Raw genomic sequence first — 288,358 nt, forward strand, 5'->3', positions numbered from 1 at the left:
TTAGTTCAAAATCCAAAAGTAACACACAAGAGGGCATTGTAAAACTGTTTTTCTTTATCCAATAACCGCGTTTGATAGATGTCAGTGGAAGTGGGTAGACCTATGTTTAGAAAAAAATGGGTCCGGGGAAAGAATTAGGGGATGCATAATAAATAATGCAGATACGACAATTCGACAATTCAAACAAATGGATACATTTCTGATTTCTTTTCGATTTCGCGATAATAAAGCAGAGGTGCCCGATAGCCCCAATTCTCTACACCATTAAACCATCACAAATTGCATGTATCATTATATTAAACATTAATATAGCAGATATTTCCCTTCTGTCGGATAATATTCAAAAAGAAGCAAAACTTAATCAATATGTTCATGATAGATCTAGTTATTTGTTTGTGAACAATGAAATTTCCTTTCATTCTTTTTACAAAATGCAGACTTATATGAAAAGGTCTTTGGTGCAAAAATGAACAAAGGTAAAACAATTGTAATATTAATAGGACTGAATACAAGAACAATATTCCTCACTATAAAAACAAGCAGCTTCAATTTTAAAATGCAAAATCATGCCCCCAGGAAGTATGACCAAGGATGTTGTTTTTTGAGGTTTTAAGTTTAAGGTGAAGATCATATGAAGGTCAATGTCATCTATATATAGGTAAGTGTGTAGGTCTTGCCACAAAGTTTGTTTTAGTGCGAGTATGAACGAAATTGTGACATTTCTGTGGACTGTTAGACCAAACATGTTTATTAATGTTTTAAGTCTGAAGGTGAATGTTAAATGAGGATCAATGTCATTTACATATAGGTCTATTTGCAGGTCTTGCCACAAGGATTGTTTAGTGAGAGTATGAACTAAATCAGATCATTAAAGTTGGCTGTATGCAATCTGGTTCGTATGGACGGATGAAGGTCCATGTCATCTATATACCGGGTATAAGTCAGTTTCTAGGTCTTGCAATAAAGTTTGTTGATTTTGAGTATGAATTAAATTTGATCATTTATGAGGACTGTGGGACCAAAAAGGTTTCAAGTTTGAAGGTCAATATGTAGGTCTTGTCACAATGTTTGTTGAGTGTGAGAATTACCTAAATTGTGTCATTTATGTTGGCTGTTGGACAAAAAAATGTTGTATATTATGCTTTAAAGTTAGAAGGTGAAGGTAATATGAGGGTCGATGTCATTTATATACTTTGTAGATCTTGCCTCAGGTATGAGTTAAATCGGTCATCATTTATGTAGGCTATAGGCAGTCTGGACGGATGGACAAACGGACGGACAGTTCAATCATTATATACCCCCGAGCATAACAAATATGGACATAATCGTTTGTATAAACACTTGGTGTCTCCAACGAGTACAACATAAGAACAAATATATATGGCGGGCAAAAATCAAAAATAAGATAATATCTTGCATACAGATATGGACATGTAGGGATCTGACACTGCCAGGGAAAATTCTCATAGTTAAGCGGTTTGTTTTCTCAAAGTTGTCCATCCTTTAGTTGCTGAAATATTATACCAGGAAGATTTAAATTATAAATGGCGTTTTCCAGAAGAAAATGTGTTCCCTTCATTTATTTATTTATTTATTTATTTATTTATCAGTGCTTACGAGAAATCTTAAAATGGTAATGGTTATTACAGAGTCTGACTCAAATGATTCAAAAGCTTCTTTAAATTTTCCATCTTGTTCTATGTTAATGACAAAGTCTTTGTAAGTAATGATAAAGCAGTATATACTGCACTTAGCGGAAACTTTTACAGTATTTATCTGTAGGAACAGAAAAACTGTTTTGACTTTGTTGATACTTCAATTAACTTTGTGTATAATTTTCTAAAATCTGTGTCGAAATATATCACTTAACAGACAAACAAAAATGTATCATTTTGTTTCTTGAAGAATATTAAAATTCGACATACAAACATGTCTCTTTTTTTTTCTTCTTTTTTTAAAGACAATAAAAGCATAGCTTTTATTTAGATGACAATATAGAAAAAATAGAAAGGAATATATTTATAGGAAGGAATCTGTTAAAATTCTAATTTAAGAATGTCAATCATAATCATATGTTTGATGGTGAATTTAGTCATCACTCTAATGTCTGCAGGTACAGAATAGAATTTGGCGCTTTGTAAAAAATAAAGATGCTAAGGTGAAAAGTCATCTACATAACTTTTCAACCGATTACCTCTAATTAAATTAAGTCAAAATGGATTCAGAAATGTCAAAGTGTTTTACAAATCCTTGGTTAAAATGGCATTTCATTGTCTGATATGAAAATTGTTTGTTGCAAAAATTGTCTGATCAAGATCTTATTATGGTTAAAGGTCAACTAGTATATTTCATTCTGTTTACTGGTTTCTAAGACGGAGATTTCGTTCTACTTACTGAAAAGTCACATATATAATAAATATGAATGTCTGTAGTGTTTTAAACACGATAAATGAATATACAGTACGTACAAGTAAAGTTAGAATAACAGACGATGACGGAATGACGTTGAAGAAATTGTTTTTTGGAGCATTTTATTCGACAACCTCATAGTAGGCACTTTGATCCCCGTTCTCTGGTAAATCTTCCTTCAGACGCTTTTTCATAATTTCTATTTGTTTAGGAATCGCCATATCGGCATCAATGTGTTTAAGATGGAACTCTAACATTTTCTAATGATAATGCAGGTCCCTGTTATGATAGCATGAATTATCCATTCTGGACACTTTATCAACTAGTGCAAATATTTTATCTATCATCTCCTTTTTCTTTTGAGATGTCGCTTCTTTATTCTCCAATCTTGCAACCCTTCCTTGGCAAAGTTCCACAATATGTTTCATTTTTCCCATACTTCCAGAAGGTTTTAAAATCTGCTTCAGACTTGAATTTGGCCCCATTTGTTATGACAACAATTGCGTGCCTCAAGAAGTCGTCGCCATTATTAAACGAAGCATTTCGACGGTGTTCACATTTCGTTCCTCTGTTTGCCCGTCCGCTTTGATTACTATAAGAAAGGCATGTGGGTCTTGGCATTCCTCAATAGCCTTTTTGTATTTCGAGTGCACGTTCTGCAAGGACACTATCAGGATCAAACATTCCCGGAGAATCGACGACCCAAAGTTTTACAGACTTTATATGTATGTAACAGGCTTCGCACGTTGCAGTACGGGATCGTTTGGCACCATCAAATACCTCTTTTCCAAGAAGAGTGTTACAAGTTAGACTTTTGCCGTTACCGTTTTCTCCAACAACGATAAGCTTCTTTGTGTACTTATTCATTCTAGAATGTAGAAAATGTAAAAATGGTACTTTCAATTACTTTGCTGTTTGTTGCATTGTAAACACGAATTGGCAATTTTAATGAAAACATTTGGCATTTAAGTACATTTTGTATAACCGAAATGCCAATAAACCACAGTTATCTCATTCTGCAATAATTTATTTGAAATTAAGAAGGATGAACTAAATGAATGATTCGATTCAGTTATATCTATTCTTCTTTCCGTTTGACCTATGGTCTTCCTCCATTATAAAGTCGTAGTATGACATTAAATGTATTGGTGCGACTAAAACACAAGACACAACAGTTTGATATTTTCGGTCATCAAAAGACGCTTATAATAAAACTGAAATACCTGAAAAACCTAAATAGGTCCTTGGCTGTGTGTGCACTTTTAATTATGACAGATAATTTTATTTGTTCAATACATTGTTGTGTGTCAATTATCTCTGTTATCATTTTATCTTCGTTATCCAGTTTTTAGTTGGTCAATGTATCGAGTATATATTTAGGATTTACCTAATTAGAGATAAACTTATCTATACAGGTTCATGTTTTTATTATTATTAGTAGTAGTAGTAGTAGCAGCAGTAGCAATAGCAGTAGCAGTAGCAGTAGCAGTAGCAGTAGCAGTAGTGTTCCCCTTTTCTGAGTATAATTACTGAACTTAAGTATAGATAGCAGACTTAACTTATACCTTAACTTGTATTGGTATATCATTCTCATACCCTGTATTTCTGGTATAGTAGCCCTGGAGTATTGGTCCTACTCCAGGGCCAGAAATTTAACTGCATGTAGGTTGCTTGTTCAATTCAAATGAAACTGGCACAATCTTAAAGAAAGAAGACACTAAATAGGAAAATGGCGGATTTAGAAAGTCCTCATATTTTGTTCTGTCGAGCTATTTTTCTTATTTTCTTTGCGATCTTTTGCATAAATAACATGATAGACCTATGATTGACATATAGATAACATTTTCATAATGAAATGGTAACGTGACAGACTTGGCCATGGCCGGAAACTTTGATCATACACCACTACAATTTTGGATCTCATTCTTTAGCTGATTTTACAGTTTGTGTATTTGACCGTGACTGAAAAAAATGTCTTGCATCAAACACGACCCTCACTTTTCTTTTAATTCTTATTCAGCACTGACAATATTTTTTCCAGAAAATATAAGTTACAGACATTTAAGATGGGTTTTGATATGAGCTGCAGCTATCGGAAATACGTCAATTTCATGTAGAATAAAGAATAACAGCTATTTAGTGTGTTGTAACCTACAGGAGTATAAATGATGTCTTTTGCGAATATCTGAACATGCGCCACTTACCGCTCATATTTAACGTGTAACTGTACCCATGTTATCCAAATATTACATTCACTTTTTTATTGGGGAAGGGGTCATTTGAATTTTCAGGTGTTTATAAATATAATTATATAACATTAATCAAAGTACTGACAGTATAGCACTGATGAGAGGTGATTTGTGTTAGTAAGTGTATGAAAAGAATCCATTCCAAAAATGGCAGAAGCGCTAACAGCGCTTTGATTTGATTCGGTTAATCATATCATCATTATGATATTGCGCTATGGTGATATAATCAGTAATGCATTCAAACCCCCTGTAAAGCAAAAAAGATATGAAGTAAAGGCATGCAGCCGATTGTTATTCGTAGTAAATTACTGCGCCATTTGTATATAGATTCAAAGTATGTTAAACTATTTTTTTACTTGGCATGAGTATCTGTAGTTTTGTAATCAAGTCCACCGCTGCCTTAAATGTGGTGATACAGTAGGCCAAATTTTCCGGTCTGTAACGATAATGACGCCAGAGGTGGTAAATCATTCCGCACTGAACTACACTGTCCAGCGGATAGATACGAAATTGTCTATTTCTGATTAAATTCTGCGCGGTCACATAGAGAAGGGGATTTTGATAAATCACTTTCCTAAAACGAAATTTTTTAACATTTGTTACGAACCATTTCTATAACGTATCAGGGAATAAGATATGTTCTGCTAAATACAATTTACATCACCATGCCAGTGTGTGTGACATTACTAGGGTTACTTATCAGAGTTTGGTTATAAAATCGAAAAAGGCATTTAGGAAATACATGTATTTTTCAAATCTTACATGATGTTCCTCCGTGTAAGTTTTTTTCGAACGACCATATTTGACGGATCCAAACTTACGGCTACCGGAGTAGTAACAACACGGAGTTGTTTTGGACAGTAACACTCACATGCCTTTCCCCTGCTTTTGATTTTGATCAGGCAAGTTTTTAGGAAATAGAATGGGGAAGTTAAGAAAAATGTATAAAGAAAGTACATATTACAAAATTTTATTTTGTCAATATTCCATTCTAAATAAGTATGAAACAAGTTATATCTATCTATATAAATATATAATGATCTTGTAAAATTTTGGTTACAATGTCTGCTTTAAATATTGTTCATCAGTGTGTGGAATCCTATGATTTGACGCAAGGACAAGACCATTCTACCTTACTGACATTCCGTACCCCCCCCCCCCCCACCCCGTTTAAGCGCCCCCGGGGGCGTTACATTTTACACAAAGTGGCGTTTATTTCTACACCAAAATACAATAAAAAATCTAAAGTTTTGAAAAAGATTTATTTTGTTTTATATTGCCTGAAAAATCAAGTCCGCTATTTCCACAGTATTTACGCTAACAATAATTGTTAACTCCAACAACAAAGTAAATCCATTACCAGTTGAGTAAATATGGCAATTAAGAAAACACTTGCTGTACACATTGACCATGTCTACGTGTTATTGGAAAATCGTACACGCGTATAGAATTTTAGCACTAACAAACTAGTAGTCATTGAGCAAGTAATTCATGTCTATAATTTAGTAGTATCTGTCCTAAATCTCCGGGCATTCGATATGTAATTTGTTGCGCACAATGAGAGTGTCGCAATGGGGTTTGTTTTCACATACTGACCATGCATTCAAAGGTAACGACGTATGTTAACCTTTGTGACAAATAAGATGTTTGTCATGTTTCAACAACGCCACTTTTAAATCCTCTAAAAACTAATATGTAATCCGCGGAGTGCGTACAGCCAGAGTGGCCTCAATTAGCAAAGAATAATTTTAACGTCAGAGGTTATTATTAAGGAGTTTGATTGGCCAGCTTGTAATTACAACAGCTTTTGAGGTCCGTTGCTGTGTCAAGTATGACTTACCAATTCTAAGTGTTCCTTCTCAAGCGAAGGAACAATAAATAATGCTATATTAATGAACAATAAAACAAACATTTGAAATCAACTGATTTGTAGATCTACCAAACAACAAGTTCAATTTTATGTGGTTAAATATAGAGATAAATCATTGAATCCAGTTAGAATCCACAATATTTAAAGAAAAATTACAGACCTTTCTACGTTCTTGATTTTGCTGAAATTTGTACAAAATAATAGTGATGTGGTATATATAAAGATGAACTAAAAAATAAAAAGCGTAGGTTCCCTAGCAATATGAAATTTTATGACCGTAACAACGTAGTCACCATCATAACAGACTAATGAGACTGAAGTAGCACCAAACTAATATGTGTAACATTTTAGACCACAGATATCTAGATCTATTTATGAAAATGTTCGTTTTATTAAAGATTTGTATCGTTTTTATTAATAGGGGACGAAAATCCCCGAGACGGTAACGTCCGTATATAGTTATTCGTCTTTGTTGTCTGCATATACTGAGGCAATTGTTTCGATGTTTTCCGGTTCCGGTTTATATACACACCGCAGACTGGTTGTCTGCATGAACATCCGAGCACCCCGAATCAGTCATAGAAATTCGTAAACCGCGCTAACATGATTATTTTTCTTCTTTTTTTTTGTAATGAAAACTGTACATTCAAATGAAAAACGCTTTTAAAGCAGTAAAGAAGTGTAAAAGCCGTCAAGTTTGTGCGTGGAGTGCAAACAAACAAGAAAAAATCCTAAAGCCAGTGCGAGAACGCTGAATGACGTCACCGTCACGGCTTCCCGTAAATTTTGCACAGTATGATATTCGCTGTAAGAGGTATGATGACACTAAATGTAAACTACAGTTTAGAACGAAGTTTCACTTTCTTGATCGTTGAATATTTCTTTCTAAGCGGATATATAAAAGATAAATCCCCATGCTAGGCGGTGCCTTAATTCATATTATATTTAAGAGATTTTATTCCACCAAGCGACTTAAAGCGACTAACCCACACATCCACTTACGGTTTTTAGAAAATGGAATTCCCGTCAGCAAACATCACGTGATTTTCAGAAAAAGCGCACACGTATAGGTATCGCCCACTATCGTGACGTTTTGAAATAAAAACAAAACAATAACATAAAATGAAGTCATACACTTAGTACGTTAACGATGCAGTCAGTGATTTCTCGTTGGCCTAGTGCTAGTAATACTATGCGGTTACGGTATACGTATTATACTTTTTCGTCGCGAGTTCGATTCCCAGACCCGTTAATTTTTGTCTTTAATCTTTTCTTCAATGAAAACAAAACTTGTTAGTAAATCTAGTTTTAACATGTTCACTGAAATTATATGTCACAAATGACACTTAATTATGTCTAAATACACTCCACCTTTAATAAGATCTAATGTTTTTATGCTTTCCTGTATCATTTTTAAACCTGTTAGGGTTAGTTTTATTACAATCTTACACTTCACTTTAAATAATGCAAGCATTGCCCGGCCATAATTTTAGGACTGATTGATTTATAAGTACTTCCAATTTTATACGAAAATAAGAAACAAACAATAATTTAGATACCAGAGAAAAGCAAACTTACACAAAGTATGTAATGCCAACTGAAAAAATAAAATGGGGATCGAACTCCCGGCGAAAAGGTATAATAGAAATACCGTAACCTCTCGGCCAACATGGAATCACTAACTAAATGGTAAACTTAGCGGTTTGACTTAATTTTTTGTTATTGTTTTGTTTTCACTTCTAAACGCCATAATACTGTGCGCTACCTATAGTTCGGTTTTGCGGCGAGCGATGTTTGTGTAGTTTTAATAATGGAACAGTCCGTTATTTGGGTAGTGTTATTCGGTATTAATACGATACAATCTGACTAAAGTACTTGATCTTAATGACACATTCACATTCGTCTTCTGTATATTTTGGATTTTCAATATTGCTATTGTTCGAATGTTAAAGCGTAAGAAAAATGTGTGGTCAGTCCGGGGCTCGAACCCAGGACCCCTCGCTTACAGAGCAGCCCTACCGACTGAGCTAACTGGCTGTCTAACACTTTAAGTTATAAGAATTGTAAATACGAACAAGAGTGCCAGAATGTCACAATATACGCCCGTCACAGCAAACTTCTTTACTCTAGCACCTGTATTTGCAGATGTAATTTTAATTTTGTGGTTGTTTAGTAATCATTGTAATTCTTTTGTTTTTCTAAGTCCACAAAAAAACTCCTTACCAGGTAGAGATACCTTAAAATACACCTAAAATTAGAAAGTAACAACTATGTTGTACCACAGAAAAGTGGTCTTGGTTTTTCCCTACGGTCAATTATAAAAAAGTTACAATATAAGTTAATTATAGTAACAACTAAGGGAAGTTAATCTTTATAAAAAAAAAAAAAAAAAAAAAATACAAAAAAAAAAATTGTAAGTTCACACAAAAATCCTTACCAGGTAGAGATTGGTCAAAATACACCTCAAAATTGGATGTAACATGCATGTTGTACTACAGAAAAGTGGTCTCGATTTTTCCCTACGTCTAGTAATGAAAAAGTTACAATATAAGCTATTTATAGTAACAACAAAGGGAAGTAATTCTAAAGAAGGGAACTGCGCATGACACTTCGTCTCATGATAGTGTATAATTGTGCCAAGTTACATCAAAATCCCTCTATGCATGAAGCAGAAATGCTTCGGACAGTCATTCTTGTATCTGACCTTTGGCCTCTTAAGTGTGACCTTGACCTTAGACCTAGGGACCTGGTTTTTGCGCATGACACTCCGTCTCATGATGATGAACAATTGTGCCAACTTTCATCAAAACCCTCTATGCAAGAAGAAGATATGCTCCGGACAAAGTTTTCATTCTTGTATCCTTTGACCTCTAAGTGTGACCTTGACCTTAGGCCTAGGGACCTGGTTCTTGTGCATGACACTCCGTCTCATGATGGTGAACAACTGTGCCAAGTTTCATCAAAATCCCTCCATGCATGTAGAAGATATGCTCCGGACAACGTCATACTTGAATTTGACCTTTGACCTCTAAGTGTGACCTTGACCTTAGGCCTAGGGACCTGGTTCTTGCGCATGACACTCCGTCTCATGATGGTGAACAACTGTGCCAAGTTTCATCAAAATCCCTCCATGCATGTAGAAGATATGCTCCGGACAAGGTCTGTGGACGCCGCACGCCCGCCCGCCCGCCCGCCCATCCGCCCGCCAGGGGCGTTCCCATAATATGTTCTCCGTGACTACTTGATAAACGACATTGTGTCTGAAATCATTAGTCCTCCACCTCTGATTCATGTGTGGAAGTTGGCAGTTACTTGCTGAGAACAGGTTTGTACTGGTACAGAATCCAGGAATACTGGTTAGGTTAACTGCCCGCCGTTACATGACTGAAATACTGTTGAAAAACGGCGTTTACACCCTACATGACCCAGATTTAAAGTTGGTCTAAATATCATCAAGATTAACATTTTGACCAAGTTTCATTAAGATACAGTCATAAATATGGACTCTAAAGTGCTTATTAACTTTTCCTTTGATCTGACCCGGTGACCTAGTTTTTGACCCCACAGGACCCAGATTCGAACTTGACCTAAAGATCATCAAGATTAACATTCTGACTAAGTTTCATGAAAATAAAGTCATAAATGTTGCCTCTAGAGTGTTAACAAGCTTTTCCTTTGATTTGACCAAGTGACCTAGTTTTTGAACCCACCTGACCCAGATTTGATCTTGACCTAAAAATCTTCAAGATTAACATTCTGACCAAGTTTTATTAAGATATGGTCATAAATGTGACCTCTAGAGTGTTCACTAGTTTTTCCTTTGATTTGACCTGGTGACCTAGTTTTTGACCCTACATGACCTAGATTCAAACTGGACCTAAAGATCATCAAGATTAACATTCTGACCAAGTTTCATGAAGATACCATCTTAAATCTGGCCTCTACAGTGTTAACAAGCTTTTCCTTTGATTTGACCTGGTGACCTAGTTTTTGATTCCAGATAACCCAGTATCAAACTCGTCCAAAATTTTATTGAGGGTAACATTCTGACCAAGTTTCATTAAGATTGGGCCAAAATTGTGACCTCTAGAGTGTTAACAAGCTTTTCCTTTGGTTTGACTTGGTGACCTAGTTTTTGACCCCAGATGACCCAATATCAAACTCGTCCAAGATTTTATTGAGGGTAACATTCTGACCAAGTTTCATTAAGATTGGGCCAAAATTGTGACCTCCAGAGTGTTAACAAGCTTTTGCTTTGATCTGACCTGGTGACCTTGTTTTTAACCCCAGATGACCCAATATCGAACTCGTCCAAGATTTTATTGAGGATAACATTCTGACTAAGTTTCATTAAGATTGGGCCAAAATTGTGACCTCTTGAGTGTTAACATTCAAATTGTTGACGCCGACGGACGACGACGGACGACAACGGACGCCGACGGACGACGGACACAGGGCGATCACAAAAGCTCACCTTGAGCACTTTGTGCTCAGGTGAGCTAAAAATAATAAATAAATAAATTGGCACATCAAACTATAGGTCGACCACATTTTTTGAGCCGTGACTAGTTTATGCAGAACAGTTGATTCGCCAAAAAGGGGTAGAAACATATATGTAATACATAGAAAAGTGGTATAAGTTACCAATGAATGTAAACAAATGCATGGCCCAAAGGATACAGCGTTGGCTTAACAAACATGCTTTTCGAGGTTCGAGCTTTGGTAAGCTCACATTTTTTAAAAAATATCTAATTGTGTTTCAATAATTATTGCACGAGAAAACTGCACGTAAGAACTTGACGTTTAAGATGGCGCATGTGAAAGACCTTATTACGGAGGGTTTACAAACAGTTTCATCTTCAGATTGGCCTAGGATGTATTGACCATTTACTGTCACTTGAACAGAAATACTGGGAGTTAGATACTGCTATAGATGATCTTCCAGCACCAGTGATCATCGAGCTTAACTCGGATTCTGATACATCATCTGACTCTGAGACTGACACAGCTGAAGTGTCGTCAACAGACACAACAAGTGAAGTTAAAATTATATGACATGAATTTAACTGAAATAAAAGTAGCAAAAGATATGAAAATATAGAAACAGTGAAAAAAATAAGCATTATAATTAAAATATACAAAATGTTTTTTTAAATATAATCTTCAAAGGTTCTTGGCTAAAGTAAAATTAAAATAATTCATACTAGAGAAAAAATAGGGCCGTAATTTGGGCTCGAACTCGCACTTCAGGGTTTGTACTCATTACGCTTTACCAATTGCGCCAGCGATATAATCAAGTTCATAGTAAACAAAATATACATATCAACTTACTCTGTAGCAATTTTTCAGCCAAGTATGGGTCGATATAACCCAACTGATTATTGAAAAAGTATTTCGTTTCGTCACGGCTAAAAACTCCCGGTCGAACTCTGCGCACATTTGATTTGCTGTCCACGTGATGATAGCGTCTAAAAATACTGTCGCGTCTCGTTCTATATTTATCAATGTTTTCAAAATAAAGCGTTGTAACGGTTTATGAAAGTACATGAGAAAAACTACAAAATTTCGAATGCTGTCGTAATTCTGGAAACTGTAAACTGGTCAACAATTATGTTTCATGTAAATATAAGAAACAGTGGCAGCATTTTGCATTTCGGTGATAATTTATTTTAAAAACTGCAATTCACAATGTGTGGGTTAGTCGCTATAAGTCTTCTTTTAGTCGTAAGGACTATGATCAGTTTTGCTTGTTTAGACATTCAAAAGGCCTTTCCAAAAATGTAAAGGTTTATATCCTTTCTAAATACACCGTGTAACAAAAATGATACTACAGACCTTTGAAAATTATAATGAATACAATTTCTTAAAAGCATGGCCAGCATTAATAGTTAATGAAACGTACCATGTCATAATATGAGAGCAGCATTAAATTGATAGCTACCAAAAAGTACCATGACATTATACTAGAATAACATTGATAGCTAACAAAAATGCCATTATACTAGAATAACATTGATAGCTAACAAAAAGTACAATGCCATTATACTAGAATAAGACTGTTAGCTAACATAAAGTACCATGTCATTATACGAGAGCAGCATTAAATTTATGGCTAACAAAAAGTACTATGCCATTATACGAGAATAGCATTAAATCTATAGCTAACAAAAAGTACCATGCTTTTATACGAGAACAGCATTAAATTTATAGCTAACAAAAGTACCATGCGATTATACGAGAACAGCATTGATAGCTAACAAAAAGTACCATGTCATTATACGAGAGCAGCATTAAATTTATAGCTAACAAAAAGTACCATGTCATTATACGAGAGCAGCATTAAATTTATAGCTAACAAAAAGTACCATGTCATTATACGAGAATAGCATTAAATCTATAGCTAACAAAAAGTACCATGCTTTTATACGAGAACAGCATTAAATTTATAGCTAACAAAAGTACCATGCGATTATACGAGAACAGCATTGATAGCTAACAAAAAGTACCATGTCATTATACGAGAGCAGCATTAAATTTATAGCTAACAAAAAGTACCATGCCATTATACGAGAGCAGCATTAAATTTATAGCTAACAAAAAGTACCATGCCATTATACGAGAGCAGCATTAAATTTATAGCTAACAAGAAGTACCATATCATTATACGAGAATAACATTGATAGCTAACAAAAAGTACCATGTCATTATACGAGAGCAGCATTAAATTTATAGCTAACAAAAAGTACCATGTCATTATACGAGAGCAGCATTAAATTTATAGCTAACAAAAAGTACCATGTCATTATACTAGAATAACATTGATAGCTAACAAAAAGTACCATGTCATTATACGAGAGCAGCATTAAATTTATAGCTAACAAAAAGTACCATGCTTTTATACGAGAACAGCATTAAATTTATAGCTAACAAAAGTACCATGCGATTATACGACTAGAGTGGAAGACCCCTGTGTGTAATCAAGAAGAAACATTTACTGACTTGGATATAACCAACAACAGCCGCTTAAAAAGAAATGTTGACGGCTGAATAAACATGTACATGATATCCTCTGTATATTAACACCGCCTTTAAATAAAATTTGTATCTAAATTTGTATGACATAATTTGATTTTAATTCATTTGTAGTAAATTTAACTGTGAATAATTTACTTGAGACATATTCATCTTTTAACAGGTCTGACATTTTATTTCCATTTGGAATATTAACATTTATCCCATAATTTATAACAGCTGGAGAAGTTTTCGAAATGTAGAAAAGCATTTTTACAATATTTCGTGAATTTCTTTAAGGTTTAGGAGTATATCATCAAAACACAGAAATATTTGATGAACGAACAACGTCTTTACCAATAGTTTTCATGACCATTACTGTCCCGTTCGAGGATACTTAAAATATTCTGAAAAAGCTGCCCCCCTCCCCCTTTGAAAATGAATGCTATCTGTAAGGAAATAAAAATAAACAATTGGTGAAAACTGTGTTCCATGTAGTTATGTGAAATTTCAACACTCGTATGCTATTGCAAATGCATCAAAACGAACATATGTAACTGTTCTTTAAAAATGGTAAGTTTTTAAAAGATGTTTAACTGTCCGGACGTGGGGTCCCTTAAGGCAGTCCTTTTTACGGAATTCAATGTTTATATCAGTATACTGACACTTGTTTTGTATAGAAATATACATGTTTTGCAAGCTGATCAATTTTCATGTGAAGCAACTCTTTCTTTTTATGATTTGGTGTTGTTTGATTTTTTCTCAAAACGCAAGGCTAAGCGTTAATGGAACAATCTTTTGAATATCCTCTCTCAAAACAAGCTTTTCTATATTACAAATATGCATAAACTTTACAAATGATATAAACACCAACATGTTTATTTGCAATTGTGTCCGATTTTGTTAAATGACGTATATTGATGAACCCGAGACAGATGAAGTCCCCATCTTCAAAAGTTTTCCTTTGAAAACGCAAATTTATGTTTTGTCGCTTCTTCTTTCAACGTTTTGGCAAGGGTAGGTGGTCCGCATACAAACACTTTCACTTTTCCGTTATTTTCTGCTTTAATGTCTTTGAAAATCTGAAGGCAGAAATATATAGAGAATCTATAGAACAATCTGTAATCTCCGGATACTTTATGTTCAAACTGTTACGGACTATATAGATATGAGATTCAATAGATTTTAAGATAATGTTTATCAAGAATACAGTTTCTTTGACTTATAATTCAGAAAATGAATTCATCCCCATTTTTTCAAATACCATCGGCGGACTCAGGTCGAAAACAGCGTCTTGGCATATGTCATTTCATGTCCGAAAAATGGGTTTGTTTGTTTGTTTTGGGTTAAACGTCGTTTTTCGACAGTATTTCAGTTATGTAACCTAACTAGTGTTCCTGGATTCTGTACCATTACAAACCTGTTCTCCGCAAGTAACTACCAACTTCCCCATATGAATCAGAGGTGGAGGACAAATTATTTAAAACACAATGTCTTCTATCAAATCATCACGGAGAACATACGCCCCGCCCAGGGAGCTAACTCGCGACCCCGCGATTTGTGCTCTCCCAACTGAGCTAAGTGGACGGGCTGTGCTAATTGGTCCTAGGTGGGCCCGGTTTAGAGTTAACATTAATTAAAAAAAACTTTTAGGTAAGTCTTATTTTCAATAGTCAAGTGATAGTCACAAATTTCTTCTGCAGCTGCCAATATTGCCAAATAACGTTATCAGAAATATTTGCTTAACAAAATGCCCGCTTCCTTTCTTAAATAAATATTTTCATTCCGTATTCGTTCCAGAGAAAATCCGCCATCTTATTTCGGATTTTCTCTGACTTATACCTGTTATATTTACCTTATCCCAATCGGGTCTCCCAGGTTCTGTTTTCGTCCTCAGTCCCGTAATAAGATCTCTCCCACTTTTGTCATACATCAGGTCAAGCGCTACCTATCGGGATGAAATAAAGCTTGAATATAAATCTGCTTACAAATTGCTTATGGTTTAGCTGTATATCACTAAACCACAAATATTTTTTTGATCTTTACCAACAATCTACCTGTCCATTACACATTTTACTATACTGTCCCATACGACTAGCTAAAAAAGTTGTCTCCCTTTAATAAAGAATGTCATTTGTCAAGAAACAGTGAAAACTACGGTGCCCGTAAAGTGACAAGTGAAACTTTTTTTATTTCGTTTTTAGAAAATTTCGTTTTTCCGAAATAAGATTTAGTAAAAACCATTTATTATTTCGTAAAGACGAAATGTTATTTCGTAAAAACGAAATCTTATTTATTGTTATTTTGTAAATAAGATTTCGTTTTTACGAAATAACATTTCGCTTTTACGAAATTTAATTTTGTTTTTTTACTACGAAATCTTATTTCGCAAAATGGCGCGACTATCAAATCATCACAGCTTTGTACTGGTTTAGAATCCGTGAACCACGGTTAGGTTAACTGCACGCCGTTACATAACTGTATTGTAAAAAAAAAACCGGCGTTAAACAGAAAACAAACACAATATCTGTTGATAAACCACTTACAACATTTTTGTAACTGTACCCGATAATTTCATCATGTCTTTCGGTGGTTTAAGTGAGAAAGTTGTGTCTAACGGGTAAATATGTGATTTACACGTTAGAGTAGTAAATTTTGATTACCACGTACCGTGATGTTTGGTCGGAAATATACAAGTGTCGTTTCCCACGCAGTTGCTGGTTTAGTGCTTATAACATTGGACCTCTATTCACAATTACTGATTGCATTTAGCATGTACTTACATTTACGCACGTTTTATGTAATTCAATACAACACAATAAAATAAATCATCCTTTGTTAAATTGTCTTATGAACTGCTAGCTTGCATATAAAAATGGAAGTATTGTGATTTTTTTCACTGCTACTGCATACCTGTAGACCAATCCCTTTCAGGTCTGTTTTCTTCTGCGCCGATGTCATGTACATGTGTATTTGTATCCGATTGTCCAGGATGTCGTGCTGAATTTGTTCATGTTCGATCTGAGTTAGTAACGACACGAACCACTCAAAACATTTCTGGTCTCTGTTCACCCATATAAAATCAACCTTTAAAAAATCACAAGTTAGAAATAAACAGTTAATTAAAAACAACTATTGCTGCATTGCTGCATTTCGAAATGTTTTGTTTTAGAAACTTTTTTTCGGAATCGTCTGAAGCTGTACACATATAAAAAATATCCAAAGTCATACACAAAGCATTGTCTAATCTCGTTTACCTACTATCCAGTTTCGTTTATCTGCTATCCAGTCTTATTTATCATCTCTCAAATCTCGTTGACTTTCCCTCTGATCTTCTTTACCCTCTTACCCTCTCTCCAATTTCTTTCTCCTCCTTTCCAATCTGGTTCAAATCCTCCCAAAATCAGTTTACTCCTCTTCACTTCCGATTGTGCTAAGTTTTAACCTTATCTCCAATTTCGTTCACCTTAGCTCAGATCTGGTTTGCTCACTCTCTGATCTTGTTCACCTCCTTTTACATTTCGTTCACCTCATCTTATCTCCAGTTTGTTTGCCTCCTTTCAAGTACCGTTTACTATCCCTCAATTTCATTTACATCATCTCCAGTCTCACTTCTCTTCAGCCTTGCTTACCCTCTTTCCCATCTCGTTCACTTCTTCTCCAGTCTCGTTTACTTCTTCTCAAATCTCGTTTACCTCCTCTCCGATTCTATTTACCATCTCTCCGTTTACCATATCACCAATTACGTTTATTCTCCCCCATCTTGTTTTGCATACTAGTATTTCCAATCTCGTACATCTCCACTTTAGTGTCATTCTCCTCCTCTCAAGTCTCGTTCATTTCCTCTAAAACCTTACTAAACCTCTTTACCATCTCTCCAATCTTATTTACCATATCAACAATCTCATTTACTCTTTCCGCAAGCTCGTTTATCTTCCATCTCCTCTCTTTTTCGTTCATCTACTTACCAATGTCATTCACCTCCTCTCCTACTTCTTTTTCACCTTCTTTAAAATAATTTATTCACAATACCTTTTTCAGCTTTATGTCAGTTGTGTCGGGCAACCAGACGTACTGGCAGTTTGGACATTTCTGTCTTGCTGCGTTGAACTTGTACCATACGCTCTGTAAAATGGACGCCATCGGCGTTATCCCAATGCCAGCACCAACAAGTACCGCATGATCTGTGTCAAACACCTCCCGAGTACCAGTTCCGTATGGGCCATCCAGGAAGCACTGTCAAAAAGATATATATAAGTAAATGTATATAAACTTATTGCCAATGCAACATAAGTTATAGATGATATGTTCTGGATTCAGTATAAACCATAATACGCCATGTTTTGTAATACCATATGCATATAAATGTGTTTCAGTAATAATAATAATAACAACAACGTTATTTAAAGACGGTAACACATAAAGACATATAACAGTTCTAAAACATATTTAAAATTTACAAACTTTACGTTTCAATGTAGCCTTAAAAAATACAACAGTTCAACATAAAAAGGGATAATTGATTATCTAATTTTATTGAAAAAAAAAAGGCAGAAGATCAATTTACGTCATATACATTTAAACACAACATTCATTTTTGACAAAAACTCCATCTAATTTGATAAAATTCACAAAAGTCAGACCACTCAGATAAACAATCACATACAAAAATAGACGGCAAAAGGATAGCATAGATTGTTTCATCACGGGCGGACACCTGCATGGGTAGAACCATCGACCTTCTGTAAGCCAGCAGTGTACTTCTACAGCAAAATGACCTTCATCATATTACAAATGTATCATCACTAACAATTGATCTAAGGTCATTATTTCTACTGCTGGAAAATATCAAAATAACAGATATATAGGATGGTACACGATTTTTTGTAGTTTTTTTCCTGGTTCCCTGATTTGTACCAGTTTTCAGAAATACTAATAAATAAGAACCTGATTCGTCCCGGAATACGATGCTCACTCTCACGAATGGAGTTAGCTCAATTGTATGAAATTACCTTCACCGAAACTTTTTTATGATTTTGCTCTCGTTTCGAAATAGTTTTGCCATGTTGCTGAGAGAGGTTGATTCGGGTTGCGCGCTCAACGTATGCCTGCAAAAGAAGTATCACATAAGATGGTATTACTTAAGTTTAGTTAGACAATATCAGTCAAACTGAATCAATTGCAAAGGTTTCTTTCGCAGTATCAACTACATTTTATATCAACTACACTTTATCGCAGTATCAACCACACTTTATCGCAATATCAACTACATTTTATATCAACTACACTCTATCGCGGTAGCAACCACACTTCATCGCAGTATCTATAGATCAAACATACACTTTATCGCAGTATCAACTACACTTTATCGCGGTATCAACCACACTTTATCGCAGTATCAACTACATTTTATATCAACTACACTTTATCGCAGTATCCACTACACTTTATCGCAGAATCAACAACATTTTATATCAACTACACTTTATCACAGTATCAACCACACTTTATCGCAGTATCAACTACACTCTATCGCGGTATCAACCACACTTTATCAAGGTATCAACCACACTTTATCACAGTATCAACTACACTCTATCGCAGTATCAACTACACTCTATCGCAGTATCTACCACACTCTAGCGCAGTATCAACCACACTTTATCGCAGTATCAACTACACTCTGTCATGGTATCAACCACATGTTATTGCAGTATCAACTACTTTTTATATCAACTACACTTTATCGTAGTATCAACTACACTCTATTGCAGTATCAACTACACTCTATCGCGGTATCAATCACACTTTATCGCCGTATCAACTACACTCTATCGCGGTATAAACTACACTCTACTGCAGTATCAACCACACTCTATCGCAGTATCAACCACACTTTATCGCAGTATCAGCTACACTCTATATTGGTATCAACCACACTTTATCGTAGTATTAACTACACTCTATCGCAGTATCAACTACATTTTATATCAACTACACTCTATCGCGGTAGCAACCACACTTCATCGCAGTATCTATAGATCAAACATACACTTTATCGCAGTATCAACTACACTTTATCGCGGTATCAACCACACTTTATCGCAGTATCAACTACATTTTATATCAACTACACTTTATCGCAGTATCCACTACACTTTATCGCAGAATCAACAACATTTTATATCAACTACACTTTATCACAGTATCAACCACACTTTATCGCAGTATCAACTACACTCTATCGCGGTATCAACCACACTTTATCAAGGTATCAACCACACTTTATCACAGTATCAACTACACTCTATCGCAGTATCAACTACACTCTATCGCAGTATCAACCACACTTTATCGCAGTATCAACTACATTTTATTGCAGTATCAACTACACTCTAAGATGGTATTACTTAAGTTTAGTTAGACAATATCAGTCAAACTGAATCAATTGCAAAGGTTTCTTTCGCAGTATCAACTACATTTTATATCAACTACACTTTATCGCAGTATCAACCACACTTTATCGCAATATCAACTACATTTTATATCAACTACACTCTATCGCGGTATCAACCACAGTTTATCGCAGTATCAACTACACTCTATCGCGGTAGCAACCACACTTCATCGCAGTATCTATAGATCAAACATACACTTTATCGCAGTATCAACCACACTTTATCACAGTATCAACTACACTCTATCGCAGTATCAACTACACTCTATCGCAGTATCTACCACACTCTAGCGCAGTATCAACCACACTCTATCGCAGTATCAACTACACTCTATCGCAGTATCAACCACACTTTATCGCAGTATCAACCACATTTTATTGCAGTATCAACTACACTCTATCATGGTATCAACCACCCTTTATCGCAGTATCAACTACTTTTTATATCAACTACACTTTATCGTAGTATCAACTACACTCCATCGCAGTATCAACTACACTCTATCGCAGTATCAACCACACTTTATCGCAGTATCAACCACACTTCATCGCAGTATCAACTACACTCTATCATGGTATCAACCACCCTTTATCGCAGTATCAACTACTTTTTATATCAACTACACTTTATCGTAGTATCAACTACACTCTATCGCAGTATCAACTACACTCTATATTGGTATCAACCACACTTTATCGCAGTATCAACTACATTTTATATCAACCACACTTTATCGTAGTATCAACTACACTCTATCGCAGTAGCAACTACATTTTAGATCAAACACACTTTATCGCAGTATCAACTACACTCTATCGCGGTATCAACCACACTTTATTGCAGTATCAACTACATTTTATATCAACTACATTTTATCGCAGTATCAGCCACACTTTATCGTAGTATCAACTATATTCTATGGCGATATCAACTACACTCTACCGCGGTATCAAATCGAGATATCAACAACACTCTACTGCGGTACCAACTACACTCTATCGCGGTATTGTAAAGTTAGGGGAATTAACTCCTGATTTTATTATGATAATTAATAAGTGAACCAACAATTCCATTTTACTACGTTCCTTTTATTTCTATGGTTCTAATATATATGTAACGTTCATGTCCATCAAACAATAAAATATATTTCCAAAACATTATTTAAATCTTTCACTTCATTATCTCATTAATAATATTTTCTTCATAATTTCTGATCTAACTCCAAATTTTGACCTAAACAGTTCTAAACCTAAAAAGTATTCTGACCTAAACAGTTCTTAGTCTTAAAATCTTCTGACCACAACAATTTACAAACTTGAGCAGCTTCTGAACGTAGCCACACCTACAGGTATCATATTTCACAGGGCTGACCCTTTCTTAACCAATCAATGCCTTTGTAAAAGAATAGATAACTTGTCAATATTCATTAATTTGGTTATTAATGATGATTCCATCTTTTCCCACCAAAGCTAAAGATCAAAGGCACTTTCACCTATGTGTGACTTTTAAGGTATTAGGTCACTAATAGTAATGTTTACAAAATGGCCTTTGCTTGGTATATTCTGAAAGGTAACCGTATTTTGCACTATTTTGCAAATTTTAAACAACTTTTACCCTGCCGTTTTTTATAAATTTTGAATAACTTACGGTATCTCCTCAAGCTCAAGTAGAGACAAATTTCAAAGTGATAGCCACTATTTAAAACGTTTGCAGAGAACTCATTTTACCATTAATTCCAATAGAAGAAACATTAAACTATTGGTAACCAATTATAAAACACAAAATAAAAATGTTAATATCATTTTTTCTATGGTGTCTTAAGTAAACAGATTTAATGAGACAGAATTCATACTTCAACATTGAAAAAATAAGGTCAAATGATGTGTTTCTGTTTTGAATTTTGCTTACTCCATTTAAAAATAACCTTAGAGAAGACGTAAAACCTACCTAAATTTCTTCCACAATATATAATCTAACAGCGAAAGCAAAATAGAGAACTTTCACCGTGCGTAACTCAATATTTTTAAAGATGTGTAACTCTACCCCTTCTGTTTAAGTAGTAAATTCACTTTGAACACCAAAAAATCGCTTATAAGATTCATCTTTTTCCATTTTTGTACAAACATCAATAATAAGTCTTGAAAGAAGTAAAAACTTATTAGTAAAAAAGGAAAATAAAGAAAAAAAAATTGGTCTCGGTAGGGCTTGAACCTACGCACCCCTAAGAATTGCAGTAAAAGTAGGTTTATGGTAGGAATTAAATACTCTTCAAAAAGGAGGTTCTCTATTAGTGATCTAATACCTTAACAAGTAATACCATACCAAATTGCAGTATGTAGATCATGCTGCTTTCTAGACAAAACCAGCATGGACATTATGTTATATCAAAGACAAGCTATGTACACTTAATTAGCTCACACCTTGCCTAATATCTATACTTAATTCTGTCCAGACCATAATAAATATGCAGCTGCTGTGCATTCATGATTTGACCCAACAACTACTTTACTTAAAAATTTATCAAATATTAATAATGCATAATATTAAATTCATCAAAAATAATATTCATAATCATAACTCTGTGACAGTATCAAGTACACTCTACTGCGGTATCAACTACACTCTATTGTGGTATCAACTGCACTCTTCTGCAGTATCAACTACACTCTAACGTAGTATCAACTACACTCTACCGCAGTATCAACTACACTCTACCGCAGTATCAACATCAACTACACTCTATCGTAGTATCAACTACACTCTTCCACAGTATTAACTACACTCTACCGCAGTATGAACTACACTCTATTGTGGTATCAACTACACTCTTCCGCAGTATCAACTACACTCTATCGCAGTTTAACTACTTTTTATATCAACTACACTCTACCGCAGTATCAACTACACTCTACCGCAGTATCAACTACACTCTACCGCAGTATCAACATCAACTACACTCTATCGTAATATCAACTACACTCTTCCACAGTATTAACTACACTCTACCGCAGTATGAACTACACTCTATTGTGGTATCAACTACACTCTTCCGCAGTATCAACTACACTCTATCGCGGTATCAACTACACTTATCTATATTATATGTACTTTCTTTGTTGAATAAATGAAGCGATTTTTATGACAATCTCCAAATATCTTACCGGTTCGAATACGTTATTCAATAGTGTCCGTATTAGGTCCAAGTATTTCATAAACTTAGGCAACTCTTAGTTTAGTTGTTTGAGAAAAGAGAATGGGCATATAGCTGATCCACTGAAAACCCTAGACGGTAACAGAAAAACTGCTGAAGCTAAACTTATCTACAACACTACAAGAAATCCAAACAATTTTTAATGTAAGACTAGTACACTAGCGGGATAACGTGACACATTTACAACCACAGTAAGACTAGTACACTAGAAGTAGAAAGTGACACAAACACTATATGACTTGTACACTAGCAGTAGAAGGTGACACAAACATTGTAAGACTTATACACTAGCAGCAGAAAGTGACACAAACACTGTAAGATTTGCTTGTACACTAGCAGTAGAAAGTGACACAAACACTGTAAGACTTGTACACTAGCAGTAGAAAGTGACACAAACACTATAAGACTTGTACACTACTGTAAGACTTGTACACTAGCAATATAAAGTGACACAAACACTGTAAGGCTTGTACACTAGCAGTAGAGAGTGACACAAACACTGTAAGACATGTACACTAGCAGTATAAAGTGACACAAACACTGTAAGACTTGTACACTAGCAGTATAAAGTGACACAAACACTGTAAAACTTGTACACCAGCAGTAGAAAGTGACACAAACACTGTAAGAGTTGTACACTAGCAGTATAAAGTGACACAAACACTGTAAGACTTGTACACTAGCAATATAAAGTGACACCAACACTGTAAGGCTTGTACACTAGCAGTAGAGAGTGACACAAGACACTGAAGACTTGTACACTGCAGTAGAAGTGACACAAACACTGTAAGACTTGTACCTAGCAGTAGAGAGTGACAAAACACTGAAGACTGTACACTAGCAGTAGAAAGTGACACAAACACTTAAGACTTGTAACGAGCAGTATTAAGTGGCATAAACACAGTAAGACTGACACAAACACTATAAGACGTGTACACTAGCAGTGGAAAGTGACACAGACACTGTAAGACTTGTACATTAGCAGTAGAAAGTGACACAAACACTGTAAGACTTGTACACCAGCAGTAGAAAGTGACACAAACACTGTAAGAATTGTACACCAGCAGTAGAAAGTGACACAAACACTGTAAGTACACTAGCAGTAGAAAGTGACACAAACACTATAAGACTTGTACACTAGCAGTATAACGTGACACAAACACTGTAAGACTTGTACACTAGCAGTAGAAAGTGACATAAACACTGTAGGATTTGTACACTAGCAGTATAACGTGACACAAACACTGCAAGACTTGTACATTAGCAGTAGCAAGACTTGTACATTAGCAGTAGAGAGTGACACAAACACTATAAGACTTGTACACTAGCAGTAGAGAGTAACACAAACACTATAAGACTTGTACACTAGCAGTATAAAGTGACACAAACACTGAAAGACATGTACACTAGCAGTAGAGAGTGACACAAACACTGTAAGACTTGTACACTAGCAGTATAAAGTGACACAAACACTATAAGACTTGTACACAAACAGTTGAAAGTGACAGAAATACTGTAAGACTTGTACACTAGCAGTAGGCAGTGACACAAACATTATAAGACTTGCACACTACTGTAAGACTTGTACACTTGCAGTATAAAGTGACACAAACACTGCAAGACTTGTACCCTAGCAGTAGAAAGTAACGCAAACACTATAAGACTGACACAAACACTACAAGACTTGTACACTAGCAGTAGAAAGTGACACAAACAGTGCAAGACTTGTACCCTAGAAGTAGAAAGTGACGCAAACACTGTTAGACTGACACAAACAGTATAAGACTTGTACACTAACAGTAAAAAGTGACACAAACACTGTAAAACTTGTACACTAGCAGTATAAAGTGACACAAACACTATAAGACTTGTACACCAGCAGTAGAAAGTGACATAAACACTGTAAAACTTGTATACTAGCTATAGAAAGTGACACAAACACTGCAAGACTTGTACCCTAGCAGTTGAAAGTGACGCAAACACTGTAAGACTGAAACAAACACTATAAGACTTGTACACTAGCAGTAGAAAGTGACAAAAACACTGCAAGACTTGTACCCTAGCAGTAGAAAGTGACGCAAACACTGTAAGACTGACATAAAAACACTATAAGACTTGTACACTAGCAGTAGAAAGGGACACAAACACTGTAAGACTTGTACACTAGCAGTAGAAAGTGACACAAACACTATAAGACTTGTACACCAGCAGTAGAGAGTGACATAAACATTGTAAGACTTGTACACTAGCAGTAGAAAGTGACACAAACACTGTAAGACTTGTACACTAGCAGCATAAAGTGACACAAACACTGTAAGACTTGTACACTAGCAGTAGAGAGTGACACAAACTCTGTAAGACTTGTACACTAGCAGTAGAAAGTGACACAAACACTGTAAGACTTGTACACTACCAGTATAAAGTGACACAAACAATATAAGACTTGTACACTAGCAGTAGAACGTGACACAAACACTGTAAGACTGACAAAAACACTTTAAGACGTGTACACTAGCAGTAGAAAGTGACACAAACAGTGTAAGACTTGTACAGTAGCAGTAGAAAGTGACTGAAACACTGTAAGACTTGTACACTAGCATTAGAAAGTGACACAAATACTATAAGACATGTACACTAGCAGTAGAGAATGTCACAAACACTTTAAGACTTGTACACTAGCAGTAGAAAGTGACACAAACACTGTAAGACTTGTACACTAGCAGTAGAGAGTGACACAATCACTGTAAGACTTGTACACTAGCAGTATAAAGTGACACAAACACTATAAGACTTGTAAACTAGCAGTGGAAAGTGACGTGAACACTGTAAGACTGACACAAACACTATAAGACTTGTACACTAGCAGTAGAAAGTGACGCAAACAGTGTAAGACTTGTACACTAGCAGTAGAAAGTGACAGAAACACTGTAAGACTTGTACACTAGCATTAGAAAGTGACACAAATACTATAAAACTTGTACACTACTGTAAGACTTGTACACTAGCAGTATAAAGTGATACAAACACTGTAAGACTTGTACACTAGCAGTAGAAAGTGACACAAACATTGTAAGACTTGTACACTAGCAGTATAAAGTGACACAAACATATCATTCGACTTGAACATATGTTTTTAAGCTTTCTTTGGTAATTAATTTTTGGGTGCTGTTTAAAATTTCTCCTAATCAATTAAAATGTTTTCAATTGTAATATCTTACCTTTTCAAATCGCTCAAACGTATTTCCTTTGGAATAATCTGTTGAAACACAATATCGAGATTAATTTGATGCTGTTTAATATATATGGATTTTAAGCACAGACGCATCTGAATATCAAACTTGATTATTAAGATTTAGCGGAATAACATGACTAATTTCTGGATGCATTGATTGCAGGATTTTCTAACCTAAACATGAGGTATTTTAATGGTAGGCGTATCAACATTCTGTTAGAACACAAAACACCTGCCTACCATCGATGCAATGCTGTAGTAGCGTTGTAAAGCTTCGCAAATTCGTTTTATGAATGATCCCCCACCTCTACGCTTTCCCCCCCCCCCCCCACACACACACACACACACACACACACACACACACACACACACACACACACCACTCTGCTCATTCATGGTGTTTCAGTTTTTGTCTAAAATTATCTTCAAGTTACATAAACAAAACTTGAAAATTATGTATTTTGATTATTTAGGAAGATACTACTCCAGTTTGCAAAATAATTGTCGTATCAATATTAATTAATTGAGCGACATATACTGAAAATTTAAGATAATAAAAAGACTTAGCTATCGATTTTTGGATACTTAGGATGCAACAATTTATCAAGGAAATATTTAGATATTTAAGTACTTACCCGTTCTGTCTTTATCACCTTTGTCAGAATACTCCAAATTCTCAAAATAGTCATACAGTTTATTTGTCCAATGACCGGCTGAGCGTACGTGCAACCAAATATGTCCTAAAATAACAGTCAGTTACACGATTTAATTGTGTCATACCAAATATCCTTTACTAAGGTGACACATATTGTTGAAGTCCAACAGTCTGACTGTTGCAAAATACCATAGGAGTGTCAAGCAAACTGGATAAATTAACACAAAAACGTGTCACAGACAATCGAAGAACTTTCAGTCGTGAGTTCGTAATTGTGAGGTCAAAGGTCAGATAGGCGGTACTTTATATCCACTGAAGATCTTTAATCCTTTGAACACTTCTTAAATTACTAGGAACAACCGTTTCACTCAAAGACATACTCAATGTTTATTCAAGGTAAATGTCGCACAGTGAGATCAAGGGTCAGATAGGAAGTATTTCCGCATTTTTCATATCCATTCAACATTCTTTTTACATTACCTTAAAGGATCTTTATATATACTGTCATGTTCAGGATCAAGATCATATTCAAAGTAAGTCATATGAGAGTTGCATGTACATGTGCTACGTCACATGTATAAATATTTTGGGAGAAAAATGTATTTCGCATAAACCAACTATTTAGTTTATCTTAAGTACTTAAGCCCTAAGTCGCTCACCTGAGAAACACATCATTACAGTGTAAACGTGTTTCCCAGATGACTCATATTTGAACTTGGCTTAGATTTCATCAAGGCAATCATTCTGACTAAATTTTATGAATATCCCGTTTAAAATGCAGCCTCTATTGCCAACACAAATTTTTTCTTTAATTTGACCGGGTGACCTAGTTTTTGACCCTAGATGACCCATATTCGAACTTGACCTAAATTTCATCAAGGCAATCATTCTGACCAAAATTCATGAAGATCAACCTTGATTACATCCAAACAAATATTCTGATCAAATTTCATGAAGATCCGGTGTAAAATGCAACCCCTACTGCATACACAAGGTTTTATTTGATTTGACCTAGTATCCTAGTTTTTGACCCAAGATGACCCATATTCGAACTTTTGAAAGTTTTTCTTTGATTTGACCTAGTGGCCTAGTTTTTGATCCTAGATGACCCATATTCGAAATCCTCCTGGATTTCATCAAGACAATCATTCTGACTAAATTTTATGAATATCCAGTGTAATATGCAGCCCCTATTGCCTACACAAGGTTTTTCTTTAATTTGACTAGGTGACCTAGTTTTTGACCCCAGGTGACCCATATTAAATTTCATGAAGATTCGGTGTAAAATGCAGTCTCTATTGCATACACAAGCTTTTCCTTTGATATGATCTAGTGACCTAGTTTTTGACCCAAGATGATCCATATTCGAACTTGACCTAAATTACATCAAGGCAATCATTCTGACCAAAATTCATGAGATCAATTGAAAAATTACAGCCTCTATCGCATACACATAGGTTTTTTCTTTGATTTGACATAGTGACGTAGTTTTTGACCCCAGATGACCCATTTTCAAACTTGCCCTAGATTTCATCAAGGTAATCATTCTGACCAAAATTCATGAAGATCAATTGTAAAATACAGCCTCTGTCGCACACACAAGGTTTTTCTTTGGTTTGACCTAGTGACCTAGCTTTTGAACCCAGAGGACCCGTTTTCAAACCTGGCCTAGATTTCATCAAGGTTATCATTCTGACAAAATTTCATTAAGATCAGTTGAAAAATACAGCCTCTATCGCATACACAAGCTTTTTCTTTGATTTGACCTAGCGACCTAGTTTTTAACCCCAGATGACCCATTTTCAAACTTGGCCCAGATTTCAACATGGTAATCATTCTGACCAAGGTTCATGAAGATCAGTTGAAAAATACAGCCTCTATTGCATACACAAGGTTTCTCTTTGATTTGATCTAGTGACTTAATTTTTAAACCTAGATGACCCATTTTCAAACTAGGCCTAGATTTTATCAAGATAATCATTCTGACAAAATTTCATGAAGATAAGTTGAAAAATACAGCCTCTATCGCAAACACAAGCTTTTTCTTTGATTTGACCTAGCGACCTAGTTTTTAACCCCAGATGACCCATTTTCAAACTTGGCCTAGATTTCAACATGGTAATCATTCTGACCAAGGTTCATGAAGATCAGTTGAAAAATACAGCCTCTATTGCATACACAAGGTTTCTCTTTGATTTGATCTAGTGACTTAATTTTTAAACCTAGATGACCCATTTTCAAACTAGGCCTAGATTTTATCAAGATAATCATTCTGACAAAATTTCATGAAGATAAGTTGAAAAATACAGCCTCTATCGCAAACACAAGCTAATTGTTGACAGACGACAGACGCCGGACATTTAGCGATCACAAAAACTCACCTGAGCAATCAGGTGAGCTTACAATTGCTGCTAAAAAGGAGCAACCGAAAGTAAGAACGTAACAAAAGTTACCTTCCATTTCTGGTGCAGAACTGATCGTGAATGGATGCCATTCATGTGTTGCTATTGCGGGTATTTGCAGGAACAGATAATCGCCTGGTTTATACCGGAAACTTCCTGGCCGGTCAATAACCAGATGTGTTACCTGAAAAGAACAACTTAATGTACAGTCATAAAAACACTGGCCGGTCAATAACCAGATGTGTTTCCTGAAAGGAACAACTTAATGTACAGCCATAAAAACACTGGCCGGTCAATAACAAAATGTGTTACCTGAAAGGAAAAACTTTACAGTCATACAAACACCTTGCCGGTCAATAACCAGATGTGTTTCCTGAAAGGAACAACTTAATGTACAGCCATAAAAACACTGACCGGTCAATAATCAGATGTGTTACCTGAAAGGAAAAACTTTACAGTCATACAAATACCTAGCCGGTCAATAGCCAGATGTGTTACCTGAAAGGAAAAACTTCGTTCACAGTCATACAAACACCTGGCCGGTCGATAAACAAATGTGTTACCTGAAAGGAACAACTTAATGTACAGTCATACAAACACCTGGCCGGTCAATAACCAGATGTGTTAACTGAAAGGAACAACTTAATGTACAGTCATACAAACACCTGGCCGGTCAATAACCAGATGTGTTAACTGAAAGGAACAACTTAATGTACAGTCATACAAACACCTGGCCGATCAATAACCAAATGTGTTACCTGAAAGGAAAAACTTCGTTTACAGTCATACAAACATTGGCCGGTCAATAAACAAATGTGTTACCTGAAAAGAACAACTTAGTGTACAGTCATACAAACACTGGCCGGTCAATAACCAAATGTGTTACCTGAAAAGAAAAACTTCCTTTACAGTCATACAAACACTGACCGGTCAATAACCAGATGTGTACCTGAACGGAAAAACTTCGTTTACAGTCATGCAAACATTGGCCGGTCAATAAACAAATGTGTTACCTGAAAGGAACAACTTAGTGTACAGTCATACAAACACTGGCCGGTCAATAACCAGATGTGTTACCTGAAAGGAAAATCTTCGTGTACAGTCATACAAACACCTGGCCGGTCAATAAACAAATGTGTTATCTGAAAGGAACAACTTAGTGTACAGTCATACAAATACTGGCCGGTCAATAAACAAATGTGTTACCTGAAAGGAACAACTTAGTGTACAGTCATACAAACACTGGCCAGTCAATAAACAAATGTGTTACCTGAAAGGAACAACTTAGTGTACAGTCATACAAACACTGGCCGGTCAATAACCAAATGTGTTACCTGAAAGGAAAAAACTTAATGTACAGTCATACAAACACCTGGCCGGTCAATAACCAAATGTGTTACCTGAAAGGAACAACTTAGTGTACAGTCATACAAACACTGGCCGGTCAATAACCAAATGTGTTACCTGAAAGGAACAACTTAGTGTACAGTCATACAAACACTGGCCGGTCAATAACCAAATGTGTTACCTGAAAGGAACAACTTAGTGTACAGTCATACAAACACTGGCCGGTCAATAACCAAATGTGTTACCTGAAAGGAACAACTTAGTGAACAGTCATACAAACACTGGCCGGTCAATAACCAAATGTGTTACCTGAAAGGAACAACTTAATGTACAGTCATACAAACACTGGCCGGTCAATAACTAGATGTGTTACCTGAAAAGAACAACTTAATGTATAGCCATACAAACACTGGCCGGTCAATAACCAAATGTGTTACCTGAAAGGAACAACTTAATGTACAGTCATACAAACAATGGCCGGTCAATAACCAGATGTGTTACCTGAAAGGAACAACTTAGTGTACAGTCATACAAACACCTGGCCGGTCAATAACCAAATGTGTTACCTGAAAGGAACAACTTAATGTACAGTCATACAAATACTGGCCGGTCAATAACCAAATGTGTTACATGAAAGGAAAAACTTCGTTTACAGTCATACAAACACTGGCCGGTCAATAAACAAATGTGTTACCTGAAAGGAACAATTTAGTGTACAGTCATACAAACACTGGTCGGTCAATACCCAGAAGTGTTACCTGAAAGGAAAAACTTAGTGTACAGTCATACAAACACCTGGTCGGTCAATAAACAAATGTGTTACCTGAAAGGAACAACTTAGTGTACAGTCATACAAACACTGGCCGGTCAATAAACAAATGTGTTACCTGAAAGGAACAACTTAATTAATGTACAGCCATACAAACACTGGCCGGTCAATAACCAGATGTGTTACCTGAAAGGAACAACTTAGTGTACAGTCATACACACACTGGCCGGTCAATAAACAAATGTGTTACCTGAAAGGAACAACTGAGTGTACAGTCATACAAACATTGGCCGGTCAATAAACAAATGTGTTACCTGAAAGGAACAACTTAGTGTACAGTCATACAAACACTGGCCGGTCAGTAACCAAATGTGTTTCCTGAAAAAAACAACTTAGTGTACAGTCATACAAACACTGGCCGGTCAGTAACCAGATGTGTTTCCTGAAAGAAACAACTTAGTGTACAGTCATACAAACACTGGCCGGTCAATAACCAGATGTGTTACCTGAAAGGAACAACTTAGTGTACAGTCATACAAACACAGCCGGTCAATAACCAAATGTGTTACCTGAAAAGAAAAAGTTAGTGTACAGTCATACAAACACTGGCCGGTCAATAACCAAATGTGTTACCTGAAAGGAACAACTTAATGTACAGTCATACAAACACTGGCCGGTCAGTAACCAAATGTGTTTCCTGAAAGAAACAACTTAATGTATAGCCATTTAAACACTGGCCGGTCAATAACCAGATGTGTTACCTGAAAAGAACACCTTAGTGTACAGTCATACAAACACTGGCAGGTCAATAACCAAATGTGTTACCTGAAAGGAACAAGTTAGTGTACAGTCATACAAACACTGGCCGGTCAATAACCAAATGTGTTACCTGAAAGGAACAACTTAATGTACAGTCATACAAACACTGGCCGGTCAGTAACCAAATGTGTTTCCTGAAAGAAACAACTTAATGTATAGCCATATAAACACTGGCCGTTCAATAACCAGATGTGTTACCTGAAAAGAACAACTTAGTGTACAGTCATACAAACACTGGCCGGTCAATAACCAGATGTGTTACCTGAAAGGAACAACTTAGTGTACAGTCATACAAACACCTGGTCGGTCAATAATCAAATGTGTTACCTGAAAGGAACAAGTTAGTGTACAGTCATACAAACACTGGCCGGTCAATAACCAAATGTGTTACCTGAAAGGAACAACTTAATGTACAGTCATACAAACACTGGCCGGTCAGTAACCAAATGTGTTTCCTGAAAGAAACAACTTAATGTATAGCCATATAAACACTGGCCGGTCAATAACCAGATGTGTTACCTGAAAAGAACAACTTAGTGTACAGTCATACAAACACTGGCAGGTCAATAACCAAAGGAACAACTTAATGTGCAGTCATACAAACAATATAACTATGTTATACGAACATCTTTAAAGCATTTCATAGAATATGATCTAATTAGTAAGGTTTTTGTTAACTTCATTATTATCAAACATTTAAGCGATAAAACTCATATTGATGCATACAACCATTACAGACATTAGAAAAAAAACACCATGGTAGATAATTAAAACCTGCCAGTCACAATATCAAATGTCTAGTAACGTTTAGAAACATTATAGTTATTAGTACTACGCTTGTAGATAATAGATATCGGCCAAAAATGATTAAAGCCACAGAGGTAGATAAAAATGGACCAGTCACGATATAAAACATCATAGGTGATGATAAAAATGGACCAGTCACGATATGAAACATCATAGCTGATGATAAAAATCGGCCAGTCACGATACAAAACATCACAGCTGATAATAACAAGAGGGCCAAGATGGCCCTAGGTCGCTCACCTGAGAAACACATCATAACAGTGTAAACATGTTTCCCAGATGACCCATATTTGAACTTGGCCCAGATTTCATCAAGGCAATCATTCTGACATAATTTTATGAAAATCCAGTGTAAAATGCAGCCCCTATTGCCTACACAAGGTTTTTCTTTAATTTGACCGGGTGACCTAGTTTTTGATCCTTGATGACCCATATTCAAACTCAACATTGATTTCATCAAAACAAATATTCTGATCAAATTTCATGAAGATCCGGTTTAAAATGCAGCCCCTACTTCAAACATAAGGTTTTTCTTTGATTTGACCTATTGACCTAGTTTTTGACTCCAGATTACCCATATTCAAACTTGATCTAAATTTTATCAAGGCAACCATTCTGACAAAAATTCATGAAGATCAATCGAAAAATACAGCTTCTATCGCATACCCAAGGTTTTTCCTTGATTTGACCTAGTGACCTAGTTTTTAATCCCAGATGACCTATTTTCACACTTGGCCTAGATTTCATCGAGGTTATTATTCTGACCAAAATTCATGAAGATCAGTTGAAAAATACAGCCTTTATTGCATACACAAGGATTTTTCTCAAGGTTGAGTTAAATATGGGTCATCAAGGATCAAAAACTAGGTCACCCGGTCAAATTAAAGAAAAACCTTGTGTAGAGGACCAAACGCTGCCAATCACGATATAAAACACCATAGTAGAGAACTAAACTGTACCATTAACGATATAAAACACCACTGTAGAGAACCAAACTCTGCCAATTACGATATAAAATACCACTGTAGAGAACCAAACTCTGCCAATCACGATATAAAAAACCACTGTAGAGAACCAAACTCTGCCCATCACGATATAAAACACCACTATAGAGATCCAAACTCTGCCAATCATGATATAAAACACCATAGTAGAGAACCAAACTCTGACAATTACGATATAAAACACCACTGTAGAGGACCAAACTCTGCCAATCACGATATAAAAAGTCACAGTAGAGAACCAAGCTCTGCCAATCACGATATAAAACACAACTGTAGAGAACCAAACTCTGCCAATCACGATATAAAACACCACTGTAGAGAAGTAAACACGGCCAATCACAATATAAAACACCACAGGAGAGAACCAAACTCTGCCAATCACGATATAAAACACCGTTGCAGAGAAAAAAACTCTGCCAATCACGAAATAAAACCAAACTGTAGAGAACCAAACTCTGCCAATCACGATATAAAACAACACTGTAGAGAACCAAACTTGGTCAATCACGCTATAAAACACCACTGTAGAGAACCAAACTCTGCCAATCACGATATAAATCACCACAGCAGAGAACAAAACTTTGCCAATCACGATATAAAACACCACTGTAGAGAACCAAACACGGCCAATCACAATATAAAACACCACAGGAGAGAACCAAACTCTGACAATTACGATATAAAACACCGTTGCAGAGAAAAAAACCTCTGCCAATCACGATATAAAACAACACTGTAGAGAACCAAACTCTGCCAATCACGATATAAAGCACCCTAGCAGAGAACCAAAATCTGCCAATCACGATATAAAACACCACTGTACAGACCCAAACTCGGCCAATCTCGATATAAAACACCACTGTAGAGAACCAAACTCGGCCAATCAAGATATGAAACACCACTGTAGAGAACCAAACATGGCCAATTACGATATAAGACAACACTGTAGAGAACCAAACTTGGCCAACCACGACATAAAACACCATAGTAGAGAACCAAACTCTGCCAATTACGATATAAAACACCATAGCAGGGAACAAAATCTGCCAATCACCATATGAAACACCACTCTAGAAAACCAAACTCTGCCAATCACAATATGAAACACCATAACAGAGAACAAAACTCTGCCAAATACGATATAATACACGTACCACTGCATAGAACCAAACTCTGCCAATCACGATATAAAACACCATAGTAGAGAACCAAACTCGGCCAATCACAATATAAAACACCATTGTAGAGAACCAAAATTTACCAGTAACGATACAAATTACGGAAAGTAGTTAATGTTTTCTCCGCAAAAACGTCGTTACGTTTCCTACAATTCGTCAAAATTTCAAAAGGTTTAAGAAAAAAATATATATCCAAAAAGTGATTTGTCATTTGAGTTTCTAGATATGAATGAATTACAACACGAGGACACAGCTCGAGTTATACAATGATACACATCAGAACGACAATGATTTTATTCAAAAGATCACTGCCGGAAAGTCACAATCGACCAGTTGTGATATAAAGCACCATGCCGGAGAATCACAATCGACCAGTCCTGATATAAAACACCATGCTAGAGAATCACAATAAACCAATCGTGATATAAAACACCATGCCAAGCAGTACATAAAACACTAACATGCTGGAAAGTCACAGCTGACCAGTCGTGATATAGAAAAACCATGCCGGAAAGTCACAATGAACCAGTCGTGATATGCAACACCATGCCGGAGAATCGAAATCAACCAGTCGTGATATAGAAAACCATGCCGGAAAGTCACAATGGACCAGTCGTGATATAAAACACCATGCCAAGATCAATCGAAATATACAGCTTCTATCGCATACCCAAGGTTTTTCCTTGATTTGACCTAGTGACCTAGTTTTTAATCCCAGATGACCTAGATGACCCAGTCAAATTAAAGAAAAACCTTGTGTAGAGGACCAAACGCTGCCAATCACGATATAAAACACCATAGTAGAGAACTAAACTGTACCATTAACGATATAAAACACCACTGTAGAGAACCAAACTCTGCCAATTACGATATAAAATACCACTGTAGAGAACCAAACTCTGCCAATCACGATATAAAGCACCCTAGCAGAGAACCAAAATCTGCCAATCACGATATAAAACACTATTGTACAGAACCAAACTCGGCCAATCTCGATATAAAACACCACTGTAGAGAACCAAACTCGGCCAATCAAGATATGAAACACCACTGTAGAGAACCAAACTCGGCCAATCAAGATATGAAACACCACTGTAGAGAACCAAACATGGCCAATCACGATATAAGACAACACTGTAGAGAACCAAACTTGGCCAACCACGACATAAAACACCATAGTAGAGAACCAAACTCTGCCAATTACGATATAAAACACCATAGCAGGGAACAAAATCTGCCAATCACCATATAAAACACCACTCTAGAAAACCAAACTCTGCCAATCACAATATAAAACGCCATAACAGAGAACAAAACTCTGCCAAATACGATATAATACACGTACCACTGCAGAGAACCAAACTCTGCCAATCACGATATAAAACACTAAAGCAGAGAACCAAACTCGGCCAATCACAATATAAAACACCATTGTAGAGAACCAAAATTTACCAGTAACGATATAAATTACGGAAAGTAGTTAATGTTTTCTCCGCAAAAACGTCGTTACGTTTCCTACAATTCGTCAAAATTTCAAAAGGTTTAAGAAAAAAATATATATCCAAAAAGTGATTTGTCGTTTGAGTTTCTAGATATGAATGAATTACAACACGAGGACACAGCTCGAGTTATACAATGATACACATCAGAACGACAATGATTTTATTCAAAAGATCACTGCCGGAAAGTCACAATCGACCAGTTGTGATATAAAGCACCATGCCGGAGAATCACAATCGACCAGTCCTGATATAAAACACCATGCTAGAGAATCACAATAAACCAATCGTGATATAAAACACCATGCCAGGCAGTATATAAAACACTAACATGCTGGAAAGTCACAACTGACACGTCGTGATATAAAACACCATGCCGGAGAATCGAAATCAACCAGTCGTGATATAGAAAACCATGCCGGAAAGTCACAATGGACCAGTCGTGATATAAAACACCATACCGGAGAATCGAAATCAACCAGTCGTGATATAGAAAACCATGCCGGAAAGTCACAATGGACCAGTCGTGATATAAAACACCATGCCGGAGAATCGAAATCAACCAGTCGTGATATAGAAAACCATGCCGGAAAGTCACAATGGACCAGTCGTGATATAAAACACCATGCCGGAGAATCGAAATCAACCAGTCGTGATATAAAACACCACGCCGGAGAATCACGATCGACCAGTCGTGATATAAAACACCACGCCAGAGAATCACGATCGACCAGTCGTGATATACAACACCACGCCGGAGAATCACGATCGACCAGTCGTGATATACAACACCACGCCGGAGAATCACGATCGACCAGTAGTGATATAGAAAACCACGCCGGAGTTAACAATCGACCTGTTGTGATATAGAAAACCACGCCGGAGAATCACTATCGACCAGTTTTCATATAAAACACCATGCTGGAGAATCACAATCGACCTGTCATTACTAGTATATAAAACACCATGCTAGAGAATCACAATCGACCTGTCATTACTAGCATATAAAACACCATGCTGGAGAATCACAATCGACTGTCATTACTAGCATATAAAACACCATGCTGGAGAATCACAATCGACCTGTCATTACTAGCATATAAAACACCATGCTGGAGAATCACAATCGACCTGTCATTACTAGCATATAAAACACCATGCTGGAGAATCACAATCGACCTGTCATTACTAGCATATAAAACACCATGCTGGAGAATCACAATCGACCTGTCATTACTAGCATATAAAACACCATGCTGGAGAATCACAATCGACCTGTCATTACTAGCATATAAAACACCATGCTGGAGAATCACAATCGACCTGTCATTACTAGCATATAAAACACCATGCTGGAGAATCACAATCGACCTGTCATTACTAGCATATAAAACACCATGCTGGAGAATCACAATCGACCTGTCATTACTAGCATATAAAACACCATGCTGGAGAATCACAATCGACTTGTCATTACTAGCATATAAAACACCATGCTGGAGAATCACAATCGACCTGTCATTACTAGCATATAAAACACCATGCTGGAGAATCACAATCGACCTGTCATTACTAGCATATAAAACACCATGCTGGAGAATCACAATCGACCTGTCATTACTAGCATATAAAACACCATGCTGGAGAATCAAATCACAACATCACCGACATCATCGATGTCATTACTAGCATATAAAACACCATGCGGAGAATCACAATCGACTGTCATTACTAGCATATAAAACACCATGCTGGAGAATCACATCGACTGTCATTACTAGCATATAAAAACCATGCTGGAGAATCACAATCGACTGCATTACTAGCATATAAAACACCATGCTGGAGATCACAATCGACCTGTCATTACTAGCATAAAAACACAACACATGCTGGAGAGAATCACAATCGACTGTCATTACTAGCATATAAAACACCATGCTGGAATCGACCTGTCATTACTAGCATATAAAACACCATGCTGGAGAATCACAATCGACCTATCACAATCGACTTGTCATTACTAGCATATAAAACACCATGCTAGAGAATCACAATCGACTTGTCATTACTAGCATATAAAACACCATGCTGGAGAATCACAATCGACTTGTCATTACTAGCATATAAAACACCATGCTGGAGAATCACAATCGACCTGTCATTACTAGCATATAAAACACCATGCTGGAGAATCACAATCGACTTGTCATTACTAGCATATAAAACACCATGCTGGAGAATCACAATCGACTTGTCATTACTAGCATATAAAACACCATGCTAGAGAATCACAATCGACATGCTAGAGAATCACAATCGACCTGTCATTACTAGCATATAAAACACCATGCTGGAGAATCACTATCGACCTGTCATGATATAAAACACAATGGCAAAGAAGCAAAGTAGGCCAGTGGCATGCCCGATATAAAATTGAAAAGGTGGAAAATCACAGGTCGCTCAACACATCATAAACGAAAATGTTGCAGACTTGATTTGTTTGAGCCTGTTCGTGGACAGTAGTGGAAGTGCAAGTTACCGTCCACGCCTACTAACCTAATTCCACATTTGCACATAATATAAGTACCAGAAAATAATTCTGAGACATCCGCAGATGTCTTCATACGGCGGTTCACATGGAACCTTCAATTTATTTATTTATTTGGGTTTTACGGCGCACCAACACAGTATAGGTTATACGGCGCCAAACAGGACTGCAAATTTTGGTTTCACATCTCATTTACATCGAAATGAAAACATGAGGTATGGAATCAAAATTTGTATACCTGCTGGAATCACTGAGTTACAGCAAAACCAAGTGTTAAGACCCTATTAGTCGCCTCTTACGATCATGCAAGGGTAAGGCAGTGGTTCCAATTCTTTTCATACACAGATCGTCCCAGAACCACATGGGGCGGAACCTTCAATGATTCCATGAAAAACGGCGTACGGTCCGCAGATAAAATAATAGGTTTGCATTAAACGTGAAGACAATGAACAGAACTAAACAAACTGGAATTTAGACAGGGGATCTGAGGTTATGGAGCCTGCATATCACAAACACTGCCATTCTCTCTATGTGATTTGTTTAGCCTGTCGACATATTTCATTTCGGTTAAGTTAGAAATAGGGAATGTTTTATCAATATCCATTTTGTATTGAGAAATATACCTTTTAAAAATATGTTGAACTCCTCTATATATATATATATGATAAAAACTAGAGTACACTGCATTTAGAGTGGACATACAGGATAGCATAAGAAAGTGACATTACCCTGGACGGGAGAAGATTTACTTCTTTGATGTACGTCTCTCCATGTCTAGCTAACCTAAAAGCCTTAGACCTTGATATTTTTTCCAAGAGAAATATTGTCCCAGGACCGACGAACCACTTCCAAAACTGAGGACCATGTAGAATAACAAGAATCCAAAATGGGACATACAGGAGGTGTGTCCAGTAGAATACCTGGAAGATACAATATCATTTGTAGTCATTTATATAGTATCTTACTCATAATTCTGTTGATGAAATATTGACATTCCAGTATAGAAACAACAGCATGAAAATGACATTCGCGAGGAACTGAATCGTTTGAATATTTTACATAAAATGTCTTTCACGCCTGATGAATGGTAAATGACAAAAATGATTTGCACAACGGGTGAATTGCAAATGATGTACCTGAAAATATCCTTCATGCCGGATGTTATATAATTTACCTGAAAATATCCTTCATGCCGGATGTTATATAATTTACCTGAAAATGGCCTCCGCGCCGGATGATATATAATTTACCTGAAAATGGCCTCCGCGCCGGATGAATGGTAAAGAACAGATAACGATGACAATGAGGACAACATCCAACAACCAACCAGTAATAAAAGCGCTTCCACCAACAAAGCCTACACCTGCCTTTACTGTAAACAACACTTCCCACATCTCCATTACATTCACGTTTGCAACGATAGCTACAATACAAGAATATAGAGAGCACAGATTGTATTTGTTGTTTCAATCTAAGATAGATCTATATTTCGCCGAGTGAACACTAGATGCAATATTTTCTTGACTGGCGCAGCCACGGGTGAAAATGTAATAGATATAGTGTTCACGAGTGAAAAAATTTTGATCTTACATATAGAAACAAACACATTTTCCTTTGATTTCATGTATTTCAGTTATACATAATTATGTTACAACATCACGTAAATTGCAACATGACGTCACAATGTCGTGTCGTGCCGTCATGATATCTTGACTGAAAAATGTTAAATAAGTCTGTTAGATTTCTAGGCTTATTTTAAACTGAATACTAGTATGGTTGCGCCTGTTTTTATTTTCTGAAGGCATTTATCTATATTTATTGAAATGTGTTTTCCTAACTTTGCATACTTATAATGAAATTTGTTTACGCGCTTTTGTCGTCTGAATAAGAAATAATTGATCTGTTTTAATAAAGCATGTCAATAAAATATAAGAAACATCAGTTTCACAATTAATAATTAAAATGAACTTTATTTTTAATCCACTGTTCTGCCTGTGTATCCCTTTTCAACTCGGAACAACTACAGGCTGAGGGCATGTTCGAAACAACTACAGGCTGAGGGCATGTTCGAAACAACTACATTCTGAGGGCACGTTCGAAATTTTGACACCCAAAAACGCTTACAAACTCTCCTAAACTTGTTTTGTGATCAGGTTACTACAGTCTACCCAAAAGGAGAGTCATAGAGAAGACAGATAATAGATAGGTGTACAGAAAAGTTCTGTACTTTCGTTTGAATAAAGCATCCGACTCAAAACATCTATAAAGGTAAGATGTGCTCAATAACTAGGCTTTCTTGAAACACGGATGTCTTTGACAAATGACTTTGGCCCTATAAATCAGATATTAGCTATATAAGTTTATATAGTTTATAATTTACCCACACTTGCTGCTTTTATAGTTTAGCTAGCAACATGTGTAAATTTGAAGTCGTTTACCGATATAAGCTATATACGCCAACGTGAAGTTCTTTACCCGCCTAAGCTATATTCGTTAACATAAAGTCCTTAAACCACATTAGCAATGTTAACGTGAAGTCGTTTACCGACATTAGCTATATATATTAACGGGAAGTCGTTTACCGACATTATTATACATGCCAACGTAAAGTAATTTACCTGCACTAGCAAAATGTGTTAACGTGAAGTAGTTTACCTGCATTACCTATATATGCCAATGTGCGTGAAGTAGTTTAACTGCATTAGCCGAATGTGCTAACGTGAAGAATTATCTACATTAGCTATACAAGCTAACGTGAAGTCTGCTAAATGTGTCAACGCGAAGTATTTTACCTGCATTAGCTATATGTGCTAACGTGTGTAATATTGCAAAGATGACTATTGCAATGGCTGTCATTTTGTGGAACATTATATGCTGGTCTAAAGGCAAAACGTGAGACAGAAATGTCGTTCGAATGTACGTCAAACAGTTCCGTAACATAAGTACTAGCACCCACATGCAGTTGAAATTCAAACAAAGACCTCCACCTCTAGCTACCTGAAACAAAACAGATATGAAGTGCAACGTTTAACGACATTTACTCATGGATTCTTTTGAAGCATACCGAAACTTTTAAACTGTTATTTCTACTATTTACATAGAGTTGATAAAAATGATATAGGCAAGATGAAACCTATAGGTGCCATAGGGAATAGAAACTTGGAAAGCAGTGGCGCGCGTCATAATGACACCAGGTAAGTTGACTGTTTACGTCACATTCTTTAGGTTTAAGTACATGTATTTATATTTACTTACATATTTCAAAGAAACATATTAAAGATATGAAATATCAAGGAAGTATACCATTATCCATGTGTTTGATTCTCTGTACTGCCACATCGCTATAGCAAATAACGCAATGTTGAGAGCCCAGTAAATAAAGATGTATCCCACTTTACGGTAATTATTCATCAAGTAATTCTTTGTCAAATACCGACAGAAAGACTCGCCAGACTCTTGTTCTATAGGTTTCAGCAAATGAGCCGCACTGCAAGAGAAAGTTTCTTTTCTAAAATTCTAATGTTTTCAGGCAGTCAATCGCAAAACAATAGAAAGTTTGTTCTTAGATACTCTATAGGTCTCAACAAGTGAGCCGCTCTGCAATAGAAAGTTTGTTCTTAGTTACTCTATAGGTCTCAACAAGTGAGCCGCTCTGCAATAGAGAGTTTGTTCCTAGTTCCTCTGCATGTCTCAGGAGGTGAACAACAGTGCAATAGAAAACTTGTTTCCAGTTGTTCTATTTTTATCAGCAACTGAGCCACAGAGCAATAGAATGTTTGTTCTTAGTTATTCTATAGGTCCTATTAAGTGAGCCATGGAACAATAGCAAGTTTGTTCCTAGTTCTTCTACAGGTCTAGTTTAAATATATTTTATTGCCAATATATACATATATAAACAGATTACTACGTCATTTGTACATATATTAGGCAAAAGGGTTGACCCACACGTTCTAGCAACATTAGTGACGGGTCTTCCCTATGCTACAGGTCTCAGTAAATCAGCCAGAGTACAACAGAAAGTTTATTCTTAGTTGCCCTAGAGGTCTCAGTAAGAGAACCGCAGAACAACAGAAAGGTTTTACTAGTTCTTCTATAGGTCTCAGCAAGTGAGCCTAACAATACTAGAAAATTTGTTTATAGTTCTTCTGTATGTCTGAGTAAGTAAGCCACGGAACAATAGAAAGTTTGTTTATAGATCTTCTATAGGTCCAAGTAAGTGAGCCACGGAACAATAGAAAGTTTGTTCCTATTTCTTCTGTATGTCTCAATAAGTGAGTTGCGGAACAATAGAAAGTTTGTTCCTAGTTTGTCTTCAGGTCACAGTATGTGAGCAACGGAACAATAGAAAAGTTCCTTCTACAGGTCTCAGCAACTGAGCCGCAGAACAACATAAAGTTTGTTCCTAGTTATTCTATAGGTCCTATTAAGTGAGCCACGGAACAATAGAAAGTTTGTTTATAGTTCTTCTACAGGTCTCAACAACTGAGTCACAGAACAATAGAAAGTTTGTTCCTAGTCTCATCAACTGAGCAATAGACTAATAGACAGTTTGTTTCTAGTTCTTCTACAGGTCTCAGAGAGTGAGTCACGGTAATAGAAAGTTTGTTCCTAGTTCTTCTATAGGTCTCCGCAAGTTAGCCACAAAGCAATAGAAAGTGTGTTCTTAGTTCTTCAACAGGTCTCAGCAAGTTAGCCACAGAACAACAGAAAGTTTTTTCCTAGTTCTTCAACAGGTCTCAGCAAGTTAGCCACAGAACAATAGAAACAATAGGAAGTCTAGTTCCTCTACAGGTCTCGGCAAGTGAGCCATGGAACAATAGAAAGTATGTTCGTAGTTCTTCTACATGTCTCAGCAAGTGAACCACAGAGCAATAGAAAGTTTTTCCTAGTTCTTCTTTAGGTCTCAGCAAGTGAGCTATGGAACAATAGAGAAGTTTTTTCCTAGTTACTCTACAGGTCTGAGCAAATAGACCACGGAACAAAAGCTTGTTTCTAGTCACATATACTTTACAGGTCTCAGTAAGTGAACTACGGAACAAAAGAAAGCTTGTTCCTAGTTACTTAACATGTCTCTGTAAGTGAGCCATGGAACAAAAGCAAGTTTATTTCTAGTTATTTTGAAGGTTTCAGTGAGCTACGGAACAAAGAGCAAGTTTGTTCCTAGTTACCCTACAGGTCTCAGTGAGCCACGGAACAAAAGCAAGTTTGTTCCTAGTTACTCTACAGGTCTCAGTAAGCGAGCTACGGAACAATAGAAAGTTGTTCCTAGTTACCATGCAGTTCTCGTTAAGTGAGCCACGGAACAAAAGCAAGTTGTTTCCTAGTTATTGTACAGGTCTCATAAGTGAAACGCACAAAAGCAAGTTTGTTCCTAGTTACTCTAAAGATCTAAATAAGTGAGCCACAGAACAAAAGCAAGTTTGTTCCTTGTTATTGTACAGGTCTCAGTAACTGAGCCACGGAAAAAGTGAAAGTTTGTTCCTACTTACTAGCCATGGAATAAAAGCAAGCTTGTTTCTAGTTACTCTACAGGTCCGAACAAGTAAGCCGCACTTCCAGAAAATATTCTTCTTAGTCACTCTATGTTTAGAAGTAAAGATCTAGGTCTCAGCAAGTGCGCCGCAGAATATGGGAAAGTTTGTTCCTAGTATTTCTATAGGTCTCAGCAAGTTAGCAACAGAACAATAGAAAGTTTGTTCCTAGTTCTTCTACAGGCCTCAGCAAGTTAGCCACAGAACAATAGAAAGTTTGTTCCTAGTTCTTTTACAGGTCTCAGCAAGTGAGCCGCTCTGCAACAGAAAGTTTGTTCCCAGGTCTCAGCAAGTGAGCAACAGACTAATAGAAAGTTTGTTCTTAGTTCTTCTACAGGTCTCAGCAAGTGAGTCACAGTAAATAGAAAGTTTGTTCCTAGTTCTTCTACAGGTCTCAGCAAGTGCAAGTTAGCCACAGAAAAATAGAAAGTTTGTTCCTAGTTCTACAGGTCTCGGCAAGTGAGTCATGGAACAACAGAAAGTATTTTCCTACTTCTTCTACATGTCTTAGCAAGTGAGCCACAGTACAATAGAAAGTTTGTTCCTAGTTCCTCTATAGGTCTCAGCAAGTGAGCCGTGGAACAATATAAAAGTTTGTTCCCAGTACTCTACAGGTCTAAGCAAGTAATCCACGAAACAAAAGCAAGTTTGTTCCTATATATAGTTACTCTACAGGTCTCAGTAAGTGAGCTACGGAACAAAAAGCAAGTTTGCTCCTAGTTACTCTGAACCTCAGAACAAAAGCAAGTTTGTTCCTAGTTACTCTACAGGTCTCAGTAAATGAACCACGGTACAAAAGCAAGTTACTCTACAGGTCTCACTGAGCCATGGAACAAAAGCATGTTTGTTCTTAGTTACTCTACAGGTCTCAGTAAGTGAGCTACGGAACAATAGAAAGTTTGCTCCTAGTTACTCTAAAGGTCTCAGTAAGTGAGCTATGGAACAACAGAAAGTTTGTTCCTAATTACTCTAAAGGTCTCAATAAGTGAACCACGTAACAAAAGCAAGTCTGTTCCTAGTTTCTCTACAGGTATCAGTGAGCCACGGAACAAAAGCAAGTTTGTTCTAAGTTACTCTAAATGTCTCAGTAAGTGAGCCACGGAACAAAAGCAAGTTTGTTCCTGGTTACTCTTAAGGTTTCAATAAGTGAGCCACAGAACAAAAGCAAGTTTTCCTAGTTACTCTACAGGTCCGAACAAGCGAGCCGCACTGTAAGAAAATTCTTCTTCTTCACTTAACAGGTCACAGCAAGTGCGCCGCTAAATAAGAGAAAGTTTGTTCCTAGTATAGGTCTCAGCAGTGACCCAAAGAATAATTGAAAGTTTGTTCCTAGATATTCTACAGGTCCCAGAAAGTGAGCCGCCCTGCAAAAGGTTAACAAATTTAATATGTTCCAAATATTATTTTTTATTGATACTAGATTTTTATAACGCCATTTTCATGATAAACTTACATAGTACAAAGGCACAGCCACAAAGAGCGACTGATTCATCCTCACAGAGCGATTTGACCAGAGGGACTGAGTAAGACATAGCCCCAAGAACAGAGAGATAGACATCCTTTAAGATACATTCCTGTACAGCTAACTTAGCCTAGATCTTTGCGAATAGACAGCCTGGTTCTATAACGTGTCCGGTGTATAGCACCGACATAACACGCGAAACAGTCTTTCTTGGAAAGAACCAGTACTGGCCTCTTAGTTAGGTGCGAGACAGTCAAGAGCATCTCCAGTGCCTACACAGGGATTCGAACCCCGCACCTCTGGATTGGCAGTCAAACGTGCACCATTAGACCACCGGACCACCTATACAGTATAAAATTAACAAACTACAGAATGGATATTAATTTATTTTTGATAATACACTGCTATTGTAGGGATAATACACTGCTATTATAGGGATAATACACTGCTATTGTAGGGATAATACACTGCTATTATAGGGATAATACACTACTATTGTAGGGATAAAACACTGCTATTATAGGGATAATACACTGCTATTCAGCATTAAAAGCTTGGACAGAAATTCCTCGCTTGGCACTCAGCATTAAGAGGATAGCACTAGGACTGGTCAGTCCTGTGTCAGTATAATGTGACTGGGTGGGGTATCATGTCACGTGTCTACGGCCTGATATTCCGGTGAGGCAGCACTATAAAGTTGGACACTGCGCTCACTGCTACAAGTAGACACCGTCGTTTATATGTCTGAAGGCGCTAAACCCAAATACACACATACAAGTTACACACAAGTTACATGGGCCCCAGACGAAATAAGTGGATAGTTTACAATACATTTGATAACACTATTTTTGTACAGGAAATCATTTTAAGGAACTCTGCTACAGATATTTTCAAAAAAGTTGCTACCTAATTGTGAGATTATGTAGAACTTCTGGTTGCTTTTGCAGTTCTTCTTTTAATTCATCAAAAGTAATTGTTCCGTCGTTATCTTTGTCGATAGCAACAAACATGGCTTCTGTTAAATCTTCAAGGTTCTCATCAGAAAGTGTCATTGAACTTTCTTCAATACACGCCTGTAAAACTTCCTGTAACTCACGTCTGTCAATGTGTCCATTTCCTGTAATACATTATACATAATTCAGCACATAAATGAGCATAATATTAAGTAACAAACACTGTGCTTAAACAATAAGGATATTTCCGCCGTCCTTCAAATGAGAACTTCACAATTCACACTTTGTTTTTTTACGGTAAATATCACAGTGTACACGTTGGTCTTTCATAATAAATATTGTCAGTTTCCAAATATAAATGCAGGGATGATGGAATAGAGAATTGCTCCTTACACACATTGGAAATGATAAATCAACTTCATCTTTAATTATTTTTACAATTTCGAAATTCTGAATGTTTCTTTCCAACTCTGAGCAAGTAGCTTTAGTAAACCGCCAGACATTTACAACTACAAAGCCAAAGTCGCTACGATTAAAGTACTGCTGACACGTAAAGCATGTTCATTTTGAATAGTTCTGCATCGTATGAGTTAATCCTTTGTTACCATATTATAATCATATCTTCTTCTAAAGGAAACAAACATTTGAAAACGAAAGTTTATATCAATCATGTAGCTTTCATTCATAATGATTTTGTAGGACAAGCAGCCCATAATGATCTTACAGATGAAGACGGATCCGTACTGATATTTATCTGAATGCTGAAAACTTAAGTGTTACTTTTGATAAAGTGAAAGAAACGCGTGGAATTCAGTATTTTTTTTAATGAGTGAAAGTTACCTCCCTTTAATTTAATATATAGACACAATCTTCTGGATTCGAAAGGTTAGTAAGCTTATTTATTTTCTTTTGTTACTTTGCAATCATTTAGAAATGTCGTAAGCCTGGACATTTTAAGCTTGATTTGTTTAAGGTATAAGGTATTTGTATAATATTTGATACGTTAAGGTATATTCAGTTGTTTAAATAGGTGCTCTACGACACAGACACTTTGGGGTCAGGACACTTTTTTTTTGCAATTTCAGCATATTTCAAAAATAATGCATTTTTACCACCAATGCCGTTTAGAAGTAAAGATCGGCAACTGTGAAACTGACCGTGGGAACACTTGCTTGCGCTGGACCCCCACTCTGTATCGTGCATGCCATAAACTGGATACCAAAATTAATGTGCTTTCGGCTAAATTAAACCGGATCATCACTTCCTGTGGGCGCCAACAGTCCCAATTTTGGTACCTAACTACGATATTCGCAGTATAAAGCTCGCAGGGAAGTGTTCCATACAACTAAAATTGATCGATTTGTGATAGTCGGAACCCAAATGTGAGTTGTTAGGACCAGTGTCATTTGACAGAATGGTTACAGACCTCTCAATTGATACCGGGGATTCATAGGTAGTTGCTAATTTAAAAGCTAGATCAACCAGTTTCCTCGTGTTAAATCTTTACTTTTGAAAATAAAATGCATTTTCAAAACATGTTGCACTCGTAACAAATCCCGTTTTATTATCGTCACTTATGTTCGGTATGTGTTATAATACTAAAACATTGGCTAACAATTGGCAGGGGCAGGGGAGGGATCCTGACCCAGTGTGTCTTTGCTCTATAACGTAATATAATCAGTTTGTTTGTTTTTGTTTTAACGCCGTTTTTTCAACACTATTTCAGTTATGTAACGGCGGGCAGCTAACCAGTGTTCCCGGATTCTGTACCAGTACAACCCTGTTCTCCACAAGTAACTGCCAACTTTCCCACATGAATCAGAGGTGGAGGACGAATGATTTCAGACACCATGTCTTTAATCAAATCGTCACGGAGAACATACGCTCTTGCCCAGGTCTCGAAATCACGACCCCGAGATCCGTAGATCTACGCTCTCCCTATTGAGCTAAGCGGGCCGGCTGTAATATGGTCAATAATAATAATATGGCTGTAATATGTAATGCAAGTAAATGTGAATCATTAGCCAATCTGAATTGGGCGGAAGAAGGCGCTTTGATCGCTTGTTATCCAAAGTTGCACCCCTGTTATAGAAATGAATCTGCCATAAGACATCAGTGGGTCAACTAAGTGTTTGTCTGAAGCTGTTAAACCTACTATTATATCCTACATTCAGGTTCTCTTGGAAGCAACGCTACCTTGAGATGGTGCATGGTTAAGCATTTGACAGTAAACCGGGCTACAGACTATTTGGAAGTGTTGATAAGCATTGAATATACGGGCATAGAGACCTAAATGCATCGAGACTCAATGGCATCGGGACATGTACAGAGACTAGAATAGCACGGAGTCTGTATGTAGAGACTGGAGGCTTTGGAGTGTATATCGTCTAAGATACCTGTCACGGATAATTATTACAGAAAACGAGATAAGAAATAGGCCGTAGTCCAACAAGAGTTGACAGAACCATTGAATCAAATACAATGCAATGCAGCACTTGAATAAGACAGGCAGAGATTGTAATTGATTTCAATATTAGATAATTAAAGTCACTTGTTATTGCATATCAGTCATTTACAAATCACAATTCATATAGGCAACGAAGCCTGACAATGACCTGTTATCTGTCAATATATATTACGGCAATTATCGTGCATAACGCTCGATGCACGTTACAAAAAAAACCACTTCCAGACATCGAAACGACTTCATTTTTGCACCCCTACACATGAATGAGATGTGCCAACCGGACCTAGCACGATCGATCTTTTTCATTCCCTGTCTTCAAAAATGTTTGATTTCGAGTTTTTCTGGATTTAAAAAAGAAATTACGTAGATTACATCGAGGAATCCAAATCAAAAAATGAATCGCCTGTTCATTCGCTTTTAATGCGCATTAATTAAAGCATCTCATTGAGCAATGAACTTGTGGATGTGCAAAGATTTACATAGCATTCCCTTTGTCCTGCAGTGGTAATTTATCATATAACAATACAGACTCACATTGATCGAATAGATGGAATTATGATATGCCTTTAACGTAGTTTATATACATGTAGTGCAGTTTACGTAGAGTGCGCATGCGCGAACTTTTACTACCGTTGCTAAGGATCGCGCGAAGTGTAAATTATTCTATATTCTAACTTTATAATTTCGCAGAAGTTCTCAAAGCTGACAATGTGAGTGACAGTATAGCAAGCTCTGTTTTATTTTTTCTTGACTATGTTTTTTTCTGATTTAATGTTTTTCATTTATATAATTAATACCGTTTTACTTACACATACTGGTATTACAATACTGACTTGCGATATCACTATCATACCTGTATTTCGAGACCTACTTTTATTTTCATTATGTATCAATGATATCGCTTAAACTTCGAAGAGTGGTAATATAGTCCTCTATGCTGATGACTCTACTATGTATGAATCAGATTATGATTTAGATAAAGTACATACTAAACCCTGCAGAATTTAGATGTTGTGCAACAATGGTGCAATTTAAACAATATGTCATTTCATCCAAACAAAACAAAATGCATGGTTTTGTGTACTAAACAAAAAAGTAACAATTGTAAAGAACTATTTTTAAATACTTCCAAGCAAGTAATAGAAAATGTCAAGGTGCAAAAATATTAGGTGTTTATATAGACAACACATCGTCGTGGAATGTTCAAATTGAAACAGTTTGCACTAAACTTAATTACAAGATAGCATTGTTGAGACGTATATCGTGCTATTTGACAGATGAAATGAAAAAAATATTCTATAACGCATAATTATATAATGTCAATATTTGATTATTGTTGTACTGTACAGTGTCAAGGAAAGTTACGAAAATTCGAGTTAGAGCTGCAAAAATAATTTTGAATAAAACGTTTTGAACAAGAACAAAAGATATGCTAAAAGAACTTGGATGAAAACCATTTAATGAAAGATGTAACTTCCATTCTTATTTACAAAGCTTGCAACAATTAAGCACCTTCATATAACGGGAATGAAGTAAAATGGACCGGAGTTAAAGGGGATGAAGTTAAAGGGAATGGAGTTGACAAGAATGGAGTTTAAAGGGATTTAGTAATAGGGAATGAAGTTAAAGCGATTTAGTCATAGGGAATGAAGTAAAAATGAAGTATATAGGATTTGAGTTAAAGGGAATAGATTTAAGGGGAAAAATGTTAAAAGGGCTGAAGTTAACTGAAATGGAGTTAAAGGGATTTGAGTTAAAGGAAATTAAGTTAAAAGGAATGAATTTCAAGACAGGCAGTCGCATCCTATTTGGTGAGTTACATGTCAGATGAAAATTTTAAACTGACCAGTCATGATGATTAATAACTTAAAGTTATGACTATACATTAAAATGTGAAAGTCTTCTGAATTTTCCGGGCTAATATATCTACTCCAGGAGGACAAGCATTTGTATGTTTATCAAGAGATGAAGGCAGTGTAAATGAAGCAAAACAAAATGAGTTACCATCCTCATCAAACACGTCAAAGAGAAACTTCAATTTTTCTTCAGGCCTTCCTTTCGCTAGCATGTGTATTCCATCTAACAGTTCACCAAGTTCCATTCTTCCACTGTCATCCTGGTTAAAAATCTTGAAAATTCTTTCAGCATAGAAGGTTGACTGGAAATAAAAGTTTGATCTATATGAAGTTTGAAATTCTAAGTGACTCAATAATCTGGGCAAACTTACTAAAATGGTGCGTAATGCACGTATAACAAAATGATGCATAATGCACGTTTAACAAAATGGTACAAAATGCACGTATAACAAAATGGTGCATTATGCACGTATAATAAAATGATGCATAATGCAGGTTTAACAAAATGGTGCGTAATGCATGTACAACAAGATGTTGCATAGTGTAGTTATAACAAGATTGTGCGTAATGTTGGTATAACAAAATGATACGTAATGCATGTATAACAAAATGATGCATGATGCACACATAACAAAATTGAGCGGAATTCATGCATAACAAGATGGTGAGTAATGCTGATATAACAAGATGGTGCATGATGCTTCTATAACAAGTAAGTGCCTAATGTTAGCGTAACAAAATGATGCATATTGCACGTATAACAAGATGGCGTGTAATGTGCATATAACAAATTGGTGCGTAATGCACGTATTGACTAAATGGTGTCTAATTCACATATAACAAGATGGTGGGTGTAACAAGATGGTGCATAATGCACATGTAACAAAATGGTGCGTAATGCACGCATTGACTAAATGGTGTGTAATTCACATATAACAAGATGGTGGGTAATGCACGTATAACAAGATGGTGGGTAATGCTGGTATAACTAGATGGTTCGTAATGCATGTATAACATGATAGTGCGTAATGTTGGTATAACAAAATGATGCCTAATGCACGAATAACAAAATTGTGCTTAATGCACATATAACAAAATTGTGCATAATTCATGTATAACAAGATGATGAGTAATGCTGGAATAACAAGATGGTGCGTGATGCTTGTATAACAAGTAAGTGCCTAATGTTGGTATAACAAAATGATGCGTAATGCACGTATTGACTAAATGGTGAGTAATTCACATATAACAAGCTGGTGAGTAATGCTGGTATAACTAGATGGTGCGTAATGCATGTATAACAAGATGGTGTGCAATGCACGTATAACAAAATGGTGTGTCATGCACTTATAACAAGATGATGAGTAATGCTGGTATAACAAGATGGTGTGTGATGCTTGTATATAACAAGCTGGTGCGTCATGCACGTATTAACTAAATGGTGTGTAATTCACGTATAAACAAGATGGTGGGTAATGCACGTTTAACAAGATGGTGAGTAATGCTGGTATAACTAAATGGTGCGTAATGCATGTATAACAAGATAGTGTGTAATGTTGGTATGATAAAATGATGCATAATGCGCGTATAACAAGATGGTGCGTAATGCACGTATAGCAAAATGGTGCATTATGCACATATCACAATATTATGCGTAACGCGCTTACAACAAAATGGTGCGTAATGCACGTATAACAAGATGGTGAGTAAAGCCGGGATAACAAGATTGTGCTTTATGCATGTATAAGAAGATAATGCGTAATGTTGGTATAACAAAATGATGCGTAATGTACGTATAACAAAATGGTGAGTAATTCAAATATAACAAGGCAGTCTGAAAGACAGCTAAATCCCCCGCCACTGCTATGGATAGTGAAAGGCTAAACCTTTGATTTTAGCTGTGACCTTGACCTTGAACTGAAATGGCTGACTCATGAATTCTGCACAACGTCTTGATTAGGTGATCATTTGACCCAAGTTTCATGAAAATCCTTCAAGGGGTTTAGGAGATACAGAGCTGAAACCTTTGACCTTCGGTTGTGACCTTGACCTTGAGTTGACATGGCTGACTCGTGAGTTCTTGATGAGGTGATCATTTGACCCAAGTTTGATGAAAATCCTTCAAGGGGTTTAGGAGATACAGAGTGGACACAAAATGGAAGGCTTAAACCTGTGATATTGACCTTGAGCTGGCATGGTTAACTCATAATTTCTGCACATCGTTTTGATGAGGTAATCATTTTACCCTAGTTTTATAAAATTCCTTCAAGGGGTTTAGGAGATATAGAGCGGACACGAAATGGAAGGTTCAAACCTTTGACCCTAAGTTGTGACCTTGACCTTGAGCCGGCATGACTGACTCATTGGTTCTGCACATCGTCTAGATGAGGTGATCATTTGACCCAAGTTTGATAAAATTCCTTCAAGGTGTTTAGGAGATATAGAGCGGACACAAAATGGAAGGCTTAAACGTTTGACCTTGAGTTGTGACCTTGACCTTGAGCCGACAAGGCTGACCCATAAGTTCTGCACATCGTCTTAATGAGGTGATCATTTGACCCAAGTTTCATGAAAATCCTTCAAGGAGTTTAGAAGATATAGAGCGGACACAAAATGGAAGGCTCAAAACCTTTGACCCTAAGTTGTGACCTTGACCTTGAGCCGGCATGGCTGACTCATGGGTTCTGCACATCGTCTTGATGAGGTGATCATTTGACCCAAGTTTTATAAAATTCCTTCAAGGGGTTTATGAGATATAGAGCGGACACAAAATGGCAGGCTCAAACCTTTGACCTTGAGTTGTGACCTTGACCTTGAACCGACAAGGCTGACTCATGGGTTCTGCATATCGTCTTGATGAGGTGATCATTTGACCCAAGTTTCATGAATATCCTTCAAGGGGTTTAGGAGATATGGACCGGACACGATTTTGTTACGGACGGAAGGACGGACGGACGGAAGGGCAGACGGATGCAGACCATTCCTATAATACCTCCGCCACGGCGGGGGATTAACAAAATGGTGCTAATGGTGCGTAATTCACATATTGACAAAATGATGCATAATGCACGTATAAGATGGTGAGTAATGCACGTTTAACAAAATGGTGCGTCATGCAAGTATTGATAAAATGATGCGTAATTCACATATAACAAGATGGTGGGTAATGCACGTATAACAAGATGGTGAGTAATGCTAGTATTACTAGATGGTGTGCACGTATAACAAGATGATGCGTAATGCATGTATAACAAGCAAATTCGATGAATTGGTATCCCCCGCAGAAAGGGTTTGTGGTGAGGAATGGCAAAAAATATATCCGGCAAAAAGTTAAGGATGTTAATAAGAAGCAAATAATTTCATTAGTCAAAATCAATTTAACAGAAAACAAATGTTTAAATAAAGAGTACATAATAAATGTATGATACTTTGATCCTGACTACAGAATTATATGAGCTTGAAGTTTAACTGAAACGAAATATTGTCTTTGAGTGGTTTGGCACCAGGTGTTGCTGTTTAACAAGTACTTAAAAGAACAGATGTCCTTCAGAGAACACAGGTAAGATATCTTGAACATGACTGAGGGCAAGGTTTGTGCAGTCACAACTTAAGATGTTGACGGTTTGAACATTTATAAAAAAAAGGAATGGAAATATATTATGTATATATATTTATTTTTTAGGGGGTGGGGGTGCGGGGGAACGGGAGAGGAGCATAATTTCACATGCTGATTATAAATATTGATGAAAAGTTAAAAATGAAAAAAAGGTAAAAAGGGTGAAGTTTAATGGGGTGGGGGGGGGGGGGGGCAGAGGATGCATGATCAGTGGTGGGCATGACTGGGTGGAGGAGTGAGGTGGGGGAATAGTACAACTTGTATGTTGATAAATAATCATGGAAGGTTTGAAAAAAGTCTAAAATAAGAAATGAGTTTGGGAGGGGGTGTGACCAAGGCAAGTGGGGGACCAGGTGTGGCTGCGCAACTTCACATGTTTATAATAAAAGTTCACAGAAAAGAATGAAAGAAATTTAATGAAATTCTGCCAAATGGTAAGTTTGTTATGTACAAATATGTGGATTTTTAGACAATTAAAGGGCAATAACTCTGAAGTTACAAAAGAAATCCATATGAAATTGTGTGTGCACAACCACATTATAGTGCTCTAAATTCTGTTAAAGTTTCATAGTTAAAGGTCAAATATATCAAAAGTTATGATGCATAAATTGCCATATCTACAGTACCCTATGTAGATAACACTAGAAACTTCTAAGGGCCATAACTCTGGTGTTACTTGGGCAATCTGTCTGAAACTTGATGGGCCACATAACCTCATAGTGATGAACATGTATATGAAGTTTGTTTGAAAAAAATCTAAAATAAAGAATGATTTTTTTTACTTTTTTGTGTGGGGGAGGGGGGAGGGAATCGAGAGGGGGAGGGGTGTGATCAAGGTAAGGGGGTGACCAGTGTGGGTACACAACTTCACATATTTACAATAAATGTTCATGGAAAAGAATGAAAGAAATTTAATGAAATTCTACCAAAAGGTAAGTTTGTTATATATAAATATGTGGATTTTTATACAATTAAAGGGCAATATCTCTTAATTTACAAATAAATCCGAACGAAATTGTGTGTACACAATGACATTATGGTGATCTAAATTCTGTTTAAGTTTCATAGTTCTAGGTCAAATATTTCAAAAGTTATGATGCATAAATTGCCATATTTATAGTACCCTATATAGTTAACACTAGAAACTTCTAAGGGCCATAACTCTGGTGTTACTTTAGCAATCTGACTGAAACTTGACGGGCCGCAAGAACTCATAGTGGTGAACATGTATATGATGTTTTAAATAAATATTCCCAACCATTTCCTAGATATGGCTCCGGACGGACGGACGGACGGATGGACGGACGGAAAGACGGACGTTCTAACGAAACGGTATTTATGTGACACCCCCATTGATCTCTCTATTGTTCTATCAGTCACATGAAAAGAAAAAAGTCACATAAACAGAACGGAATGAATGACATCAAAGAGAAAGTACCGTTATGAAGTCACTTAACCATCATTTCGCGGGCACGGAAAGACGGACGGACGGACGGACGGACGGACAGCGCCAAAACTATATCCCTCCGACTTTCGTCGGGGGATAACAAAATGGTACGTAATGCACGTATTGACGAAATGGTGCGTAATTCACGTATAACAAGATGGTTGGTAATGAATGTATAACAAGATGGTGAGTAATGCTGGTATAACGAGATGATGCATAATGCATGTATAACAAGATAGTGCGTAATGCACGTATAACCATTTTTTTTTTTTTTTTTTTTTTTGGTTTAACGCCGTTTTTCAACAGTATTTCAGTCATGTAACGGCGGGCAGTTAACCTAACCGGGCCTGTACCAGTACAAACCTGTTCTCCGCAAGCAACTGCCAACTTCTCCACATGAATTATCAGAGGTGGAGGACAATTGATTTCAGACACGATGTCTTTTATCAAATAGTCACGGAGAACATACGCTTCGCCCGGGAATCGAACTCGCGACCCCACGATCTGTAGACCAACGCTCTACCTACTGAACTAAGCGTGTGGGCTTGCACGTATAACTAGATGTTGTGTAACGCACGTTTTGGCAAAATGGAGCGTAATTCATGTATAACAAGATCGTGAGTAATGCTGGGATAACAAGACGGTGCGTAATTTATGTATAACAAAATAGTGCGTTATGTTGCTATAACAAAATGTGTGTGTGTGTGTGTGTGTGTGTGTGTGTGTGTGTGTGTGTGTGTGTGTGTTCGGGTTTAACGTTATAACAAAATGATGCATGTATAACAAGATGGTGCGTAATGCAAAGATTTCAATAATCCTGTGCCTGTGACTGTTCAGTGCGTATATTGTCAAGATTACAGTGCAGCTGTGTCTGCCATGATTCAGTGAGTTTATTTTTTGTAAAGATTTCAAAGCTCCTATTTGCTTGTCAGTATTCAGCGCGTACGTCTGTCAATATTACATTATCTCTCTGTCTGTCACAGATCAGTGCGTACGTCTGTCAAAATTAGAATGCTCCTGTGCCTGTCACTGTACACTGTTCTATCAACAAAACAATGCGTATGTGCCTGTCACTGTTCACTGCGTACTTCTGTCAACATAACAATGCTTATGTGCCTGTCACTGTTCATTGCGTACGTCTGTCAACATAACAATGCTTATGTGCCTGTCACTGTTCATTACCTACTTCTGTCAACATTACAATGCTTATGTGCCTGTCACTGTTCATTGCGTACTTCTGTCAACATAACAATGCTTATTTGCCTGTCACTGTTCATTGCGTACGTCTGTCAACATTACAATGCGTATGTGCCTGTCACTGTTCATTGCGTACTTTTGTCAACATAGCAATGCTTAAGTGCCTGTCACTGTTCATTACGTACTTCTGTCAACATAGCAATGCTGATGTGCCTGTCACTGTTCATTGCGTACGTCTGTCAACATCACAATGCTTATGTGCCTGTCACTGTTCAGTGCGTACGTCTGTCAACATCACAATGCTTATGTGCCTGTCACTGTTCAGTGCGTACTTCTGTCCACATAACAATGCTTATGTGCCTGTCACTGTTCAGTGCGTACGTCTGTCAACATCACAATGCTTATGTGCCCGTCATTGTTCATTGCGTACTTCTATCAATATTACAATACTCATGTGCCTGTCGCTGTTCACTACATAATTCTGTCAACATTACAATGCTCATGTGCCTGTCTTAGCTCATTGCGTACATTTTATTTACAAAATTACAATGCTTATGTGACCGTCAATGTTCACTACGTACTTCTGTCAATATTACAATGCTTATGTGCCTGTCACAGTTCATTGCACACTTACAACATTACAATGCTTATGTGCCTGTCACTGTTCATTGCGTACTTCTGTCAACATTACAATGTGCCTGTCACTGTTCATTGCGTACTTCTGTCAATATAACAGTGCTTATGTGCCTGTCACTGTTCATTGCGTACTTCTGTAACGTAACAGTGTTCATTACGTACTTCTGTCAACGTAACAGTGCTCATGTGCCTGTCACTGTTCATTGCGTACTTCTGTCAACATTACACTGCTCATGTGCCTGTCATTGTTCATTGCGTACTTCTGTCAACATTAAACCGCTCATGTGCCTGTCACTGTTCATTGCGTACGTCTGTCAACATCACAATGCTCATGTGCCTTTCACTGTTCATTGCGTACTTCTGTCAACATAGCAATGCTCATAGCATGCTCAACATAGCAATGCTGATGTGCCTGTCACTGTTCATTGCGTACTTCTGTCAACATAGCAATGCTTATGCGCCTGTCACTGTTCATTGCGTACTTCTGTCAACATAGCAATGCTTATGTGCCTGTCACTCTTTATTGCGTACTACTGTCAACATCACAATGCTTATGTGCCTGTCACTGTTCATTGCGTACGTCTGTCAACATCACAATCCTTATGTGCCTGTCACTGTTCATTACGTACTTCTGTCAACGTAACAGTGCTCATGTGCCTGTCACTGTTCATTGCGTACTTCTGTCAACATTACACTGCTCATGTGCCTGTCACTGTTCATTGCGTACTTCTGTCAACATCACAATGCTCATGTGCCTGCCACTGTTCATTGCGTACGTCTGTCAACATAGCAATGCTCATGTGCCTGTCACTGTTCAGTGCGTACGTCTGTCAACATAGCAATGCTCATGTGCCTGTCACTGTTCATTGCGTACTTCTGTCAACATAGCAATGCACATGTGCCTGTCACTGTTCATTGCGTACTTCTGTCAACATGGCAATGCTTATGTGCCTGTCACTGTTCATTGCGTACGTCTGTCAACATAGCAATGCTTATGTGCCTGTCACTATTCATTGCGTACGTCTGTCAACATTACACTGCTCATGTGCCTGTCACCCTCCATTGCGTACGTCTGTCAACATCAAAATGCTCGTGTGCCTGTCACTGTTCAGTGCGTACGTCTGTCAACATCACAATGCTTATGTGCCTGTCACTGTTCATTACGTACTTCTGTCAGTAGTATTAGAAATACCGATTTTGAGCCCTATTTAACCTAATTTAACGTTCAATCCCCTGTCCGAACCAACTAATGTCGGACAATTTAAAACCCACAGGTTTCAAACAGACTAAAAAGTTTTAAACACATATAATATAATGAGTTTACAGAATAAAATATATTGTTTGAAAGAAAGAAAATTTACTGATAATATAAATCCTCACTATGTTACAGCAAAAAACGGGAAAAGAATGATAATGGCCACCTGTTCGTCTTGTGGAAAAATGAAATCAAAGTTTGTTAAAAGTACTATCACAGCAGTTAATTTAGATATGCATAAAGCAATGTTACCTTTATTACCTAAGAAAGGTGTAACACTCCCAGGATATAATTATTGTGGACCAGGAAATCCTTTAGATAACGGACCTCCCGTCAACGAACTGGATGCAGTATGTATGGACCATGACTTTTGCTATGACAGCGGTGTAAAAAAGGGTACATGCGACAAAAAAATGCTTTCCAACTTAAATAAGACTAAATCAAAAACATTTGGAGAAAAGATTGCAAAACATTTAGTTGCTAAACCTATAATTAAAACGAAATACAAACTTGGGCTGGGACAAAAGTCAAAAAACGGGAAAAGGGGGTAGAGTATACCCCCGGAATAACTGTACCAAGCTACCGCTGGAGCGATGAATTAGCAGAAGAATTACACAAACCAATTAAAAGAAAATTTAGGAAACGAAGAGTGATAATTAATGATATTGATGATACTTGGTCAGCTGATTTAGTTGACATGCAAGCTTTTTCAAAATACAATAAAGGAGTAAAGTACTTGTTAACCGTTATTGATATATTCAGTAAATATGCTTGGGTTATTCCATTAAAGAATGAAACTGGAGAATCTGTTACAGAAGCATTTAATAAAATAGTTTCAGAAGATAGAATTCGGGGACGAAAGTCCCCGAAGATTGCAAGGATTCCACAAAATTTACGGGTAGATGAAGGAAAAGAATTTTATAATAAAAAGTTTGAATCATTTTTGAATAAAAATAAAATTAACATGTACCATACATTTAATGAAGGAAAGGCTGTAGTTATTGAAAGCTTTAATAGAAGTTTAAAAAGAATAATGTGGAAATATTTTACAGCAAATAATACTTATACTTATTTAGATAATTTGCAGGATAGGGTTGATAAATATAACAAAAAAAAACATTCTAGTAAAAAAATGACACCAACCGAAGCTAGAAAAAAACTTAAAAAAAGGGTACTGTTTACTTTTTTTATATGGTCTTTTAAAAAAATTAACCAAAGATTTTTAAAAGCAAAATTTAAAATTGGTGATCGAGTTCGCTTAAGAAAATTTTTAAAAGACATTTTGAAAAAGGATATACATCAAAGGGCAGGGGAAAATTTTTAAAATTTTTTAAAAAATTTTAATAATAAAAAAATCCCAAAAAACATACACTTTTAAAAGTTTTTAAAGGATAAATAATTCAAGGTTCATTTATGTACAAGAATTTTTAACCTACAAACACAGGGGGTTTTTAGAATAGAAAAATTTAATTAGACGAAAACTATAAAAAAAAAAAAAGTTTTTAGAAAAATGGAAAGGTTTACAAGAAAAATTTTAAAATAGTTGGATTCCCAAAATCTTCAAATTTCGTTAACAAACCCGGGGGTTTAGAACCTTTTAGTAAATTGGGAAAAGAAATTTAATTTGAAAAATAAAAATATCAATTAAAAAAAATTTAGTAATAAAAATCTTTTTTCAAATAATAAGGGAATGGGAAAAAAATAGATCAATTAATTTTTTCACTTAAAAAAAACTAGCGGTTTGTTTTACAGAAAAAGTTTTAATTTTGTGGGAGAGAAAGAAAGGGCTATAATTTACAGCAGGTATCTTTGGTTTGCTCAGCTGTTTTGCACTTGTTCCGTTTTTTCCTATTTTTGTAGCATTGCTGGCCTGCCCCAACAATAATTACCTTATTTATAATAGCCCTAAAACTTGACGACAAAAATTTTTTTTTTAAAAAACCCCATCATCAAAAATAAAAAAAAACTTATAACAAAAGCAGGGGATTGCAGCTTTAGCTGTTCATGACCCTAATATCCTGGAAATTTTAAAAAAAAAAGAAAAAGAAAAAAGTTATTCGGATTTTTTTGCAATATTTTTAGAAATGCAGAAAAAAAAAAATTTATTCAAAAAACCTCTTGAAATGCACATGGGGAAAATTTAAACTTAAGGGATTTTAAAAGTAAAAAAAAAGAAGGGGTTGTATTAAAGGTTATTAAAAAGGTTTAAAAAAAAGATTATTAAAAGGTTATTAAAAAATTATAAAAGATTTTTAAAAGTTTTTTTAAAAATTTTAATATTTTATATAAATGAAAAAAAATTTAAATATCAATTAAAAGGTAAATTCATGGGGAAAAAGTATTTTTTAATATTATTAAAGAATTTAATCCTAATTTTAATAAAATTCCAAAACCCAAATTTTCCAAAAGGGGCAAAATTTGTTTTGGACTCTGATTATAATTCATAAAACCCCTTTTTAAATTTGTGCTCAAAAATTTCCCAAAAATATTTATTTCCTTTTCGCTAACAACTTTAAACAGTCATTTAAAATAAAAATTCTTTCCCTAAACCCATTTTTGATTGTGTTTCTGTCCTTGAACGTTTTTTATTTAACTAACAGAAATCTTTTTTTAAAAAAAGGGCTTCACGAAAACGGTTAATAAATGACCCCGGTGGGCATTTAACAATCTTTTCTTAATGTTCATATTAAAAAACCCATAGGGAAAAAAACCCCAATTGTTTGGGATTTGTTTATTTTAAAAACCCGGGCCCCAGAAATATGTTTTTTAAAACTAAAAAAAAGAAACAGAACAAAAAGAAAAAAAATTGGGTTTTTTGATTATTTAAAAAAAACTACACAAATTACACGAAAAATTGGTTAAAAAATGTTCTCAAAAAAGGTTTTAAATTTTTTAAACCAGTTGATAACAATTTAGAAAAAATATTTAAAATTTTATTCAAAAGATATAGATAATTTTAAAAAAAATTCTAAAAATAAATATAATTTCTTTAGGTTTTTTTTAAAATTTTTTTTTCTATAAGTATATTATATATAAGGTTAATAAAAAAGGTAAAATAAAATGATTATGCCAAAAATTATCTACACTTTGGGAAAAGAAAAAAATAAATCCGGGAAAAAAATTTTCATAAAAAAAATTTCTTAAAAGAAGAATGTTTAAAAAAGGGTTTTAAATAAAATTTATTTAAGCGATGAAAAAAAATAAAAACCCTTTGCCCTTTGGAAAAATTTAAAAAAAAAGGGTTAAGACCCTTTTATTTTGTAAAAAAAAATTTTATTTAAATGGAATGCGGTTGTCTTTTAACGAAGAAAAAAATTTCTAAAAGTTTATGTGATTGCCCAAAGACCAAATAATATTCGAAACAACCCTAAAAAAGTTTTGAAAACCAAATTTGGGGGAAAACTAATGAAAAAAAACCATTTATAGAAGCACTTACCCCGCAAAAAAAGGGGCCCCTTTAAATATTAATTCGGGGTTAAAAAACAATGTGTGAAAGGGAAAAAAAACCAAGTTAAAAGGGAATATAAAAAAACCAGGGGGGGAAAAAAGATATAAATTTAAATATTTTTTTTTCTTTTTTAAACTTTATTTTTTTTTTTTTAATTTTTTTAATCCTTTTTTCCTTAGAGTTTTTTTTTCTTAAATATAATATAAAAGGGGAAAAATTGAGAGATCAAAAAAAAAATATTATAAGAAATTTAAAAATTAAAAATTACATATAACAAGACCAAAAAATCAATTATTTTTAACTATAAAACGATCTTAAAAAATTACTTAAATCGAATTTAAAAATTTTAAAAAAGGTATAAAAAAAAAACGTTTTTTTAAAAATTTAAAATTTTTTGAAAAAAGATTTTGAAAATGTACAATTTTAAAATCAGTTTTTTTAAATTTCAAAGGTTTTTAAAAATAATTAATACAAATAAAATAAAAAACATTTTTACGCCCAAGCTTTTGATGAAAAAAAATAAATAAAAAGGGTTTTAATTGGATTTTGAAGAAGTGGCGGAGAATAAGTCAGTTTTTGCTCTTTTATAAAAATACAATGTAGATATAAGTATAGTCCTTTGGCTGTTTAAAATTTTATTTAGAATTACCAAAAAAATTACAACATCCAATAAAAGGATTTTTAAAATAAAAGAATGATAAAAAAATAAATTTTTTTTAGAGGGTTTGTAAATTTGGCTTAAAAAATTTTCTTGTAACAAAACATTCTGAAAGAGTTTAAAATTAAAAACACATAAAAAACGTTTTGATTTTTGGGAAAATAAATTTTCCCTTTACTTTAAAAAACAAATACCAAAAAATAGAATTTTTAAAATGAAATATCTTTTTTAATATATTTGGTTATGAAGAACCTGCAGGTTTTTTTCCATTGTACATATCAAAATATCAATACGAAGAACACTGTGATATGTTATTTAAAAAATTAAAGATAAATAAATGGCCCCGGAAAAATCACCAGAGCCCCCAGTCCAATTTCTTATGTTTGGATAAAAATTTTTTAATATATTAATGACTAAAAAAAACCCAAAAAACCAACATAGAAAACTTTTTTTGAAATTCATTTTAAAAAAATTTTTCACAAGAAAAAAAAATATTAAATGAAAAAAATTTCCAAACTGTTTAGCTATTAATGGTACTAAAGGTTTTAAAAAAATTTAAAAAGGGGGAAGTAAAGTAAAATTTTAAAAATTTTTCAAAAATTTTTTTTAGCAGTACCTTTTTGTAATTTATGTGTTTTTTAAAATCAATAACTAAAAAAGTTTTTAGTGTTTTTCCCATCAACCAAAAATCTTTTACGGAACCATATCAAAATCTATAGATTGGGTTAGGGTTTTATAAAGTTTTTTGTTTTTAGATAACAGTTTACAAAACCCAACCCCAGATTTAAGGGTCCTAATGCAGTTTATAAGTTTTTTTGAAAAAATGCTTGAGGAAGGGGAAAAATTTTTGAAAGAAATTTTTTAAAGAACTTTTTAAAACAAAAAACTAAGAAATTGTCAAAAAAAAGTTTGGAAAGTGGAATTTAAAAAAAACAAAAGTTTTTTTTCATATCTGTAAAAAAGAATATAAGGAAAATAAAAATCCTGTCCGAGCCCTTTGTCATTAACAGGAAAATTCAGGGGAAAGGACCTCCCCTCAGAATGTAATATTTTTTTTTAGACTAACCCGAAAAATTTTCCTTTTTATTTTTTCATAAATTTAAAGGGGTTTTAGGACGGTCATTTTTTTTTTAAAAACCAAATAAAAAATTTTCCCAAAAAAGAATTAAGGGTTATTCCTAACAATATGGAAAGAATATGGCATTTATGATTTCTAAACTTAGTTTTTTATTAAATTCATCCCAAATTTATGTCTAAATCTTTGGAAAACTTAGTAAAAAAAATTTCCCAAAATTTTTAAATGCACATAACTAAAAATTTTGATAAAAATTTTGCAAAGCTGGAACCTTGGGTTTACCCTAAAATTTTTTAAAAAACAAAAGGTGTTTATCCATATGTTTACAGGGGATTCATTTAAAAAATTTCCCAAGAAAAAAAATTAAACCTCAAAAAGAAATTTTTATTAATTTTAAAAAGAAAAAACACATTTCGGGACAACGAATATAAACCCATGCTAAAAATATTGGAAAAATTTTTAAAATTAAAAAAAATGGGAAAAATTAAAGAATTTTTTTAAAAAACTGCGTATTATTTTTTAGCTGATGTATTCAAAAAATTTTAGAAAATTATGTTTTAGGGAAACTACAAATTAGATCCTTGCCCATTATTTAGTCCCCCCGTTTAGTTTGGGGATAAAAACTGTTAAAAAAAAAAAAGGGGGAATTAAGTTAGATTTAAAAAACTGTTTGAAAAGATCTTTTTATTAAAAAAGGGGACTGAGAGGGGAATAAGGATATTTAAAACAGATACAGAAAAAGGAAAACAAAAAAATTTTTTAAAAATTTTTGGGATCCAAAAGAAAAAAGTAAATACTTTAAATGACCTCGACCCCAAAAACCCTTTAGGGTTGGGGCCAAATGTGTAAACCTTTCCCCTCTGGAATTTTAAAAATTTATATCCAAAAAAAAAAATTTCAAGTTTTTAAATTTAAAAAACCCTTTAAAAATAACTTTATAGTTGAAGGGTTGATTTGAATATCCAAAAGAATTCCCAAAAAAACCACAACGTTTAACCCCTTTAGCCCCTAAAAATTAAAATCCCGGGACGTATGGTTTTAAAATTAAATTTAAACTTTTTAAAACAAAATTTAAAAAGGGAAAAAAGTAATTTTAAAAAAATTAGTTAAACTTTAATGAAAAAAAAAAATTTATTTTAATTCATTAAAAAAAATTTTGAACTATATCACAATTGGGGTTTTAAAAAGAAAACCAAAAAAAACCAAAAATTTAATTAACTTTTGACAAAAAGCCCTTTGGGTTTAAAAAAAAATATTTTGTTTTTAATACTCAAAAAAGATCAAAACCCAAAAAAATTTAATTTGAAAAGGACTTTTTAATTTAAAATGAAAAAACTTTTGTATTCGGTTTTAAGACGATGGGAATTTAGAAAAGAGGGTTAATTTTAAAATTTAAACCCTTTGATAAAAACCCTTTAAAAATTAAAATATAAGCCAAACCTTCTTTTTTAGTTCAACGTTTGTTTAACAAGAATTTGTTTGGTATTCTTAGAATAAAAAAAAGGGTTTTTATTAAACGGGCCCCTTGTTATTTGAATTGCATTTGATTTTCAAAAATTTTAAATGTTGATTTTCATTAAAATTAAATTAGGGGAAAAGGGACAAAGGGAAAATTGAAAAATTACAATTAACTGACACTGATTCATTATGTTATAAAATTTAAAACCCAAAAAGATGCAAAAGAGGTTTTTTTAAAAGGGAAAAAAGATTTTATTTGAAAATTTAGTGTTACAATAAAACTCAAAATTTTATTTGGGATAATAAAAAAAAGTGAGGGGAAAATTTAAAAAAGAAGTCCCGGGGTTTTCCCCCTTTTGTTGAATTTGTGGGAAATAAAAAGTGGGAATGTATTCATTTTTTATTAAAAACGAAAAAATTTTAAAAAAAAGGAAAAGGGAAATTTAAAAAACTTTTTGGGTTAAAAAAACAAAGTTCAAAAAAATTCCCAAAGTTTATTTGTTTAATTCAACCCAAACTAATCACCCCTTTAAAGTTATTCTTTTTCTGATAAACACAATCTTTCCATTTTATGTTATAAAAAAAAACATTTTTATCAGGGTTATAAATTTAAAAGAAAAATTTTTCCCCCCTTGATAAGGGTTTTTGATAATTAGCTTTTTTTAAAATTAACTCTTAAATTTTTGAACCAAAAATTGTTAACTGAAATTCAGAACTTTAAAGAATTAATATAAATAACATCATTTTTTTTAAAAATTTATTAGCTTAATTAAAAAAAATAGATTCTTTTTTTTCTGTTTTTTTTTAAAATTTTTAACTTTAAAAAATTACGTTTTCTTTATTTTTTTTTTTGTAATTTAGCTTCCCCTTCTCCTTTATCTAAAAAAATTTGGCATAAAACCAAGAATAATTAAAAGGAAATTTTAAAATTAAATTTTCTTACATTATTGCCTTTTTTAAAACTAAACCGGACTAGCATTTACAGTTTTCCATTAAAAATAATCCACTACCGGTGTCTTGAGTTAAACATGTAGAAACAATGGAGGTTTTCTTATTAAGGTCTTTCTATTTTTTTTTTTGTTTTTCTATTTTTTTTTTTTTTCGTTTTTTATTATTAAATATTCCCATTATATTAATTTTTTTCCATTAAAAAAAAAAAACACAGTAATTTAAAAAAAACTAAATTTTTTAATTTTAATAAAAACTAAATTTTTTAACTTTAAATAAAAACTAAAGTTTAACTAAAAAATTTTTTTTAAATCAGAAAGGCATTTTCCCATCCGATTGAGAATCTGATGAAAAATATCCGCCCAAAAGCGAAAATGTTACTTTGTGAGGGTTGAATCGCCCTTAAGGAGAATGCAAACTTTGTCCCTTGTTTTAGTAAATTTTTTAATTTTGGTTTTTATACATGAATTGTTTTGTTGATCCAATGCAAAGTCCTCGGCTACTTTTTTTTTTATTATAGGAAAAATAAACTAAGAAATAAATAAAAACCAGCATTCCACCATCAAAATAAAAAATGGATTTTGGGGCTTTTTTATCATTTTTCCCCTTTTAAAAAACCCGCCCCCCGGGATAAAAAAATTTTAAATATCTATTAAAAAATTTCCCCGGCTTTTTCGACTTAAACACACCTTTTAAAAGTTTTTCTGGTACATTTTTTATTTTTTTTGGTTTTTTGTAAAAAAATTTTTATAATCTACGTATTTCCAGACCTAATAAATGCTTTTAAAAAATTTTTCGGGCCCGGGTTTCATATTTCATATGTTGAATTTTATCCAGGCCCCCAGACGGTCAAAATACTTTTTCTTTTTTTATGTATTCATGAGGACTGTTTTTAAAAACCTTTGGGATCGGTTTCCCAAAAAAAACTGTTATATTAAAAAAAGAAACATTTTCATGTTTTACTTTTTTTTTATTTTTTTTTCAAATTCTTCTTTTATTTTTTAAACCTTTTTTTTTAAAATTTAAGAAAATTTTTTTAGCTAAATCATCAAGTCGTTTGTTTTAGCAAAACTTCAAAAGCAATAAACTAAACAAAAAAACAAACCCCTTTTTTTCTTTTGTAATTTTTGGGTTTTTTGTTTTAGGGAAAAAACATTTTTTAAACCTTTTGGGAATTTCTTGGGGCTTTTGTGAAAATTTTTTGAGTTTGCAGTAATTATTTTCCCTTTTTTTATTTTATATTTCAACTACGAGTCCCGATCATTTAAAATTTTTTTTTAAATTTTTTTATTATATTTTGCTGTAACTTTTTTTTAAATTTCGTAAGTGTATTAATTTTCCCCGTTTTTTAAAAATTTGGCGGGGGTCAACAGTACTTTAAACAAGGGTTTCCCCAAATTGTTTTTTAAATTTTCTAGCTGATCATTAAAATTTTGTTAATTGGGTTTTGCATTTGCAGTGATTGATTCCCTTGTTTAATGATTTTTTAATTTCAAAGTTCCCTTTATTTTTTTGTTTTTTTTCATAGCATTTAAAATTTATTAATATTTCTTGTAAATTTTTTTTTTAATTTTTACTTTTAAATCCGCATACTTTTAAAATTTTGAAGGTTGTCAACAGTACAAAACCAAACTCGAATTTTTTTTTTAAGTATCTATTTTAAAAATTTTTAGTCTTTTTTTTTAAGGTTTTCTAATGCTTGTCCATGGTCACACCTCTTTGGAACTGCCTTTTCCAGTTTTAATTTTATTCTTTGCAAATTATTTTGGGAAAAAGTATTGAACATTTGTTTTATTTTCCCTTTTTCCATTTCCCGCATTTTTGTTTATTTTCTTTTGTTTTTATTTTTTAATAAATGATACTTAAATTTTTTAACTTTTTTTTCAGCTTCAATAATCTTGTTTTTTTAGTTCTTTAATTTTTTAAAACATTTTCTCCCTTTTGTTTTTTTTATTTGACCTGAACTATAGCAATGTTTTTTCTTAAATTTCTTCTAATTTTTTGCCCCCATCTGTTTTTGTCAGATTTACTCCCCTAAATTCCCTTTTTTTTTTTATCCCAAAGTTTCCCTTTTTTTTTTCAAATTTTTTTTTGGAAATGGGAAAATTTTTATTCGTTATTGTTTTTTTAAAAAATTTTTTTTAATCCCTTTAATATTCTTTACTTTTGCTTTTGTGTCCCGTTTTTTTACTTTTAATATTTCCAAAAAATTTTGGGCATTTTTACACTTTTAACTTTTTTAAAAACTAAACCCTCCCCTTTAAAAAGGCCAAACGTTGGGGTTTTCTGGTTCCTAGGGTTTTTTAAGGTTATTTTTTCCCCTATCTTTAAAGCTTTTTTATTTTGTTTATCAAATTCCCCTTTTTTTCTGTGAAAATACATTCCTTTCCTTTTAATTTTTTGGGTTTTTTTTTGGTTTGGGATAATCATTAAAAACAATACAAATTTTAAATTTTCTTATACTGTCAGGGTTTATTATTTGTTCTATTTTATTAAAAACCTTTTTTCCCTTTTTATATTACCAGTTTAAAATTTTTTTTAAAAAAAATTTCCCTTTTTTTCAAATTTTTAAGAAATCATATTTTTTGATTTGTTGCATTGGCAAAAAAAGTTAGGGTTAAAATTTTGTTCATTAAAAAATCATATCATTTTTTCGTTTACCTAACTTTAAATTTAAAAAATTTAAAGTGAACAGTTAATTTGGTATCTTTTGGGGGTTTTTTAGTAAGACTGACTTAAATAAATAACACCCCAGTTTTTGTGACGTCCTTTAATAAAATTTTTTGTTATTTTATTTTTTAAACCTTTTTTTTCTTTTACCCTACAAAATCATCAAATTTACTACTTTTTATTTTTTGATTCAAATTCTCACAGGTTTTTAACTTGGTTGGGGCAGCTGAAATTCAAGTTTTTCATTTGGGTCTTTTTTAATTTTTTTTTGCAAATTTTACTTTAAATTTGGGTTAAATTTAAAACTTTTATTTTGATTTTTCTAGGTTTTTTGCATAAAGTTTAACTAAACATAATTTATAAGGGGGTTTTCGAAGTTTATGCAATAATGAATTTTGGTTTTTCCCGATCCCGAAAATCCACAAATTAACCTTTTAAAACAGAAAACGGCATAAAAGGGTAAAAAATTTGTTTTTGTTTATAGGAAACATAATTTTGGGGAAATTTTCCTTTAATATAATAATACCTTTTTCTTACATTTTATTTAAATTAATTTTTTAAAAAAAAATTTAAATTTTCTTACGTTATTATATAAATGCAATCAAAACTTAATGAAAAAAAAATTTAAAAAAAAAAATTTTGTCGGGCAAAAGATGAGGCTCTTAGAGAAGAAATAAAGAAAAAAATTAAAAAAAAGCTACAAATCGGGAATGTATACTGAAAATTTTTAAAACCAAATACTGAAGGGAAAAGAAAGCAAAAAGAAAAATTAACAAGTCAGTTAAAAACATTACCCGGAATAAAACAACAATCAGCGTTTTTAGGGGATGAAATGGGAAAAACTACCCAAAAAATCAATTTACCCCAGCTATTCCAAGAACCCCCTACCCCCCTTTCCCGGGGCCCCCTTGAACGTGTTTTTCAAATCTTTTAAAAATTTTTGGCAGTTATGAAAATAAAATAAGGAAAAAAAAGCTTTTAAAATCGACTTTTATCGAAGATTTGGGGGGATGAACCTGTTGGAAGGGTTTCCCCAAGATTGGGAAATTAAGAGATTAGAAGAAATTTTGGAAGGAAAAAAAAAATGGGAAAAAAACTTTAAAAAAACTGATGAACAACTAAAGAACCAAATGAAAAAATCCAAAAAGAAAAAATTGGGGGCCCAAAACCAAAAAAATTTAAAAGTTTTTAATTTTTTTTAAAGATATTATTTAGATCTTTTAGTGAAAAACAATATTTTACGCCACAAGAATGTTTGATTTTTTTCACACTGAATCTGAAATCCTGAGAAAAAAAAGGGTAGGGAAGAAGTAGAGGTATCATAGAAAAGGATCAAAGGGAAAAAAAAAAAATTGGGTAATGGGAAACCCGGTGCAATAAAAAAGAAAAAAAAAACAAAACAAAATTTTTGATTGAAAAAAAGGAAGCAATTATAGCTAAGTCGGAAAATTTTTTAAAAAAATTTGAACGTAACATTGATATTTTTTAAAAAAAGGGGAAAAAAATAAAATGGAAAAAGGGAAAAAGATATTTAAAACCCTATAAAAATTTCACCAAAAAGGACAATATGGTTAAATTTTAATTTTTTAACTTAAAAAAAATTTATGGTCCCAAAAAAAATTTAAATTTCTAAGGGGCAAAGAACCGGAAAAAAAAAAAATTAAAATTAATAAAATTTAAAGTTTGATTGATTTTTATTTAAAAAAAAGATATTAAAAATAATAAAAAAACATTCAATTCATTCTTTGAAAAAAATTTAAAGGAAATTTCCCGAAAAAATCAGGGGTTACCTATCCAAAAAAAGGGAAACTATGGAAAATTTAAAAAAAATAAAAAAAAGGGGCCCGGGTTTGACCCTTTTTTCCATGTAAACCCAAAAAAATTTGGTTTTAAGAGTTTTGGAGTTTTAATTTTTTGGTTTAAATTTAAAGCTGGAAATAAAATGAAAACTAAAAAATGGAAAAAAAGGGATTACATAATTGATAAATTTTTAAAAAAGAATTCATCTTCCAAAACAAAAATGAAAATTTTTTATAAAAAATTTTTTTTCTTTAATTTTTTGATTTTAATTTTTTTTAAATAAAAAAAGGAACAAAAAATAAATATTAAGTTTGAAACAGTTAAAGAAATAACAAAAAAAAACTCGAGTGATTTTTCAATCCCGATTTAGTCGTTTTTTAATTTTTAAAAACAAAAAAACTTATGCTGTTGGTTTTGGGTTTGTAATTAAAACTATGACCTACCTTTGGATAATTTAGTATGAATAAGATAATAAAAATATTCGTTAAAAAAATTTTAAAAAATTGGGGAAAAAATACTTTTTTACAAATGGGTTTTTACAGTTACACGGGTATTAATTTAAAATATTAGGGAAAAAAATTAAAAATAATGGTGGGGTTATGAATTTGAAAAAAATCAACATTGCTCCAAAAAGTTTTGGGGGAAATTTTATTTAAGTAGTTTTTTAAAAATTTTTATTTCTTTAAAAATAATTTTATGCGGATTTAAAAAAAATCAAATTTTTATAAATTTCTCGGATTTTGGGGAAAAAAAAAAATTTTAAACAAAAACCGGGAAGGGGAACTACAAAAACCAAATTAACTAACTCTGTGGATACAATTTAAAAATTTATTGTGAAACTTATTTTTAAAATTTACTTGTTGTTTGGGAATTTCGTGATGTTTAAATTTAAACTTTAATACTGCCCGATTTTTTCAAGAGCTTATCCCTTTACCCAAAAAAAACAACAAAGAGTTGGATATTGGAAAATTTAAAAAATAAAATTTTAAAATTTAATTTAGAATATTATTACGATGTAAATTTTGGTTTGAAAAATTTAATTTTTTAAAGGGGGATGAAACAAAGTTTTCCCCAAAAAATTTTTAAAAGGAAAATTTAATTTTTAAAAATTTTGTTTTATTACTGTACCCCAAAAAAGTTTATGACAAAAAAAAAGGAATATTTATTTTTTTTGATGCTCACAAAAAGGAAGGAAAAAATTTTAAAGCGGAACAGGTATCTTTGGGCACTATAACGAAATTGCTTTCAATTCAGTGCATCTTCAATTTGCACAGTGGAAAAAAAAGCTTTGGAAACAGGGAAAAGCAGCACTTTAAAGTGGAAAAAAAAAAAGGTTGGGAAAAGAAGTGGGGAAAATTTTGCTGCTTTAAAAAAAATTTTTGAAAAATTAAAAAAAAAAACCCGTCCACAGTTTGGGGAATTTTTTTGCCAAGGAATTTCAAGAAAAGGGAAAAACAGTTTTTAAAAAAAATAAAAAAAAAATAATAAAAAAATAATTTTTAAAGGGGGAAAAGGGGGATATTCATATGAAATAAATAGAATATTGTTTAATCTGGGGCCCTAAAAGTTTTTAACAATTAATTTTTTAAAAAAATTAAATAATATAAATATATACATGTTTTGAAAAAAAACAAAATTGTGAAAGTTTTGAAAAAACTCCCAAATTTAAATTTAAAACCAAACCCTTTAAAATCTTCTGGGGGGAAAATTTTAAGCAAAAAAAAAAACGGATATTATTTTTCAATTAAGAAGAAGCTCATATTTTTTATTGGTTTTAAAGTTATTTTGGGAAATAATTTTTTAAAATTTTAAAAAAGCCTTTTTAAAAGGGAAAAATTATGCGGAAGGAGATCAAATTGCTTTAATTTAAAAATGCCTCTTTCCCCAAAATTTAAATTTATCAATTTTGTGGTTAAACAAAATGGAAAAAAATTTTTTAGAAATTTTAAAATTTATTTAAGGTAAATAAATGTAAAAAGTTTGGTTGGGAAATTTCTTTAAGATTATGTAAGAAAAACGGAACAAATTTAATTTTTCTATTTAAAATATACTGTATGCCCCGAAAAGGGAAAAGGGCAAGCTAAATTAATTCAGGGGTTTTTCTAATTTGAAAGGTATTAAATTTGAAGGTGGTAAAACGGTAAATTTCTAAGATTCCATTAAATAATTATTATTTTTTCAGGGTTTTGAAACTAAAATTTTAAACCCCCAGTCAAAATTTAAATAAAAACCCGCAGCTGACAGATTGGGTGATGAATTTAATTTTTTAAAAGCTGGGGGAGCCCCGGGAGGGTTTAAGGGGAAAAATTTTTAAAATTGGGGTTTCCCCGTTTGGGTTTTTTAAAGAAATTTTGGGCTTAATTTTAATTCAGAAAGATTTACAAAAGCAAGATGGTCATACCTACGGGAAATGGTGACACAATCAAATGGGTCCCCAAAGGGTTTAAAACAAAATTTAAGGAAAAAGGTGGTTTTAACAAAACCACAAAAATGTATTTGTTTATTTACAACGACCTGATAAAAATAATACACAAGTACATAATCCGCATTTAAAAATACATTAAAAAATTAATGCAGCAGTTTATAATGATTGTACTTGGAGCTCTTTTGTCTTGAAGTTGGAAAAGGTGTTTTTTTTTTCCCGAAACAGAATACCCCCAAATTTTAAACAAGAAAATAGACGATTTTTAATTAAAAATTTTTTTAAAAAAAAAATAATAAAGCCCTTTTCCGGGGGTCTGCTAAATATTCAAAAATTTAATATTTATTTGGATTTTTTTAATTTTTAAATTGGAATTAAAAAAAAAGTTAAAAAAAGAAGAACCTAAACAAATTCCCTTTAAAAATAAAAAAAAATACCCTTCCCCCCCTGCAAGAATCGTATTTACGCAATTGTATTATATGAGGAAACCCGTTTTTAAAAAAAATATAATTTGGAAAAAGAAAATTTTTATTGTTTAAATAAAAAAAATATAAATTATATTAATGGGCATCAAAATTTTATTAATATAAATTAACATAACAGAGGACGAAAGAAATTTTTTGCACAAGTTTTTAAAAATTAAAAAAATTTCCACATACTTTTAGATTAAAACATGAACAATTACATGGAAACTTCCCTTTACTTTTAACAAAAACACAAATTAATCAAATTAAAAAAGCTGTTGCAAATAAGAAGGGATTAGAAATTAAAATTAAAAAAAAAACAAATGTCCAGTCAAGGTCAAAATGGTGGATTTTTAGGAGCTGTGGCTGGTTTGTTAGGAAAAACAATTGTTCCAATGGCAGCGAAAATAGTTCCAAAAATATTAGCCCCTCTAGGCATTGGAGCCCTTTCTGGACTGGCCAGTACTGGTGTTAGTAAAATACTTGGAAATGGTATGATTTCAGTAGCTAATGATAAGAGAAATATGATATCACCATATCTTACACCTAATCAAAGAAAGCAACTAGTAGGATCTGGAGTGATTAAATTAACACAAAAACAAAAACAAAATGGCGGCTTTTTAGGTATGTTGGCTGCTAGTCTAGGGATACCTTTGATTACATCTTTGTTAAGTGGTAAGGGACATGGTCAGGGTATACAGATTGATTCTCAGAAAAGACCTTACAGACGAATTCCTATAGTAAAAAAAATAAAATTTATAAACAAACCAATTTCTAACTTTGAAATTGAACAGTGGGTAAAACAATTAAAAATTAAAAACTTTAGGGGCGTATATATATATATTTAGTAGAAATAATTTATTAAATTTATTAAAATCAAAAGCAAAGGACGAGTGTGGAATAATCAATTTAGATGACTCTGTTGGGTCTGGAACACATTGGGTTTGTTACTTAAATAATATGTACTTTGATTCATTTGGACTTCCTCCACCAAAGGAAGTAATTAATTATATACCTGGGGTTAAGAATAACACCATACAATATCAAGACAAAACAAGTACACTCTGTGGTTATTATTGTTTATTTTTCATTAAAATGTTACAAGATAAAATACCGTTGTATAATTTATTGTATAAAATACTAAAAATTAATAATCAAAGAGTAAATGAACAAACAATTATAAATTATTTTAATAAAATGAGTTAAAATGTATTAAAATGTATTAAAATGTACCAAGAACGTAATATTCTTTACTACTAACAAAAATGTATCATACACGTTATATTCTATACTACTCTCAAAAGCGTATACGGAAGTGACGTGCGTTTACACTGTAAACGTTACTATAAATAAAAGTATAGATATATAAAAATAAAATTGAACGGAAGTGACGTGCGTTTACAGTGTAAACGTTACTATAAATAAAAGTATAGATATATAGAAATTCCACTAATGATAAAAATAAAATTGAACGGAAGTGACGTGCGTTTACAGTGTAAACGTTACTATAAACAAGAGCTGTCCGTAAGACAGCCAAGCTCGACTATTCGAAATATTGTCACAGAAGCTGGAAATTATTACCCAAAATGTTAAATATCAAAAGAGTTTTAAGTTCGAAACGGGACATAATTTGACCAAAATGCATATCAGAGTTATGGGACTTGATGCTATCAACTAGTTTAATAACCCCGAAGAAACATGGTAAGTTTCAATTCCATATCTGCATTAGTTTTGGAGATAGTAACTTGCATGTAAAACTTTAACCAGAATTTTCTAAGTCCAAAAGGGGGAATAATTTGCTCAAAATACATGTTAAGAGTTATGGAACTTGACCCAGTGAGGTTGGTAACTGACCTAGAAAAAGAATAAATAAGTTTCAAAGCTATATGCCTTTTGGTAATAGCTGTATGTACTTGCACGCAAAACTTTAACCAGGATTTTCTAAGTCCAAAAGGGGGCATAATTTGCCCAAAATACACGTCAGAGTTATGGGACTTGATTCTATCAACTAGTTTTATAACCCCGAAGACACATGTGAAGTTTCAATTTAATATCTGCATTAGTTTTGGAGATAGTAACTTGCATGTAAAACTTTAACCAGGATTTTCTAAGTCCAAAAGGGGCATAATTTGCTCAAAATACATGTCAGAGTTATGGGACTTGGCCCAGTGAGGTAGGTTATTGATCTAGAAAAAGAAAAAATAAGTTTCAAATCAATATGCCTTTTAGTAATAGCTGTATGTACTTGCACGCAAAACTTTAACCAGAATTTTCTAAGTCCAAAAGGGGCATAATTTGGCCAAAATACATGTCAGAGTTACGGGACTTGACCCAGTGAGGTAGGTAATTGATCTAGAAAAAGAAAAAATAAGTTTCAAATCTATATGCCTTTTAGTAATAGCTGTATGTACTTGCACGCAAAACTTTAACCAAAATTTTCTAAGTACAAAAGGGGGCATAATTTGGCCAAAATGAAGGTCAGAGTTATGGGACTTGGTGCTACCAACTAGTTTTATAACCCCGAAGACACATGTGAAGTTTCAATTCAATATCTGCATTAGTTTTGGAGATAGTAACTTGCATGTAAAACTTTAACCAGAATTTTCTAAGTCCAAAAGGGGGCATAATTTGCTCAAAATACATGTTAGAGTTATGGAACTTGACCCAGTGAGGTTGGTAATTGACCTAGAAAAAGAATAAATAAGTTTCAAAGCTATATGCCTTTAAATGATAGCTGTATGTACTTGCATGCAAAAACTTAACCAAGGTGTGACGCCGACGCCGACGCCAGGGTGAGTAGAATAGCTAGACTATTCTTCGAATAGTCGAGCTAATAAAAGTATAGATATATAGAAATTCCACTAATGATAAAAATAAAATTGAACATGGTATACGGAAGTGACGTGCGTTTACAGTGTAAACGTTACAATAAATAAATGTGAACATTGTACATGGAAATTCCACTAATGTTAAAAATACTTGAACGGAAGTGACGTGCGTTTACAGTGTAAACGTTACTATAAATAAGTGTGAACATTATACTTGGAATCCTTACACAGATTCTTACTGTTAAAAGCTGATTTTGTTACCAATTCAACTCTGTATATATTTCTTCGATTAATTTCCTATTTTTGATTAAAGTTCCAGTGTTTAAAGCACACTTCAATAAATTCTTATGTTTCTCAATTAATTCATAAACTAAAGCTAGGTTTCGACAGTAGGAATCTGTGTAATGTACACCTCTGAGATGAAAATAAAGTCCCAGATCACAATCCTTTGGACAAACTGATTTTAAATTTTTAATAATAAATCCAATCTGATGTGTACAATAGACAATATTCCGTTTGTTTCTGTATATCTGCTTGTCTAAATTTCTAATGCTTTCAATACATTTGTCCTCGCTTGAAATATCAACATTAAAATTTTCTAAAACCTCCTCTTGTCCGAATGATTTCGTAATTTCTTCTTTAAGCTTTTCTTTTAACGTACTCCTTGTTTGTCGCTTTGTTGGCTTACATGTATCAACCAATTTCTTGTAATACTTTGAACTGAATGTTGTAGCCCATTCTTGGCATACAAAATCTTCTTTGTAATTATCTTTTAAATGGGTTGTTAATTCCGTCAAATCTTTTAACAGGTCTGCTGTTGTATTTTTATCCCTAAAAAGAAACACAATCTAAAGAATTACATAAGTATAAGCAGGTAAAAATAAATTTATCTCTAAGAAACACAAAATAATATTTCTAAAGTTATTGAATGAGATCCGTCAAAGATCTGCTGAAGCTTGAACATGGTGGCGTAAATGTGTTTTGAAAAGTACTTACGTTGTAATCGTTTTCCTTGTTTCTGTTCTATCGTTGTATGTATTATAAGTCAGCAAAGAATGTTCTGGTGTTAATCGATTAGGTTTGTGTTGCAAAATACGACCATTTTTCAGAAAATATCACGTAAATCCCATATAACATTTTCAGATAATACGATAAAACGAAAGTGAAGGAAATATGTCAGTTATTTATAACCGGTCCGAAAATACGTGAAAACGAAAGTAAAGTAAATATATCAGTTATTTATAGGCGGGTTTTCCGAAAATACGGGAAAACGAAAGTAAAGTTAAAACCTGTGGATTTTAAATTGTCCGGCATTAGTTGGTTCGGACAGGGGATTGAACGTTAAATTAGGTAAAATAGGGCTCAAAATCGGTATTTCTAATACTACCTATGTCAACATTACAATGCTCATGTGCCTGTTACTGTTCATTGCGTATTTCTGTCAACATAACACTGCTCATGTGCCTGTCACTGTTCACTGCATACGTCTGTCAACATTACAATGCTCATGTGCCTGTTACTGTTCATTGCGTACTTCTGTCAACATAACAATGCGTATGTGCCTGTCACTGTTTATTGCGCATTTCTGTCAACATTACAATGCTCATGTGCATGTCACTGTTCATTGCGTACTTACAACATTACAATGTTTATGCACTTGTCAAAATTTTGTTTCTGCGTCTTCTACAGGTCAGTGCGTACATCAGCCAAGATTACTCCTCTGCCTTGCCACAGATTATTGCTCCTGTGTCTGTCACTGATAAGAGCATACGTCTGTCAAGATAACACTGCTCCTGTGTCTGTCACTGCTCAGTGCAAATTTACGTCTTTAAAATTTACAATGCTTCTGTGCCTGTCTCAGTTCAGTGTGTACGTCTGTCAAAATTACAATGCTCTGTGTCTGTCACTGTTCATCGCAAACGTCTGTCAAGATTACAATGCTTCTGTGCCTCTCACTGTTCATTGCAAACGTCTGTCAATATTACAATGCTTCTGTGCCTCTCACTGTTCATCGCAAACGTCTGTCAAGATTACAATGCTTCTGTGCCTGTCACTGTTCATTGCAAACGTCTGTCAAGATTACAATGCTTCTGTGCCTCTCACTGTTAATCGCAAACGTCTTTCAAGATTACAACGCTTCTGTGCTTGTCCTTGGTAACGCGTACGTCTGTCAAGATTACAATGCTTCTGTGCCTCTCACTGTTAATCGCAAACGTCTGTCAAGATTACAATGCTTCTGTGCCTTTCACTGTTAATCGCAAACGTCTGTCAAGACTACAGTGCTTCTGTGCCTGTCCCTGTTAACGCGTACGTCTGTCAAGATTACAATGCTTCTGTGCCTCTCACTGTTAATCGCAAACGTCTGTCAAGATTACAATGCTTCTGTGCCTTTCACTGTTAATCGCAAACGTCTGTCAAGACTACAGTGCTTCTGTGCCTGTCCATGTTAACGCGTACGTCTGTCAAGATTACAATGCTTCTGTGCCTCTCACTGTTAATCGCAAACGTCTGTCAAGATTACAATGCTTCTGTGCCTCTCACTGTTCATCGCAAACGTCTGTCAAGATTACAGTTAAGTGCGAACGTCTGTCAAGATTACAATGCTGCTGTACCTGTCACAGTTCAGTTCATATTGGCCAGATTACATTGCTCATAGCTTGTATCTACAAAGGTTCAATGTTAAAAAGCTGAAAACAACTTTTCAAACTCTCGACCTGTTCAACATTTTTGAAAATGTCAATTCGCTTAACAGATCATCTGTTGAAATTGTTTTCATTGGATCAAAAAATGTCATGTCAAACCTCGCTGATGAAGAATAATTAATCCAAGATTCCGAGATACAAGGGACAAAGCATTGTCCCACTGCTCATGTTTCTCATTGTCTCCCATTAAAAACTGTTTCAAACATTCAATCTAGTAAGGTGTAATCATGTGGTGTCTTTTTGTACTTGTTTCTTTGTTCACATTATATTAACACAAAAGAGATATATTTACAACACATCAGCACCCTGTATATTTTAAAACAATTGTTCACTTACCTTCTGTAGTCCAAGCGCTTTTGTAAATTGTTCGAATGTTATATTTCCTTTGGTTCCAGCTATCTCTCTGAATCTTGTCTCGGTTTTGTGTAGCCATTTGATATCTTCTTGCCTTAGATAATGTTAGAAGAAACAAGAATGTTACTACAAAGTGCCAAATACCAGAAAACATTAAATCATCTGGACAGTGAATGCTCTATAGATGTTTCCTTCTTAGACTAAATTCCGTTGGGGAAGATATATTTTTGTTGGGTTTCAAGTCACACCTGCACAATTAGAGGTCATATGGTAATTCAAGTCAGTGACCGCAACAACCTGGCTAGGGAGGCCCCTGGATTTGATATGTTGTGACTGAAGTGTTATAATCTTATAACAATCCTTTGTGAATTTGACAGTAGTGTAATGAGTATGGTTCTGGTACAAAGACAGGGTTTAATACGGCATTTCAAAGAAATTGAGTGTTTAAGCATATCACCTTTTTTATTTATGTCTAAATATGTTTTAAAGCGTAACGGTATTCTGTTATGATCCAGACATTTGTAACAGAATGTTATTTTTATGATCTACACAAGTTTAACAGACTTGGCTGTATGTGCAGCAACAAGGCAATGCGGACGAGTATGAACATAGAGGTCGGAGCGGCAGCTGTAAAGGACACGAACGAAAGTTTAGCAATTAATTTATCATGAACTTACTCAAAAATACACCCCTACAAGTTTCCGAGAGTTTATACGTATGCAGTATGAACTCATATTACTGAATCAAGTGTTTTTGATTGAATGATGTACAAATTCTACTTACGTCCATCCTTTGAAGGTTTTTAGTTTCCATGAGGATGTCTTCATATTCCTATGGAGAAAAAGTCAGAGTATAAATACATTACTTTTACAATTTGATGCAAATATTACCATCTGCGAAGTCTAGTATCTTCGATTCCAAATCTTGTTTTTGGCTCTTGCAAAGGCCAAAAGGAAATTGTAACGGTTTAATTCAGTGTGGGTATTCGACAAAAGTTCCGACAAGGAAGGGATATATGAACTTGTGTACATTTACCTTCCCAACATCCTATCTAAGTTAATACTGCCGAAACAACGCCTTTTGAGTAAATATCTAGAAAACTATCGCACATCGAAATCGAACCCGGTTCGTTACCAACATCTGTTAACTTCTACACCACTGATTTTCTTGTAGTGCTCCTAATTAACTTAAAATGGGACTGCTAAATAGTTCGCTGTTATTCTTTTTAATATGATGTATTTTTCTTGTATTTGTCATTTGATGCCCTTTTCTGTTTTGGTTACTTTGATTCCTTTTTATAGCTTTGTTATATTTTATGCCTTTTTGCCAGTGAGTTATTGCCTACGTCGGATAAATCTATTGTAAAGTAAATTCTGCTGTAAGCAAAAGTAGGTAAATATCAGTAATCAAAGTTATATTTCTTTAGGGTAACCCGACTTTCGGTGAACAAATCAAAAAATAAAGGCTGATGATTACTTTTCATACTCTGACTTGTAAATAGTCTCTGATATGTCTACATGGTGTCCGTTTGTTTCGTCAAGTGTAAACACTGCATTAACTTCACCATTGGAATTACTGTTTTGCAGATAAGGTGTAACGCCCTTAGCCACCTGTAAAGATTAAATATAATTTTCTATGTTAATGCATTGGGAGAAGTAGTAACAGCGTGTGACTGCCGCAAGTGTTGGCAGACCATAACAGTCACCAAATGCTGTGCTGGAGAAATATATTTGGCGGTGAAGTCAATACTTAAAAAATATTGATCTCTTTTGCGCAAACCTGCTTTTCACTGACAGACGGAACCAACTGTTCAATTTGTAAAATACTACTAACAAGGTAAAATCTCTAGAGAGTGTTGGATAAACTGTCCTAACTCTTCTATTTACAAGAACAATGGTAGGGAGTGTTGGATAAACTGTCCTAACTCGTGTTGGATAAACTGTCCTAACTCTTCTATTTACAAGGACGATGGTAGGGAGTGTTGGATAAACTGTCCTAACTCTTCTATTTACAAGGACGATGGTAGGGAGTGTTGGATAAACTGTCCTAACTCTTCTATTTACAAGAACAATGGTAGGGAGTGTTGGATAATCTGTCATAACTCTTCTATTTACAAGAACAATGGTAGGGAGTGTTGGATAATCTGTCCTAACTCTTCTATTTACAAGAACAATAGTTTAAGGTGTTCAGTAATATTTAAATAACATTTTTATGATGTGTTAGTTTCCGCATACTCTGTTAGCTTCCGCATACTCTGTTAGATTTTCAATGGACAAAAATACCCATTACATAGAGTTACAGATTACAGTTACATACAGTGTCGCTATAAGTAAAACATATTTTATCATTTTGATGAAATGGTGTGATTACTTCCCTTGAATATTATAGTATTCCTTTTGATTTCAATATAATTTCTAATTTCGTGTTTGCATTTGATATTAGGATATTTCAACTGTGTGAAACAAATGCAAAATTTATTTCAAATGTGTACTTATGCTAAAACAACGCTACCGGGTTTTGAAATTACCTCCAGCGAAAAAAAATCTGGGTAAACATTCAAAGATGTGTAAACGATCAGTTGTTAAACGTTAGACTTTCGAACAAATCCATAAGCTGACAAACTCTGATTGTCTTGATTCTGACAAACCCTAATTGTCTAGATTCTGTACAGCAGTTCAGACCTGACAAACTCTGATTGTCTAGATTCTGTAGTGCAGTTCAAACCTGACAAACTCTGATTGTCTAGATTCTGTAGTGCAGTTCAAACCTGACAAACTCTGATTGTCTAGATTCGGTAGTGCAGTTCAGACCTGAAAAACTCTGATTGTCTAGATTCTGTAGAGCAGTTCAGACCTGACAGATTCTGATTGTCTAGATTCTGTAGTGCAGTTCAGACCTGACAAACTCTGATTGTATAGATTCTGTAGAGCAGTTCAGACCTGACAGATTCTGATTGTCTAGATTCTGTAGTGCAGTTCAGACCTGACAAACTCTGATTGTCTAGATTCTGTAGTGCAGTTCAGACCTGACAAACTCTGATTGTCTAGATTCTGTAGTGCAGTTCAGACCTGACAGATTCTGATTGTCTAGATTCTATAGTGCAGTTCAGACACGGAATGTGATGCAAGCAATTTACTTCTGAGGTGTCACGTCACTTCGCACCGGTTATGGTATAGAGTTGCACGTCACGACGGTTGTCGTGATCATAATTAAAACTTTGTTCACATCATAATGCTGGTTAAGGAGCCGCTCATCTTGCTGAAATCACTGACTAGTGCATTCGAATTTCAACAAGGTAGCTAGTAGTAATTATTGTAAAGAACATCAGCTTCTGTGCTAATGAAGTATCCACTTCAAGCCATGTATCATAAATGTGGCATAGCCAGGATCTCTGGTGACTGCTTCGGGTTGCACCTTTCTGAGCTGTTGAACATTCCGGATTTTGAAAATGATCTCACACTGATGACGCTTATTCGAAGCCAGATCGGACAAGTATGTTGTATGCCTGTAGTACCAGGACGTCCTGCGGTCAGCAGCTTAGGTTCCATTTTAGGAATTCAACTGATCTAGCACCTGGTTGATGTGGCCTCACCGGGATAGTTCGCTGCTAAATTGCGCGCCAGTTTAGTTTATTTACCGCGATGGAAATCTTTTATTATTATTATTATTATTATTATTATTATTATTATTATTATACCACATTTATATAGCACTCTTTTCAGACAAAATATGTGCGCTCAAAAGTGCTTCACAAAGACATTAAAGAACACATATATACAATATATATACATGTAAATACATTGGAAAAAGATTAAAAGGAATAGAAATTAAAACAAATTCATCCTTAAATTTTGCTCAACGTTAAATCACATTACCCTTTCTCAACACGAAACAAACCTGTCATACTTTTGTTATTTTATTCAAGATGTGTGAAATAGATTTTTTAAATGCGGACATTGAGCATGAATCTCTGATGTTTGCTGCGATGATATTCCAAAGCTTTGGAGCTGCATGTTTGCTGTGAGGGCGTTCCAAAGCTTTGGAGCTGCATGCTTCCTGTGAGGGCATTCCATAGCTTTTTAGCTGCATGCTTGCTGCGAGGGCATTCCATAGCTTTCGGGCTACATGCTTGCTGCGAGGGCATTCCAAAGCTTTGGAGCTGTATGCTTGCTGCGGGGGCATTCCATAGCTTTGGAGCTGCATGCTTGTTGCGGGGGTATTCCAAAGCTTTGGAGCTGCATGCTTGCTGCGGCGGCATTCCAAAGTTTTGGAGCTGCATGCCTGCTGCGGGCGCATTCCATAGCTTTGGAGCTGTATGCTTGCTGCGGGGGCATGCCTGCTGCGGGGGCATTCCAAAGCTTTGGAGCTGCATACTTGCTGCGGGGGCATTCCAAAGCTCTGGAGCTGCATGCTTGCTGCGGGGGCATTCTATAGTTTTGGAGCTGCATGCTTGCTGCAAGGGCATTCCAAAGCTTTGGAGCAGTATGCTTGCTGCGGGGGCATTCCATAGCTTTTGAGCTGTATGCTTGCTGCGGGGGCATTCCAAAGCTTTGGAGCTGTATGCTTGCTGCGAGGGCATTCCAAAGCTTATGAACTGCTGCGGGGCCATTTCAAAGCTTTGGAGCTATTTTCATATACATTTATATAAAGTTTTATATCGAGATGGCACTTTTATGACAGACAATGGGAAGCGATTCAGGTTAAAATTTTGACAAAGGGGTGTATGTAATATACATTGTTGAAGTTGTTAACTCCATTTAAGTGAATTTACAAGGATGCACAATAAAATTTTTGGAAGAAGGGCAGGGCATAGCCCTTACGGAAATATTATAGTTTGCCACGAACACTTGTTGCGATCAAGCCGTGCATATCAGGCGAACATGCCGCGCACACTTCCATAAAATAGATACAATGACCTCGGGACGTTCGTTTTTTACATGTAAATTAGTCGCGAACAAGTTGCTGCGAACATCCCGTGAAAAGGTTGCTATGAACATGCCGTGAAGAGGTTGCTATGAACATCCCGTGAAGAGGTTGCTATGAACATCCCGTGAAGAGATTGCTATGAACATGCCGTGAGGAGGTTGCCATGAACATCCTGTGAAGAGGTTGCTATGAACATCCCGTGATGAGATTGCTATGAAAATGCTGTGAAGAGGTTGCCATGAACATCCTGTGAAGAGATTGCTATGAACATGCCGTGAAGAGGTTGCTATGAACATCCTGTGAAGAGATTGCTATGAATATGCCGTGAAGAGGTTGCTATGGACATCCCTTGAAGAGACTGCTATGAACATGCCGTGAACAAGCTAGGAACCATGTCTGAGAACCCAGCAAGAAATTACCCATAAAATTGCTTGTACAGAAATAGTGAAAAAAACTAACAAACAAATAAATTGATAGGAATTAGGAACATTAAATTTAATGTATAAACTCAAGCACTGTACGTGGCTGTGACAAATTCATATTGCCGATGTCTGAACTTCTTCATTTCATGGTACTTGGTAAATTTTGCGTTATGTTGACTCAAAGGGGGAAATATTAGGCAGGCCACGGTATTTAAACATTTACAGCATTTTTCCATGAACATTATGCAAAGATATACTTTTTATCCCGGGAAAATGTATAAATTAGGATAGGTTAACCGTTCAATACCATATAAAAGTATGTCGTATTTATATCAAATTCTTAGCCGTTTTCTTTGCTTTTTTGTTATGTAAGGCAGCTTTTAAAAGACGACTTCTTTCAAACAAGGCAGCATCTTTTCTTCAACGAACAAGTTTGGAAGCATGTACCTTTTTCTAAAAAAGACCTAAACAGTATATATTTAGAAATACTAAAAACAAGTTGGAAACTACGCAATATCCGCAGTCAATGGACAGCATCGAGTCCATAATTACCCAATGATATCTCGTCAATGGACAGATGGTTAGCTAAGATGACATCACAACTAAACATCTTATGTACCTGTTCATAACCAAATCTTTTACCTACCTGTCATCACAATCAAATATATTACCTACCTGTCATCACAATCAAATATCTAACCTACCTGTCATCACAATAAAGTATCTAACATACCTGTCATCACAATCAAATATCTTACAACCTGTCATCACAATCAAATATCTAACCAACCTGTCATCACAATCAAATATATTACAACCTGTCATCACTATCAAATATCTTACAATCTGTCATCACAATCAAATATATTACCTACCTGTCATCACAATCAAATATCTAACCTACCTGTCATCACAATCAAATATCTTACAACTTGTCATCACAATCAAATATCTTCAACCTGTCATCACAATCAAATATCTTACAACCTGTCATTACAATCAAATATCTTACAACTTGTCATCAAAATCAAATATCTTACAACCTGTCATCACAATCAAATATCTTACTACCTGTCATCACAATCAAATATCTTACTACCTGTCACAATCAAATATAGTACCTACCTGTACATGTCATCACAATCAAATATCTAACCTACCTGTCATCCCAACCAAATACCTTGCCTTCCTGTCATCATAATCAAATATATTACCTACCTGTCACAATCAAATATCTTACAACCTGTCCTCACACTCAAATATCTTACCTACCTGTCATCACAATCAAATATCTAACCTACCTGTCATCACAATCAAATATCTTACAACCTGTCCTCACACTCAAATATCTAACCTACCTGTCATCACAATCAAATATCTAACCTACCTGTCATCACAATCAAATATCTAACCTACCTGTCATCACAATCAAATATCTAACCTACCTATCATCACAATCAAATATATTACCTACCTGTCATCACAATCAAATATCTTACCTACCTGTCCTCACAATCAAATATCTTACCTACCTGTCATCACAATCATATATATTACCTACCTGTCATCACAGTCAAATATCTAACCTACCTGTCATCACAATCAAATATATTACCTACCTGTCATCACAATCAAATATCTAACCTACTTGTCATCACAATCAAATATCTTTCAACCTGCCATTACAATCAAATATCTAACCTACCTGTCATCACAATCAAAAATCTTACAACCTGTCATCACAACCAAATATTTAACCTACCTGTCATCACAGCCACATATATTACCTACCTGTCATCACAATCAAATGTATTACCTATCTGTCATCACAATCAAATATCTTACAACTTGCCATTACAATCAAATATCTTACAACTTGTCATCACAATCAATTATCTAACCTACCTGTCATCCCAATCAAATATTTTACCTACCTGTCATCACAATCAAATATATTACCTACCTGTCATCACAGTCAAATATCTAACCTACCTGTCATCACAATCAAATATATTACCTACCTGTCATCACAATCAAATATCTAACCTACTTGTCATCACAATCAAATATCTTTCAACCTGCCATTACAATCAAATATCTAACCTACCTGTCATCACAATCAAAAATCTTACAACCTGTCATCACAACCAAATATTTAACCTGCCTGTCATCACAGCCACATATATTACCTACCTGTCATCACAATCAAATGTATTACCTATCTGTCATCACAATCAAATATCTTACAACTTGCCATTACAATCAAATATCTTACAACTTGTCATCACAATCAATTATCTAACCTACCTGTCATCCCAATCAAATATTTTACCTACCTGTCATCACAATCAAATATATTACCTACCTGTCATCACAATCAAATATATTACCTACCTGTCATCACAATCAAATATCTTACCTACCTGTCATCACAATCAAATATATTACCTACCTGTCATCACAATCAAATATCTTACAACTTGCCATTACAATCAAATATCTTACAACTTGTCATCACAATCAATTATCTAACCTACCTGTCATCCCAATCAAATATTTTACCTACCTGTCATCACAATCAAATATATTACCTACCTGTCATCACAATCAAATATATTACCTACCTGTCATCACAATCAAATATATTACCTACCTGTCATCACAATCAAATATCTTACCTACCTGTCATCACAATCAAATATCTTACCTACCTGTCATCACAATCAAATATCTTACCTACCTGTCATCACAATCAAATATATTACCTACCTGTCATCACAATCAAATATCTAACCTACTTGTCATCACAATCAAATATCTTACAACCTGCCATTACAATCAAATATCTAACCTACCTGTCATCACAATCAAAAATCTTACAACATGTCATCACAACCAAATATTTAACCTACCTGTCATCACAGCCACATATATTACCTACCTGTCATCAAAATCAAATGTATTACCTATCTGTCATCACAATCAAATATCTTACAACTAGCCATTACAATCAAATATCTTACAACTTGTCATCACAATCAATTATCTAACCTACCTGTCATCCCAATCAAATATTTTACCTACCTGTCATCACAATCAAATATATTACCTACCTGTCATCACAATCAAATATATTACCTACCTGTCATCACAATCAAATATCTTACCTACCTGTCATCACAATCAAATATCTTACCTACCTGTCATCACAATCAAATATCTTACCTACCTGTCATCACAATCAAATATATTACCTACCTGTCATCACAATCAAATATCTTACAACCTGTCATCACAATCAAATATCTTACCTACCTGTCATCACAATCAAATATATTACCTACCTGTCATCACAATCAAATATCTTACAACCTGCCATTACAATTAAATGTCTTACAACTTGTCATCACAATCAAATATCTTCAACCTGTCATCACAATCAAATATCTTACAACCTGTCATCACAATCAAATATCTTACAACCTGTCATCACAACCAAATATCTTACCTACCTGTCATCACAATCAAATATCTAACCAACCTGTCATCACAATCAAATATCTTCAACCTGTCATCACAATCAAATATCTTCAACCTGTCATCACAATCAAATATCTTACAACCTGTCATCACAATCAAATATCTTACAACCTGTCATCACAACCAAATATCTTACCTACCTGTCATCACAATCAAATATCTAACCAACCTGTCATCACAATCAAATATCTAACCAACCTGTCATCACAATCAAATATCTTCAACCTGTCATCACAATCAAATATCTTCAACCTGTCATCACAATCAAATATCTTACAACCTGCCATTACAATTAAATGTCTTACAACTTGTCATCACAATCAAATATCTTCAACCTGTCATCACAATCAAATATCTTACAACCTGTCATCACAATCAAATATCTTACAACCTGTCATCACAACCAAATATCTTACCTACCTGTCATCACAATCAAATATCTAACCAACCTGTCATCACAATCAAATATCTTCAACTTGTCATCACAATCAAATATCTTCAACCTGTCATCACAATCAAATATCTTACAACCTGTCATCACAATCAAATATCTTACCTACCTGTCATCACAATCAAATATCTAACCAACCTGTCATCACAATCAAATATCTTCAACCTGTCATCAAAATCAAATATCTTACAACCTGTCATCACAATCAAATATCTTCAACCTGTCATCACAATCAAATATCTTAAAACCTGTCATCACAATATAATATCTTACAACTTGTTACAATCAAATATCTAACCTATCTGTCATCACAATCAAATATATTACCTACCTGTCATCACAATCAAATATCTAACCTACATGTCATCACAATCAAATATCTAACCTACCTGTCATCACAATCAAATATCTTACAACCTGCCATTACAATCAAATATCTACCTGTCATCACAATCAAATATTTTACCTACCTGTCATCACAATCAAATATCTTACCTACTTGTCATCACAATCAAATATCTTACAACCTGTCATCACAATCAAATATCTTACAACCTGTTACAATCAAATATCTAACCTACCTATCATCACAATCAAATATATTACCTACCTATCATCACAATCAAATATATTACCTACCTGTCATCACAATCAAATATCTAACCTACTTGTCATCACAATCAAATATCTTACAACCTGCCATTACAATCAAATATGTAACCTACCTGTCATGACAATCAAATATATTACCTACCTGTCATCACAATCAAATATATTACCTACCTGTCATCACAATCAAATATCTTACAACCTGTCATCACAATCAAATATCTTACAACCTGTCACCACAATCAAATATCTAACCTACCTGTCATCACAATCAAATATCTAACCTACCTGTCATCACAATCAAATATATTTCCTACCTGTCATCACAATCAAATATCTTACAACCTGTCATCACAATCAAAAATCTTACAACCTGTCATCACAACCAAATATCTAACCTACCTGTCATCACAGCCACATATATTACCTACCTGTCATCACAATCAAATGTATTACCTACCTGTCATCACAATCAAATATCTTACAACCTGTCATCACAATCAAAAATCTTACAATCTGTCATCACAACCAAATATCTAACCTACCTGTCATCACAGCCACATATATTACCTACCTGTCATCACAATCAAATATCTTACAACCTGACATCACAGCCACATATATTACCTACCTGTCATCTTACAACCTGTCATCACAATCGAATATCTTACAATCTGTCATCACAATCAAATATAATCAAATATCTTACAATCTGTCATCACAATCAAATATCTTACAACCTGTCATCACAATCAAATATCTTACAACCTGTCATCACAATCAAATATTTTACAACCTGTCATCACAGCCACATATATTACCAACCTGTCATCTTACAACCTGTCATCACAATCAAATATCTTACAACCCGTCATCACAATCAAATATCTTACAACCTGTCATCACAATCAAATATTTTACAACCTGTCATCACAGCCACATATATTACCAACCTGTCACCTTACAACCTGTCATCACAATCAAATATCTTACAACCTGTCATCCCAATCAAATACCTTACCTACCTATTAACCATCCCAACCATATAGCTTAGTCAGCATAACCAAATACCTTGCCTTCCTGTCTTCAAAACCAAAAGCCTTACCGACCTGTTAATCCTCACAACAAAAAAAGCTTACCTGCCTATACCCACATTCGGTTGTCGGACGTTTTGGCCTGGACGTTTTGGCCTAGGATGTTTTGACCAGGCAAAGTTCTGGATAGGATATTTTGGCCAAAAATAAATTGTGGTTCCATAAAATGCAAAATATGGTCTTTCATAGTTGATAATTCCAGTGTCCTTAACCAGTTTTCTTTAATTATTATTTCTATCATTTCTTTGATATGGTAAAAACAAATTTTATAATGTCGTGAAATTATAGCAAACATTTCTTTGTGATAAATACATGCAGGTGTGACAATGAATCAATTGATTACAGTGATTAAAGCAACCCGAAAATAAATCTTCACAAAAACATTTTTAAAATATTTTATCTTAAAATGACTTTTAACAACCCCAATGATCAATTATACTGTAACGTACTTAATAATATCCAGACTATATTTTGCATGTTGTGGAAATGAAATTTAATTTTGGCCAAAACATCCTACCCCAAAATTTTTTTCAACACATGATAGCTTACCTACCTTTCATCACAACAAAATAGCTTACCTACCTTTCAAACACAACATGATAGCTTACCTACCTTTCATCACAACATGATAGCTTACCTACCTTTCATCACAACATGATAGCTTACCTACCTTTCATCACAACAAAATAGCTTACCTACATGTAATCACAATAAAATAGCTTATCTACATATTAATTAATATAATTAATAATTATCACAACTTAATATCTTACGTATCTTTGTTCACAGTAAAATATCTTATCTACCTGTCATCACAACCAAATATCTTACCTACTGGTAAATCGTCACAACTAAATTTCTTTCACAGCTGCCACCACGGCCAAATATCTTACGTATCTGTCTTCACAATCAAATTTATTACCTACCTGTCATCACAACAAAATATCTTACCTACCCGTCATCACAAACAAATATCTTACCTTCCTGTTAATCATCATAACCAACAATCATGGCTTACCTACCTGTTAATCATCACATCAAAACATCTAACAAACCCATCATCACAACAAAATATCTTACCAACCTCGTAATCAGCGAGAACATTCGGTGATCGGAATTCTTGCTGTGACTACGATATTATATTTGCTCAAATCTATTATCCTTATTTTGCGCTTACTCCTTATTTATAATCTCTTGTCTTTCCTAATGAGTAATATTAAACAAAGTAGAATCTCGTTGTTGCCTGTCATACCTACTTTTATATCTTTACATACCTTCTCTGTATCATCTAAAATAGTAATTTTCACATCATTAGTATTTGTCCTCTGGTCCGTTTTGACACTTTTTTCCTCATGATTTTCAACCTTTTTCTCATTTGAAGCATCTATCCTGTTTTCGATTTCGTTTTTGACATTACATCTATTTGCGTTTGTATGTTGTTCATTAACTTCGGTGTCGTCTTCTGGATAACCGCCAAATCTCGTTACTTCAAGGGTTGCTTCGTGCACATCACGGACTGCGAGATCTTCTCTCACGATATTATCCGCCTTGGTGAAATTTCCCGACATGCTTCATACGGCGTACAGCTGAAGATTGTAAATTATGATATAAGGTACCTGTTGATAATATATTATTAAATATGTTCTAATACGATAATATGAACTAAGGCAAAGCCTCAAAGCGAGCTCAAAGAAATCGGATTTATCTAAAAATATTATACATCATTTATTTGTCACAAAGAAACTATTCACTAGTCACAAGAATTCAGGAGAACCTGTTCACTATAATGAAAAAGTCTACATTTAGTGTCACCATGCCTATAACAGTGAATATCATACGTTGCAAAATGTATGGGAAGCCGGTGTCACGGTGACGTCATTACCGCGTTCCCGTTTCTTTCTGCTTATTAAAGACATTTTTTCCATTTTCTGGCCGATGCTTGATCTTTTAAATGCAAATAATATTTTTTTCAAACAACTGGAAATCATTCTTTCATTATTGTTGCGTGATGAATAATTTTTAGCAATTGAATCAAGTTCTGTATTCACTCCGGAAAGAAGTACTTCCTGTGAGCACCAATCCGCTAGGGTGCGCTTTTTTAAAACTTCCGACGAAACTTTTCAAATCCATCACCAAGTGTGAAAGTATACTTGCGTTACCGTAAAGCTCGATTCTCGAGCAGGCCCTTCGGGCCTGCTCTTCGAGCTCGCTACTACTTTATTTAAGTAATATCTAAAACCAATATTCTCGGCTGTGTTACAGCTGGTACTGTCTGTATACACTATCTGTTGTAGTAAGTCAAAAAAACTTATTTAGACGACCTACGCGTTTATAGAATATTGGGATAATGCACGCTTTTGTGTATTAACATTTGCAGACGCCCGCGGGATTGAAAGGAAGACTTAATGTAATGTTTTCATAGGTGATGACTGTAAGATTCCGGTACAATTTTTAATTGCCATTCTGCTGTCATTGGAAAAGGTCAACGTATTTCAAATATCCCTAAAGTGGACGCACAAATCAACAACGCTACCAAAAAGCATATAGTCAAGTTTTTAAACGATATTTTTATTTCTCTTTATTACAAACATGGAAAAAAACATGTTTGCACATCACTTAATAATTCGGAAAACACGAACGCAATTTCAAGAACAATAAATTTACATAAAAGTTATTTTGAGTAGGAGATTTATCTGAATTCTAAGAGATAATAAATAAACATTGATACTTCTCAAAATCGATGATATGATTCCTAAAAATAAACAATCGCGTAAGTTACGTTATTCAACTTTTCCTAACACCAAATTCTAAAGAGTGAAGAAAACCTTTAACGAAACTTCGGAATATTCGGCCCTGACACAGCATTTCAAAAAGATAAATAACATGTATTACCAGCAAGTGAATTACAAAAAGTTGCGCAGGGAAATACTTGTTACAAACACTTGCCTATAAATCTCTTTATTATAACATTCATATCTTATAGATAACAGATGCACTCCAAGCTGTTTGTGTTGGTTAAGAAATATTCTAACACGATCCCATTCATTTTCCTATTAAACAAAGAAGGCAGAAAACAGTGAATTATTATACAACAAATCACTGTTTTGACGTCACAATTATTACGTCATGGCGTCAAACGACATAGCGGCGCGCTGGAAAAGAAACCGATTGAAAACGGGCAAAATTTTAATGAATGTCGTTAAGGATGTACTTAAAAATCCTTAGTAACGTGTTAGAATCGAAATAATATATCTCATTTAGTGATTTGCTCTTGAATAAATCATTGTTTGTCGTTCAGATGCGTATCATTATATCACTCGGGCTGCGCCCTCGTGATATAATTCCTTCGCATCTGAACTCCAAACAAAGATTTATTTAACGACAAATCACCGGTAAATATATCTCATCCAGTGATTTGTCGTTGAATAAATCATTGTTTAGAGTTCAGATGCGAAGGAATTATATCACGAGGGCGCAGCCCGAGTGATATAATAATACGCATCTGAACGACAAACAATGGTTTATTCAAGAGCAAATCACTAAATGAGATATATTATTTCGATTCTAACACGTTACCAAGGATTTTTAAATACATCCTTGACGACATTCATTAAATATTTGCCCGTTTTCAATCGGTTTCTTTTCCAGCGCGCCGCTATGCCATTTGACGCCATGACGTAATATTTGTGACGTCAGAACAGTGATTTGTTGTATAATAATTCACTGTTATCTGCCTTCTTTGTTTGATAGGAAAATGAATCGCATCGTGTTAGAATAAGTCTTAAAACACAGATGAATTCCAGGCCGTTGGGGTAGGAACTGTCATTCGGCACGTTTTGCATTATACGATACATTTCACATAATTTATTCTGCTTTACAATTATACATGCAATTTTCAATTTATTATTCTAACACGATCCGCAAACATACAGCAAATAGTTTATACAGTACGTAAGCGTTCAAACCCTTCTCGCACACTATACCTATAATTGTGTAAAGGCATGTGCAAAAAAGTGGTTAATTTTGCCGACACCTGGGTAGTTGAAATGTGTTTTTCGGGTAATAACAAATGGAAATAGAAAAATAGCACTCAGCCCATTTACACGGATAGTTCAGCTTTATCATATATGCTATAGTTTTTCGCATTTATGTCTGATGATACAGAATACTTGTATCGAAATTTGATGTTTCAACATATTTGTATATATGCTTTGTTATTCCTCATGGGTCTCTGGAAGAAATGAAATAAACTTGTCTAAAACTTGTCTAATATAATACAAGCGATTTGGTGAAATGTGCTAAGTTTGCGTGTTCGAGTGTACATGTAGTAGAAATAATACAGTTATAAAAGAGCCAAAGCGTACCACAGGAGGGCGTGTGCTGGCTGGAGGAAATCGCACCTTCACGCACGTTTGGGTTTTATTGCATGTTGTATTGAAACTTTGTGACCGATACTGATGTAGAAACAACATTATAGTACATAAATACCAAAAGATTTAGCATTTGATTAAGTAATCAATTTACACAAAAAAGCAAATTACTGATATTTATAGTTATATCTGTTGTTTGCGCTGCGCGTTTGGTAAATCACACAGGGCAAATGTATCCTGCGCAAGGATTGGTCAATCGTCGCGCAGATAACCAACAGGCAATAATTTGTTATATGCGCTGCGCGTTTGGTAAAGGTTATAACGCACTAAATAGTTGTTGTTCTTTATTCTATATAAAATTGACCTATTTCCAATGGCCGCAGCACACATCAGGACCCATTTTTAAATGTCTGTAACCTATATTTTCTTGAACAATATTGTCAGTGCTAAATAAAAATCAAAAGAAAAGTGGGGGTCATGTTTGATGCAAGAAAATAATTTCAGTCAAACACACAAACTGCAAAATAAGCTAAAAAATGAGACCCCAAATTATACTGGTGGTGTATGAAAAGTTTCCATGAAAAATTTTGTCATGTTGTTATTTCATTATGAAAATGCTACCTACATGTCAAGCATAGATCTGTCATGTGATTTTAGCAAAAAAGTGCAAAGAAAATAAGGAAAATAGCTCTACAGAGCAAAAAACTGAGGACTATTTGTATCCGCCATTATGGTTATAACACACTAAATAGTTATTGTTCTTTATTCTATATAAAATTGACCTATTTCCAATGGCCGCAGCACGCATCAGGACCCATTTTAAATGTCTGTAACCTACATTTTCTTGAAGAGTTTTGTCAATGCTAAATAAAAATCAAAAGAAAAGTGGGGGTCATGTTTGATGCAAGAAAAATAATTTCAGTCAAACACACAAACTGCAAAATCAGCTAAAAAATGAGACCCCAAATAACACTGGTGGTGTATGATCTAAGTTTCCATGAAAAATTTTGTCATGTTGTTATTTCATTATGAAAATGCTACCTATATGTCAAGCATAGATCTTTCATGTGATTTTAGCAAAAAAATTGCAAAAAAAAATAAGGAAAATAGCTCTACAGAGCAAAAAAAAACTGAGAACTATTTGTATCCGCCATTATCCGCCATTTTTTTTTGGCGCCATTTTTCTATTTAGTGTCTGTATGCCTTATGCGACTACCATTGTTTTCGCGCCATTTTTCTATTTAGTGTCTGTATGCCTAAATCGCGCACATTGGTTGTAAAAGTTCAGCGCTTCATGGTTTTAACGTTTAGTCACATTGGAATAAAGTTTGTTTAACAGCGACTTCGAAATTCCTCAGAAACAATAGCATATACCCATCCCAATGATTTATATATTTCCAAACGCCATAGGCCTAAAGTGATATGCGGGACTCCACCTACATGGTTTGTGAGATGTAGATTTATCCATAGTTCTAATCACATCTGTTTCACAGAACAGATCGATGGATTATGATGAATGACTACGATGATAATGAATGACAATGATGATGAATAATGATGATTATACTGGTGATAATGATAATGAAAAATACTGATGATGGTGGTGATGAATGATGAATACGTGATCATAATGATGACGATAAAGAACACTGATAATTTGTGATTATGAAAAAAGATGATGATGATGAAAAATGATAATGAATGACGGTGATGACTAATTATGCTGTTGCTGATGCTAATGCTGTTGCCGATGATGATGATGATGATACTGTTGCAGCTGATGATGATGATGAAATGATGATCTGCTTCATATCGGTACTCATTGAATAGTGTTGTGTTGGACAAGCATGGTATCAGCGCATTATCACGCCCATACTGACTAATGCATAATGAAACCATTTTGTGTTACTAGTATATATGAAGCAGTGTATAAAATCTACCGCTCCATATATTGCATAAAGTGGTTTCACTATATACTTTAAACAGATTGTACATATATATAACATTAACTAACATTTGGTCTAAAAAAATAACTTCATTCTTTGTATGTTTCTCGTCTGTCGAAACAAACAGGATAATTTTTTTATTTTTTTTTTTAAAGATTGTTTTTACATGATAAACGTAAGTTATGAGTTTCATTGAAGTTAAGGTATTTTAAGATCCCGGATCTGTTAAGTAGTGTAGTACATGAGATAAGCACGTGAACTCCTACTTCCTTAACCGGATGAAATATTTAAATCTTAGAAAGCATAAACTTGCTTTTCAATGATTACCTAATCATAAATTTCGGTGTGCGTATAGATCTACGTTTTCTACACAAACATTGGTTTGACATGCCAACAGATGAATAATACAAATGACAAGTGGCCAGCTGCTTTGTACAATGTGTGAGTCTGTTTCTTTTATAGGCTGATATATTGAATTAAATCTAAGGTTCCATAGGTGTATTATAAGTAGTCCAAATATAAATAGTGCTATTCTTTTTGTTTCCTTTCCTTGTGCCTTTTCCCAATAGCACATTCTCTAATCAGCCCCTGTGTCTATTTTTAGAATGACCTGATAAAACACAGGTTTGTGGTCTTACACCAAGTTCTAGCCAAACATTCAGAGAGATGGTGTTATTTATATAGACTCAATGAATGTTATGTGATGGTTGAATATTGTTTTACACATTTTTTTTTCTGTTTAAGAACTTAAATGGATTCAGACATGTCCTAGAACTCTGTTGACTGAATTACAGAAATATTTACTTTACCTGATGTTATTATATCATGCAGTAAACTGTTTTCACACCAAATTAAATTACCAGTATGTCTTATAGGTGTTGAAATTTAATTAGATTGACTATACTGAGAGCTATGATATTAGTTATAACAAATAATAATTCAGGAAAACTTGATGAATAAAAAATAACATTAAAAATTGGTTTTAACTAAGATGATCATAAAATCAAATCACATATTGTTCTGTATTAGCTCTCTATTATTGGTGAATGTAAACAACAGATGACACCGATAGGAAAATTAAGCATCTGTTATTGAAGCCTTAATTAGATTGAAATCTATATCAGTAAAAAAATACATATTAATATGAAAGTTACATAATGTGATCTGTCAGTATAAAACAATTTTCCCTTTTTTGAGAATCAGAGTTGGGAGATCATGAACAACTGTCTTAACTTTGTAAGAAAATTTATTTTTTTTTTGTTTAAACTAAAACATAATCAGTATTTTAGCCAACTCATTGTGACCAATCCAGATGTTGAATGTTTGATCTCAGTGGCAATTTGACTAGAGAGAGTAAATCAGAAATAATTTGTTCTCGATCCAAATTTTGTGGGAAAGTTGTATGTCAGTTTACATTACTTCAGAGTCTCATGATACATAGCCTAAATAGGACTAAAATGATAATAATGCTGCAACAAACAATAAAGAAAATAAAAGTAGAATCTGTCAGAACAAATGTTACAAATTTATATATGTATTAACAAAAATTAAAAACAATACATTTTTTACTATCATTCAAGATTATATAAATAATTATTATGTGTAAAAGTTACTAAATTCCGTCTTAAACAAAAGTAGAGATTGTAACAAAATACAATCCATTTATTATCATTAACAAATATCATCTAATAACATCGTGGAAAATAATAGTTTAAAAGTTTGTCCAGCACCTTTACTAGGTACATTCATTACATAGTTTAAAATGGGCTATAAAATTACAACAACCCATTAATTTTTTAAGTTATACTATCGTAAATATATAAATCATGCAAATGTTCTTATTTAACTGCCCATTTCGCCAATTGTTAAGACATTTTATAACCATTTCTTTTACAAAGAATAAGTCTCATAAATATGTATACATGATCAATTATTACATGTATATTCCATTTATGATTATATTAAAAGATATGAACAAAATGCATCAAATATTCAACCATCTCAGTTAATATGCATACTACATGTGTAGTGCCTTAAATATAAACAAATTTTGCAACACTGGCCAGGTACATCATTTACTGTGAGATAAGAATGTGCAAATGCAATCCTTACAGTAATTAACTCTATGTGCTATAGAATTCTACTGTCCGAAAATCTCTCTGCCACGTGTGTTTGTTACTTATAATAGGGATGACCGCATTGAGTGTGACGTAATGATACCTGTAATCTGAAAATGTGCTATTCCCATCAAAAACTACATCGTTACCACAGAAAAAAAAGAAAAAGGGATAAGCAAACTACAGATCTTAAATACAACCCGCTGAATTTACTCCTAAAAGGATACTGTCGTTATGGTTTGAAACAAAGTTTTGCTTTCATCGTAAGCACAAGACCTCTCCAATAACCATGACTTAAAGGTTTGCTTTAATTTAAGTACATTGTAATCTATTTAAATGTCCTCTTTTTCCCCTCATACTACAGTACATGATGTAAGAAAGCTGTAAGCTTTTTTAATGGGAAAGACACCATAAGAATGTAATCAACACGTGCCCTGGCATATTTTTCCTTTTTTCTTTAAAGAAAAAAGTGTCCAAAGCTGCAACGCAGACTGGATAATTTAACAGCACGCAGGCTGGATTTTACAGCTTCAACGCAGGCTGGATTTGACAGCTTCAATACAGGCTGGATTAGACAGCACATAAGCTGTATTAGACAGAATGCAGGCTGAATAATTTGACAGCACGCAGGCTGGATTTGACAGTTTCAACGCAGGCTGGATTTGACAGCTTCAACGCAGGCTGGATTAGACAGCACATAAGCTGTATTAGACAGAATGCAGGCTGAATAATTTGACAGCACGCAGGCTGGATTTGACAGCTTAACGCAGGCTGGATTTGACAGCTTCAACGCAGGCTGGATTAGACAGCACATAAGCTGTATTAGACAGCATGCAGGCTGAATAATTTAACAGCACGCAGGCTGGATTTGACAGCTTCAACGCAGGCTGGATTTCCATGAAAGTGACAGTGTAAGTTTCATTCTATAACACCAATCCTGCCTATAAATCTAGTACAATAAAAATATACAATAAAAATCTGTCCTAATACACATCCCAGAAAAAAAATGCCCTGACTAATACACATCTCAGAAAATATCAATACTCATCCAAAAATAATGTCCTTATTAGGCATACAGGCACTAAATAGGAAATTGGCGCATAATGCGCCCGACTCTGAAAGAGCGGGGCGTATTATGTGAACACCCGTGGCAGGCGGGCGGCGGTCGGTGTCCAAAAGCATGTCCGCTCTCTAAGTCAAACAGTTTTCATCCGATCTTCATCAAACTTGCTTACAATGTTTGTGAGCATAATATCTCGACCAAGTTTGACAACCAGTCAAATCGTCCCAGTCACTCTTGGATTATGGCCCTTAAATTACTCGTAAAATTGCACTTTTGGATTATGGCCCTTGAAGTACTCAACTTCTGCGAAATTACCATTGTCCATTCAAACAGTTTTGATCCGATTGTCAATTTCATCCCAAATGAAACCTCACAAATACCTTGATTCCTTCTTACTCTTTTTGGGGGTTAACAAGGCATAGTACACCAAGATTATTACCTTTATAGTATGTAACTGAATATTTAGACGGACGTATTATGTGACAGCTTGGCACTTTGTTTTTTTTTGTTTGTTTTTTTTTTTTTGTTGTTGTTTTTTTTTTTGCTCTGTAGAGACACTTTCCTTATTTTCATTGCAATATTTTACTGAAATCACATGACAGATCTATGCTTGACATGTAGGTAGCATTTTCATAATGAAATAATGACAAGAATTTTTCATGAAAACTTAGACCATCCCCACCACTGCAATTTGGGGTCTCATTTTTAGTTGATTTTGCAGTTTGTGTGTTTGACTGAAAATACTGTTCTTGCATCAAACATGACCACCACTTTTCTTTTGATTTTTATTCAGCACTGATAATATTCTTCAAAGAAATGTACGTAACAGACAATGAAAATGAGTCCTAATATGTGCTGCAGCCATTGGAAATATATGAATTTTATATAGAATAAAGAAGAACATCTATTTAGTGTGTTGTAACCTACTAATACGCATAAAAAACCTGTCCGAACTAATGTACCTGCCAGAAAGATATCCTAACCAATACCGTCCCAGACAATCTCCTTACTAAAATACAACCTCAAAAATCTCCATATTAATACGCATCCAAAAATACCTGACTTTAGCAATACATACCCAAGAAAAATGTCCGAAATAATGCACATCCAAGAAAAATGTCCGAACTAATACATACCCAAGAAAAACGTCCGAACTAATACACACCCCAGAAAAATGTCATTACTAATACACACCCAAGAAAAATGTCCGAACTAATACACATCCAAGAAAAATGTCCGAACTAATACACTCCCCAGAAAAATGTCATTACTAATACACACCCAAGAAAAATGTCCGAACTAATACACACCCCAGAAAAATGTCCGAACTAATACACATCCAAGAAAAATGTCCGAACTAATACACTCCCCAGAAAAATGTCATTACTAATACACATCCAAGAAAAATGTCCGAACTAATACATATCCAAGAAAAATGTCCGAACTAATACACTCCCCTGAAAAATGTCATTACTAATACACATCCAAGAAAAATGTCCGAACTAATACATATCCAAGAAAAATGTCCGAACTAATACACATCCAAGAAAAATGTCCGAACTAATACACTCCCCTGAAAAATGTCATTACTAATACACACCCAAGAAAAATGTCCGAACTAATACACATCCAAGAAAAATGTCCGAACTAATACACTCCCCAGAAAAATGTCATTACTAATACACACCCAAGAAAAATGTCCGAACTAATACACATCCATCCAAGAAAAATGTCCGAACTAATACACACCCCAGAAAAATGTCATTACTAATACACACCCAAGAAAAATGTCCGAACTAATACACATCCAAGAAAAATGTCCGAACTAATACATACCCAAGAAAAACGTCCGAACTAATACACTCCCCAGAAAAATGTCATAACCAATACACATCCAAGAAAAATGTCCGAACTAATATACATCCAAGAAAAATATCTTAACTAATACACATTCAAGAAAACTGTCCGAACTAATACACATCCCAGTAAAATGTCATGAGTAAAACACATCCAAGAAAAATGTCCGAACTAATACACACCCAAGAAAAATGTCCGAACTAATACACATCCAAAGGAAAACTGACCCCTCCAAGTAAAATACTGACTCCCTAAAGATGACTCCCTTCGAATCTCATAGAATAACGACCCCGGTTATTATTCTATAGAAAAAGTGACTCCTTCCATGTAAAATACTCACTGCCGAAATTACTACATTCGAACTCTCATACAATATCGATTCCCGGACATTATTCTATTTAAAAAAGTTACTCTTTCCGTGTAAAACACCGGCTCATAAAAAGACTTTCAACGATAATATCTATTAACAAGAAATATCTTTAAAAATGATGGTCGGCGAATTGTAATAAGGAAAGAAGTTTATGAATTTTTCATTTAACATTCATCTTTCATCTAACATTTTTCAAATTGCAAAACTAAACACCGAACTTTAACAATTTAAATGGTTCTCTTTTAATTTTTCGTAAAGGTTTCGTAGGGTTGCAATTTTGTTTCGTTTATCCTTAGATGAATAATTAAAGCAGTAGTTTGATGAAGCGGTTGATGAGAAGAGGTCATTAAACGTGTTTATATTTTTAGCTAAATTGGTCCCTATCCCCATGTGTAACAAAATAGCAGGAGACCTTACGATATTGTTACACATCGAGTTTGATAAAAATCCATTAAATTTTAGTGGTTAATGCGAAGAAAGGCATATCTACTTTTAGCTATAGTGGTCCTTAATAGGGCCCAAGTTCCTATATAAATAAATTTGGAAGAGGACCTTATAATGATGCTCCAGTGTAATGTAATTGCAAAAAAGGGTGCTAGGCTATTGTTTTAAAATGTTGAAATATTAAACTGACAAGTTAGCGTAGCTCTGGGCAGGTTAAGACATAACACCAGGAAAACTACATCTTAATTTGGTAATCAACAGTCTGGCCGGTGCATATAAAAGGTCTATGTACTAGACATTCGGGGAGGCAAGGCGACAGAGCCACCAACCGTGGTTCTGCCAACGTAAGTCAAAATACCATTATGCCTCGTTAGGTTACCTTCCAAATATGTAGATTTCATGAAAGACAACTCAAACAAAATTAGTTCTTAACATTTTACAGTAGCTAAAATATTATTTGAAAGATGGACACTGAGACAATAAAACTACTTGTATTAAAAGACTTTCTTTAAATACCTGAAATTAAATAAACATCAGAAACGAACTACTGTGTCTTCAATCTTATATATGTGTGTGTGAAAGTTCTACCACAGGTTTTACAAATCTGATAGCACTGGTGCCGTGTGGTCTTTAGAGGCCATTACGCTACAAGACGATTTTTGGTATCCGATGACCAGGATGTTCTCTGCGAGATTGTTGCGGCCACGTATTACACGAAGTACTCTGCCACTATACATCACGCCGTGTAATGTAATCAACAAAAGGTTAGCAATGTTTTAAAAGACAAATTATTACATGTCTGGATAATATATATTCATTCAATTAGTAAAGCTTCCGAATTGACCTTTAATATTATTGAAGTAAAAACTGACAAGTAGGTACTCGAGCAGTTAAGACATAACACCAGAAATCACATTTAATTTGGTATCAACAGTCTGGCGGTGCATATAAAAATAGTACTAATATTCGGGACGGCAAGCGCAAGCCACAACCGGTTCTGCAACGTAAGTCAAAATCCATTTAGCTCATAGTTACTTCCAATATGTAGTTGTCAGAAAAAACTCAAACATAATTAGTCTTATAAAATTAATGTTCAAAACAGAGTTGCAAATTATGTATAAAAATATTTACAAATCTGTAAGGGTAGCAAAAATTAATAAAGCAATATAAAGCAAAACACTGAAATATATAAAATTTGAAAACTCGTAAATTAGCTAATGGCAGACGAAGCTGTGCAAATATCTGGTTATAAAACAATTGAAATATTACTATAAATTATCGCCATAGGGTTTTTAGGTTGTTTGATTTTTGACAAACAATTATGATTTTTTTTTTCTAAAGGTAGGCATTAACAAGCGATGCCTATCAAGAAAGATATAAGATGAACAGAGAGTAAACTAAATGTTTACAAATAAAGTAGAAAAATACAAAAAAGAGAATAAAATGAAATTACAAATGTAAAATGTAATCAGAAACAAATTATGCTGCTGGCAGTTTATCTGTTTGAGGATTTTTATTAAAATAACAAGTTGAGTAGTTATGACAAAATTAAAAGCAATGATCATTGTCAAAGTAACGTGTGGGATAATGTCATTTATGTATAAAATTCAGATTACACCTGTCAAATATAGTTAACATGTAGGTAACTGGTCAAATTTCTCGCAGTTCGCATTCAAACTATATTTAACATACCTGTATTCAATTTGAAATTCATAATTTAGACTATACTTGTTTTAAAAGTATTCTGTCATCATTTTTTGGACATTATTTAGATAAAATGTTTGTATGGGGTTTACTGTTTCAAAAGAATAAGGTTCGGATTGTAATTTGTTATATTTATTTGAATGTAATATTGTGTATGTAATACGTGGCAGAAACTAAGACCACGGTAGACACAGGAAATGTGTTTGATGATGACCTGTGAGCAGTGACTCACAAAGAACACTTAGATTAGTGTTATTTTTGGTATAAAAGGTCTGCAACAGAAGCATGGGAAACCTATAGAATATACCTACGAATAGTAGATAAGTATGTCTACGTAACGAACTATATTTTTATGAGCAGTGAACAATATATATGCATTTTGTCAACGTTTTGTTTTGAATTAATATGTTGATATATTTATCAATGACACAATGATAACTTTTCATGTTAACCGAGCTTGTTGCACGTGTACAAGTTGACGAGTAGTGTGGAACATTATTAAAACTTAATAGATATGTAGGAATATATCTTTGTATGTGCATAAGTTATACATATGAAAAGTTAAAAATTATTCGTAAAAAAAGATAGACCAAAACTTGCTTAAATGATACAGTTCATCAAAATAGAATTTAAAACGCATGTAAAATAAATGTAAATGAAAATAGAAGATGATTAATATCAATATTTTCTAAGGGCAATATTTTTTATTAAGCTTCGCACTGTCAGAAAGTTGTATTCATGTCCTCTTGTATGAAACCGTATAGATCTAAATATAAATTATATAATATTAATATTAAGGAAGTATAAATTGGGTGCAACTATTTTGTTCAAAATATTCAAAAAAACACGTAAGGGGAAAGGAAAATGGGCGAAGACACTTGCTATTGTGCATAAAATGCTGTGCAAATTTGTGAAAAATTAGAAGTCATCATGGAAAAAATCATTGAAATAAAATGCAAAGTCATACGGAAATTCTGTGAAAAAAAGAGGAAAATAATTCATATTCGATTGGGATTTTTGAGCTCATGACACGGAGAATTCAAATAGTCGTTTTCACATGGACTAGCCTTCGAATTAAAAACTCCATGGAAATATATCCATACATAGAAACAATGAATGTTTACAACAACCATGGTGACAGATAATAAATCTTTATAAATTATAACATGCGTCTTGATGGACATTTAAGCATGACCTGACAATTTTAGTTTAGACGGAGAAACTCTTTCAAGATCACAGCCGAACATATAAATGCCATTGGGAATGAGCTGTCGAAATTCAATAACAACATAACATTTGCTGATCATACTTTTAGTCAATTTCAGTATATAATAATTCACCGATGAGGTTACACAGTACATGCCGCTTGATGACACAGCCTACAACATGACGATGTCTGCACGTAATACCACTGGGCAACGACGAAACACAGAATAAATAGTCGCGTGGATTTTATGTACAATGTATTACCATTTCAAATATTTACCCTCGCGTTTTGAAATTTTGGTTAGCTCTTGTCCATCAATTTTTGTTTTTGTATATTTGTTAGCAAAAACGTCAAATATTACCTATAAGAAACAAGCATATGTGTTCAAACACCTATTTTTGCATTACAATTCATAACATTCAAAAGTTTCCGAGGATAGTAAAATACCTTTTTTTCATTGTTTTTTCGTGAAGAAATGAAGGAATTTGTAATGTAATTTCAAAAAAGGGTGTAGGCTATTGTTTTAAAACAAATATTCATTGTCTGGAAATATTATTCATTCAAAATTAGGTTAAGCTTTGCACCGGAAACTTTGACCTTTAAAACTAGTGAAATTAAAACTGACAATTACTATCTCTGGCAGTTAGACTAACAACAGAAAAAATCTATTTGTATCACGTCGGCCGGTGCATATAAAAAATCTATGTACTAGATCATTCGGGAGGCAAGGCGGCAGAGCCACCAACCGTGGTTCTGCCAACGTAAGTCAAAATACCATTATGCCTCGTTAGGTTACCTTCCAAATATGTAGATTTCATGAATAACAACTCAAACATAATTAGTTCTTAACATTTTACAGTAAATATTATTTGAAAGATGGACACTGAGACAATAAAATTACTTGTATTAAAAGACTTTCTTTAACCACCTGAAATTAAATAAACATCAGAAACGAACTACTGCGTCTTCGATCTTATATATGTGTGTGAAAGTTCTACCACAGGTTTTACAAGTCTGGTAGCACTGGTGCCATGTGGTTTTTAGAGGTCATTACGCTACAAGCAGAACTGAGAAGACGACACGAGCCAACAGATCTTCAAAAACGCAAGTAGAAATGTCTATTTTTCCTTTTAAAAGTTTTGGGCATATTTTGGGAGAAAAAATAGTTGAATTCAATATAGCACGAAATGCAATTTAAAATTAAAACTGTTACTGAAAAGTTTGCCTTAACAAAGTTATGTATAAAAATATTTACAATTTTGTAGGGTAGGCGAAAATTAAATAAAGCAAAATAAAGCAAAACACTGAAATATATAAAATTTGAAAACTGTAAATTAGCTAAATCGGGTAGACGAAAGCTGTCAATATCATGGTTATAAAACAATTGAAATATTACTTCATATATATATCGCCATGGTGTTTTTAGGTAGTTTGATTTTTGACAAACCTTATGATTTTTTTTCTAAAGGTATGCATTAACAAGCGATGCCTATCAAGAAATATATAAGATGAACAGTAGAGTAAACTAAATTGTTTACAAATAAAGTAGAAAAATACAAAAAAAAGAGAATAAAATGAAATTACAAATGTAAAGTACATGAAAAATTATGCTGCTGGCAGTTTATCTGTTTGAGGATTTTTATTAAAATAACAAGTTGAAGTAGGTTGTGATAAAATTAAAAGCAAAATCAATTGTCAAAGTAACGTGTGGATAATGTCATTTATGGTATAAAATCTAGATTACACCTGTCAGATATTAGTTAACATGTAGGTAACTGGTCAAATTCGCATGTCAAACTATATCTTAATATACCTGTATTCAATTTGAAATTCATAATTTAGACTATACTTGTTTAAAAGTATTTTGTCATCATATTTTTTGAGCATTATTTAGATAAAATGTTTGTATGGGGTTTACTGTTTCAAAAGAATGAAGGTTCGGATATTGTTATTATAGTAAATGTAACGTGGCAGAAACTAAGACCACGGTAGACACAGGAAATGTGTTTGATGATGACCTGTGAGCAGTGACTCACAAAGAACACTTAGATTAGTGTTATTTTAGGTATAAAGGCCGTGCAAACAGAAGCATGGGAAACCTATAGAATATACCTATTGAATAGTAGATAAGTATGTCTACGTAACGAACGTATATTTTTATGCGCAGTGAACAATATATATGCATTTTGTCAACGTTTTGTTTTGAATTAATATGTTGATATATTTATCAAATTGACACAACTGATAAGTTTTCATGTTAACCGAGCTTGTTGCACGTATACAATTGACGAGTAGTGTGGAACATTACTAAAACTTAATAGATATGTAGTGAATATATCTTTTATGTGTATAAGTTATACATATGAAAAAGTTAAAAATTATTCGTAAGAAAAAGATAAGACCAAAATTTGCTTAAATGATACAGTTCATCAAAATAGAATTTAAAACGCATAGTAAAATAATTGTAAATGAAATAGAAGATGATTAATATCAATGTTTTCTTAAGGCAAATATTTCTCATTAAGGCTGTAAGAAAGTTTGTATGTCATGTCCTCTTGTACTGAAACCGTATAGATCTAAATATAAATTATATATTAATATTAAGGAAGTAATAAATTGGGTGCAACTATTTTGTTCAAAAATTCAAAAACACGTAAAGGGAAGGAAAATGGGCGAAGACACTTGCTATGTGCATAAAAATGCTGTGCAAATTTGTGAAAAATCAGAAGTCATCATGGAAAAAAATAAATAAAATGCAAAGTCATACCGGAAATTCTGTGAAAAAAAAAGAAGAAAATAATTCATATTCAGATTGGGGATTTCTTCGAGCTCATGACAAGGAGAATTCAAATAGTCGTTTTCACATGGACTAGCCTTCGAATTAAAAACTCCATGGAAATATATATCCATAGAAACAATGAATGTTTACAACAACCATGGTGACAAGATAATAGAATCTTTATAAATTCATAACATGCGTCTTGATGGACATTTAAGCATGACCTGACAATTTTAATTTGGACGGAGAAACTCTTTCAAGATCACAGCCGAACATATAAATGCCATTGGGAATGAGCTGTCGAAATTCAATAACAACATGACATTTGCTGATCATACTTTTAGTCAATTTCAGTATATAATAATTCACCGATGAGGTTACACAGTACATGCCGCTTGATGACACAGCCTACAACATGACGATGTCTGCACGTAATACCACTGGGCAACGACGAAACACAGAATAAATAGTCGCGTGGAATTTTATGTACATGTATTACCATTTCAAATATTTACCCATCGCGTTTTGAAATTTTGTTGTTGTTAGCTCTATGTCCATCAATTTTTGTTTAAATCTGTATATTTGTCAGCAAAATCGTCTGATATTACCAATAAGAAACAAGCATATGTGTTCAAACACCTATTTTTGCATTACAATTCATAACATTCAAAAGTTTCCGAGGATAGTAAAATACCTTTTTTTCATTGTTTTTTCGTGAAGAAATGAAGGAATTTGTAATGTAATTGCAAAAAAGGGTGCTAGGCTATTGTTTTAAAATGTTGAAATATTAAACTGCCAAGTTAGCGTAGCTCTGGGCAGGTTAAGACATAACACCAGGAAAACTACATCTTAATTTGGTAATCAACAGTCTGGCCGGTGCATATAAAAGGTCTATGTACTAGACATTCGGGGAGGCAAGGCGGCAGAGCCACCAACCGTGGTTCTGCCAACGTAAGTCAAAATACCATTATGCCTCGTTAGGTTACCTTCCAAATATGTAGATTTCATGAAAGACAACTCAAACAAAATTAGTTCTTAACATTTTACAGTAGCTAAAATATTATTTGAAAGATGGACACTGAGACAATAAAACTACTTGTATTAAAAGACTTTCTTTAAATACCTGAAATTAAATAAACATCAGAAACGAACTACTGTGTCTTCAATCTTATATATGTGTGTGAAAGTTCTACCACAGGTTTTACAAGTCTGATAGCACTGGTGCCGTGTGGCTTTTAGAGGCCATTACGCTACACCAGACCAAGTATGACAAAGATCCACCAAGCTGTTCATGAGACGCTGTATAAAGGCATTTCTAGTTTTAGCTCAAGCAGCCCCTAAAAGGGGTCAAGTGTCCCAGCTGAACAAAGTTGGCTGCGGGCCTAATAAAGATGCTACAAATCAAGTTTGATTAGAACACATGAGAAAAAATCAATTAAAGGATTTTTTTATTTATTATTTTTATTTATTTCTAAAATAGGCCAGCTGATCCCGCTTTAACAAATGCATATTCGCTATTCATGAATCTTTGGACAATGACGTCACACCTATAAAAAAGTGAAGGTCAAGCAAAACATACAATTGTAATTATTTTAATATTTCTGTTTCATAAGCAAAGTTTGACCGTAGTCATATCACATAGATAAACTGTATGCAGCGTACCTTCATTACAGTGTTATGAGATTCAGTCATTATATAGCATATATATAATGAAACAGATTTCAACTGAGTTCAATATTTGCATACCATACTAAAGAAAAATATTCATATATAATAAATCAGTTAAATAATTTATAACAAATATATCAAAGCAAACAAGTACTCGTTTTAATGTGCAATCTGAATAAGTCACAAAAGCAAGAAACCTTTTCATATACAGACGACAACTGTAACAAGGAAAATCTTTTAAAAAGCACTTCTCTACATAAAAGACTCTTATCACACCCTTATTCATGTGATACGCAGACCGTATTCAGCTCTTTCTTTAATTTGATATATGTTGGTATTTGAACAGGTTTTTATCATATTTATTAAACTTACTTATCATTTTGAGATATATCAATATTCTTGCTAAATATACTGAGTCAAAGTTACCTTTAAAACTGTGAACAGCGTCGTTTAGGATAAACGCTTTGTCTACATTTCACTCAGCGTAGCACAATCAACAGAGTGAAAGAAATTGAAACTCTCGTCCAGTCAGGCAGAGTGTTGCATAAATCTTCCATTTTGATAAATTATCTATAATGCGTTATCAAGCAGTTTGATTTGCAGTTTGAAGTCACGTGGCATAGGTAACGAAAACGAATTTAGACGGCGTCGCCGAAAAAGTGATCCCCACCAAACCTAACGGACAATTTTACTAGATCTACAACTCTAATACCCTCCATTGCCAATAGTTAACATTTTGATTGTACTACTACTACTGGTGCCGCTACTTCTATTGCTATTACTACATGTACTTCTTCTTCTTCTACTACTACTACTACTACTACTTCTACTACTACTATTACTACAACTGCTACTACTGATACTTCCACTAATACGTCTTGTACATCTACCTCTTCTTCTCCTGCTGCTGTTGTTGCTGTCACTTATTCCTCTGCTGCTGCAACTGCCACTACCACTGCCACTCCTACTACTACTATTACTACTACTACTACTACTACTACTTTCTATTGTTGCCGCTACCGTACTTTACTGCCACTGCTAAGTATTGCAACTTCTATTAATACTAAGTTCTATGCTAGCAGTTTCTTGTGCAGTTTTCTTCTGAAGAATTACTCCATACCGAAGTTTGCAGGGATTATTGACACTGGTGTGTTTTGTGAACGTATTGTGAATTGTTATTTTCCTGAAAAAAATGTATACACCAAGATACAGCGTCTAGAAATAGAATCCCTTTTCTCGTTGCGGAATGCTCTGATTTCTGTGTCAAGTGATCTGGGTATCTGGGGCTAATGGTCAAACGGAAGGACGGACGGACAAGTGCAAATCTTTATGCCCCCCTCCCCCGAGTGGGGGCATAAAATGCAGCAATTAGGCCTTAGATACATGAGTTATCACTAAATTTGACCAAATGACCGGGGGTCGTTTTTTTATGGGAGTCAATATTCTTCGTGAGGTTCAGTTTACTTCACGTGGGGGAGTCATAGTACTATGATCTGGAGGTCATAATATTATGACCGGGGGTCATCATTCTATGGGGGTCGAAATACTTCATTACACCGGCATAAATTACAGACTCGGGTATAAATCTGAACTAAAAGTACTTAAAATGTATATATTTTGTAACCATGGTGATACTAACCCTAACATCTAGTCAGTATATCATACATATTATATACTAAATGCGTGCGAGCATGCAATAATTTGCGCATTTTTGCCGTACGCGACATAAGATAATCACTTCCGGGCATGCGCATAAGACCGCTCCAACTCTGCAATGAACTACATCGATTAGAAACAACCAAATTGGCACGGTGTTGGGGTAAATATCGACCCGTCCGGAAAAACTATCGCGTGCGCCTTTAACTAATACACATCCAAAAAAATGTACGGACTAATACATATCCAAGAAAAATGTCATAACTAATACACATCCAAGAAAAATGTCCGAACTAATACAAAGCCAAGAAAAATGTCCGATCTAATACACATCCGAGAACTATCTCCGAACTAATGCTCATCCAAGAAAAATGTACGAACTAATACAAACCCAAAAATGTCCGAACTAATACATACCCAAGAAAAATGTCCTAGCTAATACACATCCAAAATAATGTACGAACTAATACACATCCAAGAAAAATGTCCGAACTAATACACATCCAAGAAAAATGTCCGAACTAATACACATCCAAGAAAAACGTCATAAGTAAAATACACCCAAGAAAAATGTCCGAACTAATACACATCCAAGTAAAATGTCCGAACTAATACAAATACAAGAAAAATGTCCGAACTAATACCTGGAACAACTGATAAATCACTACCACACACGTTACACACACAGCGTTACAAAACCACCATCACACACGTCACACACACAGCGTTACAAAACCACCACCACACACGTCACACACACAGCGTTATAAAACCACAACCACACACGTCACACACACAGCGTTACAAAACCACCACCACACACGTCACACACACAGCGTTACAAAACCACCACCACACACGTCACACACACAGCGTTACAAAACCACCACCACACACGTCACACACAGCGTTACAAAACCACCATCACACAACACGCCACACACACAGCGTTATAAAACCACCATCACACACGTCACACACACAGCGTTACAAAACCACCACCACACACGTCACATACACAGCGTTACAAAACCACCATCACACAACACGTTACACACACAGCGTTATAACACCACCATCACACACGTCACACACACAGCGTTACAAAATCACCATCACACACGTCACACACACAGCGTTATAAAATCACCACCACACACGTCACACACACAGCGTTACAAAACCACCATCACACACGTCACACACACAGCGTTATAAAACCACCACCACACTGGTCACACACACAGCGTTACAAAACCACCACCACACACGTCACACACACAGCGTTACAAAACCACCATCACACAACACGTCACACACACAGCGTTATAAAACCACCACCACACACGTCACACACACAGCGTTACAAAATCACCATCACACACGTCACACACACAGCGTTATAAAATCACCACCACACACGTCACACACACAGCGTTACAAAACCACCATCACACAAGTCACACACACAGCGTTACAAAACCACCATCACACACGTCACACACACAGCGTTACAAAATCACCATCACACACGTCACACACACAGCGTTACAAAATCACCACCACACACGTCACACACACAGCGTTACAAAACCACCATCACACACGTCACACACACAGCGTTACAAAACCACCATCACACACGTCACACACACAGCGTTATAAAATCACCATCAAACAACACATCACACAGCAATACAAAATCACCATCACACAACACATCACACACACATCGTTACATAATCACAATCACACAACATCAGACCAATTTACGTCAAAGCGTACAGCAGCAGAGACGAGCGTGCATACCAACTAGATGCTAACGGGCAACATGTCGAGCCCGCCGGCTGTCAAAAGGACTACGAGTTGAACATGACACCCTGTGTCATTGAGGCAAACATTTGCCAAATAAAAAATGATTGCAAAAAGTTACAATATAAGTTATTTATAGTAACAACAAAGGGAAGTAAATCCTTAAAAAATCTAAGTACACACAAAAATCCTTACCAGTAGAGATAGGTCAAAATACACCTCAAAATTGGATGTAACATGCATATTGTACTATAAAAAATTGGTCTTGATTTTTCCCTACGACCAGTAATAAAAAAGTTAAAATATAAACTATGTATTGTTACAACAAAGGGAAGTAATTCTAGGTTCTTGCACATGACACTCCGTCTCATGATGGTGAACAATTGTGCCAAGTTACATCAAAATCCCTCCATGCATGAAAAAGATATGCTCCGGACAAAGTCATTCTTGTGTCTGACCTTTGAACTCTATGTGTGACCTTAACCTTAGACCTAGGTCCTGGTTCTTGCGCATGGCATTCCGTCACATGGTTGTGAACATTTGTGTCAAGTTACATCAAAATCCCTCCATGCATGAAGAAGAAATGCTCCGGACAAAGTCGTTATTGAATTTAACCTTTGACCTCCAAGTATGACCTTTGAGGTAGGAACCTGCGGCTTGCGCATTACATTCCGTCTCACTGAGGTTAACATTCATGAAAAATATAAACGAAATTGCTCCATGCATGTCAAAGTTATGGTCCGGACAAACAAATCCGGACAGACGCACGCACGCACATACACCGAACAGCCATTTGGACAACTATGTATTCGCTTCCGCAAGCGGGCTCGACAAAAATTATGGATAACTTTTTTTTTTTTTTCATTATAGAGCGATGAAATCGTTTAATTATGGGAAACTATAAAATTGTTTTCATTCAAAATCAAGTAGATCTTAATGTTGGTCTGTCAACGGATTCTTTAAATTTTTATTTGATTCGTAATTTTGATTCGTTTTCCACTTTGATAGGCTGGCTATAGGTAATTGGAGCTTCAAGGCATTCTGTTTTGTATTTCTTCCATTTAATAGTTTGAGCACGTAAAAAACTATTTTTCTTCCATCTTCCCGAAGTATCTGTATTCCTTTTTCTTTATTAGAAAAAAAAGCTTTTAGCTTATCATTTGTTGTGCAAAATGAGGCAAACTTTCACTTAGTTACTATTGATCATCAATTGAATAATCCGCATTGTATTTACATTTATCTCGCCTCCTACACGTTTCTTGCATTTCTATTGGTCAATAGACGTCACGTGGAGACAGGATATATTCCATATCCTGCTAGTACATTTCAGACATGAATTTTGATTTTAAAAAATGGCTGCCGCTTTGTTAATTTACAAAATATTAGATTATAGCATGTAAGTAAAGGGTAGTCGTCAAGATAAAATGGTTACACAGCTTGTCGGTGACAGGATACGGGATATACGCTGTCGAGAAAATCCATATCAGGCGAGAGCGAACAAGCAGTGTAACTAATAGTATTACATTTTACATTGTATTACATTTGTTTATTTTGTGTGGGTTAAACACTTTACATTTATAAATGTTATATTGTTCCAGATGTGTTTAACACCAAGTATGTCGTTATGTTGAATATTGATAATGATTATGCTATTCGATATTGAGCTGGAATGTAAGTAATTATTTGGGTGGCCTACATTATTACTTAAAAACGTGACCGACATAAGTGTTTAATTTGATCGGAGATTCGTTTTACTTCACGAAAATTGCCTTTAGTCAACAAAGTCAGTACACCGACAATCCGGAGTACTTCTAATATGTCAATGTCACAAAATTGTTCCACTTCATGTAATGCAGTTGGTAGAGAATAAGGGTGCCTTTAAACTATTTAGCTATAGAGACTGTTATTATAGCAAAGTAGTAGTGTGTCTGCCTTAGGTGTTCCAGGCATGGGCTCGAGTCCCGGTCAGAGCTTATATACAGGATATATTGAAGATTATCAGACTGTTCCAGATGTTCTATATTTTAGCGAACAGTGTTTATTAGCAATCAAGATCACTGTTAAATGAAATGCATCTGGATAAAAATGTCAAATATTATGTCCCTTTGGTTTTTCTCTACATGTCTAAAAAGAGTTTAATTTCCTTGATCACAAAATGTTCTTTTATATGAAAATACTAAATTTTCATAGATATGCATGCATTTCAAAGGCTTTTAATTTGAAACAGTAGGTACTCTCTAATATCTCTAATTACAGCTATGTACAACATCACGGTACAAATAAGTGAATGAAGTATTGCCATTATTGCCATGCAATACTATTAGGTTATTTAACATTGTTCTGTACAATACGGAGATATATTTGGACGAGTACCCAGCTGAGAAAACCATATTGGACGAGCCGCTAGGCGAGTTCAATATGGTTTTCTCAGCTGGGTACGAGTCCAAATATATCTCGTATTGTACAGTACAATGTTAAATTACCTTTTTATTCTATATCTATTTATCTTACCATAATAATAGTTTAAATTAAAAATGTTTCACTGAATATTGTATTCCTGCCTTTTCTAGTTTTTCCCAGCTTGGTATGAGTGCAAATTTATATTATACAGAACAATGTTAGACCTTAAATAACCTTTTTATTCTATATTTATTTCACTTCATACGTAATATACGTAATTCATTGAATGTTGTTTTTTTCTGCGTATCATCATTCAAAAAAGTATATGGTGCAACCTCCCTACAACAGCCATTTGGGTGGTAATAATACTTGGCTGAGATATTATGCCCACAAACATTGTCAGCAAGTTTGGTGAAGATCGGATGAAAACTGTTCGACTTAAAAGAGCGGACAAGGCTAAATTTCCCGTTTTTCGAGTAATTCAATGACTATAATCAAAGAGTGCCTGGTTTTTTGGCTGGTTATCGAAATTGGTCGAGATGTAATGCCCACAAACATTGTAAGCAAGTTTGGTGAAGATCCGACGAAAACTGAATTATAGAGCAGACATATTTTGGATGCTGACCGCCCGTCCGCTGCCATTCATAATCTTCTCAATTTTGTTTTTTAACCGTTAAATCAAAACTGCTGAGGTATACGTAGCTATTCAGACAGTTAGGGCTGATACCAATTTCTAGGTTTCGCCCGGAACGGCTTCTTTTAGCGACTTTTTAAATATTCCAACATCTGATGATCCTTTTTACTGTATTTTTAAGTTTTTGATTATTAACAAACATTTTAATATCTAAATCAGATAGCATTGTTATCCCTTGAATCGTTTTTGTGTTTTGTAAAAAGAAACAAACTCAAATTAAATCCAGATTTCAAGACGCATAGTCAAACTCTGTACATAGAGCGCCTACTTCATCCGATTTACATTCGGAGCATTTTCACGCGTTTCGGGCTTTATCGTATGTTTAACATGGGACTGTTGAACCGTCCAAATACAGAAAATTTTTTGTACGCACGTGCATCCAAATACAGAAAATACAGGATTTTTGTACGCACGTGCATCCAAATACCGTAATATATTATACGGTCACGTGTTGCAAATGAACGTTCGCGATTGGATAGATAAAATAGGTATAGAATAAAAAGTCCTCTACTGGAAGGCACCTAATTTTCTCTACTGCAGTATAACATAATGAACTGATATCTGTCAATAATGTATAAACAATACTGTACTATATATAAAATATGTTATAACAAAACACTTGTATTAAACATTGTATATATAAAAACCTATAGTTGATATAATTATTAAAAAAGGTATCATAAAAGTTATTTATAGTAAAAAAAATCTATATAAGTCCACCAGGTAGAGATAGGTCAAAATACACCTAAAAATTGGATGTAACATGCATGTTGTAGCACAGGTCTCGATTTTTGCCTGTAATAAATAAGGTACAATATAAGCTGTTTATAGTAATAACAAAGGGACATAATTCTAAAAACATGGGTGCCTCAATGTGGTGAACATTCGTACCATGTTACATCAAAATCCCTCCATGCATGAAGAAGAAATGCTCCGGATAAAGTCATTCTTATATTTGGCATTGACCTCTAAGTGTGACCTTGAACTTAGACCTAGGGACCTGGTTCTTGCGCACGCGCACAACAATCCGTCTCATGGTAGTGAACATTTATGCTAAGTTACATCAAAATCCCTCCATGTATGCAGAAGAAATGTTCCAGACAAAGTAATTCTTGTATCTGAAATTTGGCCTCTATGTGTGACCTTGACCTTCGACCTAGGGGCCAGGTTTTTACGCACGACACTCCGTCTCATAGTGGTAAACATGTGTGCCAAGTAATATTCAAATCCTGTTTCGCATGACAAAGTTATACAACGGTCAGGAAAAATGTCCCATTGTCCTATGATCTCCAAGTGTGACCTTGACCTTCAAGCTAGGGTTCTGGATGTTGCGCATGACAAGTCGTCTCATCATTGGGAACATTTATTTTAAGTAATATTAAAATCCCTTGATGGATGACAGAGTTCTGGACCGGACAGGAAAAAAAATTGACATTTGACCTCCAATTAGCGGCTCGTCCAATATGGTTTTCTCAGCTGGGTACGAGTCCAAATATATCTCGTATTGTACAGTACAATGTTAAATAACCTTTTTATTCTATATCTATTTTATCTTACTATAATAATAGTTTAAATTAAAAATGTTTCACTGAATATTGTATTCCTGCCTTTTCTAGTTTTTCCCAGCTTGGTATGAGTGCAAATATATATTATACAGAACAATGTTAGACCTTAAATAACCTTTTTATTCTATATTTATTTCACTTCATACGTAATATACGTAATTCACTGAATGTTGTTTTTTCTGCGTAATGGTATGATAAAAAAAACAAGTACGATATTCACTCATAAGTTACTTTTTAGCCAGGTATAACTTCTGGCCGCAGGAAATATTTCGACTTGTCGTATGTTTAACATGGAACTGTTGAACCGTCCAAATACAGAAAATACAGTATTTTTTGTACGCGCGTGCGTCCAAATACAGAAAATACAGGATTTTTGTACGCACACGTGCATCCAAATACTGTAATGTATTGTACGGCCACGTGTTGCAAATGAACGTTCGCGATTGGATAGATAAAATAGGTATAGAATAAATCTGTTTATACCTTCCTTCTTCCTCAATCATATACTGCTTACAAACAAGCAATTTTGCAGATGAAAGCTGGTCTTACTGGCAGTGTTTTTCTGTATATCATATTTGCAGTTCTCATGATCATAAATTTTCATCAGTGGAATCAATATCACCAATAGCGCGCAAAAGTGAACAAACCTCGAATAGTGAGTACGGACATAACAACTGGTGTCGATACTATTATATTAATTATTTCAAATATCGTATATTTTTAATTGAGCTTGTAAAGGTTTTCACAACCATGTCAAATGATCTTGATTACACATGTGTAAATTGGGCATCCTTTGGTTAAAGTTTTCTACAGAAGAAATTTCGCATAGATATGTCTAACAGAAACCAAAATGCCCAAGTAGAAACAATAAGTAAAGCAAGTGTATAAATGCCATTATGCAGGTAAACCCTGAAACGTTTAGAAAGTTTAGTATGAGATGATCAATTAAAGTAAATTTGTAATATTTTACAAGTCCGTGTTTGTGTCTCAAAAGAACTATCCAGCTTTTAACAGAGTTTAATATTTGAAGGAAGACCCCGGGTACCTTCTTCGGACATAACTTAGCCATGAACTGGTACTTCGGACATAACTTACCCATGAACTGGTACTTCGGACATAACTTAGCCATGAACTGGTACTTCGGACATAACTTAGCCATGAACTGGTACTTCGGACATAACTTAGCCATGAACTGGTACTTCGATAAAGCAGTAAATTGTTCACAAAGCCAGCTTTATGGTTTACTCTTATTTAAAAAAATAGATACTTCGTGCGAGGTTGGAACATACAAAGACATGAGTGGATACAAGCTGAAGACCATATCTCAACCGAATTTTACATTTGAAAATACAAATGTATGGACAATTATTACATATAGTTTACGTAAATATACAATTAACAGTACTATGCAATAGATTTAAAATAGGACGAAATGTATGTATAGCTAAAACACAGTATAGATATTTATTACTACTCCAACAAGAGGGCCAAGATGGCCCTAAATCGATCACCATCATACGACATACATGCAAACAATTTTTTGGGAGGAATAGAGGCGAGTAGAATAGCTCAGAGTGGTGTTCAAACAGTTCAGTTAAACTCAACAGAGGTTGCATAAATCTAAAAAGAATTTTTGAAGAGTATAAGTAAACAAGTTGACCATTACTGCTTTTATTTCAAAACAAGTATGGATAAGATGTAACATAAGATAGTATGACAACACAGGTCACAGGTTCATATTGTAATCTAAAACAGTTATAATATTATCAAAGCATGTGTTTGAACAAAACGAGAGACAAATATATGTTAAGTTGAGCTTATAATGAAGTAAGTTTTGAAAAATGCTCAAATCTGTAAAAACTCCAACTTTTCTTTGCGACGAATAAACGAAAGTTCTACTTCCAGTAAAAGTTTTTTGCCCAATGAGTGTGTAGTAAATACTTTAATACCATTTTTGGCCGGGGAGAGGGGGGGCATTCACCCCTCAACAAAAGGATGCTGCTGTTTTAATTTTAAAGTTCTAAAGTTCTACACCCAGCAGAAAAGTTTGCTTTTTAAATACAAGTAAAAATAAGGAAGTCTGCTTTCATGATAGCCAACACAACAGTCTAATAAATTCCCCAAAACTATAATCAACCGGGGCTGTTGGCCCTCCAATTCACATTCATGGTCACTGAAAATCAGATTTAAGATCGGTGTGTAAAACTGTACATGTCATTCAAATTTCAAGGCTATGTCTTACAAAACAAGAAAGTAGGTCAGTAGATCACATTCATGGTCACTGAAAGTCAGTTTTAAGACTGCCAAATTTCAACATGGGTACATTTTCAATTATTTTGGTTTGCGTACGTTTTGACCTGCAGGCGCACAACAAAGCAAACTCGTGAAAAAGGTGATAAAATTGGCATACAGTGCAGTGTAATCAAATAATGTATGCGTTTGAAAATGCTGTTAGAAAATATGTAATATATACAACAATGCATTCTTATAACCTTAAACCATAATCATGAAATAGATAATTATTTAACTTGAATGTTTACTGCTATGAGGCTAACATTTTTACGTGTAGCTCGACTTTTCAAGTTTTCGGAGTTTTTGTTAATGTCAAATACCTCTGTTACTATTAAAGCTTTTGACTTGAAACTTAAAATATACTGAACAGCAAAAGAAACTATCCTGGGGCCGAATTCATAAAGCATCTTATAAGAAATTGATTATTTTCTTAAGTATTACTTAGGTAAGAAATTTATTTTACTTAAGTATATTTGTTATTCATAAAACAACTTAATAAGAAATTCTTGTCTTTTATTGTGGACGAAAACATTAAAAAAACACATTAATTTCAGACAGATACAACATGCACAATTATGTTTAAAGTGCTTTTATCTGAAAAACAACACTTTAATCGTACTCACGACGCCATTTTGTTTTCTGACTTAAGTCATTTCTCACGTATCTTAAGTTTAAACTGTTTTATGAAGGACTCAAGTTTTTTACTTAAGACTTAAGCTGAAATCACCACAAACTTAAGTAAAATCTTCAACTTAAGTCAAAACTTATACTTAAGATGCTTTATGAATACGGTCCCTGATCTATAACTGGTTACGTGGTATATTTTGAAATAAAAAAGTAATTTTTCAAATTTGAATTGTTTCTTCATACCAGAATTACACCTGAAAATCTTCACGTGATAATTTTTTAAAAATCAATCAATCCTGAAGTCAGTTGTCTCACAATAGCCGTTTGAAAGGCTATATCTTCTGCGCGTCAGTTGCATTGTAACATCCCAATTGGGCGCTCGCGCTAGATTTGATTCTGTCGTGCGGTGCAACCAACAATATTTTTTAAACTTTATGCTGTTTTTCGAGTAAGCCAATTATCAGTATTTCCAATGACAGTAAAATTTCACAAAGAAAATTGTTAATTACAGGCGCACGTGAATTTCGTGCGAAACGGCTATTGTGGGACTACTGACTTCACGGTTGATTGATTTTTTAAAAGTTTACACGTGAAGTTCTTCAAGTGTAATGTGATATGAAAAACACAAGTGGTTTATAAATTAAAGTTTTTAAATAAAAAATACCCCAGTTATAAAACTGGATAGTTTCTTTTGCTGTTCAATATAGTTATTTACTATCAAAGTCTACACCAGGAGAAACAATCCCCATAACTATGATTTTAATTTTGACAGAGTTAACGTGCTTTTTTAACTTAGAGTTTTATATAACGTCCAATATGTCAGTTACTTTCAAAGTTATTGACTATTATGCCCCTTTTACTGGCAAAACTCTAATTCAGAGTCAAGCACTGAGAAAAGTGGACCATGCGGTCAGCTCTTATTCTAACTTTAAACTTTCTTAACTGATTAAATTTGTTGAAACAAAGTCTCAGTTAAGTTCTGAAATGGAGGTTAACGTGCATTAACATTATTCTACTTGAGGATTGGAAAATTTGAAGATCTAAATTTGTTTGAACACAAACCCACTTTCGTATACAAATGCTGATCATTTGGATAGGAAAAACATAAAAGTGACATGCATCAACTACACTGGTACGTATTAATTAACCCTTACCAAAATAATGTAGATTGATGTAAATAAATTAGTGTGTGTTTTTAGTATGTGTTTTCATCCAATTTTCAATGAAATAAATACGATTTTTGTAGTAACTCATTTTGGTAAACATTTGGAGAAAATGGCGTAACTGCATAAGGGGAAATAACTTTAATGCAACTATAGGTATCATGATATATTATAGACGAAATGTATTTACTGAGATTTAAGTCCATTTTAGGACAATCTGAGACTGAAATTACAAGCATTTGTACACTGTTACGCCCGTAAAAAGTAGCGCACCAACAAAGTTTGGCTTGATTTTTTTTCAAAGGGGCGAGCGCAAGCCAAAAACAAACAAAAAACAAAAAATGTGTTTCTGAAATTATACGAGCGGCAAATCCGATTAACAACTTTTTAATTTGGTGAGGCCTAAACTAAAGCTTTATCATTTCACAGATAACTCACTGAAATTATTTGAATCATGTCTGTCGAATAGAACTCCGCTAGTTAAAATTAGAAATTTATATTCTAAAAAACTGTTTGTAAAGTCTGGAGTTCCAAAAGGCTCGATTTTATGACCTTTACTATTTAATTTTTCTATGAATGATATGACACTTATTTCAGACACTACGTATATTGACATGTATGCTGACGATTCCACTGTGCATAAATCCGACATTGACATTTCAGTTATAGAACAAGAGCTCCAAAATAATCTTAGCCTAATTAACATATGGTATACATAAAGGTAAAAGTGACCACGCTCCCTAGCAGCCATGTTTTTTGATAAATCGGAATAATTTGAACAATCTTGGTAGAGGGTCACACAAGAACCATTTGTGTAAATTATTTTAAAATCGGGTTAGCAATTTCAAACAAGAAGATTTTTAAAGTTTCCACTATATACATATAGGGAAAAGTTACCACGCCCTCTGGCGGCCATTTTTTTGACGAATCAAAATAATTTGAACAATCTTGGTAGAGGGTCACACAAGGAATATTTGTGTAAAATTATTCTAAAATCGGGTTAGCAGTTTCAAACAAGAAGATTTTTAAAGTTTCCACTATATACATACAGGGAAAAGTGACCACGCCCTCTGGCGGCCATGTTTTTTGACGAATCAAAATAATTTGAACAGTCTTGATAGAGAGTCACACAAGGACCATTTGTGTAAAATTATTTTAAAATCGGGCCAGCAGTTTCACACAAGAGGATTTTAAAATTTCCACTATATACATATAGGGAAAAGTTACCACGCCCTCTGGCGGCCATGTTTTTAGACAAATCAAATTAATCTGAACAATCTTGGTAGAGGGTCACACAAATACTATTTGTGTAAAATTATTCCAAAATCGGGCAAGCAGTTTCACACAAGAAGATTTTTAAACTTTCCACTATATACATATAGGGAAAAGTGACCAGACCCTCTGGCGGCCATGTTTTTTGACGAAACAATTTATTCTGAATAATCTTGGTAGAGGGTCACACAAGGACCATTTGTGTGAAATTATTTTAAAATCGGACCATTGGTTTAGAAGGAGATGTCGTTCGAAGATTTTTCTATTTTTAGCTCTGGCGGCCCCATGTGCAACCAAGCGGAACCGTTTGAACAATTTTAATAGAGGACCATCCAAGGAATGTCCATGCTAAGTTTCATCAAAATCCATCCAGTGGTTATGGAGGAGATATCTTTTAAACACAATTGTTGACGACGGGCGACTTGATGGACGGACGCACGGACGACGGACACAGCGTGATCACGATACCTCACCATGGGCACTTTGTGCTCTGGTAAGCTAAAAATGTATCGAAAGTAGCGTGTTCAAAAATCTGGATCTGCTCACTTTTGAAAACAGATGCAATTATCACATGGCTGTACTGGTTTTTAAATGTGAATTATTACCTTTTGCTCACAGTGATTGATATAATCTTCGTTCTCCGGCACGTAAAGATCTTTCTCTGTTGAAGCACTGGCACCAAATCAGCAAGAAAATGCCTCCGTACGTGTTATACCCTACCCCTAGGTATTCTATAAGAACCATGGTCGTGAACGGGAAATTATACTAACCCGTTTCAATCGTACATTTCTCAACTTAAACGCGCAGTTCAGTGAATGGGTATGTAGCATATTGAACAAGCGATAATTTATCTTCCATCGTGCACCAGTCACATTGTCTCAATATTCCATATTGCTGAGATTATCAACATATTTTATGCTTTCGTCAACGTTACAGAAAAAACTTGCTTGACCTTCCCTAATGAACATCCGGTCTAGAGGTCACGACAGTGTGCACATGTTTGGCGAAACGTAAACAAACAAAAACAGAATTTAAAAAAATCACAATTTTACACTAAAACTCGAAATGATGAATGAAAATCATCTTGTATACGATATTTAATTTGAAATCGTACATTGGTCTGCATCTGTTCTGTTTATTTTATTCATTTTGCACATTAATGCTGCATTTTCACATTTTAGCGAACACGTGTAGTAAAGTGACGATTGACATACATTTTCACAACAGCCAATCAGAATGGTTTTTTAATCTAGAACGGAACTTCACCAGGGAAGTTCAAGCAAGTTTTTTGTGTTACGTTGAAATTACTATAAACTACGCGTTGTTTTTCTAAGATAAGAGTATTAAAGAAATGCGACCGGTACTCAATGGAAGATAAATTACCACTTGTTTGATATCCATAGTACACATTTACCGCACTGCGTGTTTTAGGTATGAAATGCGCGATTGAAACGGGTTAGTATATTTTCCCGTTCATGACCATGGTTCTTATAGAATACCTAGGGGTAGGGTATAACACGTACGGAGGCATTTTCTTTCTGATCTGGTGCCAGTGTGTTGAAGCCCCGAATAAACTACTTGAAACAAACAATCTTATACAAAGCCACACATTTATGGAATTCAATTCCATCAAATATTAAACTGCAAGACAATCTATCAACATTTAAACGAAAAATTAGGGATTATTTATTACAAGAACAACGTTTCTAATACTGAGACTTTTTTAATCTTCATCAATTATCATGCATTTTTGTGACATATGTTAGCATATTGATGGATGAGTGTACATGTACGCAAATTGAATTACACTGATTTATTCCTCTGGTAAAATCATTTCAAATTGAGTGCGTTTAATTTGTTGTCGTATAAATTGTGCTACTGTTACTCTTATTGTTGTATACTGTGTATTTACATTTATATAGAAGGCCATTTTGGAAATAAGTTGTAGTATACTATGTACTCTTAATATGTCACCTTCTTAAAATAAAGTTATTATTATTTTTTTATTATTATTATTATTATTTTCCTACAAAAAAAAATGGCTTGCGAACATGCTTGCTTTTAAGAAATCGTCTTTAGTTTATACATAATTTATTATAGATCGATTGTGAAGGAAGTTCTACAACTTATATTAATCACTCTCGACACCTCATTCCGGATGGAATCCATCGCCACGAGGGTATTAGAGAAGAGGCCAGTTTCTCTTTTAATGCTGAGCGCCAAGCAAGGGAGCTACTGGTACCATTTTTCACGTCTTTGGTATGACGCAGCCGGGGATCGAACCCGCGACCTCCCGCACTCAAAGCGGGCGCTCTACCACTAGCCTACCGAGGCGGTTGTCGTCTTAACTCGGTGGTACATTTGGCTATCCAAGTGTAATGTTGGAAAGTGTTTGGAATTTGTAAGAATGAAGCCAGGGACATTTTCAAAAGCGTTCAATCAGCCATTGTCCTTATTTGTTATGCGGTTGTAAAAACGGACTGGTCAGTAGTTCAATTAAGTTAATAAATTATTAAGATCATTTCTAAATGTTGGTTTTATTACATAATTTCATATTTTGATATTAACATAAAATTTTAATTAAATGAAAGAAAATAAATATTAACAGTTGTAAAATGTTTTTCATTCATTTTAATTGCTTTATGGATCATTTGCAAGTATTTTATCGAATACAATGAAGTAAAACATGCAGATTGAAGCCAAAACAACATAGTATTTATAATTAAATCATTTAATATTTATAATATATCTGAATAAGACTTGAATGAATGAATGAATGAATGAATGAATGAATGAATGAATGAAGTAAGTAAGTAAGTAAGTAAGTATAAGTAAGTAATGATTTATAACGTTTTTAAATTAATATTTTTAAAAGTCAGTTTGATCATTTATTTTAATCAAGTACTATCAGTTTTATGTACGTTTGTAATTAAACAATGTTAACAACGATGACGACTATAATGATACACATAATTGTTTTGCTGTATTTTGTATACAAATGTAAATATTTGATTCACTGCAGAATGAAGTGTTAATTCAAATTGCGAGACGTTAAAAGTAAAAACAAACATTTAAGGTAAAACACTTATATTAATATTCATAACTGTGCACTTCGATTCCTATACTTACTGTTATTTCATTTGAAAAGTAATGGACTTCTAAATTAACGAAATGAAAAATGTACCTTTTCTATAAAATGAAACTTACCTTTATGCCTCGGCTCTTAGTTTGTTTGCATCTATCCCTCTGTCGACACTTTTGTGTTACAAAGACTTATGTAAGCTATTTTATTTTTTATATCCTTCATGAAACACTCACTCTTACGTCATAATCTTTTTATATTCATTCCAATGATTGGTTTTCATTCATCTATCCTTTATTTGTTTAAACTGCACTGTACTTACATAGTTTAAGGGAGAAAAAAATACCCGTTTAATTGGAATAAATGACAAGTGTATCCTGTTTAGGGTAATAAAATTGGTTTTAAAAGGATCGGGGAGGGTTAAGGCGAGGTTCTACGAAAAATACCAAATATTTATAGTTGAGATTTGTAAGGTATTTTATGGAAGCCCTGGAGGGACATTTATAATCAATACTTAAAATGTCAATTAATTACTAGATATGTGTATATAAGACACAGGTGCCCGTCCTTGCATGATATTATCACGGGCGGGCACCAGGGTAGAGCCAACAACCTTCCGTAAGCCAGCTGGATGGTCTTCCTCATATGAAGAATTAGAAGCCTCGAGTGAGGCTCGAACCCACATCAAGTCCAAGTGATTCGAAGTTAGCCACTCGACCATAGATGCCTCAAGTATTGGTATTCAAGCATGCAAGGGGAGAACAAAAATGCTATTTCAAGTACAAAAAAGCTTGCGCTTAATATAACATATAACGTCAATACGTCAATATCAATGTGCAATTTTATCTATCAATTAACATCCAGATCAGGATACCGAAATACCAAAACAATTTACGCAGTCTGAATTTTCGTTTGCAAAAACTAGATGTTTACGTTATCAAGAAAATGTTTATTTTCGTGTGAGAAAGATAAACCAATGACACACTCGCAATGTGTGGACAGACGCATTTACCCAAAACCTGTAAAAAGGCGGATGCAGAAGTCAAGCATGAAAATTTAACATATCGATGATTTCAAAAATGATAACAACAAAAACTAGAATACCCTTACAGAATCCAATCGAGACTCTCTCTCAAACCTACTCCATACTCGCAGCATCGCTGCTTGGTTCATAGTTATGCTGCTCGTCTATCTGATGTACAGCTCAAAATCATCCAGGTACGCCCCTGACATGGCATGGTTTTATGACTCTAGGTGAAATATTTTTAGGATATATGCAATACAGACTTTTAAGCATGTACATAGGTATTTTTCACAAATTCAAGGACTATAACTCTGGTATAGATGAATGAAATCCCAAAAGGAACACCAGGTGCAAAACTTCATTAACTATATAACATTCTTCTAATGTTTTATGACTCTAGGTCAAGTACATTTTGAGATACATGGGGCATACATTTCTATGCCCTAATGCATATATGTGACTAAGACAAGGGTCATTACTCTGGTCTTGCAGAGTGGAATCCAAAACAACATTCACATGCTGACTAGTAATATACTACACTGTACGTGACTCTATGTGAAATATATCCAATACAAAGTTTCTAGCACTTTATGTGTATTTTAACTTTATGTGTATTTTAACTTTATGTGTATTTTAACTCATTTATGGACCATAACTTTGGTCTGGTTGAGTGAAATCCAAAACAGAAAATCAGGTGCAATTCGATACTTCATATGTTATATAACTATTCCCTTATGTTTTTTATTCGAAATCAAATACTTTTTAAGATACATGTGACAAAAACGTGTATGGCCTTTATGCATATTTTGACTTAATCAAGGGTTATTACTCTGGTCTGACCGACAGAAATCCCTAGCAAGACCGCAGGTGCACAACTTAACATGCTAAATCAGTAAATGATATTTTTGTGTGTATACGACCCTAGGTCAAACACGTTATAAGATACGTGTGGTACAAACTTTTATGCCCTTTTTTGCATACTTTTAATTAAGCCAAACGCCATTATTCTAGTCTGGCAGAATAAAATCTCTAGAACAAAACCCCAGGAACAACTTCGCGTGCTAAATAATGTTCCTTAAATGTTTCATAATCCTACGTCTTCTATGCTAAATGAGTGGACTAGAAAATCATAAATACCCTTGGTTGATGTAATGATAGTAATAATAAACATATGAATGTAACATTCTATTTTTATACTTTTCCGTCAGATGTTGGAATATATCAGTGGAATAAAATCAATATTTTCAGTGTTCCATTGTTTGCAATGGTGAAAATAACATTTTATATCAAACTGTTACAAAACCACAATTGAATTATAATCGGAAATTCTTTGCAAAATAATCTTCAGTAATGATATATATAGCGACTTTGCGACCAGCATGGATCCAGACCATTTCCAAAATCCCCCATGATAGTTTCATGCTTTAGTATGAATGACGAAATCAAAAAATGAAATTTCCTCCTCAATAAGTTTTAGGTCAGACCATTAATTTCAACTGTTATTACCCATAAAACTGGTAACTAAAATTGAATAATATCACAGTCTGCACTAAGATAAACTAAATTTTATAAAATAACACTCCCCGTGTTTTATTTTCATGAAAAACTAAATTTTATAGACCAATACTCCACCCTGTTTAATTTCAAGAGAACTAAAAAATTAAGATAATAATTTCAACTTTATTGCACATACAACTGGGAACTTTTTTTAAAAAACTGCACAGTCTGCACTTAATGAAACTAAATTTTATAGACCAACACTCCCCCCTGTCTTATTGTTAAGAGAAACTAAAAAATATAGATGATAATTTCAAGTTTTATTGCCCATACAACTGGGAATTTAAATCAAAGATGAGCACATTCTTCACTAAAAAACTAAACAATATAAATAGAATCTTTACTTTATTAAATATTCATTATCCTTTGTTTGTGTCTTCTCCTTAGTCAGTAATGTCTGTTTTGCTGATTGCATTTTGAATGTGTGACATTAGAGTGCCGAGTGTTTCAGCTGAGTAAAACATGTTTAAGGCACCACTACATTTTCACAAGGAATGTATAATGTCATATATTCTTGGGTCTTTTTTCCAGCACAGGCTGAACCGAAAGATAGTGTCTGTAGTGCTGGCTAAGGATGCATGACACCTTATTTTGCTTTATTTTTGTTTCCTATTCAATTAATACTTTAAAAATATATGAAACACACTGCCTTAGGACTCCTACTTTAGATATTAATTTCAATACTTTAAATATATGCAGATCGCTGTAGGTAAACCCCCACCTTTATAATTTTATAAATTTTGAATATTATATTGAATACTGAATTGATAGAACTGTTAATTCTGAATTAATTACAAATTGTAACATTATCGGATTGTGGTGGTATTTGATGCTTTAGAATGGTTGTGCTAAATTATTGTATTAAACTATTTCAGTATCTAGTCGGAATTAACCAAAATGTTCTTATACAGTTGGACACGGCTAGTTGTGTTTGCATTTTCATGTGGAATATTTGAATGGCACATTTCTGCGTGCTAGTTCATTCATTTCATTATTACAACTTGATGTTGCACTACTCATAGGTACAGTGGTGAAGAGCACATACTTTATGTGTCAAGCCGCCCTATACATACACATGTTATGACAAAATCGTCGTGTCATCATTACGATGCTCTTACTCCATTTTTGGTTGCGGGTTTATCCCGCTACCAAAGTTAAGTGTATTTCTGACAATCCTGTAGTATCTTTATTTGATTCCAAATCACCGTCCAAATGATGTTCATGTGCTACACAAAGTAGTCCCATTCATTAACAATGGGGATGAATTATCAATGATCAAGCAGTTGTTATTCAACCTTTGACTATTCACACTGACCATCTAGATTATACAAGATCTATCAATTATATGATATTCCAGCCTATGGTTATATCACTGACTTCCAGCTGTCAATTTAGATAAGTTCATGTAAGGTCAGGCAGAGTTAATCTTAGATATGAGGCACATTTGTATTTGTTTCTTATACATGCATATTTATAGATTGGCATTTCTAGCAAAACCCGCAACCATCAGACATCTCAAGGCTTTGATTATGATATACCGTTGGATTCGGGATTTCAAGTCCTATCTCCAGCTCTATTCCATTCATTGATCTGACAATTCTATTTGACATAATAGCATGGAATTCCTTCTTTGTTTTCTAAAACTGAAGTTGAACTTAGTATTACAATGTCTTATGTCCATTATTACATGGACATAGACCAATGAAATTCTAAGAAATGTTAAATTATAGTGGAGATAGAGCAGTGTTATAATAAGAAATATTGCATTTCAGTGAAGATCACGTGACAAATCTTTTGCAATATTCTTGAAAAATACTGTAACATTATCCACTTAGTTGTCTCTCTTACATAGTGTTATGTCCTGTTGCATCATAATACTGAACAAACATAGCTACCATTTGTTATCTTAAGATGTCCTATATTCAAAAGCAATGTCATACTGAACGTTTGAAATGCTGGAATTTGGAAAATCTCCAAATGAAAAGTTTAATTTTCCAAAAAATCGAGATACCGATAGATATCATGAAAATGGGGCACCTGAAGTTGTTACCAAAGCAATGTCCAGCCAAAAAATCTAGATATTTTTCCATTCTTATCACAGAAAATAAGAGACCAAATTTTCAAAGTCAATTTCCCACAAAGTACCAAAATGGAGTTAGAGCATCATAATAATGACACGACGAAATATAGATAAATTCAGAACAAAATAATTTCCACAAAGATATATAATTATAAGAAGTATGAAAGTATATTTGGTAATATTCTGACAGATGCCGTTTCAAAACAAAAATATAGACTGCTTAACAGCGTTTGTTTACATGTTTTTTGGGTTTTTTTTTTCAAAGTGGCCACCAGTACCCATTATAAGCAGCACCTTCTGAAGAAAACACATCAGTAAGGAGGGTCTGACAATGTTTATATGTAACCACATAACATAGAAGCGTTTTACGTTGTCACACTGTCAAAACATTAAAAGTAAGTAAAATAGAATTTCTCACTGTCAATACATTATTAGGAAAGGTAGTGCAATTTCTCTTTGTCAAAACGCCGTCGAAACATTATAAGGAAGAGCAGTGCAATGTTTCCTTCTCAACACATGGATAATATCTTCCTGCCGATACATTGATAGGAAGGGTTGTACAATTTGTCACTGTCAGCGCATCAATAGGAAGGGTAGTGCAATGTTTCCTTGTCAACACGTAAATAATGTCTCACTGTCAATGCATTGATAGGAAAGGTATTGCAATTTGTCACTGTCAGCGCTTCAATAGGAAGGGTTGTGCAATGTTTCCTTGTCAACACGTAAATAATGTCTCACTGTCAATACATTGATAGGAAGGGTATTACAATTTGTCACTGTCAGCGCTTCAGTAGGAAGGGTATGTAATGTTTCCTTGTCAACACGTAATTTATGTCAATACATTGATAGGAAGGGTAGTACAAATTGTCAATGTCAGCACATCAATAAAAGGGATTGTGCAATGTCTCCTTGTCAACATAGCAATAATGTTTCACTGTCAATACATTGACAGGAAGGGTAGTACACTTTTTTACTGTCAGCGCATCAACAGAAAGCGTAGTGCAATGTTTCCTTGTCAACACAGTAATAATGTCTCACTGTCAATACATTGATAGGACGGGGAGGTACAATTTGTCACTGTCAGCACATCAATAGGAATCGTAGTGCAGTGTCACTGTCAGCGCCTAGCCTAGTGGTAGAGCGTCCGCTTCGAGTGCGGGAGGTCGTGGGTTCGATTCCCAGCCGCGTCATACCAGAGACGTAAAAATGGCACCAGTAGCTCCCTTGCTTGGCGCTCAGCATTAAAAGGGAAACTAGCCTCTTCTCTCATACCCTCGTGGCGATGGATTCCCCCGGGAATGTGGTGTCGAGAGTGATTAATATAAGTTGTAGAACTTCCTTCACAATCGACCTAAAATAAATTATGTATAAACTAACATAGTAATAATGCCTCACTGTCAATACATTGACAGGAAGCGTAGTACAATTTGTCAATGTCAACACATCAATAGGAAAGATAGTGCAATGTCTCCTTGACAACACAGTAACAATTGATAGGAAGGGTAGTACAATTATTCATTGTCAGCACATCAATTGGAATGGTGGTGCAATGTTTCCTTGTCAACACAGAAATAATGTCTCACTGTCAATGCATTGATAGGAAGGGTAGTACAATTTGTCAATGTCAACACATCAATAGGAAAGATAGTGCAATGTTTCCTTGTCAACACAGTAATAATGTCTCACTGTCAATACATTGATAGGAAGGGTAGTACAATTTGTCAATGTCAGCGCATCAATAGGAAGCGTAGTGCAATGTTTCCTTGTCAACACAGTAATAATGTCTCATTGTCAATACATTGATAGGAAGGGTAGTACAAATCGTCAATTTCAGCACATCAATAGGAAGGGTTGCGCAATGTTCTTTGTCAACGCGTAGATAATGTCTCACTGTCAATACAGTGATAGGAAGGGTATTACAATTTGTCAATGTCAGCACATCAAAAGGAAGGGTTGTGCAATGTCTCCTTGTCAACGCATAGATAATGTCTCACTGTCAATATATTGATAGGAAGGGTAGTACAATTTGCCACTGTCAGCACATCAATAAGAAGGGTATTGCAATATCACATTGTTAACGTAGTAATGTCTCATTGTCAATACATTGGTAGGAAGAGTAGTACAATTTTCGCTGTCAGCACATCAATAGGAGGGGCAGTGCGATGTCTCCATGTCAACACAGTAATAATGTCTCACTGTCAATACATTGATAGGAAGGGTAGTACAACTTGTCAATGTCAGCACATCCATACGAAGGGTTGTGCAATGTCTCCTTGTCAACATAGTAATAATGTCTCACTGTCAATACATTGATAAGAAAGGTAGTACAATTTGTCACTGTCAGCACATCAATAGGAAGGGTTGTGCAATGTCTTCTTGTCAACATAGTAATAATGTCTCTCTGCCAATACATTGATAGGAAGGGTAGTACAATTTGTCAATGTCAGCACATCAATAGGAAGGGTAGTGTATTGTCTCCTTGTCAACATAGAAATAATGTCTCACTGTCAATACATTGATAGGAAGGGTAGTACAATTGTCACTGTCAGCGCATCATTATGAAGGGTAAGGCAATGTCTTCTTGTCAACGTAGTAATAATGTCTCACTGTCAATACATTGATAAGAAAGGTAGCACAATTTGTCACTGTCAGCACATCATTAGGAAGGGTAGTGCAATATTACCTTGTTAACTTAGTAATTATGTCTCACTGTCAATACACTGAAAGGAAGGGTAGTACAATTTGTCAATGTCAGCACATCAATAGGAAGGATAGTGCAATGTCTCATTGTCAACGTGTAGATAATGTCTCACTGTCAATACATTGATAGGAAGGGTATTACAATTTGTCAATGTCAGCACATCAATAGGAAGGGTAGTGCAATGTCTCCTTGTCAACTTAGTAATAATGTTTCACTGTCAATACATTGATAGGAAGGGTATTACAATTTGTCCATGTCAGCACATCAATAGGAAGGGTAGTACAATGTCTCCTTGTCAACATAGTAATAATGTCTCACTGTCAATACATTGATAGGAAGGGTAGTACAATTTGTCCATGTCAGCACATCAATAGGAAGGGTAGTGCAATGTCTCCTTGTCAACATAGTAATAATGTCTCACTGTCAATACATTGATAGGAAGGGCATTACCATTTGTCCATGTCAGCGCATCAATAGGAATGGTAGTGCAATGTCTCCTTGTCAAGATAGTAATAATGTCTCACTGTCAATACATTGAAAGGAAGAGTAGTACGATTTCTCCATGTCAGCACATCAATAGGAAGGGTAGTGCAATGTCTGCTTGTGAACATAGTAATAATGTCTCACTGTCAATACATTGATAGGAAGGGTATTACAATTTGTCCATATCAACACATCAATAGGAAGGGTAGTGCAATGTCTCCTTGTGAACATAGTAATAATGTCTCACTGTCAATACATTGATAGGAAGGGTATTACATTTTGTCAATGTCAGCACATCAATAGGAAGGGTAGTGTAATGTCTCCTTGTCAACATAGTAATAATGTCTCACTGTCAATACATTGATAGGAAGGGTAGTACAATTGTCACTGTCAGCGCATCAATAGGAAGGGTAAGGCAATGTCTCCTTGTCAAAATGGTAATAATGTCTCATTGTCAATACATTGATAGGAACGGCAGTACAATTTGTCCATGTCAGCGCATAAATAGGAAGGGTAATGGAATGTCATACTGTCAACACATTAATATGTAGGATAGTACACTGTCAACACATTCAAAGCAAGCTCTTTTCAAAATTATGTCAACAAATTAATAGGTATAAAATGTAGTGTCTTACCTGGCCTCAGTTTCACATCATTAATAGGGAGAGACCTACAGTTGTTTATCAGGCAACACGTTGAAAGGAAAGGTAAAAAGTAAAGTTCTTTTTCAGCTTGCGTTGTCAACGAAAGTCCCAACATGGAATATCGAAAGAAGGTTAACTCCCAGCTAAGCCCCAACTGTATATTTACGTCCTTTCATTCAGTCTAGACTGAAACTGCTGGTACCTGTTTAAGTAAGTCACCCAACACTGAACACTAGTTGGGAGATCAGCCACGATCGGGAATCTAAACCCTAACCTGTTAACCACTGCGCCACTGACGCTTCCGGGTTTTGTATTGTCTTAATGCCAACATTAACAGGAAGGTAATTTTAAAAGTTTGGTTTAATCATATTTTATTGAACATATAATTTATTATACGGAAACATAAACAACAATCACATATATCAAATATGTCATATATACAAATGGGTTGGGCCAAAAGTTATGACAACATTATCGAGGGCCCTTTAAAAGTGTTTATATGTCAACACATTAGATCTACTAGGTAGTCACTGTCAATGCATTAACAGCGAGCTCGAAGAGCAGGCCCAAAGGGCCTGCTCGAGAATCGAGCTTTACGGTAACACAAGTATACTTTCACACTAGGTGATGGATTTGAAAAGTTTCGTTGGAAGTTGTTAAAAAGCGCACCCTAGCGGACAGGTACTTACAGGAAATACTTCCCTCCGCAGTGAATACAGAGCTTCATTCGATTGCTGAAAATTATTCATCAATTAAAAATAATGCAAGAAAGATTTCCATTTGTTTGGAAAAATATTATATTTTCATTTAAAAGACCAAGTATCGGCCAGAAAATGGAAAAAAATGTCATTAATAAGCATAAAGCCACGGGAACGCGGCAATGACGTCACCGTGACACCGGCTTCCCATAAATTTTGCAACGTATGATATTCGCTGTTACAGGTATGATGACACTAAATGTAGACTTTATTTTCAAGTGAATAGGTTCTCGCGGATTCTTTTGAGTAGTGAATAGTTTCTTTGTTGCATATAAATGATGCATATATTTTTAGCTAAATCTGATTTCTTTGAGCTCGCTTTGAGGCTTTGCCTTATTTCATATTTAAGAGGGCCTTACAATAGCCCAGCGTGTCAATATACAAGTCGAGCATGTAAATTTAGCGTTTAGCGTTTAGCGTTTCAGCGTCTAAAATACCCGTTCGCCGTGGTAAATATACACGCTGAGCAAATATTTTGGTACCGCTCGAGCGATTTTAAATTTTGACCCAAACGGTAAGTCATATTTTACGATGTCTATAGGAAGAAGAGTCTTACATTGTCCGTTTGTAAACATACTGATAGCAATGGTCTTACATTTTCTCACTGTGAAAGAAGGCGTTTTTCAATGACTTACTTTCAACACACAAACAGTGAGACTCTTACATTTTCTATCTTCCAATATATTAACAGTGGCCAACATACAAACAGCTAGACTCTTACATTGTCTATCTGTCAATACATTAACATTGGTCAACATACAAACAGCGAGACTCTTACAATTTCTATCTGCCAGCATATTAATAGCGGTTAACACACAAACAGCGAGACTCTTACATTGTCTATCTGCCAATATATTAATAGCGGTCAACATACAAACAACAACACTCTTACATTGTCTATCTGCCAATATATTAATAGCGGTTAACACACAAACAGCGAGACTCTTACATTGTCTATCTGCCAATATATTAATAGCGGTCAACATACAAACAACAACACTCTTACATTGTCTGTCAATACATTAACAGCGGTCAACACAAAAACAGCGAGACTCTTATATTGTCTATTTGCCAATACATTAATAGCGGTCAACACACAAAGAGCGAGACTCTTACATTGTCTATCTGTCAATACATTAACAGCGGTCAACACACAAACAGCGGGACTCTTACATTGTCTATCTGACAATACATTAATAGCGATCAACACACAAACAGCGAGACTCCTACATTGTCTATCTGTCAATACATTAACAGCGATCAACACACAAAGAGCGAGACTCTTACATTGTCTATCTGTCAATACATTAACAGTGATCAACATACAAACAGCGAGACCCTTACATTGTCTATCTGACAATACATTAATAGCGGTCAACACACAAACAGCGAGATTCCTACATTGTCTATCTGTCAATACATTAACAGCGGTCAACACACAAACAGCGAGACTCTTACATTGTCTATCTGTTAATACATTAGCAGTGATCAACATACAAACAGCGAGACTCTTACATTGTCTATCTGTCAATACATTAACAGCGGTCAACACACAAACAGCGAGACTCTTACATTGTCTATCTGCCAATATATTAATAGCGGTCAACATACAAACAAAAACACTCTTACATAGTCTGTCAATACATTAACAGCGGTCAACACAAAAACAGCCAGACTCTTACATTGTCTATTTGTCAATACATTAACAGTGATCAACATACAAACAGCGAGACACTTACATTGTCTATTTGTCAATATATTAACAGCGGTCAACACACAAACAGCGAGACTCTTACATTGTCTATCTGTCAATATTTTAACAACGGTCAACACACAAACAGCGAGACTCTTACATTGTCTATCTGACAATACATTAATAGCGGTCAACACACAAACAGCGAGACTTCTACATTGTCTATCTGTCAACACATTAACAGCGGTCAACACACAAACAGCGAGGCTTTTACAATGTCTATCTGTCAACACATTAACAGCGGTCAACACACAGCGAGATTCTTACAATGTCTGTCTGTTAACTCATTAAGAGCGGTCAACACACAAACAGCGAGACTCTTACATTGTCTATCTGTCTATACATTAACAACGGTCAACACACAAACAACGAGACTCTTACATTGTCTATCTGTCAACACATTAAAAGGAGGAGACTTACTTTGTATCACTGTCAACAAATTAGCAAGAATCTTACAATGTCTATCTGTTAACACGTTAATAGCTAGGATTTTACAATGTCTGTATGCAGTACATTAATAGCGAGTATATTTCAAAGTCTATCTGTCATTACGTTAATAGCGAGGATTTTACAATGTCCATCTGTCAGTATATTAATAGCGACGATATTTACATTGTCTATCTGTCAATACATTAAAAGCGGGGATATTACCATTTCTATCTGTCAATACATTAATAGCGAGGATATTACAATGTCTGTCTGTCAATACAATAATAGCAAAGATATTACAATGTCTATCTATCAACATATTAAAATTAATGTACGCTCAAAATGGTTAGTTTTATATTGTAAACATGTATTTGGCACTACCGGGAGACTGAGTAGTTTTCGTATTGAGAATATGTATTTGTGGAGCTTCATGTATAATACCTTGGTGGCCTTGACCTCGGGTATAATGGGCCCAGCCCCTGCACATACTTCGTTTGCATACTGAGCATTGTTAATATTAGGTTACAATAAGAAATAAGCAATAGGAACAAAGAGAAACGAAAGGTTGCCGAGAAGCTTTAACCAAGAAAGCTCATGACGTCGCCGGGGAGGGTAGAATAGCACTCCTTTTTCTGAATAGTGGAGCTAAAAAGGGAGAAAATAGCAGTAATGTTACTATAACGAATTTACTTAGCTCAATTTTGCATGGCGCATAAGTTAATGAGTAAATTTTCAATAATTAAACCATATGTAATAAAAGTATAAGAATGAATACTAGAAACTGTAAAAAGAAAAAAAACTAAATCCCCATCAAATACATTTAAGAAATAATAAATAGCATAACAGTGTTCGAACACTATTTTTACACGATTGTTGCACTGCATTGACTTCTGACTTCCACACTTCTGACTTCTAACTTCCTGACTTCCAATTGCATATTTTGAACTGCACGAGTGATAAATATCACGTCCACGTGACGTCAACGTAACTATTTGTGATTATTTAAGCATTGCTGGTAATAATGAAACTTTATCATATGTTTGACGTCGCAGGAGTATAAAAAGCCATTATACAACAAAAGCTCATAGAACATGAAATGCCCACCCGCCATGGTGCATTCAATTAACTGCACGAGGAACAGAAATTATTTGGTCACTGTGCAATGAATATTTGACAAACTGACAAGTATGGAAGCCCTCGAGGGACAATTGACTTCCCACTTCTGACTTCTAACTTTTGCACTTCTCACTTCTAACTTCTTGACTTCCTATTACTAACTTGCACATTTCTGACTTCTAACTTTCGCACTTCTGACTTCCAACTTCATTACTTTCGACTTCTGATTTCCAACTCCTACACTTCTTACTTCCGACTTCTTGACTTCTTACTTCCTTCTTCTAACTTTCGCACTTTTGACTTCTAACTTCCGCACTTCTGACTTCCAACTTCCTGACTTCTTACTTCCGACTTCCAAAGAGGGAAAGTTGGAAGTTGGAAGTCAGGAAGTTAGAAGTCAGAAGTGTGGAAGTCAGAAGTCAGAAGTGCGGAAGTTAGAAGAGGGAAGTAAGAAGTCGGAAGTAAGAAGTGTGGAAGTTGGAAATCAGAAGTCGAAAGTCAGGAAGTTAGAAGTCAGAAGTGCAGAAGTTAGAAGAGGGAAGTGAGAAGTCAAAAAGTCGGAAGTAAGAAGTGTGGAAGTTGGAAATCAGAAGTCGAAAGTCAGGCAGTTGAAAGTTATAAGTGCTGAAGTTTAGTAGTCAGAAGTGCGAAAGTTAAAAGAAGGAAGTAAGAAGTCAATAAGTTGGAAGTCAGAAGTGTGGAAGTTAGAAGTCAGAAGTGCGGAAGTTAGAAGTAGGAAGTAGAAAGTCAAGAAGTTAGTGAAGTGTAAAAGTTAGAAGTCAGAAGTGGGAAGTACGAAAATCAATTGTCCCTCCAGGGCTTCCATAGTCATACAGAAGTCACCTCCATAAAAAACTTAATCTTAAACCAAAGCATTCTCTAGTTATTTTGCTGTTCTTGGTGAATGTGACCTCGACATGTGACCTACTGATCTGAAAATCAGTAGGTGTCATCTGCCGGTAAAGTTCAACCTCTCTTTTAAATTTTGTCATCCTAGGCCCAAGCGTTCTCAAGTTATCGTCCGGAAACGGTTTAACTATTCCGGTTTACTATGAACTTGACCTTTCACCTTGACCTTAAAATTAACTTGTTTTAAATACCAAAAAAAAAGAAAAAATCTGCAGGAAAAACTAACATGTGATAAAAAGAATATTACATTTGTGACTTTCCGCGTTGCATTTTTTAAAAATCTGTTGAATAAAACTCAAAAAATGCTACACCGAATCTCACATTTTATTCAACCTAGTTAAAAAATCAATATGAAAAGATACTCAATATAATTAAATGTAATGCAGAAATGGTATTTGCTAAAAATTGTCACTTTTTTAGTGCGAGTGCACACTTATCCTTCGTTCAGCATGGATCAGAGGTGGAGGACGAATAAGTTCAGATACCATACCATGTCTTTTGTATCATATTTAATTTTAGCTTTTTCTTGAGCACAGGAGCTAAATATAAAATTTAGTTCTTTATATAAACTCTGCTTCAGTTTTTAAAACGTTAATCGATATTTCAAGATATGTGTTGATATGGAAATGATTTGCTAGTTATTCATACAGATTATTCACTATTTAGCTGTCTTAAGGCATCGCCTACAGTGGCAGCCATTTGACTACAAATTTTACGTGCAAATTTCCATAAAAATTAAAGATGACTAAGTGGTAACAATAAAGTCAATAAATTTGTCATAATTATGTTTTAAATATCTATGTGAACATATGCAAGTAGAAGGATGTGCATTTCACTACCTGTATTATGCCTTCATTCGATATTTTTCTATGACAAAATTTTGCAATTTTATCTGCAGTCAAACTCAATATATATCCCATACATTTCAAAGATAATTACAGCCAATTGTAAAGCAGACCGTGAAGAATAAAGTCTTCAGATTTTTTTTTGAAATTTTACCTGATTACAGAATTATACACAAAAATCCCAAGACCATCAATTTATCCAATTTGTGTTATCTGTTCACACATAATTTACATGTATATAAACAGGTGATATTATAGGATTATGTATAGGTTTACCTGGCTACCTGTGGTCAGTAATGCATGTACAAACAACATTTTAAGGACTATGCTATTTCGACAATGCAAAATTCGTATGTAAAACTGAGATTGTCGTAACAACGCGAGAAATGCACGGGGATCAAAAAGAAACTAATAATTATAAGAAAATGTATCTCCGAATAAATTATAAAGTATCAATGACACTCAAAAACATGTCCCAACAGTGCACTAGAAGAAAATGCATAGAAATTTTCGGGGTAAGTATTTGGTACCGTAAGTCTCTCATATATATACAATATATATATTCTTCAATCAATGATATGTCAGTGTAAATGAGCTGAGCGTTAGCTTTCTAAGAAAACGCCGTTAAACTATGTTACACGAATCACACGTGCACCGCTCTTTTACAAAACTGTGTCCGCCATGTTTTCTTCAGTGAACGAAATAAAAGGAGTATTTTACCTTAGATTTCCTTATTGTAGAGTACGATTGACTTTCTAATCTAAATAAAACATTACTTTTTTATAACATCCCACTGTCCGATCTTTCTGATCACTTAACGATCACTCACAATTACAAAATAAAACCAACGTGTCATCAAAATTATCACTTTACACGGCTTCATGGACATCACGGCCTACTAACATTAAATTTGTAATCATGCGCCAACCAAACAAATGATGAAAGATCGGTACTTTTTCAAAGACATGTTTTATTTCCTGTAATTTTCTGATATTCTAACCTTCAAACAACCGAATTGTATGCACAGAAATAACGAAACATTTATGCAATATAGCTTTTAGTATAAATTTTGGATCTATTTTTTTCCAGCCCAACAACAGACATGTATATGTCACAAACCCGGCCTGTCCTCGAAATCAGTGTCAAAGGTTACTAGAACATAAATACAATAAATAAACAACCGCTTACTATGTTCTTGTAAGTCCTGTAAGATGAAACGGCTCGTGTTTATACATTCATATATATTCCGTATCGGGAACATTGACAATCACAAGTCGATCCTTACCACGAACATGAAAACAGTTACTTTTATGTCTTTGTTTACATTTCAAAAGTAACTATTCACATATACGTTCAAGAACGTAAATTTCGTGCTTTCCGACCAACATGGTGTGTAAACTTCTGTATTTAAAAGTATGGTGTATTCGGCAAACCATTTGTAACTTCCGACGTGGTAAATGTCATTGTCAGTTATGTTTACGAAATTTAATTGAATATTTATTTTTTATACTTGCAAAAGAAAAACTTGATGGTCATGGTCGCTGGCTTCGAATTCCTCGCCAATCACCGACGTGGGATCAAAAACCCACTTGAGGTGTGAAACTTTTCACGTAAGGAAGCCATCCAACTGAGGTTAGTGTCTCGATCTAGGTACTAGTCTGAGCCTCAAAAAATGTCTTGGAGGGACCCCTGGAGCCTTTCACCACCAACAAAACCTGGGAAAAGTTCATTGTGTCGTTTCGGTGTTACCCACAATCGAACAAAATAAACATTGTTCCCGTTTTTGTTTGTTTGTTTTATATAAATGAATATGCAAAAAGGGTTTGTTTGTTTCAGTGTAACGTCAAAATATAATATTACAATTATATATCAACAGTGAAAGCCACATGCATTATTTGTTCACGAGGGGTTATGCTTTAATCTTACAGGTAAAACAAATATATTCCTATTGTATAAAGGGTAAAGGTAAATATATATGTATATGTGTGTATACTCGTGGAATTAAATGTTAAGTGTAAAAAGTATATATTCACAGTTCAAATCATCCATGCTAAATAATACGTACGATATGTTTGCTTTCTCGCTGTCTAACATGTTCGAAATGATTTATTCGATTTTTATCATAGAGTTCTAGTTTATGTTTCACCTTAAATTAAAGCAAACGTGTTCAATATAATTTTAAACAAACTCTGAAGTTAAGTAGGTTGTAGCATTCTCTAGGTCAATGGTATTTTTATTACCTTCTGTAGTCAGTCATTATCTATTGTGAAAAAAACTCTTTTTAACCAAAGTGGAAAAATTCAGGTACTTGAAAATGCAGCTTTCTAAAGTTAGAATTCTCGATGTCATTTGTCAGACATACCTTGTAAATAAATAATATTATTACAAAATTAATACTGCTATTTCTTTTGTTGCACTTTGCGGACTTATGATAAAGTTATTTATGTGCATCTGTTCACAACGAAGCACTGACCCTAAGGACTATGTATGGGAAAATGTAAGAGTGAACTAAGTGTTGACTGAAAAAGGGCAATATTTATTTTGCCGAACAATACCTTAACAAATATATATTTTCACATATCTGGGCGAAAAATACCGCTTAACAAATATATATTTTCACATATCTGAGCGAAAAATACCGCCATTGCAAAACAATACATTAAAAAAATATATATATTTTCACATGTCTGGGCAGAAAATACCGCCGAAAAATACCTTAACAAATTTATATTTTCACATATCTGGGCGAAACATACCGTCCTTAACAAATAGATATGTTCTCATATCTGAATGGAGTTACAGTCCAATACCATGACAAATATATACATTCACATATTAGGGCGGATATAACCGCCGAAAGCATATCAAGAAATGTAGATGAATTTGCATATTAAGAGAAATCTTTCAAAATTAGAAAATTGTCACTTGAAAGAGGAGGCGGAATGGCATGTGGTGGTAAGATAAAACCAGAAATTAGCCAAAATAAAATTAAAGAAAGAAGCGTGCTATTCACTCTTGAATGCTGACGAAGAAGGAAGATGCCGTTTCACGATTGGTTCAACGGTATAAAAGGAATTCATTGATTGGCTTTTACCGTAGTATATAAATTAACATATTTCAGAATAGGACCGATTTGCTCCAAATGTACAACAATGACTTAAATAATTGTATCTACCTATAAAATTCATATATATATGAGCAGTACAATTCCTGTAAATGAGCACTACGTAAGCGCTCAGGCCCCTCTCGCACACCATACCTATAGTTCGGACTCCTTTAATGTGTAAAGGCATGTGCACAAAAATGACAAATTTTGCCAACACCTGGTAAATTGTAATGTGTTTTTTAGAAAAGTAATAAACGGAAATAGAAAAATAGCTCTCAGCTCATTTACACGGATAGTTTAGCTTTATTATGTATGTTATAGTTTTTCGCAGTTATGCACGATGACATAGAATACTTACCCCGAAAATTGTGACACGAACATACTGATAACTTTTCCCACTTTACTTTTTAAATTAAAGTAAGAGTTCAGCACTTCATGGTTTTGATGTATTGTCACATTGGAATAACGTTTGTTTTACAGTAACTTCGAAATTAATCAGAAATAATATCATGTACCCCACCCACCTAATTCATAATTTCAAAATAGCATAGGCCTTAAATTAAATTTACATGGGGTTGTCTTTTTGTGTCTAATGCAATAACCAGGAACAATTTCATTTTAATATTAATAGCGAGGATATTACATTGTCTTTCTATCAACACAATTAAAGGAGGAGTCTTACATTGTATCACTGTCAACAAATAAACAAAGAAAATCTTACAATGCCTATATGTCAATATATTATTAGCAAGGATATTACAATGTCTATCTGTCAATACATTAATAGCGAGGATATTACAATGTATATCTGTCAATACATTAATAGCGAGGATATTACACTGTTTATCTGTCAATACATGAATAGCGAGAATGCCAATCTGACTAAAGTACATCTCCTATTACGCTACGCTTAGGACCTGAAGACGAGCTATTGATAGCCTCGTTCTGACGACCCTTTCGCTAGTCAATCAGAGCTTACCTTACAACATTTTGCAAATCTATATTTAGCCTGGATTTTTCATATTTACAATTCTTATTACGTAAACAGTCAGATGGCCGGTGAGATCAGTCTGTAGGGCACTTGCTCTGTAAGCGAGGGGTCCCGGGTTCGAGCCCCGGTCTGATTGCAATTTTTTCTTACTCTTTGACATTCGAACAAGTCGTCTGATTGGTTCAAATAAAAACAGATTTGCGAAAATAAAAATAGCAATATTGGAAATACAAAATATACAGAAGACGAATGTGAATGGGTCATTCTCAGATTTTTTCCTTTAGAAGATCAAGTACTTTAGTCAGATTGGCGAGAATGTATATCTGCCAAATGCATTAATAGCAAGGCTATTACAATGTCTATCTTTCAATACATTTTTAGTGAGAATCTTACAATGTCTGTCTGTTAATTCAATAACAGGAAGGGTTTTATTTTGTATCACTTTCAACACATTGATAATGAGAATCTTGTCTGTTTTTTTTTTTCAACACGTTCATAGCAAGGGTCTTACAATTTTTTCAGTCAATGCATTAATTGAGGTAAATTATATCAATTCCTTCTTAGTAATGTGTTAACAGTTAGACATTATAAAACCCTCAGTATTATGTTGACAGATAGACAACGTAAGATCCTCCCTTTCTTGCCTACCTAGCGGGGAACGTATACATTTGTCCGAGCACGCGCCGGGGATAGATATTCCTGTCTTTTCCTAGGGAAAAACCTTGTCTAAAATAGCGTGCACTAAGGTGACGTCACATAGTACTGCCCCTGTTGTGTCGTCATAAACTTTATAAATAATGTCAGGAAATACCCAAACCTATTCATAGGCCCCATCTAACGGTATCCTTATGGTATAGCATTATATAGTAAGAAAAGAAAAGGTAGGACACTTCCGAAACACCAAATCTGGTTTGAAGCTAATATAGAACGGACGGTTCAAACGATACACTTAATTAATTGATATTATTGTAATAAACCTACGGCATAAGTTTAACCTTTATCAATACAGTATTTTTAAAGAAATCAGCGATTTTCCACGAACTTCAGATTTCTACATCTTCCCTGCTTGTATACATCCGGTTTGCAACGGAGTGAATTTGTAGTCCTTATTGCGGTGGTCAAAAATAAACCTTCGATATCGAAGGTATAAAATTTCGTGAAAATAAATTGAAAAAATTATCTTCTGTACCGGCTTGGTCCGATATAATAATGTTGTGGCCACGCTTAGCAGCGCTCCTTAGTTCGTCAAACTGAATTGACATTTTTGTTTATTATTGTTTGCCGCTATTTTTTTTTCCATTTATTTCTATTGAAGTAATGATGATGAAGGTATATAGCCGAGGTATTTCCAATATTTCCAACTAACGTTTAAATTTTATTCTATTGAAATCGATCATATAATATGAAATAAGGCAAAGCCTCAAAGCGAGCTCAAAGAAATCGGATTTAGCTAAAAATATTATGCATCATTTATTTGTCACAAAGAAACTATTCACTAGTCACAAGAATTCAGGAGAACCTATTCACTTGAAAAAGTCTACATTTAGTGTCACCATACCTGTAACAGTGAATATCATACGTTGCAAAATTTATGGGAAGCCGGTGTCACGGTGACGTCATTACCGCGTTTCCGTTTCTTTCTGCTTATTAATGACATGTTTTCCATTTTCTGGACGATGCTTGATCTTTTAAATGAAAACAATATTTTTTTTCAAACAAATGGAAATCATTCTTTCATTATTGTTGAGTGATGAATATTTTTAGCAATTGAATGAAGTTCTGTATTCACTCCGGAAAGAAGTACTTCCCGTGAGCACCTATCCGCTAGGGTGCGCTTTTTAAAAACTTCCGACGAAACTTTTCAAATCCATCACCAAGTGTGCAAGTATACTTGCGTTACCGTAAAGCTTCGGGCCTGCTCTTCGAGCTCGCTAATATGAAATAAGGCAAAGCCTCAAAGCGAGCTCAAAAAATTCGGATTGAGCTAAAAATATTATGCATCATTTATTTGTCACAAAGACACTATTCCCTACTCACAAGAATTCAGGAGAACCCATTCACTTGAAAAGTCTACATTTAGTGTCATCATACCTGTAACAGTGAATATCATACGTTGCAAAAATTATGGGAAGCCGGTGTCACGGTGACGTCATTACCGCTGCTAATTAATGAATTTTTTTCCATTTTCTGGCCGATGCTTGATCTTTTAAATGAAAACAATATTTTTTTTCAAACAACTGGAAAGCATTCTTTCATTATTGTTGAGTGATGAATATTTTTTAGCAATTGAATGTTCAAAGTTCTGCATTCACTCCGGAAAGAAGTACTTCCTGTGAGCACCTATCCGTTAGGGTGCGCTTTTTAAGAACTTCCGACGAAACTTTTCAAATCCATCACCAAGTGTGGAAGTATACTTGCGTTACCGTAAAGCTCGATTCTCGAGCAGGCCCTTCGGGCCTGCTCTTCGAGCTCGCTATTAATGAATAAGAGAATATGGGTATTCGGAAGTGTCCTACCTTTTCTTTTTTCTTACTATATAAATGCTATACCATAAGGATCCGTTAGATTGGAACTGTGGGGAAAACCCCGTCTTACACAGGCAGGCATGTAAGATCCTTATAGTCTGACAGTATAACAATGTAACTTTCCCCCCAAGATAGACAATATAAGATAGGGAGCGTCTTTCATTGTGTAACTGTTAACATCAACCCATTAATAGGGAAGAACTAACGATTCAATACATAATTGGATTTTAGATAATAGACGGTTTCCATACAGTTTATGTTGACTTATGTATAATTTTCTATTTTGTTTCTAAAAGTCGCAACAGTTACTTTTCACGCAACAGTATCCAATGACTGATATAATAGATATGATCATCAGTAAAATGCCAGAGCTAAGACACAAGTAGAATGAATAACCCAAACTATACTCCGTGCCTGTCACCACCATACATGCGATGAAATTAAGGAAACCTGAAAGGGAAAATATACATGCATATGTGGTTACAAGATTCAGGAAAAGTGTCTTGTCCTATGCATAGAAATATAAACAAAATGTTTAACTAGACCAAGATACAAGATACAAGAAGCTTTATTTTAAGTCGGGTAGTATAAACAAAGAAACATTAGCTAGACAGCTATTTTCCGACAAAAACAAAGTCATGCAACAACAAAACGAGAAAAACATAAAAAAAACCTGTAAAAAGAAATATTAAGCACATAAAAACAATTAAGTTTAAGAGCACATTTAAAGAGAGATCATGCAGATAAAACACATATCACAAAAAAATATTTAGTTAAAGAGCACATTTAAAGAGAGATCGTGCAGATAAAACACATATCACAAAAAATATTTAGTTAAAGAGCACATTTAAAGAGAGATCGTGCAGATAAAACACATATCACAAAAAATATTTAAGTTAAAGAGCACATTTAAAAAGAGATCATGCAGGTAAATCATATATCATAAAAACTATGTTAGGAGAAGCTATATGAAAAAAACACAAAAGGATACATATTAAGACTAGGTTTCAGCAAAGATAGTGTACAAGGGCATATAATGGCAGCACAAAAGTTATATAAAACAACACAAAATAACTGATAGTTTAAGGCATCTAAGGCAAAGTAAGTAAGCACTACATAGTATGGCTAAAAACTAAAACACAAGACCATGATTAACATTTTGAACTGCAAATTTTGTAAATTTCTGAACTGAAAAATAAAAGGTTAATTTGCTTCAAAATTATACGCAATACAGACGGTACCTTCGCTGATTGATGCAACTCTGTCGTAACACATCGCATTATTTTTCTGTAAACTCAGTATGCCTGTGCAATTAAATCTAGTTGCTTCTTCATAACATATACAACATGATTAATCGCACACACGAGAACATACGATTATCATATATACTCTTTATAGCTATAACACTAATGCTGATAATCTGTAGAGATAGATACTCCTTATAGCTAAGTAACTACAACACTATTGCTGATAATCTGTAGTCATATATACTCTTTATAGCTAAGTAATTACAACACTAATGCTGATAATCTATAGTGATAGATACTCTTTATAGCTAAGTAACTACAACACTCATGCTGATAATCTGTAGAGATAGATACTCTACATACAGATACTCTTTATAGCTAAGTAACTACAACACTAAAGCTGATAATCTGTAGAGATACATACTCTTTATAGCTAAGTAACTACAAAACTAATGCTGATAATCTGTAGAGATAGATACTATTTATAGCTAAGTAACTACAACACTAATGCTGATAATCTGTAGAGATACATACTCTTTATAGCTAAGTAACTACAACACTCATGCTGATAATCTGTAGTGATAGATACTCTTTATAGCTAAGCAACTACAACACTCATGCTGATAATCTGTAGAGATACATACTTTTTATAGCTAAGTAACTACAACACTAATGCTGATAATCTGTAGAGATAGATACTCTTTATAGCTAAGTAAAGATACTCTTTATAGCTAAGTAACTACAACACTAATGCTGATAATCTGTAGTGATAGATACTATTTATAGCTAAGTAACTACAACACTAATGCTGATAATCTGTAGTGATAGATACTCTTTATAGCTAAGCAACTACAACATCCATGCTGATAATCTGTAGAGATAGATACTCTTTATAGCTAAGTAACTACAACACTAATGCTCATAATCGGTAGAGATATATACTCTTTATAGCTAAGTAACTACAACACTAATGCTGATAATCTGTAGTGATAGATTCTCTTTATAGCTAAGCAACTACAACACTCATGCTGATAATCTATAGAGATACATACTCTTTATAACTAAGTAACTAAAACACTAATGCTGATAATCTGTAGAGATAGATACTCTTTATAGCTAAGTAAAGATACTCTTTATAGCTAAGTAATACAACACTAATGCTGATAATCTTAGGATAGATACTCTCTATAGCTAAGTACTACAACACTAATGCTGATAATCTGTGAGATAACATACTCTTTATAGCTAAGTAACTACAACACTAATGCTGATAATCTGTAGTATAGATATATCTTATAGCTAAGTAACTACAACACTAATGCTGATAATCTGTAGATGATAGATACTCTTTATAGCTAAGTTACTACATCACTAATGCTGATAATCTGTAGTGATAGATACTCTTATAGCTAAGTAACTTACAACACTAATGCTGATAATCTGTAGAGATACATACTCTTTATAGCTAAGTTACTACAACACTATTGCTGATAATCTGTAGACATAGATACTCTTTATAGCTAAGTAACTACAACACTTATGCTGATAATCTGTAGAGATACAATACTCTTTATAGCTAGTAACTACAACACTAAAGCTGATAATCTGTAGAGATACATACTCTTTATAGCTAAGTAACTACAACTCTAATGCTGATAATCTGTAGGATAGATAATCTTTTATACTAGTAACTACACACTAATGCTGATAATCTGTAGAGAAGATACTCTTTATAACTAAGTAACTACAACACTAAAGCTGATAATCTGTAGAGATACATACTCTTTATAGCTAAGTAACTACAGCACTAATGCTGAAATCTGTAGTGATAGATACTCTTTATAGCTAAGTAACTACAACATTCATGCTGATAATCTGTAGTGATAGATACTCTTTATAGCTAAGTAAATACAACACTAATGCTGATAATCTCTAGAGATATATACTCTTTATAGCTAAGTAACTACAACACTAATGCTGATAATCTGTAGTGATAGATTCTCTTTATAGCTAAGCAACTACAACACTCATGCTGATAATCTATAGAGATACATACTCTTTATAGCTAAGCAACTACAGCTGCACTAATGCTGACAATCTCTAGTGATAGATACTCTTTATAGCTAAGTAACTACAACATTCATGCTGATAATCTGTAGAGATACATACTCTTTATAGCTAAGTAACTACAACACTCATGCTGATAATCTGTAGTGATAGATACTCTTTATAGCTAAGCAACTACAACACTCATGCTGATAATCTGTAGAGATACATACTTTTTATAGCTAAGTAACTACAACACTAATGCTGATAATCTGTAGTGATAGATTCTCTTTATAGCTAAGCAACTACAACACTAATGCTGATAATCTTAGAGATACATACTCTTTATAACTAAGTAACTAACAACACTAATGCTGATAATCTGTAGAGATAGATACTCTTTATAGCTAATAAAGATATCTTTAGTAAGTTAACTACAACACTAATGCTGATAATCTGTAGGATAATACTCTTATAGCTAAGTAACTACAACACTAATGCTGATAATCTGTGACATACATACTCTTTATAGCTAAGTAACTACAACACTTATGCTGATAATCTGTAGGATCAGATACTCTTTAAAAGCTAGTAACTACAACACTAATGCTGATAATCTGTAGAGATACATACTCTTTATAGCTAAGTTAACTACAACACTAATGCTGATAATCTGTAGTGATAGATAATCTTTTATAACTAAGTAATACAAACTAATGCTGATAATCTGTAGACAGATACTCTTTTATAACTAAGTACTACAACACTATGCTGATAATCTGTAGACATAGATACTCTTTATAGCTAAGTAACTACAGCTACTATGCTGACAATCTGTAGTGACAGATACTCTTTATACTAGGTAACTACAACACTAAGCTGATAATCTGTAGAGATAATACTCTTTATAGCTAAGTAATACAACCTAATGCTGATAATCTGTAGAGATATGATACTCTTTATAACTAAGTAACTACACACTAATGCTGATAATCTGTAGGACAGTTTACTCTTTATACTAAGCAACTACAACACTAAGCTGATAATCTATAGAGATACATACTCTTTATAGCTAAGCAACTACAGCTGCACTAATGCTGACAATCTCTAGTGATAGATACTCTTTATAGCTAAGTAACTACAACATTCATGCTGATAATCTGTAGAGATACATACTCTTTATAGCTAAGTAACTACAACACTCATGCTGATAATCTGTAGAGATAGATACTCTTTACAGCTAAGTAACTACAACACTATGTGATAATCTGTAGAGATACATCTTTTTAAGCTAAGCAACTACAACACTATGCTGATAATCTTAGAGATAGATACTCTTTATAGCTAAGTAGAACTCTAAGCTGAAACATAATGCTGACAATCTGTAGTGATAGATACTCTTTATAGCTAAGTAACTACAACATTCATGCTGATAATCTGTAGAGATACATACTCTTTATAGCTAAGTAACTACAACACTCATGCTGATAATCTGTAGTGATAGATACTCTTTATAGCTAAGCAACTACAACACTCATGCTGATAATCTGTAGAGATACATACTTTTTATAGCTAAGTAACTACAACACTAATGCTGATAATCTGTAGTGATAGATTCTCTTTATAGCTAAGCAACTACAACACTCATGCTGATAATCTATAGAGATACATACTCTTTATAACTAAGTAACTAAAACACTAATGCTGATAATCTGTAGAGATAGATACTCTTTATAGCTAAGTAAAGATACTCTTTATAGCTAAGTAACTACAACACTAATGCTGATAATCTGTAGTGATAGATACTCTCTATAGCTAAGTAACTACAACACTAATGCTGATAATCTGTGGAGATACATACTCTTTATAGCTAAGTAACTACAACACTAATGCTGATAATCTGTAGTGATAGATAATCTTTATAGCTAAGTAACTACAACACTAATGCTGATAATCTGTAGAGATAGATACTCTTTATAGCTAAGTTACTACATCACTAATGCTGATAATCTGTAGTGATAGATACTCTTTATAGCTAAGTAATTACAACACTAATGCTGATAATCTGTAGAGATACATACTCTTTATAGCTAAGTTACTACAACACTATTGCTGATAATCTGTAGACATAGATACTCTTTATAGCTAAGTAACTACAACACTTATGCTGATAATCTGTAGAGACAGATACTCTTTATAACTAGGTAACTACAACACTAAAGCTGATAATCTGTAGAGATACATACTCTTTATAGCTAAGTAACTACAACTCTAATGCTGATAATCTGTAGTGATAGATAATCTTTATAACTATGTAACTACAGCACTAATGCTGATAATCTGTAGAGACAGATACTCTTTATAACTAAGTAACTACAACACTAAAGCTGATAATCTGTAGAGATACATACTCTTTATAGCTAAGCAACTACAGCTGCACTAATGCTGACAATCTCTAGTGATAGATACTCTTTATAGCTAAGTAACTACAACATTCATGCTGATAATCTGTAGTGATAGATACTCTTTATAGCTAAGTAAATACAACACTAATGCTGATAATCTCTAGAGACAGATACTATTTAAACCTAAGTAGCTACAACACTAAAGCTGATAATCTGTAGAGATAGATTATCTTTATAGCTTAGTAACTGCAACACTAAAGCTGATCATCTATAGTCATATATACTTTTTATAGCTAAGTAACTACAACACTCATGCTGATAATCTGTAGTGATAGATAATCTTTATAGCTAAGTAACTACAACACTAATGCTGATAATGTGTAATGGTAGATACTCTTTATAGCTAAGTAACTACAACACTAAAGCTGATAATCTGTAGAGATACATACTCTTTATAGCTAAGTAACTACAACACTCATGCTGACAATCTATAGTGATAGATACTCTTTATAGCTAAGTAACTACAACAATAATGCTGATAATCTGTAGTGATAGATACTCTTTACAGCTAAGTAACTATAACATTAAAGCTGATCATCTGTAGAGATAGATACTCTTTATAGCTAAGTAACTACAACACTAATGCTGATAATCTGTAGAGATAGATACTCTTTATAGCTAAGTAACTACAACACTAAAGCTGATAATATGTAGTCATATATACTCTTTATAGCTAAGTAACTACAACACTCATGCTGATAATCTGTAGAGATAGATACTCTTTAAAGCTAAGTAACTACAACACTAAAGCTGATAATATGTAGTCATATATACTCTTTATAGCTAAGTAACTGCAACACTCATGCTGATAATCTGTAGTGATAGATACTCTTTATAGCTAAGTAACTACAACACTAAAGCTGATAATATGTAGTCATATATACTCTTTATAGCTAAGTAACTACATCACTAAAGCTTATAATCTGTAGTGATAGATACTCTTTATAGCTAAGTAACTACAACACTAAAGCTGATAATCTGTACTGTTATACACTCTATAGAGCTAAGTAACTACAACACTAATGCTGATAATCTGTACTGCTATACACTCTTTATAGCTAAGTAACTGCAAACTAATGCTGATAATCTGTAGTGATATATACTCTTTATCGCTAAGTAACTACAACATTAATACTGAAAATCTGTAATGCTATACACTGTTTAAAGCTAAGTAACTACAATACTAACGCTGATGATCTGTAATGTTATACACTTTTTATAGCTAAGTAACTACATCATTAACGCTGACGATCTGTAGTGATATACATTTTTTACAGCTAAGAAACAACAACACTAACGCTGATGACCTATATTGATATACATTCTTTATAGCTAAGTAACTATAACAATAACGCTGATGATCTATAGTGCAATACACTGTTTACAGCTATGTAACTACAACATAAACGCTGATAATCTGTAGTGCTATACATTGTCTAAAGCTAAGAAACTACAACACTAACCCTGATGATGTGTATTAATATACATTCTTTATAGCTAAGTAACTATAACAATAACGCTGATGATATGTAGTGATATACACTGTTTGTAGCTAAGTAACTACAAACACTAACGTTGATGATGTGTAATGATATACACTGTATAAAGCTCAGTAACTACAACACTAAAGCTGATGACCTGTAGTGATAAACACTGTTTATAGATAAGTAACTACAACACTAACGCGGATGATTTGTGGTGATATACACTGTTTATAGCTAAGTAACTACAACACTAAGGCATATAATCTGTAGTGATATACATTCTTTCTAGCTATGTAACTATAACAATAACGCTGATAATCTGTAGTGATATACAATGTTTACAGCTAAGTACCTACAACACTAACGCTGATGATCTGTACTGATATACACTGTTTACACCTTAGTAACTACAACACTAACGCTTATAATCCGTAGTTATATACACTGTTTATAGCTAAGTAATTACAACACTAACGCCTATAATCTGTAGTGCTATACAATCTTTATAGCTAATTATCAACAACACTAATGCTGATAATCTGAAGTGCTATACACTCTTTATAACTAAGTAACTTCAACACTTACGCTGATGATCTGTAGTGATATACACTGTTTGTAGCTAAGTAACTGCTACACTAATGCTGATAATCTGTAGTGGTATACACTGTTTATAGGTAAGAAAGTACAACACTAACGCTGATAATCTGCACTGATATATATTCTTTATAGTTAAGTAACTACAACACTAACGCTGATAACTTGTAGAGAAATACACTGTTTATAGTTATGAAACTACAACGCTGATGATCTGTATTCATATACATTCCTTAAATTTAAGTGACTACAACACTAACGCTGATTATCTATAGTGATATACAGTGTTTATAGCTAAGTAGCTACAACACTAACTCTGATGATCTGTAGTGATATACACTGTTTATAGCTAAGTAAATGCAACACTAACGTAGATAAGTTTCGTGATATACACTCTTTATAGTTAATTAACTGCAACACTGATGTTGATAATCTGTAGTGCTATACACTATTTATAGTTAAGAAACTACAACACTAACGCTGATAATCTGTAGTGTTATACATTGTTTATAGGTAAGTAACTACAACACTAACGCTGATAACCTGTAGTGCTATACCCTCTTTATAGTTAAGTAACTACAACAGTAACGCTTATAATCTGTAGTGCTACACACTGCTTATAGTTAAGTAGCTACAGCACTTACGCTGATTGTCTGTAGTGATATACATTCATTAGAGCTAAGTAACTATAACAATAACACTGATAATCTGTAGTGCTATAATCTGTTTATAGGCAAGTAACTACAACACTAACGCTGATAGTTTGTAGTGCTATACACTGTTTATAGGTAAGTAATTACAGCACTAACGCTGATAATCTGTAGTGCTTTACACTGTTTATAGGTAAGTAACTATTACAATAACGCTAATAATCTGTAGTGCTATACACTGTTTATAAGTTAGTAACTATAACAATGACGCTGATAATCTGTAGTGCTATACACTGTTGATAGGTAAGTAACTACAACACTAACGCTGATAATCTGTATTGATATACACCGTTTATAGCTAAGTAACTACAACACTAACGCTTGTAATCTGTAGTGCTATACACTCTTTATAGGTAAATAACTGCAATACTAACGTTCCTGATCGTAAGTGGTATACACTGTTTGCAGCTAGGTTACTGCAAAACTAACGCTTATAATCTGTAGTTCTATACACTTTTTATAGCTAAGTAACTGCAACACTAACATAGATGCTCTGTAATGACATACACTGTTTATAGCTAAGTAACGACTGCATTTATGCTGATGATCTGTAGTGCTATACACTGTTTATAGGTAGAAAACTACAACACTCACGCTGATAATCTGTATTGATATACATTCTTTACAGTTAAGTAACTACAACACTAACGCTTATGATCTGTAGTGCTAAAAACTATTTGTAGCTAAGTAACTGCCACACTAACGCTGATGATCTGTAGTGATATACACTGTTAATAGCTAAGTAAATGCAACAATGACGCTTATAATTTGTAGTTCTATACACCCTTTATAGCTAGGTAACTGCAGCACTAACTTTGATGATCTTTAGTGGTATAAACTGTTTATACATAATTAACTGCGACACTTATGCGGATAATCTACAGTGCTATACACTGTTTATAGGTAAGAAACTACAACACTAACGCTAATAATCTGTATTGATATTCATTCTTTATAGTTAAGAAACTTCAAAACTAACGCTGATAACATGTAGTGATATCAACTCTTTACAGTTAAGTAACTACAACAGTAACGCTTACAATCTGTAGTGTTATACATTGATTATAGGTGAGTAACTACAATACTTACGCTGATAACATGTAGTGATATCAACTCTTTACAGTTAAGTAACTACAACAGTAACGCTTACAATCTGTAGTGTTATACATTGATTATAGGTGAGTAACTACAACACTAACGCTAATAACCTGTAGTGATATACACTCTTTATAGTTAAGTATCTACAACAGTAACGCTTATAATCTGTAGTGCTATACACTGTTTATAGTTAAGTAACTACAGCACTAACGCTGATTGTCTGTAGTGATATAAACGGTTGATAGCTAATCACCTACAACACTAACACTGAAGATCTGTAGTGATATACACCGTTTAAAGCTAAGTTACTACCACACTAACGCTTATAATCTGTAGTGATATACATTCGTTAGAGCTAAGTAACTATAACAATAACGCTGATAATCTGTAGTGATATACTGTTTATAGCTGTGTAACTACAACACTAACGCTTATAATCTGTAGTGCTATACACACTTTAAAGGTAAGTAACTGCAACACTAACGTTCATGATCGTTAGTGAAATACATTAATTATAGTTGAGTAACTGCAAAACTAACGCTTATAATCTGTAATGCTATACGCTCTTTATAGCTAAGCAGCTGCAACAGTAACGTAGATGATCTGTAGTGATATATACTGTTTGTAGCTAAGTAACTGCTACACTAACGCTGATAATCTGTAGTGGTATACACTGTTTATAGGTAAGAAAGTACAACACTAACGCTGATAATCTGCACTGATATATATTCTTTACAGTTAAGTAACTACAACACTAACGCTGATAACTTGTAGTGATATACACTCTTTATAGCTAAGAAACTACAACACTAACGCTGATAATCTGTAGTGAAATACACTGTTTATAGTTATGAAACTACAACCCTAACGCTGATAACCTGTAGTGATATACACTGTTTATAGCTAAGATACTACAACACTAACTCTAATAATCTGTAGTGCTAGACACTCTTTATAGCTAAGTGACTGCAACACTAACGTTCATGATCTGAAGTGATATACACTGTTCATAGCTAAGTAACTGCAACACTATCGTTCATGATCTGTAGTGATATACACTGTTGATAGCTAAGTAACTGCAACACTAACGCTGATAATCTGTAGCGATATACACTGTTCATAAGTAAGAAACTACAATACTAACGCTGATAATCTCAATTGATATACATTCTTTATAGTTAAGTTACTGCAACTCTAACTCTGATAACCTGTAGTGATATACACTCTTTATAGCTAAGTAACTACAACACTAACGCTGATAATCTGTAGTGCTACACTCTGTTTAAAGGAGAGTAACTACAACACTTACGCTTATAATCTGTACTGATATACATTCTTTATACGTAAGTAACTACAACACTAACGCTGATAACCTGTAGTGATATAAATTCTTTATAGCTAAGTAACTATAACACTAACGCTGATAATCTATAGTGCTATGCACTCTTTATATCTAAGTAACTACAACACTAACGCTGATAATCTGTATTGATATACATTTTTTATAGCTTAGTAACTACAACACTAACGCTGATAATCTATATTGATATAAATTCTTTATAGCTAAGTAATTACCACACTAACGCTGATAATCTGTAGAGCTATACACTGTTTATAGCTAAGTAACTGTAACACTTACGCGGATAATCTGTAGTGATATACCCTTTTTGTAGCTTAGTAACTATAACTAACACTAACGCTGATAATCTGTAGTGGTACACACTCTTTATAGCTTATTAAATACAACACTAACGCTGATAATCTGTAGTGCTATACACTCTTTATAGCTAAGTAACTACATAAGTAATGTTTTTAATCTATATTGATATACATTCTTTATTGCTACGTAACTTCAACACTAATTCTGATAATATGTAGTGATATCCACTCTTTATAGCCAATAGAGATGTACACCCTTTGTAGCTAAGTAACTATAACACTTAAACTGATAATATTTACAAACCTGAAATCATACACATCAGTGGCAGCACGCAAGTGAAGCAACTTGTTTGAACTGAGGTCTTACTTTCCTTGTCAACTGCATGCACACGCCACAATGTCATTGCCGCTATAACCAGGCAGAGTATGTTCATGGAGAATGAAGCTGTTTGTAGCCCAAACAAGTCGTCTCCGTTTTCAAGCTTTATGACTGAAGATATTTTTAAAAAAGCATTAAGAACTTAGAAGAGGACATGTCAATACGTAACTTGCTTTGTATGAATCAGATAAAAAGTATTAAATACTAGTATTCAAACCGCAGTGATTCTGTTCATAATGAATCTATTCTGAGAGAAAATGTCAAACAAAAAAAACATGCTCCTGTTACAATCACCCAAAAGCAAGTTGAAAAACAGCATTTTGACATGTACATTACTTCCAGGTCCGCATCTTGTTTTCTAAAAACATATTTCCTTATTAATGATTGGCCGTGTTTTTGGTACGTGTGTAATTTGTCAGAAAAATCTTACTTCAAAGCTTAGTTACAAACCATTTATGCACAACAAGCGACTCTATCCGAATAAATCGCAGCAAAGTCTTCCCCCGAATACACATCACGGACACCGTACCAGTTGAAAATAATGTTACAAGTGTTCAGTGAACATATAAATGCAAACTAATAAGACCAGAAGCTAAGTTCAGTCATATTTAGTTACTTACTTACTTTCGCAATATTTTTCCGCCTGCCGTGATATCCATGACAAAACAGCAGAAGTAAAGACCGTTTTCATTGGCAAAGTTATACACAGCGATAAAATTCGATTCCTACTCAAATGTATAACAGCTATGACAGACTGACAAAGCCACATCTATATATCGATCACCTAATTTAGTGTCCACAGTCCACTTCGTCTTAATTTGCAAATATCTGTTTAGACAGAGAAACCCGAAATCCCATTAAATATAAAATAAATTTTGTTTCGCCGATCATGCTAACCAGTTATCTATAGGTCATATGTTTTCTCTCCTTAAAAAATATGGAAATTGTGTGTTTGTGAAAAACAAATGATGAAAACGATGATTTTTCTATAGAAATGTGCGAAAACATTTATCGGCATTTTTACAGAGGATCTCCAAAAACAACTCTTGTTATTTTGTGAAAGAAGCTGAAATAACTCATTTTGGAGGGCTGTCGAGTCTTTTTCTATACATTCGTATATTTAAACTTTGCGCCTTTGTTATTGAAATTCATTTTTCTAATCAATTATTACTCCGCTTTTTTGTTGTTTTTTGCAAAATGCAGAAAAATGTGGCCCAAATAAAAGTGTGTCAAAGACATGTCTCAAAAATAAACAAACGAAATACCCATTATATATATGTACAAGTCTTTTTCGTTTGAACACTGTTAACTGAAAATGGTACATAAAATTTTATGTCACATGGTAGCAGCAATTTGAATGTTAAATAAAACAACATACCGTTAATTATTTGTGTAGTGTTTGCCGAGGAATTAAACTCATTATCTGTGCAAGTCGATTTCAGGCCTATGTTTTTGCAATCTGCTGTATATATCCAATGGTGTGTAAAAGTTCCTACCAACTGCAATATCAGTGTCAGAAACTGAATAGCTAAAAATAGTTTAGGCATGCATCCTAGGAATTGATCCGACTCTATCAGACAACAACAGAATGTTCCAGTTAATTCTTTGAAATCGTCCTTGATTCCGCTCCACACTCCATTACCACCCATCTCACTGACAGATCCTGTCTGAAGACAAAGTTAGGCATTAATTACCATGTAGCGTCTAGACAGTGATAGTTTGACGAGATGCATTTCAATTTATTGTTACCTGCGGATTGTACATTCTGATCTCAATGCCATACAGTGCTAAAGAAGATAGCCAGTATAAATTTAAACTAGACTTCGATTAAGGATTCATAAGCTCTTATTTCTTTTAAAGTATTGTGAACAGGCGGCCTAGATCACTTCTTTACACTTCTCACGAAAAGTAAATAAACCTAAACAAAAACTATAGTCCTTAGGACACTGGTGCCTTAATCTTCTGTCTTTGTATCTGTTTCATGACTAAGGTGATTATCTTTAAGATATAATTATGCAACACAAACTGTATGCATTTAATGATTTGCAAGTCAAGGGCCATAACTCTGGTGCACAAAGTCCCATGCTGCTTCATATTCCTACATGGTTTCGTGTCTCTAGGTCAATATCTTAAAGATACTTGCATCATAAACTTTTAACCATTAAATGTGTATCTTTCCCTAAGTCAAGAACCATAACTCTCACCTGGTTGAGTGAAACCCCAAACAGAACACCAGGTGTACATGCTATATAACAATCCTTTATATGAATCTAAGACAAATATTTTATGCGATACATGTGTTACAAACTTGTTTGTCCTTTGTGCATATTTTCGACTGATTCAAGGGCCAATACTCAGGTCTGAGCGATAGGACTCCCAAACAAAATCCCAGGTCGCATGCTGAATAACATTCCTACTATGTTTCATGACCTACATCAAATACGTATTATGATTCACGCGACACAAATTTGTGTGCCCATTTATGCATATATAGCTTAGGCCAAAAGCTATAGTCTTGGTCTGACTGTGAAATTTCAAACAAAATCCCGCGAGCACAACTTAACATGCTAAATAATACTCCTTAAAAATTACATAATCCTAGGACAAATAGATTTTGAGATACATGCGACACAGAATTTTAGTCCTGCATATTTTTTTATTTTTTAAACACCAGGTATACACTTTTCATTCACGTTTGATGACTGTAGATCAAATACTTTTTGAGATATGCACGACAAAGTTCGGAAAGACAGACGGACGGACAAACATGCATATAAGGGCAACTTTAAATGCCCCACACGCCGAAAAAAAACAGGGGGCGCAAAATAGTTACAGACAATACAAAAACAAATTACTAAATAGACATGTGTCCATCCCCCTACAATGGGTGACCTGTTTTCTTTTTTAGCTCCAATGGCTCTAGTGGCCCCTAAAAGGGGCCGGATGCCCCCATTTGAACGAAATTGGGAATGGACCTTACAATGATGCTACAGACCAAGCATAATAACGACCCATTAATCACTTTATGAGAAGTCCTATTTAAAGTGATTTTTATTTTTAGCTCTAGAAGCCCTATTTGAATAAACTTGGGAGAGGACCGCATAATGATACTACAGAAAACGTTTGATGAAGATCCATCAATGCAGTTAATAACGGTATTGTTTAAAGGTATTTCTATTTTTGTCTCTAGCCCCATTGGACAAAGTTTAGAGCTAACTTTACAATGATGCTATACACGACGCTAAATTGAAAAGACGGTCGTTTAAATGTATTTCCATTTTTAATAGGGACCAAGTGCCTCCTTTGAACAAAGATTAGAGAGAAGTACGGTGGCACAGAGGTGACATCCAACACTTTATTTATATTGTGGCCACAACTTAGTAAATTGTGGCCACAATTTAGTAACTTGAGGCCACAATTTACGAAGTTGTGGCCACAACTTAGTAAATTGTGACCTCAACTTAGTAAATCCTGGCCTCAACTTAGTAAATCCTGGCCACAATTTAGTAAATTATGGCTACAACTTATTAAATTGTGGCCACAACTTAATGGCCACGACTTATATTAGCCAATCGAAACGATAAATAGATGGATAAACGGACGGACGGATGAATAGATTGGATGGTTCCTACGTACCTACCTACTAATTTATTTGTCTGTTCCGTCCGTCTATCTTCCATTCCTGTATCCCACTTTGCAGTGACGCAGATATTTTTGTGCGCCCATTTCGTATGGTTGCTGATTTCTGCCATTTTGCGTTATCTCCCCGCAACCCTGCCGAGCGAAAACACGAGATTTAACAAGTTAAAATGCAGGGACGCAGGTTGAAAACTCTCTATTTTAGCAGGGACGCGGAGCGAAAACACGATAATTACAGGGGTCGCTGGGTGAGAATAAGTAACTGGTATGTCGGGGATGGGGAGCGAAAACACGATAATTAGCGCTGCTTAAAACGTAGTGTTCTCGAACCGCGCCCCGACATTCCAGTTACTAAATCTCACCCCGCGATCTTGATAATTATTATGTTTCCGCTCTTCGCCCCGCTAAATAGCGAGTTATCACCCCGAACCCCCGCCATTATTAGTTGTAAATTTCGAGTGTTTTCGCCCGGCTGGCCGTCGAGCGAAAACACGAGAATTAGCAAGAAGTTAAAATGTCGAGAACGCAGGCCGTAACCCCGCAAGGGTGATTAAGTAACTCGTATGTCTGGGGCGCGGTGCAAAAATACGATAATTAGCACTGCTTAAAAGTTTAATAACGAGTTTTCGCCTGGTGACCGCGCCCAGCGAAAACATGTATATTTACAAGTTAAAATGGTGTGTGTTCGGGGTGATAACTCGCTATTTAGTGGGGACAAGGAGCGGAAACATGATGTTTAACAAGATCGCGGGGTGAAATTTGGTAACTGGATGTCGGGGCGCGGTTCGGCAATACTACGTTTAAGCAGGGCTAATTATTGTGTTTTCGCTCCCCACCACTGACATACCAGCTACTAATTATCACCCCGTGACCCCGGTAATTATCGTGTTTCGCTCCGCTTCCCCGCTCAATAGAGTGTTTTCAGCCTGCGTCCCCGCATTTTAACTCGTTAAAGCTCGTGTTTTCGCTCGAAAGGGTCGCAGGGAGATAACGCAAAATGGCAGAAATCAGAGACCATACGAAATGGACGCATAAAATGTCTACGTCACTGCAAAGTGTAAGACAGGAATAGAAGATAGATAGACGGCCGGAAGTGCTGACAAATAAATAAGTAGGTAGGTACGTAGGTACCATCCAATCTATTCATCTGTCCGTCTGTCTATCTATCTATTTATAGTTTCGATTGGCTGATATAAGTCGTGGTCACGAGTTATTATATTGTGGCCACAACTTATCACGATTTACTAAATTGAGGCCACGATTTACTAAGTTGTGGCCACAATTTAATAAGTTGTGGCCACAATTTACTAAGTTGTGGCCACAATATAAATAAAGTGTTGCGGATGTCACCTCTGTGACACCGTAGAGAAGACCTTATATTACTGATCAAATTTAATGAAGATCCATGAGAAAAAGTCGTTTGAAATTATTTCTATTTTCAACTCTAGTGGCCCCTAAAAGGGGCCAAACACCCCTTTTGAACACATTATGGAGACGACCTTTTGTACAAAATTTTACTACAGGCCATGTTTGATGAAGATCTATACAGCTGTCCATGGGAAGAAGTCATATAAAGGTGTTCTTTTTTCTAATTATTTAGCTCTAGTGCCCCCTAAAAGGACTAAGCAACTCCATTGGAACAAATTTAGGAGACGACTTTATAATAATACTTAAGATCAAGTTCGATGAGGTTCATGAGATTAAGTCATTTATAGTTTTGTTTCTATTTTTATCTCTTATGTCCTTGACAGAGGGCCATGCCAGAATGCTTATGAACAAGTTTTGTACAATTCTAACCAGTTATCATCTGAAGAAAAGTGTTGATGGACCACGGACCGTGAGCAATCACAGTAGCTCACACCGAGCACTTCATGTCTCAGTTATATCTGGTAAGTTCTTATGTATGTAAGTAACTTGTAAACTAATGCACATTTTGTCAAACATGTTGAATAAAGAACGTAATAGCAAATACAGTCGAAGAGGAACTGTAGATGTATGACATTGTCCTCGTTGGTACCCGCATTACTAAGTACAATATTCTAAACATTTAGCCTGCTGACCGGCAAACAATCCTACCTTTGCTACCAGTGTAGATCAAGTTCAGTTTGTATGTCCGTGCAGGCTGATCATAGTCTGCACTGTTTGCTATTCAGTCAGTAAATTTTCAGTTAACACCTCTTTGAATAGTAAGTGGAACTGCCAAAACTGAATGATTGACCAGTCCATTTTACAAATTTAGCAGGGTAAATGTTAATTGTATTTTCATTTTTGTATTACACTGATGATTGATATTTTAACAAAATCCTACCTGAAGAGAATTATTATTTCATCCAAATCACACTCTAAATATAATAATTATATCATACCAGAGTTTCGGGATGAGATAAAGATTTATCTTTACTATTTACATAGTGTGTAACTTCAAGTAGTGTAATAAAGTGGCAAGCAAAGATTGTATACTGCTCAGTATTATCACTCATTAGGTTGTTTTTATTTTATATATTTTGGTACGCTTTATTAAATATTTTAAGTTCGGGGGAATTCTATATCTGCATTTTTTGATACTACAAATCATTTTATGAAATATGGCGATCGGGTCTGTTGGTAACGGTTGTGCAGGAAAAATGAATAGTGTCAACTTGATTTTGGTATCCAATCAACAAACTTACTTTAAACAAAATTATCTTGAAACAGATCACTTCCTGCAGCAGCGGTATTTTACTTAAACACTAAAGTATTTTAAGAACTATGAAATAATGTGTGATGACTTCTTCAAACTACCTTTGTACATGCGTTACTGGAGTGTTGAACAGTGCAGACTGTGTACACAAGAAAAGAGTTGCTGTGATTAAATAATGTGTAGGACATTGCGGATACTGTTAACATGAAGGTGGTTGGTGTGATTAAATATTGCGGATACTGCGCACAGGAAGATGGTTGCTGTGATTAAATATTGCGGATACTGCGCACAGGAAGGTGGCTGCTGTGATTAAATATTGCGGATACTGTGCACAGGAAGGTGGTTGCTGTGATTAAATATTGCGGATACTGCGCACAGGAAGGTGGTTGCTGTGATTAAATATTCCAAATACTGCGCCCAGGAAGGTGGTTGCTGTGATTAAATATTGCGGATACTGTGCACATGAAGGTGGTTGCTGTGATTAAATATTGCGGATACTGTGCACAGGAAGGTGGTTGCTGTGGTTCAATAATGTGTAGAACATTGCGGACACTGTGCACAGGAAGGTGGTTGCTGTGATTAATTATTGCGCACACTGTGCACAGGAAGGTGGTTGCTGTGATTAAATATTGCGGATACTGTGCACATGAATGTGGTTGCTGTGATTAAATATTGCGGATACTGTGCACAGGAAGGTGGTTGCTGTGGTTCAATAATGTGTAGAACATTGCGGATACTGTGCACATGAAGGTGGTTGCTGTGATTAAATATTGCGGATACTGTGCACATGAAGGTGGTTGCTGTGATTCAATAATGTGTAGAACATTGCGGATACTGTGCACATGAAGGTAGTTTCTGTGATTCAGTAATGTGTAGAACATTGCGGATACTGCGCACACGAAGGTGGTTGCTGTGATTCAATAATGTGTAGGACATTGCGGACACTGTGCACATGAAAGTGGTTGCTGTGATTAAATATTGCGGATACTGTGCACAGGAAGGTGGTTGCTGTGATTCAATAATGTGTAGGACATTGCGGACACTGTGCACATGAAGGTGGTTGATGTGATTAAATATTGCGGATACTGTGCACAGGAAGGTGGTTGCTGTGATGAAATATTGCGGACACTGTGCACAGGAAGGTGGTTGCTGTGATTAAATATTGCGGATACTGTGCACAGGAAGGTGGTTGCTGTGATCAAATAATGTGTAGGACATTGCGGACACTGTGCACATGAAGGTGATAGCTGTGATAAAATAGTTTATAGCAAAAGAGTGGTTGCTGTGATAAGAAAATGTGTAGAACATTGCGAATACTATGCACACGAAGATGGTTGCTGTGATTCAATAATGTGTAGAATATTGCGGATACTGTGCACATGAAGGTGATAGCTGTGATTAAATATTGCGGACACTGTGCACATGAAGGTGGTTGCTGTGATTAAATATTGCGGATACTGTGCACAGGAAGGTGTTTGCTGTGATAAAATGGACACTGCACAGGAAGGTGGTTGCTGTGATTAAATATTGCGGATACTGCGCACAGGAAGGTGGTTGCTGTGGTTGAATAATGTGTAGGACATTGCGGACACTGTGCACATGAAGGTGATAGCTGTGATTAAATATTGCGGATACTGTGCACAGGAAGGTGGTTGCTGTGATTCAATAATGTGTAGGACATTGCGGACACTGTGTACAGGAAGGTGGTTGCTGTGATTAAATATTGCGGATACTGTGCACAGGAAGGTGGTAGCTGTAATTAAATATTGCGGATACTGTGCACAGGAAGGTGGTTGCTGTGATTAAATATTGCGGATACTGTGCACAGGAAGGTGGTTGCTGTGATTATATAATGTGTAGGACATTGCGGACACTGTGCACATGAAGGTGGTTGCTGTGATTAAATATTGCAGATACTGTGCACAGGAAGGTGGTTACTGTGATTAAATATTGCGGATACTGTGCACAGGAAGGTGGTTGCTGTGATTCAATAATGTGTAGGACATTGGGACATGTGCACAAAGGTGTTGCTGTGATAAATGCATACTGCACAGGAAGGTGGTTGCTGTGATTACATATTGCGGATACTGTGCACAGGAAGGTGGTTGCTGTGATTCAATAATGTGTAGGACATTGCGGACACTGTGCACATAAAGGTGGTTGCTGTGATTAAATATTGCGGATACTGTGCACAGGAAGGTGGTTGCTGTGATTAAATATTGCGGATACTGTGCACAGGAAGGTGGTTGCTGTGATTCAAAAATGTGTAGGACATTTCGGATACTGTGCACACGAATGTGGTTGCTATTCAATAACGTGTAGGACATTGTGGATACTGTGCACACGAAGGTGGTTGCTGTTATTAAATCTTACGGATACTGCGCACACGAAGGTGGTTGCTGTGATTAATATATGTGTAGGACATTGCGTATACTGCGCATACGAAGGTGGTTGCTATGATTAAATGATGTGTAGAACACTGCGAGTACTGCGCACTCGAAGGTGGTTTCTGTGATTCAATTGAGAAATAATTTATAGCAAAAGAGTGGTTGCTGAGATAAGGAAATGTATAGAACATTGCAAATACTGTGCACATGAAGATAGTTGCTCTTATTCAATAATGTGTAGAACATTGCGGATACTGTGCACACGAAGGTGGTTATTGTGATTACATATTGCGGATACTGTGCACACGAAGGTGGTTGCTGTGATTCAATAATGCGTAAAACAGTGTGGATACTGTGCACACGAAGGTGGTTGCTGTGATTAGATATTACGGATACTGCGCACAGGAAGGTGGTTGCTGTGATTCAATAATGTGTAGAACATTGCGGATACTGTGCACACGAAGGTGGTTGCTGTGAATCAATAATGTGTAGAACATTGCGGATACTGTGCACACGAAGGTGGTAGCTGTGATTTAAATAATGTGCAGAAAATTGCGGATACTGCGCACACGAAGGTGGCTGCTGTTATTCAATAATGTGTAGAACATTGCAGATACTGTGCACACGAAGGTGGTTGCTGTGATTAAATATTGCGGATACTGCGCACACGAAGGTTGCTGCTGTGATTAAATAATGTGTAGAACTTTGCGGATACTGTGCACACGCAGGTGTTTGCTGTGATTCAATATTGCGGATAATGTGCACACGAAGGTGGTTGCTGTGATTCAATAATGTGTAGAACATTGCGGATACTGTGCACACAAAGGTGGTTGCTGTAATTAAAAATGTGTAGGACATTGCGGATTCTGCGCACACGAAGGTGGTTGCTGTGATTCAAAAATGTGTATGATATTTCCGATACTGTGCACATGAAGGTGGTTGCTGTGATTAAAAAATGTGTAGGACATTGCGGATACTGTGCACACGAAGGTGGTTGCTGTGATTCAATAATGTGTAGGTTATTTCGGATACTGTGCACACAAAGGTGGTTGCTGTGATTAAAAAATGTGTAGGACATTGCTGATAATGTGCACACGAAGGTGGTTGCTGTGACTCAATAATGTGTAGGACATTGCAGATACTGTGCACATTAAGGTGGTTGCTGTGATTAAGTATTGCGGATACTGTGTACATGAAGGTGGTTGCTGTAATTCAAAAATGTGTAGGACATAGCAGATACTGTGCACACGAATGTGGTTGCTATTCAATAATGTGTAAGACATTGTGGATACTGTGTACACGAAGGTGGTTGCTGTTATTAAATATTACGGATACTGCGCACACGAAGGTGGTTGCTGTGTTTAAAAATGTGTAGGACATTGCGGATACTGCGCATACGAAGGTGGTTGCTGTGATTAAATAATGTGTAGAACACTGCAAATACTGTACACACGAAAGTGGTTGCTGTGATTAAATAATGTGTAGAACACGGCGGATACTGCGCACACGAAGGTGGTTGCTGTGATTAAATATTGCGGATACAGTGCACACAAAGGTGGTTGCTGTGATTAAAAATGTGTAGGGCATTGCGGATTCTGCGCACACGAAGGTGGTTGCTGTGATTAAAAAAATGTGTAGGATATTTCCGATACTGTGCACCTGAAGGTGGTTGCTGTGATTAAAAAATGTGTAGGACATTGCGGATACTGTGCACACGAAGGTGGTTGCTGTGATTCAATAATGTATAGGTTATTTCGGATACTGTGCACATAAAGGTGGTTGCTGTGATTAAAAAATGTGTAGGACATTGCTGATAATGTGCACACGAAGGTGGTTGCTGTGACTCAATAATGTGTAGGACATTGCAGATACTGTGCACATGAAGGTGGTTGCTGTGATTAAATATTGCGGATACTGTGTACACGAAGGTGGTTGCTGTAATTCAAAAATGTGTAGGACATAGCGGATACTGTGCACACGAATGTGGTTGCTATTCAATAATGTGTAAGACATTGTGAATACTGTGTACACGAAGGTGGTTGCTGTTATTTAATAATACGGATACTGCGCACACGAAGGTGGTTGCTGTGATTAAAAAATGTGTAGGACATTGCGGATACTGCGCATACGAAGGTGGTTGCTGTGATTAAATAATGTGTAGAACACTGCAAATAGTGGTTGCTGTGATTAAATAATGTGTAGAACACGGCGGATACTGCGCACACGAAGGTGGTTGCTGTGATTAAATAATGTGTAGAACATTGCGGATACTGTGCACACGAAGGTGGTTGCTGTGATTAAATGATTTGAAGAACATTGCGGATACTGTGCGATACTGTACACACGAAGGTGGTTGCTCTGATTAAATGCTGAGAAGAACATTACGGATACTTTGCAAACGGAGGTGGTTGCTGTGATTAAATGATGTGAAGAACATTGCGGATACTGTGCACACGAAGGTGGTTGCTGTGATTAAATGATGTGAAGAACAATGCGGATACTGTGCACACGAAGGTTGTTGCTGTGATTTAATAATGTATAGAACATTGCGGGTACTGTGCACACGAAGGTGGTTGCTGTGATTAAATGATGTGAAGAACATTGCGGATCCTGTGCACACGAAGATGGTTTTAGAAACTGCGAATGCTGTACAGTGATTTTGATTTTCGGGAGAAACAATATGTAGTAACCTAAGAAAATGAAAACAAAATACATTATTTTGGCCCAATTAGGTAGAGCGAGGATGCGTCGTTTTCGGAGTGAATGTAGACAAGAACACGCTCGGCGAACCTCAACCCTTACACTCCATATAATGGAAAACAGAACGAGAGATCCGAAACTGTTTTTCAAACTTGTCAACAGACACAGGAAAAAATCAAAGTCATTTATTGAAGACCTTCATGTCGGTAATTGTCAATATAAAGGGATTCAAGGCATCCTGGATGGCTTTAAGGAACACTTCTCTACATTGGCACAGGAAGCGTAAAACCCTTACTTTGATGATGACTATAATAACATGGTGGAGATAGAGCTCGAGCACATAAAGGCCATGGCCTCATCTCGAAACATTCAGGAAGCCTTTATGACAGAATTAAAGAAGGCAATGGCGTCTATTAATAAAGGTAAAGCAGCGGATATTTATGGGTTAACCATTGAAAGTCTACTCAACGGTGGTGAATGTCTCCATAGAGCAATACTTACCCTAGTCCCCTAGTCAACCTGGTTTTTGAGACCGGAGAAGTTCCACAGTCTCTTAAGGTCGGTCTTTTGACAACAATTTTTAAGAACAAAGGTGATTCCCGTTCAGCTTTAAACTGTAGAGGCATTACAGTTCTGCCGGTGCTTGAAAAAGATATAGAAACCATTGTAAAAACACAGTATCTGCAACTTTCCAAGAAAATCAACACCCTTACCAACGCGATTTTACTGCAATTACTTCACCCCTCCACGCATCTTTAGTTGATGAAGAGATGATTAGGGAAAGCAAAGACCAATCTGAAGATCTGGAGATAATTTTTCTTGATGCCAAGCAGGCCTTTGATGTTGTCAACCATTCGCATTTACTTTGCGAAGTTTACCAGTCCGGAATTAAGGACAAACATTGGGCGCTTATTTACAGTATTTATCAACAGACTGAGAGTGTTGTCAAGTGGGACTCTCAGTTGTCTGAACCATTTCCGGTGTATCAGGGAGTTCGTCAAGGTGGGGTTATGAGTACAGATCTATATAAGTTATACGTCAATCCCCTACTCCATAGGCTTGCAGATGCTCCATATGGTTGCAGAATTGGTAATATAAAATGTAATGCTACAGCTTGTGCTGATGACATTACAATCAACTCCAAAACGTCTGATGACTCCAGAATTTTACTGTCGATGGCCGAAGATTACTCCAACCTTGAAAGATACATTCTTCAACCAAAGAAATCGGAGGCACTTAAAGTCTTTCCGATAAAGTCTTATCAAACTCATAATGAAATATATCAAATATACGACAACGAAATAGCCAATGTAAATTCAAGTACCCATCTAGGTCTCAAGAGAGCCAATTCCATTAAAGTTACTGTGGAAGAGAATGTTGACAGAAACATACACAAAACTAGAGGTACACTATACAGTTTCCTGCCAGTGGGAATGCACGCTTAAGGAGGAATTGATACTATGTCTATTTTACACTTGTTCCGAATGTATGTTACGCCTATTCTTTTGTATGGTCTGGAAATCATCCTGCCAAAAATTACTTGATAAGCTAGAACTGTTCCAGAAGAAAACTCTCAAACAGCTTTTTGCCTTACCTTCAAACTTACAGCAAATGCAGCAGTCTACATTTTGACCGGTTTTTTACCCATAGAAGCTCAGATCCATAAGAGAGCTTTAACACTATACAACAACATTTGTTTACAAGACGACAATTCCGTCGAAAAACGACTGGCTAGAATACAACTACTAGTACTTGTCAAACTTCAAGATAGTAATAGCTGGTTTATAGAATTGTCCAAGCTTTTTTGTTTGTATGATCTGGGAGATCCGGAAGAACTTCCAGACAATCCTAACAGTAAACTCCAATGGAAGAAGACTGTTCAACGCGTTGTAGACGAACACTGGAAATCTTTAATTCTCATACAATCTAATGCCTTAAAGTCATTAAAGTACCTTAACTGTTCTACCATTCAACCAGGGAAACCCCACCCTCTTTTACAAATTGAAGCAAAGTCCACAAATGATGCAAACAGAACTGTATTGAAACTTAAATTCATGACTGGAACATACATTCTGTAAAGTAATAGGGCGACATTCAACCAAATGTAGTTGAGCCTCCGTGTAATCTTTGTCGTTCGGGTAACGAGACAATGGAACATTTCTTGTTGTATTGTGAAACTCTTTCTTATGCGAGAATACCTGCAGTGAATGATATCTTATACGAACTGTCTGTAATCAGTGAACGCAACTGGAATCATTTGAAAGAGTTTCAGAAAGTTTCTTTGATAATTGACTGTTCGAGAGTGTTGAATGTTGACAGATATGATAAGAAGGCTATACAGAAACTCTGTGATCTAGAATCAAGTTGTAAAAAAAATAGTGTTCAGACTTAAAACTGAAAGATATAGACATTTGAACTTGAAGAATAAGTTTGTATCAACTTCTTTAGTTCTGCACGGGACTACGCCCAAATTCTCAGAATATCTGATAGACTTACAATTTAAGCATTCCACGAACTCAGAATAGTAGGTTAAACAATGTGCTCAGAATAAACATATTTATCTTGCCTCCTACAAGTTTCTTGCATTTTTATTGGTCAATAGACGTCACGTGGAGACAGGATATATTCCATATCCTGCTAGTACATTTCAGATATGAATTTTGATTTAAAAAAATGGCTGCCGTTTTGTTAATTTATAAAATATTAGATTATAGCATGTAAGTAAAGGGTAGTCGGCAAGATAAAATCGTTACACTGCTTGTTGGTGACAGGATACGGGATATACGCTGTCTCGAAAATCCACATCAGGCTCGAGCTTCGCTCCCGCCTGATATGGATTTCCTCGACAGCGTATATCCCGTATCCTGTCACCACCAAGCAGTGTAACTAATAATATCAGTGTAAATAATAAGTATACTTGATCTCTTCACTTGGTGGAGGATTTGACGCATTATATGCGGTTCGTCTCATAAGGCGGAAAAGACAAAGGAGAAGAAGAAGAAGAAGATGCGAGTTTTTGGAGAAACTTTAATACTGGTAGGGTAGAAGCGATGTATAGGCTATAAAATGTTAATACGGAGTAACATTAGTGAGAAAAATATTTTAGTTTGGTAAGGATGGGGTTTGATTACTTCAAAGAGTAGGATGTTGTTTGTGTAGGGGAGAGACAGAGGGAATGTGTGTTAATAGAAGAGGTGAGTATAAGAGATACAAAAACTCATTCCAATTTTGCCAAAAATGTCAAATTACATTGTCAAAGTTTATTGCAGAAGTGTCAGTAATATATTGAATACATTCATTCATCTTATTATGACTGCATTTGTAATGAGAATCTCTGATAATATTTTTGTTTGTATAGAGGGATCTTCAAATCCAAAAAAGAGTTTGGAAGCCAGACATCACCCTCAAGCCTCTAGAGCTAAATATTACACAAACTATAAACACGCAGGCCCGTGGAGAGTGACCCTGTATCTCACCTGAATTATTTTATATAGTTCGCCGTAATTTACATATATATTCAGATTCCAAAGTCATCGTACATATCCTGTTATCAAAAATGTCTTCTTACTGTTTAAACCATGTGTTTTTTGACGGGTTACATCCGTTTATGTGTATTTGTGACCGGGAGGAGGGGCCAATGCTGCAGAGGCTGCGCTAAGAACCAGAGTAGAAGCCAGTACATATCTAATTTCAGGATATAATAGGAAGGGAATATTGCCCATTCGGCAACTGTGTTCGCGGCCAACGAATTTTGGAATCAAACTAAGTAGTGTTACCTTTGTAGCAATGCGTAATGATATAAACTTGAAAGTATTATTTTATTTTCAAAATTAATGTTGTTTAGTTATGCTTTTAAACTAAATTTCTAAAAGTCGTATTGGTGGACTTGTAAATAGCGTAGTTTTTATAAGTAACTACTCGTACTATTGTTAAAAGTTATTATCCATATGTTCTAACAAGAGGGCCAAGATGGCCCTAGGTCGCTCACCTGTGTAACACACCATAACAGTGTAAACATGTTTTAGTGAGTTCATGGAGACAAGTATTCTGACCAATTTTCATTAAGACTGGCCCAAAAAACGTGGCCTCTTTGAGTGTAAACAAGCATTTTCTTTTATTTGACCTAGTTACCTAGTTTCTTACCCCACATGACCCAGATTCGAACTTGTCCAAAATTTCGTGAAAACATTCTGACGAAGTTTCGGGAAGATTGGAGCAAAAAGTGGCCTCTAGAGTGTATACAAGCTTTTCCTATGATTTGACCTTATGACCTAGTTTCTGAACCCATATGATCCAGTTTCAAACTTGGCATAGAAGCCATCAAGATAAACATTCTGGCCAAGTTTCATGAAGATAGAGTCATTAATGTGGCCTCTGGGTTTGTTAACAAGCCCTTCCTTTGATTTGACCTGATGACCTAGTTCTTAACCCTACATAAACCAGTTTCGATCCAGGCCTAGAGATCATCAAGGTAATCATGTTGTGCAAGTTTGTATCAAATCAAAGCATAAATGAAACCTCTATATGGCTGATAGGGCCAAAATAGAAAATTTTGCCGCTTTCAGGGGCAGTAACAATAGAACTCATGACGGAATCTAGCCAGTTTTTGAAAGGAACCTAACCTATGCCTTAAGTTGTGTGTAAGTGTGATTAAAATCAAATATAAAATGTCACTTCTATCGTGTTCACAAGGTAAAAATTACCAAACGTTTGGCTCTTTCAGGGGTCAATCAGGGGCCGTAACTCCAGAACCTATGATTGGATCTGACAGATTCATCATGCAATCCAAGATTTATAGCTGTTGAAGATATTTTGCAAGTTTGTATCAAATCAAACCGTAAATGAAGTCTTTGTATGGCTGCAAAAGCCAAAATAGCAAATTTTGGCCTTTAATTAAGGGAACATAACTCTGGAACCCATGGTGGGATCAGGCCAGTTTTCGAAAGGAACCGAGATATTATGCCAATACAAGCTGTGTGCAAGTTTGATTACAGTCGATTGCAAAATGTGGTCTCTATCGTGTTCACAAGCCAGAAATAGCAAATTTTGGCCCTTTAAGGGGCCATAACTCTGGAACCCATGATGGGATCTGGCCAGTTTTCGAAAGGAACTGAGATATTATGTCCATACAAGTTGTCTGCAAGTTTGATAAAAATCAAATATAAAATGTGGTCTCTATCATGTTCACAAGGAATTTACATGACAGGTGAGCTAAAAATAACAATCAAATTTAAATTGTTATGTTTCCTATATACTTAATCCCATTAAAGTCGAAAGGATATAGCTTTGGCTATGTATACAAAAGTCATATTGATGAATCGTATTTAATCAATATGACTTGTATACACAACCACGGCTATAGAACGACAGAAGCAGACACGGACAATGTTAAAACTATATCCCCCAGATCTAATCATTGGAGTTATGTCTCAAGAACATATTACGAGGGGTGTTCAAAAAGTTTTGAGACTGTAGCAATAGAATAAAAACAACAAAAGATATGAAATTCCATTCTATTTTAATCCCTCAAAATAGTTTCAATGAACACGAATACACTTCTGAAGTCGATCGATCCACCTCCGGAAAGCGTCAGAGTAGTCCCCCTTGGGAATACCCAAAAGGCACTGATATAGCGCACTTCCCAGCGCGCTGCGTGATGCGTAACGCTTCTTGACTTCAGGGAAGAGAAAAAAGTCACATGGACAAAGATCAGGAGAATAAGGGGATGCTCCACTTGTACAACTTTTTCTGCCTCAATGAACCTTTGCACTACATCACTTTTAAGAGATGAAGCATTATCATGAATGAGGTACAGCCCTCTTAAACCAGTTTTAGGCCGACGATTTTCATAAAACGCCTTGACACGTTTCAACACCTTATCCCGAAAGAATTTTCCAGTGACAGTTTTTCCTTCTGGAACTGCAATCTGTACCACAGGGCCTTGCGAGTTAAAGAAAACAGCATACATGACTTTTTTGGCACTCTTGGTCCTTTTAGCAATGATGGGTCTAGGCTGGTCTTTGCGGAGCCATTGCTTGTTGTTTATGCGTCTCTGTGGCTCGAAGTAGTAGATCCATGTTTCATCTCCCGTAATCAGTTCATTTATTTTCCTGGAATCGAGCTCTTTGATTCTTTTCAATGTTTCTTTAGCACAACGCACTGTTTCTTTTTTCTGATCCTCGGTCAGGAGATGGGGCACCCATCTGGAACAAATCTTTCTTAAGGTACTTCCGCAAATTGAAATTAGAAATTCATGTGAAAAATCAGAATCCTCGAAACAGCTTTCGAAATGCAAGGACACAAAAAATATATGATAAAAGTTGAAAAGATATATCTGTAGGTAAACTTGCGAGCATGAAAGCTACGCTGAACCCTATCTCCACAGTGCTTTGGAAGAAAATGAGTGAACATTTTTAGTGCAAAATTTCGGTATCGTATGCAACCTAAATTGCTATAAAATATTTATTTTCAAATCAAGGAAATGCCAAAATAGTGCACACGAGCGTTACTTTTTCAAGAAAATGTCGTTAAACATTCTAATGCGCAAAACACGTGCACAGTTTTTCTAAAATATTTCGCCGCCATGTTTATTTCAAGGAATTAAATATATGATTGTTCTTTTACCTCAGATTTCCTTACTGAATTATATATGCCCCCTTATTCATGGTTAGAGATATCCATTTAGTATAGTTTAGCACTGCCCGATCTCCTTAACCTGTTACCAATCATTTACATTTAAAGAATAAAAGCAATATGTAATGATAGTTTTCCGCTTTACACACCACCTTTGGACAAGAAAGGCGTTTCACTTAAAATTTGTAAGCATCCGCTGGCAAAATATTATTGAAAGATCAGAACTTTTTCTAAAATAAAGTTCAATTTCAATCATTTTCAAAAACTGGAATTATTGCACATTGTGTTGAATACATAAATAAAACAAAAATCCCCAAAATAAACCATTTTAGAACTTTTCCGGGAACTATAAGTTTCAGCCGAACAACGCATTTCAGGATGACACAAAACTGGTTTCTCTTTGTAAACAGTGTTAAAGTTCACCTGAGGGACATTGCTGAAAAAGTAAAAGTGCTTACTTGTTTCAGTTTTACATCCTGTAGAAAACGATCAACTTTAAACTTTAAATGCATATATGTTCTAAAATTATTCCAATATCAAAAACCGTCCGATCTTTTCCGTGAGAAATAAAACGAAGCAAATTTAACTATTTGTTTACACTTTAAGGTTTCGATGGAGGCCTTGAGAAACAAAAAGCAAAAAACACCAAATCATAGAAAGAAAGAGTTGTTTGACATGAAAATTGAACAGCATGTAAAACATGTATATTACTTTAAGAAACAAGTGTCAGTATACTGATATAAACATTGAATTCCGGAAAAGGGCTGCCTAAAGGGGCTCCACTTCCGGACAGTTAAACGCCTTTAAAAACTCACCATTTTCAAAGAACAGTTACACATGTTCGTTTTGATGCATTTGCAATAGCATGCGAGTCGTGAAATTTCGCATAACAAGGTGGAACACAGTTTTCAGCAATTGTTTATCTTTAGGCATGAAGGGGGCAATTAGCCGGATATGCCTCCGTGGTCCACTCGAATGTAGTCCATATCAATATATAGTGCAATTTTCCCGCCTAGTAAAGGCCATTTTCATGCCAGATATAAGCTTTATTTGTGCTTGATTGTAAAAAGGAATGTCCGCAGATGATTTTAAGCTACGTTATATGCTTCAGAAGATGATTGGAAGCTGCCTTGTAAAATGAAAGTGAAAGTAGATATTTCCTGATGTCTACCTACGCAATATTAACGTTTTCATCACGTGTCTCAGTCACGTGACCATGGTTTCACTGCATTATGGTCAACCCCATATTTTTTGGGTATATTTTGATTGCCTAAAGACAGACCTTCAAGACAAGGGTAGTCTCGCAGGAAGTGAAAGGCTAGAAATCTTGATAAAAATATGTTATAAGTTGTTAATTTTATATAGAAAATAGCAGCGGATGCATTTAATACCTTCATACCTATTATTTCTTTACAAATGGCATTCATTTTCAAAGGGAGACAACTGTTCCCGATTATTTTAAGTACAAATGGCATTCATTTTCAAAGGGAAACAACTTTTTCCGATTATTTTAAGTAATCTTTGAGAAAAAGTTGTCTCCCTTTGAAAATGAATGCCATTTGTAAAGAAAAAAAGATAAACAATTGCTGAAAACTATGTTCCATCTTGTTACGTGAAATTTCACCACTCGCACGCTATTGCAAATGCATCAAAACAAACATGTGTAACAGTTCTTTGAAAATGGTGAGTTTTTAAAGGCGTTTAACTGTCCGGAAGTGGAGCCCCTTTAGGCAGCCCTTTTCCGGAATTCAATGTTTATATCAGTATACTGACACTTGTTTCGTAAAGTAATATACATGTTTTACATGCTGTTCAATTTTCATGTCAAACAACTCTTTCTTTCTATGATTTGGTGTTGTTTGATTTTTCTTTCTCAAGGCCTCCATCGAAACCTTAACCATGTGAAATTAAAGGCATGTACTATCACGAGACTCCCGTGCATTTTGAATCTCGTGGTGAATAAACTGAATTTACTTTAAAGTATGGAGTCTCAGTTGAGCCAGTTATTTGTTAATTTCAGAGAACATACATTAAAGTGTGTGTGTGTGTGTGTGTGTGTGTGTGTGTGTGTGTGCGCGCGCGCGCGTGCGTGCGTGCGTGCGTGCGTGTGTGTTCGGGTTTAACGTCTTTTTCAACAATTTTTCAGTCATATAAACGACGGTGTCTACTTGTAGCAGTGAGCACAATGCCCAACTTTATAGTGCTGCCTCACTGGAATATCACGCCGTAGACACGTGGCATGATACCTAGTCACATTATACTGACACCAGACTGACCAGTCCTAGCACTATCCTCTTAATGCTGAGCGCCAAGCGAGGAAGCTACTAGTACCATTTTTACGTCTTTGGTATGACGCGGCCGGGGATCGAACCCACGACCTCCCGCTCTCGAAGCGGGCGCTAGATACCACTAGGCTACCGAGGCGGTTCATACATGAAAGAAGTGTTTATGAGATTATGCATGTGTGCGCATATTTCAAAGTCTACTTTATATTAACGACTATAGAAAACAAGTGTGCACTCGGCAAATAGCAAGTCTATTATTCTCAGGTGTATACTGAACACTGATCCTTATGTTTGTACTCGTTATCCTTGGTTTCGTAGACAGTCTTAGTACTGGGCCGCTGCTTCCGCTGTCAACACCGCAGTAATATAAAGTCAGTGTCCATTTCTATGCCTGAATTTCAATACACATTTATTATCAGTTTATATCTATGGAAGTGTGAAAAAATATTATTGTTTAACGAAGAACAGTAACTTTTGAGATATTTCTGATTTTAATCATCAGGTTTTCGCCTGAAAAGTTCAACTGATTGCATTTTGTTTGTTTTGTAGTTATCTACAATTGTATACAAATTGTATTACCTTCTAACATATTTGGCTGTACATTTTTGTCTGCGATTTATTCTCACTGCGTTTTTAAAAACATGCTGCATAAATTCTCATAGTGTATAAAAAGTCGATAAATCAAAACTGGTTAGTTTACGACGCATGAAACATCTAATAAGGAATCTCTATACACACCGAACTTGTCCCGGACCAGTATGCGGAAATACTGTGGCCCAATGTTTCAAGATTGCATATATCGTGATAACGCAAATATTTCGATTATTTTTATAAGTAATAAATATAAAATCACGTATGTGTGAGAAAGTTACGTTAAGTAATTTCGGTAGTTACCACAGGAAGTTTCGAAAATTCCATTTGCTCCAAATTTTTCTTGAGATAAGCAGCGTGTAAGTACATAAATTCCACTGTAATAAATTAAACCTTTCTTATACTTATATATATACCCTTTATTTCCACATTTGAGTGATTTACATAACTATGACAAAAAATATAATATAACATCACAGAAGGGTAACATATATACAAAACTATAAACTAAATAATTGAAATATAAATATTGAACACATTTACATAATTTGGACAATATGAGCATTGGTTATGATTAAAGATTAATCTCTTCATCTCAATGTAATACTAAACATAGATCATTGCCTATTATATCACTGACAATGCTACATATAATTGTGTTGTTTTGAACAAAATAAAACAGACATTCAAACTTATGCATACAATGTTAGCGCAATAGTAATACAGATTTGTTAATAAGGACCTTTGTTAAATTTGTATACTTCTAGCATTTTTAATACAATGGTAAACATAATCTATCGCTATTCTTAGAAAATGTTTATGAACATTCCTGTTCTGTAAAGATAATAAGCGTCTCCCTATAAGTTTTTGAAACTTGGTTTCACTATCACCTGACATAATTTCTGAAACTACCTGTGCACCAAAGACATCATTTAAGGTTCTGTGCAATTTCCCTCTGTAAATGTTCATTCTATTACAGTTAACAACAACATGCTTTATGACATCACAACACAAGGTTCCACAATTAAGACACATAGATCTAACATATGTATTTTCATATTTACAAACCCATATTTTGCTGATTTTATAAGCATGTAATAAGCTTTCAGAAGTATCCGCACATTCCCATATTATCGCTCTTTCTATATTTGTGTGCAAAAATCGGAATCTTGTGAAGTCATCATCATTTACCATTCTTTGAGTCCAATTTTCAGTTTCAAAATTTTGTATATTTTTCCTACATAGTGTTTTCCATACTTCTTTAGGCGGAAAAATACCTGTTTCTATATATTTAATAAGATACATTGACAGATTATACTTTTTAAGAATATTTACAATATCAGGAACAAAGCCACGTTGTTTTTCGTCTATACTACAAAGATATTCTGACAGTCTGGCATTGAAAACATGTTTTGAGAGAACTGAATTTGGCATATTGCATAATCTTCTTAAAAATCCTAACTTTCTATATTCTATCTCATATATAATACCTTTCCAACCTAGCATACTAAGACACATGTCTGTTCGTGTTAAAAAAGTAAACCCTTGTATCTTTTTTGCAGCTAGCCTAAAGAATCTATCTAATTTTGCATAATCAGATTTCTTAAGATTATTCCATATTTCACAACCGAACAATAACCTTGGAATACAAATTTTTGAGATAAGGGAAGCCGATTTGATTGGATTTATGTAAGTCGGGTCAATTTTAAGGGATAGGAGAGAAAAGAGGGACGCTTTTGCTTTTTCGCATGCATGTTCTACCTTTTCTGTATCGTTTAATGTATCATTAAGGTATACGCCTACATGTTTAACACTGCGTACTTGGTCAATGGGACAATCTCCAATCGATAACTGAATTTGGGGCACTTTTCTTTTTGTACTGAAGACTATTAAATGGCTTTTCCGCGGGTTTATGTTATATCTGTATTTGCATGAATACCTATGCGTGATATTAAGCATTCGCTGAAGGCTTTCGGGACTAGTCGCTGATAGGGCTATATCGTCTGCTAGAGTTGTCGACCCTACAGATAGATTTAGGATACAAATTCCTAGACCGCTATTTTCTAATTCATTTATGAGTTCATCAATGAATAGTTTATATAACCAAGTAGAAATGGTCCCTCCTTGTCTAATTCCTTGCTTCACGGAGAAGAAATCAGATTGCAGGCCGTTTGCAGCAACACAGCTTGACATGTCTGTGTGTGCGTCTACTAATAATGACCAAATTTTTCCATTTATACCTAGTTTTGACAATTTATAGAAAACGCCATCCAGCCATACTGTATCAAATGCCTGTTTGGTATCTAGCATGCATACATATGCATTGCTACTAAGTTCATTGCTTTGGTAGATGCCTTCTTGTAAATTAAAGGAGGCCGTTATAGCACCTGTATGTTTTTGGTAAGCATTTTGCTGCCGATTTGGAAATTCTATCTTATCATCATTTATCCAGTTGTTTAGTTTTTCATGCAATATTTTTTCAAATAGTTTATAAATGCATGGCAGGAGGGTAATTCGGCGGTAATTGATGGTTTGCGTTCTTGACTTTCCATTATTTTTAAAGACGGGGATAATCATACCCATTTTACACCTTTGTGGGAATTTTCCTGTGTGTATAATGAGATTAAATAATTCTGTAATTGTAATCAGCAATTTATAACCACCGTGTTTAATATGTTCATTGCAGATCATATCAAACGAAGGAGCTTTTCTATTATTCAATGACCTGATATGCCTTGATATAATTTCTGGTGTAAGGTTTGGTAAAATTTCAGGACAGTTCAAATCGGTTCGTGTCCGTATATGGCCGATTTCACTTTCAACAAAGCTTTTAAAATCATTGTCAAAATACTCTGATTCTAATGGTGAGTAAACATTTTTGTAGAATCTCGTAAAAGTATCTGTTATAACCTCTGGGTCTCTAAATCCTTTAAACGAATTTTTGATCATTGCCAAATCTTGGAGACTTTTCTTACAATTTTAGGCAGTTTGGTACACCATACATAGAAAAATCATTGTCCGCACATTGCACTACTTTTATGTATGTTGAAAATAGCAATATGTACAAATGTATTTTCGTTTTAATACATGTAGTGGTCAGATTTGAAAACATATTTTATAATAAGTTAAGTTCTATTCAGTAAGACAATTCTCCTATGCACTAATTGAAACTTTGAACTAACTTGTGCCATTCATGAATTTTTAATAAAGTATTTTGAAAGGATTTATAAATCTAACCAAAAATTTGGAAAAATACAGGTAAAATATCTGCTTTGTTTATTTCCAAATTTTAGTATCACTTTTTGTACAGCTACTTTTAGTTCAGGTCTTGCAAACTGAGCTGTTTTTATGCTACGGAACAGCTGCATTTGAAAGCTTTGGTTCACTATATTTTCACACCTCAAATGAAGGTCACTCTCAATTCAAGATGGCGGAAGTACCTTAAATACAATTTCTTCGTCAGAATGTTCTGAACTGTTCCCGTTGATAAGTTCAGATAACTAGCTATCTCACCTACCGTGTACCGAGCATCATCTTCTATGAGGGTTTTCACAGCAGCAATGTTTCTGGAAGTGATTGGTGTCTGAGGTCTGCCAGAACGGTTCCTACCTTTGACATTATTCAATCCATTAGTGACTGCTTTGAACCACCTGTAAACTGTGCTTCTCGATACACTGTTGATTCCAAAGTGTCTAGGCACTTCATTCAGAATCTTCTCTGCAGTAATTCCTAAACTACACCGCACTTTTATATATCCTCGAATCTCTAATTTTTCACTAGGTTTCATATTTACATGTACAATTGACCAGTGTATACGAGTACTATATGATAAATAATGCACAATAACTTTAAAACGCTTGATTTGATTTCAATGGAATTTTACTCGATTGTCAATGAAATGCTAACCATAAGATCCCGTGAAATTCGTGAAAATCAAATGGTAACTTTCTACGGAAGCGCATTAGTCTCACAATTTTTTGAACACCCCTCGTATTAACATTTTCAACTTAGGCCTAACTGTTACCATTAGAACATTTGGCCGGGATACTAACTTTTAGCCGTAACATTTAGTCATCTTCTTCATATTTCTTTATTCAAACTAGGCTATTTATATGTCCATCCATAAGACTTTCAATACAATTCAAGCGTGACTAAACTCTCAACAAAATTAAAACTAAAAATAAAGGTGAAATCTTAAACGAATATAGAAGTTGTAATCATTATTACCACATAAATTACACCACTCAGTTCAATTCCTAAATTCATGAAAATTGATATATGATATTCCAAAAGTATATAAGAATGGTTCGTGACATTTGCTTTGTGTGTAGGGGCAATATAGAGATTATGCATGTTGTATCATTCTTTTCAAGGCTTGTACAAAAATTTTGGTTGCTTTGGCAACAAAAAACAGCAAAATACTGTGTATAATCTGAATCCTTAATCTATACTGTAGATGACTAAGGTCCATAAAACTTTATCAGTGAATAGAAAATGATAATGAAAAAATTTTGGTTTCTGTGAACCACAACTTTGAAATAATTAATTTTCAACATTTCCTCATTTCCCAACAAACTGCATTTATGTGAAACTTCATACACATGCACCTGCAATAAGAACTATCCACAGGTGCTGACCTTAGTTGATGAAATAATAACTTTAATTTTGTATGTAAAGGGACCGCCAAGATGTTTATTCCTGACTGTTTTTTAACAATTTATAACATATATTGTATTATGTGCTAATGATGATAATTTGCTACCAGTCAGTCTAACACAGTAATGATTAAGTAATTTCTCATATTGCAGTAAATGTACTTTAGACACAACACTTGGCGGCGTCTTTGATGCTTGCATCAATGAATTTCCTTGTACTCTATTTGTTTACACTTCTTGTAAAGTTCCGGTCATTAGCGCCGCCTCGAAATTATCATTGGTTCTTTTTTCAACTCATCTCCAAAAAGATAGGGAGCCGGTGTTTATAGGCCATGTTACATGTACATTGAATGTACCCTTGAAACATTCAACGCTCCCCCCCCCCCCCCCACCCTTCCTCACCACCTCACCCCATCCCCTGCCCTGCGGAAGAGGGTGGGGGGCATGTTCGTCTCTCCGTCCGTCACTTGTATTCAAGTTGATAACTTTAGAATGCTTTTACGCAGGAACCTCAAATCTCAAACTGGGTAGGCAGGTTGGTCGTGACTGGTAGCCAACCCTTACTGATCTTAAGGTCGGTTGCTCAAAGGTCAAGGTCGCAGTGAAAGGCTGTTTTGTCAAAATATTGTTTGAAGCAACAATATATCATTTTACCGATACTACTTCACCATATGCAATTTTCTATAGAAACATTTCAAATATACGTTTAACAATGATATATAAAGAAAACTTTGGTGCGAGTATAGATAAAATATTCCCAGACATTTCCTGGTGTCCACCAGTATATTTATCCCACCTATATATATATCCTCACTCGGGGCATTGAATTCTTCCTGCGAGGAAGCCATCCAGCTGGCTTACGGAAGGTCGGTGGTTCTACCCAGGTGCCCACACTCATGATGAAATAATGCAAGGGGGTGGGGGGGGGGGGGGAGGTTGGCACCTGGGGTCTTCCTCCACCATCAAAGCTGGAAAGTCGCCATATGACCTATAATTTGACACAGGAACCTTAAACCTCAAATTTGGTAGGCTGGTTAGTCATGACCGACAGATGGCCCCTATTGATTTTGATGTCGGTTGCTAAAAGGTCAAGACCTTGAGCTTCATTCGATAACTGAAGATTGCTTCAGCCTAAAGTCGTTAAAGTTCATAGGTTGATTGTCAGCGGTCAGAAGATGAACCCTATTGTTATGGGAGTCAGTTGTTCAGTGATAAAGGTCACAGAAAAGTGGAGGTCATTATCTTCATCAAAGTCTGTTCTGCAACAGTATCCTTTAAAACAAGCGGGCCATGATGGCCCAGTATCGCTCACCTGAGTACCATTGCTCAAAATGATATGATCAAGTTTTGACATAGAGCACATAGGCATACACATTAAATATCATCAGGATAAACATTTTCTTGTAACAGTCCCTTTTGACCTAGTCAGGGCCAATTTCCATACCAAGTTTGAGGGTCCCAGGCTCAAATGCTGCATTTTTGTACTAACATGACTACTCCTTACCCTGGAAGGCTTAAATAACATTTAACTTAAACCATTAGACGCTGCTGAGATATATTCGTTTACATAAAATAAAGGGAGGTAATTTGTCATAAATTCAGTCAAAAGTTATCTACCCTGATTGTCAGAGTCCATCTGATGGCACAATTGACATTTCAAATCAGTATCTTCATTGGTTACTGAGATACACCCATTTTAATTTGAAACAAAGGGAGGTAATTTGACATAAAATCAGTCCATAGCTATCTACCCTGATTGCCTCAGTCTAACTAAAGACAATAATGAAATTTCAAATGAGTTCTATATTTACCGAGATAAATCCATCTTTATTAAAATCAGGGGAGGTTATCATGCATTGGTATATGCATGTAGAAGATACAGAGTACAAGCCTATACAACAATATATTAGTTAAGTATTCATATCGATAAATGTTATATCAAGAGTTATCTAATATGACTATTTCTTACCATGGAAGACATAAAAAACATTTCAAACCAATCTCATTAGAAGCTGCTTAAAGTGTATTCATTTAGATAAAAAATAAAGGGAGGTAATTTGTCATAAATTCATTCATATTTATCTTCACTGCTTGTCCAAATCCATCTGTTGACATTAATAAAATTTCAGATCAGTATCTTCATTAGTTACGGAGATATACCCATTTTAATTTGAAATAAAGGGAGGTAATTTGACATAAAATCAGTCCATAGTTATCTACCTTGATTGTCTCAGTCCAACTTATGACAATAATGAAATTTCAAATAAGTCCTATAAGTACTTACTGTTACTCCATTTTGATTACAATCAGGGGAGGTAATCAGATATAAAATAACTCTGGAACCTATGATTGGATCTGACAGATTCGTCATGGAATCCAAGATTTGTTGTTGAAGATATTTTGGAAGTTTGTATCAAATCAAACCATAAATGAAGTCTCTATATGGCTGCAAAAGCCAAAATGGCAAATTTTGGACCTTTAATGGGCCATAACTCTGGAACCCATGATGGAATCTGGCCAGTTCAAGAAAGGAACCAAGATCTTGTGGTGATGCATGTTGTGTGCAAGTTTGGTTAAAATAAAATCATAAATGAAGTTGCTGTTGTGCAGACAATGTCAAAATAGCTAATTTTGGCCCTTTCAGGGGCCATAACTCTGGAACCCATTGTGGGATCTGGCCGGTTCAAGAAAGGAACCGAGATCTTATGGTGACACAAGTTTTGTGCAAGTTTGATTAAATTCAAATCATAAATGAAGCTGCTATTATGCAGACAAGGTCAAAATAGCTAATTATGGCCCTTTCAGGGGCCATCACTCTAGAACCCATAATGGAATCTGGCCAGTTCAAGAAAGGAACCAAGATCTTATGGTGATACAAGTTGTATGCTAGTTTGGTTAAAATAAAATCATAAATGAAGCTGCTATTGTGCAGACAAGGTCAAAATAGCTAATTCTGGCCCTTTCAGGGGCCATAACTCTTGAACCCATAATGGAATCTGGCCAGTTCAAGAAAGGAACCAAGATCTTATGGTGATACAAGTTGTGTGCAAGTTTGGTAAAAATCAAATCATAAACAAGAGCTCGTTGAACACGAAATGCCCCCCTTGATGCATTCAGTAATTGCACAAGGAACAGAAATTATATGCTCACTGTAAACAAAATTTCTACTGTTCTGGTTCAATCTGACCTTGACTTTTAACCTATAAATCTAACAAGAGATCACAGACTGATCTTGGCGCCTACCACTTGAGCCATTTTTGAATGTTCCAAATTTCAAGGTCTCAAGGTCAAATTTCATTTCGGTACAAAACACTGTGCATGTGGTCCAAATTTGAAAGCTGTGGCTCGAGAAATGTGAAAGTAGGTCACTAGATCAATTTCAAGGTCAAATTTCATTTCGGTAAACAGAACTATGCATGTGCTTCAAATTTGGAGGCTGTAGCTTGGAAAATGTAATAGGTAAAAATCAAGGTCAAATTTCAATTCAGAACACAAGAGATCACAGAGTGATCTTGGCGCCCACCATTGAGCCATTTTTGAATGTTCCAAATTTCAAGACTAGCTCAAGGTCAAAATCAAGATCAAATTTCATTTCAGTACACAACACTGTGCAAGTGGTCCATGCATGTGGTCCAAATTTGAAAGCTGTAGCTTGAGAAATGTGAAAGTAGGTCACTAGGTCAATTTCAAGGTCAAAGTTCATTTCGGTATACAAAACTATGCATGTGCTTCAAATTTGGAGGCTGCAGCTTGAGAAATGTGAAAGTAGGTACTAGATAAAAATCAATGTCAAATTTCAATTCAGAACACAAAACTATGCATGTGGTCCAAATTTGAGGCATTAGCTTGAAAAATGTGAAAGTAGGTCAACAGGCCAATCTTAAGATCAAAGTTCATTTCGGTACACAAAACTATGCATGTGGTCCAAATTTGAAGGCTGTAGCTTGAGAAACGTAAAAGTAGGTCACTAGGTCAAAATAAAGGTCAAATTTCTTTTCGGAACACAAAACTATGCATGTGGTCCGAATTTGAAAATATCAAAGCCCTAGGCCCTGTGGTTTTGGACAAGAGGTTTTTCAAAGTTTTTCCCTATATAAGTCTATTATAAACCATGTGACCCCGGGGCGGAGCCATATTAGACCCCAGGGAAATAATTTGAATCATCTTGGTACAGGACCAATAGATGATGCTTCATTACAAATATCAAAGCTCTAGGCTCTGTGGTTTTGGACAAGAAGATTGTCAAAGTTTTATATATAAATCTATGTAAATTATAAAAATAAACAAAGGGCCATAACTCACTCAAAAATTGTTGAACTAGTCTGATTTTCAGGGGGACACAACTAGGGTACCAATACATCATTGTAACAAAGTTTGGTCAAAATCCACCCAGTAGTTTCTGATGCGATAATGAGAAATTGTTAACAGACAGACTGACGGACCACGGATGCAGAGTGATTTGAATAGCCCACCATCTGATGATGGTGGGCTAAAAATATACATGCAGTCCAAATTTGAAGCCTGTAGATTCAGAAATGTGAAAGTAGGTCACTAGGTCAATCTCAAGATCAAAGTTCATTTCGGTACACAAAACTATGCATGTGGTTCAAATTTGAAGGCTTTAGCTTGAGAAATGTGAAAGTAGGTCACTAGGTCAATCTAAAGATCAAAGTTCATTTCGGTACACAAAACTATGCATGTGGTTCAAATTTGAAGGCTGTAGCTTGAGAAATGTGAAGGTCAAAAATGTGAAAGTAGGTCACTAGGTCAATACCAAGGTCAAAGTTCATTTCGGAACACAAAAGTATGCATGTGGTTCAAATTTGAAGGCTGTAAATGATGACCCTATATAAGTCTATATGAACCATGTGACCCCCGGGGCGCGGCCATATTTGACCCTAGAGGGATAATTTGAACAAACTTGGTAGAGAACCAGCAGATGATGCTACATTACAAATATCAAAGCCCTAGTCTTTGTGGTTTTGACAAGAAGATTTTCAAAGTTTTTCCCTATGTAAGTCTATGTAAATCATGTGACCCCCCCGCCCCGGGCGGGGCCATATTTGATCCTGGGGGAATAATTAGAACAATCTTACTAGAGGACCACTAGATGAAGTAAAATACAAAATATCAAAGCCCTAGGCCCTGTGGTTTTGGATAAGAGGTTTTTCAAAGTTTTTTCCTATATAAGTCTATATAAATCATGTGACCACCAGGGTGGGGCCATATTTGGGGAATAATTAGAACAATCTTAGTAGAGGACCACTAGATGATGTAATATACAAAATATCAAAGCCCTAGGCCCTGTGGTTTTGGATAAGAGGTTTTTCAAAGTTTTTTCCTATATAAGTCTATATAAATCATGTGACCACCGGGGTGGGGCCATATTTGACCCCAGGGAAATAATCTGAACAATCTTGGTAGAGGACCATTAGATGTTGCTACATACCCAATATCAAAGCCCTAGGCCCTGTGGTTTTGAACAAGAAGATCAGAAACCGTTTAACTGTTCCTGGCCAATTTGACCTTGACCTTTGACCTAATGACCTCAAAGTCAATACGGGTCATCTGCTTGTCATGACCATTCTCACTATCAATTTTCCTGACACTAAGCCCAAGCGTTCTTGAGTTATTGCCCGGAAACAATTTTACTGTTCCTGGTCACTGTGACCTTGACCTTTGACATACTGATCTCAAAATCAGTACGGGCCATCTGATGGTCATGACCAACCTCCCTATCAACTTTCATGACCCTAGGCCTGAACGTTCTCGAGTTATCATCCGGAAATCGTTTTACTGTTCAGGCTTACTGTGACCTTGACCTTTGACCTGACCTCAAAATCAGTAGACCAACCTCCCTATCAACTTTCATGACCCTAGGCCTTAACGTTCTTGAATTATCATCCGGAAATCGTTTTACTGTTCAGGGTCACTGTGACCTTGACCTTTGACATACTGACCTCAGAATCAATAGGGGTCATCTGCTGGTCATGACCAACCTCCTATCAACTTTCATTCATTTATTTATTCATTTATTTGGGTTTTACGGCGCACCAACACAGTATGGGTTATATGGTGCCAAACAGGACTACAAATTTTGGTTTCACATCTCATTTACATCGAAATAAAAATATCAACTTTCATGACCCTGACCCTAGGCCTAAACGTTCTTGAGTTATCATCCGGATATCGTTTTATTGTTCAGGGTCACTGTGATCTTGACCTTTGACATACTGACCTCAAAATCAATAGGGGTCATCTGCTGGTCATGAACAACCTCCCTATCAACTTTCATGATCCTAGGCCCAAGCGTTCTTGAGTTATCATCTGGAAACGGATTGGTCTACATTCAGACCGACCAACATCTGCAAAACCATATACCCCTCCTTCTTCGAAGGGGGGCATAATAAAGCTGCTATTGTGCAGACAAGGTCAAAATAGCTAATTTTGGCCCTTTCAGGGGCCATTACTCTGGAAACCATAATGGGATCTCGCCAGTTCAAGAAAAGAACTGAGATCTTATGGTGATACAAGTTGTGTGCAAGTTTGGTTAAAATAAAACCATCAATGAAACCACTATCGTTCAGACAAGAAGTTGTTGACGGACGGACGAAAGGTGATCACAAAAGCTCACCTTGTCACTATGTGACAGGTGAGCTAATAACATTGTATATCACAATTAAATTACTGTGCTGTTGCTTCTTCACCATATGTATTTTTCTACAAGCATTTCAAAGATATGTCAAAAATGAAATGTGAAGACTAATTAATAAAATCTGTGCATAGACCCTTTGAAATCATAGAATGCCACCAAGTAACGCAACAGCAGACCAGGTTTGTTATCGAAGTTGGCCGAGGACTTATTGGCAAACACATTTTTGCCTCATGTTTAGCGAAGATCAGTGCGGACAAGATTTGTGACAGACACACACAGGTGTAAATCAATATGTCTCCCACACCACTGTGTGGTGGAAGACAGAATTGTTGATAGAAAACCAAATGGGCTAAGGACTGACCATGAGCAAAGCAATATACCCAATCTTCCTCAAGGTCAAATATATCAAAAGTTATGATGCAGAAATTGCCATATTTATAGTACCCTATATAGTTAACACTAGAAACTTCTAAGGGCCATAACTCTGGTGTTACTTGGGCAATCTGACTGAAACTTGACGGGCCCCATAACCTTATAATGGTGGACATGTATATAAAGTTTGTTTGAAAAAAATCTTAAATAAGGAATGATTTTTTTTTTTTGGGGGGGGGGGGGGGGGGGGGGGGGGGGGGGGGGGGGGGGTGTGACCAAGGTAAGGGGATGAACAGGTGTGGGTACACAACTTCACATTTACAATAAATGTTCATGGAAAAAAATGAAAGAAATTTAATGAAATTCTACCTAATGGTAAGTTTTGGCAATAACTCTGAAGTTACAAAAGAAATCCGTATGAAATTGTGTGTGCACAACCACATTATGATGATCTAAATTCTATTTAAGTTTCATAGTTGTGGGTCAAATATATCAAAAGTTATAATGCAGAAATTGCCTTATTTATAGTTCCCTATATAGTTAACATTAGAAACTTCTAAGGGCCATAACTCTGGTGTTACTTGGGCAATCTGACTGAAACTTGACGGGCCGCATAACCTCATAGTGGTAAACATGTATATGAAGTTTTGTTTAAATATTCCCAACCAGTTCCTAGATATGGCTCCGGACGGACATTTATAGTACCCTATATAGTTAACACCAGAAACTTCCAAGGGCCATAACTCTGGTGTTACTTGGGCAATCTGACTGAAACTTGACTGGCCACATATCCTCATAGTGGTGAACATGTATATGAAGTTTTATTTAAATATTCCCAACCACTTCCTAGATATGGCTCCGGACGGACAGAAGGAAGGACAACGCCAAAACTATATCCCTCCGACTTTCGTCGGGGGATAACAAAATGGGATTATGGGATGTAATTCAAAACAAGTATCAGTTAGATGCAAGTAGCTAATTTAATAATGAAAACACTTAATATATTCTATACAATGTCCAACAATCAACATACAATTGCAATGGTTTTATTTTATACAGTGTGATAGAGTAAGGCATAAACTTTTAAAGTACTGCACAGTAATGGTTGATGAATCAAATAATGGATGAATCTATCTAATTAGACATGAACATATATGTTATAATCAGTATATCAAGAAATATCTTCTTCACTTGCAGACATGCAAGTACAACCGTTTTGATTGTGTAGCAGTTAGAAAACCAGACTGTTTGAAATCAGTAAACAACTTCTCTTTCCACGTTTTCATTTTAAGCAAAGATTATTCAACCAATGGTTTTGACAGAGGTGGTTTGAAGGTTTACCCTTCCTTTTTTAACTGGGAGTGTACATTTCAGTCTCAATCATGCTGCGACCTTTGACCTTATGCTCCAAAACAAATGGAGGGAATGACCATAGACAATCATGCTAAATCAGTGTTTTTTTCTGGCCAATTTGGGGCCAAAATTCCAATAGCAAATAGTATTTCAAAGGTAAAATTCCCAAAGTTAAATTCTTTCACATTTTTTCAACTTTTTTCAAAGAAGACTGTATGTATGAAACCTTAAACATTTGGAACACAAGACAATTTGCTAACTCAGTGCAAAATGATAAATTTTACAACCATTTTTATCTTAAATGTGACATTCTAATAAACAAGAGGGTCATGATTTCCTTTGATTTGATCAGGTGACCTAGTTTTTGACCCCACATGATCAAGATAGGATCTTGACCTAAAGGTCATCAAGACATACTTTCTGACCAAGTCTCATGAAGTAAGGGTCATAAATGTGGCCTGTAGAGTGTTAAAAAAGCTTTTCCTTTGATTTGATCAGGTGACCTAGTTTTTGATCCCACATGACCCAGATTCTAACTTGATCAAGAGGTCATCAAGACAAACATTCTGACCAATAATCATGAGTTTCAAACTTAAAATGTGGTCTCTAGTGTTAACAAGATTTTACTTTGATCTGGCCTAGTGACCTAGTTTTTCTAGTTTTTGACCCCGCATGACCCAGTTTCAACTTGACTTAGAGATCATCACAACAAACATTCTGACCAAGTTTCATAAAGATTGGGTCACAACTGTGGCCCCTAGAGTGTTAACAAGGCAAATGTTGATGCATGACAAACGACCTCGGACAATGACCGGTCACGGCACTTTGTGCTCAGTACAGCTAAAAATATGATTTTTAACAATTCCAAATTCAGGTGTTTTAGGACACATTTTTCTCAACTGTAAAGGCCCCACCCCATTTCCAAATCAGTAAACACTGTGCCATTACTCTGGTCTGGCTATGCCAGATCCAAATTAAAACCCCTGGTACTCAATTTCCCTTGCTGAACAAGAGGGCCATGAAGGCCCTGTATCGCTCACCTGACCTACAGACCTAAAGATCATTAAGATTAACATTCTGACCAAGTTTCATTAAGATATGGTCATAAATGTGGCCTCTAAAGTGTTAACTAGCCATTCCTTTGATTTGACCCCGTGACCTAGTTTTTGACCCGATATGACCCAGATTCGAACTTGACCTAAAGATCATCAAGTTTAACATTCTGACTAAGTTTCATGAATATACAGTCAAAAATGTGGCCTCTAGAGTGTTAACAAGGTTTTCCTTTGATATGACCTAGTTTTTGACCCCAACTGACCCAGATTTAAACTTGACCTAAAGATCATCAAGATTAACATTCTGACAAAGTTTCATTAAGATATGGTCATAAATGTGGCCTCTAAAGTGTTAACTAGCTTTTCCTTTGATTTGACCTGGTGACCTAGTTTTTGACCCAACATGACCCAGATTCAAACTTGCCCTAAAGATCATCAAGTTTAACATTCTGACTAAGTTTCATGAAGATACAGTCATAAATATGGCCTCTACAGTGTTAACAAGCTTTTCCTTTGATCTGACCTAGTGACCTAGTTTTTGACCCCACCTGACCCAGATTTACACTTGACCTTAAGATCATCAAGATTAACATTCTGACCAAGTTTCATTATGATATGGTCATAAATGTGGCCTCTACAGTGTAAACTAGCTTTTCCTTTGATTTGACCTGGTGGCCTAGTTTTTGATCTTAATTGACCCAGATTCAAACTGGACCTTAAGATCATCAAGATTAACATTCTGGTCAAGTTTCATTAAGATTGGGCCAAAATTGTGACCTCTAGAGTGTTAACAAGCTTTTCCTTTGATTTGACCTGGGAACCTAGTTTTTGACCCCAGATGACCCAATATCGAACTTGTCCAAGATTTTATTGAGGGTAACATTCTGACCAAGTTTCATTAAGATTGGGCCAAAAATGTGACCTCTAGAGTGTTAACAAGCTTTTCCTTTGATTTGACCTGATGACCTAGTTTTTGATCCCAGATGACCCAATATCGAACTCGTCCAAGATTTTATTGAGGGTAACATTCTGACCAAGTTTCATTAAGATTGGGCCAAAAATGTGACCTCTAGAGTGTTAACAGTCAAATTGTTGACGACGGACGGACACAGGGCGATCACTAAAGCTCACCTTTGAGCACTTTGTGCTCAGGTGAGCTAATAATGATCCTGTGGGGTATGACTCTTGGTAAAATAGTTTTTGAGATATAAACGACACAGATTTGGACGGACGGACAAGCAAACATTTTTAGGGGGCACAAAATGAAAACAAACATAAAATTAGGCAAAAGTAAAATCTTATGAAAACTAATTAATTTATGGAGCCATTTTTTTAAAATCTGAATCTGAAATCAATATTTCCTTTATAAATCAGATAATTATCTGATCAATCATAATGTTAGTTCATATATACTATTTTCAAATTATAACAAAATTTATAGGACCTTACTGGGATGCTACAAACCAAGTGTGATGATGATCCTTCAAAAGGAAACTTTCTATTTTTAGCTCTGGCTGCCCTATCAGTCGAAGTGGAACCATTTTAACAAGTCTGGGAGAGGAGCTTGTAAAGATGTTACAGACCATGTTTGGTGATGATCCCTCAAGTGGTTCATGAGAAGGAGCCGTAAACTGGTTTTTCTATTTTTAACTCTGGCAGGCCCTAAAATCAACCAAGCAAAACCATTTTAACAAATCAAAGGGGACCATCCTATTAAGGTTGCTACTGACCAAGTTTGGTGCAATTCTGACCAGTAATATCAGGGAAAAAGATGTTAAGTAAAAAGCTGACGCTGAAGGATCATCAAAAAAAGGGGCATAATTTAGTTATAGTACCTGTAAAGAGCATGTCAGATCATCACAATGGACAAGTGTGTGAAGTTTCAATCCATTTCCATTAGTGGATCAGCTTACATACTGACCTTTACCAAAAATTAGCAAAGTCAAAGAAGGGGAATAATTTTGTAAAAATACAAAATAAGAGTTATTGAAACTGTACACTGCATGTCAGATCATCACAGTGAACTGTTCTGCATATCAGATCATGGTAATGAACAAGTGTATGAAGTTTCAATCCATTCCCTTAACTGGCTACTGAGATACCACTTACACACAAAAGTTTAACCAAAACAAGGGGTATAATTTAGTGAAAAAGTAAAATATACTTCTTCGGCTCTGGCAAATGGAGGAGTGCACAGCTCTTTAAATAGTCAAGCTAATAACCTGATGAATAAAATCAAATCTATACATGGGTTTGTGCACTCTTTTTATACATTTTCTTTTCAATGCTTTACTGTTTTATTTTCTATGTAAGATAAAGATCTTAAAGTGAGCAAGTAGCTTAATAATGTACACGTCACATACAAATATAAGACATGCAAAATCACGTCAAGTTGGTGAAATACAGAACTACCTCAATGCAACAAAATTCCTCAAAAATTTAAAAATCTGTTAACAGATAATGAGATGATTTTTAAACAAAGAGGGCCATGATGGCCCTATATCGCTCACCTGATTCATGTTGCTTATAGTCCAAAAGACCTCAGGACCTCTGCATAAATATCTAAACTATACTTTTGAGACTTAAGACGAAGATTTTTTCAACGAACAAGTGACCCCAGAGGCACGATTTGACTCAACTTTGTAGAGGACTATTACCCAAATATACACACCAAATATCTAAGCTCCATGACTTGAGGTTTTAGACAAGGAGATTTTTGAAGTTGAACCACAGGGGCATGACTTGAGGTTTTAGACAAGGAGATTTTTGAAGCTGAACCACAGGGGCATGATTTGAGGTTTTAGACAAGGAGATTTTTGAAGTTGAACCACAGGGGCATGACTTGAGGTTTTAGACAAGGAGATTTTTGAAGCTGAACCACAGGGGCATGACTTGAGGTTTTAGACAAGGAGATTTTTGAAGTTGAACCACAGGGGCATGACTAGAACAAACTTTGAAGAGGACCATTACACAAAACTGCATGCCAAATATCAAACCTGGATGGCTTAACATTTTTAAAGATTAGTTTTTCCACCATAAATCTATGTAAAACAAAATTACCCTTGGGTATCCCTGGGGCATGATTTGAACAAACTTTGTGTAGAATCATTACAGAACACTACACATAAAATATTTAAGCTCAGAGCATTATTTTTTTCACACAAGAATACTTTTGAAGTTTTTTTCCTATACAAGTCCAATAAAAGCAATACTCGGGGAGGGATAAACTTTTGACACCAGAGGCATTATTTGAAAAAGATTTTCAAATGTTTTCCTTACTTAAGTATAACATGTATAACCTGGACAGGGCCAATTTTGGCCCACAGGGGATTGATTTGAACAATCTTGGTAGTGGACCACTACACAATGCTACAAGCGAAGTACTTATGCTCAATGTGATGATTCTTAGTTTTTCTTAAACAAATTTATGTAAAACTATATTTATAGGAAAAAGTGACCACATGCTCTAGTGGCCATGTGTTTCCATCGAAGGAGTATTTCTGTCTATGGCAAGTGGTTTCTGAGATAATTTTTCAAGAGACTGATTTTAGTAGAGAACCATCTAAAAATCCAGGCCAAGTTTCATCAACTTCTACCAAATGGTTTCAGAGGTGATGTTATTGAAGGAAAGCGGACAAGTGGTCACAATAGCTCACCCCAAGCACTTGTGCTCAGGATAAGCCAAAAACTGAAACTGCATGAAAAGTTAAATTCAATAGAAATATAAAATCCATAAAACTCTTGTTGCCTTATACATATATACAGACTAAAAATCTTGCAAGCATGTTTAAAATCTTTAAAAACCTACCAATGTACAGACATATACAGAATGATTTGCTTTTGGTTATATAACGGCAGACATTTAACCTAACCAGTGTTCTTGGATTCTGTTCTCCACAAATAACTGTCAGTTCTCAACATGAATCACTGGTGGAATACAAATGGCTTCAGATACAACGTCCTTTTTCAATGATCAAAAGTCCTTTTTCAATGATCACGGAGAACATTCACCTCGCCCAGAGACTGAATTTGCGATCCAGTGACCAGTAGATCTGTGCTCTCCCTACTGAGCTAAGCCAAGCGGATAAAATGAACATGAGCTGTCACAGGAGACAGCGTGCTAGACTATTTCAATGCTTGATTGTGAAACTGGGCACATCTGAGGAAGCTGGAGTGTTTATTTTAAGATATTGAACAATAACTTAAGTCAGTGTCAAATGTATTTTAGTAATAACAGAAATAGAGAAGTGTATCAAAACATTAAGTAAGTATAAAAGGGCCATAATTCATGGAAATTTCTGCAAAAGTAATGCACCATGTCATATCATGTGGCTAATAATGTGGGGCAACTTTCTGAAGTTTGAATCAAATAAGTGAGAAAGAACAGAAGTGCATCACAACTTGAACCTGAAATTCTAGTAAAAAGGGGGCATAATTCATAGCATTTTGGTGCCAGCATCATGAACATTGTGTCATATAACATGGGTCACCATGTGGACAACCTTTTTATGTTTGAATAAAATCCACCTAGTAACAAGAGATATAGTTCTAAGTAAAAGGGGATATATGTCACTACACATTTGTGCTAGAATTATTGTGTCATATGATGAGGAGGACCATGTGGAAGAACAATTTTAAGTTTGAAACAAATTCATTAAGTAATAACAACAATAAAGTAAAAGCACAAAAACATTAACCTGAAATTCTAAGTAAAAAGGGGGTAAAATTCATGAAATATTGGTGCAAGAGTTATGGCTCTTGTAGCATATAATGTGGGTGATGACCTAGGGACCTGGTTCTTGCGCATGACACCGTCTTAAGATGGTGAACATTTGTGCCAAGTTACATCAAAACCCCTTCATGCATGAAGAAATGCTCTGGACAGTTTGTGGACGCCACCCACCCGCCAAGGGCGTTTCCATAATACGTCACATCTTTCAGATGGGCGTATAAAAAGAGAAAGTGCATCAAATCTTTAACGAAGGTGAGAATGCGAAAGGACACCAATGCCAGAGAGAGTTGGATAGCTCCCCTTATGCTTTGTATAGGCGAGCTAAAACCAAAATCTTCAACAAGAATCTAGATCACCAACCAGAGTTTTGCAACTCACACTAGATATAAAACAGAGTAAGTGATGTAAGGAATCACTCAAGGAAGTTAAAGAATAGACTTACAAAGTTACCAAAATACTGAGATACCCCATGTATAATGCGGTTTTTTTTTTTACCCCCCTCGAATCGTGGGTGTGCATAATACACAGGTATAGACAATTTTCCAACTTCAAAACAAGTTTGTTACCGATGTTCGCCATTTTGGTAAAGGGAAACTACTCCCCGCACTTACTGTCACTGCTAAAATCTAAGATTGACGTTACGTTCCGTAAAAGATCAAATGGTTTATTTTTCTTTCAAACAAAATTAATTTCATATAAATTTAAAAGTATTTTGATGAAAGAAATGTTAATAAATCACAAAAATTATGATACTAATTAAAGATCGAGAATTATCTTTAAACGAGATCAATCTGTGAACAACATAATTGACACGAGGTGACACGTTAATTGCCGGTAATTACTGCCTATTTGATCGTGACAAAAAGACTATCACACCTTTTGTTATCGGTTTGAATTGAGAAGCTCATGTCATTTTGAAAGATACCATACCTAAATATTGAATCAGCTGCTATTTATTTATTCAAAATAGTAAACTAAAAAAGGTAAAACAACAAATATAACATTATTTACTGGTTTTATTTTCAAGAAAACAAAAATCGTTAGTACCGCGAGACCGATGCTGCTCTCCGCCGCAGAGATAAAAATTATTACCGGTGTCGATGTAAACTCTACTTTCGTTTTCCATCCACCTCAAAATTGACCAAAAATGTTTTCTCCCCCAGGATTTTGGGCTTAAATCGGGGGTGCGCATTATACATGGGTATCTACGGTATATTAAATAATGTTAACAGTCTTAGTAATAACTTTAGAGGGACACAACAGTCCAACATCACTCATCCAATTGCTAAGAATAACAAAGCTCATGGTTATAAAGACTGAATGGATCGACAGTTCAAACACTTTATGCCTCCAGGAACAGAAAGTTTAACATTGTAAGCAACATGTTAAATTTGATAAAAGGGCAGTTAATCTGAGGACAATAAATGTTTTGTTATCTTCCAAGAGAGATTTGTTGAAATAAGTTAAAATATTGAAGTGCTATGGTAAAAGTATGGAAAAATTTACAACTGCAGATGATAGACGGCTGACACAATATGATCATACTAGCTCACCGGTAGCCTTTGGCTCTGGTTAGCTAACAAAATACTACAATAAACATTAAAATTCTAAACTTTGGTCATGATAAAAAACTTCTCTGATTAGAAATATACTGACAAAATATACATTTTATTTACATTCAGAAAAATTTCATACACAATGTACAACTTTATTTACATTAAGACACACAAAAAAACAAAGACCAATCTGATATATTTGCCCTAACAGGTCTAAACACTAATTCAAACATCAACACAATTTGTGTTGAAATTATGTGATATTATCAACAAAAATAAAATAATTGCATCCTAAATCTCATTTCAAATAAATTCTTCAAGGCTGAAAGTAATGACAATCTTGTCTTGCTGCAGATCCATGAAAGAGATGTAACATAGATGGATTATGACATTGATGATGGCAATATTGACTCCAACGGTGATGACGGAATTGTGGACTATGACAGTGATGATGGAAATGTGGACTATGACAGTGATGATGGCAACACTGACTATGACAGTGAAGTTGGAAATGTGGACTGTTGACAATAATGATGCAATGACAGTGATGATGGCTATGACAGTGATGATGGAAATGTGGACTATTAACAGTGATGATGGCAATGTTGACTCCAAGAGTGATTATGATTAATGTAGACTATGATAGTGTTGATGGTGAATATGGACTATTACAGTGCCAATGGTAATGGTGACTATGACAGTGATGATGATAATGGCGACTATGAAAGATAATTATGGAAACAATGCTGCTGCTAACGGATACCAATTTGTGACAAACAAAGACAGACTGACAAATAACCAGATCAGAACCACTGTCTCCTCCCAAATTTTAGGGAAACACTTTAACAACATTTGAGATTATTGCGTATATCCTCAAAATTAAATAACAAACAGAACATTATGATCTGTTGAAAATGTGTGCATAAAACAATGAAGTACATTTTCTTGTGAAAAGTATGGCAAACTTTCATTCTAATTTGACACTAAATCCAATAGAAGTAACAAAAAAACACTTTTTACACAAGGATTTGTATAAAATCTCTAGCCTCTAAATGAATATACAAAAAATGGTTTTGAATGGTTTCAGAGATCTTTTGCATTAGTATTACCTGAAATGTATCCTATTTCATCTTTAGATGAACTATACTATCAACAGGACAAATAATACACTATTAAAAGCTTCTTAATTAAAATGAAATTTCAAATGTCTTTCAAATTTCTGATAAAGAAGCAAAATAAGTTTTAAGCTATTCAATATCCAAAACAATGAAAATTTCATTAACAATGAATCCAAACCAACATTTATAAAACAAGGGAGTTTTAGCTGCCTTTAAAATAAACAATAAATATATGAAATGATACTACAAGGTGTATAAATTGTTAGAGTCACAAGTTCAGGTTTGATCAATGAAACCTATGGGAAGAAGCCATTTAGTATGATGGTCCGCACATGAAACAGACGCTGTTAACCTTTTACTTTGTGACCTCAGTGCCAGGGATCTGGGTCTTGCACACCACATGTCTCATTATGGGGAACATTTGTGCAGTTATTTCAAAATCCTTTCACAGATGGCAGAGAGCTATAGATGAGACAGTGTGATGGATGAACAGACAGACAGACAGACAAAGCCCAATTCTTTTAAATAAACAAGAGCTGTCCATAAGACAGCCAAGCTCGACTATTCGAAATATTGTCCCAGAGGCAGGAAAATATTACCTAAAAAGGTTAAATATCAAAAGAGTTTTAAGTTCGAAAGGGGACATAATTTGACCAAAATACATATCAGAGTTATGGGACTTGATGCTATTAACTAGTTTTATAACCACAAAGAAACATGTTAGGTTTCAATTCAATATCTGCATTAGTTTTGGAGATAGTAACTTGCATGTAAACTTTAACCAGAATTTTCTCAGTCCAAAAGGGGGCATAATTTGTTCAAAATACATGTTAAGAGTTATGGAACTTGACCTAGTGAGGCTGGTAATTGACCTAGAAAAGGAATAAATAAGATTCAAAGCTATATGCCTTTTGGTAATAGCTGTATGTACTTGCACGCAAAACTTTAACCAGAATTTTCTAAGTCCAAAAGGGGGCATAATTTGCCCAAAATACATGTCAGAGTTATGGGACTTGATTCTATCAACTAGTTTTATAACCCCGAAGACACATGTGAAGTTTCAATTTAATATCTGTATTAGTTTTGGAGATAGTAACTTGCATGTTAAACTTTAACCAGGATTTTCTAAGTCCAAAAGGGGGCATAATTTGCCCAAAATACATGTCAGAGTTATGGCACTTGACCCAGTGAGGTAGGTAATTGATCTAGAAAAAGAAAAAATAAGTTTCAAATCTATATGCCTTTTAGTAATAGCTGTATGTACTTGCACGCAAAACTTTAACCAGAATTTTCTAAGTCCAAAAGGGGGCATAATTTGGCCAAAATGAAGGTCAGAGTTATGGGACTTGGTGCTATAAACTAGTTTTATAACCCTGAAGACACATGTAAAGTTTCAATTCAATATCTGCATTAGTTTTGGAGATAGTAACTTGCATGTAAAACTTTAACCAAAATTTTCTAAGTCCAAAAGGAGGCATAATTTGCTCAAAATACATGTTAGAGTTATGGAACTTGACCCAGTGAGGTTGGTAATTGACCTAGAAAAAGAATAAATAAGTTTCAAAGCTATATGCCTTTAAATGATAGCTGTATGTACTTGCATGCAAAAACTTAACCAAGGTGTGACGCCGACGCCGACGCCGACGCCGACGCCAGGGTGAGTAGTATAGCTAGACTATTCTTTGAATAGTCGAGCTAAAAAGATAATTCAATAGGTCAAGTCCACCCATCCAATCAAACTTGAGGGAGGAACAAGGCTGCTACAGATAAAGTTTACAGAAGCTTTAAAAAGCAATTCAAGGGAAAAAGACATTTTAAAAATACTTTCAAACTTTTAGCCCTAGTACCCTTTACAGGGGCCAAGTGCCCCTATTTAAAGAAATTTAACAGAGGACTTTTTTAGACTGCTACAGGCCAAATTTGATGAAGAGTCATGCAGAACGTTGTTTAAAAGTACTTCTATTATTAGATCTTGTTGTCCAAAAATGGGCTAAATACCTTCATTTGAGCAAATTGGGAGGGTAGCTTACAATAATTCTACAGAGAAAGTTTGATGATGACTTGAGAAGAAGTCATTGAAAGGTTTTTATATTTTTAGCACTGGCAACCCTAAAAAGGAGCCAAGTACCCCCATTTAAACAAATATGGGAGAGGACCTCATAATGATGCTCCAGATAAGACAAAGTTTCATAAAGATTCATCATGCAGTTCAGAAGAAGTCATTAGAAGGTATTTCTATTCTAAGCTCTAGCAGCCCCAAAAAGTGAATAAAATTTGGAGTTGACTTTATAATGATGCTACAGACCAAGTTTGATAAAGATTCATCAAGTGGTTTATGAGAAGTCAATTACAACTTGCTGCATTTTTAGCTGTGGCAGTCCCGAAATAGGGTCAAGGTCTAATGACAGCTTGCTCGACCCTTTAAAGCCTTTCCACCCATCACTAACTTACACAGAAAATCTTTAGCAAAGTTTTTTAATTAACAAGAGCTGTCAGTGGATAGCGTGCTCGACTATTCTCAGTGCTTGATAGTATAATATAAGCTATGCGTAAAACTTTTACATTACAATAAGCATATTCTAAGTCGAAAAGGGGCCATAATTCAGTCAAAATGCTTGATAGAGTTGCCTCCTTTTTACAGACTGGGGTCATGATGTTTAACAAGTATGCAAAATATCAAAGCAATATCTCAATGGACTTTGAAAATATTTGGGGTGGTACGCAAACTTTAACATTTGTGTGACGCTCACGCTCACGCCGAGGCGAGTAGGACAGCTCCCCTATTCTTCGAATAGTCAAGCTAAAAAGGGCATAATTTTAATAAAACAAGATGCAGTTATGCAACTTGCCCTTTGAGATTTCAAGATACTGAAAATATGTGTGAAGTTTAAAAGCAGATGGCCTAGTAGTTTCTGAGCACCATGCTTACATGAAAAACCTTTACCTGAAGTTCTAGATAAAAACTGGGCATAATCTTGACAAAATAACAACTACATTTATGTTACTTGTCCTGAGAAGTCATCTCATGATTCGGAAGATGTGTTAAGTTTGAAAGCATTTGGCCGAGTAGTTTCTGAGAAACCTTCTTAAATGCAAAACTTTAACCTGAAATTCTGAGTTAAGGGACAATAAATTTGACAAAATAAAAGCTAGATTTTAAGTTACTTGTCCTGAGAGGTCATCTCATGATTCGGAAGATGTGTTAAGTTTGAAAGCATTTGGCCGAGTAGTTTCTGAGAAACCTTCTTAAATGCAAAACTTTAACCTGAAATTCTGAGTTAAGGGACAATAAATTTGACAAAATAAAAGCTAGATTTTATGTTACTTGTCCTGTGAGGTCATCTTATGATGCCGAAGACAAGTTTGAAAGCAATTGGCCACACAGTTTCTGGAAACCCTCTTGCATGCTAAACTTTAATCTGATAATCTAAGTTAAAAAGGGGTATAATTCTAACAGTTTTGAAAGTAACTTGTCCTGGAAGGTCATCTAATGATGCCGAAAACATGTGTAAAGTTTGAAAAAATATAGTCTAGTAGTTTCTGAAAAGCCTGCATACATGCCAAACTTGTGACATGGCAGCCAATATAGAAGCTAACAAAAGGGTGATTATAAAAAGCTCTGCTATTTATAACATTTCAAACAGTTGGGCTTAAAATGGTGACACAAGACGATGGAAGCCGGACCATCTACCTATACTAACAGCTCGTCCTGAATAAAGTTCATGTATGCTAAAAATAAGGAGAAATTATCCCATTTTTTATGTAACAGTGAAGCCAGTAAAAGGCTTTGCAGTTGGGGATGAGGTGTCCTTCAAAGAAATTATGGACAACAGACATACAAACATCATATACACCCATATGCAGCTAAAAATCTTTAAAAATTTCCAAATAATCCTGTAACAATAAAAACTTAGCCATAAAAAACAATGTCCATTCTTAACTCAAAACTTATAACGTTGTTAGGCCCAACATGCAAAAATATATACAAGACTATCATCAGCTATCCAATGATATTTTTGGGAAAATCTCAGACATTTTGTTACCAATCAACTTTACATAAAGTATCAGAATATATGTTATATCTAGGGCACACTGCTCCTAAATTGCACTAAGTTAGGTGGGTGGTGAGTCTGGTGATCATATTTCCATGTCCACAATGATCCGGCAAGGTAGAATCGTCAATGGTGGCAACAGTGTCTGTGGCGGCGACAGTGTCTATGGTGGCAACAGCATGTGTAGTTTATATTTATCCCGAATATGTGGTCTGACATCCTCATTCTACAATAGAGTAATTTAACAAAAGACCTATTAGTAGTGTACAACCTTTGGCTGAATTCCACATACTCCAGTAGTATTAAACTGAAACTTGCAATGGAGTATATACAAGGTATTTTTGTAGTTTCTTGTTCTTTAGGATTCCATTAATGACAATCCACTGGATGACATCTTGTCATCTTTGGGGAAATGTTTTTATGCACGAAAATTCAAACTGGCTGCCATTATCAAATTTCAATAGGAATAGTAATGAATGTTGCAGTGGGGTTTATTCCAGGTTCTTTTGCTTTATCTTGTTCACTCAATAGTAGGGGTGTAACGATACATCGAACTATCGATGCATTGCAATACTAAGTGTCCCGATAGCATGCATCGATAGAAAAGTCACGATCCAATAACAATCGCCGATAGTTCCTTCAACAATCGATAGGTTCGATAGTTTTGAAATTTTAGTAAATACAGAAATAATTTATAATTTATAAACCAAGAAACAGAGCCAGCTTTCATTTGCGCCTCGGAAAATGTTTACGTCTCCATTACAATAATTACCCTCACGGAATTAAACTACCACAAAGGACTGAGAAGTCTGGGAGATAATTAATAAATTTAGTTTCTTAGAAACTTTGATTAAATATATTTAAATAACTTGTTAATTTTAGATGAGAAAATGTACTATGGACATGGAGAAAGAAGGCTACTTGTATTATACAGCAAACTGTTCGGTAGGGCCCTTCATTTAGTGCTGGTACACCTTAATCTGATCCGTTAATTTTCGTCTTTTTCGATGCTTTGGGTTATTAAACATGTTGACATTCGCAACAAAATGGCCGATTCGTTTGAGTATACCTTGCATAGGTTTATTGTTTTACTTATTGTTCCAAAGCCAAGGAAGGCAAGAAATATTTAATGTTAGAATTATTTCTGTCCGTTTCAGTTATACAAACATCTCAATGTTTGTTAACAGCAATTATAAACAGTGTCGTCTCTTACACTATGTAACAATGCCAATTGGTAGCTTTACTGTATAAAATATGATGGCCGATAACTATTGCAATAGTATCGCAATAGCAGTGTTCGAAATTCGCGGTAGTCCGACAGCCCGTGGCTACCAAATTTCAGCTCGGGCTACCGATTTTCCGCAGGTACAAGCCCGACCAGGCTACTGAATTTTCCTAATTTGTTTGAAAAATCATGCTAATTAAACAAGTACTGCATCCAGACTGAGAAACGCGCTTATGGAATTATTGTTGGTTTTGCACTCTCATGTGTTGACAATCAAACACAGTGTCAAAGACGTAACCGCAGCGCTAACTGGCTGAATACAATCACCTCTAGCGTAACGGATTATTTCATTAGCTTTCGTACTTGAACTTCTCGCAAAAATCTCACAAGTACCTGCAGTAGGCGGAGCTTAAATTATGCTATCAGCGTGTGTGTAAATGTGTATTCAGCACTCGTTATTACATCTTGCAAATTGTCAACAGTCCGAGTTGCAGTAATTGGTGAGTGCGGATCCTAAAAAATCGGGGTAACAGTTTAGATTTTGTTTTGGCAAGGAGTGTCATGTCCGATGCTTTTGGACTCTGACGATGCTGATCTGGACTGGAGTATTTAGAGTTAAATTTTTTCAAAAACATGGCAAACATGTACTGTATGTCTTTTTTATTACTTCAAACATGCATAGAGATGTCTGTAAAACAAAATGTTATATGGTGCAAAAATTATGTATTTTAAGGTATTAAAGTTCAGGCTAGTGAAATTGGTGTCGGGCTTGGAAAATTTCCAGTCTGGTAGCCCGAAGGGGCTAGTGAATTCAAATCTAAATTTCGTACACTGCAATAGTAACCTGCAATAGAATAGTATTGCAATAGTTTTTAAGCAATATCAATAGTATTGCAATAGTCAAAATTGGCCTCAATAGTCACCCCTACTCAATAGAGTATACAAAGTATCCATGCCCTTTTATTAAAACGTCACAAACAGATAGCTGAAAACAACAAAAGGACAACCTTTTAAAATGCACAAATGTAACTAGATGCCCACAGGCAACATGTCCAGCCCACCCTTTGACCCATAACTGTGACCTTGACCTCTGAGATAGAGTCAGTCTCATTCATGCAAAATATAAACAAGATTCCTCAATGCATGTCAACGTTTTGGGCCAGATAAGATCTGACATAACCTTTGTCCTTCAACTGTGACTTTGACCTTTGAGATAGGACCTTGGGTTTGCGCATGACACTCTGTCTCACTGAGCCAATTTGGACAACTATGTTTTCGCATCCGCAAGCGGGCTCAACAAAAATAACAAGGAACTTATGTTGAAAGACAAGTGCATTTTAAATATTTTTAACTGAAATTGCTTATACATGTATAAACATGCATGAAGCATGTTGTCACATCCGTAATAGACCAAAGTCAATATTATAAGGTACATTACACTGTACTGAAAATACACAGTGGCTGTTTAGTACCACGATGTTACAATTTTAAAAGATCTAAACTGGGCAGCTGATAACCATGGTTCATACAGGACTTGGCAAAAAAAATTCAAGGACTTTTCAAGGACTTTTTAAGGACTTTTTATGGATTTTCAAGGACTATTTTAATCGCTTTAAATCTTAAATTACAAAACCATTTAGGCTCTTCATAAGGCATTATGACAGAAGAAAAGTTACAGAACAGTTTTATTTTCCATAAGCTACAATAGCATATCTTAACCTTTATGAGATCTTCAATGGGATTACCTTTTATGAGCTATATTTGCCTGTATACATACTTAGTACATGTTTCTTATAGGTCTTTCAAGCTCTCAAGACTAGTTTTCAATTTGTCCTCAAGGGACTTCACTTCTTGTTTTCGCGTGTGATTTCAACGCACTTTCTCCCATAGTTCCGACATCAATGAGTTTATCAGATACACTTATGCTTGTCTGACTTAAACTCCTTTAACCACGATGAATAATCATCCTGTGTAAGCCATTTATTCGCGAAACTACATTTATTTTTTGGGCCACTCATTGTTGTTGTTGATAAGTCACGCTACAATGACCTTGCGCATAATATTTTAACGTTGTGAAAATCGCTATTCCGTATCTAACTTCCGTACCGAAACGGTGTTCAACTAGCGTTCCCTCCGTGGGTGTGCATGTATTTTTATTTTACACCGTTTTTTCGCTCGTTTTGACTTATTTATTATTTATTTTTTGTATTTTTCCCCTACAATACGTTTGCACCCCCGTTTTTAGCAAAATTTAAGGACTTTTCTACCTTTTTTTTCAAAATTCAAGTACTTTTTCAGGGGATTTTTGGAAGAAAAAAATCAAGGACTTTTCAAGGACTTAGGATCAAATTCAAGGACTTTCAAGGACCTGTGCGAACCATGGATAACAATCATAGGATATATAATGCAAACAGTTTTCTCCTTGTCTGCTTATATCTAGAATATTGTTCTACTGTTTTGCAACTCTATCTATATCCCTTAACTCATACAATTAAAATGATAAGCATGTCAGCGTCACAGTATGTCTGTGATAAAGAGCAGTGTTTCTCAAAATAAAAAATTCTCTACTAAAACTGATGTTCTCCCTTTCCTTATCATATTTTACAAAATCAAATGCAATCAAGTCTATGTAGACCACAACCACTTCATCCCTACCAGAAATCCTTATTACCTTATTCAACATTTGTGCCCAATACTTCTTTCCAGAACAATCTACATCATGAATGCAACATCCTATATGCAGTTAAGTTAGCTCAGTAACTGGTTACTGTATTCAGCTATCTAGATATCCTAATTTAACTTTATTAGTTTTTTTATGGCATCTGACACTTTTTTTATTTTAACATTGCAAAATGACCTTGCAATAGCAATACTGGAAATCCGATTATACAGAGAGATGAATTTGAATGGGCTGTCATCAGATTAAACTTTTAGGAAGATCAAAAACTTTAGTCAGATTGACAAGAGGCCATTTAGGCCTCAAGTACCTCACCTGAAGCTGACCTCGACCATCTGACCTTGCTGCTTACCAAGTTTGATGAACATCCTTTAAAAAGTTCATTAAAATAGAAGTAATTTAAAAAAAAAGTTCTATATTTGGCAATGCAGCCCAAGAAAGTATTATCATTACAACAAACTTCAAGATAAGATATTATTTAATTCTTTTTCCATGTTAAGATCTGTGTCCCCGAAGCAGAATCATATGAAACAAGGAGCTGCGTTCAATAAACGCTTGATGCCCCTGGTGGCATCCTTGTCAATACAAAGTAACCTAAGTCCAAAACGAGGTCACGGTCAAACTGAGGTCAGGTGATGTTTGAAGATGAGGAATGGTCACAGGTTACATCTGTTTTAGTATCAATTCATTCTTGTAAGCGGTATTGATGCTAGACGAAACGGTCCCATTTGGTTAACCATGAGATGGCCCGTATAAAGCAACCTAAGTCCAAAACGAGGTAAAGGTCAAACTGAGGTCAGGTGATGTTTGAAGATGAGGAATGGTCACAGGTTACATCTGTATTAGTATCAATTCATTCTTGTAAGCGGTATTGATGCTAGACAAAATGGTCCCATTTGGTTAACCAAGGGATGGCCCATATAAAGCAACCTAAGTCCAAAATAAGTTCAAGGTCGAGGTCAAACTGAGGTCAGGTAATGTTTGAAGATGAGGAATAGTCACAGGTTACATCTGTATTAGTATCAATTCATTCTTGTAAGCGGTATTGATGCTAGATGAAACGGTCCCATTTGGTTAACCAAGAGATGGCCCATATAAAGCAACCTTAGTCCAAAATGAGGTCAAGGTCATGGTCAAACTGAGGTCAGGTCATGTCTGAAGATGAGGAATGGTCACAGGTTACATCTGCATTAGTAGCAAGTCATTCTAGTAAGGGGTTTTGATGCTAAATAAAATGGTCCCATTTGGTTAACCATGTACGGATGGACGAACGAACGGACAGGACAATCACTATATGCCTCCCGCATCAGTAGATGCCGGGTGCATAAAAATTTGACACAGGACCTTACAATGATGCAACAAAACCACTCTGATGAAAATCCTTCAAGCGCTTCAAGACAACTTTTTCTATTTTTAGCTTTAGTGGTCCGTAAAAAGAGACAAGCGCCCTCATCTGAGTAAGTATGGGAGAGGGCTTACAATGATGCTACAGAACAAGTTTGATGAAGATCAAGCCCGCATTTCTTAGGAAAATGTCATTTAAAGTGTTTTTTCTTCCATTTTTAAATCTAGAGGCACCTAAAAGTACCAAACACATCTACTTGACAAGAGGACCATGATGGTCCTGAATCGCTCACCTCTTCCCACATGATCCAGTTTTGAGTATGATGTCGTTTTTTCTATTATTTGACATAGTGATCTAGTTTTTGAGCTCATGTGACACAGTTTAGAACTTGACCTAGATATTATCAAGATAAAAATTCTGACCAATTTTCATGAAGATCCTCTCTAGAGAGGTCACAAGGTTTTTCTATTATTTGACCTATTGACCTAGTTTTTTAAGGCACGTGACCCAGTTTCAAACTTGACCTAGATATCATCAAGGTGAACATTCTGACCAATTTTCATGAAGATCCATTCAAGGGTATGGCCTCTAGAGAGGTCACAAGGTTTTTCTATTTCAAGACCTACTGACCTAGTTTTTGATCGCAGTTGACCCAGTTTCAAACTTGACCTAGATATCATCAAGATAAACATTCAGACCAACTTTCATACAGATCCCATGAAAAATATGGCCTCTAGAGAGGTCACAATGTTTTTTCATTATTTGACCTACTGACCTACTTTCTGACGGCACGTGACCCACTTTCGAACTTGACCTAGATATCATCAAGATGAACATTTTGACCAATTTTTATGGAGATCCATTCATAAGTATGGCCTCTAGAGAGGTCACAAGGTTTTTCTATTTTTAGACCTACTGACCTAGTTTTTGACCGCACATGACCCTGTTTCAAACTTGTCCTATATATCATCAAGATGAACATTCAGACCAACTTTCATACAGATGTCATGAAAAATATGGCCTTTAGAGAGGTCACAAGGTTTTTCTATTATTTGACCTACTGACCTAGTTTTTGATAGCACGTGACCCACTTTTGAACTTGACCTAGATATCATCAAGATGAACATTCAGACCAACTTTCATACAGATCCCATGAAAAATATGGCCTCTAGAGAGGTCACAAGGTTTTTCTATTATTTGACCTACTGGCCTAGTTTTTGATGGCACGTGACCCACTTTCGAACTTGACCTAGATATAATCAAGGTGAACATTCTGACCAATTTTCATGAAGATCTCATGAAATATATGGCCTCTAGAGAGGTCACAAGGTTTTTCTATTTTTAGACCTACTGACCTAGTTTTTGACCGCGTGTGACCCAGTTTCGAACTTGACCTAGATATCATCAAGATGAACATTCAGACCAACTTTCATACAGATCCCATGAAAAATATGGCCTTTAGAGAGGTCACAAGGTTTTACTATTATTTGACCTACTGACCTAGTTTTTGCAGCACGTGACCCAGTTTCGAACTTGACCTAGATATCATCAAGATGAACGTTCTGACCAATTTTCATGAAGATCTTTTGAAATATATGGCCTCTAAAGAGGTCACAAGGTTTTTCCATTTTTAGACCTACTGACCTAGTTTTTGATGGCACGTGACCCAGTTTCGAACTTGACCTAGATATCATCAAGATGAACATTCTGACCAACTTTCATAAAGATCCCACAAAAAATGTGACCTCCAGAGTAAAGTGCCTTCATGCAAAAAGTTAACGTTGTGACGAACGAACAGACAGACAGTTGAAAACTAATATGCCTTCCTTCAGGTGCATAAAAAGATGGGAGAGGACCTTACAGTGACTCTACAAACCAAGTTTGATGAAGATCCTTCAAGTGGTTTATGAGAAGAAGTCAAACAACAATATTGGTATCTATGAAAGCTACATAATTAAAAGGCTTGGTCTACTTACTTCATTCCTATCTGGTTATTTTGAGAAAACCATTTTTCTATTGTTAGTAACAATGATCTTAACCTAGACTCAAGTCAACTAAAATACAACTAAAAACTGTAGAGCTTTGGAGTGTTAACAAGGTATTCCTATTAACTAGCCAAGTGACCGAGCTACTGACCACAGATGACCGAGTAACAAATCAACATTGTGAACTCTATAGTATTAGCACTCAAAATTATTGACGACGGACGACAACGCACACAGGGTGATCATGTAAGCTAAAAATATTCTTACCAAGAGGACCAAATGGTCCTAGGTTGTTCACCTGAGAACAGCTTGATCAAATTTAATGAATATCATGCACAGGCAAGGTATTTCTTTGATTTGACCAGGTGACCTAGTTTTTGACCCAACATGACCCATATCTGAACTCAACCTAGCTTTCATCAAGACAAACATTCTGATCAAATATCATGAAGATCCACTGAAAAATGCAGCCCCTATTGCATACACAAAGTTATTCTTTGATTTCACAAGGTGACCTAGTTTTTGACCCAATGTGACCCATATCTGAACTTGACCTGAATTTCATCAAAGCAAACATTTTCATCAAATTTCATGAACATCCTGCCTAAAATGTAGCCCCTATTGCATTCACAAAGTTTTCTTTGATTTTACTGGGTGACCCCAGATGACCCCTATATGAACTCCACCTAGATTTCATCAAGGCAACCATTCTGACTTTTATGAATATCCAGTGTAAAATGCAGCCCCTATTGCGTATACAAGGTTTTTCTTTGATTTGAATGGGTGACCTAGTTTTTTACCCCATATAACCCATATTTGAACTTGACCTAGATTTCATCCAGTCAAACAATCTGATCAAATTTCATGAAGATCCGGTATAAAATGCAGTCCTTATTGCATACACAAGGTTTTTCTTTTTTACCAAGTGACCTAGTTTTTTGACCCCAGATGACCCATTTTTGAACTTGACCTAGATTGCATCAAGGTCATCATTCTGACCAAATTTCATGAAGATCAATTGAAAAATATAGCCTCTATCGTATACACAAGCTAAATGTTGACAGACAACAGACGCCGGTCATCGAGCAATCACAATAACTCACATTGCTCAGGTGAGCTAAAAACTGGTCTATTTTAACAATTACCTGTAAAACTTCAGTAGGTAAACACACCACTATCAATGACTGTTTTAAGAGCGTCTAAGCAACCGTAGCACAGCATAAAAATGTTTAGATGCACAGCTTAGTCTGAGATAATTCTATAAAGTACTTTGTTTACGTGGATTTCTAATGATTTAATCAAAGGCCTGAATGGCCTGAGTCGGCTAATGATTGATGTACTGACAATATAGTCTACCAGTTTCAGTTTGTTTTTAGTTTTTTTCTTAAAATTTCATAACACAGCTCGATATTTACCCAAAATATTATATCCGGATACGATTACACTTTTCTCCAGTTTGAACAATATATTTTACAAATTGTGATGATACGAAGACATTTAGCAGCAATTGGCAGTATCTGACATTGAAGTTTACGGTTAAATTACCTCTTATTTAAATCTTTTCATAAAAAAGTTGTTTCGTTTCGCCAAACATAGACGATCTACTTTCGATTTCAAAAACTACAAGAAAATACAATTTAATGTTTCGCCGTTTTGTTTATTTCTCGAAAAATAAGAATTAAAATCATTTTTAATATCAGTAGTAACTAAACAAACCAGTAAGAGCTTCTTCTTCTGATAATTTATCCGTTTACTGACTGCAAAATTCAACCCACGCAAAGTTTATAGAAATCATACGATGCGTGTTTACATTCAATGTGGGAGAATTAAGGCTGATCGGCTATGTTACCTAACGCATCCAGACGATTCAGATTTTTTTTTTTAAAAAAGCATTGTGTGCGTTTCTGTAATTTTATATACGTTTTTATACCCTTAGAAATTATTAGACATGCGTATTTGCATTATTTCTACACGAAATTTACGCTAATATGCATCTTATCTGGAGCCCTGCTGGAACTATTTTTTGTCTTTCGCTGGATGTTACCCAAGCTTTGTAAGCCTGCGCAATTCTTAAAATGCACATTTATGCTTAATGAGTTACATTCGAGAATTGCACAATTACAAGTCATAAATATGACAGATTACATCGTATATTGGTCATAGCAAAGAGAATTGACACAACTTAACTTCATTCATGCAGTGAACTGTTTGAAGTTTGAGAAATCTAATGGAACTACATCCCTTCACTGTGTTATTTGGTCCATTTCGAGAATCGTTGGATAGCAAGGACTCGTCAAAAGGCTTTCAGCCTTTAGCCGACTCAATTAAATGAGCTAAAAATTGATAGTCACTTTGTGTATTGATTACTGTAGATACGTTACAGTTACATGGGCCAAAAGTGTGAGTGACAAACTGATGGATAGACATGCAGCAAAACTATATCCCCACCCACTTACAATAAGACATACACACTTACCATTGAGACAAGACTTTCTAAAAAGGGTAACATGTTGATGAGTTCTCTGTCTGTTTTATCTACGAACCAACTTTCTATAGGTATGCCATTGTGTAACTGAAAACAAGAATATACTTCTACATAATACGCTAACTATAATTATGACAGCAATGACTATCACGTCCAAAGAGATTACAACTTTTGAGGAGTCATCTAAGAATCATTACAGCCAAATTACTTTGAAAACTGATATGAAGACTCAGAAATTTTTTTTCAGAGTATTCCATAATATAGCCATAAGGTGAAAACCAGCTCTGTCCCAGGAAGCCATATTTTTTCCGGAAAAGGAAAATGGCTTTATAGTATTACACTACTCATCCAGTTTGGGTGAAATTTTTCAACATGTTCATTTCTATCAATTTTGGCATAAAATGTATATATGATAATGAAAAAAAGAGGCCCATATGGGCCGAAGAGAACCTTAACCATCTGACCCTTGATGGCCCAAACACCCCAAACCGAATAAATTTATGAGAGGACCTTATATTGATGCTACAGACTAGGTCTGATGAAGATCCATTGAGTGGTTCATGATAAGTACTCATTAATGTAGTTCTGCGGAAGTGATGGCGTTAACGTCATTTATCTGGATAACTAAGAATAAAGCCTAGATTTGGGTTATGGACATGAAAATCATTTTATGAATTAATGGCAACCCATGAGTAAATTTATTACAATGGCAACATAACTGTCTTTCTAAAGTTAAAATATGATGTTAAACAATTCAAAATAATGGCTTTAAACCAGCTTGAAATGTGCTGATCACTTTAATCATGGACAAATATCTGAAAAACAAGCACACGGATCTATACATCTTATTTCATCCTATTATATTCCATATGATTTTGTTATGACTGTGAGAAGTTTCATGGAAATCTATAGTTTAAAAAAATTTCTATTCACAAAAATGTTATGAAAATTGTGATTTTCCAAAAGACTCCCATTATGAAAACTTGCGTGATGTCCTAATTTTTTTCACATCAGTCTAGCAAAAATCGAGCACACAACCCTATCTTTTATGTTTGCTGAATTTTTTAACTATATTTTGAAGTTTTGAAAAATCAGCCTTTAATCATATTCTACATTGTAAGCTGTTTAAAGGTATTTCTAGTTTTAACTCTAGCAGCCCCTTAAAGGGGCCAAGCGTCCCCAACAGAAAACTTGGTAAAGGGCCTTATAATAATGCTACAAAACAAGTTTGATGCAGATCCATCAAGCACTTCATGAAAAGAAGTCTTTTTAGTTCTAGCTACCCCTAGCAGGGGCCAAGTGCACCCATTCGAACAAAATTGAAAGAGGACCTTATAATAATGCCACAAACCCAAGTCTTGTGAAGATCCTTCCAGCGGTTCATGAGGTTGTTTATTAAGTGAGAGGACATTATAATGATGCTAAAGACCAAGTTTGAGGAAGATCCTTTGAGTGGTTCGTAGGAACAAGTCTTTTAAAGGCATTTCCATTTTTAGTGAAAGTAAAATGTTGCTCATGACATTTGACCTTCAAGTGTAACCTTGAACCAAGTGACCTGGGCTGTGCACTCTGCAATGTCAACTAAAAGATACAAGTTTTATGAAAATCCTTCCAGAGGTCAAGAAGATATGGAGCGGACATAAATTTTAGCTACTTATGCTTTGAACTGTAAAATGTGATGTTGACCTTGGAAACAGTAATCTGTGTTGTGCTCCCTGCATGTCTTCTGAATGAGGTTAACATGTCGTATTAATTTTATTAAATTCATTTATGTAGTTTAAAAGATATGGAGCAGTTACAATGGACAGACTGACACACCAACAGACATGCATGGCTCCAATCCAGTCCCCATATACTTTTTATCTGGGGGTATAATAGGGAACCTTTACCTTAAACAATATATCTACACAATCACTAAGACGCCTTGGTAGCCTAGTGGTAGTGTCCGCTTTGAGTGCGGGAGGTCATGGGTTTGATCCCCGGCCGCGTCATACCAAGGATGTAAAAAATGGTATTAGTAGCTTCCTTGCTTGGCGCTCAGCACTAAGAGAACAGTGCTAGGACTGATCAGCCGGGTGTCAGTACAATGTGACTGGGTGGGGTATCATGCCACATGTCTATGGCATGATATTCCAGTGAGGCAGCACTATAAAGTTGGGCATTGTGCTCACTGCTACAAGTAGACACCATCATTTATATGACTGAACAAAAGATGTCCATAAGACAGCGCACTAGACTTTTCTCAGTGCTTGACTCTGAATTCGAGCTTTGCCAGTAAAAAAAATTCTTAGAAGTTAAAAAGGGACATAACTCTGTCAAAATTCAATCAGAGTTATGGGAATTGTGTCTCCTGGTGTAGACTTTGATGGTAAATAAGTATTTTAAGTTTCAAGCCAAAAGCTTTGATAGTAACAGAGATATTTGACTTTATCAAAAACTTTAACCAAAAATTCTAAGTTAAAAAGGAGCATAATTCTGTCAAAATTCAAACCAGAGTTATGGGAATTGTGTCTCTTGGTACAGACTTTGATTGTATGTAATTATTTTGAGTTTCAAGTCAACCAACTAGCTATCTGTAAATCAACGTAGTAACGGATAATTATTTAGTAACTTTATATCAATATTTTTTTACTTAACAAAATTCTAAGTTAAAAAGGGGCATAATTCTGTCAAAATTCAAATCAGAGTTATGGGGATTGTTTCTTCTGGTGTAGACTTTGATGGTAAATAGGTAATTTAAGTTTCAAGTCAATAAGTTTGATAGTAACAGAGATATTTGACTTTATCAAAAACTTTAACCAAAAATTCTAAGTTAAAAAGGGGCATAATTCTGTCAAAATTCAAACCAGAGTTATGGGAATTGCGTCTCTTGGTGCAGACTTTGATTGTATGTAATTATTTTGAGTTTCAAGTAAAAAGCTTTAATAGTAACAGATATATTTGACTTTATCAATTTTTTTTTTTTAAATTCTAAGTTAAAAAGGGGCATAATTCTGTCAAAATTCAAATCAGAGTTATGGGGATTGTTTCTACTGGTGTAGACTTTGATGGTATAAAAGTATTTTAAGTTTCAAGTCAATAACTTTGATAGTAACAGAGATATTTGACTTTATCAAAAACTTTAACCAAAAATTCTAAGTTAAAAAGGGGCAAAATTCTGTCAAAATTCAAATCAGAGTTATGGGGTTTGTTTCTCCTGGTGTAGACTTTGATAGTAAATAACTATTTTAAGTTTCAAGTCAATAGCTTTGATAGTAACAGAGATATTTGATTTTATCATAAACTTTAACCACTGGCAACGCCGACGCCGACACTGACGCCGGGGCGAGTGCAATAGCTCTACTTTTTCTTCGAAAAGTCTAGCTAAAAATTGTTGAAAAAGATGTTAAATCACACACACAATCACTAATCTGCATACCTGATAACCAAATGCTTGTGGAGAATTGTCTATAATGATGGTCCTGCTTAAATCACGTCCTAGGATACTTAAATCTTTTATGTAGTTCCCATTTACGCAAACACAATGTTCTCTGAACAACCGATGTCTGAAATACACAAAGAATTGGTATCATTGTCAAATCTAGAGCACAAGTGAAACTTTCACAGACCACAAATTCTGCAAGACCACATGACAGCCAATAGTCACCTACCTTACCCCGACTTAGCAGGGCCCACACTAGGCTTAAGTAAGTTTGAGCCACTTTTGAGTGGCACGTTGGGGTGAGGGAGCCTGAAGGGGGTTCCAAATCTATTTGAACATTTTTGTATTTTCCATTAGTAGAATTTGTAAATAGTAAGGATAGAAACTAAAATTTTAAGTTATGAAAAACAATAACCAAGAGGTGATTCTATATTGATTACCTGTTACAAACTTGGCCTTGGAATCATCAAAATAAACATTCTGACCAAGTTTCATGAAGATAGGGTCATAAATGTGGCTTCTACAGTGTTAACTAGAACTGTCACAGGAGTGACTCATACCCCCACCATACGGTCTTGTCACAGAAGAATGGCAACCATAAGTAATCTTAAAAATACTTAGAATAATATAAAAATGTCAAAAAAGCTTAATACTTAAAAAGAAGTTAACTCGTCTTTGGAGTACTTCATCCTGGGCTTCCACATATAAGTAATACTAGTATAATTATGTGCCCTGGATGAGGGATGAGGTAAATATAACAAGAGGGTCAAGATGGCCCTAGGTCGCTCACCTAAGAAACACACCATAACAGTGTAAAACATGTTTGACCTAGTGATTTCATGGAAACAAATATTCAGTGTTCGAAATAAGCGCCTGCCCGATTGCCCTGGCAAGTAAAAAACCATGACGGGCAAGTAAAACTGACTGTTGAATTGCCCGATGGGCAAGCTGTGAAAATAGTCTTTGACTTAAACCGCAAGCCCGAAGCCCGAGTCGAGTAATTTGCAGATCAATCGTGTATAAAATCCAATCTTCACGCTCGACCCTAATATCCAACAAATGTCAATTGTGTACACTTTTGTTTTCGAAGGAGAACAAAATCAATACACTGTGACGTAACTTCAGTTAATGCTGTGATTAGCTTCGCCCCGAAACATCAAAGCGGTGTTTAACTCTTGATGGCTGACTGCCTCCTAAAGCATCATGTTTGATAAAGTAAATCGTGTTTTATAAAGAGACCGTCTGAAAAATGTACCGTCATTCAGATCAGCTGTCATGTTGAGAAGGCGCTGATTGCCGACAATAAAAAGAAGTACATGCATTTGGCTCGGATTAAGTTGTTAAGTCGTTTGCTCCGAAGTCGGAAGACAATACAAATAATTGTCGCAATGATACCGACAATTCCAACACAAAAAAGATAAATGAATAAATTTTATTTGCAAATTGGTGAGTAAATTGACAGTTCAAAGTCAAAGTAAAAAACTTTTTTCCGTTGAGTAATAAATTTGCTACTTACTTTGAAATTTCGAAAATTATAAAACCTACTTTTACAGTACTAAAAACAAGAGGGCCATGATGGCCCTATATCGCTCACCTGTTATCATTGCACTTGAGGACAAGAAAGTCCTCAGAAAAAATATCTAAGTCCAAAGGACAGGAACAACAAAGGAAAGAAATTTAACCAAAAAGAAAAAAAAAAATTCTTACAAGGTACAGATATGTCAAAATACACCTAAAAATTGGAGGTACCATCCATGTTGTACTACAGAAAAATGGTCTCGGTTTTTCCCTACGGCCAATAATAAATAAGAGGACCATGATGGTCCTGAATCGCTCACCTCTTCCCACATGACCCAGTTTTGAGTATGACGTTGTTTTTTCTATTATTTGACATAGTGACCTAGTTTTTGAGCTCATGTGATCCAGTTTTGAACTTGACCTAGATATTATCAAGATAAAAATTCTGACCAATTTTCATGAAGATCCATTGAAAAATATGGCCTCTAGAGAGGTCACAACGTTTTTCTATTATTTGACCTATTGACCTAGTTTTCGAAGGTACGTGACCCTGTTTTGAACTTTACCTAGATATTATCAAGGTAAACATTCTCACTAATTTTCATGAAGATCTCATGAAAAATATGGCCTCTAGAGAGGTCACAAGGTTTTTCTATTTTTATACCTACTGGCCTAGTTTTTGACCGCATGTGACCCAGTTTCGAAACTGACCTAGATATCATCAAGGTGAACATTCAGATCAATTTTCATGAAGATCTATTGAAAAATATGGCCTCTAGAGAGGTCAAAAGATTTTAATAATTTTAGACCTACTGACCTAGTTTTTGACTGCAGTTGACCCAGTTTCGAACTTGACCTAGATATCATCAAGATCAACATTCAGACCAACTTTCATACAGATCCCATGAAAAATATGGCCTCTAGGGAGGTCGCAAGGTTTTTTTATTATTTGACCTACTGACCTAGTTTTTTAAGGCACGAGACCCAGTTTCAAACTTGACCTAGATATCATCAAGGTGAACAGTCTGACCAATTTTCATGAAGATCCATTCAAGGGTATGGCCTCTAGAGAGGTCACAACGTTTTTTCATTATTTGACCTACTGACCTACTTTTTGAAGGCACGTGACACACTTTCGAACTTGACCTAGATATCATCAAGATGAACATTCTGACCAATTTTTATGGAGATCCATTCACATGTATGGCCTCTAGAGAGGTCACAAGGTTTTTCTATTTTTAGACCTACTGACCTAGTTTTTGACTGCACATGACCCTGTTTCGAACTTGACCTAGATATCATCAAGATGAACATTCAGACCAACTTTCATACAGTTCCCATGAAAAATATGGCCTTTAGAGAGGTCACAAGGTTTTTCTATTATTTGACCTAATGACCTAGTTTTTGATGGCACGTGACCCACTTTCGAACTTGACCTAGATATCATCAAAATGAACATTCAGACCAACTTTCATACAGATCCCATGAAAAATATGGCCTCTAGAGAGGTCACAAGGTTTTTCTATTATTTGACGTACTGACATAGTTTTTGAAGGCACGTGACCCACTTTCGAACTTGACCTAGATATCATCAAGATGAACATTCTGACTAACTTTCATGAAGATCTCATGAAATATATGGCCTCTAGAGAGGTCACAAGGTTTTTCTATTTTTAGACCTACTGACCTTGTTTTTGACCGCACTTGACCCAGTTTCTAACTTGACCTAGATATCATCAAGATGAACATTCAGACCAACTTTCATACAGATCCCATGAAAAATATGGCCTTTAGAGAGGTCACAAGGTTTTTCTATTATTTGACCTACTGACCTAGTTTTTGATGGCACGTGACCCAGTTTCGAACTTGACCTAGATATCATCAAGGTGAACTTTCTGACCAATTTTCATGAAGAAATTTTGAAATATATGGCCTCTAGAGAGGTCATAAGGTTTTTCTATTTTTAGATCTACTGACCTAGTTTTTGACCGCACGTGACCCAGTTTCGAACTTGACCTAGATATCATCAAGGTGAACATTCTGACCAATTTTCATGAAGATCTTGTGAAATATATGGCCTCTAGAGAGGTCACAAGGTTTTTCTATTTTTAGACCTACTGACCTAGTTTTTGAAGGCACGTGACCCAGTTTCAAACTTGACCTAGATATCATCAAGGTAAACATTCTGACCAATTTTCATAAAGATCCCACAAAAAATGTGATCTCTAGAGTGGTCACAAGCAAAAGTTTACGGACGGACGGACGCACGCACGGACGGACGACGGACGCTGCGTGATCACAAAAGCTCACCTTGTCACTATGTGACAGGTGAGCTAAAAACACAAACACACTTCAATCCGTCTCCTATTTAGGTTACACAACTGACACATGTATCTATGACACATTTTGACAGCCTGAAATAAACCACCAGCACATGGCAGCTGACTTCAAAGACAAATTTTCCTTTATTGATTTTCGGTATTGCTCTTTGATGTGGGATGAAAGTTAACTGGTTGGACATTGCCAGGTGACTGACGTAATTTGACATAATTCTACATCAAGAGTATAAAACTGTACTTAAGTGTTTTTTGTGGATTTTCATTATGTAGAGGAAGAACAGTAGGTTTGTTGATTTTAATATTAATTTTAATGCTGACTGTTGCTATATTTATAATAAAACTATAAAATAGTTTTTATTAAATATAATGTTTTCTTATTATGCTAGGGGTCCTTTTCTTTAAATTCTATTACTTTACACCATGTTTTGAACCAATTAAATATGAAGATGATATTCCTGATGATGATAATGATAAGGGTCATTGTACAAAGTAATACTATAGGACTCCAAGAAAATTTAAAAGGGACTGCAAAATCTGAATGTTAGGCAGTACTGACTCCGTGAAATTGAATCCTTACGGAAGCCCTTCTGTGAATGAGAAATATAACTTTGATGATTAGGATTATGATGAGCCAGAGTTGCCACAGGAGGCTGTGTTTTCGTTTATTCAGACTTTCAGAGAATAACTAATAAAGAAAATATTATGACTATTCATTTACAGGAATGTATTTCGACAAAGCAATGCTGTTTCATTTCATACAATGCTGAAATACAAATTATTTTCAGGCTAGCAAAGTTAACTTGAATTTTAGCTAGTACTATTTCAAAGGCACTAGCCCGAACGTTCTGGGATTGAACGTGTTTTTAAAGAAGAGATCCAGGGCAAGTTGAAATCAGTTCTAGGTTGCCCTATGGGCAAGTTGGAATTCAGATTTATTTCACACACTGATATTCTGACCAATTTTCATTAAGATTTGACCAAAAAATTGGTCTCTTGCGATAAAACAAGCATTTTCTTAGATATGACCTAGTTTTTGATCCTAAATGACCCATGTTCAAACTCAACCTAGATTTTATCAAGGCAATCATTCTGACCAAAATTCATAAAAATCAATTAAAAAATACAGCCTCTATCACATACACAAGTTTTTTCTTTGATTTGACCAAGTGACCTAGTTTTTGACCTCAGACGACCCATATTCAAATTCGACCTAGATTTCATTAAGGCAATCATCCTGACCAAATTTCATAAAAATCAATTGAAAAAAACAGTCTCTATCGCATACACAAGATTTTTCTTTAATTTGACCTAGTGACCTAGTTTTTGACCTCAGATAACCCATATTCAAACTCGTCCTAGATTTCATCAAGGCAATCACTCTGACCAAATTTCATGAAGATCAATTGAAAACTACATCCTCTATTGCATACACAATGTATTTCTTTGATTTGACCTAGTGACCTAGTTTTTGACCCCAGATGACCCATTTTCGAACTCGGCCTAGATTTTATAAGGTAATCATTCTGGCTAAATTACATGAAGATCAGTTGAAAAATACAGCCTCTATCGCATACACAAGGTTTTTCCTTAATTTGACCTAGTGACCTAGTTTTTGACCCAAGATAACCCATTTTCGAACTCGGCCTAGATTTCATCAAGGTAATCAATCTGACCAAAATTCATGAAGATCAATTGAAAAATACCGCCTCTATCGCATACACAAGGTTTTTCTTTGATTTGACCTAGTGACCTAGTTTTTGACCCAAATGACCCATTTTCGAACTCGGCTTAGATTTCATCAAGGCAATCATTCTGACCAATATTCATGAAGATCAATTGAAAAATACAGCCTCTATCGCATACACAAGGTTTTTCTTTGATTTGACCTAGTGACCTAGTTTTTAACCCGAGATGACCCATTTTCGAACTCGGCCTAGATTTCATCAAGGTTATCACTCTGACCAATATTCATGAAGAATAATTGAAAAATACAGCCTCTATCGCATACACAAGGTTTTTCTTTGATTTGACCTAGTGACCTAGTTTTTAACCCGAGATGACCCATTTTCGAACTCGGCCTAGATTTCATCAAGGCAATCATTCTGACCAATATTCATGAAGATCAATTGAAAAATACAGCCTCTAGCACATACACAAGGTTTTTCTTTGATTTGACCTAGTGACCTAGTTTTTGACCCGACATGACCCATTTATGAACTCGGCCTAGATTTCATCAAGGTTATCATTCTGACCAATATTCATGAAAATTAATTGAACAAGAGGACCATGATGGTCCTGAATCGCTCACCTATCCCCACATGACTCAGTGTTGAACTGAGTATGACGTCGTTATTTCTATTATTTGACATAGTGACCTAGTTTTTGAGCACGTGACCTAGATATCATCAAGATAAAAAATTCTGACCAATTTTCATGAAAATCCATTGAAAAATATGGCCTCTAGAGAGGTCACAAGGTTTTTCTATTATTTGACCTAATGACCTAGTTTTTGAAGGCACGTGACCCACTTTTAAACTTGACCTAGATATCATCAAGATGCACATTCTCACAAATTTTCATGAAGATCTTGTAAAAAATATGGCCTCTAGAGAGGTCACAAGGTTTTTCTATTTTTCGATCTACTGACCTAGTTTTTGACCGCACATGACCCAGTTACGAACCTGACCTAGATATCATCAAACTGAACATTCTCAACAATTTTCATGAAGATCCATTGAGAAATATGGCCTCTAGAGAGGTCACAAGGTTTTTCTATTTTTTCACCTACTGACCTAGTTTTTGACCCCACGTGACCAAGTTTCGAACCTGACCTAGATATCATCAAGGTGAACATTCTGACCAACATTCATGAAGATCTCATGAAAAATATGGCCTCTAGAGAGGTCACAAGGTTTTTCTATTTTTAGATCTACTGACCTAGTTTTTGACCCCACGTGACCCAGTTTCGAACCTGACCTAGATATCATCAAGGTGAACATTCTGACCAACATTCATGAAGATCTCATAAAAAATATGGCCTCTAGAGAGGTCACAAGGTTTTTCTATTTTTAGATCTACTGACCTAGTTTTTGAAGGCACGTGACCCAGTTTCGAACTTGACCTAGATATCATCAAGATGAACATTCTGACCAACTTTCATAAAGATCCCATGAAAAATGTGACCTCTAGATTGATCACAAGCAAAAGTTTACGGACGCACGGACGCAAGACGGACGACGGACACCGCGCGATCACAAAAGCTCACCTTGTCACTTTGTGACAGGTGAGCTAAAAATACAGCCTCTATCACATACACAAGGTTTTTCTTTGATTTGACCTAGTTTTTGACCCGAGATGACCCATTTTCGAACTCGGCTTAGATTTCATCAAGGTAATCATTCTGACCAATATTCATGAAGATCAATTGAAAAATACAGCCTCTATCGCATACACAAGGTTTTTCTTTGATTTGACCTAGTGACCTAGTTTTTGACCCGAGATGACCCATTTTCGAACTCGGCCTAGATTTCATCAAGGTTATCATTCTGACCAATATTCATGAAGATTAATTGAAAAATACAGCCTCTATCGCATACACAAAGTTTTTCTTTGATTTGGCCTAGTGACCTAGTTTTTGACCCGAGATGACCCATTTTCGAACTCGGCCTAGATTTCATCAAGGTTATCATTCTGACCAATATTCATGAAGATTAATTGAAAAATACAGCCTCTATCACATACACAAGCTAAATGTTGACAGACGACGGACGCTGGACATCGAGCAATCAGAAAAACTCACCTGAGCATTGATCAGGTGAGCTAAAAAATCTCTAATATTAGAGATACACTAAAAGTGAATTCAACAAAGTGTCTTACCGACCCATGTTACCACAGAAAAATGTATTTACTTTTTACATAGGACTGATAATAACAAAGTTAGAAAAATACCAAAAATATCGAAAATCTAAAAATAGGATTTCTAAAAATAGACTAAATCCTGGAATTTACGGGTAAGAAACTCAGTATAAAAGTTAAAAAAAAAAAGGTTACTTCCCTTTGACTCTAAGCCAATCAGAATGAGATATAGTGAAAATACATCAAAATTAACCTTAAATTCTAAGTAAAAGGGGACATAATTCAAGCAAAATTGGTGTCAGAGTTATGCACCTTGTGTCACATGATGTGGGTGATGAGGTGGAACATCTATTTTAAGTTTAAATCAAATCCATTTAGTAGTAACTGAGATACAGTGAATATACATCAAAATTAACCTTAAATTCTAAGTAAAAAGGGTCATAATTCATGAAAAATTGGTGTCAGAGTTATGTACCTTGTGTCACATGATGTGGGTGATGAGGTGGGCCATCTATTTTAAGTTTGAATCAAATCCGTTTTGTAATAACTGAGATATAGTGAAAATACATCAAAATCAACCTTAAATTTGAAGTAAAAAGGGGACATAATTAATAAAAAATTGATGTCAGAGTTAAGCACCTTATGTCACATGATGTGGGTGATGAGGTGGAACAACTATTTTAAGTTTGAATCAAATCCATTTAGTAATAACTGAGATATAGTGAAAATACAACAAAATTGAATTACATTGGAAAAATACTTTAAAAAATCAACTGATTATATTACCTGATGACTTTGAGTAATTATGGGTCACTTAACTGTGACCTTGGCCTACTGACCTACCTACCTACAAATTTGCAAAATATCTTTAACAACAATAGATCTTAGATTCCAGGATGAATCCGTCAGATCATATCCTATGTTCCAGAGTTATGGCCCCTGATTGACCCTTGAATGAGCCAAAATTTGTTAAGTTTTACCTTGTGAACATGATAGAAGTGACATTTTACATTAGATTTTAACCACACTTGTATACAACTTAAGTCGCAATAAGATCTCGCTTCCTTTGGAAAACCAGTTAGATTCCTTCATTGGTTCTAGAGTTACTGTCCCTGAAGCACTTTCAGCCATATAGAGGTTTCATTTATGCTTTGATTTGATACAAAGTTGCATAGAATGTTTATCTAGATGATCTCTAGGCCAGGTTTGAAACTGGGTCATGTGGGATCAAAAACTAGGTCACCAGGTCAAATTTTGTTCCCAGGATCAATATTGGCCCTTCCACGTGTGCCCCCCCTGGATCCGCCCTTGGGCACAACAAAGTCCCCTAACTCTGTGTGCATATTTTTTGAGATACATGCCACACAAACATAGGCCCTTTTTATGCATACTGTAATCGGCCGATTATAGGTCGCACATTTTACATTTTACAATGCATTTCTGTAACTGATCATTAAGTTTTTAACAAAACCTGTGTAAAATTTTCCCGGTGTGTTTTCACACATTTTGCAATAAAATACTTGAAACTCCGTATCAAGTAGCCTGGAAATCAATAAGATCTAGTCTTCAAACATAATTTTGATAGCTGTTTATAATCTTCTTGTTCATCGAGAAATTCACGCCCGAGGCATTTATTATCTTACCACCTACTGCCACAATCTGCAAAGAATTAACCGTTGAATCATACCCGGAGGCAATTGTGCATGCGAAATTTTAGACTGATCCAATAACATCATAGCCGCTGATCCGTAATGTTCAAAACAATTTGCAAACCAGTCTTAAAATTACATCATTTTACCGCCATGTGCCACTTGCCTTTTCGCTGTCATCAATATTCATGGAGTGATCAGAGGATACAGCAGTTTAGTGCTTTTCAATTTAAATACTTGCACAACATGCAAAAACATCGATAATGATTTAGCAAAAACCGATGAGTTCGTATCAGAAATTATAGAGAATTTCGGACAAACAATAAATTCGGATAAGTGAATTTTATGAGATAAATTGCAATTCATACTACCCTAAGGATTTTGCAAGTTTATAAAAATTGATTGACATTCCTTTTGTGATATTGCAATTAATTAAAACGAGAAGAATTCTCAGTTTAAAAACATGTAGTTTTAATCTAAATATGGACAATCCAGCAGGAGATTCTCTTTACATGGGTATAAGCATTTTTCCAGAATTCTGTTGATACTTTTTCACTGCGTCCTATAAACAATCCGATGTATAATCGGCTGATTACCGTATTGACTTTAGTCAAAGGCCATAACTCTGGTATGGCTGTGTGAGATCCAAATTAAAACAGCAGGTTTACAACTTCCCATGCTGAATAACAATACTTGTAAGGTTTGATGACTCTGGTTCAAATACATTTTGAGATATGAAGGACACAAACTTGCATTGACAGACAGGCAATTGACAAGGGCAACTATGTAAGCATTCCCCCAAAAATTTTTGGAGTACAAATACTGAAACTCTTCTTTCTTCTAATTGTTTATTCATATTATACTAGAGAAGAAATAAATATGCAGGCCTCGATCTTGACGGTAGCCCGAGGCTACCAGTTTTTCAGACGGACTACCGAATTTCCTAAGCTGGGTAGTCCGTCGGGCTACTAAGTTTTCAAACATGTTAATAATAAAAGCGTGAAATTTCACCGATTTATCTGTTTCCTTTTAAATGACGACGATATTTTCAGTCCGCATAACACCGGTCGGCCATTTTTCCGAAATTTAAATCCCTTAATTTTCACAATAATTACAAAAAGAACTTCATGAATCTGAAATGTACATCCTAAATACTAGCTTTCGTATATTTATGCATGAATCGATGACTTCAGATCTGCAATATATAAAGTAACTTTACAAAATTCAGAAATTACATCCCTAAAAATTACCTGCATTGACTGGAATTTACCCGCGAATCGTAAAGATATCAAAACGTCATGCCAGTAATTTTCCATTCCACGAGCACGTGCGACCTATCGTATCGCCGTTACTTAAATGTTTATCGACACGTACACAAAAAACGCTTGTAGTGCATTCATTTTTTAATATAATCGCTTCAAATCTTCAGCACCGCTTAAGAAATAATACAGTTTGAATTCTAAAACGATTTTAGTAAGATGTCAACAGAAATGTAGGCAAAATTGTATAAAAACGATCGAAGTTTCATACAATTATTTGTAAAATTTCAAACAGCGCGATCTTAATTATTTATTTATTTCTAAAAGTAAATAAATAATACATACTATGGTCATAAAATTCAGACTTTTGACAAGAAAGTACAAACAAGAGGACCATGATGGTCCTGAATCGCTCACCTTCTCCACATGACCCAATTTTCATGAAGATCCATTGAAAAATATGGCTTCTAGAGAGGTCACAAGGTTTTTCTTTTATTTGACCTAATGACCTAGTTTTTGAAGGCACATGACCCAGTTTTGAACTTGACATAGATATTATCAAGGTGAACATTCTCACCAATTTTCATGAAGATCTCATGAAGAGTATGGCCTCTAGAGAGGTCACAAGGTTTTTCTTTTATTTGACCTAATGACCTAGTTTTTGAAGGCACATGACCCAGTTTTGAACTTGACATAGATATTATCAAGGTGAACATTCTCACCAATTTTCATGAAGATCTCATGAAGAGTATGGCCTCTAGAGAGGTCACAAGGTTTTTCTATTTTTATACCTACTGACCTAGTTTTGACCACACGTGACCCAGTTTCAAATTTTATGTAGATATCATCAAGGTGAACATTCAGACAAATTTTCATGAAGATCCATTGAAAAATATGGCCTCTAAAGTGGTCAAAAGGTTTTTCTATTTTTAGACCTACTGACCTAGTTTTTGACCGCAGTTGACCCAGTTTCAAACTTGACCTAGATATCATCAAGATGAATACTAAGACCAACTTTCATACAGATCCCATGGGAAATATGGCCTCTAGAGAGGTCACAACGTTTTTTTATTATTTGACCTACTGACCTAGTTTATGACTACACGTGACCCAGTTTCGAACTTGACCTAGATATCATCAAGATGAACATTCTGACCAATTTTCATGAAGATTCATTGAAAAATATGGCCTCTAGAGAGGTCTAAAGGTTTTTCTATTTTTAGACCTACTGACCTAGTTTTTGACCGCAGTTGACCCAGTTTCGAACTTGACCTAGATATCATCAAAATGAACATTCAGACCAACTTTCATACAGATCCCATCAAAAATATGGCCTCTAGAGAGGTCACACGGTTTTTCTATTATTTGATCTACTGACCTAGTTTTTGAAGCATGTGACCCAGTTTCGAACCTGACCTAGATATCATCAAGCTGAACATTCTGATCAATTTTCATGAAGATCCATTGAACAGTACGGCGCCTAGAGAGGTCACAAGGTTTTTCTATTTTTAGACCTACTGACCTAGTTTTAGACCGCAGTTGACCCAGTTTCGAACTTGACCTAGATATCATCAAGATGAACATTCAAACCAACTTTCATACAGATCCCATGAAAAATATGGCCTTTAGAGAGGTCACAAGGTTTTTCTATTATTTGACCTACTGGCCTAGTTTTTGACCGCAGTTGACCCAGTTTCAAACTTGACCTAAATATCATCAAGATGAACATTCAGACCAACTTTCATACAGATCCCATGAAAAATATGGCCTCTAGAGAGGTCACAAGATTTTTCTATTTTTTGACCTACTGACCTAGTTTTTGAAGGCACATGACCCAGTATCGAACTTGACCTAGATATCATCAAGGTGAACATTCTGACCAATTTTTATGAAGATCCATTGAAAAGTACGGCCTCTAGAGAGGTCACAAGGTTTTTCTATTTTTAGACCTACTGACCTAGTTTTTGATGGCACGTGACCCACTTTCGAACCTGACCTAGATATCATCAAGTTGAACATTCTGACCAATTTTCATGAAGATCTTGTGTAATATATGGCCTCTAGAGAGGTCACAAGGTTTTTCTATTTTTAGACCTACTGACCTAGTTTTTGATGGCACGTGACCCAGTTTCGAACTTGACCTAGATATCATCAAGGTGAACATTCTGACCAATTTTCATGAAGATCTTGTGAAATATATGGCCTATAGAGAGGTCACAAGGTTTTTCTATTTTTAGACCTACTGACCTAGTTTTTGAAGGCACGTGACCCAGTTTCGAACTTGACCTAGATATCATCAAGGTGAACATTCTGACCAACTTTCATAAAGATCCCATGAAAATTGTGACCTCTAGAGTGGTCACAAGCAAAAGTTTACGCACGGACGCACGGACGACGGACGCCGCACGATCACAAAAGCTCACCTTGTCACTTTGTGACAGGTGAGCTAAAAACAGAATTAAAAAATCTTAAATAATGAAAAAGCGGCAGCAATTTAAATACATCGAGTAAAACGATTTTTGGCAAACAGATTTCTGCAAGTGCGGATGAATAGGTTACGGGACCTCGTGAACGTAAATAAAAACAATGATTGTTTTAAAATAAAGCAGTATGATGTCACTGTGGTTTTTAATAATTTAATAAGTAAATGAATCTTTGTACATGTCTTTTTTGACTCGACACTATGTCAGATATTCTTTTCAAACAATAATGTAAATTCCTTGAGGGCAAATAGGTCACAGAGGTAGGATTCAGTTTATACTGGATATTGCACATTCGCTTTTAAAAAAAAATTAAAGAAGATACTTTTTTACTGATTTCTTCTCAGCAATCTAAAGAACCGAGGCCGTACGATCAGACAGTGATGTGTCACATGGCGCGAAAACATGACGTAATGCCATGACAATCTCGGGCAACTAAACCCCTTTGATCTCCACTTTAGATGCCATGATACCGACACACTTCTTTTAGCTCTTTGAGGGGGTTTTAATTGATGATGAAAACAAGGCCAATTACTTGTTTATCAACAGAATAATTACCGATAATTTTTAATGTTTTTCGCTTTAAACACGGGTGGGTTGATGATGATTATCATGTCCACGTCGTGCCATACTGTGATAATAGGCTACATTTACTTGATCATAATGCAAAAAACAAAACAAAAAACAAATACCGACCCTACTTTTTTTGGCCATGCCACCAGAAACGCAACATTTTTTTGGGGGGGGGGGGGGGGGGGGGGGGGGGGGGGGGGGGGGGGGGGGGGGGGGGGGGGGGGGGGGGGGGGGGGGGGGCGCTAACTAGGCTGATCCATTATTGCAGTTAAATTTTAACAGCTACACTATATTTTAAAGGCCCTGGCTAAAAAAGTAAGTTTTAGAAGGGTAGTGCAAATCTGAACACCACGCCTGGCATATAACTAGATACTGGTATAGGTCTTACTTTTTTTCTACAGTTTTCTCCCATTTCTGTCTGCTAGTTACTTGAATATTGTAACATGGTTATCCACTTACGTTGGCTTAGCCTGCCCATGAATAGTGTGGGTAGGTTTGTTGCCTACCATTTAAATAACTGAATGTTGAATCAAGCATAAACTAAAATACATCATATTTATAAACAAAATGATTTCGGGCAATTAAAAATGTTTTCTGGCAAATAGTTTTCTTAACTTACTTGCCCGAAAGGACAATTGCTGAAAAAAAATTAAGGTGAAGACTGTAATATATTTTTCTCTTTTCCAAAACGGGACTACCAGAAACCTGGTCGGGCTACTTAATTTCACAAGTTGGTAGCCCTGCTGGCTACCAGCAAAAGTAGGTTAAGATCGAGGCCTGATATGTAATACATATACATGTAAACAGGGCCATAAATCATCTTACTCAGGCAATCAACAACAATAAACATTTCTACCTCGTTTTATCAAAATACTCCAAATTATGTCATTTATATGGCTTCGGACAGACGGACAACACCATAACCATATCCCTCCTTCATAATAAGAATAATTTTTGGACATGAAAGTCCCGCACAACCTGCATGTCCACTTTCATGTTGAAGATGCAAACCAATTTTCATTTAAATTAGAAACTGTATAGAAAAAGTTGAGTACATAAATAATGTGTGATGGAGGGACTTAAGTCCTTTAGTTCAAAACACTACATGCCTCCAGAGGTTGTGACACCAGAGTATAAAAATAGTACTATGAATGGCAATAACTTCACGAAGATACATTTCCATCCAAAACTACAAATTCATGGTACTGAGCATCACTACAAAGTTTGGATGAAATCCTACCAGTAGTTTCAGAGAAGAATTCCAGACAAACTTTTGTGACAGACATACAAATTGACAGCTTAAACAAAATTAATCTGTCTCTCCACATATGGGGAGACATAATTTTAAAGGTAATGCAAAAGTAACATCTTTCATACTGTGAATTTATTTCATTTTGTTGGGTTTAACGTAGCGTCCACACAATTATAGGTCATATGGCGACTTCCCAGCTTTGATGGTAGAGGAAGACCCCTACGTTCATTATTTCATCACGAGCTGGCACCTGGGTAGAACCACTGACCTTCTGTAAGCCAGCTTGATTCCTCACATGAAGAATTCAACTCCCCAGTGGGGCTCAAAATGAATGTCTGTTAGTATGTCTGTCACCACTGTATTTTGTTTGTTTTTGTTGGTTCTAACGTCACACTGACACAATTATAGGTCATATGGCGACTTTCTAGCTTTGATGGTGAGACCCCAGGTGCCCCTTCATGCATTATTTTGTCACGAGCTGGCACCTACTCGAACCACTGACCTTCCGTATGTCAGCTGGATGGATTCCTCACTTGATGAATTCAAAGTCCTGAGTGAGGCATGAACCCACATCAATGAGGGGCAAGTAATTTGAAGTGAGCTACCTTAACTATCTGGCCACTATAGCCCCTTTCACGGTGTGAAATGACTGAACACTACCAAGGACAAGTTAGGGCCAGAGTATGTTTGGAGAACAACAAACAAAACTTACTTTATGAGTTTTTTTTGCGGATCAAGTAGATTAAGTAGTTTGTCTGCATATACTTTCTTTGAAGCTGTAAATAAGATCACTTCAAAAACCTGGGATACACGTTCCAGAAACTCTCGGAAGAAAGGCCGCGTTCTTACAAATACCTGTAATGTAATATTTAATTCATTTTTATATACTGAAATTTGTATAATTTTTCTTTTTTCTATTTATTCGGCTTTCCAAACAATATTTTGTTTCTACAAATAATATGTCCTTTTTTATTTCAGATACCACTTTTAAGGGGAAATGGGACAGTTGCCTATATGTATATAGGCAAAAATTTCCTACAAGCAGAATTTCTTAAACTTTGTGTACTGACTGAGAATCAAGTTTAAAATGGAAATATGTATTAACAAGAGGGTCACTGACCCTAAAGCGCTCACCTGTGTACAAGGCTTCAAATGTGTTTGTATAAGTACAGAGTTACCGTATTTTCCTGAATTAAGGCCCCCCCCTCTAATGAACGCCCCCCGCCCGTTTTTGAGGGGAAAAAAAGTCAACAAGAACGAAAAAAAATCACCTACCTCATTTTTATAAGTCCACATAATAAGTAATTTACAGTTAAGTATCCAATGTATTAAGAATTAAACACACTTTTAAACAGTACATGTACCGTAAATCCAAAACGTTTATACTAAGTACGGTACGTATCCAATCATCAAATAGAAAATTAAACGGTAAATCCATTTTTGATTTGTTTTTGCACCACCCGCGCACAAGCTTCCTGTCGACTTTAAACAAATTTGCGGCAAAGTGTTAACCTTTTCTTCGGCAGTTTTAATAACTTTTACTTTAAAAGCCGGCACATAAGCAGCGTGTCAAACGACTGACATTGTGTATTGCAGTACCCGCATGTACTAAGGAAAATATTATCGGAGTACACAGCTGTTTGGGTATGATGACGTAATGTGTAATGTCGCGAGCGTGTCACAGAATACATGAGGTACCGTATTTAAATGCATAATTTTAAGACACACTGCATTAAATTGGATGCCAAATAATTACGTTTTGGGGGAAATAAACAACACAGAAACACTTTACAGTTGGTTTGAACGATGTTTTTAAGTTTTGTAAAAAAAAATATTTTTTATTTTTTTACCTCAAATGAACGGGGCTCTTTGGAAAATGTAACGCCCCCGGGGGCGTCTATTCGGGAAAATACGGTAGGTTTCTTCTATGTTAGCCTATATTATATACATGTCACACACACTTTTGAACCTAGGGCAATAATTTGAACAATTATGGTAGACATTACAAATCTGATACCACTCAACAAATACCGAGGCTCTAGCTGTTATTGATTCAGAGAAGAAAAGTGACCATGCCCCCTGGCAGTCATGTTTTTTGATCAATCGGAATAATTTGAACAATCTTGGTAGAGGGTCACACAAGAACCATCTGTGTAAAATTATTTTAAAATCGGGCTTGCAGTTTCAAACAAGAAGATTTTTAAAGTTTCCACTATATACATATAGTGAAAAGTGACAACGCCTTCTGGCGGCCATGTTTTTTGATTAATCAAAATAATTTGAACAATCTTGGTAGAGGGTCCAAGGACCATTTGTGTAAAATTGTTCTAAAATCAGGCCAGCAGTTTCACACAAGAAGAGTTTTAAAGTTTCCACTACATACATACAGGGAAAAGTGACCATGCCTTCCAGCTACCATGTTTTTTGACAAATCGGTATAATCTGAACAATCTTGGTAGAGGGTGACATAGCTCTGGCAGCCCCTATGTGCAACCAAGTGGAACAGCTTGAACAACTTTGGTAGAGGACCACACAAGAAACATCATGGCTAAGTTTCATCAAAATCCATTCACTGGTTTTGGAGAGGATGTCGTTTAAACACAGATGTTGACAACTGACCACTTGACAGACGCACACACGCACGACGGACACAGCGTGGTCACTATACCTCACCATGAGCACTTTGTGCTCAGGTGAGCTAAAAATTAGAGGTACCCAGGCTTGATCTTGATTTATCTGCCCTTGAAAATCATAAAATACTAAATATCCAATTTTCAAGGGCAGATAATTCAAGATCAAGGCAAGAGAGCTGTGTATTTTAAATCTTATTTCTGTTTCAGACTTCATTTGCAGTCAGTATACAAAGTTTAAAGGAATTTGGTCCATGGGAAAGACTAGGACTCTGCGGTATCATTTTGTCATGTTCATAGTGAAGGACATTTGCAACAGTCTCTATATTGACATGGGGCAAACATTTTCTTACAGAAGGAATTTCTTCTTTAAACTTTTTTTACTGACAGAGAATCAAATTAAAAACAGAAATATGAAATAAAACAAACCATAGAAACCCAGCCTTGGTCATGAATTATCTGCCCTTGAAAGTTGGAAAATACTGAAAAAAATCTACTTTCAAGAGCAGATAATTCAAGATCAAGTCTAGGTACCTATGATTTTTGATACATATTTCTGTTTTAAACTTGTTTCCCAGTCACAAATCTGGTAACCCCTAAAAGGGACCAAGTACCACCATTTGAGTAAATATGTGACAAGACCTTACAAGTGTCCCCCTATTTTGAACAATTTGAGATGGTCTCATGTAATGATGCTACAGATCTTTTGATAAAAATCCGGCTTTGTGTTTACAATAGTTGCTTTGAAGCTTCAAACTTCGCTCAAACCTAATCTCAATGCGAATTCAAGTCGCCCAATTTTTTTTTGGATGCAAACTCGCTAATCTTTTGACAATTTGCGCCATGTCATAATGTCTGTTGAATACACATACACACACGCCGATAGCATAATTTAAGCTCCGCCTACTTCAGGGACTTGTGAGATTTTCGCAAGAAGTATGAAAGCCAATCAAATTATCAGTTGCACCAGAGGCAATTGTAATAGGCCAATCAGCGCCGCGGTTACGTCTTTGACACTTAGCATTTAATTGTCAACACGTGCAAGTCGTTTTCTGAAGAAATTGTCAATTACATATGCGATTAATTGGAATTATAGACAATTATTTGGCATCCATGGTAAAAGAACGACCTGTAAAGTATCAACTTCGTAAAACTGACTTTGATGGATGAATTGATTTGAATATGTATTTCTAGGTTTGACACAGTTTACTTTCAGTTTTATTCGAATGAGAAACTGTTCAGGCAAGTGGTGACTCAGTATTAATAATAATTCCCTTTTCATCCTGCATTCATATATTACACGATATAGCACCAAAAAATCAGCGTGTTAGATTCAGCTCCGTCTTGAACAGAAAACATTTTTTTCAGAATTTTGTATTGAAACAATAATCACTGTGTATGAAAAAATGATGTTACTAAGAAAATGAATGGTCATCGAATCAATTCACAGCGTCGAGGTAGAAATATAAAAATTGATGGAGTCTTCCAACTTCTCCCTAAAGTCTCCCCACTTCTTCCTAAATCAGTTTGAGAGAGAATTGACTTCTCCCCAAAAAAAAAAAATGGACTTAGCGAGACCCCTGGTCAGTCTACTGCCAAGCTATTTCTTGTCTACAAAGCTGTTTAGAACTTGTTTCATGACTCTGTGTCTTTGACTTTCTGCACAATTTTGTGAACACTTTCCGATTTCGAAATCAATTCTGAAAAACTCATTCATTCTTGAGAGAAAAATTAGTGGGGCTACAAAAAATTCTGTCGGACTACAAAAAATTGGAAGTCTGTAGCCCCATTGGCTACGGTGTTAAAAAGTTAATGTCACACACTGCAAAAGCCTAGGTCTTGTGGTTTCAGACAAGAAGATTTTTAAAGTTTTTTTCCTATATAAGTCTATAGAAAACTTGGGACCCCCAGGGCAGGGCCTCTTTTCACCCCAGGGGTACAATTTGAACAATTTTGGTTAAGGACCATAGGACAATGCTTGTCCTGTGGTTTCAGACAAGATTTTTAAACTCTTTTTCCTATATAAGTCTATGTAAAACTTGGGACCCCGGGGGCTGGGCCATATTTGACCCTGGGGGGATAATTTGAATAATCTTGGTAGAGGACCACTAGATAATGCTATATACCAATTATCAAAGCCCTAGGCCGTGTGGTTTTGTACAAGAAGATTTTCAAAGTTTTCCCTATGTAAGTCTATATAAACCATGTGACCCCAAGGGCTGGGCCATATTTGACCCTAGGAGGATAATTTGAACATTCTTGGTAGAGGACCACTAGATGATGCTACATACCAGATAGCAAAGCCCTAGGCCCTGTGGTTTTGGATAAGAAGATTTTTAAAGTTTTTCCTTTTGGTTAACCAGAGTTCTGCATGGAATTCAATTCTTTGAACAATTTGAAATAAGGACATGTCCAATCATCCCACCAAGTTTCAACATTCTGGGTCTATTGGTTCTCAAGTAATGGACTGGAATTGGTTTTCAATGTTCTGACCCGACACCTTGACCTTTGATTGAGTGACCCCAAAATAATTAGGGGTCATCTACTCTGCATGTCAATTCATCTTCTGAAGTTTCTAACATTCTGGGTAAAGTGGTTCTCAAGTTATTGATGGGAAAGACTTTTCCATGTTCTTTGTGACCTTTGCTCAAGTGACCCCAAAGACAATAAGGGTCATCTACTCTGTAAGTCCTATCATCATATTAAGTTTGAAGGTTCTGGGTCAAATAATTTTCAAGTTATTGAGCGGAAACCGATTTCCATGCTCTGATTCCTGTGACCTTGACCTTTGCTCAAATGACCCAAACAAGAGGGCCAGAAAAGTGGTCTCGGTTTTTCCCTACGGCCAATAATAAAGAAGTTACTAAATAAGCTATTTATAGTAACATAAAATAAAGTAACCCCTGGGGCTGGGTCAATTTGACCCTGGGGGGTCAAGATTTGAAATTTTTTTGTAGAGGTCCACTAAGCAACACTACATGTCAAATATCTAAGCTCTTCTGGTTTATTTTTTAGAAAATTTTGAAGATTTTTCTATGTACAATCAAGTAACCCCATGGGGCAGGGTCAATTTGACCCCAGGGGTCATGATTTGAATAAATTTTGTAGAAGTCTACTAGGCAATGCTACATGTCAAATATCTAAGATCTAGGCCTTTTGGTTTATTTTTAGATTTAAAGATTTTCCTATGTAAAATCAAGTGACCCCTGGGGCGGGGTCAATTTTAACCCCAGGGGACATGATTTGAACAAATTTTGTAGAGGTCCACTAGGCAATGCTACAAGTGAAATATCTAAGCTCTAGGCCTTCTGGTTTATTTTTAAAAAAAAATTTGAAGATTTTCCTATGTAAAATCAAGTGACCCCTGGGGCGGGGTCAATTTTGACCCAGGGGGTCATGATTTGAACAAATATTGTAGAGGTCCACTAGGCAATGCTACATGTGAGATATCTAAGCTCTAGGCCTTCTGGTTTACTTTTAGAAAATTTTTGAAGACTTTCCTATGTAAAATCAAGTGACCCCTAGGGCGGGGTCAATTTTGACCCCCGGGTCATGATTTGAACAACTTTAGTAGAGGTCCACTAGGCAATGCTACATGTCAAATATCTAAGCTCTAGGCCTTCTGGTTTTTGAGAAGAAGATTTTTTAATATTTTCCTATGTAAAATCAAGTGACCCCTGGGGCGGGGTCAATTTTGACCCCAGGGGTCATGATTTCAACAAATTTTGTAGAGGTCCACTAGGCAATGCTACATGTGAAATATCTAAGCTCTAGGCCTTCTGGTTTATTTTTAGAAATTTTCTGAAGATTTTCCTATGTAAAATCAAGTGACCACTGGGGCGGGGTCAATTTTGACCCCGGTGTCATGATTTGAACAATTTTAGAAGAGGTCCACTAGGCAATGCTACATGTCACATATCTAAGCTCTAGGGCTTCTGGTTTTTGAGAAGAAGATTTTTTAAGATTTTCTTATGTAAAATCAATTGACCCCTGGCTCTAGGGCTTCTGGTTTTTGAGAAGAAGATTTTTAAAGTTTTTCCTTTCGGTTGCCATGGCAACCAGAGTTCTGCATGGAATTCAATTCTTTGAACAATTTTGAAAGGGGGCCACCCAAGGGTCATTCCTGTGAAGTTTGGTGTAATTCTGTCCAGTGTTTTGCAAGAAGATTTTTTACAAATTGTTGACGGACGACGGACATCAAGCAGTCACAATAGCTCACCTTGTCACTTTGTGACAGGTGAGCTAAAAATAAATAGGGGTCATTTATTCTACATGTCCAACCATTCTATGAAGTTTCAACATGTGATCTTAGAACAAAGCGTTCTCCAGTTATTTGGCAAAAAAAGTTATACTGTTCTTGGTCAATGTGATCTTGACCTTTGACCTACTGACCTCAAAATCAATAGGGGTCATCTGCCGGTCATGACCAACCTCCCTATCAACTTCCATGATCTTAGGCCGAAGTGTTCTCGAGTTATCATCCAGAAACCGTTTAACTGTTCCAGGTCACTGTGACCTTGACCTTTGACCTACTGAACTTAAAATCAATATGGGTCATCTGCTGGTCATGATCAACATCCCTATTAAGTTTCGTGATCCTAGGCCCAAGCATTCTCAAGATATTGTCTGGAAACTGTTTAATTGTTCCGGGTCACTGTGTCCTTGCCCTTGACCTACAGACCTCAAAAATCAGTAGGAGTCACTGCTGGTCATGACCATCGTCCCCATCAACTTTCATGATCCTAGGTCCAAGCATTCTTGAGTTATCATCTGGAAACCGTTTTAACTGTTCCGGGTCACTGACCTTGACATATGACCTACCGACTTCAAAACCAATAGGGGTCATCTGCTGGTGATCCTAGGCCAAAGCATTCTTCACTTATCATCTGAAAACTGTTTAACTGTTCCGGGTCACTTAGACCTTGACCTTTGACCCATTGACCTCAAAATCAATAGGGGTCATCTGCTGATCATGACCAACCTCCTATCAACTTTTATGATCCTAAGCCGAAGCGTTTTTGAGTTATCATCCGGAAACAGTTTAACTGTTCCGGGTCACTGTGACCTTGACCTTTGAGCAACTGACCTCAAAATCAATAGGGGTCATCTGCTGGTCAACCAACCTCCCTATCAACTTTCATGATCCAAGGCCTAAGTGTTCTTGAGTTATCATAAGGAAACCAATTGGTCTACGGACCGACATACCAGCCGACTGGCATCTGCAAAACAATATACCCAATCTTTTTCGAAGGGGGACATAATAAAATCCATATAGTAATAACAGAAATATAGTTAGAAAGCATCAAAATTTAACTGAAATTCTAAGTAAACAGGGACATAAGTCACTAATTATCTGTGCCAGAATTATGGACCTTGTGTTATATGATGACGACAATGTGGAAGAACTACATTGTGTTTTAAGTCTTTTTTTTTTATTTGAGCTAGTAACCTAGTTTTGACCCAAGATGACCCATTTTCGAACTTGACCTAGATTTCATCAAGGTTATTATTCTGACCATTTTTCATGAAGATCAACTGAATTATACAGCCTCTATTGCATACACAAGCTTATTGTTGACAGACAGACAGAAAACAAATGCTGGACATACAGCGATCACAGTAACTCAGGTGAACTAAAATTTTTTTAATCCTTTCTATAATAATTAATACTAAATGATTTCAAAGGAGGTATTGTCTTATCAATACAAAGTTAATTATCTAACATTGTATGAACAATACCGTCTTTGTTCTAAAATGCGCTGTCAAAACACAACCACAAATGGCAAGTTGCATGATACAACCTGTCGCTCACCTGAGAAACACACCATAACAGTGTAAACATGTTTGACCTAGTGATTTCATAGAAACAAATATTCTGACCAGTTTTCATTAAGATTGGACCAAAAATGCAATCTTTAACTGTAAACAACTATTTTATTCCATTTGACCTAGTGACCCCAGATACCAAAATTCGAACTTGACCTTAATTTCATCAAGGCTATCATTCTGACCAAATTTCATGAAAATCAATTGAAAACTAGAAAATGCTTTTGTAAACAAGAGGGCCATGATGACCCTATATTGCTCACCTGTTATCATTGCACTTGAGGACAAGAAGGTCCTCAGAAAAAATATCTAAGTCCAAAGGACAGGAACAACAAAGGGAAGAAATTTAACCAAAAAGAAAAAAAAAATCTTACCAGGTATAGATATGTTAAAATACACCTAAAAATTGGAGGAACCATCCATGTTGTACCACAGAAAAGTGGTCTCGTGTTTTCCCTACGGCCAATAATACAAGAGGACCATGATGGTCCTGAATCGCTCACCTCTTCCCACATGACCCAGTTTTGAGTATGACGTCATTTTTTCTATTATTTGACATAGTGACCTAGCTTTTGAGCTCATCTGACCCAGTTTTGAACTTGACCTAGATATTATCAAGATAAAAATTCTGACCAATTTTCATGAAGATCCATTGAAAAATATGGTCTCTAGAGAGGTCACAAGGTTCTTCTATTATTTGACCTATTGACCTAGTTTTCGAAGGTACGTGACCCTGTTTTGAACTTTACCTAGATATCATCAAGGTGACATTCTCACTAATTTTCATGAAGATCTCATGAAAAATATGGCCTCTATAGAGGTACAAGGTTTTTCTATTTTATACCTACTGGCCTAGTTTTTGACCGCACGTGACCCAGTTTCAAAACTGACCTAGATATCATCAAGGTGAAATTCAGACCACTTTCATACAGATCCATGAAAGTATGGCCTCTAGAGAGGTCACAAGGTTTTTTTATTATTTGACTACTGACCTAGTTTTTTAAGGCACGTGACCCAGTTTCAAATTTGACCTAGATATCATCATGGTGACATTCTGACAATTTTTATGGAGATCCATTCACAAGTATGGCCTCTAGAGAGGTCACAAGGTTTTTCTATTTTTAGACTACTGACCCTAGTTTTTGACCGCACATGACCCTGTTTCGAACTTGACCTAGATATCATCAAGATGAACATTCAGACCAATTTTCATACAGATCCCATGAAAAATATGGCCTTTAGAGAGGTCACAAGGTTTTTCTATTATTTGACCTATGACCTAGTTTTTGAAGGCACGTGACCCACTTTCGAACTTGACCTAGATATCATCAAGATGAATATTCAGACCAACTTTCATACAGATCCATAAAAAAATATGGCCTCTAGAGAGGTCACAAGGTTTTTCTATTATTTGACCTACTGACCTAGTTTTTGATGGCACGTGACCCACTTTCGAACTTAACCTAGATATCATCAAGGTGAACATTCTGACCAATTTTCATGAAGGTCTTATGAAATATTATGGCCTCTAGAGAGGTCACAAGGTTTTTTATTTTTAGACCTACTGACCTAGTTTTTGACCGCACGTGACCCAGTTTCGAACTTGACCTAGATATCATCAAGACGAACATTCAGACCAACTTTCATACAGATCCATGAAAAATATGGCCTTTTGAGAGGTCACAAGGTTTTTCTATTTTTGAACTACTGACCTAGTTTTTGACGGCACGTGACCCAGTTTCGAACTTGACCTAGATATCATCAAGGTGAACAATCTGACCAATTTTCATGAAGATCTTGTGAAATATATGGCCTCTAAAGAGGTCACAAGGTTTTTCTATTTTTAGACCTACTGACCTAGTTTTTGATGGCACGTGACCCAGTTTCGAACTTGACCTAGATACCATCAAGATGAACATTCTGACCAACTTTCATAAAGATCCCATGAAAAATGTGACCTCTAGAGTGGTCACAAGCAAAAGTTTACGGACGCACGCACGGACGCACTGACGCACGGACGGACGACGGACGACGGACACCGCGCGATCACAAAAGCTCACCTTGTCACTTTGTGACAGGTGAGCTAAAAAGCGCATGTCTCCCCCAATGCAAAGTCCTATAGGCAAGAAGTCAATTGGGGTCAGGAGCGGAAGTCAGAGACACTGATGGTTGGCTGCAATAGGGATCATCTACTTGGCATGTCCCGTCATCCTGTAAATTTCAACACTCGTGGCTAGTGGTTCTCAAGTCACTGTTCAGGCTCCTGTGACCTGACCTTTGATCAAGTGACCTCAAAAAACAATAGGGGTCATGTACTCTGCATGTCAATTATCCTATTAAGTTTCAACATTGTAGGTCAAGTGGTTCTCAAGTTATTTCCACAAAATGATTTTACATGAACAGGCCACTGTGACTTGACCTTTAATAGACTGACCCCAAATCAATAGGGGTCATCTACTCTGCATGTTCAATCATCCTATGAAGTTTCAACATTCTGGGTCAAGTGGTTCTCAAGTTATTGATCGGAACTGGTTATCAATGTTCAGGCCTGTGACCTTGACCTTTAACGGAGTGACCCAAAAACAATAAGGGTCATTTACTCTGCCCTGAACAATCATTCTATGAAGTTTCAATATTCTGGGTCGAGATGTTCTCAAGTTATTGATTGGAAATGGTTTTCCATGTTCAGGCCCCTGTGGCCTAGACTTTTAACAGAGTGACCCTAAATCGTTAGGGTTCATCTACTCTGCATGACCAATCATCCTACGAAGTTTTATCATTCTGGGTCAAGTGGTTCTCAAGTTACTGACCGGAAATGGTTTTCAATGTGCGGGCCCTGTGACCTTGACCTTTTACAGAGTGACCCCAAAATCGTTAGGGGTCATCTACTCTTTATGACAACCATCTATTAAGTTTCAACATTCTGGGTCAAGTGGTTCTCAAGTTACTGACCGGAAATGGTTTTCAATGTTCAGGCCCCTGTGACCTTGACCTTTAATGGAGTGACCCAAAATCAATAGAGGTCATTACTTTGCATGTACAATCATCTATGAAGTTTCAACATTCTGGGTCAAGTGGTTCTCTAGTTATTGATCAGAAATGGTTTTCAATGTTCAGGCCCTGGGGACCTTGACCTTTGACAGAGTAATCCATAATCAATAAGAGTCATCTACTCTTTATGACCAATCATCCTATCAAGTTTCAACATTCTGGGTCAGGTGGTTCTCTAGTTATTGATTGGAAATGGTTTTCAATGGTCAGGCCCCTGTGACCTTGACCTTTGACGGAGTGCCCCAAAATCAATAGGGGTCATCTACTCTTCATGACCAATCATCCTATGAAGTTTCAAACATTCTGGGTCAAGTGTTCTCGAGTTATGATCGGAAATGGTTTTCTATGTTCAGGCCCCTGTGACTTGAACTTTGACGAAGTGACCCCAAAATCAATAGGGGTCATCTACTCTTCATGACCAATCATCCTATGAAGTTTCAACATTCTGGGTCAAGTGGTTCTCTAGTTATTGATCGGAAATGGTTTTCAATGTTCAGGCCCCTGTGACCTTGACCTTTGATGGAGTGACCCCAAAAACAATAGGGGTCGTCTACTCAGCAGCCCTTAAACTCTATGAAGTTTAAAGGTTTAGGTAAAAAGGTTCTCCAGTTTTTGCTCGGAAATGGTGTGAGTGGACAGACGGACGGAGGACAGGGGGAAAAAAATTTTGTCTCCCGGGGGAGAATAAAACAGCCTCTATCGAAACCAAGGTTTTTTTTTTGATTTGAATGGACCTAGTTTTGACCACAGATGACCCTTAATCAAATTACCCAGAATTCATCAAGGGAATATCCCGACTAAAAATTTTTTGAATATCCCGGGGTAAAAAGCGGCCTATTTCATCAAAGGTTTTCTTTAATTTTACCGGGGACCTAGTTTTTGACCCAGTATCAAACAACCTGTTTTCAAGAAAATTTAGATCAAAATTTTAAAAGATTGGTATAAAATGCTGCCCCTATTGCATACACAAGTTTTTCTTTGATTCGGACCAGGTGACCTAGTTTTTTAACCCAGATGACCCATATTCAAAACTTGACTAGATTTTATTCAGGCAATCATTCTGTCAAAATTCATGAAGATGAATTGAAAAATACAGCCTCTATCGCATACACAAGGTTTTTCTTTGATATGACCTAGTGACCTAGTTTTTGACCCTGAGATGGACAGATTTTTGAACAGGCTAGATTTCATCAAGGTTTATCATTCTGACAAAATTCAGGAAGATCAGTTGAAATACAGCCTCTATCGCATACACAAGGTATTTCTTTTATTGGTCCTAGTGACATAGTCTTTGATCCAGATGACCATTTTCGAACTAGGGCCTAGGATTTCATCAAGGTATCTTTCTGACAAAATTTCATCAAGATCAGTGGAAAAAATACAGCCATCTATCGCATACACAAGGTTTTTCTTGGAGTTGACCCTAGTGACTAGTTTTTCATTCCAGATGGCCCATATTTGAAACCTGACCTTGATTATATAAGGCAATCATTCTGACCAAATTTCATGAAGATGAAATGAAAAATACAGCACTTCTATCGCATACATAAGTTTTCTTTGATTTGACATAGTGACCCGAGTTTTTGACCCCAGATGACCTATTTTCGAACTTGGCCTAGATTTCATCAAGGTTATCATTCCGACCAAATTTCATGATGATGAGTGAAAAATACAGTTCTCTATCGCTTACACAGCAAATGTTGATAGGAGTACAGACAAGACAGACGACAGATGCCAGACATCGAGCGATCACAAAAACTTACCTGAGCATTGCTCAGGTGAGCTAAAAACTATAGGAATTCCCTTTAAGGGGGCCATTTCTCTGGAAACCCCATGACATGGGATCTGCCAGTTTTAGAAAGAAAAACGAGACATTCTACAATACAGTTGTGTGCAGTTTTATTAAAATGATTATATAAATGTGGTCTTATCGTGTTCACAAGAAATTGTGGTCGGCCGACAGACAGACAGACGACGGATGAGGGGCGATCACAAAAGCTCACCCTGTCACTACGTGACAGTTGAGCTAAAAAGAACAAGAAGATCACAGAGTGATCTTGGCGCCCCCACACCATAAAAATGTGCCATTTTTGAAAGTGTTCAAATTTCAAGACTTATTGACTAGCTACTACCCCCCCCCCCCCCCCCCCCCCCCCCCCCCCCCCCCCCCCCCCCCCCCCCCCCCCCCCCCCCCAGCTGGGCATTCGGTTGACCCAAGGTCCCGGGTTCTTGACCCGCGAAATATTGTGAAACTCGTATTTGACCAGCATAAATATGCCCCGTGCGTCGGCTTAAATCGCGGAAATTTATCTATGATGCATCTCGAGTTCTAAGAAGTTCTTCCCCTTGTCAATCAAAATCCCAGTGAATTTCATATTGTTTGCCGGCACTAGAGGATGTATTATGGCTGTTGTCGGAGCGTCGTATGTTATTAGCTACTGTCAGATGTCAATAGCTCCACGCCACCGACCTGACAGTAATCTTCTCGCGTTTGTATTTAGTACATATAAGCCCGTCATTACAAAGGTTTTACTGATCAATGTGTAAATGTAAATTCGATAAAAATGCAGCCTTAGATTTACGTGTTTGTATACTTGTTATTTTTTTTGTGTGCTTGACACCAATTTACATGAGCGGTCGGGCCGTCACGGTCTTTAGCAAATTTATTATCATTGCAGTGGCTTGTTTTGGCCAATACCAAAACTAGAACTGTCACTGGAGAAGTGACCTCATACCCCCACCATACGTTCTTGGCACAGAAGAATGTGCAACCATAAGTAATCGTAAAAATACTTAGAATAATATAAAAATGTCAAAAAAGCTTAATACTTAAAAGAAGTTTACTTGTATTTGGGAGACTTCATCCTGGGCTTCCACTTATAGTATACTAGTATAATTATGGGCACACGGTTGAGGGATGAGGTAAATATTAAAAAATCTCTATATTAGAGATAGATACCACTAAAAGTGGAATACAAAATGTGTCTTACCAACCATGTTACCACAGAAAAAATGTATTACTTTTGTTACATAGGACTGATAATAATAAAGTTGAATACTACCAAAATATTGACAATCTAGAATAGGATTTCTAAAATTGATATTTCCTGGAATTCAAGGGGAAGAATCGTAAAAAGTTAAAAAAAAAGGTTACGTCCTTTGGCCTCTAAGCCAACTCAGTATGAGGATATAGTGTAATACTTCAAAATTAACCTTAAAATTCTAGTATAAGGGGACATAATTCTAAGAAAAATCATTGGTGTCAGAGTTATGCACCTTGTGTCATTGATATGGGTGATGAGGTGGGAAACATCTTTTTTAGTTTGAATCAAATCATTTTGTAATTACTGAGGATTATAGTGAAAATACATCAAAATCAACTTTAAATTTAAAGTAAAAAGGGGACATAATTCATAAACAAGAGCTGTCGGAGGACAGCAACGCTCGGACTATTCAACAGCCTTGTCAATTGATGAATACAAAAGTTGACAAAGGGGCATAACTTTGTAAAATTTGCAAAGTAGAGGTAGTGAACCTCTGTACTGCATGTCTTTCATGACAGTGAACAAGTGTGTGAAGTTTCATCCTTTCCAATTTGTGGGTTACTGAGATACCAAGCTTTCATACAAAAACTTAACAAAAAACTGCTAAGTCAAGGGCATATTTTGTTAAAATGCCTAAGTTGAGTTATCGGGACCTTCACTGTGCATGTTAGATCTTGACAGTGATCAAGTGTTGTAGTTTCAATCCATTCTATAGTGGATACTGAGATATCAGATTTAAATACAAAAATTTATCCATAAACTGCTAAGTCGAGAAAAAAGGCATCATTTGAAAAAAATGCGAGTAGGTTATGGGACTCTGCTTAGTGCATGTCAGATCATGATAGTGAACAAGTATGGTGAAGTTTCTATCCATTCCCATTAGTAAGTACTGAGATTACCAGCTTACATACAAAACCTTAACCAAAAATTTCTAAGTCGAAAAAGGGGCATAATTTGTAAAAAAGCAAAATAGAGTTATGGAACCTGTGCAATGTAGATCAGTTCATCACAGTGAATAAGTGTGTGAAGTTTCAATCCATTCCCACAAGTGGTTACTGAGTTACCAGCTTACATACAAAACCTTAACCAAAAATTTCTAAGTCGAAAAAGGGGCATAATTTTGTAAAAAAGCAAAATAGAGTTATGGAACCTGTGCAATGTAAGTCAGTTTGTCACAGTGAATAAGGTGTGAAGTTTCAACCATTCCCACAAGTGGTTACTGAGATACCAGCTTACATACAAAACCTTAACCAAAATCGGAGACGCGGACGCAGACGCCGACGCGACGCATGGGCGAGTGCAATAGCTCACTATTCTATGAATAGTCGAGCTAAAATTGATGTCAGAGTTAAGCACCTTATGTCACATGATGTGGGTGATAAGGTGGAACAACTATTTTCAGTTTGAATCAAATCCATTTAGTAATAACTGAGATATAGCGAAAATACAACAAAATTAACTTTAAATTCTAAGTAAAAGGGGACATAATTCATGAAAACTTGGTGTCAGAGTTATGCACCTTGTGTCACATGATGTGGGTGATAAGGTGGAACATCTATTTTAAGTCTGAATCAAATCCATTTAGCAATAACTGAGATAATAGATTTCGGGACGGGACGTGACGCGACGCGACAAAACTGACTCCTATATACCCCCCTCCAAACATGTTTGGTGGGGGTATAATTAAATGCTTTAAATAAGCAGTAATTATACATGGTATGGTGAAAAAATGAAATTTCAAACAGGTATTTTAGCAAGACTTTTAAGTGTTTACTTTCGTTTTCCGTGTTTGTCACCTGTTTTCGCGACCGCCATTTTCAGACATTTTTATCATTTTTTAAGATTTTTCTAGTACAATCTAAATAAAAAGACAATAAAAAGTCTGCATTTAAGAAAAATAATCACTCTTGCCAAAGTAGTTATAATTTAGAAGATTTCGCCGAGAATAAAAAGCAAAGCACCAAACCCTACCCATTTTTAGGCAATGTGCAAAATAAGACAACTAAAATATGAATTGCTGAAGAAAATCTATAATGACTAATGTACTTGTTTTAGATAAAGTCTGTGGGAGTTGCATTAATAACAGTATAGCTTGACCATGTTGACCCCTGAAAAGCTGATCTTGAGTCTTGACTCGTGAAAATCTGACTTTGACTCTTGAAAATCTGATTTTGATCCTTGAAAATTTCGGCTGAAGAGGCAATGACTCTTGAGTTTGAGAACGTACCGAAAGCCCTGCTCAAGGTCAAATTTCATTTCCGTACACAACACTGTGCATGTGGTCCAAATTCAAAAGCTGTAGCTTGAGAAATGTGAAAGTAGGTCACTAGGTCAATTTCAAGGACAAAGTTCTTTGTACACAAAACTATGCATGTGCATCAAGTTTGAAGGCTGTAGTTTGAGAAATTTGAAAGTAGGTCACTAGGTCAATCTAAAGGTCAAAGTTTATTTCAGTACACAAAACTATGCAAGTGGTCCAAATTAGGCTGTAGCTTGAGAAATGTGAAAGTAGATCACTAGGTCAAAATCAAGGTCAAATTACATTTCAGAACATTAATCTATGCATGTGGTCCAAATTTGAAGCCTGTACCTTCAAAAATGTGAAAGTAGGTCACTAGGTCAATGTCAAAGTCAAAGTTTGTTTCGGTATACAATCCTTTGCATGTGGTCTAAATTTGAAGCCTGTAGCTACAGAAATGTGAAAGTAGGTCACTAGGTCAATCTTAAGGTCAAAGTTCATTTCGGTACACTGAACTACGCAAGTGGTCTAAATTTGAAGGCTGCAGCTTGAGAAATGTGAAAGTAGGTCACTAGGTCAAAATCAAGGTCAAACTTTATTTCGGAATACAAAACTATGCATGTGGTCCAAATTTGAAGAAGCCTGTAGCTTGAGAAATGCGAAAGTAGGTCACTAGGTCAAAATCAAGATCAAATTTTATTTCAAAATACAGAACTATGCATGTGGTCCAAATTTGAAGCCTGTACCTTCAAAAATGTGAAAGTAGGTCACTAGGTCAATGTAACGGTCAAAGTTTGTTTCGGTACATTAAATCATGCATGTGGTCCAAATTTGAAGGCTGTAGCTTGAGAAATGTGAAAGTAGGTCACTGGGTCAAAATCAAGGTCAAATTTCATTTCGGAACACGAAACTATGCATGTGGTCCAAATTTGAAGGCTGTGCTTGAGAAATGTGAAAGTAGGTCACTAGGTCAAAATCAAGGTCAAATTTTCATTTCGGAACACGAAACATGCATGTGGTCCAAATTTGAAGCCTGTACCTTCAAAAATGTGAAAGTAGTCACTAGGTCAATGTCAAGGTCAAAGTTTTTTTCAGTGCACAAACTATGCATGTGGTCCAAATTTGAAGGTTGTAGCTACAGAAATGTGAAAGTAGGTCACTAGGTCAAAATCAAGGTCAACTCATGTCAAGGTTCATCTTGCCGCTCAAAACCATACATGTGGTCCAAATTTGAATGTTGTAGGTTATTGACAAGAAGTTTTTAAAAGCTTTTCCCTATATAAGTCTGTATGAACCATGTGACCCCCAGGGCGGGGCCATATTTGACCCTTGGGGGATAATTTGAACAAACTTGGTAGGGAACCACTAGATGATGCTACATTACAAATATCAAAGCCCTAGGCTTTGTGGTTTGGACAAGAAGATTTTCAAAGTTTTTCCCTATATAAGTCTATGTAAACCATGTGACCCCCCCAGGGCGGGGCCATATTTGACCCTAGGGGGATAATTTGAACAATCTTATTAGAAGACCAAAAGATCATGTCACATATAAAATATCAAAGCCCTAGGCCCTGTGGTTTTGGACAAGTGGTTTTTCAAAGTTTTTCCCTATATAAGTCTATATAAACCATGTGACCCCCGGGGCGGGGCCATATTAGACCCCAGGGAAATAATTTGAATCATCTTGGTAGAGGACCACTAGATGATGCTTCATACCAAATATTAAAGCCTTAGGTTCTCTGGTTTTGGACAAGAAGATTTTCAAAGTTTTTCCCTATATAAATCTATGTAAATTATAGAAATAAACAAAGGGCCATAACTTACTAAACAAGAGGACCATGATGGTCCTGAATCACTCACCTCTTCCCACATGACCCAGTTTTGAGTATGATGTCGTTTTTTCTATTATTTGACATAGTGACCTAGTTTTTGAGCTCATGTGACCCAGTTATGAACTTGACCTAGATATTATCAAGATAAAAATTCTGACCAATTTTCATGAAGATCCGTTGAAAAATATGGTCTCTAGAGAGGTCACAAGATTTTTCTACTATCTGACCTATTGACCTAGTTTTCAAAGGTACCCTGTTTTGAACTTTACCTAGATATCATCATGGTGAATATTCTCACTAATTTTCATGAAGATCTCATGAAAAATATGGCCTCTAGAGAGGTCAAAAGATTTTTCTAAGTTTAGACCTACTGACCTAATTTTTGATCGCAGTTGACCCAGTTTCAAACTTGACCTAGATATTATCAAGATAAACATTCAGACCAACTTTCATACAGATCCCATGAAAAGTATGGCCTCTAGAGAGGTCACAAGGTTTTTTTATTATTTGACCTACTGACCTAGTTTTTGAGCGCACATGACCCACTTTCAAACTTGACCTAGATATAATCAAGATGAACATTCAGACCAATTTTCATAGAGATCCCATGTTAAAATATGGCCTCTAGAGAGGTCACAAGGTTTTTCTATTATTTGACCTACTGACCTAGTTTTTGAAGGCACGTGACCCACTTTCGAACTAGACCTAGATATCATCAAGATGAACATTCTGACCAATTTTCATGAAGATCTCATGAAATATATGGCCTCTAGAGAGGTCACAAGGTTTTTCTATTTTTAGACCTACTGACCTAGTTTTTGACCGCACGTGACCCAGTTTCGAACTTGACCTAGACATCATCAAGATGAACATTCAGACCAACTTTCATACAGATCCCATGAAAAATATGGCCTTTAGAGAGGTCACAAGGTTTTTCTATTATTTGACCTACTGACCTAGTTTTTGAAGGCACGTGACCCAGTTTCGAACTTGACCTAGATATCATCAAGGTGAACGTTCTGACCAATTTTCATGAAGATCTTGTGAAATATATGGCCTCTAAAGAGGTCACAAGGTTTTTCTATTTTTAGACCTACTGACCTAGTTTTTGACGGCACGTGACCCAGTTTCGAACTTGACCTAGATATCATCAAGGTGAACATTCTGACCAATTTTCATGAAGATCTTATGACATATATGGCCTGTAGAGAGGTCACAAGGTTTTTCTATTTTTAGACCTACTGACCTAGTTTTTGATGGCACGTGACCCAGTTTCGAACTTGACCTAGATATCATCAAGATGAACATTCTGACCAATTTTCATAAAGATCCCACAAAAAATGTGACCTCTAGAGTGGTCACAAGCAAAAGTTTACGGACGCACGGACTGACGGACGACGGACGCTGCGTGATCACAAAAGCTCACCTTGTCACTTTGTGACAGGTGAGCTAAAAATTGTTGAACCACTCTGATTTTCAGGGGGACACAACTACGGTACCAATACATCATTCTGACAAAGTTTTATCAAAATCCCACTGGTAGTTTCTGAGGAGAGGCGATAATGAGAAATTGTAAACGGACGGACGGACCACGGACGCAGAGTGATTTGAATAGCCCACCATCTGATGATGGTGGGCTAAAAAGTGCATAAAAACTTTAACCAAGGTGGGGACAAAAAAATTACTGACGCCATGATGAGTAAGATAGCTCTCCATAAACTTTGTATAGTCAAGCTTAAAAGTACAGTTACCTATTGTTCCTATAGCCGCCTCAGTATGCAAATGTAAGCTAGGAACGACCAACGTATGGACCGCAATCCAGTATAGCCCACAGATACTAGTATCTGGGGGTATACCGAGTTCCTTAAAACTAAGATTGTATTACGACCTAAATTATAAAGTCAGTTTTACTATATTTCCATATATTTAACTTTACAATCCCAGTATTCATCTGATGATTTAAACTAATTACCTGATAGGTGACATCTTGAAAAAGTACAGGAAATGTAAATGATGCATCCTCTAATTCAGTTAGACTACAATGTACTAGAGTCTCATCCTGAAATTGAAGTTGTTCATTATGAGAAATCCCATATACAATTTTCAAACAATTTCAATTTGGTTCGCATCTGCATGGTCAATGAATGCAAACAATTTAAACATCCACTTTATTGAATTTCTAAACCAAGCTGACAACATCTGACTACGGGCAAAGTAAGTAAAGCTGCCACTGAATAAAACAAGTGAATGAAGTATTGCCATATAATACAAATCCCCTACTAGAAGGTGAAGAACTTATATGTTAATTTTGTAAATAAAATAATGTGCTATATATACAACCTCATACAATGCACAATGTTTGAATTAAAATTTGCATATATAACAAGAGGCACAAATGGGCCCAAGTCTCTCACCTGAAGAGGACCTTGACCATCTGACCTTGCTTCTCACCAGGTAAAGAAGGCGTACTGAACGGGATTTTCAAACAAGAGGACCATGATGGTCCTGAATCGCTCACCTATCCCCACATGACCCAGTGTGCAACTGAGTATGACGTCGTTATTTCTATTATTTGACATAGTGACCTAGTTTTTGAGCACATGTGACCTAGATATCATCAAGATAAAAAATTCTGACCAATTTTCATGAAGATCCATTGAAAAATATGGCCTCTAGAGAGGTCACAAGGTTTTTCTATTATTTGACCTAATGACCTAGTTTTTGAAGGCACGTGTCCCACTTTTAAACTTGACCTAGATATCATCAAAGTGAACATTCTCACCAATTTTCATGAAGATCTCGTGAAAAATATGGCCTCTAGAGAGGTCACAAGGTTTTTCTATTTTTCGACCTACTGACCTAGTTTTTGACCGCACATGACCCAGTTATGAACCTGACCTAGATATCATCAAGCTGAACATTCTCACCAATTTTCATGAAGATCCATTGAGAAATATGGCCTCTAGAGAGGTCACAAGGTTTTTTCTATTTTTAGACCTACTGACCTAGTTTTTGACCCCACAGGACCCAGTTTCGAATTTGACTTAGATATCATCAAGATGAACATTCTGACCAATATTCATGAAGATCTCATGAAAAATATGGCCTCTAGAGAGTCACAAGGTTTTTCTATTTTTAGATCTACTGACCTAGTTTTTAACCCCACATGACCCAGTTTCGAACTTGACCTAGATATCTTCAAGGTAAACATTCTGAACAATTTTCATGAAGATCCATTGAAAAATATCGCCTCTAGAGAGGTCACAAGGTTTTCCTTTTTTTAGACCTACTGACCTAGTTTTTGACTGAAACGTGCCCTTTCGAACTTGACCTAGAAAACACCCAAGGGTAAACCCTTCTGCCCAAAATTTTCATAAAGATCCATTGAAAAATATGGCCTCTAAGGGGTCAAAAGGGGTTTTCTATTTTTGGGTCTACGGGCCCTAGATTTTGACCCCACATGACCCGTTTCAAATTTTGACCTAGATATCATCAAGGTGAACATTTCCGACCAAAAAACATGAAGAGCCCCATAAAAAATATGCCCTAGAGGGGCAAAAGGGTTTTTTCTATTTTTAGACCTACTGACCTATTTTTTTTAACCCCCCACGTGTTTTCCAAATTTTTCGAACTTGACCTAAAAAATAAACAAGATAAAACATTCTGACCAATTTTCTTTGAAGACCCCATTGAAAAAAAAGGGCCTTTCTGGGAGGGGTCAAAAGGTTTTTTCCCATTTTAGACCTAATAAATTTTTTTTTTACCCTAGGGAACCCAGTTTCGAACTTGACCTGGGTTTATCATCAAGGAAAAACATTCTGACCAAAAATTAAATAAAGATCTCATGAAAAATAGGCCTCTAAAAAGGGGGTCACAAGGTTTTTCTATTTTTTAGTCTACTGACCTATTTTTTAAAAACCCCACGGACCCATTTTCGAACTTTGACCTAAATTTTCATAAAAGATGAACTTTCCCCTGACCAAATTTTCATGAAGACCTTTGAGAAAAAGGCCTCTAGAGGGGTCAAAAGGGGGTTTTTTCTATTTTTAGACCTCCTGCCCCTAGTTTTTGACCCCACGTGCCCCAATTTTCAAAACTTGACCAAATTAAAAAAATAAACCCAAGGTAAACCATTCTGCCCAAATTTTTCATGAAGATCTTGTGAATAAAGGGCCTCAAAGAGAGGTCACAATTTTTTTTCCTATTTTTAGACCTACTGACCTAGATTTTGACCCCCGGCACGTGACCCCATTTTCGAACTTGCCCTAAAAAATCTTTCAAGATGAACATTCTGACCAACTTTCATAAAAAATCCCATAAAAAATGTGACCCCCAGAGTGGCACAAGCAAAAGTTTGGGAACGAAACCGGACGCACGGACGGACGAGGGGACACCGCGCGACCCAACAAAAGCTCACCTTTGTCATTTTGTGACAGGTGACTAAAAATAGTTGCATCCTTGAAAACATGTTTAAATAATACCAAAATTTGATCTTCACCAAATGTACAATTATTGAAAAAGTCTGTACATACTTTTTTTCACGTTGACATTGAAAAATCACATTCTAGCCTAGACGTAAATAGTTGTGACACTGACCTTTTTCTGATGATTTAGTTTGGGGGCGTCCACTTAAAAGGCGTGTGCTAGAATTCCTGTATATGAGATGGGCGAAAATTTCCCGAATAATAGAATTACTCCAAACTTTGAACATTGAAGGAACAAAAAAATACAATAAAAATGCCAATTTCAAGGGCAGATAACTCTTTTCCAATACTGGTAACCCAATTGTTATTGCATATTTTTGTTTCTTAGAAGATTTTCCTTCAATATCCAAAGTTTGAATTCTTGCATACATCCTTAATTAATTTTTTCCCCCCATTTTATATAACAGACTCATTAAAACTTATGCCGTGTTGTTATTTCAAATATATACCCCCAAAACCTTTCGCCGAAAAAATTTTACTTTAAAACCAAAACATGTTTTTTTTCTTTCCAGTTTTTCGAAATTTTGCAAAATTTCCGACAGCCCGGGCTCCCAAAATTTTAAACTCGGGCAAACCGATTTTCCCAACGGTACAACCCGCCGGGCAAACCGGGGGGAATTTTTTCCTTTCTTTTTGGGTTTAAAAAAAAAAGCTTTAAAAGGGGTACTCTCGTGATTTCCATCTAAAGAAAAACGCTTATTGGAAAATAAAAATTTTTTTTGCCATTTTTGTTTGCCCAATAAAACACGTGTCCAAAACGTAACCGCAGCGCAAATTTTGGCTGATTACAAACACCTCTATCGTAACGGAAAATTTTTGATTATTTTTCACCACTTCTAAAACGAAAATCTCACAAGAAACCTGCAGTAAGCGGACTTAAATTATGCTATCACGTTTGTGTAAATTGTATTCAGCACTGGGTTTAGTAAAACTTACAAATTGTCAACAGCCCGAGTTGCAGTAATTGGCGAGTGCGGATCCAAAAAAAATGGGGAAATAACATTTTAAATTTTCGTTTTGGCAAGGAGTGCATGTCCCCCCCTTTTTGGGGACTCTGACGTTTGTGATCTGGACGGGAAAGTTTTTTCAAGTTAAAATTTTTAAAAAACATGGCAAACCCATGTACTTTTAATCTCTGAAAGTCTTTTTTATTACTTCAAAAAATGCATAGAGTTTGTTGTAAAACAAAATGTTAAAAGGTGCAAAAAAAATTTTTTTTTTAAGGGTTTTAAGTTGGGGCTAGTGAAATTGGTGTGGGGCCTTGGGAAAAATTTTTTAATCTGGAAAGCCCGAACGGGCAATTGGATTCAAATTAATTTCGTACACTGTCTTTCTACAAAAATTATTGCTTTCAAGCAGAATGACTAAGTAGTGTGTGAAGACTGGTCCATGGATTTTTTTTTTTTAAACTAAAATTATCTTTGCATTGTCTTAGATTTTGCATACCCCCATTTTCACATCAAAATTTGCTGTATTATTAAATAATTTTTTGTATTGGGTTTAAGCCCATTTTCAACTTTTTTGAAAAATAGTAAAAATACAGTTTCCCCCCGGGAAAACCAGGATATTTTTTATTTTCGGCTCGACTACAACAGGGGCACATTTTGGGGAAAAATTTTAAAAATTTTTTTACAGAGACCCTTTATTTTTTTAAAATCAAAAAGCAGCCCGTCGTGACATAATTGGAAGTTTTTAAGAAAAAAGCATAAATCCAACAAAGTTAAGGGTATAAAATCCCTTGTTCAAAAATTAATTTATTACTGACTCTGACTTTCCCTTCATGTAAATTTTGACTGAGCATGTTTTGCCCAACTTAAAACTAAAAATTAGCGGGGAATAACCACTGTTTTTTTTTGGGGTTTTTTAGGGCCAAATTTTTTCCCCTTTTTTAGTTTTTTACAAGCACAAACTTTTTTTTTTCTACAAAAAACCAAAAATTTGTCCCACTGAAAAAATAAATTAGAGCTGCTGCAAATGAGAAAAGCGCACCCCCTCCCACAACGCCTAATCATCTGAATAGTATATAAGTGAACCACCCCTTTAAAAAAACCTCAGCTGCCTAATAATCTCCCCGGTTCACAAAACGTTTTCTTTCTCATTTGATTTTTGGATAATAAAACTTTGTGAAATTTATGGCCAAAAAGTATGTTTAAAAACCTTAATTTTTAGGCTAAAAATTATTTTAAAGGGGAAATTCCCTATTGTGGTCCGTCTCAAAAGGGAATTTACCCCTTAAAACTTTAGAAAAAACTGATAAAAAAATATCGAACCAAACTCAGCTGAGATCGAAAATTTTTTTGTGAACATGGGGCCCGACATGAATACATCTTGGGGACATAAAGGACCCATATACTATTTTTCAAAATTATATATATGGTCCAAAAAAGTCCCAAAGCCCTTTGGCGATTTTGGGTAATTAAAGGGGCCCCAAAATTCTGAAGTGCCGGGGCCCGATTTGGCTATTTTTGAACTTGGCCTGGGACCTATTGGAAAAACACATTATTTTAAAGTTTGGTGAAAAATCGGATGAAAATTTCGTTTAAGAGTGCGAACAAGGATTTGGACAACAAAGATAGACGGGAACAGACAGATAAAAAAATATGCCCTCCCCACGTGGGTGGTGGGGAGACAAAATTTTAGTCCTAGATGATTTCCCAAAAGACCAAACCTACAAATTGCTCGATTAACTGGAAAACCCTCTAACAATGTCACCCAGTATTTCGTCACATTAAAAATTTTTAAAATACCTACTTGTATTTCTAAAAGGAGGGGAAAAAATTTAAACCTTGCCTATTTTAAAAATATTTTTTCTGATATAATCAAAAAATGAATCCCTAGAAACAAACTAGTTTGCCCACGGGCAACATGTCGAGTCGAAGAAGAAATGCTCCGGACAGTCAATATTAAATTTTAAACCCTTTTGACCCCAAAGGGTTTTCCCTTTGCCCCGTTGTGGGAAACCTGGGGGTTTGCGCACGACACTCAGTCTCACAAAAGGTTAACTTCATCCCAAAATATAAACGAGATTGCTCCATGAAAAGTAAAAGGGTTACGGCCCGGGAAACAAACAAATCCGGACGGAAAAACCACACACATACACCGAACAGCCATTTGGAAACATTCTTCGTTTCCCCCGCAAGGGGGCCTCGACAAGAAAGTATTACGTAAAGAGTAAAACTTTGGCTAAACCTTTGTCAGCATTCACCGTACTCATATTTAACACTCTGGTGGTCCCTCAAATGCTCCGGTGCGCTACAAAATACAACTTGATCAGACCAAGAAAGAAACCAAACTATATAATATCACCTATAAGCAGGAATGTTTAAAAGTAATGGAACTTACCAAATCTAGAACTAATGAAAATTCTGGTGAACTTCTAGTTTTCAGTGGTAATGCTGGGACTCGAGCTCTAAGTTCGTCAGTTAATGGTGGCAGGCTCTTTATAAATGCATATCTGTAAACAAAAAAAAATCAAAATTTTTGTAAAAAGGGGGATAATTCACAAAATACTGATGCGGGGGTTAGGGCCCTTCAGTAGAAAAATATGGGTAATTAAACAATTTTTTCAAATTTTGGGTCAAATCTTTTCATGATAACAAATATTTGGGGAAAAAGCATCAAAGTAAAAAAAAACATTCCCAAGTAAAAAAGGGAGGCGTAAACCCTAAAATATTGGTGCCAAGGTTATGGCCCTTGTGTTTATATGATAATTATGTTTAATGATCTGAAAAGACTATTTTAAGTTTGAATCAAGTCCATTTCATAATAACATAGAGTGAAAGTGCATAAAAACTTCAAAGCCCTGCTCCGCAGCTATTCAAATTCTATTGTGTGTATGCAACCCATGATAACCCAAAAGGTAACAAATTTACGCCCACGCGCCACGCATTAATTTTTATATTTCAAAGTCATGATTTTTTATTTCTTTTTTATTTTCAATTTTAAAGGGTTTAAAAGGGAGGGCTGGAGCAGGGCCCTTTTAAAAAAATTTTTAAGTAAACAAAAGCCCTTCTAGAACATGAAATGATCCCCCCTTTAAAGCATTAGTAACTGCACAAGGAAAAGAAATTTTTTTTTGGGCACTGTACACAAAAGTTTTTACTGCCGGGGCAAAAGTACCCCTTTACCCCTTTGACCTATTGACCCCAAAATCAATGGGTCATAGCTGGTCAAGAAACAACATTCCTGTAAAGTTTTCCCTGGGTCCTAGGCTCATGCATCTGGAAAAGGTTTAAAATGCAGGGTTTTTTTTCTAGCAAAATTGGGAACATAAACCTATACCCCCCAAAAATTTGGGGATTTTGGCACATAAAGTTCCAAATTGGGAAAAAATTTATCCCAAAAGGAATATAGTAAGGAATGCCTTAAAACTTTCTCTTTCACCCCGCCCGGGTTTTTTCCCCCGGGTTTTTTAAATTTTGGGGTTTAGGGCTCCCATGGGCTGCTAATTTTAAAGGGCCTAAAATTTTTGGGGGGCCCAAATTACGATCTTGAAAATGGCCCTATTTTCTATAAAAAATTTTTCCCTAAAACCGAATGAACTTGTATCTTTTTTAATTTAGATAGCAATGATTTTAAAAATTTCAGAAAATTATCTTTTAAAAAGACCTGACTTCTCAATTTCAGACCGATAAAAAAAGGTGTGATTAAATCTTTGTTCCCATCAAATAGCCATAATTACCCCGGGAATTTAAAGTGTCACCTCGTGCCCAAATTTTGTTGGGTTTACAGTTTTATCTCCCTTAAAAAATAATACTCGATCCCTTTAATTTGACATAATTTTTGTGATTTGATTTTATTTCTTTTATCAAAATACTTCTAAAATTTTTAGAAATTTTAAATTTTTTTTTGAAAAAAAAATAAAAACCCTTCGATCTTTTTAAAAGGAAAGAAAAGGCAATCTTAGATTTTAGCGGTGACAGTTTTGCGGAGAGAGTTTCCCTTAAATAAAATGGCGAACATCGGGAACAAAACCTTTTTTTGGGGAAGTTGGGGGGGGGGGGGGGGGGGAAAATTTTTTTTTTTTTTATACTTTTAAAAAATGGGGGCCCCTTTTTCCAACTTTTTTTTTTTGGGGGGAGGGGGGGTCCCGGGCCGGGGGGGGGGGGTTTAAAAAAACCCCGGCCCCCCCATTTTTAAAAAGGGTTTAATTTTTTTCACAAAGGAGGCTTCAGTGCATAGGAGTTTTCCCTGACCAATTTTTTCGGGTCCCCTTTGGGTGCAGAGGCACTGAAAAAACGGGTTTTACCGCAGTAAAAACGCATCAAGGACGCAGGGAAAAACCCGCGTCCGGGAAAACCCTGACTTGTTTCACCCTTGTAGAACCTCTTTACCATACTTTCCTTTTACAAAAAATTTTCCATAATTTTGGGCCCAAATTTTTTACAATTTTTTTTCAGAATGTAGATTTGGGGAAATTTTTCCCCTCATTTTGGGAAAAATACAAAACTTTCTGGCATAGGGAATATAGCCGAATAAAAGGCTATAAAAACGGCATTGGGGCCCCCCCCAAAGCAAAGTCCCATAGGGAAGAAGTCAATAGGGGTCAGGAGAAAAAGCAAAGAGACACTGATGGTTGGCTTCCCTTAGGGGACATCCCACTTGGCATGTCCAGTCATCCCGCTAAATTTCAAAAACCGTGGCCCAGTAGTTCCCAAGTCCCCTGTTTTAAGGGGTCCTTTTTTAAAACCCCCCCTTTTTTTATCAGGGGACCTCAAAATAATAGGGGTCACTACCTGGGATTTCCCCCCCCTCCTATTAAGTTTTTAAAAATTTGGTTAGGGGGGAAGTGGGTTTTCAAAATTATTTCCCAAAAAAAAGATTTTATATGAACAGGGGCCCCTGTGACCTTGCCCTTTTTTGACTGACCCCCCAAAAACCCAAAAGGGGTCATCTACTCTGCTGTTTAATCATTTCCAATTTTTTTTTCAACATTCTTTGGGGCAAGTGGTTTTTCAAGTTTTTTATCCGGGAAATGGTTATCAATGTTTTAGGCCCCTGTGACCCTTTGGGCCCCTTTAAAAAGGGGTGAAACCCCCAAAAAAAATAAGGGGCATTTACTCTGCATGAACAATTTACTTTTGAAGTTTTTAACATTTTTTGGGTTTGAGAGGGTTTTCAAGTTATTGATTGGGAAAAGGTTTTTTCCATGGGTTTAGGCCCCTGTTGGGCCTTTTACCTTTTAAACCCGAGTTTTCCCCCAAAATCGTTTGGGTTTATCTACTCTGCCCTAACAATCATCCTACCAAAATTTATCATTCTGTGTCAAGTGGTTTTTCTAGTTACTGACTGGAAAAAGGTTTTTTAATTTCGGGCCCCCGTGGGGCCTTGACCCTTTTAAAAGAGTGACCCCAAAATCGTTTGGGGTTTACTACTCTGCAAAGACCAATCATCCCATTTTAATTTTTAACATTCTGGGGCCAAATGGGGTTTTCAAGTTTTCGACCGGGAAAAGTTTTCAAATGTTCAGGCCCCTGTGACCTTTACCTTTAAAAGGAGTGCCCAAAATCGTAGGGGGCCCTCTACTTTGCAAAGTACAATCATCCTATGAAATTTTTTAAACATTCCTTTGGGCAAGGGGTTTTCTATTTTTTGATCAAAATGGTTTTCAATGTTCAGGGGCCCCTTTTGACCTTGACCTTTGACGGAGTGATCCCCCTAATCCAAAAAGGGGCATCTACTCTTTATGAGGGAAAAAACCCTATCAAGTTTCAAAACCCTGGGCAGGGGGTTCTCTAGGTTTTTGATTGGAAAAAGGGGTTTTTAGTGTTTCAGGCCCCCGTGACTTTACCTTTGACGGAGTGACCCCAAAATCAATAGGGGTTTATCTACTCTTCATGACCAATCATCCTATGAAGTTTTCAACATTCCCGGGTCCCAAATGTTCTCTAGTTATTGATCGGAAATTTGGTTTTTTTAATGTTCAGGCCCCTGTACCTTAACCTTTCATGGAGTGAAAACCCCAAAACAAAAAGGGGTCGTCTACCCAAACAGCCCCACAAAAACCCCCTATGAAGTTTGGGAAAGGGTTTTAGGGCAAAAGGTTTCCAGTTACTGCCCCGGGAAAAAAGGGGTGAAGGACGGGCGACGGACGGGACAGGGGAAAAACAATATGTCCCTGGGGGGGAATTTAATTTAAAATTTTTCTCCCCTGAAAAAACCCGACTAAAAACCAGGCCAGGAAAATAACGGGTTTGACCCTTTTTAAAGTTTCACACGGGTTTTGTGGGACCGCTTGGGGTAATTTTGGGAACAAAACAAAGACCTGAATGGCCCCGATCGGCTAATGATTGAAAGTACTGACAGTAAAAGTCTAAACCCTTTCAGTTTGTTTTTAGTTTTTTTTTTAAAATTTTTATAACACAGCTCCCATATTTTACCCAAAATATTAAAAATCCGGAAAACGATTAAAACTTTTCCCCCAGTTTTAAAAAATTTTATTTTTAAAAAATTTTGGGTGATACGGACATTTAGCGCAATTGGGGTAAACTGACAAATTTAAGTTTTACGGGTTTAAATTTCTCTTTTTTTAAATCTTTTTCATAAAAAAATTGTTTTTGTTTCGCCAAACATAGACGGGGTCACCCTTTTTATTTCAAAAACTTTCAAGTAAATCCCAAATTTAAAAGTTTCGGGCCCATTGGTTTTTTTTTCTCGAAAAATAAGAAAATTTAAAAACATTTTTTAATATCAGTAGTAACTAAAAAAACTAGAAATGCCCCCGAAGGTTAAAATCAACCCCCAACCAAAAAGGGGCTTTTTCACAGAAAATGGCAAACCCAAAGGAAAACTTAAAAATAAATTTTTGGGGTACTTCATCCTGGGGGGGTTCCAACCAAAAAGTAAAACTGTTATTTAAAAACTAGTATAGTAATAAATGTAAATTTTATTAAAAACTCTAATATTAGAGATACACTAAAAGTGAATACAAAAAAGTGTCTTACCGACCCATGTTTAACCTCGGAAAAATGTTTTTACTTTTTATATAGGACTTATAATAAAAAAAGTTAGAAAAATACCTAAAATATTGAAAATCTAAAAATAGGATTTCTAAAAATAGACTAATTCCTGGAATTTAAGGGGAAGAAACTCAGTACAAAGGTTAAAAAAAGGTTACTTCCCTTTGGCTCTAAGCCAATCAGAATGAGATATAGTGAAAATACATCAAAATTAACCTTAAATTCTAGGTAAAAGGGGACACAATTCATAAAAAAATAGTGTCAGAGTTATGCACCTTGTGTAACATGATGTGGGTGATGAGGTGGAACATCTATTTTAAGTCTGAATCAAATCCATTCAGTAGTAATTGAGATATAGTGAAAATACATCAAAATTAAAAAGGGGCATAATTCATGAAAAATTGGTGTCAGAGTTATGCACCTTGTGTCACATGATGTGGGTGATGAGGTGGAACATCTATTTTAAGTTTGAATCAAATCCATTTTGTAATAATTGAGATATAGTGAAAATACATCAAAATCAACCTTAAATTTAAAGTAAAAGGGGACATAATTCATAAAAAATTTATGTCAGAGTTAAGCACCTTATGTCACATCATCAGGGTGATGAGGTGGAACAACTATTTTAAGTTTGAATCAAATCCATTTAGTAATAACTGAGATATAGTGAAAATACAACAAAATTAACCTTAAATTCTAAGTAAAAGGGGACATAATTCATGAAAACTTCGTGTCAGAGTTATGCACCTTGTGTCACATGATGTGGGTGATGAGGTGGAACATCTATTTCAAGTTTGAATCAAATCCATTCAGTAGTAACTGAGATAAAGTGAAAATACATCAAAATCAACCTTAAATTCTAAGCAAAAAGGGGCATAATTCATAAAAAAAATGGTGTCAGAGTTATGCACCTTATGTCATATGATGTGGGTGATGAGGTGGAACATCAATTTTAAGTTTGAATCAAATCCATTTAGTAATAACTGAGATATAGTGAAAATACAACAAAATTAACCTTAAATTCTAAGTAAAAGGGGACATAATTCATGAAAACTTGGTGTCAAGAGTTATGCACCTTGTGGCACATGATGTGGGTGATAAGGTGGAACATGTATTTTAAGTTTGAATCAAATCCATTTGGTAATAACTGAGATAATAGATTTCGCGACGCGACGGGACGGGACAGGACGGGACGCGACAAAACTGACTCCTATATACCCCCCTAAAACATGTTTGGTGGGGTAAAACCATAAAGCTCTCTTCGAAAATTTAAACCGTTTCGACGGCAAAATTCAACCCACGCAAAGTTTATAGAACATACAGCATTTTTTTACGTTAAATTTGGGGGAGAATTAAGGCTGAGGGCTATGTTACCTAACCATCCAGACATTCAGTTTTTTTTTTAAACAAGAGGACCATGAGGGCCCCAAAATCGCTAAACCTCTTCCCACATGCCCTTTTTGAGTATGACTCGTTTTTTCTAAATTTGACATAGGACCTTTTTTTTGAGCTCATGTACCCTTTTTGAACCTGACCTAGAATTATCAGATAAACATTCTGCCCAAATTTTTTCAGAAGACCTTTTAAAAATAGGCTCAGAGAGGTCAAAGGTTTTTCTATTATTTGACCTATTGCCTGTTTTAAAAGGGACGGACCCTGTTTGAACTTACCTAGATACAAGGTGAACATTCTCACAAATTTTTCAGAAGATCTCATGAAAAATATGCCCTAGGGGGTCAAAAAAGGTTTTTTTTCTTTTTTTAACCTACGGGCCTAGTTTTTGACCGCACGTGACCCATTTTCGAAACTTACCTGATATCATAAAGGTAACATTCAGATCAATTTTCAGAAGATCCTTTGAAAAATAGGGGCCTCTAAGAGGTAAAAAGTTTTTTCAATTTTAGACCTACGACCTAGTTTTTTGACCGCAGTTGACCCATTTTTAAAAACCGACCTAGATATCATCAAGATAAAATTTCAGACCAACTTTCAACAATCCCAAAAAAGTATGGCCTCAAGATGTCACAAGGGTTTTTTTATTTTTGACCACTGACCTATTTTTTTATGGCATGTGACCCATTTCAAACTTGACCTAGATACATCAAGGAAACATTCTGACCAATTTTCATGAAACCATTCAAGGGGGATGGCCTCTAGAGAGGTCACAAGTTTTTCTATTTCAAGACCTACTGACCAGTTTTTGATCGCATTGCCCCAGTTTCAAACTTGACCTATATATCATCAGATAAACATTCAACCAACTTTCATACAGATCCCAGAAAAATAGGCCTCTAGAAGGTCACAAACTTTTTTCATTTTTTTACCTAGCCACTTTTTGTGCCACGTACCCTTTTTCGAATTTGACCTAGATTCATCAAAGAACATTCTGCCCAAATTTTTTATGGAGATCCATTCACAATATGGCCTCTAGAGGGGGTCCAAGGTTTTTCTTTTTTTAACCTAGACCTTTTTTTTGACCGAACATGACCCTGTTTCGAACTTGACCTAGATATCATCAAATGAACTTTTAAACCCACTTTCAATAGACCCCAAAAAATTGGCCTTTAAGATCACAATTTTTTTTCTATTTTTTTGACCTACGACCAGTTTTGACGCACGGACCCACTTCGAACTTGACCTAGAATCATCAAAGAACATCAACCAAACTTTCATACAGATCCCATGAAAAATAGGCCTTTAAGAGGTCACAAGGTTTTTCTTTTTTTTCCCTATGACCAGTTTTTGATGGCACGTGACCCATTTCAAACTTACCTAGAAAATCATCAATTGAACTTTTCGATAATTTTCATGAAGATCTCATGAAATTTTGGGCCTCTAAGAGTCAAAAGGTTTTTCATTTTAACCCTGCCCTAGTTTTTGACCGCACTTACCCTTTTCGAACTTACCTAGATATCCAAGATAAATTTTCAGCCCAACTTCTACAGATCCCATGAAAAAAGGCCTTTAGAGAGTCACAAGGTTTTTTCTATTATTTAAACCTACGACCTAGTTTTTGACGGCAGTGCCCCACTTCGAATTTGCCCTAGATACATCAAGATGAACATTCAGACCAACATTCAACAGATCCCATGAAAAAAGGGCCTCTAGAGAGGTCACAAGGTTTTTTCTATTTTTGACCTACTACCAGTTTTGAAGGCACTGACCCTTTTTCGAATTTGCCTGAATCACAAGGTGAACATTCGACCAATTTTCATGAAATCTCATGAAATATATGGCCCTGAGAGGTCACAAGGTTTTTCTATTTTTAGACCGCGACCTAGTTTTTTTGACCGCACGTGACCCGTTTCAAAACTTGACCAAATTTATCCAAGATGAACTTTTCAACCAACTTTCTAAGATCCATAAAAATATGGCCCTTTGAGAGGTCAAAAGGGTTTTTTCTATTATTTTACCTACTGACCTATTTTTTGATGGCACGTGACCCGTTTCGAACTTGACCTGATACATCCACGGTGAACGTTCGCCCAAATTTTCCATAAAACTTGTGAAATAAGGGCCCTAAGGGGCACAAGGTTTTCTATTTTAAACCCCTGACCTATTTTTTTGAGGGCCGTGCCCATTTCAAACTTGCCCTAGTATCATAAAAGGTAAACTTTCGCCCAAATTTTCATAAAGACCCCATGAAAAATGTGACCCTAACCCGTCACAACAAAAGTTTAGGGACTGACGCACGCACGCACCACGGGGCCCCGACAGACACAGGGGCGATCAAAAAAAGCTCACCTTGTCACTTTGTGACAGGTAGCAAAAAGCATTGTGTGGTTTCTGTAATTTTATTCCGTTTTTATCACTTAAAAATTATAGACACGTATTTGCATATTTCAATACAATTTACGCTAAACGCATCTTATCGGGAGCCCTGCTGGAACTATTTTTGTCTTTCGCGGGATGTTACCCAAGCTTTGAAACCCCCTCGCAATTCTTAAAAGCACATTTATGCTTAATAGTTACATTCGAAATTGCAAAATTTACAAGTCAAAATAGACAGATTACTTTTGTATACGGTCAAAAAAGGGGAATTTGACACAACTTAACTTATTCAGAGTGAACTGTTTGAAGTTTGAAAAATCAAATGGAACTACCCCCTTTCACTGGTTATTTGGTCCTTTTTTTTTAGAGAACGTTGGATAAAAGGATCGTCAAAAGGCTTTTCACCTTTACCGACTAAAAAATAAATGCCAACAAACATTTCCCCTCTGGAAATTTTAAAAGTAAACAAAACTTAACCATCTTTTGGCAGTTTTTGGGAAATTTTACCTTGCATTTGGAAAATTTCCCTGCCAAGTTGGGAAAAAATGTATTTTTGACTGGAAGGGGTTTAACGGGCCTGTTAATAAGGAAAAAAAGCCCGCCTTACCTACCTAAAAAATAATACGGGGTTTATCGCGGGGCATACCATCCCCCTAAAACGCAACTTATCCCCAAGGCTTAGCGTTCTTAAGTTATCATCGGGAAACCATTTAACTTTTTTCAGGCCACGTGACATTGACCTTTGCCTACGACTCAAACAATTGGGGTCATTGCGGGTCATGAAACTTCCTGTCAACTTCCGTGATCCTAGCCAAGCTTCTGAAACTGTTTTAATTTTTCCGGGGCACTGTACCTGGACCTTTGATTACTGACCTCAAAATCAATGGGGGGTCTCTGCTTGTTATGACCAATTTCCCCATCAACTTTCATGATCCGGGCCCAAGCGTTCTTGATTTATCACCAAAAAAACCATTTAACGGGTTACGGTCACTGTGACAAAACCTTTGATCTACTAACCTCAAAATCAATAGGGGTCATTTCTGGTCATGACCAACCTCCCATCAATTTTCAGTCCAAACCCAAAGCATTCTTGAGCTATACCCGAAAACCGTTAACCTTTGACCCAACTCAAAAAAAAGGTATGACAAACCCCCCTACAACTTTCATGATCCTAGGAAAGCGTTTTTGAGTTATCATCCGGAAACGGATTGATAAACATACGGCCGACAGACCGACCACTCAAACACGCAAAACAATACACCCCCTTCTTCAAGGGGGCATAAACGGGGGAAAAATTAATCAAATTTTGGAGCAAGAGTTTAGCCCTTTGCTATAACGGAATGATTAAAGGAAATAAGTTTTTAATTTGAAGAAAAATCCATCAATTTTTACAGATAAAGAGCATCAAAACATGGTATGGATGCAGACGCCACGTTGAGGATAGCTCTCCCTTTACTTTGAAAAGTTGAGCTAAAATGGCTATTATCAAAGCAATGTATGAAATTGAAATAAGATCATCAAAATGAAAATAACAGTTACGGAACCTACATCATTTATTTGATAATATTATAGATAAGGCATATATTAAGTTTCATTCAGCTGTAACAGGTAATAACTGAAATACGATCTTGCTGAAATTTTTTAACCCCCCCACTCGTACTTTTATCACCGTACACGATTACAAACAGAAACGTTTTGCCCGTTCTACATTACCCGATAAAAAATTATTATACCGATTAACGGCCATTTGAAACAGAATTGTTTTTTCCCTTGTCTCATAATCAATTGCTTTATTTTCGTTCTTTCCTTTTTCCCATGTTTTTAACTCAAAATATGGGGTTTCGTCATCTATTTACGTACAAAACTGTATCAATTAAATTTATCGAGTACTTTTCAAAGAAAGACACCGGGTTTTTTTTCCCACATTCACACGCACTCATGGAAAATTTCTAGAAAAAATGCTGCAACGGCCGGGTTTGCGGGCTTTCCCCCGTTCAAAAATAACAAAACCCTTAAAAATCTAAGTATTTTTTTAAAATTTTTAGGTCATGAAGGGCAGTGGATATTGCAATTTCCCCAAACAAAAATTTAGTAACGGTGGTTGGAATTTATGGCCTTTCATAAGGGAATGTAATCAAAACGAAGGGCCCGGGTTTAATATTTTTTTACACCCCAAGATTTTAATTGCAGCGGAAGTCACCCGTGAGTACCGCGTTTGATCATCAAAAATTTGTAGTATTTTCCCAAAAAAATTTTTAATTTTTTACACAAGAAACTGTAGTCGGTTAGAGTCTCGATCTCGGGGTCTTTTTTGCACTTTCAAAATTTTAAAAAGATCCCCCTTTTTTTTGTAGTGTTATTCTTTGAGGGTTTTTTTTTTATAAAATACTTTATCGATTCCGATTCGGAAGATAATCTATTAACTAAAATCAAACTTTTAAACACAAAAAAGAAATTGTATTAATTCAATGTGAAAGTACTCCAAAACGGATTTTTTGCCTAAAAAAAATTCCCTTACTTTTTAACACTTTTATCTTCGAAACCAAAGAGAAACTAAATAAAATTTTTTTATCATGAAAGAGAATTTTAAAATTTCTAAAAACTTTATATTACAAAAAAAAATTTAAACTTTCAGAAAATATTAAAAAAATGACATTTTTTAAAAAATATGTGTAATCACAAAAAAATGCCAACACCTCTGTTCAATAAGACATCATGCCCTTTTCAGCCATAACCCAATTTTTGATTATCACTTATCAGTGTTATTTAAAAAGGTTACTTTGGCTTTGTTTATGTGGAAAGGGTTTAAAGGGGCACTAGGAAGCAATTCAGGGGGGGGGTATCACAAAAAGCTCTATGACTTTTGTAAAAGCAAGCAAAAACAAAAGGGAAAATTTACGGTCAAATGTTCACCTCCATTTTACCTCCCCCTAACTTTCTTCGCAATTTTCCCCTCCTCTCATAGTGGAAAAAACAGGCTCACAAATCCAAACACACGGTTTTCCCAAATTGTATAGGGTTTTTATTTTCAATGTCTACAGGTGTTTCCCTAGCAACGAATGAAGTACAGGTGCACAAGCATCGTGAGACTGGGAAGGTTCTCTTTGACTGAAAAATAATACCCCGTATACTTTCAAAAATGCTGTATCCTTATAAAGGGTGCATATACATTGTTACCAAGTAAATTTAAAAAACGGACAAATATTGCCCCACAATACAAAGTTCCCACAGGGAAGGGGATTGATATCCAAATCAGTATAACCAATTCAATACAGTCATAACAAATTTTTACTTAACCCATAAAATTCTGACAAAAAACAGCTTTACCCTTTTTAATGCTGTTGCTGGGCACTTTCATATTTAAATGACCTACACAATTTTATCAATACGAACACAAAAACACACTCAGTCAAAATATTTAAGACTTTTTTTTGATTAATGTGTGTCCATAGGGGCACAGATGCCCCCCACTACGCACTGTAACGGTTTCATATTTTTGGTGAAATTTTTTAAAGACTATAGACTGCGACACAAAATTTAAAGCACTTTGTTGGTTTTTTTTTTAATTATTAAGAACCATAAATCTGGGCCTACTAGTGAAATCCCAAAGAGAAATTTAGGTGCACAACTTTTGGGAAAAGAAACAACGGGACAAAAAATTCCCCCCAACTTGCACCTCTGATTGCAATTCACATTTCAGACCAAAGTCACAAAAACATAGCTTTGCTTTTCCAACCACCTAAAGGGGGAGACAAAATTTTTCTTGTCTGAAATATTAAATTTTAGACACTTAAAAAAATGTCCATCAGAGTCTTCACTGTCTGTATGCTGACTGTTATTGTTTAGACACTCGTCTGTACATGCTGAAAAAAAGCACAGAGTCCTTCAAGCATTTCATAAGAATAAATTTTTTAAAGAATGTTTTAATGTGGAATAATTGAAACCATCTGAACCTAGATGTGTGTCTACAGGGCACAGGTGAACCCCACTCCCCCTTCTGTCACTGTACATGGTTTTATGACTCTAAGTGAAGTATTTTTTGAAATATGCAAACAAACTTTTATACACTTTTAGGTATTTTTTACTGAGTGAAGGACTATAACCCCGCCAGCTGAGTAAATCCACAAAGAACCCAGGGTTTCCCAAATTAAGCTAATAACAATCCTCCTTTTCACAAAGCGGTAAGGGAGACTACCCTAATAGGCCTCAATTTTTACCGAAAGCGTAATACAACTTAAAAAATGTAAACTTTGAAAAGTCAATAAAACAAGTGAATGAAGTATTGCCCTGCAAACAAAATCCCCTACGGAAGGCACCTAATTTTCTCTACTGCTATAACATAAGAAATGATACTGTCAATGATAAAAACAAAGTACACATAAAAATTGTTTAAAAAACCCACTTTGGGTTAAAATGTGCAAATATAAAAACCCCCCAGTTTTTTCATATTGAATTTTTTTGCGATTAAAAAAATGTTATCATTTCAAAATTATTTATAGTAACAACAAAGGGAAAATTTAATTTAAAAAAAAAAAAAAAAAAAAAAAAAAAAAAAAAAAAAAAAAAAAAAAATAATAATAATAAAGTCCACAAGAAACCTTTACCCAGGGGAATAGGTCAAAATACACCTAAAAATTGATGTACACATGCTGTACCACAAAAAGGTCTCAATTTTCTTACCGCCAGTAATAAACAAAAGGACCATGATGGGCCTGAAACGCTCACCCTTTCCCCACATGAACTGGGGATGCGTCGTTTTTTTTTATTATTTGACATAGTGACCAGTTTTTGAGCTCAGGGGAACTAGTTTTTAACTTTACCTAGATATCATCAAGAAAAAATTTTGACCAATTTTTGTAAGATCCATTGAAAAATAGGCCTTAGAGAGGGGCACAAGGTTTTTCTATTTTTTGAAAAAATGAACTAGTTTTTGAAGGGAAGACCCAGTTTTGTATTTTACCTAGATACTCAAGGTGAAAATTCTCACCAATTTTTAGAAATACATTGGGGAAAATATGGGCCCCAAAGGCACAAGGGTTTTTTATTTTAAAACCTATGACCTAGTTTTTTTTACCACATTTTACCCAGTTTTAACTTGACCAGATATCACAAGATGAAAATTCAACCAACTTCAAAAAACCCATGAAAAAATGCCTCTAGAGAGGTCCACAATTTTTTCTATATTTTACCTACGACCTAGTTTTTGATAACATGTGACCCATTTCAATCTTTACCTAGAATTATCAAGAGAACATTCTGACCAATTTTTATCAATCCCAAAATACTGGCCCTACAGAGGGCCCCAAGGTTTTTCTTTATCTGACCCACTACCTATTTTTTTAATGCACGTAACCCAGTTTCGAACTTGACTAGATATCATTTAAAATGAACATTCTACCAATTTTCATGCAATCCCTGAAAACTATGACCCTAGAGAGGGTCACAAGGTTTTTTTATTATTTTACCTCTGACCTAGTTTTTTTACTGACATGACCCAGTTTCAAATTTTACCTAGATACACAAAATGAACATTCTCACCAATTTTCATGAAGACCTTTTAAAAATATGGCCCTAGGGGGGTCAAAAGGATTTCTATTTTTTAACCTACTGACCTAGTTTTGGAACGCAGTTGACCCAGTTTCGAACTTGACCTATATATCTCAAGGTAACATTTTGACCCCTTTTCATGCAGATCCCAAAGAAATAATGGGCCTCTACAGAGGGCACAAGGTTTTTTTTTATTTACCTAGTGACCTAGTTTTTTTAAGGCACGTGACCCGTTTCGAACTTGACCAGTATCATCCCCCTGAACATTCTGACCAATTTTTCAGCAGATCCCATGAAAAAAAGACCTCTAGAAGGTAACAGGATTTTCTATTTTTTGACCTCTGACCAGTTTTTTTACTGCATCGACCCGTTTCAAACTTGACCTAGATTCATGAAGATAAACATTCTGGCCAATTTTAATGCAGATCCCTGAAAAATAACGGCTTTTTACAGAGGGCACAAAGTTTTTCTATTATTTGCCAAATGACCAGGGGGGGGACCGACTGACCCCTTTCGAACTTTACCTTGATATCACAAGATGAACATTCTGACAATTTTCATGCAGATCCCCTAAAAATATGACCCTAGAAGGTCACAAGGTTTTTTTTATTATTTGACCTACTGACCTGTTTTTGACCGCAGTTACCCAGTTTTAAACTTGACCTGATACATCAAGAGAACATTCTGATCAATTTTCTGAAGATCCATTGAAAAATCTGGCCCCCTAGAGAGTCACAAGGTTTTCTATTTTAGACCTACTGACCAGTTTTTGACCCCCACAGCCCATTTTCGAACTTGACCTGATATCACAAGGTGAACATTCTGACCAAATTTTCATAAAAACCCCATGAAAAAAAGTGACCTCTAGAGAGGGCAAAGCAAAAAGTTTTTGCACGCACGGGCGGGCGACGCGCGCGTCACAAAAGCCACCTGTCACTTTGTGAAAATGACAAAAAGTTACAATAAAATCTATTTATAGTAACAACAAAGGGACGTAATTCTAAAAAACAAGGGTGCCTCATGGTGGTGAACATTTGGTCCAAGTTGCATCAAAATCCCTCCATGCATGAAGAAGAAATGTTCCGTACAAAGTCATTCTTGAATTTGACCTTTGACCTCTAAATATGACCTTGACCTTAGACCTAGGGACCTGGTTCTTGCGCATGACATGTTGTCTCATCCAGGGGAATATTTGTGCCAACTGATATCTAAATCCTGCTTTGCATGACAAAGTTATAGACCGGACAGGAAAACAAGAGGGCCAAGATGGCCCTAGGTCGCTCACCTAAGAAACACTCCATAACAGTGTAAAACATGTTTGACCTAGTGATTTCATGGAAACAAATATTCTGACCAATTTTCATTAAGATTGGACCAAAAAATTGGTCTCTTGCGATAAAACAAGCATTTTCTTAGATATGACCTAGTTTTTGATCCTAGATGACCCATGTTCAAACTCGACCTAGATTTTATCAAGGCAATCATTCTGACCAAAATTCATGAAGATCAACTGAAAAATACAGCCTCTATCACATACAGATGTTTTTTCTTTGATTTGACCAAGTGACCTAGTTTTTGACCTCAGATGACCCATATTCAAATTCGACCTAGATTTTATTAAGGCAATCAACCTGACCAAATTTCATAAAAATCAATTGAAAAAAACAGTCTCTATCGCATACACAAGATTTTTCTTTAATTTGACCTAGTGACCTAATTTTTGACCTGAGATAACCCATATTCAAAATCGACCTAGATTTCATCAAGGCAATCACTCTGACCAAATTTCATGAAGATCAATGAAAAATACATCCTCTATTGCATACACAATGTTTTTCTTCGATTTGACCTAGTGACCTAGTTTTTGATCCGAGATGACCCATTTTCGAACTCGGCCTAGATTTTATCAAGGTAATCATTCTGGCTAAATTTCATGAAGATCAGTTGAAAAATACGCCTCTATTGCATACACAAGGTTTTCTTTGATTTGACCTAGTGACCTAGTTTTTGACCCGAGATGACCCATTTTCGAACTTGGTCTAACTTTCATCAAGGTAATCATTCTGACCAAAATTCATGAAGATCAATTGAAAAGTACCGCCTCTATTGCATACACAAGGTTTTTACGTGATATGACCTAGTGACCTAGTTTTTGACCCCAGATGACCCATTTTCGAACTCGGCCTAGATTTCATCAAGGTAATCATTCTGACCAAAATTCATGAAGATCAATTGAAAAATACCGCCTCTATCGCATACACAAGGTTTTTCTTTGATTTAACCTAGTGACCTAGTTTTTGACCCGAGATGACCCATTTTCGAACTTGGCCTAGATTTCATCAAGGCAATCATTCTGACCAAAATTCATGAAGATCAATTGAAAAATACCGCCTCTATCGCATACACAAGGTTTTTCTTTGATTGACCTAGTGACCTAGTTTTTGACCCGAGATGACCCATTTACGAACTCGGCCTAGATTTCATCAAGGCAATCATTCTGACCAAAATTCATGAAGATCAATTGAAAAATACAGCCTCTATCGCATACACAAGGTTTTTCTTTGATTTGACCTAGTGACCTAGTTTTTGACCCCAGATGTCCCATTTTAGAACTCAGCCTAGATTTCATCAAGGTTATCATTCTGACCAATATTCATGAAGAAGAATTGAAAAATACAGCCTCTATCGCATACACAAGGTTTTTCTTTGATTTGACCTAGTGACCTAGTTTTTGATCCGAGATGACCCATTTTCGAACTCGGCTTAGATTTCATCAAGGTTATCATTCTGACCAATATTCATGAAGATTAATTGAAAAATACCGCCTCTATCGCATACACAAGGTTTTTCTTTGATTTGACCTAGTGACCTAGTTTTTGACCCGAGATGACCCATTTTCGAACTCGGCCTAGATTTCATCAAAGTTATCATTCTGACCAATATTCATGAAGATTAAATGAAAAATACAGCCTCTATCGCATACACAAGGTTTTTCTTTGATTTGACCTAGTGACCTAGTTTTTGACCCGAGATGACCCATTTTCGAACTCGGCCTAGATTTCATCAAGGTTATCATTCTGACCAATATTCATGAAGATTAATTGAAAAATACAGCCTCTATTGCATACACAAGCTAAATGTTGACAGACGACGGACGACAGACGACAGACGACAGACGACGGACGACAGACGCCGGACATCGAGCGATCAGAAAAACTCACCTGAGCATTGCTCAGGTGAGCTAAAAATCCTCTTGACCTTTGATCTCAAAGTGTGACCTTGACCTTTAAGCTAGGGTACTGGGTGTTGCGCATTACACGTCGTCTCATCATGGGAAACATTTGTGCCAAGTAATATTAAAATCCCTTCATGGATGGCAGAGTTATGGACGGAACAGGAAAAAAACTCTGTTGACCTTTTGACCCCCAATTGTGACCTTGACCTTTGAGCTAGGGGTCCAGGATTTGCGCATGACACGTCGTCTCATCATGGGGAACACTTGTGCTAAGTGATATTAAAATCCCTTAATGAATGTCAGAGTTATGCACCGGACACGAAACAGACCCTGTTCATGCTATGATAACATTTGACTGCTAAGTGTGACCTTGACCTTTGAGCTAGGGGTCTGAAGTTGTGCATGACACATCGTCTTATTATAAGGTACATTTGTGCCAAGTAATATTAAAATCCCTTCATAGATGGGAGAGTTATGGACCGGACAGGAAAAAGCCTTGTTGACCTTTGACCTCCAATTGTGACCTTGACCTTTAAGCTAGGGGTCCAGGTTTTGCGCATTACACGTCGTCTCCTCATGGGGAACATTTGTGCCAAGTAATATTAAAATCTCTTCATGGATGGGAGAGTTATGGACCGGACAGGAAAAAAGCCCTGTTGACCTTTGACCTGCAATTGTGACCTTGACCTTTGAGCTAGGGGTCCGGGATTTGCGCATGACACATCATCTCATCATGGGGAACATTTATGCCAAGTAATACTAAAATCCCTTCAAGGATGGGAGAGTTGTGGACCAGACAGGAAAAAAGCCCTGTTGACCTTTGACCTCCAATTGTGACCTTGACCTTTGAGCTAGGGGTCCGGGTTTTGCGCATGACACGTCGTCTCATCATGGGGAACATTTGTGCCAAGTAATATTAAAATCCCTTCATGGATGACAGAGTTATGGACCGGACACGAAATTGCGAATGGACGGAATGACGGAAAAGCGCATTCCTATAGTCCCCGAAACTGGTTTTCAACCAGTAGGGGACTAATAAGGTGCATATTGTCATTTGACAAGTTATACAGTGACAGAAGTTCTCAAAAATTTCCTTTAGATTACCTCCCCTAATAATTTTGGTTTTTCATGAGTTATCTCCTCTGAAAACTAGAAAAAAATAATTTTCTCCTTTTTTTAACATGGAATTTTAGATTTCTTTTTTTGATATTTGTATCAGAATCATATAATGCAGTTTCTACAGCAAAATTTTCTCGAAACTCAAGTTCAGATTCTTATAATCAAAGAAATTATATATTTCCCATAGGCATCAATGTAAACTTCAATACCGATTATCTCTCCCAAAATATGATAAAATTTTAAAAATCTCTCGATGAAACATTTTTAATTTTTAATGTCTTTAAAGTGACCAAATTTCATTTAAATATTACCATCCAATTACAAGATATGAAATATGGCTATTACACCATGTTATCCTTAAGTACATCTTGAGATACATGGGACCCAAACTTTTCTGACTTAGTCAATGGCCATAACTCTGGTCTTGCAAAGTGAACAAGAGGGCCATAGTGACCTTAAGTCGCTCAATTGAAATTGACTATTACATCTTGAAATAATTTAAGCTGCACAATTTGAACAGAGGACCTTATAATGATGCTACAGACCAAGTTCGATGAAGGTCCATCAAGCAGTGCATGAAAAGAAGTTGTTATAGGTTTTTCAGTTTTCAGCTCTGGAGGCCCCTAAAATGAGCCAAGCTAAACCTTTTGAACAAACTGGATAAAGATCCATACCAGGATGCTACTGACCAAATTTGGTGTTATGCTAACCAGATTATTCAAATAAATACTGAAATCTGTGTGGCTTGAATTTCTTTGTTAAAGCTTCAAAAACAAAAAAAGCAGATGAGAAGGTCATAGTAAACAATATTAAAGATAACTACTGAAATCTGTAAGAAAAATTATACAGGATCAGGCTTTCAAGTGACCTTTGATGAAAAAGTAGGAGAAAAGTAGGAGCCTCTGATATAACAAGAGGGTCATGATGACTCTGGATCACTCACCTAAGTAATATGAGCTACATGTTTCAAATGTCAAACTGATGCTAAAATATTAAGAGAGTCAGTAGGTCACATTCACGGTCAATGAAATTTAGTTTTACAATCGGTGTGCAAAACTGTGTATGTCATCCAAATTTCAAGGCTGTATCTTAAAGAACAAGAAAGTAGGTCAGCAGGTCAAGGTCACAGTCAAGTGACATCATATTACTTGGGGTCATCAGGTAATTATAATTAAACAGTCTTGGAAATAGGATCAGATAATTTTTTAAGTATATTTAACCTAGCGGTCATCAAGACAAACATTCTGACCAATTCTCATGAGTTTCAAACTTTCTCTGTAAGCTGAATTCTTAAGTATTGCAAGATAAAACAAAGATACTGACAAAGAATGCCATTAACATGAGTCTAATACTTTTAACAAAATCCACCACTAATGGCAATTCAAATTTATTCAACAATGAATTTTTACTTTTTTTATTTGAGTTTAAATTTTCTGTTCAAAAAGAAAATTTGCAAGAGCAAAAAAGACATTAAATTCTAACCATGATAGTTCTAATCTACTTACCTGCAAACTTACAATGGTAGCCATGGTCACAGCTGTACCCATGGAAGGCAGGAGATGAGAAGAGACTAGCATTACAAGGATAAATCATGTTGTCTGGTAATTTATTTTCCTTCATCTGTGTAAACGGTTTCTTCTTTTGATGACCTGTATAAAGACATGGTTCATACAATGAGACAAAATTCAAGTACTTTTCACAATTTTTCAAGGACTATTTTTTCAAAACCACGACAGTCAGCAGGCAGCCTTCCTTTCTCCACACTTAACCTTTAGAATGCTGGTGGCAAGTGATTCTGCCTAAGGCCCTTTGTTACTAGAGCAGACCAAGATCAGACTACACTAAAGGTTAAATCGGCTTGCAACTGTGCTGTCAGGAAACATAGACAAGGAAAGTTTATCAGAATTTTCTGATGACATATTATAACTGATGTGTCATTACCATTTTTAAAGACTACAATATTTCAGCTCTGAGTACACTACTATTGTTCATATTAAAGGGGTAATACTGCTTTGTTTCATATTTGATGGTGCTGGTATTACAAGTGACTCTGGAACCCATTATGGAATCTGGCTGGTTCAAGAAAGGAACCGAGATCTTATGGTGACACAAGTTTTGTGCAAGTTTGATTAAATTCAAATCATAAATGAAGCAGCTATTGTGCAGACAAGGTCAAAATAGCTAAATCTGGCCGTATCAGGGGCCATAACTCTGGAACCCATAATGGAATCTGGCCAGTTTAAGAAAGCAACCAAGATCTAATGGTGATAAAAGTTGTGTGCAAGTTTGGTTAAAATAAAGCCATAAATGAAGCTGCTATTGTGCAGACAAGGTCAAAATAGCTAATTCTGGCCCTTTCAGGGACCATAACTCTAGAACCCATAAAGGAATCTGGCCACTTCAAGAAAGGAACCAAGATCTTATGGTGATACAAGTTGTGTGCAAGTTTTGTAAAAATCAAATCATAGATACAGCTGCTATTGTGCAGACAAGGTCAAAATAGCTAATTTTGGCCCTTTCAGGGGCCGTAACTCTGGAACCCATTATGGGATCTGGCCAGTTCAAGAAAGGAACCAAGATCTTTTTACTGTTTATATTTGTCACACACTTTTTAGAGTAAACACAAATAAATTTATTTTTTTTAAAACTCATTTTATTCACTGTAATCACTCACAAGATAAATTTAGGCGTTACTGTTCACTATCACTATCTACGTGTTCCAGTTAAAAACGTAAACAGAAATATACCATTGGTGATAAACTATGTAAATCTCGATAAAATGCAGCCACAGACCACTATCAAAGCATATGGGGAAATCAATTAGTGACCCAATCAATCATTTTCAAGAATGTATTGCCATTTTCTCTGATTTATCTTACAACTTTATTCTTTCTGCACAGCAAAGTTACTGACAGTGTTCAAGAAGTCTAGGTGAAATTCAAGCAGTTTTCCCCCCAGAATTTAAGTTTTCAGGGTTTTTGTCCTTGTCAAGGAGTTTTCAAGGACTACCGTCAAATTCAAGGGGTTTTTTTTATTTGACCTAGTGACCTAGATTTTGACCCCAGATGACCCATTTTCGAACTTTGCCTGGATTTCATCAAGGCAATCATTCTGACAAAATTTCATGAAGATCAATTGAAAAATACAGCCTCTATCGCATACACAAGCTAAATGTTGACAGACGACAGACAGATGACAGAAGAAAGACAGACGCCGGACATTGAGCAATCACAAAAACTCTCCTGAGCATTGCTCAGGTGAGCTAAAAATAGTATATTTATTGAATAAAGCATCAAAAACTTGTTGACAAAAAACTGTAATTCAATAGTGTGCATAGATACCAAATACCACGTATTTTCGTGACCCGATTGTTTTGTACTTTCCGGGCAATTTAAGTGCAGTTGTGGTCAAAAGAATCATGAAAACACTTTTAATATATATAAAGAAAAAGTATAAACATGAATGTTACTCAAAGACTTGGTAAAGTTTCCACTGTGTGCAACTGTGCCCATATCATGTGTGCATGAATGGGACTAACTGAGCCATTGCCAAGTCCAAAATGTCAGTCAATATCAACCATTTCAGCTGAATATGTGTCTTGTAAATGCCTTCAATCCATCAGAATATAGCATTTTAAACATTTATAGTGGGACCCCACCACCAATATTAGGAGGTAATTTCCCTGAATCCTAGATTCCCACACCCTCTGTTGGGGCCTACAATTTTTTAAAGCAATTAAGACAAGAGGGCCATGATGGCCCTATATTGCTCACCTGAGTAAAGTTGTTTGCTTGAACAAATTTCCAAGCTAAAGCTTTAAAAATGGTAAACTGATGCTAAAATATTAGAAAGTAGGTCAGTAGGTCACATTCATGGTAACTGAAAAGTCAGTTTTAAGATAGGTATGCTAAACTGTACATGTCATCCAAATTTCAAGGCTGTATCTCAAAAAAAAAAAAGTAGGTCAGAAGGTCAAGGTTACAGTAAGGTGACACGTAATCACTTGGATACAACAGGTAAATATATTTAAACAGTCCAGGAAACATGATCTGATAATGTTTGAAATATTTTTTCCTATATAACTCATATAACAAGTGACCACCACAAGAGGCCTCTTTTCACCCCAGGGGCATAATTTGAACAATCCTGTTAGAGGTCCACTAGGCAATGATACATACCAAATATAAAAAGCCTAGGCCTTGAACTTTCAGACAAGAAGACTTTTATTTTTTTCCCTATATTAGTCTATGTTAAATTTGGGACCACCGGGGTTGGGCCTCTTTTCACCCCAGGGTAATAATTTGAATAATTTTGGTAGAGAACCACAAGGCAATGCAACACACCAAATATCAAAAGCCTAGGCCTTGCAGTTTCAGACAAGAAGATTTTTAAAGTTTTTTCCTATATATGTCTATGTAAGACCTTGAGGACCCCGATGCGGGGCCTCTTTTCACCCCAGGGTAATAATTTGAACCATTCTGGTAGAGGACCATAAGGCAATGCTACATATCAAATATCCAAGGTCTAGGTCTTGTGGTTTTAGACAAGATTTTTAAAGTTTTTTCCTATATAAGTCTATGTAAAACTTGTGACCCCCGGGGCTGGGCCTCTTTTCACCTCAGGGGCACAATTTGAACAATCTTGATAGAGGACCATAAGATGATGTCACATGCCAAATATCAAGGCGCCAAGTCTTGCGGTTTTGGACAAGAAGATTTTCAAAGTTTTTCATTGAGCAGTCACAGAAGCTCACCACCAGCCTTTGGTTCAGGTGAGCTAAGCTAAAAATATATATGTTAAAATTTATTATTTTCATTTTTATAAAAATTGCATGCAAAGGTCCGCATCAGTTTTGGCTATTATTTTTTTATAGGTTAAAAAGTTTATTATTTTTTGGAGGCCGGTGTTGAGCCCTGTAATTCAATTTCTGCATTAGTTTTTGATACGACTTGCCAACAAAACTTTAACCAGGATTTTCAAGTCCAAAAGGGGGCAAAATTTGCCCAAAATACATGTCAGAGTTATGGGATTTGACCAAGTGAGGCTGGAAAAAGTTTCAAAGCTATATGCCTTTAAGTAAGTAATAGCTAATAAGTCCAAAAGGGGGCATAATTTAATTCAATATCTGCATTAGTTTTGGAGATGGTGACTTGCATGCAGGACTTTAAACAGGATTTTCTAAGTCCAAACGGGGGATAATTTGGCAAAAATGCATGTCAGAGTTATGGGACTTGAATCACTTGATGATACCACCTAGTTTTATAACCTTGAAGACACATGCAGGGTTTCTATTCAATACCAGCATTAGTTCTGGAGATAGTAACTTGCATGCCAAACTTTTAACCAGGATTTTCTAAGTCCAAAACGGGGCATAATTTGGCCAAAATACACACCAGAGTTAAAATTCGAGACTTAACCCAGTGAGGTTGGCAACTGACCTAGAAAAAAAGTAAGTTTCAATGCTATATGCCCTTAAATGATAGCTACAAGTACTTCCATGCAAAACGTTTATCTGGGTGTGACACTAATGCCGACACCATGGGGAGTAGAATAGCTTGGACCATTCTTAGTCAAGCTAATGGATTTAAAAAATATAGTTATTTGGACAGAAACTGCATTACCTTTTGAGATCTGTGGTGTAGATGTGATAAAGTCATTGTTAATGTAACATGGAGCTTTTGTCAGTTCATTCTCCTGTCCACCAACACTACTATCTATACCATTACAGTTGACAGTCTCAACCGCTGCATCTTTCTTTGTCTTCTTACATGGTTCTTCACAAACACCCTGTTATGACAGTGTAATCATATCATTTTACATACACAACTCTAAATAAATAACTTTTTAAGATACATGCAACACAAACGTTTTTTTGTTTGTTTTTGTTTGTTTTGGGTTTAACGCCGTTTTTCAACAGTATTTCAGTCATATAACGGCGGGCAGTTAACCTAACCAGTGTTCCTGGATTCTGTACCAGTACAAACCTGTTCTCCGCAAGTAACTGCCAACTTCCCCACATGAATTATCAGAGGTGGAGGACTAATGATTTCAGACACAATGTCGTTTATCAAATAGTCACGGAGAACATACGCCCCGCCCGAGGAACGAACTCGCGACCCCATGGTCCGTAGACCAACGCTCTTACCTACTGAGCTAAGCAGGCGGGCTGCAACACAAACGTGTATCCCATTTAATTTTATGTATATTTTTGACAATCAAGGGGCATAACTTTGGTCAGACGGAGAGAAATTTGGAACAAAATCCCAGGTGCACAACTTCACATAAGTTTTTGCTTTTTTTTATGACTTCACTCTGTTTGTACAGAAATGTGAAAAAAAGTCACCCTAAATTCCGTTTCCCGATGCTGTTCCTGTACATGCGTATATCGCATCTATCGAGTTGATTCGCTTTCAAACTGCTCACAAAAATTTCACATTTACCTGAAGTATGCAGAGCTTAAATTATGCCGTCAACAGGCCAATAATACATAGTGGTGTGTGGACCAATGACTTTTTTTTGTGTGCTATTTTTACAGCCAAATATAGGCTGAATACTGTAGCCATAGAAAGCTATGTTTTCCCTCAAAGATCATATTTTCCCCTTGGAATTTAATAGCTTAAGATACTTCAGCGCGACCGGTTTATATGCTGGATTTGGACAGGAGCGCTGAATTGTACTCCCTCGGGAAATCATACCAATAACACACTGGATAACCGGCTATCCTGATGCCCGCTGGAAATGTAACCCAGCTGGAAATGTAACCCAGCTGTAAATCGGTAGGTAAAGTCTTTCATTTATTTCTATTAAAACGAAGCCAATTCTTGCAAATCAACTTGACAGTTTTGTCAAGGAATGACCATGGCTAACATTTACAATTTCTGGGCCAGATACGATCGTTACGTTTTGAGATATTCGCAATAATTTCTTCAGTTTGAAAAATCGAGCAAAAAATCCAAAGTTTTGCGCAAACTGTTTTGTTTATGAACAACCTGTGAAAACTTTTATGATCTGGTTTAACAGATGTGTCCTTTCGGAAGACCTGTGTAAAGTTTCCGGGTTCTACGCTATTCCTGAAAAAGTATATTAGCCGTTACATGGGCATGGTCGGAAAAAAAGACTGTCGAAAACGGCCGCTAGTGCTGTCGTTGAACTCGGATGTTTACATTTATAGACTATCCATTAACTCCAATGATTTTGAATACTTTTGCAGTGATTTGTCGGAAACGTAATTATTCTTAATAAGAGATCACAGAGTGATCTTGGCGCCCACCAATGTGCCATTTTTGAGTGTTCCAAATTTCAAGACTTACTGACTAGCTCAAGGTCAAATTTCATTTTCGTACACAACACTGTGCATGTGGTCCAAATTCGAAAGCTGTAGCTTGAGAAATTTATGTGAAAATAGGTCAATAGATCAATCTTAAGGTCAAAGTTTAATTCGGTATACAAAACTATGCAAGTGGTCCAAATTTGAAGGCTTAGCTTGAGAAATGTGTAAGTAGGTCACTAGATCAAAATCAAGGGTCAAATTTCACTTCAGAACACAAATCTATGCATGTGGTCCAAATCTGAAGCCTGTACCTTCAAAAATGTGAAAGTAGGTCATTAGGTCAATGTCAAGGTCAAAGTTTGTTTCGGTACACAATCCTATGCATGTGGTCTAAATTTGAAGCCTGTAGCTACAGAAATGCGAAAGTAGGTCACTAAGTCAATCATAAGGTCAAAGTTCATTTCGGTACACAAAACTATGCATGTGGTCCGAATTTGAAGGCTGTAACTTGAGAAATGTGAAAGTAGGTCACTAGGTCAAAATCAAGGGCAAATTTTATTTCAGAATACAAAACTATGCATGTGGTCCAAATTTGAAGCTTGTACCTTCAACAAGAGATCACAGAGTGATCTTGGCGCCCACCAATGTGCCATTTTTGAGTGTTCCAAATTTCAACACTTACTGACTAGCTCAAGGTCAAATTTCATTTCCGTACACAACATTGTGCATTCGAAAGCTGTAGCTTGAGAAATGTGAAAATAGGTCACTAGATCAATTTCAAGGACAAAGTTCTTTGTACACAAAACTATGCATGTGCATCAAGTTTGAAGGCTGTAGTTTGAGAAATTTGAAAGTAGGTCACTAGGTCAATCTTAATGTCACAGTTTATTTTGGTACAAAAAACTATATAAGTGGTCCAAATTTGAAGGCTGTAGCTTGAGAAATGTGAAAGTAGGTCACTAGGTCAATGTCAAAGTTTGTTTCGGTACACAATCCTATGCATGTGGTCTAAATTTGAAGCCTGTAGATACAGAAATGTGAAAGTAGGTCACTAGGTCAATCTTAAGGTCAAAGTTCATTTCGGTACACAAAACTATGCAAGTGGTCCAAATTTGAAGGCTGTAGCTCAAGAAATGTGAAAGTAGTTCACTAGGTCAAAATCAAGGTCAAATTTTTTTCGGAACACAGAACTATGCATGTGGTCCAAATTTGAAGCCTGTACCTTCAAAAATGTGAAAGTAGGTCACTAGGTCAATGTAAAGGTCAAAGTTTCTTCGGTACACAAAACTATGCAAGTGGTCCAAATTTGAAGACTGTAGCTCGAGAAATGTGAAGTAGGTCACTAGGTCAAAATCAAGGTCAAATTTTTTTCGGA

At 35.5% G+C, this 288,358-nt stretch overlaps 2 protein-coding genes and 1 long non-coding RNA gene across 3 annotated transcripts in view; all 3 read right to left on the minus strand.

The window, feature by feature from the left end:
* Positions 1-12,172: 12,172 nt before the first annotated feature.
* On the minus strand, positions 12,173-128,113 carry LOC123542208 (NADPH oxidase 5-like). Its single transcript, XM_045327915.2, has 19 exons — positions 127,974-128,113; positions 93,035-93,346; positions 82,195-82,328; positions 81,502-81,549; positions 80,701-80,812; positions 51,889-52,042; positions 47,371-47,581; positions 42,775-42,958; positions 42,264-42,468; positions 40,722-40,894; positions 40,200-40,391; positions 29,549-29,681; positions 27,076-27,180; positions 26,427-26,464; positions 18,552-18,647; positions 17,572-17,775; positions 16,453-16,626; positions 15,395-15,487; positions 12,173-14,621 (listed from the first exon to the last, which is right to left on the minus strand). The coding sequence occupies exons 2-19, from the start codon at positions 93,326-93,328 to the stop codon at positions 14,490-14,492; spliced, it is 2,682 nt and encodes an 893-aa protein (XP_045183850.2). The 5' UTR covers positions 93,329-93,346; positions 127,974-128,113; the 3' UTR covers positions 12,173-14,489.
* A 13,495-nt stretch (positions 128,114-141,608) lies between these two features.
* Positions 141,609-166,526, minus strand: LOC123542532 (uncharacterized). Its single transcript, XR_008368756.1, has 4 exons — positions 166,399-166,526; positions 161,830-162,118; positions 160,377-160,562; positions 141,609-149,219 (listed from the first exon to the last, which is right to left on the minus strand). It is a non-coding gene; the product is annotated as an uncharacterized LOC123542532 (long non-coding RNA).
* Positions 166,527-194,009: 27,483 nt separating this feature from the next.
* Positions 194,010-288,358, minus strand: part of LOC123541778 (CTD small phosphatase-like protein 2) — a 127,929-nt gene continuing 33,580 nt past the window's right edge. Inside the window, exons 3-11 of the mRNA XM_053531233.1 lie at positions 285,335-285,500; positions 281,219-281,362; positions 273,603-273,675; positions 261,426-261,543; positions 255,572-255,658; positions 235,690-235,832; positions 220,050-220,176; positions 216,623-216,718; positions 194,010-207,140 (exon numbers count right to left, since the gene is read on the minus strand). Coding sequence (XP_053387208.1) covers positions 207,078-207,140; positions 216,623-216,718; positions 220,050-220,176; positions 235,690-235,832; positions 255,572-255,658; positions 261,426-261,543; positions 273,603-273,675; positions 281,219-281,362; positions 285,335-285,500 — 1,017 coding nt within the window. The 3' untranslated portion in view covers positions 194,010-207,077. The remainder of the gene's footprint in view (positions 207,141-216,622; positions 216,719-220,049; positions 220,177-235,689; positions 235,833-255,571; positions 255,659-261,425; positions 261,544-273,602; positions 273,676-281,218; positions 281,363-285,334; positions 285,501-288,358) is intronic.

This window comes from Mercenaria mercenaria, chromosome 19 (assembly GCF_021730395.1).
Source record: "Mercenaria mercenaria strain notata chromosome 19, MADL_Memer_1, whole genome shotgun sequence".
Taxonomy (NCBI): domain Eukaryota; kingdom Metazoa; phylum Mollusca; class Bivalvia; order Venerida; family Veneridae; genus Mercenaria; species Mercenaria mercenaria.

Excerpts from the sequence above, each read along its gene's own strand:
- LOC123542208 (XM_045327915.2), bottom strand. The coding sequence starts at position 93,328 with ATGTCGGGAAATTTCACCAAGGCGGATAATATCGTGAGAGAAGATCTC. Across the intron at positions 42,959-47,370 it reads CTACATAATCTCACAATTAG|TGCGGCTCATTTGCTGAAAC; the intron begins GTAGCAACTTTT and ends TTTCTCTTGCAG. Across the intron at positions 40,895-42,263 it reads AGCACATATAGCTAATGCAG|CTATCGTTGCAAACGTGAAT; the intron begins GTAAAATACTTC and ends CTTGTATTGTAG.